Source organism: Kryptolebias marmoratus, linkage group LG4, assembly GCF_001649575.2.
Source record: "Kryptolebias marmoratus isolate JLee-2015 linkage group LG4, ASM164957v2, whole genome shotgun sequence".
Taxonomy (NCBI): domain Eukaryota; kingdom Metazoa; phylum Chordata; class Actinopteri; order Cyprinodontiformes; family Rivulidae; genus Kryptolebias; species Kryptolebias marmoratus.
In genome coordinates, this window is record NC_051433.1 from 7,656,750 (window position 1) to 7,945,107 (window position 288,358).

General features: G+C 34.6%; 4 protein-coding genes across 7 annotated transcripts in view; 2 read left to right on the forward strand and 2 right to left on the reverse strand.

Moving 5' to 3' along the window:
* Nucleotides 1–17,555: 17,555 nt before the first annotated feature.
* Nucleotides 17,556–20,158, forward strand: LOC108231524 (piggyBac transposable element-derived protein 3-like). 2 transcript variants are annotated; one of them, XM_037975039.1, is made up of 3 exons: nucleotides 17,556–18,193; nucleotides 18,305–19,003; nucleotides 19,097–20,158. In XM_037975039.1, exons 2-3 carry the CDS (start codon nucleotides 18,420–18,422, stop codon nucleotides 19,920–19,922), a joined length of 1,410 nt encoding a protein of 469 aa, XP_037830967.1. In that variant the 5' UTR covers nucleotides 17,556–18,193; nucleotides 18,305–18,419; the 3' UTR covers nucleotides 19,923–20,158. The 2 variants fall into 2 exon arrangements, with proteins under 2 accessions (XP_037830967.1, XP_024860035.1); XM_025004267.1 differs by having other exon boundaries at nucleotides 17,556–17,783.
* A 37,769-nt stretch (nucleotides 20,159–57,927) lies between these two features.
* Nucleotides 57,928–194,695, reverse strand: LOC108231675 (cadherin-22). Of its 2 annotated transcripts, XM_017408903.3 has the most exons (13): nucleotides 194,526–194,695; nucleotides 126,257–127,356; nucleotides 117,896–118,190; nucleotides 96,787–96,906; nucleotides 93,461–93,628; nucleotides 91,600–91,781; nucleotides 89,567–89,823; nucleotides 85,231–85,367; nucleotides 79,297–79,418; nucleotides 67,279–67,396; nucleotides 63,950–64,099; nucleotides 63,539–63,640; nucleotides 57,928–59,685 (listed from the first exon to the last, which is right to left on the reverse strand). In XM_017408903.3, the coding sequence occupies exons 2-13, from the start codon at nucleotides 126,485–126,487 to the stop codon at nucleotides 59,153–59,155; spliced, it is 2,415 nt and encodes an 804-aa protein (XP_017264392.1). In that variant the 5' UTR covers nucleotides 126,488–127,356; nucleotides 194,526–194,695; the 3' UTR covers nucleotides 57,928–59,152. The 2 variants fall into 2 exon arrangements, with proteins under 2 accessions (XP_017264392.1, XP_037831447.1); XM_037975519.1 differs by lacking the exon at nucleotides 194,526–194,695 and having other exon boundaries at nucleotides 126,257–129,550.
* A 75,784-nt stretch (nucleotides 194,696–270,479) lies between these two features.
* znfx1 (zinc finger, NFX1-type containing 1) lies at nucleotides 270,480–285,859 on the reverse strand. 2 transcript variants are annotated; one of them, XM_017408640.3, is made up of 19 exons: nucleotides 285,339–285,859; nucleotides 284,421–284,477; nucleotides 283,566–284,320; nucleotides 282,866–283,100; nucleotides 282,368–282,717; nucleotides 282,034–282,213; nucleotides 281,665–281,771; nucleotides 280,965–281,203; nucleotides 280,493–280,669; nucleotides 280,076–280,224; nucleotides 279,749–279,892; nucleotides 279,545–279,659; nucleotides 278,885–279,114; nucleotides 278,082–278,221; nucleotides 276,081–276,213; nucleotides 275,288–275,455; nucleotides 273,912–274,022; nucleotides 273,638–273,733; nucleotides 270,480–273,544 (listed from the first exon to the last, which is right to left on the reverse strand). In XM_017408640.3, exons 2-19 carry the CDS (start codon nucleotides 284,458–284,460, stop codon nucleotides 271,106–271,108), a joined length of 5,808 nt encoding a protein of 1,935 aa, XP_017264129.2. In that variant the 5' UTR covers nucleotides 284,461–284,477; nucleotides 285,339–285,859; the 3' UTR covers nucleotides 270,480–271,105. The 2 variants fall into 2 exon arrangements, with proteins under 2 accessions (XP_017264129.2, XP_024860045.1); XM_025004277.2 differs by having other exon boundaries at nucleotides 283,566–284,326.
* Nucleotides 285,860–287,342: 1,483 nt separating this feature from the next.
* The window catches only part of tbc1d20 (TBC1 domain family, member 20), an 8,409-nt gene continuing 7,393 nt past the window's right edge, over nucleotides 287,343–288,358 (forward strand). The window contains exons 1-3 of the mRNA XM_017408546.3: nucleotides 287,343–287,751; nucleotides 287,923–288,108; nucleotides 288,291–288,358. The exon at nucleotides 288,291–288,358 is cut by the window's right edge and continues 13 nt beyond it. Of these exons, the coding sequence (XP_017264035.1) occupies nucleotides 287,700–287,751; nucleotides 287,923–288,108; nucleotides 288,291–288,358 (306 nt within the window). The 5' untranslated portion in view covers nucleotides 287,343–287,699. The remainder of the gene's footprint in view (nucleotides 287,752–287,922; nucleotides 288,109–288,290) is intronic.

Genomic DNA, 288,358 nt, shown 5'->3' on the forward strand with positions numbered 1-288,358 from the left:
AATAACAAAAACTTTTATATCATCATTTAAAGTCAGAGGTATGTTAATGTGTTCACATTACATTTGCTGGTTAAAAGAATCATTGCTTAGTTAAAAATCACTAAAAAATACATACTTAGTTCATGAATTCATTTATACGCATCTCTAAAATAATTACATAATCAGGCTGTGAGCACATTCTATACTTCAAGCAAATAAAAGCACTTAAACAAGGTGATGTAAATTTAGATAACAGCTTTTCACCAAGAAATAGTCTAAAAACTACACTGTGAGGCATTGGTGCATATAGATGAAAAAAAAAAGTTGACATGGAAAGAGCAGACCCCCAATAGTCTAGTGATGTTAAAGGAATAATAAAAAAACAAACAAAAAAAAAACTTTAAGATGTGCGCAGCTCCACAGATCAATACAGAATGAAAACAGGGTTTAAAGATAAAGACAAGGCAAAGTAAAACTTAAAAATAAAGAAGAAAGAAAAAAAAAAAACATATATCAACATATATCTTTAATGCCTCCTGTTGGGCCTTTTAAACTTACCTCTGTCGTTCCAAGTTTGTTTACCCCAACGCCTATGCATGTCAGACTATTTCAGAGCTGCAGGAGAAACATTTGTGAAGTGAAGCAGAAAAGAGAGCCTTATTGATCATTCCTGTCTGTGCTGGGGGACCACTGAGGTGAAAACATCCAATGTGTAGTGGATGAGTGCATCTTGACTGAGTGGCACAGGTCACATAGCAATAACAGTACAATTTCTTCTGTCAGAGGCCTGGATGCTTCTTCATGCTATTGTTTCCATATAATATTAAAGGTTGGGATGAAGTATGCTAAACTAAAACATGGTCTTATGCACATCTGTACATTGTTCAACATAGTTGCTTGATTTTGTTTATGACTCTTTGCAAAGTGACCCTGTGGCCTAGGGATGTTTGTAGTCACAAAAAGCTGTTGTATTTGTTGTGTGCACCAAAGACAATTGACAAATGCAACAACACAGCAGCTTGTGCAAGGATAAAAATATTTGGTTTAGTTGCATATTTTCAATTTATTTTAAAAATGTGTTTTCGTCATAACCTTTAGTCAAGAACATTGAACTTATGAATGCATAATTAATACGGAAAAAATATAAAGAATACCCGCGGTCAGCAGTTTTTCATTAACTGGTTCAAAGGAAATAATAAGATTTGTATTGAATTGTCCTTTCATTATTGCACTTCAAATGACACATCTTTGTTCAACATGCACACACACACACACATATACAAATAAATAAATAAAACACTGTTATTGTCCTGGCAGATATGGCAACATTACAACTGTGCCTCAGACCTAGGATCAATAATAATAAATCAATAATAAACTGAGTTACAGTACCCTTAAGAAAATGACAGTCTTTTTTCAGCTTTTATGCATTATACAAGTAACAGCAGACCTATTAGAGTCGTTATGTTACAATGCACTAATCCTGCAAAAGAAACAAACTCTTTAACATATATACATCTTTCCCAGTTTCCACATTGATATATTGTATATATGCACACACATTACACTACAGAAACCAAGATAATATAAATTCAGAAGACTGTTTAAATCATATTTTATACTTAAAATATATGGCTATCCTGTCTTTTCAAATCTTCTAAAAATAATGCAATGAAATCGTTTTAGAAGGAGTTTGTTTTTCTTCCCTCAATAAGAAAGGTGTCTTTCCCCACACACTCAATTCATAGCATTTCTTTTTGTTTATAAGCTTAGTTAGAGCCTCTAAATGAGAGGCTATGATCGGTCAACATGTGTTAACAAATGAAAAAGTCAGTTGTGCTAATTTTTGCAGCCCTAAGCGCAGTAGACCAAGCCAAATGTAATTTGTCCACTTGGGTGTTCTGTTAACATCTCTGCCAATCAGAGGCGCAGCCAAAAATACCAGGACTGCAGCAGTCATTTTGATGCAGGACTGAATTCCATTCATACACTTATCTTTTGCAGACAAGTGACAGATGTTTGTGGGTGTTGGTAGGTTTTTATTTTTTTTGTGCAGTACGAGAGAAATGACTGAATGAGCTTAGCTGACTGAATTGGCACATAGGATCAATTAAATAAGTCACTGTAGCTATCAAATAATTAAAAAAAACATTTCACAGAAGCTCTAAAGGAAGTTGGGCTCAAAATTCAAGTAGCAGATTATTTAGGAGTTTGCAAAAGACCATTCAACAGCAATACATTTGTAATGTAGGCAAGTCCTAAAGTATAAGCAACTTACACATACAAAAACAAGCAAGCAATTTAAAGCAATTTAAAGAAATGCCAGGAGACACTGCTGTTATGGACTAATTCGCTTGCTTTTATATTATTTGTTAAAGTCTAGCGGAGCCATTTTTTTGCCACATTTCAATCTTTTAATGGATTTCTTTTAGAAAGTGCAATAAAATGCATTAAAAACAATTGAGGCTATTGAAAGAAAAAGAATGAGGAGTTTTTTTGGCAGTGATTATACAGGTATATGAATGCAAACTTTGCTGACAGTATCTTCTTAATTGTTTCAAAAGTGCCAAGTACCAATCATTACTGACAGTGTACTAAATAAACACTTCTTTTTGGTACCAAACTTTTCTTACTTTTTTATTAGTTCTATAAAATCAGAAATTAACTTATTTCTGACAAGAAGGCAGTTAGACAACTCAAACAGCTGATTTCACTCAACCATATGGCTCAATATAAACACACAACTTTATGTAAAATCAACATAACTGTTTTTGTGTTCTTTGCTGGCTCGTGATAATTACCCAGCCTGTCTTGAAGTTTTGTTTTTCCAGTAGTTTTAAGTGTTATTTTTTTCCGTTTGGTTTTGATAGTAGTTCTCCTTGACACCTTCACATCATCTGCCTGACTGTGGCATTCTTGTCCTGCTTTTGGGTCCTTCTCATTCCTGCTCAACAAATATAGAATACAGAATCAGAGATGCCAATCTAATTTGGCGTGGTGGTTTGAAATCATATCATTGTTCACTGTGTCAAATTGGCACCAGTTCTCTTTCTCAAGTCATTATCTTTGCGAGAGCAGTGTCTTTGCTGTGAATAATGTTGAAACTTAATAAAAAGTTTTTTGTTTGTTTTTTTAATGAAAAAGCAAAGACAAAAAAAAAAACATTTTGTTTTCTGCTTAAAAAAATAACAAAAGGTTTGATACATGCTTATAATTGCCTAGAACTTCGGTCCTCCACATGATTATTTTAAGCTCATGCTCATTATTGTATAATTTCTTTTAGACATCAAGTGAAGTGATGTGTGACTTTTTATTGAAAGTTGTAATCATATCGCGTAATGAGCAGCTTAGATTACACTGACCTAAAGAACTTCTATACCGTACCCAGAGAGCTCATTTTCATGCAGGATCTAAGAATCGTTGCTAACTTAAACATTCGTTTGAGATATTGCCAATAGACAGAATTTTGTCAGAAGACACACATTATTATAAGAAAGGTTGATTCAAAACTTAAAATTCAAAGTTTATCAAATTAGGCATCTTATTTGTCAAATGATATCAGTCACAGACTATGCATTGTTCATTCATATGAGGACATGACATGCTTTTTTTTATTTTATATATTTTTTTTTTTTGATACATGGCAACCCTGTTACTGCAGAGGTGCCATTATGCATTTGTCAATATTTCAAACATTTGATTTCAGGAAATCTGTGTTCAAAAGACTAGTTGAGCAAGCTGATCTGTTAGACTTCAGAAGCTTATATTAGCAACATGGGGAAAATAAAAATGTTACTTGCTTGGAAATACTTTTGTAAATAAATATGAAACAAACTTGTTTCCAGCAAGTGAAATAAATACATATTCTGACAAACGTATTGAGTGTTTACAAAGAAAAACAAAAACAAGAGGAACATTCAAAGCAGTTCACAGCAGTGTCTGACCCAATCTTATCACTTTATCCTACATCAATTTTCATTTCATGTTTTTACTCTAAGTCTCAGAGCTGTAGAGTTTGACCCTGCGTAATGTCTTCATTGAATGCTCCCTCATCCTTGTATGTAGTGAACCCAAGCATAGTTTTCTTAATGAGAAACAGCCACCTAGGCTGCTTGACTAGGATAAATTACTGCTCTGTCTCGCACTTCTGGTCTGTGTTGTTGAAGAGGCATTTCCTAGAACTGAGTGACACAGGTTTATTGATAGCTGCACAAACGTCTTTTCTTGTCAACACTGTGTCAGATAAGAGAATGCCATTTGCAGCTCTTCCTCTGTCCAAAATGTTTGAAGCTAAAGAATTGCACAGAAGACTCTAATCAGATCCCTATGTCTTTAATTTATATTTAAATGACAAACACATTTTGTTCAAGTGAGAAGAATTGATCATGAAAAGAATATAATTGCTATCTTTGCCATAGCTCCAAGCTAGTTGCCTATATTGCTATTGATTTTTGCTTTCTCTAAAGTGAAATGACTTGAGATTCCATTGCTCTATTTCCCTCTTGTATTATTTGCATAATGTTTGACACAATAGAGTTTGCAATTTGTATTGATTTAATAGTATTTCATCTTGCTAAATTAGGAAAGGGGATGCAGCTGGAATACAATAATCTACTGTTGTATGAATATGGAATTGCATTTTGAATGATTACTATTATTTTTCATTAAAGTTATTTTTTAAATTAGAAACCACATTGCAGTAATGCTTTTCTGACTTCCATTATTCAAGAATTTATAAAAATAACTATGCATTTCTCAAGGCATCTTTTGACCACATACTGGAGTTCCTTTCAAATGCAGTTGGGTTGGTGAAGACAGCCTTCGCGGTGACCTCAATGTTATCTCTCTTACCCACACTTCTTCTGTCTAGAATATTCTCACAATGGAGAATGACCGCAGTAGCTGTGAAAGAGGACACACCATTATTGGAGTAGTAATACAGCACTCTTGACATGCACATAATTGTCTTAGGCACATACTAAAATCATTGCAACCCAAAATCTGTGCTTCTCATTTCCAACAAATCAAAAGTTGGGGTAAAATAGAAAAAGTACAGTTTTGATTAATTAAACTCTGTTAATATCATTGTGGAGTGTGACAGAGTAGTCAGCAGCAACTATCAATTTGTCTTAAATAAAAATTTTAGGCTCAACCCCCTTTTTTTACCTCTTGTCCACATTAGCAAAGGAATGTATCTCCTAGTGCAACAAAGAGTGTGATACCCTGTCAATCAACACTCCAGTTATCATTTTCTCTCAAGTGTCAGCACTGAAAGAACATAATGGCCCTCGTCTCTGTTCTTCAGCCTCTGATTTGCCTGATTATGCCACCCTTCTCACCATTCAAAAGCCAATCTGTTTTTTTGTGCTCCACAATTAACAAAGTGCCCTTGTTTAAACAGGGGGGGCATCTTGGCCTACTTGTGAATATGTCACTCCATGACTGAATCTCAAGCTGCTTTTGTCGAGAAGGGCATGCAGCTTTATACAGACAGGGGTGAGGGAGTGGGGGGTGGGGGGTGTAGGGTGTGTGTGGGGGGGTGATCTTTCTCATTCGAGCAGATACTGTTAGCTCCACTAGTAATAATCTTAACCACTCGAGCCAAGTTTAAATGGCCCATAAAATATGCTCACTAATTGATGCAGTATAAATAGCACCGAACACTGGCAGGGAGTCAGACAGACTGAGAATAGACTGGTCTCCTTGATTTATTTCAGGCGGGTATAGCAAAAAGACATAAATTTTACCCAACTGAATGCTGTCATACAATGGAATTTTTAAATAACAGTAATTAATTTATTAAACTGAAGGTACACTCTAATCTATGCAATCTACCTGGTGGATGGGCGGGGCGAAGGTTGGGGTGTATCTAAGTTCTTCCAGATTTATTTTTATTTTCATTTTGTTTTTACAGAGCAGTTTTTAATAATACTAATAATAAAAAAGTTTGCTTCTGCGTGTAGGTTTATGCTGTGATTTTTGTTTTTAATGAAAAGTGAACAAAGATGTTGTCAGAGACACTGTTCCCATGAAGTGTTCATCGTGTTTTAGACATGTGAATTACAGTGTTCAAACTGATCTATGTGCTGACATCCTGAGCTCAAAAGACACTTAAGCTCTTGGTAGCTGAACAGTTTTTGATAATTTCTGAGTTGAGAATTTTGAGGATTTTATGGGTGTGTCAGAAATCATCACTTCATGTTGCAGCAGAGTGCTACTAAAATAATAATAATAATAATAAAAAAATAGAAATTGCATTTAGCTCTGCAAATGATAGAAAATGAGGTGACAATGGTGCTTTTGTAATATTTCACAATTTATTTTTAAACTTGACATTCATTTAGATTTTTTATAAGAAATTACAATTTTCAATTACCTAACTGATCATTTAAAATGTAAAAATAATAAAAAAAACATTAATAAAGTAAAAAGAAAAAGTTTCACTGTGCTACAGTTTGTGTTTGGTTGTTAAAAACTTTCACCTAAAAAAGCACATTTAGCTTAAATGAAAAAAGGAAAAGAGGACCATTTGTTTTCTTTCTTTCTTTATTTTTTTTTCACTGTTCATTTTTTTTCATTATCTGAAGAATTATTTAAGGTTCTTATTTGTTGAAAAAGATAAAAAAAAGTTTGGGACTTATAACTCAGAAAGATTTATTAGGGGAAGTTTAGAGTTTAACAAGCAGATTTCATGATGTGACATAAAAATGAAAGGAATCATGTTTACTTCCACCTGCTTCCTAGCATATATTAAAATTAATTGGAACAAACGTCTGAATGAATTCCATGGCCACCCACCATTCACGGTCAAAATAATATTATCCAGACACAAAATCAAAAGTGCATAATTTTCAAGTGGAAAAATGTAAACAGTTCACTTTCTTCTGTGTTTGAATTATGCACCAGAACACACAAAAACTGTTGCTGAAATGAGATTTCTACCATGGCTACAATAGCACAGGCTTACTTTGACTCAGCTGATTCAGATAGAGTATTGAAGGTCATCACTCTTCATTTCCATTTTGATTCAATACACACACACACACACACACGCACACACACACAAGTACTCATGTTGCAATTGAGCTCTTCCCAGTAATATCTGTTTTTAATAACTTCTTGGTTCAATAGATGTTATTTTGGATTGTGATAATAAAAACCAGTGTCTCCTAGAACTTACTTTTAGAGTTACTCCAGCAGAGGTAAAAAGGTGAAAACTCTAAACCAAACAGAAAACATTTTTGAAAGTCATTACAGACAAAAATTCTGCCAAACCTATTAAGTCATGTTTGCTATTAAGTAGTGTAGCCAAATGATGAATGATATGGAATTGTCCATATACACTGTGTATAGAAAACTCACATCTGTGAGCATATTCTGCAGCAGTAGCAGATTTTTGAAGATTGTCAATTAATTTAGTCTAGTTGACCAGGTTTACCACAATGTATTTATTTATTCTTATCTAAGAAACAATGAAACATTATGAAAAGCACCCGAGTGAGATAAGGTGCTGGAGTAGTGAGGTACTAGTATAATTGTAATTCCATCATGGCTCAAAAAAAAAAAAAAAAAAATATATATATATATATATATATATATATATTCCAACAAAATTGTTGAAGTTTTAGGCATGTCAAGGCGGTGCAGCTATGAGAATCAGTAATCAGGGTGCCCTCTTACATGACAATTATGAAAAATAGAGTTTATGTTTTTGACAGGAAAAAAACAAATATTTACATATCTATTGGGGAAAGTAAAAGGCACTCTCTGCAAGGACAGTATCATTGTTAGATTTCAATAATCCTCAAGACAGGCTTTGTGTTGTAACACAAAGGTTGATTGATTACTTTCAAATTTGTGTCGTCACAGCAGTACAAGTCTTCCAGGCGATCTCACAGGTAACCTTCACTTGGCCGGAAGCAACAATAAACAGTTGTCAAGCAAGACAAAAATGATGATGTGCTATTTGCAGAAAGATTCTCCTTCAATTTTGCTTGATAGTTGTTGATATTTTATTTACACTCAAAACTGTGAAATGCTTTTACCTTCCTATTAAAGATAGATATCTTCATACATATAAAGATCTTTGTATTTCTTGCTGTATCTGATGAATGTAGTTATTTTCTGTTGTACAGTGATCGTGCAATTCCTCACGTTAGTGTTTGTGTGTGAGAGAGCAAATTTTGCAATAACAGTTAAACTGTAATAATCTTTGTTACCTTGAATTACTGAAACTTAAAAAAAAGAGTGGCCTTATCTCTCTCACACACACAAAAGGCAAGAACAGGCAGAAACAAACAAACAACTAAATAGGGGATAAGATTGAAGGCAACTAACCAGCAGTTTTTCAATCCACGCTTCAAACATAGCCACTGGAATTCTGACATTCTAGTCACCTACTGTTAAGTCAGTAGGTTGCAACGTTGATGTTGAAATAAAACAATGTGGGAATGATTCGTGATTGTGATTTAGCAATAACTGGAATCTTACCCTACATTATTTTAACAAAACAAACAAAAAAAAATGTAGTGTTACAATTGTCCTTAAAACCTCACAGATAAAACAATAAAAGTAATGAGGGCTGCACCTTTTTGGGGGAGTGGTGGTGAGGTGAATCTGCTCAAACTACTGTTCATTTAGTAGTACTTGTGAGGAGCCATTTGGGAGCTGAAAGAGCCAGCTGTTTTTTTTTTGTTTTTTTTTTTTTGTGAGCTGAGCCAAATGAGATATACCCCAGGAAAGAGCAGAAATAAGCTAGAAGCAATATTAAGTGAAAAGCTGTTTCAGGGCCAAAACAGTTTGCATTTTTAGCGAGCTGAGCCACTTGATTTGGATCCTAAAAAAGCAACAGAATTCCCACGACTGGCTAAAAACCAGAGTATTAAAAAATTCTTCCTTATGGAAAGCATGTTTAAAATCACAATTTTCCTCATGAGAAATGCATGCCAATTACAGGTACAACCACAGCACCCTGGGATTATATATATATATATATATATATATATATATATATATATATATATATGCTGCAACCAGAATAGAAAGACGTCCAAAATACTGTTTAAAAATGAGCCTTGAGAAGTTTAACCAAAACTCCTACATTGTAAGATTGTAAAATCATAACTTGTGCAAATGAAAGTTCATATATCTCTTAAATCATATGCTGCAGTGTGAACCAGGGGAGTACCAGCTGAACCAGAGGCCTTGAGGTTTTCAAACTCTTTCTGTATGCATAAAACACATTTGGGTTCCTTTGTACATACAAATGCAAGTTTTCTGACTACTTTGATTACTGCTGGATATTGTTCTCTCTTGGCAATAGCATGTAATTACACATGAGACTTGCTGTTCTTGAGTGAACTATGAAAACCTCCCCTTTACATCAGCAAAGCTGTTTGCTTATAATGTTCTGGTGGGAATTTGAGTAAAGGTCAGTGAGGCTGGTTCTTACAAAATCTCTTTATAAAAATAGACAGAGCTAAAAATTTTCTGTGTAATGCAAATCTTCAGTTACACAACAAGATACACTTGGAACAAAAATATAAGTACATCTTTGTTCTTCAGTTTTCACATTCTGCTATCAGAGTTATGTGGGCATATATGAAATCTTTTCACTGAAACACTTCACAAATGCTTTGTTAAATGTTGACCCTGATTTAATTTCTCATACTTTTTGTGTCCAACTGGCTTGTCATAAGAAATTTACAAGGTCAGTTTAGGAAGAACTGTGTAGGAGGTCAACTGTAACTTGTACTATCACCAAGAACAATTAGTTGTCTTAAGTCAAAAGGTTTTATATCAAAACTAATAACTGCTTATTTATGCAAAATAAATAAATAAATAAGTACACAGTTGAAGTCCTTGGAGTCATTAAGATTTTAATAGCCTTGTTTATTTTTTACTGTTAAAACTTGTACAGTTTTGGTAGTCATTTTGTTTCTTTACAACACCACACTAGTTTTGAAACATTTAAATAAAGTGCAAACATTAAATAAACTGTTGCAGAAAAACTACATACACAACTTGCTCACATGCCCAGGTTTAAATTAGAGATGTTGCTTTAAGGCAAAGGTGCCAACTACCATACCATCATGTGTGCAATGAAACATTAGCTCCATACACTTTCAGTTAGTCTGGAACAAGACAATATTGGTGTCCTTTTGTTTTTGTTCATTTTATCTTACTTAACTACATAGTTGTTGTAATATCCATTTTATTCTGCTATACCAAGGCCAAAAAATCTGGGTTTAATCCTTATTGTGAAGTTTGAATGACTATTAATCTGAACCTGAAGCTGAAATCTGAATCTGCTTGTAGCAGTCAGGACATTCTCCAGTGGCCTCAGAAGCATCATAGCATGAATGGATTAGTTAACTCTGGATGAAAATTAGATTCATCATCAAGACTACAGTAGTGGCACCAGTTAAATCAAAGCATGGTGATTTTTCTCCTCATATCACTTAGGAAGGATAACTGCAACTTTTTTTATGTTTGACTGACTTTACTAATTCAAGGGGTTTTTTGTTAGCTTGTTTTTTTTTATATATATATCTTAGTGAAACTTTTACTGGTTCACTGACATCCCAGTAGTTTTTAAGCATAGCTGATTGTATCCACAGTTGTCTATTGTAGAAAAAAAAGCTATGGAATGATACTATTTACTATCTCAGCATGGAGATATTTCTTTCTTTAGAACATTTTATTTCCTAGGGCTACTTCTTCATATAATAAAAGATGAAAAGAACAGAGAAATTCATTTTCTTTTGTAACTGCAGTAATGTTGAAAAATGGTGTAGCTTATAAAAGGAATTTGGCAAAGTTATCTGTCAACTTGAGAGGAGAACACAAAAGATAAACGACTTTAAATTTTCAGCATAGCACAAACAAAGGTTTACAAAATTTATCATGCTTTTGTAAACAGGACAAATTTGGCACTTTAAAACCCACATTTTGTTTATTTAATTGCAGTGCTGACCTAACTCCAAAAGTAGTCAAGTCCATCCTAATATCTACTCTTCTTCACAGTCACATGAAGGGAAACAGAGAAAGAAGATGGGATGACTGAGATCGTGAGAATGTGTCACCTATCCAGTTTTTCACACTTTTCTGAAATAGGGTTGACAAACAGGCAAGAGCCATTTGTGAGCAGGCGGATTTTGACAGGATTTCTGTCAGGACTAGCAATTCTAATTAGAGGATTGAAGCAGTCAGGCTGAGAGAGAGCAAGTTCTGAAGCTGGAAGGGTCAAAGGTTCAATGATACATTCACCGACATGCAGTAAACTACAGTGCATATGATACACTCAGACACACACTGAGTGGATACACAATGGCACATAACTTTACTCAGCTCTGTTGGAAGTGCAAAGGTCATATGCAGTTTATGACTTTCAAAAATTTTACAGTTTTAGTTTTTAGGGCAGTTGAAAAAACGGTTGGAATTGTATTTGTAATGTGGCGGAGTTGTACAAATATTATTTTCTGCTGTGAAGCACTTGAATTTACATGCAATTGTGGGACTTTGCTATTGCTGTTTCGAGTATTGGGTTAGTTGTGGAGTGTGACCAAGTTTACCCCTTGAAAACTGATCTTGTTTTTGTTGTTGCAAATTTGGCATACTTTTTAAGTGAAAACGCATAAAGAACAGTGTGTCTAGCTACCAGAATTCAAACTGTTGTTTTTCTTTCTACCCTTGTAAGAGCCTTATCTATTCTGTATTTTTTTATCACCTCCATTATATGCAAATAGTCCAGAAAAATGTGGTATTTTAAGGGCTTGTTTCACCAAAAAGGACATGCCATTTTAATGCTTATTGACGTTCATTGGCTTACAAAGTCTGTCATTAAAAAATTCAAGCCAATAATGCTTGCCTATGTGTGACTGCAGGGTCTGGATCCAACCATCTGAACTTCGTCATACAGGCTTATGGTCTTTCTTGACTGCCCCTTGTCTTGTTTGTGGAGATGCCTGGCATGAACATGAACTTCATTTGCTAAGCCCTCCAATCCTGCTACCACCATATCATTGCTATTAAAACTGAAAACCCTCACAGTTAAAAAAGGGCAAGAAATACTAATAATTAAGAAAAAAAATACATTTTAAACTAGAAACACTCAGAGAATGCAAACCTCAGCCAAGGCCACAGCATGGTCAAAAAACAGTGTGATCCTGAACATAATCTGGATCACCACCAAAACTGAATTTATTGGGTTTTTTTTTGATAACCCCAACATTTCCTGAAAATTTAATCCAAATCTGTTCATTCATTTTTACGTGATCTTGTTAACACAGACAAACAAACAAACAAACAAACAAACTCAACCAAAAACACAACTTCCTCTGTGGAAGTGCTTGTGCACTTGCTTACCTGCAACTGCACAAGCAACTGAGTCCCACAAGTAAAGCAATGTCAGAGAGTGAACATTAACTATCATCAGCTTCATTAGTAATTAACTGCTTTTTTACTTATGTTTGATATCACACTACAGTCAAAGCTATGTGTATGATGAGAATAAACCCACTGATATACCAATGTCAAAACTGTTGTTTAAGTTTAGATTTGAAATTTGCCTACAAAAATACAAACCTACATGTCCTCATCAACAAGAGAACAGTGACTGGAAAAGGTCCACATGAGTCAAAAGGCAAGCATGACACTGGGATTTGAACCTGAGGCTCTGTGCTCAATCTGCAGGATGTAATACCCCGACAACCCTATGTCCCCCCCCCACCCATCCACTACTGCTCACTCAGTAGGGCTTGCACCCAGCCTGCTCTCACTCTTCAACAAACTGATATACTTTAAAGGCTGCCGCAGGCGAGGCCAGTTTACATATATCTAACTCGACAGGCGAGCCAGGAGGAAACAAGACCAATGACCCGCATAGATCCATTCAAATGCGAAGACTGGAGAAAATGAGACACTGCAAGTCTCTTTCTCTATCTGTCACACAGTCGTTGAATAATTTCTATTCTTTTACATTTCTTGGTCTTGTTTATATATCATTGCATCGTGTTTGTGAATACAAACTCTCTCTGCGATCCTCCTGTCAACACAGAGATAGAATTTGGTTTGGAGATTATTTCTGATAATTGACCAAATCAAAAGAAAATCATTAAACATTGTTTTTGTTTGTTTCATATAGGATTCGATTCAGTATTACAAAACTGCATGTTTAATAACCTTTTAAAATAAAATACATGCATTTGGTTAAGATGGTATGTCTACTTTGCATTACATATTTTTCTTGTTTGTTTATTTCTGCAAGTATTTTGCTATTTAAAGGTAGAATGTGAAGGCTTCAGTTTACTCAGACCTTTTCTCCATGTAAAAACTGTGGCTCACACAATTTACTCACATAAACAAACACATAAAAAACAGAATACCATTTAATTGAAGATTTGAATTAATAAAAAATAGCAATGTTTTAAAAAAATAGGAACATAGGACATTTGGCAAATATATATATATATATATATATATATATATATATATATATATATATTATCTTTCATGTTTTACATGTATCATCGTGCCTCAGCTTATCAGAGCATGTTTATTTTTAACTTTAAAGACTTTGCAGTCGCTGCTTGCCCCATCTTGTAGATGATATGCTAACAAGTACTCCCACTTACGCACTATGCACCTTATTCCAACAGAACATGCAAATGTAGCCTGGGGTTGTGCTTTCAAGATAATATCTTAATTACTGCAGTTAAACCATAGTCTCTCACATTCTATCCAGTAACACAGACTCCTGGGGGTTAGTTGATTGAACAGAGTTGATTTGATAGACGGTTCATCTTTAATTTTATCTTTAATTAGAAGCCAATTCAAGGAGAGACATCATAAGTTAATTACTGTTACATTCATTAAGATCACAAATGTATAATGATTCTTGTTCAGTATTTTATTTATACTTTTTTTTTTTCATTGATACAGAGCAATTGATCTTACCTTTTTGTTTCATGACCCTTTAAACAAGGGTTTTTATTTGAGTTTGCAACTCTAGTCACTTCTTTTTGGTTGCAGTTGATCTTCTATTAATGTTTGCGCTTTGTCTCTGAGGTAATTGGCAATACCTCCAGCACATAAACACTTACCTAATTGGAAGGGTTACCAACAGCTTGGCGAGACATCTAAGAGAATGTAAAATGTGATTCCTCTCCTCTGAAGCTTAAAAAAAAATCATTATACCCTATCAATTTATAATAAAGTAAAGTTGCCTTAATGTGTCTTTTATAATTAGAAGTCAGGACCTCTTTACAATATACATGTATTATTAATCCAATAGTCAGCAGTCATAAACGGTTGCTTGGTTGGGTGCACAGAGGTTTTTAAAACTGACTTTTATTTTATAAAACTCATCTTAGTTTTTTATTTTTTTTTTCAAATCAAAGAATTCAGATAAGAAAAAAAATCCACAGGGCAAGTTATAGCTTTAAAAACATCACTAGACTTTGCATGATCCGTTGATGCAACATTGTCTTCATCAACATTCTGGAGAGCCCAAACTGCATGTTACTTCTTGGGTTTAGATTTGGTTTAATAAACACACAAACAATCATAAAAACTAAATTTTACACAGTATGTGATACAAGAAAAACAAAAACATAACAATGGCCTTCAAGAGAATAACTTTATTATTATTAACCTTTTATTGTATATTAATCTTTTATAAAACATTAAATCTACAATGTAAAAAAAGTAGCTACTGAATCTTCCTTTTTTTCTTAAATTATTTATTGCTATTGTCTTTTACTGTAGGTCAAGCTTCTTTTGTTACTCAGTTTTAGTTATGTTGTTTCAGATGTCCTCACATGCCCTCATTTCTAATTCCACCTTCACTTGTTTTAAAATACTTAATTAGCTCATCTGTAACCACTTACCAATCACCCCTCACTGCCATTGTTCAACCCCTGGCAAATATTAATGAGTCAGCACTCCCGGATAATTTGATCTCTCAGTTGTTTAATTTTGTATAAAAACTAAATCACAGACACCTGAATTAACATTAACACCTGAACAAAAAACAACAAGGTGACAATAGGCTAAAGAAAAACAGTTATGGACTGTGGTTGGCTGGATGAAAGTGTCATGTCAGGTAAAGGCACAGGAAAGATGACAGTCATTACATCTTTAACAAATGCCAAAGTCTACATTGAAATTTTGGACATTTTTCTCATTCCATCAACTGAAAGGAATTTTGGTGATAATGACTTCATTTTTCAAGATGATGATTCATCTTTCCATAGGGCAAAGGACAGGAAAACTTTCCTTCAAGGAAGACATATTTGTTTTGTTGTGCATTTTCTGTTTTCAAGACATATTGCTTTAGGTTTTCTATTTTGATGCTTTCATGTCTTCCTTGGTGCACCGACATGTTTCTCTTTTACAATATTCCCATTTTGTTTGTACTTGGTCCACATTTTAAACACAGCTGACTGGGAACAACCAATATCTTTTGCAAAATTTTGTTATGATTTACCTTATGAATAAGTTTTAAAACCCTTTTGTGTTGGAGTTGTGAGTTATCTCAATCTGCTTTGTGCAACAGCTCTCCAGAGTTTGAGCTCTGCTTTAACTGAAGACTAATTAACAGATTTAATCTGCATCAGGTGTTTGTTTTAGAACTGCAAAATACAGTTATTCCAAGTTTTATTTTTCCTTAGAATCTATTTGATCTATAAAAAGCAATTGTGACTGACTACGTTAATTATATATATATATATATATATATATATGTGTGTATTCTTCCATTGTTTCTTAATGCTAGAAGGCATTTCTTATTTTAACGTTTTATTGTTTTCGTTTTTAAACTCTGAACTGCAAAGATGCAGTGGGTCAACCTGCATCTGTTTACTAGTCCTGGAATGTGAATCATTTCTGTTTGTCTCAGCCTTCAGAGATCCAATCCCACCTTCATGTTAGAAAATACAAAAATCAGTGACCTTACGTCAAGGGTGCAAAATTCTCATCTCAAACAACTCTTTGTTGATAGATGATTGAGGAATTAAAAGAAGATTAATAACTTTTCCATTACTCTTTAATCACAAACCAACTGTCAGAGTGATATATGATCACTGTAATAGGGTTGAGTTAGAAAGGTCTTCATAGTTAGTTGCTATTATCTCACATTTCAAGACATTTTACTATGTAAAAACTGAAATATGTTGTTGAAAAAGACAGGAAAAACAAATATACAAATAAGTAAGACCTTCGCACAGGCGGATGGTTCCAGGTTTTAATCCAAGTGGCTCTAATGCCTCATATGAAATAAATAAATAAAACTAAAAAGCAACCACTGAAACCATATAGTGAGCAAATAATTTGACAAACTTCAACAACAGAGAGGAACCTTGAGATGTACTGGTAATCTGTCCAGAGTGTACCCTGTCTAACATTCACCAGCTCCCATTAACATCAGCTTCCAGTAGATGGAAAAGCAGGTACAGAAAATGAGTGGATGGAGAGGTACACCTGTGGGGAGGACAGTTTACAAGGAAATAATGTTTTAAGTCACACCAAAATCATACATGCTTCACACTCCTTCACATATAAAGGCCCAGGAGGAGCAATGCACTCGGGAAGGAGACTGCACCACTAAAATGAAAAAAAAGATTTAAACAAAACTTTCAAAGTAAAAAACAGGACATGTGTGCCCCACTGTTTGTGAAAATTACACCAGGTAACTGTGAAAATAAAAAGGTGACCAATTTTCAGTGCACGAGGACATATCTCATCTACAGGCAGAGTTGATAACTTCTGCTTTAATGATCTTGTCAGGGTCATTCAAATTAGAGACCTGCAGGAAGGTAAATGAGAATGAATTGAGATATAATCCCCGAACACTGCAGGCTTCATCAGCATGTGGCCGAGGATATATCTCTTTTAAAGGTTCTTTATGTGGGAACGTGGAAGCTCCCCAATGACAAACCTATTATCTGTTTCTGTTCAAGGTTAAAGCCAGTAGATCCATAGAAATCAGAATTGGAAAATAGTTTTTTTTTTCATGAGCTTGGCTTTTTCTATCATATCTGAAACTGTTATAGATGATCAGTGTCATTATGAATGATGAGGTCTCACTCTCGTTATTCGAAATGCTAGTAAAAGGTGAGGATGACTTTCATTTCCTCTTCAGATAGCATCTTTTTTTGTAGCTTGCACATGTAGATGAGTTGAACACAGACTCAGGTAAAAACTGTCCTGTAGCCAAATGCTCTTTGATCAGAGCGAGAATAACCTCCACAATGACTGGACAAATGGATTGACAAAGCCAAAAATAAATTAAAAAATAATGAAATTATGCTTTGCATGCCTTTTATTGTGACCTATGATTGTATCACACTGTTGCATGTGGACATAAATCAGTTTAATAAAGATGCCATTTGTAAAAATAAAATAATAATAGTAAAAATGTGTTCTTGATGCATATGAAATTGTGGTGCACTGATGAAAAGCTCTTTCAAATTGTTAGAAGTAAAACATTTGTTATAGATCTAAAGCAACTGGTAATTGTGTTTGGCTAGTATTTATTTGGAAGATTATGGTTAGAGATACATTTAAAAGCATATCCTCCTGAGACCCAGCAATGCATTTTTGTCCTCTGTGGAGTACATAGGTTTTTTGTTCATAACTCTGAAACTATACATGCCACTGTGTTAAATCCTGTTGGTCCTTAGAGAGGACATCCTGGGCTTTCCAATGATATGACATGTGTGGGGGTGGGGCTTTTCTGGAATTTTCTTTCTGATTCTTCACAATGGCTGCCATCCCTGTGAGCACATTTTATCGAAAGAAGAAAGGTAAGTATATTATTTTCTAATTATGAGCTTTGTGAGTTTAATATTCAGATTGCTTCTAGTAAATGAACATCTAAGGAATAGTTAGGTGGATTTTCAGAGCAGTTTAATTATTTGTTGGGATAAAACATAACCTGTTTATGTGTGTCCTCCATAGAGGACATCAGGATTTGCTTTTTATTTTTTTAACCTGTTTTAATAGAAATCAGCTCACTGACTGAGGCAGAGAAAATCCTAAACAGGATTATTGATGGAGACTCAGACATAGATTTGTCAGATGAGGAGGACCAAGAGGGACAGATTGACGGTGATTTTGAGGTCGGGAGTTCAGAGGATGAGGCATCAAGTGAGGAAGAGGAGAGTGAAGTTGAGGATGCACGGGCCCGTCGCCCACTTTGGACCAAAACTAACACGTAGGCTTCTGAGACAAGAGTAGATAAGCTTAGACAGATAAGAGTATTTTTTTGGATGAACTATCACTTTTAGAGGACATAATTATTTAATGTATTTGTCTGTCTCTTAAGATTCCTGCCTGTGCTGGAAGACTCCGGAGAGGTTGTCTGTACTGCCCCAAACCGTGTAGACTGGCCACCATCAAAATACTTTGAGCAGTACATTGACAACAAAGTTTTTGAGGACATGTCCTTTTGCACAAACCAGAGACAGATTCAGGTGTCAGGCTCAAGTCTGAATACAACACCTGAGGAGATTAAGACCTGGTTTGGAGTCTCAGTGTACATGGCATGCCTTGGTTACCCAAAAATCAAAATGTATTGGGCCAAAAAAACAAGAGTGCCAATAGTTGCTGAGTCGATGACAAGGGATCGCTTTTTCAAGATCAGATGTTCTTTGAAAATCACTAATGATCTTGATGTAACTGAAGAAGAGAGGAAGCTCAATATGCTTTGGAGAGTCAGTCCACTTTTGAAGAAGGTGCAACAAGGTTGCCTAAACCTACCCAGGCCAGGAAATGTTTCCATTGATGAACAAATGATTCCCTTTACTGGTCGATGTCCAGTCCGTCAATTCGTTCCTGGCAAGCCAAATCCAACCGGATTGAAGGTGTTTGTTCTCGCTACTCCAACTGGAATTGTATTGGATTTTGAAGTCTACCAAGGAAAAAACACCTTTGTCGGCAGAGACACAGGACTTGGAATAGGAGCAAATGCAGTTCTTCGGTTGACTGAGTCCATTCCCAGGGGAACTCACCTGTACTTTGACAGGTATAAACGTCAATTGTGGTGCTGTTGATGATGATTCTCTGTAAACAAATGACACTTATTTTTTATTTTTTGTGTTTGTGTCTGTCTGTCTAGGTATTTCACCTCAATAAAACTACTGGATAAATTGCTAGAAATGGGTCTGCCTGCAAGTGGAACATTGATGAAAAATAGACTCCCAAAGGATTGTAACATTACATCTGATAAAGAGTTGTTGAAACAAGGAAGAGGCTCCTCTGTAATGGTGACAAGGAAACATCCTGAGCTGGCTGTGACAAAATGGGTTGACAATAAACCTGTACTCATGGCATCAACAGTGCATGGAATAGAGCCCCAGGATACCCGGACCAGATGGTCACTGAAAGACAAAAGGCATGTTCAAGTGTCCAGACCTGCAGTGGTGGCAGAGTACAACACCAACATGGGTGGGGTTGATATGTGTGATAGAATGCTTAGTTTTTATAGAATGGCTAACCGCACAAGGAAGTGGACTGTACGCACAATCCTACACTTCTTCGATCTGGCTATCACCAACTCCTGGTTACAGTATAAGGAAGACAGCCAAGCTTTGGCACGACCTATGAAGAAAACTCTCCAATACCATGACTTCAAACTGCTCTTAGGTGAGGAACTGATTGCCCAGGGGCAGTCAGGCCAACCTAATCCAATTGAATCTGATGCGTCGAATGATGAGGAGTACGTTCCATCACAGAAGAGAAGGAGGCCCCAGCCAGATAAGGAAGTGAGAAAGTATGGAGCTGTCCATTTGCCACAGATGATGGACAATCCTAATAGTTCCAGGTGCAGAGCAGAAGGGTGCACTGGAAAAACCTACATAAAGTGCATCAAATGCAACATGTACCTCTGCATCTCAAAGAAGAAGAACTGCTTTATGGACTACCACAAACCAAAACAGAACTAACACACCTGATTAAACTACACTAATCAGCTTGCTTTTGATAAGCTGAATGAGGTCCCTGGAAATCTGAACCACTGGCTTGAATGGTGTAGCCATTTGAAATTTACAGCACTAAAGATTGTCAGAGTTCAGAGGTAAATGTATGCCTCGAAATGTGTTCATATTTGCCACAAGAGAGTCCCGATGTCCTCTCCAAAGGACATACTCTAAAAAATAAATAAAAACATGTTTTGAAATTTTTTCAATTGTAGTGATGTTTTTTCACACCAAAGAGTCATGTAGTGTAAAAAAAATTGAAATTCAAAAACTTTTTTTTCTCTGGGTCTCAGGAGGATATACCGATTAACTGATGACAAGTGTTCATGGTCACAGAAGTTTAAACCTTTCTAATACGGCTGTATTCAGAAACGTGAAAGTGTCATTTTAAGTTATTGCATGTTGTGTTTAAAGCTAAGATTTACAGTTCAAACATTATAAATGACTTACTCTGATGTCAAGGTTTCGCAGTTTAAATTGATAAGGGTTATTTCAAAATATTTCTTCACTAAGTGGTTTCTGCACTCAACAGTGATGTTGTGCAAATTTATTTTCAGCTATAGCTGACTAAGCAGCACAGTCAAAGCAGAGTTTTACAAATAGATTCTGTCAAGAGAGATCTGTTATTTCTATTTAATATGCAAAAGCATAATGTAGGTATGTGTTTTTTTAGTTTTATTTTTTTGTTGTTAAGCATGCAATTTTTTACACATGCAGTTTATTACTCTTGTATCCCACAAATGTATTACTTGCTAAATCTTGTTGCAGTCCTCATCTGAAACCTGAAAAAAAATATATGCAGCAAGCATATATTATATGACTTTGAGAATATAAACTGAGCAGCCTCCACATTAAACTCACTTGCTTTAATGCTGTGTAGGTTCCTTTTTTGTGACACCCTAACAGCACTTGGCGATTACAGCATAAATGTGATTTTTCAGTGAAGTCCTAGGTAGTGTTTGTTTGGAAGTTAGTAAATGCTTGCTTCTCACTGACTGATGAAATAAGAAGCAGAAAGAAGTGTGTTTGTGATGTTTGAGATTTCTCTTTCTCTGTGTAATACTGATAAGTTTCTTGTCTGAATAGTAACAAGGCTTTTTATTTTTCAGCCTTTTACCTGTAAAAGCTGCAAATATTGCAGTTTTACACTAGGAAGTTGTGATTTTCATTGCTTTGTAAAATAAGGCTATCAAATTCTATATAGAAACTTTATATTAAAATTCTCTATAAAAATGTTGTAAATTCATATTTAAAACACAACATTAGAATATGAATGTAACTAATTAGAAAGTAGTATATCCAGAATGTAGCCATAGATTTATTGTTGTGAATAAATTACATATTTTGCAGAAAGTGCTTGCACAATGATGAGCACTTTAGCTTCACAGAAAGGAAATTTATGGCTCAAATCTTGCTTCTGTGGGCTTTTCTTTCATTGTGAATTTTGTATGATCTCCACATGGATACAGAGTTTATTTCTTTGGTCCCACAATCAACAAAAACAAGACAAAACAAACAAAAAAAAACCTTTGTGTTCTTAAAGCAGGTATGAACAATGAGTGAATTCTGTGCAGACAATTAATTAGCTACCTGACCAGACAAAGCTTGGCGAATGAAAAAAATAAACACAGTTTGGTAGACACTTGTGAGATTGTCACAGATTTTCCTTACTTGATTCTTTTCAAGGTACAGAAATTTCAAGGTTTTTATATATTTAATTTTTTTTTTTTTTTTTGCTGTGCTTGTGGACAAGTAAATACCTTTATGAGGCATTAAAGCTTTTTAATAGGAAATAGTTTAGGTCAAGCACACTGTTTCACTTGAACTATTATGTGGCTTCTGCAGCTTCTAAATGAAACAAACCAGAGAATTATCGGTTTTAGACACAAAGCACTTACAAAAAGGAATGCCCACCTAAAACTGCACTTCAAACCAAATAGCTTCTCTCTGAGCTGTCTCAGGTTGTTTAAATTTAAATAAGGTTTTGTGTCACACTGAGAAGGGGGAAAGCCCGTATTTATTTAAAATACTATAGTGGAAAAAAGCTTCAATTTCAAAGATCATCACTTTCAAAGAGAAATATTTATTATCCCCTCAGAGTTGGTGGTAACAGACAATCCATTTCAATGTATTTTTTCAGTGATATATGCCTAACATTGCTTCAGATGATTTTTGTAAATTACAAATAAATTGTCAGACCATGAAAGTGTACTTATTCACATTCAGAATGCAAAACATTTTTTGGGTACTGATTATAGAACATTCCAACAAACAGTGCTTCACTTTCAAAGGTTAATGAACATGACTCAAAGTAATTAACTTTGCAAATAAAACCTGCCCTCATCCTATTTGTTAGCCGATAGTTAGGATTCAGCACCATCAACAGCTCTGCTCAAAATCATTTATTTAGTGTCAACGACAAGAAGCAATGTCAATTTATAAAATAAAGTTCTTCCTACTACTGACAATATATCACAAATTAAACAGAATTATATACTTTAAATATTTGCTTAGTCTGATACATTTTTAATATAAAATTAATTTATAACACCATCTCTTACAACTCGCAATTGTGCATTTAAAAAGGTCTTCAGAATATTCTGAATTAGAAATACTATTCCAAATAACATTCCTGTTTGATATAGTGAGATATATATTTTTATAGTTTAAGAGATGCCCTGATTGTCATCGATTAGCAAACGGAAATTCCTAAACTTTACTTTTTTTTGCCATTTCTATGAGTGTAATATTTGTGACAGAAAAATGAATACAAACCGTGCAAACCTGCTAAATATGAAAAATGTGCTCAAATTTTTAGTAGAATGCATTTTAAATTATACAGAATTACAGAATATTTGGCACTAAAATCAGACACAGTACAGTCTTGATAACCTGTTTTGATGATCAGCTCTCTGTGTCTTTGAAGCCATGTTGTTTTAAGTTGTGAAGAATGAGGTCTGACAATGTCCTACTTTGATTATGTGGAGACAGAACATGTGCCCACAGTCTTCCGGAGATGAGCTTAGTACCAGATAAATCAACTGTTTTTTTCAGTGATTCTGCAAAATGTCATTGTATCATTTCCTCAATGGTTTTTGGCTAAAAGTGGTAAGGTAATCCTTACATAAAAAGAAAAAGCTCTTGGTGGATGCCAGTTCAGTAGTCTATCTTGTCACAAATTAATCAACTGGTTGTAGAATCTTATATAATGATGTTTCTTCTCTTATATTCTATGAATGATCTGTTTTCTGTGCCTTTGTAGTATGTGCTGCAAACACCAGGTGCTACTTTTGTTTCAATTCCTGGCATGCAGCACAAGTACAATGAAGTTAGTAAGTTAACTAAGAAAAAAAACACCTTCTATTAAAAATAACTAAATTAGAAAACTTTGTTTAAAGCTCGAAGGTTGCATTTGTTAAAACCATGCCAGATTTTCTGAAAAGGAGCTTTTTAGATTATACTTTAAAGTCATGCAAGTAGATAGAAAATAGATTAAAAATGAAGAAAGGACAGAATAAGTACGCTTTCTCTACTTCAGTCTAATACAAAATGTGTTTGTTTTGTTTTTCATTAGTCTGTTAATTTCTGCTGTGCCAAGTAGGACATGCGTTGACATGCATTGAATAACATTCTTCTGTATTGTTTATGCAGTTGGATGGTATGAAAAACATCAGATCAGACTTTTAAAACTTATTGGCTCCATTGTGAACCCACATGTGTTTGAGCCTGTGTCATACAGTAAATTCATAAACAAATCAGACATTTTACAGTTCATAAAAACAAAAACTTTAGCTCACAAGAAATAACAGAAGCTCTTTAAGAATCTCAGACAATTAAAGAACCACTGACTTTGCAATTAATCTTTTATTCAGGTATGTAATATTAGTTATTTTTTTCCCCATAAACCTCCTTTCTCATCAGAAGCAGTCCACTTGAGCTCAGACACTCAAAAGCAAAAGGGAATTCTGGCTGACATCTAATTGGTTGCTTCAGAAAAAAACAGATGAAGACTAATGAGTGCTGATCAACAACAACAACAATGAAAAAGGAAGACAAATGATATAATGGCAGCCAAACTGACAAGGTTAAGGGAGGCAAATAACTTCCGGCCTTGTTTAGTTTCACTGTTAAACTCAGTTCTCACAGGTGAAAACACAGTAAACTTTGTTTTTTTTGTCTTTAGTGTTGCATTGACATGAATCTGCTAATCATCTACAATAAAACATCCGTCCATCCACCCATCCACCCATCCACCCATCCATCCATCCACCCATCCACCCATCCATCCATCCACCCATCCACCCATCCACCCATCCATCCATCCACCCATCCATCCACCCATCCACCCACCCATCCACCCATCCATCCATCCATCCATCCATCCATCCATCCATCCATCCATTCACCTTCTCCCACTTGTTTGTGGTATGTTTGCTGGGGTAACAAGCCCAGGAGGGGAACTTAGACATCTTTCTCAACAATGAGACTCTCCAGCTCCTTCTGGGGGATTCTGAGGTGTTCTCAGGGCAGATAGGAAGCATATCCCACCAGCAGGTTCAGGGTCTCCTCCTAGTGGGGCATGCCCGAAAACCCAAGAGGCATCTAAAATAGATACACGATCCACCTCAGCTGACTCCTTTCAATGTGGAGGAGCAGGATTTCCCCCAGGATGACAAAGCTTCTCATCTTATCTCTAAGGCTGAGCACAGCCACCCTATAGAGGGAGTTTATTTAAGCTGGGATTGCATTCTGTTGATCATGATCTACACCTCATGACCATAGGTGAGGGCTGGAGAGTAGAAGGACCAGTAAATTGAGAGCTTTGTCTTTTGACTCAGCTTTTCCTTGGCCACAACAGACCAGAGATACAACTTTATTACAGTTCAGGCTTCAATCTGTCAGTACAACTGAAACTTTTTAAAAACAAAACAAAACAATTTCTTTTATTTATTCTCTTTAATTATAGATCTTTTTAAACAAATGAGTAAATGGATCAAATTTATTAGGAGTTTTTACAGATTGAGAAAGATTCAAAAACTGAAGAATAATTGAAATCTAAAACAGTATTTTGACAGATAAATAAGCTTACTCTTAGAAGTCATCTTGTTGTCATCATATGCATTGCTCAAATGCAATTGGACAGTTTATTCATTTTTTTTCCTGGAAAGCACATGTTTGTCTTTTTTTTCCTGGCTTTATTTTTTTTTTCTTGTGGTGTGCCACATAAGGACAGTTAAATATGTACTAAAACCATGCCGGCCCTGACACTCAGTAAGCTTACGACAGCTGTCGAAAAAACCCCAAAAACCTGCATCTAAAAATACAAAAATATAAAAATATAATCACATATAACACACTTAAATATATTTTTGATATATACTTTGTTTGCAAACATGTTGTATCAATTACATTTTTAGCCAGTCAAATCATGAATGATAATATGGCATCAAGATGCAACAAAAGACACAGTTGTTTCAAATGTATTCAGACTCTTTTGTGGACCTGTCATATTACTAATGATGATGAAAGCATTCTGGACTAGACATCCTCCGTAATCAAGGACAGTTGAGATGTTTATCACTGTTCTGTTCCACACTGTCTTGCCTGTACCAACAACAAATAAATCTCATGCCATAAACAGTGGACTGTGGTACATGCTGGTGAATGGTAATTGTCAATTATGCCAATCAAAATCCAATTGTCCAAGCACAAATCTTCCATTATTGAATTTATGTCTAATGTTCTCACCCAGGCTTGCAGACACATTATGAGATTACATTATCGTCTGTCACTACACTTCCAACCCCATGTGTAAAGTGGCAAATTACAATTACATAATTAAGACAGTTTCAATAATTAGATAAAAGAATAAAGCAGATTTAGAATTAGAAGTCTTAGTTATTGGACAGATGATGCTGTCTAATAAAGGAACACTTTACAGAGGTAATTTTAACTGCATTCAAACAGTTTTCAAGATGCTTAGCCATGCTTTTCCCACTCTGTCTCAATAAAAACTTTTTTTTCTTTTAGATGCCACAAGCTTGTCAAAAGGAGTGACTCTGATGTCAGTGACATTGTCAAAAGTATGGATGAAATTATTTTCTGAAAAAAAAACCAAATCTTTATTTATAAACTTGACATTCAGCACTCAGAAGCTGACAAGACTCGGGGGTTAGCAGGCTGTGGCCTAATCAGCCAAGCGGAAAAGGTATTCTTCTCTGTAGTCTGCAGATGAAGCTTCCACCCACGAGTCATGTTTAAAGATTTATGCAAACAGCAAAGAAAGTGCCACCAGGTTTAAACTGATACTTAGCATGTTACAACCACAGTTATATGACCATAGATATAGGAATTGAATGGGGCCACTTTTTTTTTTTTTCCTACAGCAACACCTTTTCATAAAAGATGCTTTTTATCTGAAATTACTTACTAGCATTAAAACTTGTTGAAACATATTACTGGATTGATCAAACTGCATTTGCAGTGTTTACCAGAGGTAATAACAAAACTTCAACCATTTTAGCAAATGACAAACAAACAAACAAAAACATGAATACATTTAAATTTAAATCTGTCCTCAACTATGTTTACACTCTGACAAGTAGTAATGCGCATCAGGTTTAATTTCATAGCTTCACAAAAGCCACTGCACTCAGCATGTCATTGCTTATCAAACATGATGGAAAATTAAACAGAATCAAAATGTAACATATTGAAACAACACAAAGGAACCCAACATACCAACAAAACAAGCAACATTTTAGTTAACATCCACATGAGGATTGCTTCAGCATAATCACGCTGAATGCTACAGTATAGATTTTTTATTATGTTGATTTAAAATATATGTATATAATGTAAATAAATCTTTGGTAGTATGTTGAATGGGAGAGATGTTAATTTGTTTATTTTTAAAAAAGAAAAATACTAATTTCAATGCTTAAACATAATGTTACTTAGAGTGTAGCTTTATATTTACATCTTTCAGAGAACACCTATTAGATTTGATGTAGATAGGTTTTATGGCAACAACAGATTTAAAATGAATATTCTGCATTTTTAAGCTCATCTTGAATGATGATTTATTTGAGAGAGAAAGCGTCTCCTCGGTGAAAAAATGAAGACTGACAGAGTATAAAATCACTGAACTATTAAAAAAAACAAACACTTTTTCTCTTCACTGGCTTTAAAAGATTGATAAGACAGGAGAAGAGTTTTGCCTGAAAGAAGTGTCCATATTTTATGTCATGCCTGTGCAGAATGACAGGTAACTAGGGAATGGTAAGATAGGTTGCCATTTTGTTAAACAAAGTAATTAGGTGGAAGAGCAGAAAAGTTGTTGCCATGGAGTAAGGAATAGCTTAAAGAACAGCAACAACAAGAAAGACCTAGAGAAGACAATAATTGAAAATAAATGCTGGCACATATGGAAGTATTTTTTTTTTTCTTAACATATAACTGTGTGTGCATGTAGATAACACAAAATGTGTTCAGACAGTATTTACTGTATACTAGTGAGCCTTTGTGCCTTTGTGGTGTTAATCGTTTACTCCTTTGTGGTCCCTGTTGCAGCTGCATCATATGTATGATGTAGTTTAAAATAATATGTTCACTCAAAAATCTGGATCAAACAATTTGGCCAGAAGTGGAATAAAAAAAAAAATTATGAGTTGATTATTAACCACAAACCAATCTAATCAAAGTGTGCAAGCAGTTTGCACAACAAAACATAATCAGGAGCTGCTAACCGAGCCATTGAGGACTCAGTTTGAATTTGTTCACGTTGATAGAATCACCAAGGCGACTCACTGCTTTCAAACTCTAGAAGTGTTTTCTTTTTTTTCTCTCTGGGTCTCACCTTGGAAAAACTTATTTTATTTTCTTTTGTTGGTTTGGTTTGCACGTAGATGGAAATGACTATATATATATATAAAATCGTCACCTTCTTAAAATAATTACCTAAGTCATTTTTTGCAATTTTTCAGGAAACACAAAAAAATGAACCATTTGTTGATTGTTGAGATGATTTAGCCAAAAAAAAATCATTTTTGAAAAAAAAATGACTTAGGCAATTATTTTAAGAAGGTGATGTAATATTTAAGAAAGCATTCTGACATGCAGTTAGGTTTTAAAGGATTATGTCTATCAGTTGTAGTATGGTAAACTATTCTGCTTCACCTCATTTTGTAAACTCCCACCTGAAATCTCATGAGCCCAGATTGTATTTTAGGGTGTATACCTGTGTGTAATGTCATAATATAACTGATGAAACATAAAATTATGACCAGCCATCTCAAACTAAAATACATTCTGTTTAACCTATTAAAGCAAAAACAAAAAAATGAAACAAAATTTAAAAATTCAAGATTGTCTGGGGTATTTCATACAGTAACCAGATCACTAAACACTTTGGCTCTGTAAAATGTTGTGCAAAATCTTTAAAGACTGAGGGTTTTTTTTTTTTCCACAGATGTCATAAGATCTCATTTTGCTTCTATATGTGTGAAACGTGACATATATATGTGTATAAGTAGACTAGTTGCTGCTTTAAAGAAGGGTGGACTGCATTGTTCATTGAGTATTTAATTTGTTTTTAGTTATTTTGTTTAAAACTAAGATGATTAAAGGAGTTGGCAACAATATATCTATATTCAAAATCATATCTGTTATAATTCTACAAGCTTAAACAAAAACAAACTGCTTTTCTTTTTTCTTTTTCTCTTAGAAGCTCCTTCACTTACATTTAATGCATTTTAAATATTGCTTGCCTTGAACTTAAGATGTCATATCACCAGCTCATAGATGAAGGTCAAATTGCTCCTATTTCCATCGTCTTTGATGACGACACTGCTATACAACAACAATGCAGCTTTTGTTATGTTTAAGTTTTTGCCCCACACTCAAGTACACACATGCATACTGACAGAGGTGGAGTACTACTTCATTAGACATGTGATAGGGCAAGTATGTGAACCTGCACGTTTGTCCCTTGACATTATTTAGAAGCAGACCACAACACTAGATAGACCTTGTTAGCTCTTCTTGCCTGAAAGTATTGAATTGATTTTACCTTAGAGGCTGAACCCCCTTCCCTGTACACACAACTCTTGGAGAGAACTACCAGCTGTCTTAATGCTGAAAGAGCTCTTTTCGTAAGTGATGTAGAAATTGCATAATAGAGAGAGTTTAATGAACCCCTCCCCCCCAGGCGTGTTGGGAGGCTAACATTTCTTAATCAAACAGGCAGGGTCAGGGTGTTTGCAGAGACAATAGAAAATACACTGAAATAAAAATGATATTATACAATGTTTACAGGGAGATGAGCAAATCTGATTTTCATTGATATATTTGAAAATTATGAGTCAATATTTTGACTGCAGTGCATATAAAATTTGTCAATAATTTTGCCACACAAATATCAATTTTTTCTTCAGTAATATAAGAAGCAAATGTTTATAAGCTTTAAACTTGGTGTAGAAATTATTGACAAATTTTACTAAATATTTGGAAAAAAAAAATCTTGTTTTCTCTTTTTTCACACATACTTACCATATTTGTTAGTTTATTATTTTTTATATATTGTTTTTATTTATTTATTTATTTTGACCTTTTTTGTTGCATCTACAAGACATGAAATGTGTTGTATTAACACCAGTAATTGGTGTTTCATATTGACGTTTGTGAAGTTGTGGGAGGCAGAGATTACAGGCTTAGCAAGGTCTCAAACCTTTCCACAAGCACAGGGGATTATGAAGCAAAGATTATGACTTGTCTGAAAATAAATAAATAAATAAATACAATTATATCTTTTTGTATTATTTATTTTTTTTTTTCTATTTTTACATCTGCATGGTAAACTTGGCTAACTTTTTAAACAGGTTTGCTGGGGGTAATCAATCCATGTACCACAGAGTGGATGAAAAGTGCCCACTGCAAATATGGTGTGAAATGTTAAAACTATTAATAGAAGGCCAAAAATTTACATTTCCTCCTACGTATGGTATTACCTGAAAAATGAAATACAGTGAAAAGGTAAAGGCCGGACATTTTTTTTCTTCTCTTCTGTCCAAACTTCTGAATGTCTAACTTTAAATTACATTAAACTAATAAATGCATGCAGTAAAGACACACAATGACCTATTTTTCATGTTATCACAATGTCCTGGTGTTTCAAAGGAATACCTGCATTATGCTGTGAAATAAAGAGATACATACAATATTGCTGTACTTCTCTATGTTTTACAGCTGTTCCATGTGCATAGCTGTAAAAATGCTGCAGTTTTGGGATTTAGGGTGAAGTACTTCACTTCAGTTCTTTACCGTGTGCCTCTTTTGAAACTGGATGTAAAGCTCTGCAATACATTAAAATAAACACTAAATTACACTTATTAGTTTTTTAAAACACATTGGTTTTGTATGAAAAAATTACAGTTTACAGCACAAAATCATAGATGAGCACAATAATAGACAAAAAAAAGACTGGTAATGCAAACCATGCTTCGCCAAGACATTAGTTGAATTTGCTTCTAGGACTAGGTTCATTATTTCAGAAAATTCTAAAAGATGATATATTGCCAGACTACCATTTCTTATCATAAATGGGTTGAATTATTATCCAAGCTGCCAGCATTTTAATGGGTCAACAGAAAATACATATATGTGTATTCTCTATGCTCTCCCTGTCCTTACACTGACTATAATACTGTACATTGAAAAAAAAAATCTAAAAGATAATGTGACACTATTTAAAATAAAATGAACTTGAATTTATACTGAAGAAGACTTTACAGACCTTGACTGAAAGTTAAATCTACTTTTTGAGGTAATTTTGTGTGAAAAAATGCAGACTTCCGTGTACAACGAGAGGGGTTTCCATCAGCTGAATAATTGAAATACAAACTGATTCAAGTCTTGTTTTAAAATCAACAAATAATTATTTGTGAATACGGCATAGCAAATTTAGCAGGTTTATATCCCAAAGTATCTGTGTTGTATTTTGATCTGATAGGGATAGTCAGGCACCCACAATGTTTTAAAATACAATCAGAAATCTAGTTTTTTCTAATGACTCCCCTTTAAAAGTTAAAATCTAAAACTCATTAATAATGGTTACAAATGGATTTTCAGTTTTAAGGTACCCAAATGTCAAGAAGGAAGTCATGTTTGTATGCCTTGTTGTATTATATATGCTAACCTTCTACAGCTCACCACCCACAGCCTGAAGCCCAAAGCGAGTGATTCAGACTTTGCTTTTTCATCAGTCACTGTGTCCAAAAGCAACATTGTAAGGGGGGTGGAGGTGGGTGGGTGGTGGTGGTGGTGGTGGTGGTGGTGGTGGTGGGGNTGTCACTGAAAATTCTGTGAAAGAAGAAGAGAAGGAAAGGGCAGGAATACCACTGTGCCCCTAATGCATTTTCTGATAAAACAAGAAAAAAGAAAATAGGAAAGAATAACAAAAAATGCATTCATGTCTTTGTGGTAACTGCTCAAAAAGAATAAAATCAGCTGAATAAAGATTGACAAAAAGAAAAAAAGAAAAGACGCGTAACTCAAGGTCTTGACAGAGTCTTGTCCTCAGAGTCATTAATAGCCTTTGTGGACGACTGCAGCCTTCAAGTACACACTTCCTTTTCCTTATCCACTTATTCCCTTTGTTCTCAGCCCTACTTCCCTGATCACAGTTCGCTGAAGGTTTGGCTTGAATCTAAAACTATTACAGCTGCACAGCCACTACGAGTAGCCAGACTAAAGAGAAGTGACAACAATGTCTCAAGGGAAGGTTAACAATAGAGGACAAAAGAAATTTGAAAAAGAAAAAAAGGAAACGTGACTGCATAAAAAAAAATCATATAGAATATAACCAAAGAAAGGGGGATTAAGGCAGCAGAAGAATAGAAATGTTGAAGATCAGTGGGAAGATGGGGGAGTCTTATCCTATAATATTAAACTTTTTTTTTTCTTTTTTTCAGGACAGTAATTTATTATCCCCACTATAATAAACATAAACATTTTGCATGCCACACATTCAGTGTAAGTTTAATAATCTACCTTGGGTCCACTATGATGCTAAAATTTTTAAAAATCCATGTCACTGAGTGATGCCCATAACATTTTTAACACTTTGTGACAAGATGTTGACGTGAAATTATGCACTAGTACCACATAAATATTCTCTGTGGAATTCAAATCATCTGGTTTGTCATGGCAGAAACACATTCCTAATTTAAAATTAGCTAATAAAAGAACTGTCTATAAAGGTAAGAGAGAGTGTCAGGTTGAGTGCTAGGGGACTTTTTTTAAGGGAACAAGGCCTTAATTTTAGTGCGAGATTTTTACACTGCTTAGTAATATGACTTTTCATACACAATGTTATAACTTTTGTAGACTGTTGCTGTAGGGTTGGGTTTAAAAAAAATCTTATGCCATTAATTACTGCTACACACCTTAAACTCCAACAAAGACAAAAATTGCGGTGCTGATTTGTACTTAGCATGGAAACTACAATGGATTCAATGTTTTTGTGCAATCTCGTCTAAACAGCGATTGTGATCCCAGCATTGTTTATGTGCAATGGTAAAGTTTTCACAATCAACATTGGAAAATCTATAACGTTTCCAGGAGATCATTCATGCGTAAATAGGGTCTAATGCTGGTAAAACAGGAAAGGAGTGCAAGAATCAACACATAAGATAAATAGATGGAATAACAACAGAAGGAGCAACAGTACTACACCCTGCCAGAGCTCATGAGACTCAGGTGGCAACAATAAAGCTACAGCTAAAACTAAAGAAAACTAAAATATTTGTAAGGGCCTATAATCAGTATAGTGGAGCAATGTCTCTAACTATCTGTCTGGCATAGACTATTCTTGTTACCTTTAAGGTAGTTTTTCTTAAAGGAAAAGTGTAGGTTGTTGACTGTGATGACCTGTCCAGATTGCAGCACTTCTCATCCATTGAATGCTTGAAATGGGCACCAATGCCTTGCCACGCAGGACAGGATTAAACAGGTACAGAAAGTGGTTAGATGGGAGTAAATTATAGTCTGTTTTGTGACAGTACATATGCACAGTGCTTTTCCATTTTGCTTGTGCATAAAATAAGAATGTTCTACTCTTGACCAGAGTCACAGACATCAGAGTAAAAATAATGGTTAAATTGAAAGCAGCAATTAAACTCTTAGAGTTAATTAAACTCTTAGATTTATTTGTAAGTAGGTCAGTACTGTACATTTCTAATCATTGTATTACTTTACAAACTTTGCTTCTCTGAATATTAGAGAAGTAATAATTGCATATTTTGTGCCTTTGAAATTAAATAAATATTACAATAATAAATCATTACTATATTGTTTAAAGTTATACATTATGCAATTCTTTGAGATCAAGAATCTTCTAAGGCATTGTCTTCAGGGGACATTATTGTGCTGTTTACTGATGTCAAACTCAGGCTTAGAGAGATGACACAGAGATTGAACTCACTCAGCTATTAATTCATTCTTGTTCCACACAACTCTATTAATACAAATGAAACTATTAGTTGAATACACCTGTGTGCATTTTTAAAACCTCCTCTTCTACACACACTCACACAGATATAATTCAAATGCACATGCAATTTATGAGCCTTGCACATTGCAAATGGCTGATTATCAATGTCAGGGTACTGCAGACTCAACACTTTGTCACTTTCACATTATCGGAGCTCTGTTAGGCATTACAGATAGTGTTCATACTGAAGTTATTTTACCTGCCATAATGATATAAACTAACCACAGACACCATTCAAAACAAAGACTGTTTATCTGCAGTACATAATTGTTTCCCCACCCAAACACTGCAGAAAATTTAGGTTGTTCAGATAAATCAATATGCAACCAGAAAAATAAGCAATACAATGCCTATCACACATACAAAACACAAACATATGGACATACAAGAATTATTTGTTGTAATGCTTACCTCTCCTATCTGTGGTCTTTGACAAAAAATGTGGTAACTTAAGAATGTAGTTTCTGCTGTTTACATGCATGTCTGATTAAATTTACATGACCTTGCCCTGGAAACAATAATTGCAGCAAAGGTTAATGTAGCTCACAAAAATAGATGTAGTCTGGGGATGGATGACTTAAATTCTATCAATCATTGTTGAAAGCTGCATAAAGGAGGAAGAAGTGTGAGATTGGCAGACAGTTAACCATGAAATTCACTTTCACTGACGTCTAGCAGGTTGCAATTTTCCAGAGGGATTGAGCTGAATCCTTTGCACTCACGTGTCACATACTGTTTGTGTGTACTTGTATGGCAGGATTAGAGGGCACAGAGTTTGCTCTTGTAATCCTAGTTTACAACTTTTAATCAAGTACTGACTTATGCTTGATTTAGGAAAATTTTGACCTTTTTTTTCTGTGACACAAATCTGATCACAGTATATATATATATATATAATCATATGAAGCACTGTACTGTTTCTATAATGCTAAAATGTAATAATAATAATAATAATAATAAAGTAAAATTATAAAACTTAGATATCACCTAAAAATTATAAATCTGCAAAGCCAGACTTGGTCACATTCTATTTACATGTGTGTTACACTAAAAACAAGTAAAATGTCTCACTGACATACGACAATGTTTAAGGCTGTAAATACACCCTATGCTGTGTCTGTAACAAGCCAAACAAAGGTCTACACTTTTCTCCCCAATTAGGATATGTTTCTCATTGCAAGTTTATAACTTTTGACAACCACTGCCTGACTCTTTGAGCCTTTTTGTTTTACCAAGAGGTTTGGACATTTTCTGGTGTAGTATATGAATATATTCAGTAAATTATGTGGCTTTTTGCAGCTGTCTTCTGTCAGGGCTTAAAAAGTTCATGGGCCTGGCCAGCGGTCAGAGGGGAAGTGCCAGTAAACAAATAAACAGGAAATGCATCAAACTGGTTGAATTAACTCATACTGCCAAAACAAAAGTGCATGCAGTCACTTCTGGAGTTGGAGAGAGACAAGCAGATAAAGAAACAGTGAGAGGGGGAAAGATGATGGTAATACAACTGCTCTCTCGCCCAATTCTGTATTCCCTGCAGCATGAATTAACATTTTATATTCAGAGCAGTATGTGAGTTGCTCTGGCTCTGCTGAGGGCTCAGTGATCTCTCATAAACTTGGCAAGCTCTGTAGGCTTCTACACTGGCATTTATAATTAGCCATCCACATCCACATATTGCCTGTGGGACACAGTCTATGTATTATTATATTATTATTATAAAAACAATAGAATCAATCATCCTAGCTGCTCAAGAAAACATTGTGTCATTTTTATTTTCCATTAGACAAAAAATAGCTTCAATGCGGGTGCATATATGAAAAAGGAATGTAAATTAGGAATGGTGCAGTGGCATTACTTCTGTGAAACTACACAGATTAGTTACTCAATCTTTCCAATAGCTTTTCTTATAACTAATGTCTGTGACAATACATATTACAAGTTAAACTACATTCATATCTTTAATATTACTCATTGTTACTAGATTTCAATAATACTTACAATTTATACCCATCTTGTTGTCAACGTGTCTGGAGAAAATCACACAATTTTCAAAGTTATTTAAGTTTTCTTTTACATGTAATGTAGGAAAACAGTTTCAGATACAATCCCTTTTATACATTTTCCTGCTAATGATGGTAAACATGACAATAGCCATGGCTTGTTGTCCTCCTTAAACTTTTAGTTTATTGAGCCTTTGCTCTGTTGAGGGCTGAGCAGGGGGGCGGTGGTACAAAGAGACAATGAGAGGGTGGTCACCTTGCAGAGTTCTTGTCAGGAAGGACTTAATGACATGCTCAGTGTCGCAGACACTGTTAGGAACAAACAGGGCCCGCATCAAAGATTGTGAAGATAATTGCTGCCTAATTTGCATAAGAAATGTTGTCAAACCAAATGGGGTCCTGAGCAAATAGGCATGTACATAATATCACTGATGCGTAATTAAAGGTGAAGAGATACAGATAGTTAACCGTTGACCTATACAAATGTCAATCAAATGTTATGTTCTTACAGGAGGGCAAAGAAAACAGAAGTGAGTGGAACAGAGGGTGAGAGAAGTAAAACCTATCAGTCACTGAAGTTTACACTAGTTTTTGGATTATTCCATTTTTTTATTATTCATAATAGTATTACAAACAAAGGAATACATTAGGATTTCTTGAGGGGCAGAATTTGTGATTATTCAAATAGTTATCATTAGAATTAATTTATTGTTTTTAATTGACTGTTGTAATCCAACTGTAGCTCATTAGCACCCATAATGTCTTTCAGCTTTGAGAAGGTACACAGATTTGATCAAATTACCTGTAAAAATAAATAATCTATAAGACTCCATCCATGCCTGCCCCACCCAGGATTTAACTGTTCAATTTCATGAACTCACCTTAATTGATTCAGGACTGCCTCTCTCCAGCTGGCATCAATCCATCACCAGTGCTGCCTGCGCAGAGTGTAATACAACCACAAGTTAGGCAGGCCGCATACCTGTTTCTTTCTTTTTTATTTTTTTTTTTGGTGGTCTGTGTCATTTCCTGTTTAAAAGACAGATTATATTGGCCTCCTCTCAACACAACCCCCCCACAAATCCCAACTGTATCATAACGAGCTGTAAATGAACTCCAATGCAGCTATAACTCGAAAAAAAACATATTGCAATTGGCATGAGCATGTTATTTTTTTATATTCACCTAATCCTATTTTTCAAGTGTTTATCATACTATGAATTATTCTACTAAACACTGTGCCAGTAAGCCCAGAGTTATGTGAACATCATGTTGAATCACCTCAGATTTATCAGCAAGATGAAAAATGATCGCACTGGGTTTTGCTGTGTGTCTCTGCCACTTGGATAAACTGTTGCAATAAAATGCAGAAAGCCCTCTTTGCTTATCACTACACATAATACAGAAGAGTCAGACATCAGTCTACGTTGCTGTATTTCCTGAAGAGGAAAGTACAGCAGCCTAGGAAGTCATTAATCACAATAAATATCTATAGCAGGTGTTTTTAAAAATGTCTCTCTTTAAAAGTCTGCAGTGTTTTGCAATTTGCAAACATTAAAGCACTTTAGTACTAAATGTAGCATTTCTGAAAGTATATTCTTTTTTTTCTTTTAATAGTCTTATTATATTCTTCTTTTTCAATTATTATCGAATAGAATGATATTTCTTAAAAAAAAAAAAAAAAAAAAAAACTTTCAAATGAATTTATCAGTTGCACAATTTAGGAGAGAGAAAGGTCCACATATCAAAAATAATAATAATTACAGTGTAAGTTATTCTCAATTTGAGCTTCCTATTTTATCCACGATTTTTTGTTGGTTTTTATTTTTTTTATGTATATGCACTGTATTATTCACATTACTAAACAAACACCTATGGAGGATATATATATTTTATATTTGTCCTTTTCTTTTTCTTGCTGTTTTTTAAGAATTGCTTCTGCTTTTTTTGGGTGGTGGGGTGGGGGAGGGGGGGCATTTTCTTGGCAGTAGACAATGACTGCCTGGCTACTGTTCTTGAGCGATTGGCTCAGGTACTAGAAAGCACTTGTCTCATGTCAGCCTGCAGACACTGTGCCTACAGGCTTTTTTTGTGGATTTTTATTCCATGAGTTTGATTTTACACTGGCACATTATTTTGTTATTATTAATTTACTTATTTTGCTTAAACCTACTAAGTGCCACACATTATCTGCAGTTACATATTTATTGTATTCTTTCTGTATTTTTCCATAAACAAGTCTATAATGCATGTTTTTACAAACTGATCAGCTTTTTTTTATTTTTATTTTTTAGAATTTGTCAGTCAAATTTTGTCTTACCATGAACAAATTTAAGTGGTATGAGCAAACGATGCCATGTGAAAGTTACATAATCTTCCCAAATCTTTACTTATCTTGTTTGACATAGAAATGATCTGGAACTGCATGTCCAACAGAAAGACAAGGCATCTGAAGGATGTTCACCCCACAAACCACTTCTGCTTCATTTCTCCTTGCTGTGGCATTTCTTCTAGCTTTTGCTCGTAACTCACTCTTTCATAATGCAAGACATGTCAATCAGAGCCCTGCGACAGAACACTCATCTCCCAAGGAGATTATCTGTCATCAGAGGATGGAGGAACTTGCAAATCCCCCTTTCCCTTCACTGCTGCAGTTGAGGGCTCGAGGAGTAGCCTATCTCCTCCTCAGTGATTAAAGTGGGAGATTGAGTGTGTTTGCGCAGCACACACAGAGGCTCATTACAATGCGCTAGCATGTTGTTGGAAATAGCTCTAGCCAGGAGCTGTAATCCAGAATGTGCTTAATGAGGGGCCACCCAGCCTCTTCATGGTTCTATGGAGTCAGTCAGACCAGGAAAGCTGAACGAGAAAGAGAAAGAAAAACAGAAACAGCTTTCTCCAGCAACATATCAGTCTTCACAGTGATTGAAAAATTATAATAATAGAGCTCACTGCTGATATTCAAACCTCTCTGTCCTGTGCTGCCTTTACTTTAATGAGATTCATGTCAGATGCCTGTTCAAAGGAGAAAATGAGAAGGTACGGAGAGAGTTACAGAAGCATGGCAGCTACTTCCAAACAAAGCTAATGCAGGAAAAAAAAATAAACCTGACAAGATATTGTGGTGCAAAAGTGAAGGGATAACTGAGGTAATTAAGTCAGTGTCAGGCAGCATTGAGTCTTACTTTCGATTTTGAGCTAAAATGCTTTCAAATATATATACACTTTTGTATTAAAGTTACACTCTTTAAAAAAAAGACTTTTGCAGTACGAGTCCTAAATAGCTCCCATGGCTTTGCTATCAATTCATCAGCAAGCATGCACTCACAGTAATGCAAAGTCTCCAAACAAATAACCTCTGGCATTTATTACATGACATCCTTGCTTTAAATACAGCAAAAGCCACTCAGAGTCCAGGAGAAAGTCACAATCCTAATAGAGAAGTAGCCATAGATTTTGCCTAAAAGCTTCTTTTACGAAGGATTCAATACATGTTTGTATTTACTTTGAGACTGTAAATGGGTCTAATAAACTGTATTCCTACTGACTCAATCGAATTTATCATCTTCCTTGACACTAAGACTGCTGTGACTCCATGATTTATGTTTGCCTTTGTTGCTTTTGCACACATCTATTTCCTACTAAAACTTTTCAACAGAAACTAGTCCCAGTTTGATGTTTGCTCTCTGACTTGCTATTCACTTGACTAATGTAAATAGCAAGTCATATTTACATCAAAATGCATTTAATGTCATTTAATGTCTGATATAATATTTAAAACATTAAAACCAGTGATACACCTGTATTGCTATAATGTTTGTTTTAATCTCAATTAATTTAAACTTGTTGTGAGTTAATGTTGATAGAAGTGACTAAAATGGTATAAAATGATGGCAAGAAAATAAAACCAGAAAATAAACCAGCAGAAGAAATAATTTAGAACATCTTAGTTGGCTGACCACAAAGTCTGCCAAATGTTGGTAAACTGACTCACAACCAGGGTTGTGGCTTGCCTTCACAACACCCAGTCAAGAAAAGTGGACGCTCAAATGAAAACCAAATGCAATTTCTGAGATTTTATTGAATCAGTTTTACCTTGACATTTGAAAAACAATTTAGTTCTAAAAATATTCTTAGTAAATAAGAAAACATTGCCTGATTTTTTTTAAAACGTTTTGAAAAAAAAGTATATATATTTGTAAAAAAAAAAAAGGGGGGGGATATGTGCAACAACAGAATGTTGGACAAGATGATTTAAAAAAAAAAAAAACTTTTTTAAAAAGAAAAAAAAGTAAGGAGGGCTTCAAATCTGAAAGAAAAAATGCTCAAACAAGTAAAGTGGTTTGGACTGTTTCTTAACTTAAAATAGCAAAATTCTGAATGATTTGGTTAATAATCAATAGTACATAGTTTGATATATAAAATCGTTTTTTAAAAATCTGAAAAAAAACAAAAATCTTTGTAAAAATCTCTACGAAACTTTGGTAGATCATAAAAGTACTGTGACACAGAACAACATCTCATCAGCAAGAAAGTTCCTTCCTTATGACCTCTTTGGAGACCCATTTCACTGTGTAACGGAGTGCTTTTCAGAAATTGACTGAAATTAGCTTTTTGCCACAGAACTATAAAATCACAGAGGGAGGAAAGGAGGGAGGAAGAGAAGAAGTGGCTGGTGGCTAGATGCTGGATGAAACTCTCCTGGGAGGAACACGGGCACAGTGGCACAAACATCTAAACCAAAAAGCCTTGTTGTGATACATCACATTCACAACCCTATTTTTACTCATCTATAAATCTCATTGAAGGAAAAAAAAAAAATCTAAATAGCCAAGGACCCACAGAGGCTTTACACCGACAAGAAACAAGGGAGTTGCTTTTTTGTACTGCATTAGTTAATGATGCTCTAATGACCATTATTTATTTTTGCTGTCATCCTGGTCCCAGATTCTAATCTACAGCAGATTAGTCGAACAAAATTATGGGATCATTAAGGACAGAACTGACAGAAAGAAAAATATAACAGAGGGAGGAAGGGACACAAAGGTGAGACACAGTTACCGTGCTTTGTTAATTGCACTTATTCACACTTATCATGGCAATTACTGGCTCATCTGGATACAAATACAGTAGCAGGGACACAGGACGTTGCGGCGAAAGTGTCTCGGCTGCTGTTGTGGTAAAGGATAGAGTTGGCACAATTTCGCATGCTGGGGCTTGTAATGCAATAATTCAGAGAATTTAATCTTGGTTATACCTTGGATGGCATATTGCAATAAATTCCTGCTCTGCAGCAGATGATCCATCAGCACGCCATAAAAATCCATTTGCATTATAAAGCAACAGCTTCTCCTACAGTTTGAGAACAGTAGTAAACTAATGATTCATTGCCACTGTGTAAGTGGTCAGTTGCCTTCACAGACCATAATTACAAGGAGTATTTGCAAGGCTCAAAGTGCTTCAGGTCAAAAATCATAGGCTCAGACGCAGATTTTGTAACAGACAGGGAGACAGATGTCATACATTTATGACGACCCACTCTGTACACATGCCCAATTAGGGTATTTATAAATCATATGAAAATTAAAAACTTGTGAAATATCCTGGATAGCAGTCTGTGCAGCTTATGTTAAAGATAGGTTCACTATTTAACAAGCCCTTCTTTTATGACAAGCATTTTACTGATCGCCTGTGCAGAGTTGAATAGTTTTTTTTTTTTTTTTTTTCTGAGTCAGGGTCTGATTTACACTTCAGTTCTGTGTTCAAACGTAACAATTCAGAGACACAGATCATACTTTTAATTACAATAAACCAAAATATTGATTATAGTTATTCAATTTATCTGTTTTTTTTAGTAAGCAAATACTTTTCTCTCTTTGGACATGTAAAAACGCTAATGGATTGTTTATTTGTTTGATTGGTGCATGAGGGGAATTATTGCTTTCACACTTGCCATTGGCTTTAATAAAAATTAATGATGCACAAACACTGATAATTAGTCGTATTGCATGTGTGCTCTCTCACTCTACCAGTTTACTTGGCAGAGAGAGAAAAAAAAAACATACTAGTTGGGTGTAAACTAGAGAAATAAAGTTACACTTTTTTTAAAGACAGTGAGAACAGCCAATATTACCAACTTGAACTTCAACAAACAAAGGCAAACTCCCAAACAGCTTTTTAACTACCAAAATAACAACCATTATAATGAAACATAACAATGACAACTCAAGTTGTATTGCTTTGCTAACCTAAGTGACTTCTATTCTGTCTTTCTAAAAGAAATTACACTTCTTTAAGACCCCAGTGTAAGGACTGGAAATCATAGGCAGCTCCTTTATAACTCCTAACTAAAACTGCTGGACTGGTGTGCAAAGCAAAATGTCAAAGAGGTGGGACAGTAGGTACAGTAGTTGACTATTTGTTTAGACACGTGATTTTTTTTTTTGTGATTTACAATATGAATTTTCTGAAAAACTGCAATGTACAGAAAATGCAATAAATTAGTTATCTAACTTGTTAATAGATTGTACAATTTTAGAAAGGCTCGCATCGACCCAAAAACTAATGAATTGAAATTGTTTAAAAGCTGGTGTATTGTCTTGCATTGTATTGAGTGCTGATTCATCTTAATCCTATCCTGTTTGTGTTGAACATCTCAGCCCACAGTTATTGTAAAAATCCTTTAACCTACAGTGTATAATTTAAAACTCACCCTATATGTTTGCTTTGTATATTGTCCCCATTCTTTGTCTCTTGCCTTGGAGTTTTGTATGGCAGTTTATATAAGTTTATGTAAGTTAATAAATTATAACAAGCAAACAAAAAGGTCAAACTAATTTAATTTTTTATACAAAACTATCACAGCACATGAATGCATCACCCTTGTAGTCTCCTATACTTAGTGTTAAGGGAAAAAAGCTTGTGCATATATATATATATATATATATATATATATATATATATATATATATATATATATATTATTATTGCTTGTTTATTGCCATCAAAAATGGAGTCAAAACTGATTTAAATCTTGTTCAGTACTGGACGTGGGATGTTTTGTGCATATTAGTTGTGAGCCACTGCTTCTGCAAAGATTAACTGTAGAAGCAGTGAGCAGTTTAAACCAGATGTTTTCCACCAAGCTAAATTATCCCCTTGGGTCCACCTGTTGGTCAGTCACAGACAGGTGCATGTCTGAAAATGGGCCCAGAGTTGCCTCATTTTGTTGACATCAGCATTATGCAAAAGTTAGCCTGAACTGATAGAAGCAGCTCTAGCATTCAATCTTGGGTTAATTTGACATTTTTTGTTGTTGTTTTTTCTTTACCTCTACCATTGAGGTTGTGTTTTCATTAGTGTTGGTTGGTTTGGTTGGTTGGTTTGTTTGTCTGACTGTCAGCAAGTTTACTTAAAAGCTTTTGTATTTTTTTTTTTACTATTATCTGTATTTGTAACTATTACTTATGTTTTAACCATTGCGTTGTTCGTTGTTGTTTCAAGTGCAAGTGTTAAAACCACTGTTATGTCACGCCTCTGCATTTTGACACCCAAAAAATGCCTAAAATGCCTGAAAAACAGCATATCCCCAAAAATTTAGATGCTGTTCTTTAACTGTCTGGTGTTCATGAAAAACCTTGGTCTCTATGTAAAGGCAACAACGTTTTAACATCAGCAGTGAAAATTATTGTAACTATAACATGTAGATAGTTAATAAAGTTGGAACACACAGAAAAAAAAATGTGTTTTTGTTTTTTTTCTCGTCTAGATTTTTATTTATTTATTTTATTTGTCTTTCTGCATGCAGCCAGTTTGACATCATGGTATTTAATTTTGAAACCCTGAGTGAAATCTACAAGGCTCTGTACTCAAATTTAAGACAATAGCAGCCAGTTAAGAGATTAAATTAAAACCATTCTTGTGTGTAATCTAATTTTAAATTTTATGCTATGTTGTTACCTATTTTTGATCATTGTTTTATGATGTGTGTTACTGACCTCTTGCCCAGGTCACCTTTCTAAATGTGATCTTGATCTCAGTGTTTGTTTGTTCTTTTTTATCTGGTTAAATAAGAGAAATGAAAAACTGGCTAACAGCAGCATCAAGGAAGTATTTATCTTGATAAAGATGATATACAGAAGCCATCACTTTTATCACCTCGAGCAGAAAAGCTTATAAAGGGAAAGTCAAGAAACCAGAGGTTGCAGCCTTGGCTGAATCTAAGGTCTCTAATATAAACACAGTTTGTATATTATTCTCAGTGACAAACCACTGACATTTTATAGATTTTTACAATCTTTTGAGGATGTAAACATTTGCAAAATTTGTGGCAGTGCTGACAGTTTTTAATATGGACTTAATTAGTATAAAACCTTTAAGACCAAACTGCATAGAGTTGTTGGATTTGACAAACATACAAAAACAAATAAATGGATAAAAAATAACATTGAAAAGTAGATGCACTTATATTTATTATAGGGTTTTATATACTGAAACATAATTTAAAAACAAACATTTTGTCTTCATACATTTCTAAAACTGATTGCAAAATAACCTATTGCATATAACAAGGTACATTCTCATTTATTCAATAAATAAATAAATTAGTTAATATATTTAGGCTAAAATGGAAAATGCTGTGCAAAACAACTGGCATTTACACATTTTCTTTTTTGCAAGGATTATAAGGGTAAGTAGCAACCAGCTGCTGCTAATGAAATGCACTTTATTAAATAATCAACAGCAAGAGTGAGCAACTATGTGAAAACAGCAGTTTTGGCAGTTTGCCAATGTGGAGCAATCAGGCTTGAGTTAACACAATGCTAGAAAGTATGATATCAGTAATGATTTTGAAGAAATAACTAAATTATTAAAATAATAATAAAAAATAAACTTTCAAACAATTTGGTAGTCCATCATTCTACTGTGAGGGGAAAAAGTACAAGCAGAGAACTTCTGAAATACTTGTCAATTTTCCAAAAGGTTTACAGCCTATAAACTTCACCCTGTGGTCGGACCATGCACCAGACAGAGAAGATGCAAATACAAATCTAAGTATGCCAAATTTCTCTATACCAAAGTAAACTTAAAGCTTGCAAGCCTTAACAATAAGCTGAAAGAACACTGTTAAGAAGAATAGGCCAACATTCCTTGAGAACAGTGAGACACTTTTAAAGACAATTACTTAAAAGGATGTGCTGCAAAATATAACTGAATTTTGACATAGTTGTTTTTTACTCATTGGCTTTGCATAAAATGTAATTTGCCATGTGTTGTTGTTCATCTAAAGTTGTATTTATTTAGACAAATACACTTTGTAAGATCAAAATGTTTTTTGTTTTTTTACCATGCCTTTATATGTGAAAAAAGACACTAAATGCCTTACAAATTTCCTATTTAATGTCAAACATTTATTTTATTCAGATAGAATTCAAATCCTCCCACACTTTATGACAATGACGTTGAACCTGTTTGAAGTATTTGCAATGCAGTCCTCATTATTTTTCATACAAAAAGAGCATAGATCAAAAAGTAGAGAACAAAAAGGGATTGTAAGGACTCAAGAGACTGAGTAATAACCTTGCCAATGGCGTTCATTGTAGTATGTGTGCCTGTTGATGGTGTATGTGTTTCAGCAGCAGTTTACTTGGAATCGGCATGGACTGAACCAGCCTAGATGGCTTGTACACACGCTAGCATCTGTTTGGTTCCATACAGACACTAAAGTACACAGCTACTTTCAAAAACACATACATCCATCAAGGCATGCACACATTCAGCGAATAAAGGTCCATTTGGAGAGGAGCCTCAACTTCACTACTATAGGTTCTGGCTTTTTAGATTACTCATATATATGTATAAAGACATGAACAACAAAAAAATAAAAAGCAACAATTTATAAGATATTTTGTTGAAAAACATGTCAAACTATGTGAGTATTAGTGATCTTCATTAAAAATGCATCAAAGCTAAAAAAAAGAGAAAAATACGAAGATTTATCTTCTACATTTTAAATGAGAAATTAAACTAAAAAGAAGCATACCCAAAATGGAAATTTGAAAAGTAAAATATATAGTTACTAATAAAAAAGCTGCAAAAAAGCGTCCGCCTCTTTTGATGCAGGGCGAAACCTAAAAAGTAAAATGGTAATAACTGAAAAGGGTAAAAAGGTAGTAATTTAATTACTTCTGCAACATAGACTTAGGATAAGTAGAGCACACTGCATGGCTGTAAATAATACATAAGTCAGGTCATTGAGAAAGTAATTGGCTTTTAGAGCTGGCTGATGCTGCATCACCATCCCTGCTGAGATTTATATTGTTGACTTACTGTACAAGACTCTGAAGGTAATCACTGACACAGTTTGTCCCAAACCTCCATCTATCTCTCACCTTCCCGCACTTCAAATTGGGTGCAATTGTTTAAGGACAAATCAGTTGTCGATCTAAATCAACTAGGAATTCTTGATGGATGAAAAGGCCAAACTGAAAAAATAAAAATAATAATAATAGAAGGTTTAATCTGTTAAAATTAGATCAAGGGAAAAACTAAAGCTTCATTCTTTTTTGTCTTTCCATTTGATCTTTTTCTAATTCATCTTCAAGTCTCCCCCAATCGCTCTCTCCAGGTTTAGTTGGAATTAAATTGATTTGCATAATGAAAGGAGATCAAATTTGCTCGACAGAAGTAAAATAGAAATAAAAAAAGGACTTTCCGCTGAGGGCGAACGGGGTATGAGCCACAAGAGAAAGGGAGAGTTGAAAGAAAGAAACAATAAAATGCAATTATACAGCTTCAATAAACCCATAATTCCAGCACGTACAAAAATACCCAGATAGGCGGTGCACATTATTTCATTTGACAAAGCTGTAAAGGCTCATTCAAAGCCACACATCCCTCACAGAACCACAAATTGTCTAATCACATTTTTTTTTTTGAAAGGGAATTAGTATGTTGGTAACCCTTGTGGCAGCTTCCACTTTCTAGGTGTTATTACTAATTACAATTCTCTTATTATGGTAATGCTTGGCAATTCTCAACAAAGAAGCTCATCTAACTGTTCGGTTAGTTTTTATATCTCCATGCAGTTAACCATTCTGAAGTGTTGGAATACTTTGGATTGTAATAGCTCTGAGTTTTTACATTAACCAAACATTAACAATAAACAGAGACGGGGAAATATGACTTAAATTAATTTTCAATTAGCACAGTAATAAGTTGTAAAGGTTTTGTTGAAGTTGATGATTTTAGAGATTATCACTTGTATTATGTATATTCTTACCTGTCTTCTTAAATAGAACGACAAATATTGAGTCACTTTATTTTGTATTACATAAATTACTGTTCAATTAAATGGTTTTGGCTGAATCCAGTGACATGTTGTCATTTTTATCTTGAAACCATGGATGCATTTCATCTCACATTTAATGCATAGATTTAGCGCTACATAGATTTAGAAAGTACCCTTGGATGGCAGTGGTATATACAGCTGTATCACAGCAGATCTTGTTATGAACCTCAGATGTTTATATATTTATTTATTTGGAATTTGAATATTTTTCCAGTGCCTGTGAAAACTACAAATACATTCATGTTGTGCTTAATAGCAAGTCGAAGTCACAATTTCCCTACACAATAAATATAAATAGTCATGGTGGAAAGAAACTTTGCCCTCTTAATTTATGATTACAGGCACTTGGGCATATAAAAAAATCATCCAGTTCTCACCAGGTATTTAAAATAGGTAAAGGCAAATTCATATAAACAACAACACATGACATTGTTTACTGACCAACAACTGAATCAAAAAGCAGAAACATTTTCTTTTTCATGTAGAAATCATCAAAACATCTGTTGGCTTATGTTGGAGTGTTCTGACAGATTCTTGTAAGCAGGCTCAGATCAGTACCTGATTCAGCGGCACTGTTCAATGTGACATTCTGTTTCTCCACCACGAGCACAGGACATTATATTAAGCAGCTCCTTTTTCACAGAGCAATTGGTGTTATCACTTAAAAAAGAAGTTCATTGTTACAGGAATGAATGACAGCTACTTCACCTTTGTCACTTGCCTTGTTACTTCCACAATTTCTAGGAAATAACACTGTGATTCAAAGACTGAGTTGAAACGCTAAAATGATGTGAAGCAACAGGACATTTGTGACAATGTGCAAATGCTTGTGGATGATGTTTGTTAAACCAAATATGTAAAAGTAATAGGCTTTTTTGGACGGCTTTGGCTCAGCATTTTGAATGCTTGTCCTGCATATCCATGTGGCAGTATGTTTTGGGAAGACCCCAAGCTGCACATGATACCTGATGTGTAATTATGGAGAAAAAGCACTCCATGTATAGAATGCAGTGCAAATAATAAGAAGCACATATAAGACACACACTCAAAGAGTATGTGTGAAAATTATCTATCTATATATAAATATACACATTTATAAAGCACCACTTATTTTCATCTAACATTCATTTCATTAAATAAACTTTTAAACACAATCACTTACACTATAACCTTTTACAGCTGTTGTACAAAAATGAAACTTGTTGCAAATTGAATGTACAATTACATAGTTTCAGTATGAGATTTTAAAAAGTAATATTTACTGTATGACTTTCAAAGGTCTCATGGTTGTAGAAGCTGCACTTTGCTGAGTAGGCAATACTCTTGTGAACTTTTATCTCAGTTTTAAGCATGTTCTTTTAATACGCAGCTCTGTAAAGTGTTTTTTTTTTCTTTTTTTTTTACTAGGTTCAATAAAATGGAGAACATTCAAAGTCAACCTAGGAATAAAGCAATGTTTAGGTTTTAAGAGGTGCCACAGTAACTTTGTTATGTCCTTCTGTGTTCTATTCCTTAAGAAGTGGCTGTGGTTCAAGAGGAAGAGCAACCATCTTTCATTTACAAAGGCACTAGTTTTTTTCTCAGACTTTTTCAGTCTGCATCTTTGAGTGCATTTTGGCAAAACACTATCTAAATGATCTATGGTGCATTTATTGGTGTCTGTGTAGAACAGACAAAAAATAACCATAGTTACTAAGAAATATGAAAATCAGTGTATGAATGGATGCCTGTGTGTTTTAGTCTAAAGCTGTTTAAGCTTTCAGCAGGAACACCACATCTTAAATGCAGTTCATCATGTCTTATTTTTAATTAATATATTATCCTTCTCGTGAAATGATGAGTCTGTTATTTGGCCACAGGGATGACCGTACCTGGATCAGGCAGTATCTTATTAATGCAAGATCAGATAGGAAGCCTCTTATAATCATTGTTGAAGGAGCCTCTTCAGAGACCATAGAATTTTATTGGGGTGATCTTATAACATTGTGTGCTCATGAATAACTGAATACTAACAGCACTGATGCCATTTTTATTTACAGAATCATGAGAAAGTTTTTCATGCAGTAGACAAAACTAAATATTTTTATTTGTTAGTTTCGTTTTATTTGTACGTGTCATGCCAAATATTTATTTTATTTTATTATAATTTTTTCAAGCCACTTTTAGGACAAATGTGAAAATAAAGTATTGTTGGACTTATCAAAATAGCAGTACAATTCTTTCATTCATTGTCAAATTTCCATTTATTGAAGCCTGTCTGGGATTATTTATTACTGTATATAATTTGCCACTTCAAATGATTGAGTCATTGTTTCCCTGGTCTCCTGTGTAGGGCTTCTGTAAACATTTGAATAGTCAAAAATAATAATAAAAAATAAATAAATAAAAAAGCAGTACTCACTTGTAAAAATCTAAAATGGAACAACATCTATGTATAGAACAAATCATCTGCTACCACAGGTATCAAATACACTTTAGATAAACAAAACCTTTGTGTGTTACTTTATCAAGCTTGTGTTCATTTACTTTTCTGTCTTTTCTGTGGACAAGTTATTCAATGGGGAGAAAAATAATGGCCTGATGATGTAAAAAAAAACAAAAAACATGATAAATCATTTCAAAATCTTTTACACCTTTACTCCGACATATATCCTGTACAACCTAACTGAAAAATGAGTTGTGGGGAAAAAAACATTAGCATGAGTGTCCACACACTAATATTTGTTAAAGCACCTTTTTATTTGATAACTGCCTTTGTTCTTGGAAGTTCACCTTCTTTGAATTAAAATGAGTCTGATCAACATGAAATCAAGTTCATCTGTCCTAGCATGACTTTTCTGACATTAATTGCATCCTACAGCAAAAGCTATGGTTCATAGAGAGGTGGTAAAGCATCAAAAGGATCTCAATGTTAAAAAGAAACAGTCAAAGGAAAGTTACAAAAATTCCCCTGCATTAAATATTTCAGTCGTTCCCAAACTTGCAAAATAAAAGTTAAAGAGACTCGTGACCCTGTCTTTTACTGTTTTAGGTAAACAAACATTGATAACACAAAATGTAGCAAAAAATATATTCAACTATTATGTTTGTTGTTGTTGTTGTTTTTTCATTTATGACTACTGTTTTTAACTTTTTGTAACAGATAAGGATAAATATTCTGTTGATGATCATTTTTGTTTGTTTGTTTGAACCTAATGTGATTTCTGTATATTTTCTTAAGATTCCCCATTTGGTGTTTTGCAACCCAATCCCAGCTTTGGAAACTACTGTCATTCAATGAGGACATTCATCAAGAAGAGCAGAAAATTTGTAACACCAGCGTCATTACTAAGAACTGGACATACCCTTGAAATTGATGGAAAGAAAAATAGAAAAAAGATGAAAACTGTTCATTGAGGCTTTTAAGAGACCTACTGCAACACTGAAAGAGCTGCAGGAAATTCTGACAAATACTGGTTCTGTACTACATGGGACAATCTTCTGTGTTCTTCAAATGGCTGGTCTATGGGGTAGGACATAATTTTCTTATGTTTGTACACATTGTAAATCAAGTCTCCTAAAACTATGTAGGGAAATGTGTTATGGTTTGATGAACTTACAGTTGAACTTTTTGACTGCAATTTCAAAAGGTATAGTCTGGTTGATGCAGGAACAAGAATGTTGGATCACCAGAAAAATGCCATAGGCACAGTGGGACTTGGTGGCAGCATCATTTGGTGTAGTTTAGTGAAGGTGAATGGGACTATGGACAGTATCAAATACCTGTTTCATTTGGTCCCAAATCTTCAGGTATCTACTGGAAAACTGGAGATGAAGATGATTTCTTTTTAGTTACAATGACCCCAAGTGTACATAAAAGGTGCTTCACTAAAACATAAATATATTTTTTCAAATGTCCTGTTCAGAGACTAGACTTAAATTTAATAGAAAATCGGTGGGGTTACTTTAAGATGACTAGGCACGACACTCAAAACCTGGGAGATTTTGAGCACTTTAGCAAAGATGTGGGCAAATATTACCAGTTGATTTTGTGGCCGGTTACTAGACTCCACAAAGGCTGAGGGCTTTAAATAAATCAAAAGGTGCTTCAACAAAGCCTTAGTTTCATAGTCTGCACACTTATGTAAGCAGCTTCTTGCTTCTTTTATTTTTTATTCCCAATGCCATTTATTTATTTTTCCATTTGAAATGTACAGGGTATGTGTCACAAAAAGTTTTGAATGGATTTATCTTAGTTAAATTTTTCTACATTTCAAAAACCTGACATTGTAAAAGGGGTGAAAAGACTTTTTATATTCACTGCAGTACACAGAAGCTAAAAAAAAGTATGACAAGAAGCATGCAATACAATTTTCCTGTCTTGAAGAGAAAAACATAAATAAACAAATCAACAAAAAAGGTACTCCTTGATGCACTTCACAGTAAGTCATTAACAGATCTTCATCTGAGAATGTCACTCATCTTTAAAAGGCTACTCCTGACAGCTGTAGAATAGGCCTTTTTCAGTATGTCTGGTTTGATATGCCTTTGCAAACCTGCCATTATATGGCTGGATTAAATATTAATAAAATGCACCTTATGTGGTAGTTTTGGTATGACAATTTGTAGCACCATCCTGCACGGGACCTGTTGGGCAAACGGATAGCTTTTTGTACTGAGGCATATCATGGCATAAAAAGTAAAATTTTCACTGTACCAAATTAATTTCACATTAGTTATTGGTTCAAAGGAAGTCATGTAAAGTGACACCTTTTTCCCTAGTTTTAGGTGAATGTCAACATAAATGTAATGATATTCTTAGGAGGAGGGATCATTCAACAGTTTTGACGGAACTTTAGAGATTGCAAAGCCATAGATATGGGGTCTCAATGGCATGTACAAAGACATAACACTAAATAAACTTTCAGTTGTGTAAACTTGGTAGTTACAATGTTTTGCTGGCTCACCAAAACTGTAAAAAGGTGAGATTTCAGTTTTATGGGAGATATTAACTGGTTATTTATTTATTAATTTTTTTTATTGTTTAGTTTTTGTTTTTTTTTTTCTGAACAAGCCATTTGTTTTTGTTCAGTCTCCATAGAGTATGCAGCCAATTTACATAAAAAATAAATAATATTTTGTAAAAAAAAAAAAAAAAAAATGTTTTAGAGCCAGCAAAGCCTTGTTTCTACTTCCATGTGACAAATAGTGACAATTTGAAGAAGTTGTTGGTTGTGCAGTTTTTAACATCATTTTCTTTTCTCTCCAACTATACTCCTGTTTCAGTTCCTATGCCATTACCTTTCTAAACCAAATTTGTATTATTTTCTTTTATTTTTTATTTACTTTTTATCCTGTCTTTTCTGAACACAGTAAACACTGTCACATAATTGACTTCTAAAGCCTTTTCATATATCTGCTGCACCTTAATGGCTTAAAGATATTGTCCTTTTACAGCCAGCTCTGTTCACCCTTTTGTAATGTACACCAGTCAGAGTTGAATCAGCATCAAGTCAAATAAGCTGACATTATGACATCAGCAAAGTGGCAAAATAGTTACTGCATGAGCTGCCAACCACACATACAGTATGCATACCTATATGGCTCTATGAAGGTTGCAGATGTTGATTCAAAGGCATTTTAGACCTGATTTGAGAGGTGATGTGTGAAATAGGATTGAACTGTAGTTCCTGAAGTAAAACAACACAAGTACACAAACTGTTTGTTTTGGTTTTTTGTTTGATTTTTGCATGACTCAAACTTAGGTCCTTCAGTTAAAGGTGGATGTTTCAGCGCTAGCTGACAACTCTGCCTCCTCATAAGTTTTGATGCTTGATAACACTGACAGTTGTGCATGACTAATACAAAGGGTACTGGATGTGTCATCAAACTGCAAGGAATGGCGAGGCTGTTAGTAATTGTGGTTTTCTAAAAAAATGTATCATGGCTATTTTCTTGGCATTTGGGTTGTACTGAACAAGAGATTTCTGGTGTTACTATGGAAGAAATAAAACAAACATCACTCAACACAATAATAAAAAAAATGTAAGTGAAATTGACACAGTGCAAAGTCAATCAATAAAGTGTAAAAAAAATGTTGTGCTCATTTGTATCCTCATGGGCTTTGCAGAGCACAAGCTTAACTGTGTTGATTGGCTGCACCTGAGTAGGTATGAACTGATGACTTATTTGCTGTGGCTTGAGAAGTCTTCACACCTACTGCTCATTATAAGCAGTGCTTTTGTTGGAAAAAATGGGAATAAATCCAGACCTGTACATACTGGTACTAAACCATTATCTGACCAAAACAAAGAGCATTATTTCTGATTTCAAATTGGACAAATTTAAATAATTACTTGTCTCTTTTTGACACCTTAGAGACATTGAAATAATAAAAAGAAATCACAACTGAGTTTTTTTTCCCCCATCCTGCAAAAACCTGCAAAAAAAAGTCACCATTGAACTTTTAATAGCATTTAAACAGTTTTTAATAGACAATTACAATCAATATACTAGAAAAATTACCCTTTCTGCAGAACAAGCCTGTGCCTTCAAAGACGAGAACTTTCATTACACCTGGAACAGAACTTAATGAATCTTCATACAACAAGGTTGGAAATAGACAAAGATTAACTAGGAAAGCCCTTTCAAATGGATAAAAGGAACTCCATACAATATACCTAGTGGTGTTATTTTGGTGCATGGTCTGTTGATTAGGAAACTGTCGTCTACATGACAAACTTTGTTTCTTAAGAACTTCTGCTTCAATACACCTGATTTCAATAAACAGGTCATTAGGCTCTCAAAACAGACGAGCCATTTATTCATTTTAATAAGGTGTATATCAGTTTTTAAGTCTGGTTGATGCTTTGCTCCCTCTAAAATGTTTCTTGTTAAAAGCAAATTAGTTTTCTAAATCTTTTTTGGCAGAAAGGGATATTTTTCAGAAGTAGCTGAAAAGAGGTTTGGTAAGAAGTTAAAAGAACAATAAAATGGTTTATTCCTTCTTACAAAGTTTCACTGATGAATCCAAAGAATAATTTACATTTGCCACAAAAACATGAAAAGGTTGAATTTAGTTTGTCATTCCAGGACTTCTGTAGAAACAATATGTCCCAGTTTTATAGATAGCAAGGAAGGACAGTTACTTCGGCCCCTTGTAAAAATAAAACTAAGTGACCTTTTTTTCTTCATTTTTTTTATCCCAGTCCCACATGATTTCATTGAAATAAATGAAATAACTCTATGAATATATGCACTTTACTACACACACAGATGTTGCATAACAGTGCACTGTATAACACTTGTGTTCTTCATGCTGTGCTGAAGTATCCATAAGATGTCCTTTATTGCATAAAGTGACTCAAGTAATGCAGAGACACCATTAGATTTTTTTCCATCCATTACCATTGTATAAAGAGTTATAAAGAAATCACTGCTGGATCCTGTATCAGGATATTCATTTTAAATCCAGTGCTTAGATTAGAAACAGCGGATGAAGTTTATAGAATACTCTCAGTCTCTCCAAACTACATGTGTGAAGAAACATTTGTTTGTGCAAAACATTGATATTCTAAGCCAAAAACTTACCAACAGCTAAGTGTTTTCAAACACGTAAAACATTTACACATCATAATAGGTTCTGATAAAAAAAGAGAATGTTGTTAGTGCCAAAAAATATGGACGATTTTGGACAACAGCACTAAAGAGCAAACAAGAATGTAATTCAGAGTTCTGTGTTCCAGTTTGTTCCCTACATTGTGCTGAGCAACAAACACTGAGTAACTTAAAGTCACACGTTCCTTTTTATCCAATCGTTCAGAACTTCATTATATTCTAACAAAATAGCTTGCTTTACATCTGAAGCAGCATTAATTTATTCATCCTCTTTTGTGGTCAACACATCACTAAATCATTGGCTATTACACTCTTGCAACTTATGTCCCCCACCTCCTATTGCCTATGGCTGCATTAGCTAATTGTTTTCGTTGTTCAATAAATAATTTCTAAACTGGGAAAAAAAAAATCAGTAGGTTTCTATCATCCATGGCAAAATATGTGACAGTTGCCATGTGCATTGAGGAATTAAGTACAATGTCATAATGCATAAAAATAATGAAGCTACAAAAAACATAGATTTTTCTAAAAGACAGTAATCAACAAACCAGAACCAATAAATAAATAAATTTAAATATGTCTTAAACTGTTCCTGGTAAGATAAGCGGTTTGCACATACTAGTTGGAAATCTTGAAATATGTTTTTTTTTAAATCCATGTTTAAGTTATGTGTTTATTTATTTAACTCTGTTTTGAATTATATACCATTCAGTAAATAAATCATTAAAACCAAAATCATCACTTTACTATTAATTTCACCAATCATTAAACACCTGATTTGGTTTGGCTTCTGGCTACAAAGCACATGTTTTATTCCTTAGTGGGCCAGAGCACAACCTTTGATCCTAAAGCTTTTCTGGCAGACTGGAACTTTAATAACAACAGAAGGAGTAATTGTAGTTTTTCCAACAGGACCTTTGTGATTCAAAACAATCTAACCGAGGACCTAAAAAGAATAGCAAAATCAATATCATATTAACGCCTTAAGATGTGCTTTTATTTGTTAATGGCATTGGCCATGTTGCCTCAAGGTGGGAAGGTGTTTGTTGAATTCCCCGGTGCTTTGGTCAGTGGAGTTTGCATGTTATCTACAGTTGGGAGTCTTTCAGGTGTTATAGTTCTTTACCTCCAGCCCACAAGTAGTGTAACAAAGTAGGATTTATAGAAGAGGTCATATGATATTTTGTGATCTTTTTTCTTTCAGACACATCTAGTCATGTTTAGTGAATGTTAAACTTCTTCGAAGTTGCATAAGACCTGCTAAATGGCTTGCTTGACACATCTCTGTTACGGAATTAGCAGCTGTCTTGTACATAGCTCAGCCTTTGTTGACCATACATTAGAGCCTGTAAGCATATTATATTACACCTAGATATTAATATAATGTAATTTCTTATAAGTCAGTCTGTATGCATGAACCGAGTTGCAAATCATGAACTTGCCCAGAGTGTAGTTTACTTCATGCTGTAGAAAATGCTCCTGGTCTGCTGCAATGTGGGTTGTCACTTGATGGCTTTGTCCTTTTATTTATTTTTTATTCCATTATATTTGTAGTTTTTTATTGTAACTTTTTTTGTCTTTTCTTAAATGCCTGTTCACTTTTATTTGAGTTCCAAAAAACAAATATGAACACTATTTTGCAGACCCTGGTAATATCTTGACACAACGACAACAATAATAATAACAAAAAGTCATGGTCATAATCCAGGCTTTGAATGAAACGCCTGTCTGAACATTGGAAACTAGTCATTTTCATGACTAAAAAACACACTCTGCAATTTTCTACCTGAGTGCTGTTTTTGTAAAGAGTCAATAGCCATCTTAGTAAAATAGTCACCTCATGTTATTTTTTTTTTCAGCTTGTCAGAGAGCTGCATTTGATTTGCAATGTAAGCTAGGTCTGTTTATGCAGCATACTTTAGCAAAATGGATTTGATTTTACCATGTTGAAGGTGAAACCTTTGTTTTTAGAGTGCCTGGAAATTAAAATAGCTAAAAGCTGTTAGGCTACATATGATTGATATTTTGCACTGTTCACATTTATATGGCCCCCTCCCAACTCTTGCAAACCCTTCATCTCCCCTCCCCCATTGTTTAATCAATTGTCATTACCAAGCCAAGTACAAAAGGAAAGGAAGAGGATATTTGAAATGCTCACCGCTATCCCTCAGAGATCTGTCAATCACCAAAGGTCCATCTGCATAACTAATGGCTGGCTTCTTATTGCCCTTGGAGTGGGGGGGGGGATGTTCTGACTGATGGCAACACATTCATATGTTCACATGTCCAGGTCATCACTAATGAGTGACATGTTCTTTGACAGTGATTGAAGATGAACGAAAGGCTCATTTGCTATGGCAATACTAAAGAACACAGGCAAAATCAAGGGCTTACTTGTTCTCTACAATACAATATATGACTTTAAAATTTTAGTTACATGACCTGCTATCATTTAGGCAACACTGTGTCGTACATAATTTTATTAAAGGCACATAGAGCATTTTAGCCCAGTCCTACTTTTAGGGCAGCAACTGTCAAGTTTGTGCTGCCCTACATGTATATATTTATATTTAGCCCGATGAAAATACAACTTTTGTTTGTCAGAAAGCAAATGCTGTTAGGCAAAGAGGTGTGATTAATAATAAATGAACAGATCTCTTGTTCCTAAAAATACAAAAAGAAAAAGGAAAAAAAAAACTGTATACTGATGCTATATAGATCAATACAGCATAAAAGAAAGATTATGCTTCATACTAATAAAGACAGAGATGTAAAATGTATTTGAAATGGTAAAATCAATTTGAGTTTCTTTTTAACTTAATAACTTTCCACTTTTCAGTGTGATATATATGCACTGTCGATTGATTCTAATAGTTTCAGGGGATTATTCAAACAAATAATGAAAATATTGAAGATCTGTTACCACACAGCAATTGCAACACCATTAAGTACAGTAGTGCTGCTAACTCTGCTATCACTTCTGTGCTGATAAGAGAACAAAACAGATTATAACAGCAATAAAAGTTGCAGTTATTGCCATTTAGCTAAAAATGTTTTGTGTTGCAATCCTAGAAAATTTATGTTCAAAACAAATTTCACTGGCAGGAGAGTCATAGAATGTGAATTCAGTGTCTTACTGTGCAGATGAAAGCATCTTTGAATGCCTCAGCATTCTCTGGTGACTATGACAATTACAGTGGTTTGGCAGAAAACAGCCAGTAGGGAGATAAACTGAGAGACGAATCTTTGTTTGGCTGAGTCCTGTCATATGGTGTGTTTGTTTCCACCTACAACTATTCTCTGAATCTATCCCTGGTGAAAACAAAAACTATCTCTGCAATTATTCATAATTCAGTAGATGTCTTCAGCAAAGAATTGACACACAACAATTACTAACACGGGGGCATTCTTCACTTTATCACAGTGATCTCATTGACAGAACAAATATAATGAGTAAGTTAGACTATCACACTCATGGAGATTTACCAAAAAAGTTAAATATTTATTGGTCTTTTTTATTTTATTTTTTTTATAATTTTCCATACATTTGCAAGTTAAGGTCAACATGGAATAGGGTGGGATATCAGGTCAATGTTACCAATTCATTATGTGTTGCCCCATAAACCTGCCCTTACTATTTAAACACATTTGTTATGCAAGAACAAATATTCCAAAAGTAAACAAAATATTCAAAACAAGAGCAAACATCTTAAAATACAAAATGAATTCAACATATTGTACACATTCACACAAAATCTGGAATATACTGGCTCCCCGTGGCACAAAGCTGGCCATCAGCCAACTCCATAAAACAGTCTTTTTCTTTATTTTCTTTTTCATTTTAAATCACTGTTGCGGTTTGTGCCTTATTGCCTTACAAATGGCTGTGGAAAGGATAGGAAAAGACATTGTTAACACACAGTTGTCCTCAGTTTCTCACTGTCAGAATTCCCTTTTTATAAATCACTTAAATACAGCAAATGTATATCAGTCTTATGTGTTCTGACTTAACTGGCAGCTCATGATGCTGCAATTCTGTCCCTTTATAGCAGTGTATTATATATTTGTATTCCCTTTGATTTTACAAAACCTATCATATAAAATAAATACAATTTTTTTTAGCAGTGTAACTTTTTATATGGCCCACATTTCTTTTTCTCTGCACCAGTGTTTTGGTAAAGCAGTCCTTCATTTCTGTAGTCTCCTCCAGTGTAATGTCTTTCTCCCCCATTTCTTCTTTAGCACTTAATACAAGTTTGTTGCTGTTACCATTGTCATCAGGGAATAAATAAATATATAAACAAATAAATAAATAAATAAATTTCCTTCCTTTAAATAGGTGGAATTTTCTTTGTTTGCTGAACCCTATATTAGGAATGCAGATCCTCTTACTGTCATAGGTTACCATCAAGGTTTTCATTTTAGTAAAACAACTTCACACTAAATATTTTACTCTTCTTCGTCCACATATTAAAGTAATACTTTAAAACTCTTTAACTTTAAAAGTGACAGAAAACAAATTTTATTCAAATGGGTTTAAAGCCTGCATGTAGAAAGTTTCAAATTAATATAAAGGGGTGGTACTCTATCTTGATTGAGTACCACCCCTGATGGTGACAGTAGTGTGCCAGAGGGTGAGCAGTTAGAAAAAGGAGGAGTAAAAGAGAGAGTTTGACTGTCTCTCTACAGATAAGAAGCTGTGCTAGGACCCTTCCTCCTCACGGTTTCCCGGAGCGTAGTAGCCTGCAAGTTGCCTGAAGCGTGGTCCCCAGTCATGGAGGTAAGAGAAATCCTGCTCTGAGGTGTTGGACAGTGTGTGGATAGAGCTGAGTGAAAGCGCAGGTGAGCTGGTGCCTTCAAAGGCGTATGTCTGGAAAGAGTCATACGGCGGCACCGTCAGATCAGCGTCAGCCTGTTCCACTTTTTTTCGTATGTAGCCTTTGAACAGAGAGAAGTCTGTTGCTGCTGCTGCTGCTGCTCCATCTGCACCAAGACTCACCCTGTTTGCTTGAATCCATTGTGGCAGCGAACGGATGTCCGGGCCAGAATCGCAAGTCTTGGCCTCTGGGAAGTCATAGAGGTTCCTCAAAGCACTCATGTCATATGCCTCAGTATCCTGCTCCCCGCCACCCTCATCATTGTACTTGATGACATTATCCCTCATGTCCTCCTCATCTTCTGCCATCCTCTGGCTCTTCCTGTGGCGTTTCAGTGTTAGGATGAGCAAGACAAGAACTGATGAAGAGGGAAAGAGAATAAAACAGAGAAAATAATGATTGCACAGTAATTCTTCTTTAAATATTATGAAACTCAACAATGTTATGACAGTGTCTTGAAATATGCTGCATCTCTTAAATTGATTATAATTGAATTAAAAGGACTGTATGTATATTAAACATTTTGTTAGGTTACATTTTGTTTGTTTTTTTATTTCTTGTAACTAAGCAAAATGGAGATGTTTTAACCTGTTCTTCCACTTCGGATCCAAGTTTGTTAATGAGCAGTTGGTTTGTAGATGCATTTCAAACATTAACCAATGAGCTATGAGTAAATCTCATAGATCAGAAGAAATAGTATCAGTTGTAAGAATTATTCTTACTGTGAGTCATTTTCACTGATAAAAGATAGTGAGAAGTGAGACTTTTAGCCAGTAGTTACTTAGTTTGATTGGCATAAGAACTTGAGGCCAGAAGCCAGCTATTGACTATGTCACTCCATAACCACAAATAGAATACCTTTTTTCCTACTTTAAACAAGAACAGTGAGTTACTACTTGGAAGATATGCCAATAAAGCGACATTTAGATATATCATTAAGAAGTAAGTACCATGAATCTTTCAGAACAGATAACCACTTGCCAAAAACAACGATCCCACAGAAATCAAAAATATCATCCATTATAATGGAGGCTACGTTGGCCCATCAGGACACCCATCTATACACAATAAAAATTAAATACAGACAGATTTATTTCATGGCCAATCTAGACTGCCGTCATAGTATAGGCTTAGTACGCATAGAAAAAAGCCCAGGTGAACTTTTTAAAAGGTACTTGTGAGTTCAGGATGTTATATATATATATATATATATATATATATATATATATATATATATATATTCTTTCCTAAGCAATATCTTGTGAAAATGTATTTCTGTTTCTAACAAGTTTCTTTATTTGGTATATATGCCCTAAAAGTGGACAGTAAATACATCTAAGCGCAGTGACAGACATGTAACCCGACTAAAAATCTTTGCTGGTCTTTAGTGTGAATTTAATGCAGAATATTTAATTGACAATGTTGTTCTCCTTTTGCATTGTTTGCTTGGCTTCAGTGGGAAAGCAGAGTCTGTAACCATTGTGTTTATTCTTCTACTCAATGAATGGACCCAGTTAATTGCCACGAGACTAAAGAAAAAGTCATGGTTTGAGGTAATCTGTGGCACACACTGTGATGCATACTAAACAAGCCCTAAGACAATTACTCTAAATTCACTCTAATGAGAAGAGTAATAGAGGGTGGAAAACTTCCTTTTTTTCAAGTCCCTTTTTAGTAAATTGTCTTAAAGTGTGTGTGACATTATGGGGATTTCTAAAAAAAAGACAAAAAGACTTTCTCTTTAATCACTTAAGCATCTACACACCTAAAAACATACAAACTAAAAACTTATGTACCTAAAAGGTCTACATGTCTTTGGAAATGTCAATAAAACAGTGTATACAAAATACACTTCTGTTGAAAGCAAATGTACCTGTGTATACCTGACTTGTATCTATACAATGCTGATACCCATGTGTACAGATGTTGCGATAAGTGTTCCTGACAAGACAGTTAATTTCCCCTTGGGCTGCGCTGGTTGCCCTCACACGGGAGTTCATCACAAGCAGATGGGAGGTAATTGGAATGGATGCATGCAGATGCTGCAACGCAATAAAATGGATTCATCACATCAGGGTTATATAGGAACTGATGGAGGGACTGTTTGTTTGTAAGGTAATTAGGCAGAAATTTGTTTTCATTTTTCTCATCATCCAGCAATTGATGTAATAGAGGTGGTCCAGCCTCTGGAGAAAGAGAAAGCTGGCCAGCTGATTAGTCATTGTGTGCACCACAGAAGTACACATATATAGAAAAGAGAATGCGCACGCAGTAATGGTGGATAAAGAAAATGGATTGTAATGCAGCAAATATAAGTACGGAGTGATTTACCATTTGTGCTGAAGCAGTTTGTGTATGATGTACAGTAAATAAAAGCAATGAGAAAAGTGTTTTGTGGTATGCAGTTGAGCTAATAAGATTGTTGTCATTTGCCTGATGCTTGTGTTGTTATTCATACCACATGGTAGTTATGAAAACATGGTTTTCCCTGTTATTTTGACCCTTACTACCCTGATACTTCAGTGTTTGCATGATGAATTGTAAAAGATGTGGCAACTTAGCCAGTCCTTTAGCGCATTGATGAGGTATGATGTGTATGTTTTAAAATTAGAATGGTATGGTTCAGTGGTTGCAGGTACTAACCCGGCTTTCTGTGTGGAGTTTGCATGTTCTCCCCATGCATGCATGGGTTTTCTCCAGATAATCTTTTTTTTTTCCTACAGACTGAAAACATTCATGTTTAGTTAACTGGTAACTCTAAATTGCCTCTAGATCGCCCTTCACTGTCTCTTTGTGGCCCTGTGATGGACTGGTGACCTGGCCAGGGCATATCTCCCTGCCGCTCTGGATGAAAAAGCATATTAAAACAAAATGGATGGAAGAATGGTATGGAACAGACATTGATAAGACATGCTGCCAATGTATTAAACATGGCAGCATTTCAATATCACAGGAAATGTGATATAAAAACCCCTATGTTATTTTTTTTATTATTTTGTATTTTTTAATCAGTACAGGTTTTGCTTTCTACTAGTATAATGGCCAAAAGAAAGAAAAAACTATTTTGAACTCATGCTACTGAAGGGATGCTATCTAGGACATCACCAGAACGAGGATACACTACCAACAGTTATATAGCCAGCAGGTTGCCTTAGATTTGTACACAACATTTTTGTTGAGGCTTTTAAAGCTATGTTAAATAAATGATGCTCTGCTTTTGAAGTATACTGTAGTAGATGGTTTTGTTAATGGAGACAGACTTTTAACAACATTCATTAAAAAAGCTCTTAAAAGAAAAAGAGAACAATGTTAGTCACAGTTAAAGCAACATAGTGTCACATCATCCATCATTCACTGGCGGCACAAAATAAAATGTGCAGAGCCACAAGCGGGGGAGACAAAACACCCTGACAGTATTGTTGCTGCTTGCTGTTACCAAAGAGTGGGATGCAAAAACTTACAGTGGGGGGTAGACCGAGAAGCAGGCTCATAATTTTTTCAAATATTTCAATACCAACCATCTTTGGTATCTGAAAGGGTGAGCATGTGTATGCATGGGTATGTTAGTGTGTGCATGTCTATATAAAAATCTCAGCCTGTCTGGAAAGCCTTGACTATTTAAACCCTCCTGTACAGAGTGATACAAGTGCTGAGATAGCTTTTTTGCCTGTTTGCATTCTCGAACCTCCACCCCCCATCTCCACTTTACTCCCATTCATTCTGTCACTGCCTGTGTTCTGTGGATCAAAGTGCCTTGATGTCATTCATAAAACTGGGCAGCATCTGCGTTTTGCTTTAAACAAAAGCCCTATCCTCATAAAAGCAGACTCAAAATGTCTAACAGGAACATGAAAGAAAGATGAAGAGTGTATCTTGTTTTGATGTTATTTAAAGAATTTGGATAACTTCTAAAAGGGGTCAACCCATTAAAGCACATATGCCTGGTTGCATGATTTTCTGAACAGAGGATATACATTTGCTTCACTATGTGCATGCTGTAGACCCACCTTTTCTCTAGAATATCCCACTATTACATAAATATTGCTGGTCGACCTACTGCAGTAGTAAATCTAAGTAGTTTTGCCAGAAATATGATCAAATCTTTTGTGTTTATCTATCAAGCTGTTTATAAAATACACATTTATGTATTTTTCTTGCATTCATATATATGCATGCATATGTTATGAATGTAAGTACATGTATCTGCTTACCTATAAGAATCAGCATGCAGACCAATAGTGCTATAAGAGCCCCAGGACTGAGAGCCGCACTCATTACATAGGCTGTTGCATTACAAGACTGGATCACTCCTTCTGTGTAATGAAAAAAAAGACAATTTTCACTGCAGATTTGACTCCATTGTTATCAGTTCAAAAAATAAGCATTATTTCATTAAAAATAAAACCAGTGTTTTTAACATTAAGATTTTACTACCTGAAATCTCTCTAAAGGGCCATTTGTCTGCATATTTGCGGCCTTGTCTTGTTTTCTTTTCAATAAATGTATGCTTATAAGAACTGTTTGCTAAGCAAAACAATGACATGTTGACCTTTTAGTACTGTCTGTGCTGATGCAGAAGGTGACAGTGATGTTAATGTTGCAGCTCCCAGAGTAGCTCTCACCTGTGTCACAGCCACAGACGTGGATGGTCAGGGTGCCTGTTGTGCTGAGGGAGGGGGGTCCACTGTCAACCACAAGAATAGGCAGGAAGTACACATTCTGTTCGTGACGGTTAAAGCCCAACCTCTGGGTACGAATGCCAGCTGTGTTTTCTTGGTGTGCAGTGGGATTTAGTTGTGGACACATTGGGGTCAGAGAAACAAGATAAAGCAGAGAATTACATGAGCATCTACACGTTTGAATTATAAAACCATTGTTTTCTGACAGACAAGGTTCTAGAAAATTGAAAATGATTAGTCTAGTAACTCATTTTATTACCTTTCTTATTTTTTACTTGCACATATACAATTATTCATTTTGTTTGACAATTTACCAATATTGCTATATTGTTAACATTAGGTGGCTTTAGTTACGTATTTATTTCTGTACTACAGACAGCATTACCAAAATTGTCTAGTAAACTTAGGGTTATTAAATCTCATCAGAAGAGTGAACTGCTTCCCTGCCATTAACATTTATCAGATATTTATCAAGGAAACACAAAGCAGAGCAGAAAATGAGTGTGAGAGCCTCTGTTTGAAATTAAATTACAGTGGTGTGTATATGAGCTCTCTGCTTGAGACTTAGATAAATGTAACACAAAATAAAGGATGAGGTTTTGATAAATAGAGTAAGGGTAGCTGGTGGGAAGACTTGCATAGAGGATAACAAGTAATCCATCTCCCAGAACATTTATCACTGTTATCCATGTCACCCTAGAACTCCTCTGGCACATGTAGAACAATTTTCATATTGCAGTTCATGTTCGGGAATGTTACACCTCACAATTTGTCCTTTTGACTTTTACACGACACATCTTCATGCTTAAAAAGAAAGATTGTTAGCAGACTTGTGAGCACACTGAAAGTCACTTCTTGAATAAATTTGAAAAAAAAATAATGCACTTGAAGTTTGGCTAACTAACAAAATAAACACATCTGTATCAACTCTAGTTAATTCGTCTTTGAGGACTCAGATGTAAGGAACTAGTAGTCATTATTGTTATCCTGATGCATTTTTAGAACATTAATTGCAAAGTCAATCAATTAATTAAATGTTTACATTACACAAAGAAAGTGAATTTACATAAATAAATACAGTATGATGGCAGTTTATCAAAGTAGAAAACTATGTTGTGAGATGAGGTTTTGTTGTTGTTTTTTGTTTGTTTGTTTTTTTATTTTTTTATTTTTTTTTTTTTCAGACTGCCGGCAAAAACTTCTCAAAGTTTAGCAACATGGGAAAAATGCCTTGTCATCATAGTGTGTCAAGGCTTAGAGACAAAACACAATGTGAGGGCATGATGAGGGAGAGAAGAAGTGACAGATTGAAAGTGACAGGTTGACAAATGTGTCCATGAAAAAAGACACCAGAGTGGAAAAATGAGGGGTAGGCGTATTAAAAGTCTGGGTGGTGCTTTGTTTGTTTTTCACCAGAATATATACATTAATGCTGGCACGAATGACTTCATTAAAAGTATTTAAATTTGCATTTGTTTGTTTATGCACAATGCATTGGTTGGCAAAATGGGGTGGCAGGTATAACATTTATATATTGTGAATTTTGATCATTCTTCCCAACCACCCACACTGAACCATGGGATATCATACTTTTACTTATTCCCTGCCCATCCAGTGAATTGTGTGTAAACAATGCATTATGTGTGTTACACAAGGCTTGTGTATGTGCCTTCCTATTCAAATACACATGACCAAGACAACAACAGACCCTGCTGCTTCACAAAGTGACATTTTCCTGGCTCAGGTTGCTACCTGACATTTTCCTGGTGTCAGATCAATCTTGATTTAGCCAGATGTCACATTTACTTAGATACACATCTCTAAATGAAGTATCTGCAAGCGCATGTGCAAAAAGACACAGCCAAACATGAAAAAAAGCCTTCTTGACAGAGCAGAGTCATCACTGGGGAACACAGTGGCTTTAATTTATTAGGTGGTGCTTACAAAATAGTTTTCATGGCACTTGAAGAAAAAAAAAAAGTTTAAAAGTGTAATCTCTTAAACATTTTTTTTTGTATTTTATTTATTCATTTACATATAACACAATCACAAAAAGTGTTTTGCAAGAACAAAAAAATAAACAGTGACCTAAACTTTTTTTTTTTTTCTGAATATATGACTGAGCTATGAGGATCCTCACAGCCGATGTTTACCCAAAAGTGTCACCTATTAATGAGGCAAATACTAAATCACAAAGAAAGTATACATGTTGCCTACAATACAATCAAAGTGTATGATTTTTCTGCATGTCAGGGTAATTTAACCATCTGGTATCTGAACAACTGAGCTATTCTAATTAAAAATTTGACATTATTGATTAACATTTTAAAGGGTTTTGAAAATGCCATCTCACAATCTAAACCAGCATTACCTCCAGATCCTTATTTGAATAAGACCCTGGAGCATTTCATCAAATTAATGTTTACAGTCACTTGGGAAAAATATTGATAATACCATAAAGCCCTTCTTTTTTATGAGCTACAATAGGATCTTGAACAATCTTCATTTCACCGCTGTAGTTTACATTAGAGGTTTACCAATTAAAGTATTTTTAATAGTTAATGTTTGGAAATCAGGACATCAAATAACCAGTATGCAGCATATATAAAACCAAGCTTCTGTAGGTCTGTTTGGTATTGGCCTATAAACATAATTCAATAATCAGACAATTTTAATTGTCATGGAACTTGTGTACTGGTCAGTCATATGCTAGATTTAAAAAAATGCGTAGAAACAGGTAAAAGTGAAGACTTTTGGGTTATTGCTTACAAATGAGCTGACAGTAAGAATAGCATAGGGCCTAGAATGTTTTAAGCACTTTTGTGAATTTGTCTTGACACATTTCTCCTCTTGTTGGCATGTTTGTTATCAGACAGGATTACCAACCAAATATAAAGCCCACCTGTCTTGAACGGCACCTGTATCATGAAAAATGCATAGACACAAAGATGGGGAATAAAGTGTAACAACATTATTCTGCCAAATGTGCCTGCTTTTTAATCAGCTTGGTATGTTCAGGCATGGCCAGCACTGATTAGTGGAAAACTGCTAAATGCTGCCTAATTAATCAGGTGACCAATCAATTGGTCAACATCTATTTAGAAGTACACATACAAAAACATACTCTGAAAGGCTATACTTTAATCAAGAGTTTAAAAACAGACTGTTGATTAAAGTATAGGCTCAAAATCCAATATTTTTTTACATTATCCACAGAATCAAACGTGGCTGATGAGTTTAAATTAATCATGAAACAATGCTTGTCCTCTTACCTGTGACATTCGATAAAGTGAAGTGGCGACTGCTGGAACCTTCAGGAGCTAAAGTGAAAAAGAACTGATGCCCAGATTGTGGTTCATCTCTATCCACTACACTGATGCTGTGAATAAGCTAAGGACAGAGAGACACACCATAAAAAGAAATAAAGAAAGAAGAAAGAAAGGTTAGATTTCTACTCAAGTCTACTCAACAGGAACAAGGAATCAAATTTAGATCACTTTGCATTTCAAATGCCTTTTTCCTCCACATAAGGAGAAAGGTGGAGCAAGATGCAACAGACTGAAAAAGGCTTGCTGTGAAAGAGTAGTTCAAAGAGGCGACAGTCACAAAGAGATTAAAACTACTTTTTACCAGAAAGTTGACACAGCATTATGAATGATGCCTCAGTGTTAGAAATGCAAAATTATGATAAAATTCCTTTATGAAAGGAAAAGAACAGGGAGGTCGGCTTGTTTGTTGTAGGAAGGACAGAAAAAAAAAAAAATGGATATAAGCAGAACAGGAATAAAGCAAGACTAGGGGTAAATGTAGTCCTATGTAATTCAGTAATAGTAATTCCCATTCAAAGTAAAATAATCTGATTCAATTTTGAGAAGTCTATGTGGACACACTGAGATGAGGCTGGATTCAATGTAAGCTGAACAGACATCAAACAGACCCTGGAGATGTTTTCACCTTAACGCAAGGCTCTCAGTGACAATTTGTCTTTCTTTCATGCTATTACTCTGAAGCAGGCAACAAACCACAAGCTGATAAATGATATTTTCATATCACATCGGTCTAATCTGTTTCATCTCCCTGGACACAACACATGAGTCCAAATCCTTATTATTTTGATTTTTTTTCCATTGTTTACTGCATTCTATCAAAAAAAACAAAACGTGAAATATTTTCCAAAAGTGCAGAAAAAGATCAATCATGAAAGCTTCAGAGATCTCTAGGTAAAGAATTATTGCAGAGTTTGTTACCATTTATTTCAAAAGTTGTTTAAATGTCATAATTTTTCATGATGTTACATTTATGTGTTCTGAAACTGTGCGCAGCCCCTTTTTCTAACTAACAGTGCTGGTGTCACTGGACTGTTTTCACAGTGAACCAGCTTTGTAACACTAAAAATCTCAAGATGAACTTGAAATCATCCTACTGAGCCTCTAATCCTGCTTCATAGTACAGGCCTCAGATCAAATGCTGAATCAACAGAACAAGAGCTATAAAAAACAGACACTAAACGGCTGTTCTATGTAACAAAGAAGAAATATGTGCTTCACAACACCAAAATCAAAACCCATGAAACATAATGAGGAAAGAGGGTTTTCTAATATGTTATTCTAAAGTAGGCTAACTGCCTATTTATAATAACTTCAAATCATGAGTACTACAAATCAAAAAATCAGTTCACACAGGAATAACATCCATTTTAAAACAAAACCTTTACTTCTTTTCAACTGATGTTTTGTTGATAACTCAAGGCAATTGATATACAACAAAGATGGCTAATTTCATTTTGCCAAAGCCATTATGGTTTACTGAAAACAAAGGAACTGCTATCTCTAACAATATTTCATCAATCCAATATGTACTGCTTGTTCCATAGTCAGTGCATCAGCTTGAGCAGGGAAGTCCAGATAAATCTTTCCAAAGCCATCTCTTCCAGGAGGATTCCAAGGCTTTCCCAGGCCAGCCAAAAGATATATTCTGTCCAGCGTGTCCTTGGTTCACCTCCCTAGAAAGGCATCATGGGGGTAACCTTCCAAGATGCCCAAACCACCTCAACTGGCTCCTCGATGTGGAGGAGTAATGGCTCTATTTCAAGTCCCAACTGGAAAACCAAACTTCTCACCCTGGTAAGACCTCTGTACTCACGTTTTAGGTTTAATCATTTCTATTTACTGAACCACTTTCTAATGAAGCTTGTTAAATCTATCTTTTTTTATAGATATGCAAGGTTTTCTAACATCTCCAGGGTTAAGAAAAGGTTATAGCAATTTTTTTGTATACATACAACTTATGTGATTGCCGTTTGATTTCTTGACCATCTATTACATTCAAAGCTGTTAAATTCTTTTTTCCCCATCTCAGAAAAAAAAATGCTTTTCATTTATTTTCTATCTGCAAACTGACTATTAGAAATTCAGTTTTTAGCATATTTTCTTTAAACTATAGATCTTTCTCAAGCTTAAAATGTCCCTTAATATTTATATATATATATATTTTTTGAGTCTGTGCTTTACTGTAACTGAGCTACTGACTATTAAGACTCAAGGCTAAAGGGCCACAGTCATACCTTCAGAAAGAAAAAAAAGAAAAAAATGGCTACCCAGCGCTGATGCTGCAACACCGCCACACAACAGGCTTAGTCATACCCAGAGCTCAAGGAGGCTGTTTAGGATAATATGGCTTACTTTGTAATTACGAAATGCTGTGGCGTGATTTCAAGGTAAATGACATGCTTCTTCTTTGAAGCACTACAAAAACGTACTTAAAAAATGCAGAAACATCAAGTATAATTCCAAGTGTTCCCTCAAAACTATTTGAAATTTTTGCCATGTTCTGAATTTGCTACAGTGTAAGTGTGATAGCTGTAACTGGTGCAGGAGACCAGTGCTATCAATACATTAATATGCTGTAGTAAAGTAAGTTTTCTGTTATGTGTTTACAATGTTTTATCGGTATGCAATGCAGTCTTGTTTACCACCAGTCAGTTCTTGAGAAAACAAAACTGCACTCAGACTGCAGTTCATTAATATACAAATTTTGCTGAGTTGTTTTTTGATTGCACTGGTTATAAATTACTTGGCTACTACTTGAACATCATCACTTTTACTTCTGCGTTTGCTCTTAATGTTAGCAGGTAGCAGTATTTCCACACTGTTTTGGCCTCTTGAATTTTAATGAACACTTTGTTAGTCAAAGTCAAATTCCACATGTCAAAGTTGTTATTACTTTAGCCAAACAAAAGAGTTTTGCCATTTTGCTTGGTTTCATTTCAGTGACTGTTCAAATGATCAAATATTTAACTAAAAGTTTTTAAGCTTGATTTATATATTTGGTCTCAAATTGATTACCTTGTTACTCTTCAGATTTACATGAAGTCTATATATACAATAAACTGTAACCTTCTCACAGTCTATTTTCAACAGCCATAATTGTAACATGTTGCTCTGATGCCTAATTAATAACTATAAGATATCACATAATGCGTAGTGCTGAACAACTACAATAAACACTTTATGGATGTTTAAAACAAAAAAAAAAAACTGAAGTAGTGCTGAGACAAAAAAAGGTTGGAAACTCTACTTTCAAAGAAATTAGTTCTTCACACCTGTCAGGTACTTGGAGCTCCATCCAGCACTTCTTTGTGTGTGTGCACTCATACAATACAAAACAATCACATGTCGCAGAAACCACTATGCATCCAGTCACCTACAATGATATGTGAAAAATACAGATGAGTGGGCTGCACAATATGCCAAAACAGGACTGATCTCTCCTTCCTTATCACTCTTTGAAGCCCTGTCACTGGCAGGTTTCGTTCAGTCTGAAGGTAAAAAAAATAATGAGCCAAGAGGAGAAACTATAAGCAAAAACTTTATTAACAACTGAAGGAGGAATCTATTCCTTTCTCTGAAGACTATGAAGCAGTGAAGTTGTAGTAAGTGAGCCATGATCTCCTCTCTATGACTGTGCCCTCAGCAGGGGACTCTCAGGCAGCGACGCAGGGTGAGTGAAAACTGAGCGCTGAAACAAAGAAAAACGAGCAAGAAGAAAAGCGAGTGTGTGGGAGTTTATCGAGCACCTAGTGAAGCTCCTTCTAGCACAATCACCTAATTAGATTTCTATCTAGCAGTACCCTTTCTTGACCCCCTTAAATCTCTTGCATCGTTTGAAAGCTTGAAGGGGAGACTTTCCCAAAAGTGGAGCCCATTTGCACTAGAGGTGTCTGAAAAGTGAAGGTTGTGAGAAGGAGGCAGCTTTTTGATTCACAGCAAAAATCAACCAACCAGAGAGATAATGAATATCTAAATAAAAAATAAATAAGTAAACATAAAACAACTTAAAATATGCTGTGAAAGGTTCAACTCAAAAATCTGGAACTTACTCCTTCCAAAGGACATGTATTTTAAAAGGCATTCATTATTTTGAAAAGTGAAAGTCCTCTTTTGAAAATTCTAGCTGTCTCACTGCATTATCCTAAACTCAGGTGATGCCTGCATGGTTGATTTGTGTGGCTTTAGGGTACAAAGTGTCAATAAAATACACTATGATAATTATTGAAATGGCTGTCAAAATCACATCAGTGTGGCATTAACTGACAGAACTTTGCACTTTACCAATATCATTTTAACCACTTGGTTTTATTTCACAACAAGTTACTTTCTTGGCACAATTTATGCTAAAACTCAGACTAATCTCAGAATGAGATAAAAAAAAAATGACAGGTAGACTGATTATTTTTGAAGAGCTGGTTGTGTTTGTTTGTAAATTTGTACAACTTTGATATTAAAAACTTAGAGGTTCACATAAATCAATCTGCCCTTTTTCTGATATGTGGCCACATCTTGATTTATCCTGAAGAGTATCTCTGCCTTTTAGTGCCTTATCTGCACAAGAGAGTGATCCGCTTGTTTAAAAGATTCAAGTAGTTCTGACTGATGAGTTTTATTATCTGAATTTCTAAAGATGGACAAAAAAAGAGCATATTTTTGCCATCTAAATTAACTCAAACTTAATATATATATATATATTGGATTTTTAATTCAGTAATAACAGTTTTCTTCTTTGTATATCAGCATATCACAAAATTGGCTTGGTACAAAACTTCTCCAAGGAAACAACATCCTTGGGGTAACAGAGAACATTAAAAAATGACGTAAGTTTAACTAGTGCCACAAAAAATGTTTCAAAGACAAATTGTAAAAATAAACTATTCAATTTCAGATGAGGTTTGAACTCATGTCTCCAAAAAAGTTGTATTGTTTCAGCATCCCCATTGCTACTTCCTAATGCACAGAGACGACTGTTAATAAGGCAGCCCTCACTCTCCGCATCAAACATGACTGTGGCCAATGTGTCATGACACAGACACCAAATTACACCTTTTGCATATTTGAAAGATGCCACAGGCGTTGACAAAATAAAATTATTTTTTGTCTTGGGAATGAGAACAGCTTGTGCTTTTACAGAGCCGTGTGGGTGTTCTTTTTTTTTTTTTTAGTCTCTTTATAAACTCCGACAGGCCCAACAGTTTGAAGGGGAGGAATGCACAAGCACTAACATGGAAGGGAAGACAGAACAGCTATCAGGCTTTGGATGGAAAAGCTCAAATTACAACATTCATACACAAAAGATACAGCTTTGTGCTCTGCCTATCACATAGCCTTGCACAGTGATTTGTTTCTATATTTACAAAATGCTTGGCAAAAAAATGACAAGACAATATACAGTGCACCTATTAGCTATAACATTATGATTATCCATATTACTACGGAGTGCATCTTCCTTTTGATACTAAAATAGCTGTGACAAGTCATTAACAAACAAAAAAGAATCATTTGAGAATACCATGGAGTGTTTGTTAGGAAAATTGTAATAGAGCTCTTGAGCCCCTTTTGGTCGTGGGGAAGAATGTTTGTGGATTGGACTTCCTTCCATTATCACATCTCATCAAATTGAGATCTGGGAAGTATATTAAGGACGGGTGAATGTGTCATCCCTCTTCTGATATCTTGACCCATTCATCCACATTCTGCACAGCTTCCCTGCTTCTGTAGGGAAACGCTGTTGCCATACGGGTAAATTGTAATTTGTCCACAGAAAGAGTAAAGCCACTTTCTTGGAATGCCAATGCCATGCTGAAAAGTCTAAAGTACTATAGAAAAACAAAAGAATAACAAACACGTTTTCAGTTTAAGACAAAAAAAAAGTATTTTGTAAGAAATGTCTAGTCTGCGCTTAGGATCCACTTTAACATTTGAGAGACAAAAGGAAGCATTTGGTGAGTAGGACAGATGACTCACACAGTCTCCTACACATAAAATACTGTCTAGCAAAATTGCGAGTCTGTCTGGGATTTTTCAGCATCCGTCTTGGTCTTGATGGGTGTTTGTTTTTCTATCTCCTCTTTATGCTTATGAGGTGCTTGAGCATTTCTTACATATGTTCATGATGGGAGTAAACATTTTTCAGACAGGCTTAACATTTAGCTATCTCTCCAAGGGTAGGAGGCTGGCGGTGCTGCGGCTAAACAGAGGTGATCTGTTGCAGTGACCCACTCAGTCAGCTGTGAGACAGCACGGTGAAGCTGACAGGCCTCTGTTACCCAAGGCCATACTTAGTATTTGGCTTTCCAACCAGCCCTTTTTTCTGGGTGCATGGCACTATATGATATCTGTCCTTCTGCACTGAGTCAGATAAATACCACAAGGTGGGTGACGAATGGGTTGACGCAGAAAATTGTGTTCACGTCAGAGAGAAACAAAAGCAAAACTAATCTAATTTAAATCTATAAACAATATTTATAACACTGATATAAGATTGACATTATTTTGGCTTATTTAACTATAGCTGAGTACCCGCAGTATGAAAGAATCATAGAACAATGTCTGAAGAACCAGTGTGAAAAATGATGCAGAGCAACCTGTATGATTTCAAAATGTTTCACCATTGGTTGTGTTTGAAATACATACACTTACTATAAGATAATGAGCTTACAGGAAGTATATTTTGTATCAAGACATAAATCATTGTGATTGTTCATACTACCCTTATGTAAATAATATTTGAAAAAATAAACATGATAGCTCTGACAACATTTTTCTTTACTGACTTCAGCATTTGTAATGTTTAATAATCTAATTCTGTGTTGAAGTATTATTTGATACCAAAACCTCCATTAACTTTAGAATTATTACAAGCTATTTCCATAACAGAGTCAGAAAATAGTCATCTAGTAATATGACAATATAACTACTGTTTATGCCAACAGTTTTTACACTTGAATTCTCTCAAATCAGAACCCATTAACAATTGACATATATTACCTTTTGCTACTGAAGTGTGATCATGCCGAGAACTAGAGGTCAAACAAATAAATTCAATTCAAGACAGTGACTGAGAAGCCATTACGAACAATAACCTAATAATTTGAAATAAATACAAAGTATAAAAAATTGTCAACAAGGAAAAAAAAGAAAGGTTTTATTAGTCTGCTGATAAATGTGTTCTATAATTTAAGGATCTGAATGTAAATCTGCATTTTTCCTGTTTTTTTTTTCCTCTTTTTCAATGTTACTCAGTTTGCTCTTCTACTTTTTTAGTTGTGTTAACACTGACTCTTTGCCTCCCCTTCTGTCTCATGTCGTCAAGCCGAACGTTCTTAAGCCATGTCACAGAGCTATTATTTACTTCTCACCTAACCCTTCCGCCCCTCTCCGCATGCATTTTGCTTTTAAATACAAACAAAACTGATTGTGTTGCCAGCTTTCAAACAGGATCAAACACAACCACAGTTAAAAGGCTTAGGTAAATTTGATTTTCTCTGTGGTTCCATTAAAAGCAAGTATAAAGGCAGGAATCTGACACTTCACGAACAAGTGGAAGATAAAACAGCACGAAACAGGCCACAATGTAACACCCCTCATTAGCTTAGTAAACCCGAGTTTGATCTTTGGATCTTCTAAAAGAGTGACAGAAAAGGTTGTGAGAGTATAAGGCACATGTGTGGGTGTGAACAGGGGCCTTTACTATACTGTAACATTTAACATGCATGGGACCAGCATCAAGATACAACATCAGATAAACAAAATCAGATTAAAGATTGATAGTGTGTAAACTGTTGTTCCCTTGACAGTATGTTCTATGTATGAAATAGTAACTTTTTTCCACCATAATTATCAAGAATAAATTCCTGGTATCAGTGATGTAGTATGTTTTGTTTCCTACAAGTGAAATTCAGCCGATCTCCAACAGCAACAAGCTACTTAGGGTCTTATGTTTACTTCTCCTGTGAAAATTTTGAATGTTGAGCCGATAATTAAATGTCAATTAATTAAAACAATGACTGGTGCCGGGCTAAATGTGGGTGGGCTATAATCAATTCAATCCAATCAGACAGTGAATAAAGCAATAATACGCTGTTTGAACATCAGACTCAGTGGGTATTGGGTAAAATGTACATTCACTGAGTCCAGAGAGAAACGCATTAGGCAAAGGAGGGAGCCAGCATCTGTTTTCCAGGTAAAAGAAAAAGTGACTTAATTACAGCTATTTTTGAGAATTATTGGTGTGCCCAAGCTTCCAAACTGATTAACAACATACAAGGGAACTGGAGCAAAATTGAAGCTTATTTTACACAAACTAAATATGTTGGCTGATGCATATATCCCTGGGCTCTTTTTTGGCAGTTTTTTTTTTTTTTATTATTATTATTATTTTTTTTACAAACAAGTGCATCTTTGGAAGCTCCAAACATCAAAGAGCTTCAGCTTAACAAACAGTACAACAACTCCTTGCAGAAATAAAACCTTACATTTCTGTGATTGCTTGTAATAAAATTAATGCTAAAAGAGTGCTTTAAAAATTCTTGCAAGAAGGGAACTTTGTTCTTACCGTTATGCTCTGCAACAAGAATCAATATTTATTATTTTATGTATGAAAGATTGTCAATTTTGCTTGGAAAAAGATCCAAGTGTAATGCCAAAATAATATTTTTATAATATAGTATAATAATATTCATTGTCTCACACCAAGAATGTCTTGAGGTTTTGCCTAGGTTGGAGCCTTTTTGTATTGAATTTGCATGTACTCCTGTGGATGTGTTGATTTTTTTCAAGTTTTTCATTAGTTGTCCCTGTACTCTGTATTTCAAAGACATACAAGTAATTTATTGCATAACAAAATATCATGATAGTTTACTATTTTGGTAGTGTGTGTGTGTCTGTTTTACAACATTGCTGTGATTTAGAAAAACAGACAGAGTTTGAGCTGCAAAGACAGAAAAAGGAAAAGAAAAAAAATCTCAGTGTTTCTGGTGATGCATACATGTTTTGTGACATGTACTATTCTGCTCCAAACCGCAAACCTTAGAAATAATGTACAAACTCCACCACATAGACTTTCTAACAAAACTATTGTATGTGTATGTGAATGTTGACCAAATATAAACTAGGCAAGTATAAAGATCAAAATGTATGGATAATCGTTGTTAAACAACTTAAAAACTTTTAAAGATATTAGAAAATTTTAAGAAAAAGTAACACAATCATTAATTTATTGTCTTATGCATGAAATTCCAATCTCCTGGAGGTCAGATTTAGAAAAAAAGAAGCTTAACTAGTGCTTTACAAACCTTTAAATGTTAGTGCTCACCATGAATTACGAATTCTCAGACCATTAAGATAAGATATTTATCTTTGCAATGATTTCTTTTTACCCAAATACAGAGACTCAAAATACATTTTTTTATTGTTAATGAAAAAACAACAAAAACCACAACAGGAGAAATTAGTTTTTTTGATTTTATTTTTTTATTTTACCCAATGGTTTTCCTTGAGGCAGGAAATGAGCCTCAGAAAGCACCAGGCCCACAGCTAAAATTGTTCTGTACAGTAGCAGCTGCCAAGTAAGTAAAACTTCCCATAACACCTCATAAAAGCAGGGAATAAAAAAATAAACCAAATTAATTAAGTCTAAAAAAAAGAAAGAAAAGTGAGTTGTTTTAGGTAGAATAAAGAACAAACCTGTGGGTGAATAGATAAATAGAAACATTAAAACAGACAAAAGTAAAAATGTCTTAGTTTACTAGATGCAGTTTTGGTTTATATAGTGTAAAATATTTTACTGCCTTTTTGTCTAATGTGAACATTAAAAACCCTTAAAACATAAAAAAAAATATGCAAAGGTCTTTTTTTTTGCTGGAAGACTAATCATCTTTGTGTGATTAGGAGCTGAAGGTTAATGTGGGTTCCTGCAGATGGGAAAAAGAGCTGGGAGTGAGGGAGATCAGACCAGACAGTGCTCTACAGAGGCACAGACTGGCAATATAGCGGAGGCACAGGGGGGCTATAAGTGGTTAAGAGTCTAAGGATCAATGGGAGGAGAGGCCTGAGCCTCATTACACATGTAAATGCAGCTTCCAGCATGGAGGCCCCACTTTAAAGCCTTGCTGTTTTAATTATTCCTTTGCTCTGCCCATGATAATTGGGTCTAACTCAGCCGAAGGCCTGTTGGCTGTCTTAGGTGAATAAAATACCCTTATTACTTTGTCAATTTTTAATTGTTATCAGTGGAAAGACCTGGACCTTTCCGTTATTGTAAAGGAGCAGAGCCTTTTGTCTTGATTTTTAAGACAGATTTCCACCAAGTATTTAATTTCTCTTAGCATAAGATCTAAATAATCCAAATCAAAATGTAAAACATAATGACACACAATATAAAATAATAGGAGGCTGGATATTAAAATAAGATACCAATAATTTTTGACTCTTATGGCCTTTTTCATTCAGTGAGGAAAAACAAAGGGCATATTGTAAAGCTCAAGGCTTAACACAGTTGTTCATGCTTTGTGCGTTTGAGTAGGCAAATCGTTTGTGCGCACATGCTTCACTACAGCATTCCACTCAAGGATCTACAGCTTTCACTACAGCCATAGGTGGTGTTAATGTGCTGAGCTGTCTATTGTCTATCCAAAAGACTAGAAGAAGAAATGTAGTGCAAGTGATTTCTCATCAGGAATGTAAAAATGTTTTTTTGTGTCCTTGTAGTTTCCAAGTAATAAATTATACAAATATTGATAGCAACAAGTTTCTTTACACAATATTTCCACAAAACATTTTTTTTTCTTCACATGGTTTGACTTGCAGTTTGTCTGTTGTATCTTTGGCACCACTATTTTAGAAGGAGGAGGAGTATACAGTCAGTGTGGTCATAAAGTCTGAGCTGTACACAGTCGTTCGTTGGCGGACCTGGCAGACCTCAGGAAATAGGTGAGATGACAAATTTTACATCAAAGGCAGAGTGCCTGCAAAAAGTATGACCAAATATGTTTTCAACCTAAGACATCCATAAAGAGTAAGCATTAAGATTAGGATTGTTACCTCAGATTACAATAAAAACAGTAAAAAAAACAATTTACTTTTTTATTTTTTCACACTTTGTCAAATGTTGGTAATGATTGAGTCTCACAATGAAGCTAGAATGGCTGTATTTTTTTAATGAACCTTCATGGTACTTCACACTAATTAATCAGAATGGAGAATATAGTGCCTCTTTTTCAAAGTATTGTCTGTTTCTGTTTCACACCAGCACTGCAAATTGTGTGGCACACGCACATTGCTGGATTGCTTTGTTACAGCTGCATGCATGTATTAACACTGCTAACCCTTATCTAGTGGTGCTGCAGCAGCAGCAGCAGTTCATGCCTGCCACACCTTTGTCCAAGGCCATAAACACGACACAGAGTGCAATCAAAGATGAAAAGCTTTTACAAAGTGAAGTTCAGAAATATGACCAGATGTAATTGTTAAACATTTAATGTCAGTGACATATTACCTGGATACGTACTAAAAATAATTTCATATTAGTTCAAATTGATGAAACACATTTATTTTAGCAATACTGAAAAATGTTTGGCTCAGCTGATGTGAATATCCTCAAGTGAAAACCCAAGAGCCAAAATGAAAACCAAGACATTTAGCACATGTGACACTCATTGTAAAACTGGTCTTTTGATTTATTTCTAACAACAGTTTATGATGCTATCTATACAAGACACTGTAATATCCATTTGTATCAGGCCTTAACAAGAGGAAAAAAATATTGGCTCTTAATTTAAAAATGTATATGTGTATATTTTTGTTTACTATTGTGACTAGCACAAGATGTAAGAAATTACTTAAACCTTTTTAACCCTACATTTCTTATTTTACGTGTTCCAGTTTATTTGATTTCTGTGATTTCTTTTTGAGATTCTAAATATTACAAATAAGTTTGTTTTAAGAAGTAAAATAACATACCTGGTCTGGTTTGGCATTTTCACATATGGAGGCTTCATATGGTGTAGCCAGTTCAGGAGGATTGTCATTTACATCCAGTATCCGAATGCTCACTGGTGAGTAGGACACCATGGAGTGGTTATCTACACAAGAGTAAAAAAACAAACAAACAAAAAAACATTAGGTGTTGTGGCAGATATGCCTGTTTTGTTGAATGGTCTTCTTTGTGTGATTGCCATTCATTGAAGTACTGCCAGGAAACTGAGTGACTGAGATTCTGATTTTGGTTAGAGTTGTTCTCAAGTACAGTCAGACTAATTTCACACACATTTTTAGTCATTCAGCAATCCTGATTTACTTCATCCAATAGATGTATCAACAGGACACTTTTCACTTTCACTTTACACTTATACTTGGTTTATGTCACCTTCTTACAGTTAAATTGAACAGGTCAGCAGGGCTTTCAGCTAAACACAGATAGCAACACCTTAAGCAGAAGATAAAACGTTTCAAATGGTTAAAAAAAGACCTGACTTGGAGTAATATGAATCATTAGATAGATGTCATTAGATGCTTCTTGTGTTGGAGAGGAGATTCAGAGTTAGACACTTAAATAGCACCATAATCAACATTAAAATGGTACCAAACATCTAATTTTGCCACTTCTGTATACATCTGTTGAACAGTCTGAGTGAAATAGGAACACCTTAATAAATTGTTGGGTTTTTTTTTTTGGTTTGTTTGTTTTTTCCCTAAATAGAACAGGAAGTACAACAACACAATGCTCGCTAAAGACATTTGCCTGATGAAGATGAAATGTAAAAGTGAAGAAGATTATGCATTTAGTACAATTAAAACTCACTTCAAAATAGCTCAGTTTATCCTTGAATCCTAATTCTCTTTCCTAATTACATGATAATGTCTGACTGAGTTTCCATTTTGCTCACAAAACACTATGGATAGTTGGGTGTAAAGCCTGAGGCCCAGAGCGATGTGTGTTTGTGCATTTGGGTGTGTATGCATGTATGTGTGTGTGTGTGTGTGTGTGTGTGTGTGTGTGTGTGTGTGTGTGTGTGTGGCAGAGGGAGTGAGGGTGGGGGGGTAGTAAGAGAGTTTAAGGAAAGAAACACAGAACATTATGTGGGAGTTTAATGAGTGATCCAGTTGCTTGTAGCGCTGGTCTGGAAATCCTGGTTAATTAGAGTACACAGTCGAGGAATAAATCAGCGTGCAAAGCTATCATCACCCAGTTAACACATTTGAGTGGCACCCCACAGAAAATGTAACAACATGCCGATACTTTAAACTACCCACGAATGGGAAAAAAAATCCACATAAGTTGTTGTACTCATTTTAATTGGATCAATTTAAACTTGAAATTGCGGCCACAATAAATGTTTACACTTTTGAAAATAAATAATCAGCAACTTACAAACTGTTATAATAGAGTGAAAACACCTATTCAACATGTTTTTACTTATATCTAAGTGTTTCTCACTCACCTGTTGTCATACAATTCAATTATATTTTTGCCCTCTGTTTTATAGTAAGCACCTTCCAACTTGAATATAGTCATAAAAAGTCAGCACAGCTTCTCTATATTAAGTTTCATCTTGAACCCTCTGGTAATTGATAGTTTGATACATAGATCACTCCCTATTCATGTTTACAATAAAAACACTTTTGTTTTGGTAATTACATGGTTCAAGTGCAGGATTTCCACCATGGATCAAAAAATCGTGTTTTCTTCTGCTTCTGATTCTGCTCCTAACTGGCTAAACATCAACACTTATCAGATGTTACACACTTTAAATTTCAACTCTCAGAGAAACAATTTAAGATGCATTAGCCTTTTGCACTCTAAACATTCAATCATAAACTAGAAGGGGGAAAAAAGTTTAATTTGTTAAAACAGGTTCATTCGTGTGTGGACAAAGTGGTCCTGTTCTAAATCTGTCTTCATATAGAAAAAAATAAGTGATTTTAACAGATTATTAGTGTGCTCTGCATCTGTGCAGCACAGACCAGCTGTTGAGAATCTTACAGCAGGGAAGTCTCTTAGGCACTGCATTATGCTGACGTTACTATAAAAAAGACAAATGTACTCAACTGTGTCTGGTCTCTTCACTCAGCTGCAGGCCCAGAAAGGCAGGTGGATGGGCAACAAAGTATTCCTGATCATTCATTCATTTCCAAGCCTGCTTTAACCTGTTCAGAGTTGTGGGGAGCTTATCCCCTTAGTCATCAAACGTGCCGTTGGAGTACACACTATACGGATCATCAGTCCATAACCGGACAAGTTGTTTATTTTTATATGTTTCAAATTTTGTTAAAACAAATATAAATTATATATGTGCCCATTTTTGTTTATGGGCTTCTAGAGAGTGAGTATACTACTGAACAATAAAAACAAATATTTAATTTGAGTTGCAGTTTCAGTTTTCCAATTATACATTATTATGGCTTCTGACCTTTGTTGACAGATGTGCTTTGAGTTATGACAGCATGTACAGCATTCATTCAAACGGAACAAAAGAAACTCTGTTGTGCATATCTTGCATAAAAAAACAGCACACCCTGTTTTACACTTTAATACCAAAAAAAATCTCCTATTTTAACTCTGTTTTTATTGTAGCTATTCCTTCAATACAAAATTTTGTTTTATTTTTCCAGATATTTTTTCTTCTTCTCAGATTTCCCAACCCTGAACCTATTTATCTCCCCTCACCACATTCTAACAAGAGTCTGATTCATTTGGACTTACAGGGAATAGTGTTCAAACGGCATAAAAGTCAAACAGTCTGTGTATGTTTGCCAGACAGCAAATGCAGAAAATTATGCCGTAGAAAACATCTTTTCCCTGCAACAGAGCAAGAGATAAAGACTTTCAGTTTCTTCTGTAGGTTTTTGCCCTCAGGGTGATGCTCTTTTTTTCAACCTACCTGTCTGGGTGAAAAAGCAGTTTTGCGAGGTGGTATCATACTTGCTATCAGTTCTCGAAAATTATATGTCACTCCAACTTAACCTGATGCATTTCTATGGAGAAGGCTGCCAGGAAGTATGAGTACCTGGCTAGTGACAGTGTATTAAATGCTCCTCCTGTACTCAGGAGGCTCTGTGCTCTGTGGATGGAAGACAAGTACTACACAGATGAGAGGTTGTTTCATCTCTCATAGTAACAGTGTCTGCAGAAGTAGGTGCACACTTTAATAGGGTGAATTTGAAGACACACTGTGTGTGCATGTTAGCATATTTTTAGAAATGGCGAAATATCAGAATAGTGCCTGCACTTGAACATTTTTTTTCTGAGCCCACATACAAATGAAAAACCTGACATTTAGTTTTTCATTTTTCTGGCAGAGGTTAATCTTAGAGTGCAGACAGGAAGAACTGCCAGGAAGCTGTTGTCAACTGTCCAGTAATTGTACACACGCAACACAAAAGTTCAAAGGTCTGTAACAAACTGGGATAATTGAGGGTTATGCCACAAAACGAGAATTTAACTCTGCTCTCAGACAAGTTGACTTTGTGGCTCTTTAGCCTTAATGAGAAGAAAGACAAAAACATATATATTATGAAGAGGAGAAAGTCATTTCCTAAAAGGCTCTGTCACTTCACAAGTTTAAACATCAAAACCCCCTAACCCATCTCCACCTTTCTCGTGACCTTCGTTGTTTCATTATGTCAAATTTTTATTCTTCCTGTTTGTGTATCTGCAACTTTCAGGGCTGTATTAGCTAAAAGAGAACTAGAAACATTCTGGAAGATAATTCTAATAGCTCTGACCACTGTCTTTGTCCATGTAGTAGAATCCATGGATGGCAATGTAAGACGCTTTATCTTTCAAGCACAGGCATGTGTTTATGTCTGATTCTGAAAGGTGTGTGGCCGCTTTAAATGTTCAATTAACATTAAAATGTGCCTGTGACATAAAGCCAAGCAGAGACATTGAGCACAAAAGAACTCAAATTACTCCAGGAGGACTCCGACAACCTAATTTTGTTTTAATGTTTGAGCTGGGTGAGGCTGCCTACTGCTCAGTTTAGGCTGTATTGATTATTAGAGTAATCAGAGTGTGCAGAAATATGAGGAAAGAACAAATATGAGTAAATTTTAATTTTAATTTTGTTTATAGCATTATTTTCTCTGTTCCTCTGTGTGCCATGGCTGATCCCAGTTAGATGTAGAATCCAATCTTCTTTGCTTTCACTGCAATCCCAAAATCACTTCATCTGTATAAGATTGAAAAAGTGAGAAATACCAGGCCTCCTCCATTTCCAAGTTTACTTCTAATGGCATAGTAATAACTTCCCTGCTTCCCAAGTTATTACGTTCTTCATTTTCTTTGCTATGACAAAAGGACCCAGTGAGATGAAAAGAAAAACAAAAAAAAAAGTTCTTCATTCATTTTCAGTGTTGTGATTGGAAGCTCAAAGACTATAATGACTACATTTTCCTTCCTATATGAGAAAAACAACAATGCATGAATGGCTGCCAACAACAACTAATATTCCCAAAGAGTAATCAAAATTTACTTTGAAGGACAATAAACACAATGTAAAGGTTTTTTTATTACTTAAAAACAAAATGTCTTAAAAACAGACACATTTAAAAACAAAACTTTGTACTGAAATAAACCCTAAAAAAGGGACCGATGAGTCAAGGCAGCATTTAGGAGAATTTAAAACATTTTTTCCAGCAGAACATGTCAGCGAGACAGAGAATTTCAGTGTTATAAAGCAGCTGTTAATAAAAATCTTAAATTAATAATTATCATTTCCTTTTTCTTTTATTGACAACAAGAACAAGTTTCTCAAGAAAGCGTGTTTTTTTAAATATAATGAGTTATTGTCTTTATTTTAACTTAGAGAAGTTCATGTTCTTGTAATGACTAGAAAAAAAAAATTACATTTAAGCAAAAGACGTATGTCTTCATTAGAAATCTGTACAGTAAGGCAGGAAACTGATTCAAGTAGAAAATACTGCATGAAGAAACACTTATCATTAATCAGTCAAACACTTAAGGATCATGTCATGTGTCATTACAGTGACACTAAATTATGAAACTGTGTTTAACACATTTTTAACAGGAAGAATTGACTCTATTTGTTAAAATTGGTATTCTGCTACTTTTGGGTAGTGTATTGTGTTTCGTGTTCTCCTTGTGTTTAGTTTTCTCCCTGTGTTTTCCAGTCACTCCTCAGTTTATTCCGTTCTCTGTTCCTGCTCCGCCCATTCTCACCTGTTTCCTTTTTCCAATTGCCTAGATGTTTCTGTTTCTGTTAAACTGTCTCAGTCTTTATGAACCTTTATGAACCACTCTCCTTTGTTGCTACATCACCCTGTCATCCACCTGTAAACCCGTCTCCCAGTCAGTCCTTTGTTACCCTCTAAGTTTATTCTTCGGCAAGTCCTGTTAACATTTGTTTGCTGCCACAACAGCCTTTTTTTTAATCTACATTTCATAAATAAAAGTTTTATTCTCCTTAAGCTCCTTGTGTCTGTCTGTTAGAAAGACACGATTCAAACTCTGATGCAAATAGTTAAAGGCAAAGGTTTAAAACAGAACTTGAGTGATCAATTAACACTTAGCATATGTGTTACTAATAACTCTCAGCTTTCAGCATCCCTTGTTTTAGCTTAATATCTGTAAAATTAGCTGAATTTAAGCCATTTATCTGTTTACTGTATTCAAGTTGCTGTCCCAGCCATCTTGAATGGAGTTGGCTTTGAAAGATAATCACTTGTACATGCACACACACACACCAACACACACCTAAACATTGTCTTTTCACCTTTTAAAAGGCAATACTATTAGACAATAGTTAAATAAATAATTACACAAGCTTGTTAAATCTTTACTTTCAGCATCTTTGAGATAATTTGGGATAATGGATAAACCATATTTCATCATTGCTTTGAAAATCTATAAATTCTACTTTCTTTTCAGTGTACCTGCTTCTACAGCTTTCACAGTGATGTTGTGCCACCCGGCTGTCTCTCGATCCAAATTCTTTCCCAACGTAATGGCACCTGAGTCTGGATCAATGTGAAAGATCAGGTCCTGGTCTGTTGTCCGATCGATGGAGAACCTAAAAGGGAAAAATAATGTAAAAAAAATGTTACTCAGAATGACAAAAACAACAACAACAACAAATCAATAAATTATAAATGCTAAGAATTATACTATTTTATTATTTATTAGCTAAATAAAAAACATGTAGACTGCTTGAATGGCAGGCAACTGACCGATTGACCCACTATCTGTTCATTTTGTGTATGACTGGTTTGACTGGCTCTTCTAAACAATGTGAGAAATACATATAATTATTCATCTAAAATGACTAGAGTTGGGAATAAACAAAAAGGAGAGCATTCATTAGTGATCTTAACTTATTATTTATTTATTTTGAATTTTATATATATATATATATATATATATATATATATATAGAGAGAGAGAGAGAGACAGAGAGAGATGGTGTTGCTAGTGATTTCCAAAGAATGGTGAGACCAGAAAAAAGAAAAAAAAAAAAGCTGAAAGGTTTCTTTGTTCTTAGCTTGTCAGCCTCACGCCATATACACACAAAATAGATATACACACCAATGCAGCTGGCTTTCTCAAGCCATAATAAAGAACTATGGGCTCTTTCAACTTGTCTGGCTTCTGATAAACATGCCAACCAGCATTCTCTGTCTCTTGGGAATACTGGTTAGGTGTTGTACAACACAATGTTGTAGTAAACCAACATGGAATAACAATCAATATATAGGACATTCATTAACTTCCAAAACAGTGAGTGTGAGTGAGATTTAGCTTATGTTTCTCTTTTACTTATAGGATGACATGACTATAACAGAAAAAGACTTTGGGTGTTTAAAAATGCTTAAATGTTGTTAAAAAAGCATTGCCTATTCACACAGACACATATGCAAAAACAAAATAATGCAAACATAAATCTTTAAATTTATAATAATGCCACTGCAAACCTTGACAAAATAAGATGCATAAAACTTGCATTTTAAGTGCTGGTGCATTTATGCATCTGGCGGTGAGACTTCCACTGTGTTTTATGTTCTAAAAAGTGAACTCTTCATCCAACAAGGTGTTTATGTTGAAATATTAAAATAATATTGAGAAAAAAAAAAAGAAAAAAAACCTCAGGCTCCAGTTTTCAAGAAGAAAAACATTCATGCTTTCTTTGAAGTGTTTAATTTTTATATAATAATTACAAAAATGAATGTTATGTTTTGCAATTTTCTGTACTTTTTGGTCTTCTAGCTAAATTTCAGGATGTATACATATTCAGTATTTTGCATGATTTTTCACAATAAAAACTTAGTTCTAAAAATGCATCATTATGCTTATGTTGACTCATGCCAGAAGTCACTTCTGTAGGTGTTTTCTTCCAAGTCTGCTGTGTGTTTTGACTCATTTATCCTCATTGTTCGCTCAAATACTTGCCCATACATAATCACACAATTAGACTATGTTTGCATATGCATCACCCAGATATATTCAGCTGTAGTTGCTAAGGCAGTGGTGTCATTTTGCTGTTCTATATTACACATTGTACCTTAGATGTCATGTATTTTTAATCAAGGCAATTATGCATGTTGGTGCATCCTCTGTCAGTAACACATATACATACACACATATTCCCTATCTCACTTACAATTATTCTTCTGAGGAGATAAAAAGTGAAAAGCTGATGTTGTTTAATTTTTTGAGAATACAAAGAGTACTGTTACTTGCACTTTTAATCCATCTTTAATAATATCAGAAAAAAGGGTTTTCCTATTAAGCCCTACATGTGGATCTATAGCTCATTCAGACAGTGAGTTTTAGTTATTTTAAATGACACATGATGCTACTCTTTAACAAGTATAAACAAATTTTTGAGATCTTGTTAAAGAATAGCTGCAGCAAGTCCCGTAAACAACAAGCCCCTTCCTCTGAGTGGCAGATGTGCCTTTCCATAGCAGGATAAAATAAATTATATGATTTTTGTGACTTTTGCAGACCAAGTAGTATAATACTCAGTAAAAATGCTGCAGGCAGATGTGCTTCATTGTTGTCACTGCATTTTTCACTGCTTAATTTATGCATCATGCTGTTGTTGCAGTTTAAAAGTGTCTCAATTCTTAAGTTTGTGGTTGAGTCAACAAAAACATTTAATAATAAAAATAATAATAATAATAATAATAATAATAATATGTTACTGTCTCGTCTAGTGACTGCTGGAGATAGGCACCAGCTCCTGGAAAGGAAAAACAGCTAAAGAAAATGGATGGATGGATGGATGGATGGATGGATGGATGGATGGATGGATGGATATTTTAAAATACTTTTATTTCTGTCATCTCTTTTTCAGAAAAGGCAGGTGGGAATTGATTCCTCTTTTGGACATAATTTAACTGCAAGTCTGGCATTGAAATAAGTGATAAAACAATTTAATCGTGTTTCTACGTATGTAAATATTTCTGTTGCTACCAAGACCAACCATGTAAATAAAATAAATCTACTGCACTCCTATGTCTTCTGAGGCTGTGCTTGATTTAAAGGGAAATGTGAGTCAGTCCAAATAGCATTAAAACATTCTCCATGCAAAATTGCTTCATTGTTCTATTACATTAAATGTAGAAATATCAAACATCAGAGAGTTGAGGTGAAGCAGTGGGTGGAAAGAAACATAAGAATGTGGAATAAACCTGCTTTGATCTTGAAACGTGACATACATATCCAACAACACAGAAAATGACAGGCTTTTACATTTAGACAGATACACACAATCTGCAGAATTTATTTTTATCACCCATCGCCATGAAAGGGTAGGTGTTCCTATCATTGCTTATGTCTGTGTGTGTTTTATTGTCTGTCTATGAATGAAATCTCTGATGAACCACTGGAGGGATTGTAATGAAACTCAGAAAGCAGTCATTAGACATTACAACTACAAATAAACATTTGTTTTTAGAGTAAAGCCAATTCAAGATGGCCACCAAAGCTAATAATTGTATGTGGTGGTAGCTGAGAGGCATCCCCAACACATACTCTGTGCACTAACAGATTGCCTGACATCTTTGCTTGAAACCATGACCTTGTAAAGTAGCAGGAAAATAAAATAAAATAAATATTCTTTCAAAGAATACTTCTTTTATTTCTCTAAGTTTAGCAACTTCAGACACCTCAAAAATATTACATAGAGCTCAAAGAAGTGCATGTTTTATCACACGTTCCATTTTAAATTTAGATGTTCTTGTTTAGTATAACCTTTCATTAAATACAGGTTGTTTACAGTAGTCTAAATGAGTTTACATATTATAACACAACATAGGCTATTTTCTGGCAATAGAAATTTGGTTTGTTAAGTTATGCGCTGCAAATATAGCAATGTGGATAAAATCAGCAGTCAACATTTACTGTCAACATTTTTATACATCTTTAGTATCTACTTATTGCTTTGATAATACATATATATTTTTATACATTTTATTAATACAATCAGAAGTTTATTATTTCTTCTTTAATTTTTAATGTTACCATTACACTAAATCAAACATAATATATTACTGTTGTTACTATGCTGGTCACACATTTTAGGAATCATCCCAGGGTGGATTATGATTGTAATCACAAAACAGTTTTTGCAGTTCAAGGTTATGAAAATGTAAAAACATTATTATTCAAAGCCATAGTTCATGTTAAGTGATAAATCATCAAATTATAGATTTAACAGTGTTCCATATAATGTTCTCCTAAACTGTTTTTACACAAACACTGCAGTCCTGAAATATTCCAGAAATCTGCAGTACGAACAAAGGACTGCAGAATCTCGTACTTATTTCTTGTATTTTTATTCATTTAATTATGTCGTTTTTTAACAAGACTCTCTAGTTTATTGTCTAAATATTTACAGTTTCATTCTCACTGCGTGTCATTGTAAAAATGTTTAAACACACAAACAAATAATCATTTTTTACACAGAGGGCACAGTAGTGTAAAAGTGGCACAGTCAAGTTTCATGTTTCCCTAAATTGTGCCCCGACAGTGTTTTTGCCTTTACTTTGTATTTTTTAGCTTCAGAGGACATGATAAAAAAAAAGAAAAAAAACAAACAAAAAACTATGACCTACATGTATGTATGAAGTGTGACTGCAGAAAAAATCTAAATCAATTTGTCGGCACATTATCCTGAATATTTACATTATTTATGTGAGTGTTCGGATATACATTCTTTTCTGCTATTTTATTATTATTATTATTATAATAGCCCGATTTCTTACATACCTCACTGGTTTATTTGTCACATCTGGATCCCGGGCTGTGACAATCCCAACCACCGATCCAACTTTGGCATCTTCTTGAACTTCCATTATAGTGCCATCTGCAGGTTGAAATATGGGTGGCTCATCTATGTCCGACACACTCACGCGGACAATGGTCTGGTCTCGGAACGAGCCCAGGTCCACAAAGCGAGGATCAACGTGCTTATTTACAGCTTCTACGACCACATTGTGTGTCCGCTTGCTTTCAAAATCTAGCAACTGAAAAAGAAACAAACACTGTAAAACACTGTAAATAAACAGTCTATCTGTTCAAATTTTATGTATGATTCTCACCAGATGGCCTAATGTTCTGGATTTGAATCTCAGGTCATCTTTTTGACATTTTCAATGGATAAAATAAATCCACCTTTTAAAACTGTCTAAGACTTTTTAACTGGCGATCCCAGCTAGTCAATGAGTCCAACATCATACGAATACATAAAATAAAAAAATAAATACATAAAAATAAAAAAATCCCCTCATCTCTTTTACCATACTAAAATGTGTAATCTGCACTTACTGTAGTTCATACTTTTGTATGTTTTCCACTTAAGCTGTCATTTATTATTTTGTAAACTTAGAAGATTAAGCACTTAAGGCATATGCCAAGGTCCCTTACTGCACCAAGCCTAAATGTTGTTTCTCCCTAACTTGCCTTGGGATAAGAGTGTTTGTTAAATGACTAAATGTAAAGATGCACTTTGGATGATTTAAATTCAAGTAGACAGTTCTGAGAGCTGCTATAAATGCACACAGGATACACTGAAAATACAGGATTTGATGGTGCAGACCATCCGACTACATTAAAACATGTATGGCTTTTATTTTGTTCTTTAAGCAGTGAGCATTAATATGCCCATAGCTACAAAAAATGACCATCAACTCTATAAATATCTTTCGAGATAGATCAAAAATGCCATAGATACAAATAAAGTGAACAGGTTTCCTTTAAATCTAATAACATGTAGTCTGATTTATTCCAATTTAAAAAGTTTTATTTTATCTGTAAAACCAGACACAATTACTAAAAATTAAATCATACAAGCTTTATAATTGTTTCTAAAGTGTTGAAATTATTTCTGCTTTCACATATTAACTTAGGACACAGTTGAAAAAGCATATGAATGCCAACTCATGCTTTTAAATCTGTCATTGGAGATGGGATTGGCCAAGACCATCTAAATGCCAAGTATGAACAATACCACAACCAGCAGTATTGCCTAACTAGTATATAATCAGTAAGTGTAATTAGCACTCCCACATCAATGATAGTGCCAGGTCCCATTTACAATAGGGATGAGCCACTAATACGAAACACTTATAATGTATTTGTATATTTTGTGAAAACAGTTGCCAATTTGTGGAACTTTTTTTTTTTAATTATAAAAAAAAAAAAAAGTTTCTCACCAGTGTCCCAATATTGAACACCAATCATGTATCTCAGCACCTCACAGTATGTCTCAGAGTTTCTTAAAAGGAGACGTGGCCTTCATGGTGATTTCTTGCCAACTGAATTCCAATTACTTCTACTTATCCGAGGTGCCAAGGACTACCGCATGTGATAGAATGTTTGAATTTTATGTATGATATCCCGCAAAAAATCCACTTTCAAGTCAACCTTCAAGCAGATGACCAAAGATTTTATCTCAAAGTATTCTTTGATATGATGCAAAATTCATGAAATGGCAAACAACGACACCAAGCTGCCCAATCTTTGAGGAAGCAAAGCGATGCCAAATCTAACTTTGCTTCACAGTTAGTATGATGGCTCTTAAGTTGAAAAGCTGTCTCTGGTCTGCACCCAACATATCTACTCTTACTGTGGCCAATAAATAAATAAATAAAATAAAATATATCTATTTTTGATTTGAACACAATAATCCCAAATGTTATAGATTTGTTTGGCTAGACGTGCTGTCAAAATTACTGCAAAAATCCACATTGGTAGACATAAAACAATACCAGCATTGTGACACTGCTTAAATTCAAACATACCTTCTTGATGGAGACAACAGCTTCATGTGTCTCTACATCTGTTGTGACCTTGAAAAGCTCTCCTCCCTCTTTGATCAGATAGCTCATATCTGTGTTTTCTCCCATGTCGGCATCTGTAGCTATGACACGTCCAACCGGTGTCCCCACAGCTGCTGCCTCTGACACTGAAAACTGGTACATCTCTGGTAAATTGAGAAAGTGGCCAGGGGGAGAAAGTATAGACAGTTCAAACAAGGTGTACAGCAAGGTAATGAGTTTATAACAAAAACAGGTAAAGTCTAAAAATGGGCATTGACACACAAACAGCAAAAGCTATGGTTTTACATGTTGTACAATGATTTTTACATATTAAATTATAACAATTAAGTTTAACATATTTGTTTTTCTTTTCTTTTTTTATTCTACTTTACTGCAATACACTTGAATATTTTTATCTACATTTACCCTTTAATAACTGTAGACTTTTTCACTCAGTTGCTTTTATTTGTCACTGTTATGTATTTTTTATTTGTTTTATTTATTTATTAATTTTATTGTTATATTGTGAAACTTTACTGTGTGTTTAAACAACCTGTATGCTTCTTGTTGCCTATCACTTTACATACAGTATACCTCATTAGGGAAATTAGAGTGTATCAGCAGCAAAGGATTTAATCTATTCTACTCTAAATTGTACATTTAAACACATTGCACAATCTGCACTTTATCTGTGTTATGAGACACATTCTTTTGCATAATAAATAGTGCTTTTAAATATCTGATGATACTTGCTAAATTACATATAAGATCACACAAAATCTGTAAGTTCTGCCAGAATGACTAAATATATAGCGTAAAACACTCTTGTTACAAGGAGAAAATTTAAGTTCAGAGTCCTTACATGTACCGTACGCCATCCTTCTGTACAACTGATTTATGAAAGCATATTTTAGATTCTGTTCCCTATATCCTGCAGTGGTGGTTCTATAATTCTGCAGGCCTTATCACTCTGACTGGGCAAATATGATTTACTGAGATGAAAAAAAGGATTCATACACAAATATGAAAAGGTGTGTGAAGACATATCACTCTCTGTCAACTAAACTGGCTGTACCTGTCGCTTAATCAAATGCACTAGTGTTATGGGGTTATACTACCACTTCACTGCAAAAAAGGAGAACATAAAAAGCTGAAATGAACTAAGGAAGGAAAATCACAATTTTATTAACACTTCTTATTACTTCTTGGCAGGCTTTAGGATTCAGAATAACAGTATATATTGTGTATTAGAAAACGAACCATACAAAGGTATAGAAACCATCAGCGGACTAAAATGTACTTGGTCAATGTTTAAACTGCTTAGTTTTAGAAGCTATTTTATTAAAGGTGCCTGTGTGGTTAGGTGATTTACACTATACATAGATAGATAATAATTTAAATTTACCTGTTGAGCACATCAAATGCCATGTGTTAGTCATAAAGGCAGAAAAGAAAATAACAATTGGCATGACAAATATAATAAACAATCAACTGAGTTGATTAAACCTGTTATGAGCTCACCTTAAATAAATGAATAAAAAAGTCAGATGTGCAGTGGAACAAATCTGTTTTCCTTATTTGATAGACTACTTTGTTATGAGCTGCAGGTATGAATGGCTCGTAAATTTAATTTAGGCAGTTTTCTAGAGCTGTATGCAGGGCAGTCATGCAACTACTGTATGTGGACTGCAGGTTTGCAAGGCACACTATGTGTCTTTATTATGCTCTTATTTCTTTGTTCAGGGAAAGGTCCGTCTATCATTTCCAACTGCTTTGTCTTTCTCCTTCTACATCGCAATCTCCTTTAAGGTCTAAGGTAAGAGAATGTGCAGGATACACTCACTCTGTGGGAAGCGTGGTGGGTTGTCATTAACGTCTGTGATCACTATGGTCACCGTGGTGGAGCCAGAGAGACAACCCATTTGTCCAGCCATGTCTGTTGCCTTGACAACTAGCTCATAACGATCTTGTGTCTCACGGTCCAAATCTGCCACTGCTGTCATGATTATTCCTACGAAGTGATGGGAGAGTTTAAGAAAAGAGGCAGAGAAGAGGAAGAGTAGTTAGTAAATGAGGCCAATGGAAAGGTTATATCAGTTGTTAGCACTTATGCAGTAACAGGTCAGATTTTCACTTTCAGTTTGAATATCAGCTTCTGCTAAGCAGCGTTATGAAGGCATAAGTGCAGCACATTTCAGTTTTTCCTCTTGATGGGAGAGAGCATGTCATTTCTGCCCCTCTGCACATAGACCATTTTATGGCTCAGTTGTATTAAAATGAATAATATATAGGGGCAGAATGAAAGCATGCCACAGCCACCCTGAACAGCATTACAGCTCCTTCATGGTGGTAAAAGCGCACTCATGCCTATAAAGTAGACATCTAGAAAACATGTGAGGGACATAGAGTAAGTGATATAATAAGGGGAGAGAGAGGGAAATTTCAGAGAAAGAGGGAAGCACAACCAATGGTTTCTAGCAAAGTGCACATTTCACAACATTTTAGTGGCAAAATATCAACAGGCAACTGGTAGTTAGGAATACAGCTTGCTGATTTCACTCACCTTTGACTTTGACCAAATATTACTACAACTATCCAAAACTAAGTGCAAGCTGCAGTGGAGTTACAGGGGGGGAGATAAATGTGGTTCTAATTTTTCATTTTCAATGACCTGTTTTCAACCAGTGAAGCAATGGAAGTCTAATTCTAATATGTACTTACAAAATCAACTGTTCTCCTGTTTGGGCCCTTACAGCCAGTGCAAAAAATTGAAAAGAGGCAGTTAAAAGATGAAGGAATCAGCTTGCCCTTTATGCTTGTCACAGTGCCATTTCTGCCACCCTTGTATGAGTAGAAGCTGTTAAAGCGTACATACTGCTGAACTGGAATTTTCATGGGTGGTACCATTGTAATTGAAACTGCGTGGTCAAATGTGAAATGGAGAAAACTGAAAATAATTTAATCACTGCTTTAAAATTAGAAATATGAAGAACTTCTTTTTATTATTTTTCTCCCATACTTTCCTGGCATTTTGAGCTTTGAAAATGTTTGTGTTTCATTTTAGAAAAAAAAGGTTTTGAATGAGAGAGTTAAGAACATAAATGGTATAATGTTTACTCTCAACTAAAAATGAATTATTAGCATATGCTAAAATATAGTTGCTGTTACGCTAGTGTTTTGTATTTCAACAGGTACAAACTCATGAGAGCTCAATGGCACTTTAAACTGCATGGCATGCTGTGTTTCATAAATGCTCTCACAATTTAGTTTAATTTCCATGATTTATACAGACAAAACAATTACATCTTAAAATCTACTTGACATTTGTGTAAAGAAATATATATATATACAGTATATATATATACTGTGCTGCAGAATCCATCGTACTGTAGCTCACTGTTGAATGATATATGCTAACTTGTCAATAAACACTACATTTGTTCACTACAAGAACTCTAAATGCAGCAGCTTGAGTGGCAGTTTTTAAAACACACTTTTCAGAATTTTAAAACATTCTCATAATACGGGGGCTCTTTTGATGTCAATACTCACTCATAAATTCTGTGCAGATATGTTCCACCTACACACACAGTCTCTTTCAGATTAGAGTAGCGCTAATGTGTTTACTTTAGTCACCCTCATGTTGACAGTGAATAATTATTTTGATGCAATGGTCAAACGAAAACACCCCAAACACAGGTCCCTTTCCCCTTTACTGTTGGCGCACATTTGCATTAACAATCCTTGCCTCCTGCGGTACGTGAACTGAATCATTACAAACCCGGTAGGTCAAATTTCTGTATTGTTACATGGTTGGCACTGCATAATAAAAATAAAAACCTATTTACACATGACTGTTGAAAATCTTGAAAAAAAAATCTAAGAGACTACTAAGTTCAGTAATGGTTTTAAGCACTGTTAAAAAAAACTGATCTATACTTTAAACTATAAACCTGTTACCAAAAAACATGAGTGACGCATAATTTAAAAGAAAGATGTAGAAGTCTTAAACTATATGCACAGAATAGGTACTGTAGCTATTCTTGTTCATGTGTGGTTCAGTTCTTAGGAAAACAAAATGGCCTGGATACTAAAAAAAAACTCCCCTATATAATCCCTGCTTGGCCAAAGTGACAGAAGACAAACTATGACTTGCTACTGAGCTTGTTGTCAAGATGAGTGAGAGTCATATTATTGAGTTTGATTTCTGTGTCTTCCATATTTTGACCCTCTTGACTTGCACCTATTGCCTTGTCTATTATTATCCACCCACCTTCCCCTCCCATCTTTTAAGCCTGTCTGCCTAAAAGGTAGGTAGAGGGGGTGGGTAGAATGAGGGTTGTGAGTCAAGAGCTGGAATGAACCATCCAGTCTCCCGGCTTATCCCACCAAGGTAGAGTCATTTATCATCCAGGCACCCTGACCAAATCAAAGTGGTGGACACCAAAAAAGGAATCATTAAAACTTTAGCAGTTTCCCTGGGGGCCGGCATTCAAACACCAGTGCTCGGATACTCCTGAAACACTGTAGGTCAGGTCTTACTGCTGCTATAAGCTTCATGCCTGTAGGGAAAAAGTAGGTTTTCCATGTATATAAGTGGGGGAAAAGAAATATGAATGTGGTTGAATTATAACACAGATTCTGATAAAGCATTTAATGAGTACATAGACACACTTCTTTTTGTACAAGTCTGTCTGGAAAGAGACAGGTCATGCCTCTTTTTTTTAAATACGTACAATGTCTTCATTTTTAAACAACGTTACAAAATGCTGTAATAGAAATATGACAGGACTACTACTAACCTTCTTAAAGAAGTTTTATTTTGAAGCATTTTGTTTGCAAATAATTTTAGGGGCCACAGAAAAGAATTAAATCCAATTTTGCACCCTTTACTCTTTTCATGAGGCATGTCATCGAGAAAACTCTATCTTTCTGAACAATTTAATTGGAAATCATGTTAAAAAAACAATTTCAAAATACTGTGCTGCAGATGCAATGAGTGACTTTCTACACAAGATGAAATGAATGCAGCATAATTTAAAATCAAAGTTGGAAGGAAACAAGTTGAGAAGGCAAAAAGACTTGAGAAACAAATGAGACATCCCTTCAGAAAAGTACAAACATTTTTAAATCAAATCACTCTGAGCTGGCTAAAAAGCATTGTCTTACCCGTGTGTTTGTCAACAGTGAAAAACTTTTCTCCATCCAGTACACTATACACCACTCTGGCACTGCTGCCGTATGTAGGGTCATCAGCATCAGATGCAGTAACCTTCATAACAGACGTTCCTGTTAAAGAGACACAACATTATTATAAAAGGCATGAAAAAACAAAACAAACAAACAAAAAATCTGCAGAGCAGGAAGGCCACCAGGGAATAGTCCTGGATATATATATATATATATATGAGTGAGATTTTCTCATAAGGGGGTAAGAATAACATGTAAAAGATGCACTTACTTGTCTTTATATTCATACATACTTAACTGTGAATATACTTGAAGGAGGGAGAATAAAAGAGTTTGGTATTACTCTAGAAATAAGATATTTCACCTCTTTGCACATATGTTTCGAAACAATTTTTTTGAAATTTTCAAATTACCCCTTCTCCACACCAGTGAGACACTACACCACTTAAGTTGTTTTCCTTCTCATAAGCACAGATATTCTCACAGATGACAGGAAACACAGAGATCTACAGCAAACATTACTTATCTTCAAAGAGTGTTACAAGCTAAATAAAACAGCCTCAAACAACATGTGATTACCAGCACTTAGGCAGAAAATACAAAATAGACATCTTCACATGGAATCTTGAAAAAAGGTTTGTAGAGCAGCAGTGTTTAAATCATTATTTCACATTAAGTGCAATATATTTGTCCACAGTGTGAATACACAAGCCTCTGGCAGCAAATGCGCAGGCACATCATCCCATTTAGTCACACATTTTAGTTAAATCTCAGCCTACAGCCTTAAAAACTTCATGATTCCTAATTAGAAGGTTAGGAAGTAACCTCATGTTTATCTCCCAATGGAGAATATCTTTCTATATTCTAAATATATTCATATATAGGAGAAGGAAGGTAAAGTGGAAGGAATCAGAAAGATGTTCCCAGGCACCACAAGTCCTCAAGGACAAGAAGTCAGTCTCTGTCTCCATTCCTCAGGCCAGTGTTATGGGTAATTACTGACAGCTGGTGATGTCCACTAAAGGTCACCACTGTAGCCCCTCTCAGAGCCCTGTCATGCCACTGTCCAGCTACATAATGACCGTATGCTAATGATGCTAATTAGCAGGAAGTGTCACAGCACTGTTTGTTTCCTGTCATTGAATGGAGTTCCTAAGGGGAAAAGAGGGAGGGAGAGGCTAGCAGATTACCATTATAGTCAGCAAGCCATTAAATCAGATGGCTCGGATTACTATTCTGTTGCTGTCATCTATAGAAATCTTTAGTTCTTTTTGTATTTTGGCTGGAACCAGCTTTTAAATGTGCTATAGAAGGATGCATAGCATATGCAATATCAAAGAATCTTTCATTTTAATACTGTTAACCACTTTCTGGGGATTTCAGTTACAGCAAATATGGATTACATAGCAGCTCATAGTAAATTTAAAATACAGCATAAAAATGAGTTGAAATGAGCTTTTAAATCAAATTGCAAATCATTCCATCCCATTACCCATTTCAAATATGCAAAAGTATACATTAGTTTAAACCATAAAAAAATCTAAATATGCCTCATTTCAGTTGAGAGATGAGTAAGATATCATTATTTCATGAAAACCTGAAACTGAAAAGAGGCTATTTTCATTCCTGGCAGCGATTATGGGAGGTTTGTTAATTCAGCTTACTTGGTTGGTGCTACCACTGTGGGTCCAACAAAGCCATTTTCATCCATGGGATTACTCACTTATCTTAATTTTCCCCAGGTAACAATCGGTTAGACGCTTAGCTGTTTCTGGATACTGCTGGCAGCAACATCAGACAGTCTGAAAGAACTATATAAATGCAAATGCTTCTTTAATGTGTTTATATTAAGTGGAGAAGGCATCACATTTGGCATGTGGGTTTTTATTTAAGGTTTGGCTTGCAATAAAGATTTCAGTGGGGAAGTCCTTATTTAGGGTATCTTTTGGTATCACCTGAGCACGTTTGGTCATTGATCGACTCGCAAACTATCTTAGCTTGAAATGCAATGCACATATATCAGTGACAAGAGAAGGATGTGCATTTGACAGACGTTTCTCAAGTTCAGTCTCTCAAGAGTTTCTCTAATGTAACCTCAAGTTTAAACAGCTCTCACATGGTACATATATGTGTATAAAGGCTTTGTTTCTATCTTTAATTGGCTGATTTTTATTTTTCTCGTTTTTTTTTTTTAATTTTCTAAATGACTTTTTGTTAATATTCTTCACATATCTAGTCCCAGCTGCCCAACCTCTAGAGTATATGGAGTTTAAAAGAATGTAACTACACAAGTAAAAGTGCTGCATAAATGTGTGTAAATGAGAGCATTGGACTATAAACACTTTTTAAGGGTTCAGCACTATATAAATGCACTCTGTTTATCTTTATTGAGAAAGCAATGTTTTCTTCTCTTTTTTTCTTTTTTGTTTTAGGTTTTTATGGTTTCAAAAAATAATTTTCAACAGTATTTCACTTGGCCAATACAATATAATACATGATAATATGTCATAAAGTATATGTATATATATTGTCGTGTTAAGAAAGGAGAGCATTCAGTCCAACTGTATCATCGTGATTAGTTTATTCCGCCTCACACCACCTCTCAGCATAGACATTTTCTTTCTCTCCAGCAATCAGCGTCACCTGTCTACTTTAGCCTGACGCACCCCCCTGTGATGTCATCACAGGTGGCCATTTGTAGTCCCCAACCATACATACCATTAACACCACATATATATATATATATATATATATATATATATATATATATATATATATATATATATATATATATATATATATATATATATATATATATATATATATATATATATATATATATATATATATATATATATATATATATATATATATATATATATATATATATATATATATATATATATATATATATATATATATATATATATATATATATATATATATATATATATATATATATATATATATATATATATATATATATATATATATATATATATATATATATATATATATATATATATATATATATATATATATATATATATATATATATATATATATATATATATATATATATATATATATATATATATATATATATATATATATATATATATATATATATATATATATATATATATATATATATATATATATATATATATATATATATATATATATATATATATATATATATATATATATATATATATATATATATATATATATATATATATATATATATATATATATATATATATATATATATATATATATATATATATATATATATATATATATATATATATATATATATATATATATATATATATATATATATATATATATATATATATATATATATATATATATATATATATATATATATATATATATATATATATATATATATATATATATATATATATATATATATATATATATATATATATATATATATATATATATATATATATATATATATATATATATATATATATATATATATATATATATATATATATATATATATATATATATATATATATATATATATATATATATATATATATATATATATATATATATATATATATATATATATATATATATATATATATATATATATATATATATATATATATATATATATATATATATATATATATATATATATATATATATATATATATATATATATATATATATATATATATATATATATATATATATATATATATATATATATATATATATATATATATATATATATATATATATATATATATATATATATATATATATATATATATATATATATATATATATATATATATATATATATATATATATATATATATATATATATATATATATATATATATATATATATATATATATATATATATATATATATATATATATATATATATATATATATATATATATATATATATATATATATATATATATATATATATATATATATATATATATATATATATATATATATATATATATATATATATATATATATATATATATATATATATATATATATATATATATATATATATATATATATATATATATATATATATATATATATATATATATATATATATATATATATATATATATATATATATATATATATATATATATATATATATATATATATATATATATATATATATATATATATATATATATATATATATATATATATATATATATATATATATATATATATATATATATATATATATATATATATATATATATATATATATATATATATATATATATATATATATATATATATATATATATATATATATATATATATATATATATATATATATATATATATATATATATATATATATATATATATATATATATATATATATATATATATATATATATATATATATATATATATATATATATATATATATATATATATATATATATATATATATATATATATATATATATATATATATATATATATATATATATATATATATATATATATATATATATATATATATATATATATATATATATATATATATATATATATATATATATATATATATATATATATATATATATATATATATATATATATATATATATATATATATATATATATATATATATATATATATATATATATATATATATATATATATATATATATATATATATATATATATATATATATATATATATATATATATATATATATATATATATATATATATATATATATATATATATATATATATATATATATATATATATATATATATATATATATATATATATATATATATATATATATATATATATATATATATATATATATATATATATATATATATATATATATATATATATATATATATATATATATATATATATATATATATATATATATATATATATATATATATATATATATATATATATATATATATATATATATATATATATATATATATATATATATATATATATATATATATATATATATATATATATATATATATATATATATATATATATATATATATATATATATATATATATATATATATATATATATATATATATATATATATATATATATATATATATATATATATATATATATATATATATATATATATATATATATATATATATATATATATATATATATATATATATATATATATATATATATATATATATATATATATATATATATATATATATATATATATATATATATATATATATATATATATATATATATATATATATATATATATATATATATATATATATATATATATATATATATATATATATATATATATATATATATATATATATATATATATATATATATATATATATATATATATATATATATATATATATATATATATATATATATATATATATATATATATATATATATATATATATATATATATATATATATATATATATATATATATATATATATATATATATATATATATATATATATATATATATATATATATATATATATATATATATATATATATATATATATATATATATATATATATATATATATATATATATATATATATATATATATATATATATATATATATATATATATATATATATATATATATATATATATATATATATATATATATATATATATATATATATATATATATATATATATATATATATATATATATATATATATATATATATATATATATATATATATATATATATATATATATATATATATATATATATATATATATATATATATATATATATATATATATATATATATATATATATATATATATATATATATATATATATATATATATATATATATATATATATATATATATATATATATATATATATATATATATATATATATATATATATATATATATATATATATATATATATATATATATATATATATATATATATATATATATATATATATATATATATATATATATATATATATATATATATATATATATATATATATATATATATATATATATATATATATATATATATATATATATATATATATATATATATATATATATATATATATATATATATATATATATATATATATATATATATATATATATATATATATATATATATATATATATATATATATATATATATATATATATATATATATATATATATATATATATATATATATATATATATATATATATATATATATATATATATATATATATATATATATATATATATATATATATATATATATATATATATATATATATATATATATATATATATATATATATATATATATATATATATATATATATATATATATATATATATATATATATATATATATATATATATATATATATATATATATATATATATATATATATATATATATATATATATATATATATATATATATATATATATATATATATATATATATATATATATATATATATATATATATATATATATATATATATATATATATATATATATATATATATATATATATATATATATATATATATATATATATATATATATATATATATATATATATATATATATATATATATATATATATATATATATATATATATATATATATATATATATATATATATATATATATATATATATATATATATATATATATATATATATATATATATATATATATATATATATATATATATATATATATATATATATATATATATATATATATATATATATATATATATATATATATATATATATATATATATATATATATATATATATATATATATATATATATATATATATATATATATATATATATATATATATATATATATATATATATATATATATATATATATATATATATATATATATATATATATATATATATATATATATATATATATATATATATATATATATATATATATATATATATATATATATATATATATATATATATATATATATATATATATATATATATATATATATATATATATATATATATATATATATATATATATATATATATATATATATATATATATATATATATATATATATATATATATATATATATATATATATATATATATATATATATATATATATATATATATATATATATATATATATATATATATATATATATATATATATATATATATATATATATATATATATATATATATATATATATATATATATATATATATATATATATATATATATATATATATATATATATATATATATATATATATATATATATATATATATATATATATATATATATATATATATATATATATATATATATATATATATATATATATATATATATATATATATATATATATATATATATATATATATATATATATATATATATATATATATATATATATATATATATATATATATATATATATATATATATATATATATATATATATATATATATATATATATATATATATATATATATATATATATATATATATATATATATATATATATATATATATATATATATATATATATATATATATATATATATATATATATATATATATATATATATATATATATATATATATATATATATATATATATATATATATATATATATATATATATATATATATATATATATATATATATATATATATATATATATATATATATATATATATATATATATATATATATATATATATATATATATATATATATATATATATATATATATATATATATATATATATATATATATATATATATATATATATATATATATATATATATATATATATATATATATATATATATATATATATATATATATATATATATATATATATATATATATATATATATATATATATATATATATATATATATATATATATATATATATATATATATATATATATATATATATATATATATATATATATATATATATATATATATATATATATATATATATATATATATATATATATATATATATATATATATATATATATATATATATATATATATATATATATATATATATATATATATATATATATATATATATATATATATATATATATATATATATATATATATATATATATATATATATATATATATATATATATATATATATATATATATATATATATATATATATATATATATATATATATATATATATATATATATATATATATATATATATATATATATATATATATATATATATATATATATATATATATATATATATATATATATATATATATATATATATATATATATATATATATATATATATATATATATATATATATATATATATATATATATATATATATATATATATATATATATATATATATATATATATATATATATATATATATATATATATATATATATATATATATATATATATATATATATATATATATATATATATATATATATATATATATATATATATATATATATATATATATATATATATATATATATATATATATATATATATATATATATATATATATATATATATATATATATATATATATATATATATATATATATATATATATATATATATATATATATATATATATATATATATATATATATATATATATATATATATATATATATATATATATATATATATATATATATATATATATATATATATATATATATATATATATATATATATATATATATATATATATATATATATATATATATATATATATATATATATATATATATATATATATATATATATATATATATATATATATATATATATATATATATATATATATATATATATATATATATATATATATATATATATATATATATATATATATATATATATATATATATATATATATATATATATATATATATATATATATATATATATATATATATATATATATATATATATATATATATATATATATATATATATATATATATATATATATATATATATATATATATATATATATATATATATATATATATATATATATATATATATATATATATATATATATATATATATATATATATATATATATATATATATATATATATATATATATATATATATATATATATATATATATATATATATATATATATATATATATATATATATATATATATATATATATATATATATATATATATATATATATATATATATATATATATATATATATATATATATATATATATATATATATATATATATATATATATATATATATATATATATATATATATATATATATATATATATATATATATATATATATATATATATATATATATATATATATATATATATATATATATATATATATATATATATATATATATATATATATATATATATATATATATATATATATATATATATATATATATATATATATATATATATATATATATATATATATATATATATATATATATATATATATATATATATATATATATATATATATATATATATATATATATATATATATATATATATATATATATATATATATATATATATATATATATATATATATATATATATATATATATATATATATATATATATATATATATATATATATATATATATATATATATATATATATATATATATATATATATATATATATATATATATATATATATATATATATATATATATATATATATATATATATATATATATATATATATATATATATATATATATATATATATATATATATATATATATATATATATATATATATATATATATATATATATATATATATATATATATATATATATATATATATATATATATATATATATATATATATATATATATATATATATATATATATATATATATATATATATATATATATATATATATATATATATATATATATATATATATATATATATATATATATATATATATATATATATATATATATATATATATATATATATATATATATATATATATATATATATATATATATATATATATATATATATATATATATATATATATATATATATATATATATATATATATATATATATATATATATATATATATATATATATATATATATATATATATATATATATATATATATATATATATATATATATATATATATATATATATATATATATATATATATATATATATATATATATATATATATATATATATATATATATATATATATATATATATATATATATATATATATATATATATATATATATATATATATATATATATATATATATATATATATATATATATATATATATATATATATATATATATATATATATATATATATATATATATATATATATATATATATATATATATATATATATATATATATATATATATATATATATATATATATATATATATATATATATATATATATATATATATATATATATATATATATATATATATATATATATATATATATATATATATATATATATATATATATATATATATATATATATATATATATATATATATATATATATATATATATATATATATATATATATATCTTCAACTTGAGCTGAAGATACAATGAAGTTTTTCATTTCTTTTAGATAAATGTAGGTTGACCATGTCAGTTGTAAAACAACAAAATGCAATAGTTTGAATACCTCTAAGTCTAACCTGAGAGTGTTTTTTCTTATTTGTGGACAAGTCACAAGTCTTTCACAGGGCTAACAAAGACAGACAGCCAAGCACCCTCACACCTACAGTCAATTTAGAAACACCAGTTAACCTAACGTGCAACCTGATAGGCACCTTTGTACTGTGGGAGGAAACCAGAGCACAGAAAGGCCACAGAAACATCTTGTTGTGAGAACACAGAACTAACCTCAATAACACAGTTCAAACCAAAACCGGAAGTCTCTTTCTCAAAAGAATTTTTTAAACAGAATATTCTCATGAATTTTAATTATACCAGCTAACACACATACAACTTTTGCAACAGAAACTATTTCAACAGGTTTTTTTTTATTTTTTTTATCCTACATCAATATGACATTTTGCATAAAAAGTTGCAACAATGTAGATGACTTGAGAAAATTGTTCTATCACATCGCTGTGCAATATAAAAAAAAAAAAAAAAGAGTACCACTGACAAAACTTTAACACAGTTTTAATGGAATGCATAAAAAACCCAGTAGCTGTCCAAAATCATCATTATTACAGTACAGTTCTTTGTTACATTCTAATTTTAGGAATTGGACAATATTTTTGGGAGGTTAATGCCAATAATACTTAGAAAAATTAAATCTGAAATTATATATTTATTTTATTTTTATATTCAATAAAATTTACTATGTAAAATTATTGGTTCTGGCTTGTGGACAATTCATTGTGTGGGGTTTGTGACATAGGCTATATAGTTAGATTTATGCATGAGTTTGGTTTAATGGTATCAACACAGGCTGTCGCAATGGCTTCCCACACCATTTCAGCGCACTGAGAGAGATGGTTCAATTATTGCAAGAGAAGCTCGAGAAGTGTGCCACGTGTGAGACACTAGACTGACAGCTATTTAAGAGGCAGTGTCGTAAAAGAGATTTGTGCCCGTCTCAGCTGGTGCGATACTGGTACGGGCTTCAATGGAGGGGTCTAACGGCTGCGGCACCGAGCCTCTCTCCTGTCTCGACCTGCCTTAATCTGCAGGACTGAGTGCTCCCTGCCTGCATTATGGATCATTTAGTAAAACCATAAAAGCTGAGGTGTTTTCACATGAAAAGTTATTCCTTCACTACTTCGTATTTGATTCATTTCTCTCTCATCCACATAACTGCCTCGGGAGAGAGGTGGAGAGGAGAGAGTGAGGTGAAGAAAGATGGGGGATAGTGAAGGAACTTTAAAAAAGAAGAAAAATCTGCCATGTCATAAAAAGGCAACGGCCTGCTTACACTGATCCTCTTCCAGATCTCAACAAGGATTTAAATATGTTGAATTTATTTTAACATCTGAACTTGTCTTTTAACTGAACAGATTATTATTTGTTTTGTAGGGTGGTACTATGATGAGCCAGTGTGGTATTTCTTTCTTTTTGTTTAAAAGAAAAAAACAAAAATGCTATGAATAAAAGGGGTAGTAGATAAGTCTTATTGTGATCTCAGTGTGTATATGTATGCAACACAATACAATTATACAGGTATATTGTTTAACGATTAGACTTGAATATGCACATTTAGATGCCTCCTGTTCTGTAGACAAATGTAAAATTTTAGTTTGCTACATAAAAAAGTACACTATCCATACATATTTGTTTTTATACATTTCTAAAATAAGAACTTCCGGTAATACTTTGCTGTATCTACCATGCTGCTTTTTTTCATAAACATCTTTAATGCTTATTCATAGAGTGTGTCACACTCTGTCAATCTCTGCCTTCCCCTCAACCCAACATATTTATAAACACAACCCTGCACACTTAGATCAGCCAAAATCAATTATGTCAGGCGCTGTGGTTGAGTGCATAATGATGCATGTTACTGGTTATATACATAAAAGTAGTTGGCAGGGAATATTGATTATAAGTTGCCTGCCTTGTCACATTCCTCTCTACTGTGATTCTGCTGTTTCCAACTGTCTCATCTATTGTTAGTAAGACAGGCCTTCCTAATGGTGACTTCAGTCATTTGCAACCACTGTAGGCCAGAGCAACAAAACAGTAATTATTACCTCCATTCCCCTTGTGGAATACTTGCATTACACACAGCAGGGGTGGTGCATCACTCATGCTATGCGAGTGTGTGAAACAAAGGTCAGTAGAGCAAAAAGGAGAAAATGTAATCCAAATGCATGTTTTGTCCAGGTACTGGTTCATTTTTTGGGAGGATATTTTTGTCAGGCACCAGACAAAATAATTCAAATGCCAGCAATTTTAAAAATAAAGTATGAGGGATGTAATTTTGAACAATAACATGTTGCACAGTAACCAGTAAAAGAGACACTTATAAGCACATCTCACAGCATTTCTTCTGTAGTTATCTCTAGGCATTCACTCTTTCCTGCATCTACACTTCACTTCAAGTGTTTTATGAAGCACCTTCTTACTCTTTTCACATGAACAAATCTGCATACTATACACATTCAACACATATCTAGAAATTTGTTGAGAACTTTACACAGTTTAATATTGCCTCAACCTTAATGTAAGAATAAAAGCTACAGTACATGTAGAAAATGTTCTGGGTCCTAGCATTTTTATACATGTCGTAAGCTGAAATTGGTCCATACTAAAAGAAGCCCCAGAAAATGACAGAGGAATAATCTATGGCAAATTAATGTTCCTGATTAGCATGGTTTATGGTTGATCATTTTTCAAAATTATCTTTACATTTCATAGTACATTTGATTGAAATAAAAAACAAAACAATTTAAAACAGATTTTATGCTGATTTAAACTTGTAATTCTCCATGAATCATATCAAAATCATCAGAAGATGTGGGCAGAGGCTGCTTAGTTTTGCCTGTTTGTTATTCTTTGAACACTGAGACTTGTCAGTTAGTGTCATCTAAGGTTAAAGGCTCTGGCACAGACGTCATGTTGTGAAATATTTCAGATCTCTGATGGAATCATATAAATCACCAGAATACATACATGAAAAATATTCACCTTTTTGTGATTTTATCACTAATAGTTGCACATTCTACATTTAGTCTCATCTTTTCATTCACTTTTCAGTGAGGAGGAAAAGGTGTTCCCTATAGTGACTAAATGGTTTCATGGCTAACAAACTGTGCTTTGGTACTTTATCAGTCAGCTCACATAAAAGAATAAAAAAACTGAGTGATGGATGTCTTAGTATGCGTGTTGTAACATGGTGTAATAGTGATTTTAAATTGGAAAAGGCCTGTCTTTATTACTTCAATATTAGCTGGCCGTGAGGAGCATATAAGCTTTAGCTTAGAGTGCTGCTGCCAATAATGTATCTGCAGTATATGTGCCAGATTTAAAAGCTCAATCTATCTACTGCTTAATACAACTTTAGTAATGACACAGACCAGCAAAAAAATGGTTTAGCCTTTGGTTCTTCTTCTTCTTCGTCTTCTTTTTTTTAAGGGCCTCGCTCAAAGCTGCATGAATATTTAAAAGATCCACTATAGATGGGAAACCCAAAGGGAAATGAGAAGGATCCAATTCAATATTGATGATAAATCTTTGCAAAACACAAACTTGAGTCCACCATCTCATTACACAAGAACCATATTGTATTAATGACTAAGCACCATAGAAAAGCTAATACTGAAATGTAGGTATCTGTCCAAAATCTTAATGCATTTAGAGGCTAAATTAATACAGAGAAATGTTTTCTTGTTTTAGCCTAACTCTGATATCTTTTTCACTTGAAATAGCACCTTGAAGAAGATGGTCACTACATGTTTTACATTGAACCATAACAACAATATGGCACCCTGACAGCATTGCCGTTACTGACAAAATTCACCTTTCTTTTCCTCATTTATCCTCCTTGTCAGAGAAAATGTGTTAACAATATTTAGTTTTCATCCTCTGCTTTCAAATTAATTTAGATGTTCTTAGAAAACCACCCAGACCTAATTCTGTGTCACACGTGTCTTAATTTGCGCCATCTTCAGGACTCAGGACTGTGAGCTACTCCTGGTGAAGTGCATGTAAACATGCTAGAATCTGTCAATAAATAAATAAATAAATATAAATATCTTCACTACATGTTACAAAGATAATATCCTTTTCAGATTTATTTTGGTGTCTTTAAAGTGTACTTTTACAAACATGTTATACTGAAAAACATGCAATCTTTCTCCTGCTCTAATTTATAAATTGGCTGCAGCATATTGACAAATAACAAGTTTACCAAGTTTAAGATTGGCCATCAAAATTCATGTTATTTTTCATTCAGCACTGAAACTTTATATCTTTTTTTTTAAATTTTCATTGGGAAAAATAGATTTTCCATTTGAAGCTGTTATTCAGAAATCCACATGTCTAAACCAAGAACATTCTGGGACAAATTATCAGGTTATGTTAAAACCATGACTATGTTTTTTTTTTTTTCAGCTAAAATATAGTACTTTTGGGATGTGATTTAAAAGTGGTCTTTGTTAAGATTTTGTTTGTAGATTACTTAGAAAATGGAATAATCTACTTTTCAACTTAGACTTTATTATATTGTATGAATTGTTCAGGTATTAAGTCATTTTGAGATTCAGAGGATAATGCATATATCTATCTATCTATCTATCTATCTATCTATCTATCTATCTATCTATCTATCTATCTATCTATCTATCTATCTATCTATCTATCTATCTATCTATCTATCTATCTATCTATCTATCTATCTATCTATCTATCTATCTATCTATCTATCTATCTATCTATCTTAGATTTTTAAACTTGTTTGTCATATCATAGACCCTTGTGTAAATTGCTTCCAAAATTGTTGTTGACATTTTCAGAATGGCACAGGGCTTTTTGCCAAAGATGAATTAGACATAATTTATAATTGAACAATGGGAGTTTTAAATGGCAAAAATGTATTTTAACATTGCATTACAAATGAACATAAGGCAGCGTAAGGCAGCATTAAATTTTTACATTGCACACAATTTGTATTAAAATGGTTTAATTTTTTATTCAGTAAGTACAGAGAAGAATGGGCCATAAAGAAAAGGATTACTCTTTGGGTTGTAAGTGAGCACTAATTGATCAAATAAAAGAAAAATTCTGAATTTAGAATATAATACGTTTATTCTCCATTAAGCTTTTGTAACATAATAATATGAATTAAATTTAAAAAGACTTTTTATATACATTAATGAATAAACAGCTCATATATCAGGAAACCTTGTCTGGAAAAGGGACACCGGGGCATCCCCCAGGAGTCTGGCATGAGGGGCGAGCTCGCCGGCAAGCAGCTGGTGGTCGAGCCTTGGCTCCCCGGGCTTGAGAGCCATTGCTCCTTTGCATCAAAAGGAGGTGGTTGAGGTGGTTCGGGCATCTGATTAGGATGCCTCCTGGACGCCTCCCTTTGGAGGTTTTTTGGGCATGTCCCACTGGAAAGAGACCTCATGGCAAGCTCAGAATTTGCTGGAGGATTTATGTATCCTCTATGGCCTGGGAATGGCTTGGGATTCCACTAGAGAGGCTGGAGAGTGTTGCTGGTGAGAGGGATGTTTAGTTTTCCTAAATGGATGGATGGATGGATGGAACACGTGTTATAACTAAAACCATTAAACTTAATACGGGAAAAAAATTAATGAAAAAATAATAATTTACAGGTACTTGGCAAAGAGTGTATGCACACAGTTATTACAATGTTTTCACCCACTCATGTAGTGTGTGATACAATTAAGAATGATGCAGCCACACACATTTGAAAAGTTGGAACAGTTGAGATATTTGATCCATTTCATTGCAGAAATTGTTTTGAATATTTTATCTTCTTGATGTGAAGATTGGTTATGTGGCTGCATTTAAAGGGAATAGACAGGAAGTAGACGATTGAGATGATTGAGTACACTAACAATGTTTATTTTAGCTCATTTTGTGTCTCTTACCCTTGGGTATGCAGGAGAAAAGCAGTTATATTGATTGTTGTGAATTTTTGGCACCACCAAAAAAGAGGGTAACAAAAGCCAGCGAAAGGATTCATTGCTGTTGTACACCTTTGCGTGAGCATAATTTATTTATCTTTTTACAGGGATAAATGTGTTTCTCGAACTGAACAAAAGTCATCCATTTTCTTAACCTGTGTATTGTGAGTGCACTGGGAATTGGGCATGGGAACAACAGGACAGGTGGCCACTGGCAGAACATGCAAACGCAGTTCCCAGTTGGCCTTGTTCGAGATTGAACTGAGGACCTTCTTGCTGGGTGGCAAATACGCTGTTATTTAGTTCACTACTAGCACTCAAAGAGAGGGCAAGAATTATTGACCTTAAGCTGCTCTGACTACTTTTTGTTTTCAAAATTAACCAGACTTGGAAGGTGATTTCTGGTTCTGTGCTTGCATCATTAATAAAACAACCAAATTTGGAAACTACAGACAAATAGTTTTAAGGTATTACATACCTTAGGTAACAGTTACTGGGAGGATTTGGTGTAAAAATGACCTAAGAGCAGTGATGTGTTTTGTGTGTTTGGTTTTTAGAGTCTTGGCATGTAGATAGCAGAGCAATAAGAAACATGCATTGAAACATGTATATCTGCGTATAACATTTCTATTCACTGTCTGTAATCAGTACTATACTCTAGGAAGACAAAGATAAACAGGAATGTCACACATCCAAATTCTGTACTCCTGTTTTCATGCAGTGAAACTACAGAAAAAAAGGATGAATATTATTACAACTACAGTGGGAAAATGTAACATGTACAGTAGTAATAATCAATATTATTATTCTGAAACATAACCTTATAAAAGATAATACAACCAAGAATTAGTCTGCTATGAACAATAGTGAACCAGACTTTACTGTTCATTGTTACAGACCTCTCCACAACGTTTTTGACAACAAATTTTAAATGCTTTTTTTTTTTTTTAGCAAGTGTGATGATCTATTAATTTTTCAACAATAGGGCAAACCCACATGTGGTTCTTTAGGTGGATTGTTTAAAATTAAAGAGTACAATAATATGGTTTTGGCTCCTCTGTGTTCAGTGTTGTCTGCTCTATCTATTTAACCCTAGAGCAACACAAAGATAATGAATAAAGCTGTTATTTTGTGTTAAAAAGAGAAAAAAACAAATAAAGGAATAAAAACGCTGAGTATGGAGACTGAAAGAAAGACAAAAAGCCTGAACAAAACAAAAGACATGAACAGAAGCTGTGACGCTTTGACAAGAAAGACACTGGAGGACATGACAGGAGTGATAAGTAAAGATGAATTTGCCTCAGGCAGCTGACTGCTGATTACTTTCTTACTATTATGGCCTCATGTGTTTCAAGGCAATTTGCCTATACAGTTGGCTGTAAAATAGCACAGTGTGCAAATCACTGGTGTGGCTAATGCTTGCAACCTGCCTCAAATCAAAAAATGCAACCCTGCTTCACATCAGAGGAGCTCTGTTCAAATTACACAGAAAGTGCTGATTCTAACCAGGTTTTGAGTATTACCTGAGTTCACGCAAGATGAAGAAAAGAGTCTGCAAAAGGTTCAGCAGTATTTTGCATTCTTCATAAGAAAATATGAGAAACTGTGGATGCTATTGAGACAAGTCAAATAACTCAATGGCATGCAAGTTACTTTGTTAATATTTATATATAGAAAAATCCCTTGAGAAATAAGCTGGTTTATAAACATCCAACATTATTTCACTATTTTTTAGTTTACTTTGATTACATGGCTCCACCTCATGGTCACTTATCCCCAATGGTGATCAAAAAATGCAACTTTATCTTAAAGTAAGCCATTTCATAAAACATGTTTATATTGTAGCTTTTAGATTCAGTAAACAGACCTAAAACAAAGACATTTTTTTTAGGGCTTGTGTTTTGCTGTAGATGACTTTGTCAGCATATTATGAGAAGTTGCCTATGTTTGAATTAGTAAAGAAACATTTCACCTATTAAGGCAACCTGACTCACTGAGGAGTTGTTTATTTATTTAATGGGCATATAGCTGTAAACTATAATGAATTTTAATATTAAAAATGTTAAATGCTAGTTAATAGAGTCAACTACATATGTTACGTTTGGCATCCTTTTTGATTTTAGGTCTGGATCATGCTATATTAATTTGTTCCTGTTGCAGATTTATTTCAGCATAATTTATTTTTACACCTATTTAAGCTAAATCCTGAAGGTGAAACATGTATTTAGTGCTCATAAGGTCTATCAGGTACCTTTTTAGCTCCCCTTTGCAATAAGAATATTCATATACATAGTTAATTATGCAGTTATCAAATAAACTGTAAATATCAAATAAACCATTAATTAGCAATTGCTGGGCATTAGACGGACTCATGTCTTGCCAAGTCTAATCCAGTGTTTATGTGCATTTTTTTAAATTTATATTTTAAATATCAAACATTTGTTAGTAGTTTACGTGCATGCAAACACTATGAGAATTTGTAGATACAAGCTTGTTTGGAAATTTAGGGATTTTATTGAAAAAAGTAGACTCAGCAACTAGCAAAGAATTACATTCACCTTAATTGATAACAGTACAGCACTTAAGTTTGCCAAAATGTGAGCTTGCTTCTATGTATAAATAGTATTTCACAATTGTTTATACATGCTTATTAATGCTTTACAAGGTGTTTAGAAACTCATGAATAATAGATCTATAAAGCCTTAATAAATAATTTATGAAGGTGTTTTTATTGTGAAGTGGTACTTCTTTTTAACTTTATTTCCCTCCTACCACTTTATTATTATTGCTGCTTGTGACCTTATCAATGATGTGCCAAAATTTACTGCTGACTTTAGCTGATGTTAAACAAGAGAAAAGAAGAGACAAAGGAATAAGGGACAGGTAGCCGAATGCTTGGCTTAGCAGCTGATGTCACCTCATTAGGGGTAGTACAGCACAACAATGTTTAAAACATGAACTGCACACACATTTAGTGCATAATTTGACTACAGCATGACAGGGTCAAATAAGGAATAGCAGCTGAGGTGAAAGAGTCATGATCATTAAGATTGCATTAACGGGTGTTAACTTGGCATAGCCTCATTGACTGCATCACATCTTTTGAGAAGATAATTGTTGTTTTGTGTTTGAAAGTTTTGCGTGCTTCTCTAAAACTCTGCATCTCTACTTTTTTAATTCATTATTTTATTAATATATTATATTGGTTGCTACCTTGCTGTCCCCTCCATCCATCTCTCTGCCTTTCTCTCTCATTCATGCTAACACACATGCACACTCCAAAACCCCATTCAGTTCTAGAGCGCACTGTAGGCAGAAAATGCCCATGGTTCGGATCATGCTGAGGAAGCAGGAATTAATTCCAATCAGGTTTGAACAGGGGGAAGAGTCATTCCATTTTGCACCACTCCTGTAGTCACTCAAACAAGGAACAACCCCAACCCCCAACCTTTACTGCATATGCATAATTATACCAACATACACACTAATGTAGCACACAACATTTTGAACACACATGGTATTGTGATATCTCTTGGCAGCCAAACAGAATTTTGTTTATTAAACATCAGCTGTCTTTGACATTAATAGCATGCTAATGAAGCTCCCGACACCCTCTTTCACCTGTCTTTTCCATTCTGCAGAGAATTTTAGGCAGCTATGGGGTGCCGGTAATACAATTTCTCACAATGAAAACAAGTTTGTCAAGACAAAAAACACTGTGGTGTCACTGTCAGAAACCTTGCTGTATATGTGGGAATCATCTTCTGCTCTGAAGCACCTTTTTGTATGTGTTCCCCTCTGCCTCTTACCCACATATCATTTGTCTAAAAACAGTATGCCAGAACAGATCCACAAAGCTCATCAGAGAGTAATCTATTTGTTTGCCTGTTTCCTTTGTTTGCCTCCACTCTCTTCCTCATTTTACACTTCATTCCTTTTATCAGGAGATATGCAGTATATCACTATCATGCTAAACACTGTTTGCATTTTATTTACAAAGAGTAAAATTTCCATCAGCAAAAATGTAACCTTTTTCCTTTTTTGTGTATGCTTTGAAAAACTTGTTTTTGACAATTGATCTGCATTGCACTCTCCAGCATCCTTTGATCACAGGAAATAGTTTTACAAGAGTTTTTACATACCCCTTCTGCAAAGTGATGACAGCCGTAATATAACTGATAATTTTATACATGTAGGCAACATTAGGCGTTTTTGAGTTCAAAGCTTTAAATAGATTATCCAGATAATCCCTGCAAGACAAACTACATGTTGTGAGCTTACCTATGGGTGAGAGTTCTGCCACGCTGCCAATATACGGGCCTTCCAAGAACTGGGGCTCACTGTCATTGATGTCCTGGACCTTAATGACAAACTCAGACTCTGGTTCAAGTGGAGCATTGGTGAGACGATCTCGAGCTTGAGCCCGAAGTGTGTAAAAAGCCTTCTCTTCTCGGTCCAGTCCCTCTGTGGCGTGTATGTCTCCTGTACGATCATCAATGATGAAGATGGAACCTGCTCCCTCTCCAGAGATGGTGTATCTGATGTTGCCCTCACCTTCATCTGAATCTGTATGGATCTGTGAATTGATACAAAGTCACAGAAAGTCAAGTCAGCCCACAACAAAAGTTCAGGACTACATTTGACAACAGAATGGCACAAACCTTTGTTTATTAAAAAAAGAAAAAAAAAAAACATTTTAAGACTTCTGAATATTGTAATATTTTGTAAAGTCAAGGAATAGAAACCACTTTTTTTAACAATCTAATACAAGTGTATATAATAGTATATTAGTAGTATAGTAGCTTTTGTTGGAAACTATTCTTGTTGTTGTATACCATTGCAAAAATTAATATACACTATTATAATAATCCATCCATCCATCCATCCATCCATCATATGCCACTTATCTGTGGTCTGTTCATAGAGGCAACAGGTCCAGGAGGGAAACCCAGACCTTTCTCTCCCTAGTAAAACTGTCCAGCTCCTGGGGAATCTCAAGGCATTCCTAGGCCTGAGAGTATGTGTAATCCCTTCTGCAAGTTCTTGGTCTACCCGAGAGTCTCCCCTCACAGGGATGTGCATAGAAAACTTGCAAAAGAGGGAATTCAGGAGGCATTCTAATCAGATAAAGCACCTTAACTGACTCTACGTCGAGCTCCTCCCAGAGGATGGCGTTCCTTACCTTAGCTCTATAGCTGAATCCAGCCTATGTACAAATGAAGCGCAACCATTTGTATTTGTGATACAATGACAACAACAATAATAATAAATTAATAAATCTGCAATGCCTCTCAAAACTTTACATCTCATCTTCAGTGATTATCACAATCTTTAAAATTCTGCAAATCTTTCATTTTTTAACATACGTTTTTATCCAAATGCATTTTAAGGGTCAATACAAGCTCTTTACAATCCAGCCAAACTGTGCAAAAAGAAGAGGCTATATCATTTTAGGTATGATTTACACCTTTTTCTGCACAATGTGCCCTTCACAGGATGTGACGCCCAAATTAGGGGATCAAAGTCATTTCAAAGATTGCTAACGGAAGAGGCAGAGAGGTGCTGGGGCTGAAAAGTGAACCTAACCGAGCCCTTATAAATCAAGGCAATAGGTCCCCCTAATGTGATTTGAAGACATTCCAGAGGTAGCAATGGGAGCAGCATTAGTCCCCCATCTTAACCTCCCCTTTGGCGTGTTAGTGAGCACTATAGACTTGCTCTTCCTCTCATTCTCACTTACCTTCTCTGTAGTCATAATTCAAAGTTGTCTATGCAGTATAACTGTGGTTCAATCCACTGAAGAGACCTTAGGAGAGGGAAAATCGCTCTGTCCTCCCTGGTTAATATTTTATAAAGACCTAATTAAATACATGCTTCTATTGCCCTTGCGGGAATTTTCATTACGTATTTGCTATAAAATTGCAAAATAATGCAAGCCTGGTATTGCTTCTCTCATCCATTTTCTCCTACATTCTTTTGTCAGCCAGTTGTTGCTTTTTCTCAACATTGTGAATTACCCCAAAGACAAAAACATGAACAGTCAGGGAAAATACCGCCGGGTACTTTGAGGTATCAATATTTCAGTTACAATAAAGAAAGTTTCATTGGTTCAGGCTGTGAGAGTTTTCCAATAAAAGTGGGCTCATTCTTTCTCCTCTGGATATGTTTCCCACAGACATGTCTCTTAGCCCAGCCTTTTTTTTCTAGATTGGATTTTGCACCTAAGTATGTGCATGTTTGAAATGTTGTTATCATGTGTTAATCCATTCATAAAAAGGCTGACACTCTGCATGCAGACTTTTACTTACTATTCACCTATACACACTGTATGAGCACATAGCCAAAAGAAAACACAAACAAACAAACAAAAAAAAAAAAACAGATAAATGTGGCAAGATTCAAACAAAGAAAAACCTGAAGCTTTTTTTTTAAATCATTAAAAAAATGGAGAACAGTCAAGTTCCCTACTGTTGAGTACACATCAGATGTGTTCAGTTTTATGTTATGCACATGTACAATAAAATAGTAGTATGAAATAAAATGCACCAAATGAAGAAAAATAAATACATACACACATACATACATATATGAATGCATGCATAAATAAATAAAAAAAAATAAATATGCAACCTCTGTAGTCAAAAGTGATGTTTGGAACCCTGAAACATTCTTTTTTTGTTCTTTGTTTTTTTTTACAAACATGGCTTAGAATTTTAGATTCCCAACCTCAATTACATAATTTAAAGTAGAAAACAGTCAGGACATAATATAGGTTTTGCTGGAACATGTTCTTTTGGTTAAAATTCAGCGTTGTTTTGTTGTGTTTTTTAAATTTTATTTTATGTTTTATTTATTCAGTCATTTTTAAGAAACAAATATCCTATTGTTTTCACATGCACAATGCTTTTGTTTCCTTTTAATGTTTTTTATAGGAGGTGAGATACTAGAATTGCGAGGGCCAAATCAATATCATACAAAAAATCTGTGTATTTATGATCCATCAGTTCCTCTATAGAAAAATGACAATGGAAAGGTTTGTAGTTTCATTATTGATAAGGAACAGCAATTTTGCTCAACTTGTGTTCAACCACTGTGTTAGCACAAGCTGGTACAAGTGATTCATTTTCACAGTAGGGAAAAAGTATCAAAATGCTCACAGGGACTCAGGAAATCTTTTCAGCAGCACAATTCTTCTACTGAGGGGTCTCAGCTATCACCACTATGAGTGTCTGGGACATACTGAGCTCATTGTTTGACATCAGAGAAATGGGTTAGTCTGCAGGAAACCTGAGCTTTGCAGTCTAAGAATCCTTTATGGACATTTTTATTTATTTTTTTATTTTTTTCTCACAAAAATCATGGTTTAACCATATATATATATATATATATATATAATCACCTTTGGAGAATGCGAACAAGATGTTTTTGTTCATCATAGTGCTGGTGAGTCCAGTATAAGGATGTATAAAAATCTTTATTGGACATGTAATGTCATGCATTAACCTTCCTGAGGCCCTCAAAAGAGAGAGAGACAAAGACAAAGACAGATAGAGAATCCCTTGTAACTTTGGGTTAACTTGACCCGAAGGCCATGGGAGGGTTAAACACGGATAACGGTTTATTATAACACACACATATTACTACTTAAATGTGCTGAGCAAATCATGTTTAATGTAAATCAACACATTTTGAGAAGATATAAGATAATTTACAAATTTAGATATTTTGATGTTTCTCAAGAGTAAAACAGGAAAGTTTTACAATAGACAATAGTCACAGTGGATGATATTGGTGTAAAAGCTATTGATTTGGCACACCTGACTTCTGAGAGATGCAAGTAATGTGTGAAGTATAAATCCCCTTGCATCCTATTTACTATTGACTTTTTTTACCCTGCTGAGTCATAAGAACCTAACAATTTGCCAACTTTTTTGATCAATTTTAGTACCTTTTTTTCTTAATTTCAGTAAACTAGTCACATAAAGTTGATTTACCTGTAAACAACTATTTCTAGTTAAAATTTATAGCTTTATGGTACCAGAACATTAAAGTCTATTAAACTGGAAAAATAAAAGAAAACATACCCTAAGATAAATTATTCAATCCATAGCAACAATGCCTAAATGTTTTGTTTGTTCCTCCAAGACAAACATCTCAACAGAATTTATTGATAGGGTACTGTATTTACTATGTATTTGTGACTATGTTAAACAATTCTGTGTGAAAAACACACTTTCCTCTAGACACTGAAGAACTTTTCTAACAAGCCTTGAGTTACAAGTGATCTGAAAAAAGAATCTGCAGGAGAAAGCTGAAAGCGAAGCAAAAACAGGGCAAAATTATTAAATGGAAAAAGCTGGAGTACAAGCTGAAGAACAGTATGTGTGTGGTCTAAGATGAAAAGGTTTCAAGGTGAAGGTGGAAAAGAGTGAAAGTATCCCGAACGTAGCCAATGAACTGCTGAGGAAGACAGCATTCTGTTTATTTACCTTCAGTTACACAGACATTACATTGTTCCTGAACCTACAGCCCCTCTGTCACAACTCTACAATTTCACCTTGTGCCTCAGTCATGAACTGTAGCACAGCCTTATAAATGTCCCCAACCTCTCATAATGACACATTTGCCCCATTCACACCATGGTTCTGCAAATAGCTGCTGCTTCTCTCTCCCTCTCTCTTTCTCTCTCTCTCTCTCTCTCTCTCTATATATATATATATATATATATATATATATATATCGCAATCTCTCTCTCTCTATCGATGGATGGATGGATGGATGGATGGATGGATGGATAATTTTTGCTCATTGTGCAGCCTTCTCTCAGCCATCTAAAAGAAAAAAGGCTGGCTCAGTGTTGAGGACGTTTTGGAATCTCTATGGCTGATTTTTTACGATTTTTCACTGTGTTGTAACCACTACGAGGTGTCTTTTCACCAAACCAATAATCTTTATATTGATTAATAAACTTTTAAAACTGCAGCAATTCAAAATGTAATTTGGGACTAATAAATGTAAGGTTAAATATTAGAATTTAATTAAAATAAAACCAAGGCAGTCAGTATTGTTGTAGTGTTTACAGTGGAGGGCTGTCGGTGACTTCAGGGAAGAGTGAGGTTGTTGATGCCCTGTCAGAATCACCTTTGGGTTATAACAACGCATCTATCAACTGTCACAAGAGGCAAACCTACTGAAGATGATGACATGTGACTCACATGCAGTAAGGGAAGGTTTCTTTGGTTTAAAAGTCAGGCATTTAAACATGGTACATTCAGTATGTCAAAGCACAAACTTAGTTCAAGCAAATATATGTAGCAGATAACGCTTGGATGTCAAGGCAATATATTAGATTTTATTTAAAATCAATAGAATACAATAAAATAAACAATTGTGGATCAGAATTTTACATTTACAGAGAGGATGCACTAAATCTTTAGTTTATTGTAGGTTCAAAGAGGGAGCAAATTGGCTGTCTTATATTTAAGTCTGTGTAATCAGGAGCAGGCCTGCCACATTTCACTGCTGCTTGTCAAGCTCTCTGATCTTAACAGCTTTAAAGTGTTAACAAGGTGACTGTATCAGAGATATTCTAGTAGGAGACAGCTATGAAGAGGAAGGGTACAGACCACGGGAGACAGAGACAAAGCCCAAGATGAGAGGGTTGAATAAATAACTGCCATAAAAAAAGGAAAAAAAAGAAAGACGACAGAAGAGAAGGAAGTGTAACAGTGACAAACCTGGGAAAGCTTAAACAGGGTAGAGGATGGAAATCAAACGATAACAAAGGGTGTTATGACATTGTTCAAACATGTTTGAAATTGTTCAAAACAAACTAGAAATGAACAATCCTTCATTAAAAAAGATTTATTGTCTTTGTAGATAAAAAATGTGACCTAAGAATTGATATGTCATTTTTTACCTCTCATCCAGCCCTAAAGTACTTTGTACCTTTTTGATAACTGCCGTGCAACACAGTTAGTTGGATGATAATTTGATGATTTAAAGTTTGACTCATTCTAAAGGAATTTTCTTAACAAACATGGCATGACATAATTATACGGTTATCTGTATCCATTGTGAAAAAATGCACAAGTATCATTAAAATCAAAAAATTCTACACTAAATCAAACAAATATATAAAATCTTAAACATTTCAACCACTTCTTATTTTCTCATATTGTTTGAGGTTTTCAGAAACCAAACTGCCAAAATAAATTTTAGCACTTCCTTTTAGATGCCAGTAAAAACTATATAGCAGCCAAACCTGCTACAGCCAAAATTATGAATCTTGAATAAACACACCATAAATCAAACTGATACGTTTCACAAAGATGTAGACATTTTCAGTCAACAAAAGATATGAGTCCATCTGTTTCATTTGGCTTGGACAGTCAACATGAGACAAAGATGCAATTTGAGCATTTATTGTACAAACACTCTCTGCTCATGCTGAGACAAAATAAGGAAGCTTATGCCAGTAGCATGTATGAAGATCAGTTGTGTGAGTGTTGTGAGGGTTTTAAAATTCTCCAAAACCATACCACTAAAAGCTTGAACTGTGTTCTTTTTTTTCAGAGACATAAAAGCAGATGGGCACCACACACACTGCCAAACACGCACACATCCACTCAAACAATAAATTTATTGCAGACAACATTTGTCAAAATACAGGAGATAAGAACAAGAAAGAAAACAAAAGGAATTGGTCAGCTTCTAAAAAAAAATGATTTATAAACAACAGCATTGTTGTCTCAGAAAAAAAAAAGAAAATTTTCAATTTAATCCTTCTTTCTTTGTCTGTCAAATCAATTTGTGATGCTACTTCACAAAAAATATAACAAAATAAAATAAAAATAAAAAATCTGACCAGAGTCGTTAACATTGTAACCGATCCTAAAGTGTCATTATGATGGTGAAATGTTACACCAGCACAAACAACCTGCTAGATTAAGTTTTTTTTAGGGACTGTTTAATTGTTAAATATGATTTTAGTGGCAGAATTGCGGCCACCACCTGATGAGAAAAAGCAAGCTTGGCAAGTTGGATAAATATGCGAAAATAAGCTCCTTGCAATTATATAGCTTTAACTGACACTGAACTGCATCTGTGCCTGTGTGAGCATGAATTAGTCACAGAGAATCACCTCAGCACTCCCGCAAACCATTAATAGCAGTGATGGCACTGGTCACTGCCCTAGTTGCATGAAGTGTGATAATAATTTTAATAATAAAATCAATTCTCCTTTCCTGCTGTGACAGTACCTTAAGCTCCCTTAAGCTATTTTGTATCAGTTCATTGCCTTTCCCGGCACACTGGTCTGTAATATTGATGAATAAAACCTAAGATTTTCCATGTTGTATTTGCAGTTTTCCCCTTTCTGAAACTTCTTTCTCTCATTTCACTTAGCAGTAAACACGTAGTGTTCCCTGTTCATCACATTGTTGGCCTTGACAGCACATATGCATCACAGTCACAACTGCAGACAAGTAATCATCACAGGATAATTATTTTATAATACAGTGGCTTGCATGTTATAGAAAACATGCACATTCATTTGTTGGAATAGAATAATCAATGTAAGTAAATGCAATATTAGCTGGTCAGCTGCCATGTCCAAATGATTAGCAACAAGAGGACCATGTGATTGATATGTGTGACTTAAGGCTGAGTCTCATTCTGTCTGTCCTAATGTTCTGTCTTTTCAGATCTTGTCTAATGTACGGCAAATGAATCGCACACACTGTCCGCTCTCATCAGCTCACTAAGATCCATTTGAAAAGATGAAGATAAATTGGATGTGAATGAGAAAAAAAAAAAAAAGTAAGCAAATCATTCCCAAATGTTGCAACATACATGGGACTAAAGAGACAAAAACTGATGTGATTTGACATATAGTCATTTTTTATGATTAGATGTAAAAATAAAATTAATAATTGCAATGATAATATTTTTGACTTATGACATTGTCCTCAACTTTACAGAGAAGGACACTGCTGTGGATGTCAAATCATGAAGTCTGATTACAACTTATGATTCAGTACATAATGCATATTGCATCTATTATTATTATTTTTTAAATAAAGCTGACAACAAAGCTGAAGTTTGAGTCTGTGAGTATTTAATTTCATTTACGTAAAATGTAATGGGGACACTGTGTAGTTGCAGGGGTTGTACACTATGGATTTAATTTGTAAATAACTAATTCTGCAACAAAGGGGAGGAGCTACTTCGCTACCCAATGAACCAAAGTTACAGGAGTTTCTATGGAAAATAAGTTGGGAGACTGATTCTGAGCTAAGTCACAGAGGTAGAGAATTTAGGATCACTGTGGAAACCCAACTAAGTAGTTATATAAAATTGTATAAACTGTTACTGATGAGTTCTGGGATTAACTGATATGTGTGACATGTGAGTATAAGATATACATTTTAACAGTATTTCAAATTTCATCTAAGGATTGGGGAAAAAAGTGCTGTTGCTACATTTTAGCTCTTTAGAATCAGAAAAGACTTTTAATAAACAGCGTGTTCACTTAGACTAAACCAACATGCAGACATAAACTTCATCATAAGAGACACTTATTCACAATATTTGTTCAAAGTAAAGACATTTATGATACAGTATATCACATTAAGGTCTTACCTTTCCTACATATAGTGGATCTGAGCCTGTGTACTCCTCCACTACAAAGAACTGATTCCACACCCATCCTCTCTTTACTCGTTCAAGTGATGAGGGTCCTTCTTCCTGTTCGCTCCCACCTGAAATTGTGCCACTAGTTCTTGATGCCTCAGACCAGGCAAAACTACAACAGCCCAGAAGACCTAGTATTGTCAATGTTGTCCAAGGTCCTGTTATCCAAATATGTATCATGTTGACAAAAAAAAAAAAAAAAGTTTTGCTGGTGTCTACATGTAATCAAAGTATAAAAGATGCATGCAGGCACACATTTCACTTGTAGTTTTATGCCAAACACAGTTCCACCAGAATAAACTTAAAAGGTCTTTGTAAAAAAAAACAAAAACAAAAAAAAACAAAAAACTTGAAAGTTAATCCATTGGATCACAAATCAATCTGAAGTCATCTGCTGAATACAGGGGAGGTCATGGAGTGTAATGGATTTGTACCACCTGGGGAGAGCCTGTTTGTATCATAACATGGTCAGTCATTTTGATTTTTCATAGTATCTGGTCCCTCTTGTAGAGTTTCTCATATTTCTTCAATGACCCGTCGAAGTGAAACAAACTGATTGGGAAATATCTTTCAAGGATTTGCAGGTAAGAGAAATAACAGATTTGACTAGACTTGCTCACTGGTCAGTGGGGAAATTATGGGGAAACAAGGACACAAAGGCACCGAGGAGCATGTCTTTGAAAAGTAGCATTGATGCTTTCCATCCATTCTTGACCCTGCAGGTATTTACTGCTTGTGGTTCCTCCACTTTTATCCATGTTCCATCCAAGCATTAATGCCATGTAGTTTCAAACTAAGCAGTTGAAAAATGAGAAACTTTTTTACAGTCCAATCCCTTAAAGTTTTTTGGCTGGTTTAACATCTAGAAGCAGTACCCTTGAAGAGGAAAAAGGCTAGCTGATTTTACTGTTGGTGATTATGTTTGATCTTTAATGGCTTTGACCTTCAGAACAATCCACTGGTTTGAAGAGCTCATTCTTCAAAGGTCCTATATAATTATTTTCTTCATAATGACAGCTCCATCAGTAATTCAAAGGCAGGGAATGGACCTGTAAGACAGAAGAGATAAGAGCTGTAGTCAAACAGTTGGGCGAGATGAGGAGATGTTGTCAGTTATTACTTTTGAAAGTTTTTTTTTTAAATCCTAGAAAATCAACTCATCATATTCTCAACATTTTCTTTTTTTTTTTATAAGAAAACTACTATATGCACCAGTTTCCCATAACATAATCACTGACAGGTAAAATGAGTAACATGCCTTATATTTTGACAAAACAATTTTCTTCTAGGAGACTTCACAAAATGACATTCACACAGACACTGAACACTTAGATTGAGTCAAAGAACATCACAAAGTTTCAGAGGTGTTCATTCAGCCTCCAACACCCTGAGATACCTTTTTAATGAGATCTGATGACATTAGTAGCAAGCTAGCTCAATTCAGAAAGACCCAATACCACAAGCCAAAAAGCTAATATCCCTTGTACAAGAAACCTAATGACACCTCCAGATAAGGTGCACATTATGTTGCAAATTTATCTAATTGAATCTTATCTATTTATACAGCACATTTAAAAAACAATTGCTATTGGCCAAAGTGTTTTGATACCAAACACAAGACATAAAAACAAACAAAAATAAAAACAATTTAAATTTTAAAAAGACAAAAAACAAAAACTATAAAATGAGCAAAAAAAAGTAAAATCTCATGCTGTATTAAAATCCAGTGTACAAATGTATTTTAAGATGAAACTAAAAAACACCACAAGTTGAAGCTACATATCTAATATGTAGGGGAAGCTGGTTCCACAGTTTATGAGCTACAACTGAAAAATTGCCATTGCAGTATCAGTGAGCACAATATTAATATTGCAAAGAACTGCTTGAACAGCAATAAATCATCAGTCAATTTATTTCAAGTACCATACAATCATATTTTTCATGAGAACAATGTATTTGGTCATGCCAACAGACTCTCACTACCATTGATGCCGACATCAAGTTTAGATGAAAGTGATGACAAAAGAGAAAGTGAGGAGTAAGAAAAATGTGGGTTTATGATCATTTATATTGCCATTACAATTTTAAACAAGAATAACACACACCACAAGCTTTTCTTTTATTTTTTCAAAATATTGTGCAGACCTATCTCCAGATGTTCTTTATCAATGTCCTGGCAAATCAAACCTTTAACTATTAGCAACTTAGAACTTGCTTAAAAATAGGAAAAAAAAATGTTTATTTTATGGCTGGTTAAAACTAATTGTAATGTATACATTATGTGTTACTGCAGCTGTAGATATGCCACTTTTATTGGAATTATGTAGCTGTTTTGTGTGTGTTTTGAGATTAACAAAACTAAATGTGCTGTCTAGTGTACAACCATAATTTCAAAATAGTGATTTGAACTGGAGAGGGATGGCAAAAACTGTGGATAAAGAATAGAAAATGAGAAACAGAGGTTATTGTTCATCACACAGAACCAAAACCATCTGTCTGCCTTTTGTCTGACTGATAAAGTGGCCCTAACATCAGCCAGATGATTAAATGGATGAGGAAACACGAATTGGATAAAAGTATTAGTCAATTAATTCAATCCAATGAGGCAACACTCCCTTAATACTTCAGACAAACACTAAAGAGAACAAAGTGGTTGCATACACTTTACTGCTGTTAAACATGCACAGAGGTTATGGCAGACATATAAAGTTGGCAGAGTAGAGATAGACAGAGTGTATAGAAAGGGGTCTGAAGGACAAAGACAGAGTCGAAACAAGATAGAAAAAAAAGAAAAAGTAAAAAAAAAAGGTTGAAGTAAACAAGAGAAAGAAAGAGACTTCTGTTGTGTTTGGTCAAGATTAATGGTGTCTTTGAAAGGTTCAGTACAGAAGTTGAATGACAAAAAGAGAAGAAACAATAACATTTAGTATGACTCAGGCCATACAACCTCAAGAAGGGAAGATTGCAACACAAGCCAAAGAAAATCTCCTCCCGCCAGCAGGTGGTTTAACCTATTGTATTTCTGGAGGCAAGGAGAGGACTTCTAATTTCACTTTCCCTGTGCCCGGTAAGTAGGCTTGGTGCTTCCGGAAATAATTCCTTCTCAGACTGTTGGTCAAGTCAATGTCCGTGGTATTGGAAACCAGCTGCTGTCTGGGTGTCCAATCTCTCAAGCAAACAGTTCAGGAGAAAATCCAACCTTTCAGATCTCTTCACTGAATGCGGCACAGTCATATAACTTCTAGCGCCCAGGTTTTATACACATTTCTCATATTTACAGTTTGGTTTATATAGAGCTGATGGATTTGTTAATTTAGCAGGGGTTTGCTAATTAAACAATTTTTAATACCAAAAAGTGTTGCTAAATCAAAGGTTTATGACTTACTACAAATATTAAAATTCTTCCTCAAGGAGATATGAATGATAGTCCTTTTATTATGTCTATAGTTATGGGACAACAACAATAACAACAAAAAGAAAGTTGAAAATCAGTTTATAACAATGTAAAAATATGTATGCAGTTTTACACAAATTATGACCACAAACATTTACATGGCCTTTTGTTCAGTTGCTGATTATTATATTTAATTCAATCTGTCTTTGTCCTACACAGAATTGATGTCAAATGTTCTATTTTTTATGCCTGTTATTATCTGAAAAGTGCAACATGTAATTCCTTGCATGCCCAGAAGAAAATGTCCCATTGATGTACATTTTTTTGTCTTTTTTTTAATCATTATAACAGGAAATCTGTGTTATATTTGCTTTTAAAGATTATATGTTAAAGATTATAATAGAGTGCAACAGGGCAGAAAGCTTAGCCCCCTAGAGGATTTTCAGATAATGTGACGCAAGACAAACATAATCCTAAAGGTTTTTTAGTCTTTTGCTTACATACCATGGCCCTTGTGGGAAATAAAGCATCAAATGCAAAAGCTAAAAAGGAAAATGGACATTAAACAGAAACAGATTTTTGTAAAGCTGTGGAATTCTTCTTTTAATATTCAACACAAGTTTTTACTGTTTATTCTTATACTTGAAAATTTCTCACCTCGGCATATATGACCATAATTAGCTAACTCAAGTATCAGGAATTGTAGATAATTGTGGATCTGATTTATAACCAGACAGACAGACAGCTTTCAAAAATGTTGGTGAACCTTTCTAATTTTGTAAAAACCTGAACTTTCAGTTATGATATTCACATTGAAGATAAAAAAGGAAGTTTTTGTTTGGATCTGTCAGTCATTGGATAAACCATAAAAACAAACAGGACAAATTTAAATTCAGCATAGTTAAAGATAAACTAATCCCTGATACTATTTCTATGCATTGTAGTATGCACTTTCTCAAGTGGAAACAGACAATACTCATTAAATATGTTGTTTAAAAAACATACTGGAATCTAGAAAACTGACTTGTCTAAAACAGCATACATATGTTGAATTTTCTAATGTAACAAGGGTCAAAATCTTGAAAATACTCATAGCAGCATTATAATTAGAGCTCATTTTCAATTAGACCAGGCATGTGATCCAAAAGTCGTGTCCATAATTAGCTAATAAGGCTGTCTATTTACAAATACAACATAAGAACTGTGGTGAATAAAATGTCTTTATTTCACTGCCAGATTACATGCTGTTTCTATTAGATATTATGAGTTACTCATTTTACTCTACCTCAAAATATTTGTTGAGTTGTTTACACAAAAATCATTCACTGAATTTGCCCTCATCTTCACCTTATGACCATGCTTGACCACCATAACATTTAGAAAAAGATGTGCGTTTATGATCAGATGATTGATGATGATCCTCCCCACAGTCCTCTGAGGCAAGACACGTCTGCTCTCTGACTCTATACTCTAAACTCTAGAGAGACAGTTTATCAGTAAAGGACAACTTATTTTCCTTGCACACATATAAGCTGTCTTTCGAGTTCTGAAGTTATTAGGAAGACAAACCAACACCAGTGTTACACGGGGCTTCTTAGCAAACACATACCACTGCCTACATTCACTAACAGGTGAAGTGTAGCAGTTGGCAGACTTATTTTGCAGTATTCTCCTAACATGGAGACTTGCCCAGACGGCAATAAGGCAAACATGACCTAGCTTGTCTGACTTTACCTCACTCTGCTCTTTAAATTCTACCACTTGCCCCAGCAAAAAATAATGGGCAATCCATATTGCCTGGTAGTGGGGGCAACACAATATTATCATTCTCCACAGACACAGAGTTGTGTCATTCTGATGCTCTGCAACACTGAATATAATGGGAAAAAGCAAAATCCACTATCCGGATATTGCCTGTGCAACAGCAGCTTTAAGCCAACATTGTGACTGTCTGCAGAACTTGGAACATCCCATCACTGGCCATCTACCTGCTGTGTTGCCTCCAGCAAGAGATGTGAAAAACCCTGAGGTTAAAAATCTCCTCCACCATCTGCTCAAGAACAATAGGTGGCTACATTAAAGCATCTTTCCTTAGCAGTAACTCATAGTTAATACTTAGTCCAATGCAGTGTCAAAGGAACACACACACACACAAGACTAACTGTTAAAATGCAGGTGCCTTTGAGGTAGATTACCTTATACTGTTAACAATGTTACCTTTTGCTTGGTGGCAATAATTAGGAGAAAAGGCAGCACTGTTTGCAATGTGTTTAAATTGTGTGTCTATATGACAAGACTTTTAACTGGACTCTGCTCTCATTACATTTTCTTACCACTGCCTGTGGCAACACTTCTGCAACAGTTTAGTCTCTGGAGAATTTTTAACATAGTTCTATTTCAGTCCATTCTCTGTAAATTAACAAGCAGGTGCACCATAACTTTCTAGTTGCTTCCAGAAACATGTGTGGCACTGTCCATTGGTATGTTTGCTTTAATTGTTTATTTATTCATGTTTGTTTTGTGAATGCAGTTATTAGGGGGCTAGTCAGAGGGGCCAATAATGTATTGTCTTGAAATATCATATCATATCATATAATATTTATTGTTATTTTCACTTTAAATTCTGACTGAAAGAAATAACCTCATGGAGGCCAGTACATTGCATCCATGCTCATCTGATTACAGAAAAGATCAGAACAGATGCAGATAGATCAACAGAAGGGCAGCAATTTAGGATGAATAGTTCAGAGGAGTCAACTCTGGTGCCTGAGTTAAAATTAGGGTTTAGGATTCATTGCATACATGTTTAGCGAGATAAAAAGAAATTAATCCCTTCTGGCGCTTTGAATGACAGTTGATAAAAAAAGAAAGAAAACTCATCTAAACTTTCTAGCTTGACGTAAACTGATCCAAGGAACTCTTTTTCAAGTTTCCAATTAAATATGTTAGAGCTTTGGAGTGATAACTTCAAAGAAATAAAAGCATACTGTTTATTTCTCTATGCCTCAAAGGCATACAACATTGGGAGAATATAACTAATTCCTTCTTGCTTATAAACTTTTGCTGTTCCTTTACATTAAATAATTTAACTGTGCCACAATTAAAATTTGTTTAATTAGAGATCATTTGTATCCAAATGTTTGTATGTACACCAGTGGACGTTATTTTGCAAGCTGAAACATTTGAATAAAATGCTTGGGATGTAAAAGAAAAAAATGCATTTCACCATAACTCTTCTCATTCAGGCCTACCTACTTTTTTTATTTAGTGAATTTTATTACCTGTTTGCAACTTTATTTTTCATTTTGTCTAAAACCACACAATTCTAATGAGTTGGAGAGACAGAAAAATATTTTTTGATTCTGTATCAGTGGGTGATGTATCTATCTTTTCATCTCTCATTTTTGCTGTATCTGCCTCTTTCTTTAACTTTTCATTCCCTTCTCTACTCATTCTGCACTCCAAGTCTAATGGCAAGCCCTGTGCAGCCATTCGTGACCTATTAGAGTGCTGGATGGATTCTAGAGCATGGCTGCAGCCTCTCATCAGTGGGCATGCCCAGAGCAAGCCCTTTGACAGCTGGCAGCGGACAGACGACAGCCAGGCAAGACTGATCGCTGCAAACTGATAGGCATAGCGCCAATGACCAGCAGACAACGCTCTCTGTCTCTGTCTCTGTGACACATTCTCACAGATATGCTTACACGTTCACAGACATACAGTACAAACATGTAACATAATCAAGTATGTCTGTGTCACAATATATTTTTTCAAAGACAAACTGAAGCTTTACCATCATATTAGAAACTATACCTACAAAAATAACAATGAATTAAACAACTTTGGAAAAAAAAAAACAAAATAAAACAAACAAAATAACAAACAGAAATATCAGTATGAAAAAGTTAAACATTTCCATATATTGTGGCCATTATAATTGTATATTTTTTATACCAAGCAATAGTAGTTTAGTATGATATACAGCAAGTAGAGTTTATTAGCATTATCATTTATAGTATGTGGTCTAACCGCTTTGGATGTGAGTTTGCATCTGATATTTGAATCTGTCTACTTTATATTTGATCAAATTTTTCTGCTCTAAATGCAATCAATCAGTGTTGTCTCATCTATTCATGTCCCTCTTAACCAGTTGCTTAATATCACTAACATTAAACAACATCCTTTTTGAGTGTGATCATCTGCCATGAAGTGAGAGTGCTACACAGAATTTGCTTCAAATATGGAAACTTCCTAGCTCGACTAAAATTCATGGCAGAGTCAGAGAACATTGTGTCTGTCAATACGACTGAGTTAAGTTGAGTTGTTCCTGGATGCCACGATCTGTGCATCCCACAAATGAATACTGAGAATATGTCATTCCACCCTACTGTAAGAAATCCAGTGCAGACGTGTGTGTATTTTAGCACACTTAGCCTTTTAACCTGCAATTTTAGCAATTAAAAGAATATTTCAGAGCAGCTCAAAAAATGAGAAATAAATGAGAGGCTTTAATAAAACTGAATTTGTTTTATGAGCCAATGTCTGTGCAAAAAAAATAAAAAAATTAAATTAAATAGTTTTGAGGAAGAAAATTTTGACTCTGTGTTATTTGGCAAGGAACACATTGTAGCCCTGAGGACCTACATGATGAACACAGAGCTTTGGCTTTAGGTCAACAGCTGTTGGGTTCACAGTTGCAGCAGAAAGCAGCACCAGTGGTTTTCTGAATGGCACACGCATTTGCCAGTGGTTCTCATTAATTGTATTCCATGATATAAACAGAACATAAATCTCTCTCTTATATATATATATATATATATATATATATATATATATATACTTGTTATTTTTGCCTTTCTGCTCTATCATTAACCCCCTTCTCTCTTCACTGTCATGTCTTCTCTGTCTTGTTAAATAAGTTACCACCTCAGAAAGTTATGCAAAGAGCATTTAGCAGCACTAAAAATCACTAAGCGAAAAAAAAACAACAACGAAAAAAAAAAAAAAAAACTTTTCTTCCAGTGAAACAACTTTTAACTCTGATAAAAAAGAAATGGTCTGTGCAGTGATTTGAAATATTTCTCAGCGATCTGGAAGTGAAGCAGATCAAACTGCCTCATTTTTAGGCAGTGACAATTACCACAAACACTGACTCTACTGTTGTGACAAAAGCTGGCAAAGCAGGTAGCTGACTACCGCTCATGAGATCCTTTAATGTACTGTAATGATAGATCAGTAATGGACCAGGGTAGCATTTTGAATTTCTAGTTCTTTTTGTCTCAGAAAATCCTAAGGTACTATATGGGTGTTAACACACAGATAAAATACAGTTGGAGTATGTCAGATATACAGTTTTATTTGCTTTCCTAATTGTCTTTTTGTTATTATTATTTTAGCTGTATTTCAAAGTCCCCCACACCAAAAAATGAAATAAAAGACATACAACTTGCAGTTGGCAGTCTAACAAATGCTTAATATTTTGTAGTTTTAGTTACACTTTGTTGATTTTCAATCTTTACATCACCTGTTCAGAGTGAAATAGTTGGGACTTTTGTGATATTTAACACTGTGAGTAAATAACGGCTTATAATCAAGTCACATTCTGCATGTGGAGGCAGAAGTGGAAAATGTTGAAAAGGTCTCAGAGTTTTTTTTTTTAATAATTTCATCAGACTTTTGTGTTTGTTTACAACAATTTCAATACATTTTATGTTAATGTTTCTCAAAGTGAAATCTTGAGTTTAAAAAACATACCTTGTTTAGTTGTAGTTGTATTAAAAAAAACTGTCATGCTCTTGGGGCTTTTTTCTTTCTTTTGTAGGCTTGGTTTATTTCTGTTGGTTTGTTATAGTTCAGTATAGTTTTCTAGCTCATATTTTTTCTGCTCTTCTGATGGTTTCTGCTCCCTGGGTTTTGCTTTCTTGTTTGTTACCTTGTCAACCTTTTTGTTTTCTTTATTAAAGTTTAGTTTTTATTCAAGTTTCCTCTCTCCTGCTTTTCATTTGGGTCCTTACCTCACCAACAGCACAATGGAAACAAAACAAAGTTAAGTAAAGCACATCCAAGCTGTACTTTGTTCCACAGTCTGGTTGTTTGAAACTATATGAAATTAAGTCGATTGCTCAGGTGCTTTTTAAGAATCCTGAGGTCATTGTATGTGCCACTTGTTTCACTATCTTGCTTGACAATCACTACAAAATCATTATATAAAATTAAATACTATACTAAATATTTTACCATTTAAATGCCTGCCATTTATTGTAACATACATATATGTTTGAGAGTGAGACATCTATTCTGCCTTTGTGAATACAAACCAACTTGTACCCAATACATTTTCTATCCTGTACTTTATAGATGTTTTGTAAACTTAATCTACGGTAAATCAATTACCGAGGTAATAAGTGTGATTTATTGTCTCATGTTTTAAAATCATATTTATTTATATTTCTCTGAGTTATAAACCTTTTTAAATCATTTAGCAAAGCCATTAATTATATAGTCTATTGTTTGAATCAGAAGGATGAGGTGTAGATTTGAATATAGCCAATAGGAGCTTAACTGTTGTTTTGTAAAAGTGCAATGCATGTGAGATATATAGCCTTGAACTAAATTTTGCACCATACAATGTTTTGAAAGTGTAAAATTAATTTATCATGGGAAATTCCTGAATGTGCGCATTTGTGGAAAATGTCATTCTTAGATTCTTGATTCTTGCTTCCACGGATATTAGTTTGAAGTGAAGCTCATCGAAGGGCTTTCTTCTTGAGAGGAAACTTCTTCCTTCCTGGGAGTCTGACAATGTTTAAGAATCAGAATGTATGCACAGACACATAGACTCCAAAATATGCTCACAAACCAAATAAACAAAAACATATGCACAGAAAATGCACCCCACCTTAACCAATTGATTTTGTAAATTTATTCAAGCCAGTACACCACATATAAAAATGCTTACTCTACCTCTCCCTCCATCCTACCATTATTTCTTACTCTCACTTTCTTTACACCATGAATTCTATATCCTATGTTTCCCCATGCCTTTAGTGTTTGAATCTTTGTGTTTATGGTCCTATCAGCAAGTTCAAACTCGTATTGTTTTTCACCCTCACTTCATTACCGTTTTGTTGTCTTTTATTTTGCCATCTCCTGCCACGTTTCTGTGGTTTCATACAATATATCTTCTAATTTCTGCATCACAAATAATTGTCACTTTTTAATATTATATAATATCATATATTTTTATATTGTACAATTAACAGTTGCTCCACAATTTTTTTTTCTTGTTCTACTGTGCATTTACCTTCTTTACATTTTCCATTTCTTACCACATTTGCATTAGTGTTACACATAATATTTTTAGCAATTTTTTACATCGGTGTGCATAACAATGCTTTTCTGCCCCAACAAATGCCATAAATAAAAGGAAAAGTGTCAACCTATGTTGGATCTATCATTAGGGAATTTTGCAGCTTCGTTTTCTGCAACTTTCATTTCAGATGCTGTGGTGACAAAAATAATAAAAAATGATAAATAAATAATGGCCAAGAGATTAGTATCTGAAGAAAGAAGTTTATATTTGGCAGTTAATAGCCTGAGGTTAACACATAGCCACAAATACTACCCCTGAGCCCACTCACTCGCTGCTGCATATCTGTGTCTGAGACTGATGTGTGAGCTGATTTTGCATTTACTTAAAATCGCCCCTCTACACACACACAACCATAACAGCCAAATGCACATACACACCACTGTATAGATAGCTAGATATAGATAGCTCCATCTTCCATGCCAGAATCTCCCCATCAGATGGATGAAAGCTGCCATCAAAAGCCGGGCCCAGGAGGAGTTCAGACAGTCTGCTTATTCAAGTGAACCGAGCACCAGAGTCCAATCCCCTCAACCATGCTTATTAAATAGCCTATTTTGTCATTTCCAATCCCAATTTGTCACAGTCACTTGGCTCAACAGATCCGTGTCATGTCACAGTGAGGTGAAAAAAAAAAGGAGCAGAGGCGCAACAGAAAACATGTCTGTTTCTGTAAAATGTTTATGTAGCAGTGGTAAAGTTTTAATGGGCCATTTGCTGCAACACTGACAAAGAAAAGAGAGAGAAAAAAAAACTAACAAAAACAAAAAAAAAGACATGTTGCTTTGAAACACAGTTGGGTTGCCATGAAAACAACTGTCTTGGAAGCTGTGTAAATATTCATAAACATGCAGAAATGAGGAGCCTGCTAAATATAATGTAGTTTAACTCTTGCACACAATCATTTTAGATATTTTTAGGTCTGATTTGTGAATTTATTGTTCATAGTTAAAAAGTTTTTAAAAATACTTGATATAATGAATCTTACTGAAGAAAAGACACTAAATCTAAACACATTCAAAATAAATAAATAATAATGAAAACTTACACAGGTCAAATGACATTCGCTCACAGCATTGGAGAACAATGCAGTTATCATGCTTTACTTGTTCAAACGATATTTCTTTAATTTAAATCACTTCTGAGCAAACAGCTAACACATTTCAACCATCTGAAATAATCAATCCCACTGTAGTTTAACAAGGACTTGTGCTACAGTTTGCTTGGCTGCCATACATGACCATCCTTCATCAGCATGCTACTTGGACTTCTGCTCAGGTCTCTTTCTCCCACCCTCTGTTTCTTTCCACAACTGGACTCTATATTTTGAATCTGAAACCCCATGTTGTATTGGCAAGTCAATGATATGCAGCAGAGCGTGACTATGAGGAACAGAATCTGCATCGACACAGCGAACTGTCTGGAGAATGGGTGCTGCCTTGAGTTAGACTGCTCTGTTTGCTTATGGGTTATAATGAGAGGTGACGTATTGTCAGTGCCTTGCTAAAGCTTGTCTCCTAATTACACTAATTGCTGCTTTTCCACCCCCATCCCTTGCTCCTCTCTGTTTGTTTTTATATATATATATATAAATCTTCTTCTTGTGCTCCCTTGTTCCCTCCCTCTCCAATGCCAATATCACTGTTACTCTTCAGAACGCAAAAGCTTCCACCCACATACCAAGATGAGCTTGCACATACTTTGTACTTTTTTATCTGTCCCTCTGTCCAATAGCATTTTTTCAAGAACTTACCGTTGCAAAATATTTTTTCTTCCTTCTCTCTTCCTTTCCATGTCTGTCTTTGACTCTTTGCCTTTCCTTCTCTCATCACTTCCCACTGACATGTTCCTCTGTCCATATTTGACACAATGTCCACTCGTACATCACAGACCCCCATGCTTGTGCTGCCAAGTGCACAATTACTAAATCGCTCATCTCACGGGTGACTGAAACTCAGAATCCACAGCTTTTGCTTTTGAAAGAGAGACAGAATAGGGAGTGAGAGAAGTGGCATATGAATGTAACCTAAAAAAAATGGACAAACTGGACTAAGGTCTCGAGTTGCTGTGCTCCTATGTGACTTCCAGTGTGTATGTGTGTGATGTTTCTTTTTTTTTTACACACATGCACATGCCTGTGTGAGTTGAAAACAGGTGACGGCCAGAGTAGTTGACAGCTGTCAGTGCTCATGGGTTCAGGATGTTAGAGGAGCACTGCTGTCAGTCAAGGTACTGCTCTGACTCTGCTCTTAGTTCTGAGCTGACTATACGAAGAACCCTCAGAGGACAGCAAGAGACCACTTGTGCCTTTCAGGGCTGCTTCTAGCCAATGCAAATAAATAAACTAAGCCAGTGAGATGCACTGCCATATTACCAACTAGTTTAGTATCTTTCAGATTGAGTATGACAGGGTTTTTGTGCTTTTTATGAAGGAAGGCTTGATGCATCATGCAGCATGAGTGAATATAAGCAATAGATTTATGAATCATTGCTCTCCAAGGCTACAGACTGCTGAGGATTTATGTAAAATATAGAAAACATTAATTCATGTTTGGGAACAAAAAATATTGATGAAAAAAACAGTTAATGACGATCTGCCAAGCACACGATGTTTTGACATTTAAATAAATGTTGGCACTGTGCACAGAGGAGCAAAATGTATGTAAGTGGGAGCTTCATGGATATTTATTAAGCACATCTTTTATGACTTACAATAATTGGCAATTTTTTACTTTATTTTATTTTTCCCTGAGTGTGTATTTCTGCTAAGTAGATCACTAATGTTTACTTTTCATTAATGAAAAACTCTTTCTCTGGAGTTATCTTTTAATCCATTTTATAATTTCTGTTTATCCTTCATCTTTTTTTTTATCTTGTGTCTGTCTATAAATGTGAAAGTGTGTTTGCAGCTGTCTAGTCTCCACCTTATTTTGATCACTCTTCACCTGCTTTGTTCATTATAATGTCACACGCAATCTCTAATACTTTAATGTATTCAAAAGAAGATATGTTTAAAGAAGACTTTACAGACAGTAACATGATTATTTCACAGACATCTTTATAAGTAGATAAATCCAAAATGAAAACATGCTGTCACAACAGCCAATTTGTGCCTTAAAGGCAATGAGAACTTATGATTAAAGAGTAAAAATAACCATGCTGTGTACATATTCTCCAAGGTGAATCTGAAAGTTTCCTACTGAAAAAGACAAATACATTGATTTTTATAAGATGTGTATATATATATATATATATATATATATATATATATATATATATATATATATATATATATATATATATATATATATATACACACAAATCTTAATATCTCATAAAGGATTACATAAATAAATGAATAAAATAACAGTATTGTTTCTTTCTTACTATACCAGACAGCAGCACAGCTTCAGCTTTCTTCCTTGTGTGTTTCATTTTTGCGGGTGGAAAACTCTCACTGGGTGGCCATACATCCTGACTCTGTGTGCTGTGTGGTGCACTCAGCCATACAATTCCCATTAGACCAGATTGTGGTCAGGGGGAATCGAACTTGACTCTGTGTTTCTTCTCACGCTCCACAACTCTAATGGTTGGGTGTTTATATGTGTGTGTTTGTAAAGTTGCTGTGGAAAGCTCTTCAAATGTATCTCAGATGCTTCTGATAGTCAATAACAGAAAATGTAATGACACCAACCACTGAAACATATTAAACCCCCTATCTTAATAAGATATTCATGTCAGTGTTGGCACTTTTGCTTTCCTCTTTACATTTAAAGTCACAAAAATTCATTATATAATGGATGCCCTCAGAACAATGCAAGCATATGGAATTTGATGCCAGATGACATCTTTGTTGCTGTATTTAGAGGCACAATAGGAAATGACATCCCTGCTTTCACATTAAGGGAGATGAACATGTTATTTGCAGAAAGGTCAAGCCTCCAAGCCCGAGGACAGGTTGTATAACTGCAGTAATTATTATGTAGCTGCTCAAGAATTAGAGGGAAGTTCATGTCAAATGTCAACAGCCGGGACATGGGCTGTTTAAATCCTCATCAATTGGTTTTCAAAGGTCAGTGTTGTGAAAGTTACAGGAATAAAGTCATATCTTAAACACAATTATGTGCCCTATTGTTTACAATTTTATTTCATTTATTGACACCAGTTTTAGTGTGTTATTCTTAGAATGTTACCATTTGTAAAAAAATAAATAAAATTATGTCATCCATATACAAATCTAATAACTCAAATTGCCTTTAAATGATAGTAAATTGTTGAGAATACAAACAATATACTTTTTTTCCCCAAAAAAACATAGTTTTAATGGCTGCAGATACACCACAAGGATTGGATACATAATCATTATTGGGCAGCATGTTTTTTTTTAAACTGTGGAATCTGAATGAAGTTAGGTGCATCTTAAGGAGATGCAACCTGGGCTATCTTGGAGAGCTGGAAGCAATGAATATAAAGTGCATAGAAATCAGCCGACGGCAACTGATTTCACATAATAGCCACTTCACAGGACACTCCTCCTCATCATCTCAGTGAGAGCCTTTTCCAAAATCAATAGTTGGCTGAACATTCATTTTTTTTCAAAGTTACACACACGGACCCAAAGCCTCGGCCTCCTGTTGTGTCTCAGCAGCATACATGAACACACACAGACAAACCAACACTACAACCATTATCTGAAAACCGCTGCTTTAAGAGCTTCCTGCATTTTGTAATAGCTTTTCCAAAGATATTTTTAGTTGGTACCAGTTTCTAACTGCCCTCTAAGGAAATATGTAAGAACAAGCACTATGGCAGAATGTGTGTGTGTGTGTGTGTGTGTGTGTGTGTGTGTTTGGGGGGTGGGGGCACTTAGGAGTTATAGATAAACAGAGCAAAACTGCTTGGATAAATACATAGATCACACCCAAAACTATACTCTGCTGAAGAAGGCCATTACGTTGCCCCCTTTTTTTTCCTGTAGTAAATGTCTTATGAGTTTGGGAGAGCCAGAGTTGACATTTTATGGGGCAAGAAAACAAATAAAACAAATTGCTTCAGCTTCAGATCCAAGAGAATTTGCTGTCAGTGCACAGCAGTAATACAAATGGAATGCCATGAAGCTTTATTTATTTATTTAGGTTATCATATGCTTTTACAGATGTCATGTATTGACAATTGAAAGAGGTAAATCAATTGAACTGAGTAGCAATATTCTAACAACCTAATTTAGAACAGAGTGACAACTTTAGTGAACGTTTTCCTCACATAACCTACTCTATGTTTAAATTTTTAAGAGGCATTATTTTGAAATTAATTACATATTTGAAGTAGCATTTTGAAAAAAGTTTTCTTGAAACAGAAAACTTGTATTATTGCAACAATGCAATATTTGACTACAACATTCCTCCAATCTTTTATTGATTGAGATTTACTGTCTGAAAATGGACATGCTCAATTCAGAAAGCCAAAATACACACAACTACTACTACTACTACTAATAATAATAATAATGATAATAATAATGACAATATCAATGTTTTGCTCATAAACATCCTATTTTTATTTCTAAATGTATTATTTTAGTGTATTAATATCCTAAAAATTGTAATAGTACATTATTTTAAGATAAACAACATAATGTATTTATTTAATATTATTCAAGCATTATCATTATTATTCATGTTACTAAATAATTGCACTGTAAGCCTATTTCCTCATGTTGAAAAGCCTATCTTTACCTTTGGTGATTCTTCTTGATACCATTTTTGCTGCCCATGTATTTTTTTTTTCTTATAGGCAACATGACTGACAGACTCATTACCCCATCCCTATTGGAATATTGCCTAATCAATCAATTCATTGTATTCTTCTCATGGCAGAAAAGGCCAGCTTTTGCATAAAAATTGTCAGGACATTGCAGGAACCATTCCAAGGAGAGAAGAGGAAAGTGGATGAGTGTTAGGTTTCAATTTGCAGCTGAGCAACATAATCTTGTTTACTGGTGAAATGATCAATATTAATCAAGATGTTATCAAGATGAGCTGTGTGTAACTTTTTTTTCTGTGTCTAATCTAAACTGGTATGAAGTACATGGCCAAGATGGCCCTAACCCTAATATAGTATGGACAATAAAGGCAAAACATGGAGGGATAAATAATCTTTGCATAAGCTTGGTCTCTCTTCTCAGTTTTTAAGCACAAAGCCAATAAATGCCACTAAACTACAGGATCAAATAGGAAAAGATCACCAACAGCAATCTGCATGTGGCGCAATGTCCCACACTCCACTGTGAGGTAAATCACACCTTTGAAGTCAGCTCACACACTCCCTGCTGAGGTTGCCACACGACTATCAACACACTCTGGGAGAGAGAGTCACCTGCATTATGATCACTATCATTAGGATGGCATTGAAGTTATTATTACCATCATAAAAAGAATAATGCCCATCAGAGGTAAATCAGAATCTCGGCATGAGGCCAAAAGTGGACCGGCATGAGGACGGTGGAGGTGTTTGTAAAAATGTAGAGTTAAGCTAAACAGAATTAGGTTCTTGGACTTTGGTAGCAAATGGAAATATCATATTAGTGCATTTAATGAAAATGAATAAAGATGAAATATAGTTCAATGATCTGCCAAAAAAGTTGTATTTTCCTAAAGTAAAATAATTGCTTGTAAGTTTGCTTTATTTATTTTTTTATATTACTTTTAACAAATGTAGATGTCTTATGTTCTTTCCCCGTTTTCCCTTTCTGGGTTGCAGCAGTCACTGTGCAAGTGGTGGAATACACCCTGGACAGGTGGCAAGTCCATTACAGAGCTACATAGAGACAAACAAACATTCACACTCACAGTTCAGAGTTACCAATTAACCTAACATGCATGTTTTTGGTCAGGTGGAGGAAACTGGAGTACTTGAAGAATATCTGCGCATTCATGGGGAGAACATGCAAACTCCACCCAGAAAGGTAAACCTGCAACCTTCTCGCTGTGGGGCAACAGCTCATTTTACCTATAATTTTGATTAGAGATCATCTTGAAACCACCTAACTCACTATTACACTATTCCATTGTGGGGTCCCAACCATAACTTTGGGATCCACTGATTTTGCAGTTCCCTCAGACACAGCTGAAGCCTTACTTTTACATTAGTTTATGAGTCTGAGGCATGAAATGAAGCCTTATGTAATGGACACCTAGCACTGAAGTAGTAATGTGGGAAAATTTAGTACCTGGGGCCTGCTTGGTAATAGCACACTTTCGAGCAGTTTTTTTTCAAGACGCCCAGCAGTGTTACTGACAATAGGGGAAATTCCCAATACAGTCCACAGGCAATTGAGCACACCTCCAAGCATATGCATTTAGTGTTGAAATTACTATATGAATTTATCCATAAAACCAGTAAGGAAATAAGCTCTTTGTCTGTAATTTTTAGAACAAGTTTAAGATTTAAGTAGAAACATAAATGCAATGTTTAGTATTTGCCGTTTTAACTGCAATATAATCATAACCATAAAAAAATAAATAAATACAAAAATAAATAAATAAATAACTGTATGTTTCATTGCAGCAGCTCAGTTTGTTGACAGATAAATGAATGCTATTTTGGCTTAGGCAAAAACTAAGTGAAAGGAGCAAAAAGAAATGAAGAGAAAAAAAAAGAGTGAGGTTGATAAATACATTAAGTTTACAAACACTTAGAAAGAGTGTAGTGAAAAAGTATAGACACTTCCGCACTCTTACATCAAGGAGAGGACAATTATAGTGTGCATCCATGTCAGCTTTCAAACTCTACTTCCTTTCATTTTTCTTAATTACCAGGCAAATATTCTCTCTTCTTCTGCTTCATTAACTACTTTGTTGAGCGTTGAGTGATGTCAAAGAGATGATGGAGGGACGAAGCAGCGAAGCAAGAGGAGGAAATGATATCACCAAGAGCCCTTGTCTTCCTTCTCAGATTAGGTCCCTTGAGAAGGCCTTCTGAGTGCTGCCACAGCCTCTATAACTCACCCAACAAGTCTGACAACAAAATGACTACAAATTATGGTTTTGATGGGTGACCCACTCCTGCCTGGCAGAGTTAAAGGAACGCTTGGGCATTATGAATTTTAGTGGGTTATCTCTCCACACCAGGCGCTTCTTTCACTGTGGGATAAAAATGTCTTATATTGGTACTTATCCTTTGTTTTGGGTGAGGAATGTAAACATCCAAAACAAAGCTAAATACAAGACAAATGCAGAGACAGTCTACATCAACCTCTCATACAAATGTGAGTAATAATGTTCAAAAAGTTAATGTCTCAACAGGAAGCACAAGACAAAGTCATAAAAAAGAAATAAGTGCTACTTGTTTAAAGATACAACATTTCTTTTTATTGTGACTATTTTCTCCACTTTAAATGACAGTCTCTTCTTCAATGTCTTAGATACTTTTGTTGCATGTCTTTTCTGTCTCTCCTCCTTCTGGTTCTTTCTCTCTCTCCACTGCCTTCCCAAATTGTGCAGCAAAATTGTTATTCCCAAGTCATTATCTTATTTGTGCGTCTCCACTCAGCTGTAAATCCTCTAGGTATTCCTCTCTATTCTCTATTAACTCTACCGCAGTCAAGCTTCGGCTGCCAATCACAAAACACTGCTGAGGGAGAAAAGAGGAGCAGACACAAGGACAAGGAATGAGAGACAGAGACATAAGGACTCAGAAATGTGGTCAATAAGCAGCAGAGAGAAAGAGAGAGGCAGAGGGGATTAATCGCTGTAGGTACAAGAAAAAAGAAGAAGACAAAACTGATAAGACAGAAAATATAAGATAGAAAGATAAACTGTGGTTTAGGGCTAATAGAAGCTAAACCAGAGTCCAAATGTAAGGTCAGAGGCTGAATATGCTGGCTGCTGGTGAAATAAGTGGAAAATAAGATAAAATAAGATAATCCTTTTTTTCCCCCTTCATATGTCTGTGATAAAGATAAGACTTACTGTGCTGGAAATTCAAAAAAAGTATTCTGTACTAACAAACCTGGGTAAACAGAGGAAATTGAGTGCTGGGAGGACGAGCCATCTATACTATGTAAGGATGGGTTGAAAGTAACACAGTGATACATTTAGGCATGAAAATTGGCATCTGGACTTGTTCACATGAGTCAGGGCACATGTTGTTTATGTTTGAGTCAGGGTACAATAAAATTATTTCTTACAACTTGATTTTTTTTTTTTTCATGAAGCTGCTGCTGAGAGAAAAACCCCAACATTTATGTGCAAATCTACACTGTTTCAGGATAACAGGGATTGTTTAAAGTTTAGGACTACTTACTTAAATGACATAAAATACAACTAAACCTTTGTTTTATCAGCTGAAATATAAACATAACTTAATATAACTTCAATTAGACTAACACTGATAAGTACTATCTCAAAAGGCAAGCAAAGCAGCACAATATGTAACAGAGTTTAATTCCATAAATATACTGTGAGATTTAATACCCTGAACCTACATTCCGTACTTTATCTTACAGTCTTAAACATACACTCACTGGACACTTTATTAGGTATGCCTTGCCAGTATCAGGTTGGACCTCACTTTGCATTCAGTAATGTCTTAATTCTACATGGCAAAAATTCAGTAAGATGTTGGAAATGTCCCTCAGAGATCCTGACATGATAGAATCACACAGTTGCTTCAGAATTGTCAGCTGGACATCCATGATGCATATCCTGTTCTTTTTCCATGATGCAAATGTCTTGTTCCATCATATCTCAAAGGTTCTCAGTTGGATTAAGATCTGGTGACTGTGGAGGCTTTTGGACTTGAGTGAATCAAAACTCATCACAACAAGCAATGTTTTTCCAATTTCCTATTGTCCAATTTTGGTGAGCCTGTATGAATTGTAGACTCAGTTTCCTGTTCTTAGCTAGCAGTAGTGGCACCCAGTGTGGCCTTCTGCTGCTGTAGACGATCTGCTTCAAGGTTTGACATATTGTGCATTCAGACGTGGTATTCTGCATACCATGGTTGTAACAAGTGTTTAATTGAGCTGTTGTTGTCTATTCACTATTGTCTGCTGTCTATTCTATATGTTGTTATATTCACAAACCAGTCTGTCCATTCTCCTCTAACCTCTGACTTAAAAAAAGCATTTTTGTTTGAACAACTGCTGCTCAATGGATACTTCCTCTTTTTCAGACTATTCTCTGTAAACCCTAAAGATGGTTGTGTGTGAAAATCCCAGTAGATCAGCAGTTTCTAAATTACTCAGACCAGCCCATCTGGCAACAACAATCATGCAACATTCAAAGTCATTTAAATTCCCTCTTCCCCATCGTGATACTCAGTTTGAGCAAGTTGTCTTCACCACATTTATGTAGATGCCTAAATGCATTGAGTTGCTGCCATGTCATTGACTGATTAGCTATTAGTGTAAAAAATTTATTAAACAGGTGTAGCTAGTAATGTGGCCAGTAACTGTACATTGTAAAGCTTTACAAAATACTATGAAAACTGTATGACACTTTAGAAAAAAATGACTTAATCTTATGTACAATCTTTTGACTTCCATCTTCCTTATAATGCTTCTGATTCACCTCGTATGTAGAAAAAATACTTAATTTATGTTGAAAGCCAAAAGTATTTTATTAAGATAAAAAGTCCCGCTCACTTCAATACTTAATATTGTTTTGCCAAGCCCTATGAAAGCAGTCTTCTTGTTGACACTGTTATCATTTTTCCCACAAACATGTACTTAGTCAAACTGGTGACCTTTGTGAGATCTATTGTACATCACATTTGGTTATTTATATTTTGTAAATTAAATTGTACTTTGCAAGTAATTATGTTTGTAAATTTTGCACGTCTCTTTATCTGCCAGTGTGTTTTGAGTAAACACAACAAACATGCTGATTTCTAATTTATTCATATTGTATTGCTATGTTTTGTTACTAGGGGCTGCAAAAATGCAATGATATACAGTTTGTACAGTAATTTACTTTTCATCAGAATGAGTCATTTAACAATAGATCCATAACAATAAAACAACAAAAATAATCTCTAAAGTCATTATTTTTGTGTTGAAGATGATGAGCTAGCTGAAAAAAGGAGGCAACATTCCTGCTGACTCCACAGAGGTGCTCCAGAAGCTAGACTCAGAGAATCTCTGCCCTCACTGCAAACAGGATTACTAAATTTAGGCAACAGATTAGCGCCATTGAGAGCAAAGGTTTTTTGAGAACTAATGACCTAGATAGAAGAAGAATTAATGGCTCTCTTTTGGTAAATTTTTACTTTGTCAGTAAAGATTTGAATCTTCGTAGGGATTTGGTTACAGATGTTTTTAAACTATAAAAGATAGCTGCATCTGTATCAAGGATTTTACTGTGTAATGCTTGTCTGCATCTGTGGACTTGCAAAGCTATTTCTCTTCAGTGATATCATTTGTGACTCCATAATAATTTATATTCTCCACAAAGAAAAAAAAAAACATGGCAAAAAGCTAAGTATTCTGAAGCAAAATACTAACATTCTTGTTTTATTAGAAATAAACTTTCATTAACACCATATCCATTTACTTTTGGAATAAGTTACCTGCTTTTGAATAAAGCATAAGTGCACTGTATTCTATCTAACAATCAATTTCAAGATGAATGTATTCTTTTATCATTATTTTACTAAAGATTGTTTGAAAAATGTTTTGCATGACGAGTTATAATAAATTGCATTCACAGTTCATAAATATACAAGCTTTTAAAATTAGTGACATTCTTACTTAGAAAAATGTGTTTTTTATATCTGTGAACAGTAAATTAATATATTTTTGCATTTTGTGTGCGCTATGTCAGAGGCAGTTGGCTGAAGGCATCCAATTACAGACGTCCTCAATGCCCAAATTATGACGCTGATAATGATGACAGTATAGGAAAACATAGGCCCAAAATGTAACAGAATTCGAAAAAATAAAAGTAGAAACTTTGACAAACAAAATAAAACCTTGCTGTTGATGATGTTGTTGAAAAACAACAACATCATTTACAGAGCAATGTGCATTAACTTAACTAAACTTTATGTATTCCATTTATATGTAAATCATAAGCCAAGGTGTTTATGTCTAGTGAGAACTTTAAAAAATAGTTAAAAAATATCTATTAGAGTATCCTGATTTAGTGCCCTTGTGTGAATCACTGGGTGAAAAGGGAGAACAGTTGTTGCTTTTCTACTACATGCTTCCTCTTCATTAGTAAACTGAACTGGTCCTTGACAACAAAACAGCAGCCACAGGGATCTGCAGACTTTGGGCTGCAGAAGCAACAAAAGTATTTTTGGCAAGGACACAGAACACAGTGGACAGGTTCAGAGAAAGAGTTTAGAGCTGTATATATATATACAGTGTGTGTGTGTGTGTGTGTGTGTGTGTGTGTGTGTGTGTGTGTGTGTGTGTGTGGTGGTGGTGGGGGGGTGTTATCCAGTTAAGAAAACAAACTACAGTGTATAATATAATCTGTACTGTAGTTTGTTTTCTTAACTGTGTAATCATTATCTGTGGCTTGATTTGATTTCAGAAAGGATGAAGAGAGTTACTATGGAAATGCAAAAGAAAGCTGTGTGCCGTTTGTTGAAGAAAAATGTAGTGCAAACTGCACAGCTTTCAGACAACTGGTAGGCACCCTAAAAAATGCAAACTGTTCATACTCAGATAAAAACACAAATTAGCAAAAACAGACTGCTAATATATCAGAAAGAACTAAAAGATTTCTAACTTTTGGTCAAAATAAGTTTAGGGAAAAAGAAAACAAACAGACAAAAAAAACACTTTCAATTGCATATATATATATATATATATATATATATATATATATATATATATATATATATATGGTAGTTAAAAAAATAATCTGAACTTATGTGGTGCATTTTTATCCAATCTTTTTTGTTTTTCTTTTACAATATTCTATTTTAGAAAAAGGGTCAAAATGAAGACATGTGTGAAGCAGGCAGAGGCTATATTCCTGCCAGTTTGGCTAATAATAAGACAGCACTGACAAGGGTCAAAATGGGAAATGAGAAAAAGGAGTAGGCTCTGTCATATGTCCAGCAGCCTAATGCATCAGCAACTGCTTCAGCTGGTCATTCACATGTCTTGGCTGGAAACTAACTATATCAATGAGGAAAAATTGACCAGTGTGAGCCATATTGATTTTGATCCCGTGGCCTCAACGTTTAGCCTACTTTGGCCTTGTCATAAAACCAGACTGGCAGACATTCTGTCAAAAACCTCATCTGAGTTACTAGCAGAACTCCAATCTGCTAAACATGCCCCACATAGACTTACTGGCTCAAGATGTACAATACATGAGACTTTATTCTTTTAGTATTACTGTTTTAAATAAATGTGATCCAATACATTTTTAGGCACACACAGTGAAGGACTCTTCGTTTTGTAACACACGCACATTGTGTCACAGATTTCCTCTCCTACTGTCTAATGTGACACAGGGAGTTGAGTCTATACTGCTCTTCCTGGGTGAAGAGCTGGTACTTGTTTGTTCTCTTTGTCTATCTCAGATTGGTAAACACAACGTGTATCTGTGCTCTGCATGAGAATCAGCTTCGAAGCCTTCTCAGCCCTCTGTGCTTGGATTAATCCCGAACAGGTCAAGGTCAAACACATTACAACAATGCCAGCCCGGTAATAAGCATGTCTGAAGATTTTGCAAGCTCTAATTTAATTCTGAAAGTGTAATGTGAAGCAGTTGAGGGGCAGAAAACGGCAAAGAAAACGGGTAAGATGCAATAAGGGAGATGGAAAGAGGTGAAACAGCTTAGTGGATATAGTGACGGTATCCTGCCGTAGGACCTTGTCACTGCACTATTAACAGTTTTCCTCTCTAACCTCCTCCACACATCTGAATGCACCAATCACCTTCATTAGAGAATTACCAAAAGCATTAGAGCAGAGGACACGCAGTCAGTGTACTATAAATTTGCCGTGCTGCCATGACAAAATAACATATTAGGACTTGTCCATTTCTGCTTCAGAAAAAAAAAACACATTTTGCAGATGGTGAAAATACAAACAGCAGGAAAAACACATCATAAAACATTTTTAAACAGCCCATGATGTTGACTTAACACAAGAAGACAAGACCATGCATTTGCTGTTAGTCTTATAGGACTCCAGTTCAGCCTAGTTTCTTGTTGTTTCCATGAAAGGTAATGTCCACATATATTCCTGGTAGACTGGGGTTGTTAGTAGTGATTGCTGCTGGAAATTGAAAATCTGCTGTCAAATTTAAAGATTTTTCTGCTAAAAAAATAGCACAAACAAAAAACAAAGAAGACAGTGACAGCACTCAATAGTCAATGAGATTAGTGAAATATTTCTTTATGTTTTCATGTTAAGGGTATATTTTATATCATAACCCCTATTAAAATACTCAAAAATTGTTTGAAAGCTGATATTTCATGGTTGGATTTTTTTTCCCTTTTTTGTGCTTGAATTTTACTCTTTTGCTGTATAGAAAAAATGCCTTGTTCTATTAATGTTTTATTTGCACTGGTACCGTTTGATTGCCATTCTTGTTTTGAGTTGAGTTAGTGTTTTTTGTCCCTTTATATACATTGTAATTGATTTTTATTTATTTTTTTTTTACCTACTTTGTGAAACAAGCAACACCCTCATCCCGCCTAGTCATTTCTGTCTTTGACTAGCTTTGTTGGATTTCTGTGGTTTCATTCACTATTTCCCCTGCTCCCTTGATCTGGGTTAAATGAAATGTTCATTGTTCAAGCCTGAGTCATGACTTTTCTATACCAGGGATTATAGCAAGACAGAATGGCATAAATGTCAAATGACCCCATGTAATCTTGAGGATAAACAGTATCACTAATCAAGTCCAAATGCTTCTCTTTGAAATGGAAACACAGGTCCTGTGAAGGTGTTTGTTGAGTGTGCAGCTAAATGTCCATTGCAGTGGAAGAGATTAATTGTCTGTTTCTGACATAAGCATAATTTTGCCTTGTGTTGAGAGAAACATTCACACACAACTGACACAAAGAAACATTCAAGTCAAATAAAAATGATAATGCTTACAAATCATTTGATCAGGTATTGCTTATTATAAGGAATACTGTTGTCCATTATGGCAAAATCCATCACACACCATGAAAGTGGCTCGTAACTGTTGTCATTTTATGTTTTAGGAGATTTTTACATATGCTCAACATTACTTTTGTAATTGACATTATGGCATCAAAATTCTCCTTTTCTGTTCATTTTGACACAATTTCTGTTCATAGGTTTAGAAAACATGCAAAAATGCTCATACTTATTAGCAAATTATTTAAGTGTTTAGAAGTCATATGAAGAATCAGTGTAAAAATCATTGGACAATAAATAAAATAAAAAAAACAAAAAACAAAAAAACGTCAGAAACTTTTGTTAAAAAGAAAAAGAAACTGCCTTTATAACAACTCAGTTTTGAGTGTGTGCTGTAAACAGTGCATAAACCCCAGTTCACCCTTTATGTTCTACTGCCCTTAGCTACCCTTACTTCCTTTTTTTCAGTGGAACATAAAACATATGCCACTTCCATCTTCAGTTTTTATTATTATTTATTTATTTATTTATTTTTTGACTGCAAATGTTTGTGTTTGTTTTATTAAAAAATGTCTTAAGATGTCCGTGAATAATTTTTATCTGTTAATGATGAAAATTTACAAAGCAACATGTCTGAAGTTCAGTTTTTGTGAAAGTACAGCTAATTAAGGAGACAAAACAGCAAAGCAGAAAAACGCAGACGGACAAACTATCAATAGATCCATACTCGTAATGATGTGTCTAACCACAGAATAAACTGCTCCCGCAGGGGGCCAGCTGGCCATTTCATTTTAAGGCCACACATGCACCACAGTAGCAAACATTTATCACAGAGCAATGGGATGTTATGGACTCTGGGAAAAAAAGAGCATTGTAGATCACACACACACACGCAAGCGTTCACAGAGACACATTGGCTATATACGCTGATGCAGGATGAATACAGACACACATACACAATGTAAAGCTGCATACTCATGCATATATACTTCTAATGCTTCATACTTGCTTACAAACTCAAACACAGTTGGCTGAGGTAGAAAAGTAAGAAATAGTCACAGCTGCTAGTCTTGTAATGATACCCTGTTGGCTTAATAGTCCTCGAAGAAACAGCAGGGTGCTGTGGGTCATTGACGAAACAATAGCAGAGGCATTTCCTATGGCCTGACTCTGTTACAGGGTGAACATTTAGAGTACTGTTTGCATTATTAGGAACATATAGCTCAGCTATGGTTTATAGATGAATTCATCTTTTCATATGCTAAACTGGTTACTTGATACTGTGTGCTTGGCAACTTCATACTGGATCAGTACCTCTATGTATCAAAGATTACACAGTTACCCCTAAACAAACAAACAAACAAACAAAACTAGTTGGACTTACTACTAAGTTAAATAAGATAAGATGTGCAAACTTTTACGCATTATTGCATTTCTTTGTACTTCTTTTTGTCGTTGTTCATCTTTACAAGAAAGTGAGAAAGTAAATAAAAATACATAAGCAACAAGAATGATAATACATCCTCACTTTCAGTCATTGTCAGTCAAACACTAACTGCTAATAAAATCCTACAACTACCAAATACGATTCCCGTTTCTATGAGGGACCTCATAGATGTGTTAAATGCTGCCAGCTCAAAGACTTGTAGACACCTGGCATGATTCTTTAGGAGGTGTAGAGATAAATAAGCCTCTTTTAATGAGAGTCCTAATTTGTGCTGAGCTTAAACACTCCTACTTAAGCAACATAACTTATCCACTATAAAGATTACACCATTCAGTTGTTCTTTTGAATGATGCTATTCATTTCCAAAAGTATTTTGGGCAATGGTGGTTATTTAGATGCTTGTGGTACACAGAATGACTCTTGGACTAATAAATCATGCATTATATGATTGCTGAAAAATTGTAACCTCATTTGGAAGCCTTAATATGTCAGGACAAAGCATTAAAAATTAAATAAAACTCTAGGCTTATTTTAATAACAGGTTATTTTTTCTCTTTTTTTTTTCATTTCTGGTTTGGTTTGTCTGCATATTCTGATAAAAGGACAATGTTTTTTGTTGTTGTTTTTTTTCTAGTCAACGGGGCTGGAAAGGAATTGTGATTGAATATACTTAATGAGCAGATGACAGCTGGCCACTCAGTGATGAGTGACAACTACAAATCACAAGACATACTGGACTAAGTGCACCCCAAAAATATAAAAAAATACAATAGATACACATACGGATATACACTCACCAAATGTTGTATCAGTCTGTTTGAATTTGTGTTCTGATTCCTTAAGACACAATGTTATTACATATGTTTAAGCATGTTAAAAAAAAGAAAGAAAGAATATATCAAAGATTTACTAGACTTGGCAAAACAAATTGACTAAAGAACACGTAAGTCTGAGAGAAATTCATTTTTATTTGGAAACAAAGAATCTGTGAAATAAGACACCAAGCAGCACTTACTTAAAGACAAAGAAAGAAAGTACCACAAGAGGGAGAGAGAATGATCTAAAGACATTGGCTGAGTGATCATTTGTGTCCCATACTTTACCTTAGTGGCATAGGACTCAATCAAATTCTCCTCATTCCTGCCCATGCATTAGCTTAGCAAGCAGAGACCTTCTTTCACTCCCTCAATTAAATGCCCACCCGCACATAATTAACGACTGTTTTGTCCACAGATCAATAATGGGTCTGTTCATTAAAAGTCCCTTTGCTTCCTCAAAAGATCCCTTTTCTTAGCTCACTATTACATCTGAGGAGGTGGCAGTGCCTAATAACAGAATTTTCATTCTGGTTTTATGTCTGCAGATTCTACTTTTACTTAAGCTTGTGAGAGACAGGATGGAAGTCAAAGAGGTGATGAAAGCTCACAAAATGCAAGGAGAGCTTTTGAAACAGACTGTGAGGACTAATGGGAACTCTAAATGTGAGATTCACAGCAGTGGGTCTCTTGCTCGGCTGTTCATCCCATAAGCACACATAATAATTCTGTAATACTCTAGGAAAAAAGTATGAACTGCAAAACTAGCTACAAAAATAGCTTAATTTAGACTGAGAAAGCACTTGTTGAACTTTGTGAGCAGCTTGGATATATCCAGGTTTAGCTTTAAGGGCAAAATCTTTACAAGTACTGCTTAACACTAACCATATATATTGCATTCATAGCCCTGTTATCATTTGAAATGGCTGTATCAACTCTGTAGCCTACAACTGCCATTGGTGTTTGCAGATGCTAAGCAAAATGCCTGTTTGTTAGTAATTCAAAGATGAGTGATCAATAATCAGCAACAGGAGGTGGATTGTACTAGAGCATGTCTGACTGTCAGCTACCTGCCAAAACTAACACACAGAACAATCGAACCAAACATTTCTTCAGTCTCGAGGATCCACAATGGGTATACACCCAAACACATATTTTCTTTTCCAATGTAATGAATAGTGTTGCCTCTCACTTCTCCCATCTGCCATCGAATCACAGCATCTCTGGAGATGGATAACAGGGTTTAAACAAACACCAGTCTCATTCTTGGGTATGTTTTTATTGTATTTTATGTTTTTTTTTTCCCATCTCAAGCAAAATCTTAAAATTACTGTATGAAACTACTCAGTTTTTGTCCACTGTTGTAACCAGGGAAAGTTTGACCACCTTCAAAGGTAACCATATTACTTCAGTAGATATACTTTATGAAGTTTTTCTTTGTAACTTTATTTTTGTTTAATCTTAAACTCACCCTGACCTCACTGCTCCCCGGAGAGGGTTGTAATTGCTGACAGCAAACAGACTGAGCAGGTAGCCTTCATAAAGAACATATGACACAATATATTTTCTTCAAAATACTTTACAGTGTTTCTCGACATTTGCTGGTTCAATATATAAATTTATTTTATTTTATATATTCACACAGTATGAAGTGTAGAGTGAGCTGTGAAGTTCGAGAGAAAAAAAAAAGTAAAAACTGAAAGGAAGCAATGATCTCCCACCCCAACCCCACCCCCCACACACACATACACACACATGCATATATTCATTGCATTGTTTTGGCAAACATGTCTTAAAAAACACTTTGAATCCTAATTTTTTTTTTTTTTCATAAGTCTGCAATTTTTTTTTTTTCTTAGCCAATTTAGAATCCTTCCATCCTTGGTCACTCTTGCTGCAGATGAATTCCCTCGTGTAACATCTGGCATTCTCTAAGCAGCGCACATCCCTCCATTCACTCCCTTGTTCATAAGCTGGTGTAAAATTGCCGCTTTGAAACAGCTCCACTGTGGATTCCTCATTCAGCAAGGCAGCTCTTCCCTACACTGAGTCAAAATCTTTCTTTAATTTTTGTAATGTGCTAAACACTCACATGAGTTCTTTCTGTCTGCTCCTTTAAACTGATGAATGTGGCAGAATGGTTTTGAATTCCCCAGTTCCCACTGCTATGATGTGTGCCAATCTCTTGGATTATGAGACATATGGTGGCATGTGAGCACACAAGCATGAGCAAATAAACTCATGAAGTCTTACATAATCATACAAGCAGAGCTTACACAGATACTGAGAAAGTGGAGAAACCAATTTAGGCTTGAACATATTGACACATAAATATTGACTCATTTTAAAAGCTTGCACATTAAAATATGACTAAAATAGTAATTTGACATTTGAAAAAATACATAAGAAAATCTTGACATTAATAAATCATAAAACTAGTTCTTCAAAAGTTGTTAAACAGCTTTTCTGGTTTGACGCAATCTTACTAAGGATTAGAATAAATATTAATTTATTGTTAAATGGTTCCAACATGATTAATTAAATCTTGAATGTAAAGTGTATAACAACACGCACATTCTCCAGTATTTATGTGCACAAGCACAGTGCAACTACAATGTAGTTACACTGTACACTGTTATACAACAGCTATAGTATAACTATATAGTATAGCTATAGTATATTGTTCGTGTTTTGACCTTGTTTGTTGGTGCTTCATTTAGAATATGTCATTTGTTGTTGCAGCTGGAGAAAAAAATAAATGTAACACAGAGAGTGTGGAAATAGAGGGACATCAACACAACCTCCCTGGTGAGATAGTAAACCTACTGCTGACTGTCATCTAGCTGGCAAATGACACCAGGTCACTGAAAGTCTAACAAGTTACAGTCATCAAAGTCTGTGTGTTTCTGTGTGTGTGAAGTACCAGCTTTTCAGTGTGTGCAGTCAGTCTGGTTTTGATCAGTGCTGAAGGATTTAAAGCTAGTAATACCTTACCCTGGCTTGGTACCAGTGACATACTTTTTTCTACTCCAACTCTTTGAACTGTAGAATTTCTGTGGGGTGAAAAAACCCATAATGATTTATATATATACTACTTTCTTCTACATTTCAAGCTGTACATTTTTGAGCTATACTGTAGATTTTTTTACATAAATCTGTATTTACTATAAACTTTTTTTTATTTTTATAATTCTCTCTTATAACACAAGTGTTTCAGGAAAAAAATTGTAGTGACACAAAAAAATACATTTACCTTATCATAAATACTTGAATATGGGTAGAGCCCTTAATTTTAATGGAATATTTGGGAAGATCCATGTTATTATTATGCATCCATCAATTTTCTTCAGCTGCTTTTCATTTAGGGTTGCAGGGAGCTGGTGTCATTGGCCAACAAGCAGGGTATATCCTGGACAGGTTGCCAGTCCTTCACAGGGCCACATAGACACAAAACAGACTGACAACCATTCATGCTCTCAATCAAACCTAATGATAATTTAAATTTACCAAATAATCAAATATGCATGGTTTTGGTCTGTGGGATTATTATTAGTATTCATGTTATTATCATCATTATTATTATTATTATTATTATTAGTAGTAGTAGTAGTAGTAGTAGTAGTATTTCTTATTTTGCACAAATGCTGGTGAGTTTTAGTCAACAACTTAATAATGTGATTGATTATAAGATCAGTGAATAGATTAAGCAAAAATGTACATTAAATTAAAAAAACAAAACAAAAACCCATGTATTTTGTAACAATGTTGTTAATCCAGATTCATAACTGAACTAGGACTATTTTCCCTCTTATGTTGCAAGGCATAGAGTGAGGTTGAGTCATTTGTGAGTTACTTTGTCACAAAGGTAAAGGAATCTGTTTGAAAACATCTAAAACATAACCAATATAATGCTTTTCAAAAGTTACTGAACAAATATCAAAAATCTCAAATTCCTTGTTTAAAAGCTTCCTTTTGTAGTTCTGATAGCATTACTAAACAGTACTAAATAATTAAATTTTTATTGTTGTTTTACAGTTGTTTAGCAGCTAGTAAGAAGCTATAATTCACAAAAAATATATATTTTTTAAAAAGATCCTAACATGTTTAAAAAACTTTTGAGCCTGACACTAAAATTCTACATACCTTTTTATTCACTACCCTGCATGACGGGATTTGAATGAAATGTTAATGCGACAGTGAAGTGTAAGTACAGATTGCCTTCTGTAATAACAAATGTGTGAAGCATTAGAGATGTGTAAAAGAGACTTCATGACACTATTATTGAGGTTTGCAGGACTTCTGAAAACTGTAAAGACCACAGTGGCAGTATGTACTTGGTAGTCTAATGGTGACACTTTACTCACAAACATGACTGAGACATTATTATTTATGACCTAGCATTAACAAATGATTCACTTCTTAGTACTTAACTATCAGCAAAGTACTTAGAAAGCAAGCACGTAATGTGTAGTTGTTGATTTGATTTGCTCCTTGGTTGTTTTTTATAGTAACTTCACATTATTTTGTTTACCCAAATACAATTTTTAGTTGAGACGGCATGAATCACCATAAGGCTGGAGTAAATCTTGCAGGATGAGCTGTTTGGATTCTTTCGAATTTTCAAAAAGCTATGAAACATGCATATGCACACACTGACACACAAAGATAAGAGCAGCGGAAAAACATGAGCCCCGGATGTATCAGATTATACCATGCACTACATTCAATTACATATGATGGCAGATGGCGAAACAAAATCAAATGTTAATAATCTTGAGATTGCATCCTTCAGTCAGAAAATAACTCTGATAGTCAAAAACCTGACACAAGACTAGACATATTAAAACATGTTTGTAAGGTACCAGTAAACTGACTGAACCAACAGTTTAAATTTATTTATTTATTTTTCCCCACACTGAAAAATGCAAGTATATATACTTTATTAAGGCACTAGCAAAATTAGATAAAGATCTAAAAACTATTTTGCTCTGTCTCACAAAGAAGTGCACACACACAAACAGACACACACCTTTAACCCTATTTACCCCATCAACAAACTGTTATTTATTATCCCAATCAAGAGCTGGTTACCCCAGAGGGGATGATATGTTGGCTATACTAAATAATTGTGATTTTATTAGTAAAGAAGTAATGACATATTACATTAGCACATTCATCCACTATATGGTGTGGCTATGTTTTAAGCAGACTTACCTGTGAGGTAACTGAATGTCTGTACATTTAAAGAGGGACTTGGGATATTTTTTTTTCATCAGAGTTAAGTTACTGTTTTGTAAAAGTGCAGACTTATTTTTTCGGCCTTGTCAAGCAATTTCTGCATGTTGTCCATCTGAATGAGGGCTTGGACATTTTTTGTTTCCTTTCATTTAAAGATGCACTTTTTTTTCCTACATCTATGGTAAAGGATACATAAAAGTGGATAGTTGGTAAGAAAATCAAATAGTGTGGTGGTCAGTTTGCTAATGGTTTTCTTATCACTTTTGCCCCATATTGCTTTATAGCTCATGGTATATGCAAATTACAGACTCACCATCTTTCAGCCAGATGACCTTGCTGCCACTCTGTGTGAATGATAGCTCTGAGGTCCTTCAGGTTGTCTACATTACCATCCAACATTACTCTTCATCCAGCTCTCATATATATATATATATATATATATATATATATATGTGTGTATATATTAATAATAAATAAAATATACACTGGAGTAAACTTCTTTGTTGATGTCAGTTAAAATAAATACATTTCCCTGTTAGAGTTTTATTGGGAGTGTTAAGGGGCAGGTGGACAAATGGAGGTGGGGACGGAGGGGGAGGCAATTTGCTAATGGAATGTGGAGAAAAATGGTGGGATAAAAAAAAGGTTAAATAAGAGGCATAAAAACACCTTTGGTCTGTCTAGAGACAATCAGAGTGAGTTATAGGGCAGGGACTAAAGTGTATTTAACAAACACCATCATTAACTGCTTTCTTCATCTGAAGTACAAGATTGAGAGTCAGGGATGCTTCAGGAAAGATGAGATAGTAGAAGAGGAGGAGTCGGCAATCTTCATTTAATTACTTGCTATAGCCCCCCAGCCACCCAACCAAATACACATGTGTAACAGGGATCCCCTGAGATTGCAGTGTAGTTGTTTGACTCTTAATTATGTCAAACTTGAGTCTAATCACACAAACCTTGTCCTAATGATGATATAAAAAAAAATCTCCACTGAAACCCAGTTGCCATGTAAGTGTGTCTAGATTACAAGCCCAAGATTCTGTGAACAAGATGAAACCTTTGGATTTAGGCCTCTTAACTTAGAGAAACATGATTTATCTGCTGGCTAGCTAAAATGGAGGTCATTTCAACTGAGTAGATGTTTGGTTGATACACACAGACCCAATTTTAACAGCCCTGCCATTTATAGGGGCCTGTGGAAAAGTAGAGATGTGAAGAAGTTAAGCAGCGTAACAAATAATTGGATTGGATTGATATTTTCTCACATTTAATAAAAGCTTGTTGTGTGACATTTTAACAAGGCATTAAAATGCCTCTTTTTTTCAAATTACTGTTGGTTACTGGGATAAAACAGCAGAGCAGTGGTGAGCAGTGTTGCCCACAGCAACACAGTCCTGCAGGGTTCAAATTTTGGGTTAGGACTTTCTGTGTGTAGTTTGAATGTTCTTCCTGCACACATGTGGTTTTCACAAAACACTTTATTTTTCTCCCACAAATCTATGCATTATTTACCTGTAACTGGACACCCGCCCTCCCTCACCCCCGCACCCTCTGCTTTTTTTTTTATTATTCAAACATCTAGTTGTATGTCTTGTCAGTCAATTTTTGCACACCCATTTCTACATCTAAGGCAAGGCATGCTTGAAAGTGGACAGACTTGTGTACAGTTTGTGACATCTGACTTGTAATGAAATGATCAACTGTAACAACTATCCAATGCAAAGCAATTGATGTACCAAATGTGTAAACATGGACAGATGGCTTCTTTGGGACATGAAGTTTTGACATCCAAGCATTGTGAAAAGTCAAACAGTATCAGTTCCTCAAACTATAGTGAAAACAAAATGAATCTTCTGAGATTACTGCTGAGGAGTAACAGTGAGCCCTTCAGAAATGCTGAGACAATCTTGAACAAACATCAACATAGTCCGGATTCCTAACTATGCCTAAAATAGTTTCAAGTTCTGATGTTGTCAGTCCATCTTTTCTTTGTCTCTATATTGATTGTTTTGTAATAGTAAGTGGCTGTTTAATTGTTTATTTTTTTTAGCATTTCAAGAATTATTTACCCTACTTCAGTAGATACTTTTTAATAGTAAACTTAATTGTCCATCCATCTTGTAAAGTAACTTTAAACAACTTTTATTTAGACTATGTGGAGATTTACTCCTACCTTGTAGTATGTGCTTATAAAGTGATTATTGCTAACTCTGAACATATTCAATTTTTCCAGGTTTATGCAAAGACCTCATACATACTGTAGCTATAATAACTGCAATCCTTGCTGTAAACATTATCTCATTTTTCTATCAGCTAAAACATGTTCTGCAGTAGGCATGAACACAAAAAACAGATTTGAAAACAAAACTATGCTTTGCTACTTTAAAATATAACTGTTTTCCTGTCAAGTTGAATTTTGCTACTTCAATACACAAACAATCCAAAGAGAGCAAGAGAACTTTTAAAAGACTGTTGGATTTAAGCAATTTTTATGTTGTTGTTTGTGTTATTTGTTTGTTTTCTGCAACACCTGTCCTTACTGCTAAATCACAGACAGACGAATATCACTGGTGTCGCTATCCACAGTTATAAAAATTCATTCCATGGTGAACTCTGCACTTTTGATGTAAGTTTTGCTTGACTTAAGTTGTAAAAGCAATACTGAGACACCAAAAGAAATAAAGTTGGGTTATACAGTTTACATTTACTAAAATGGTCTTGAGTCCACTTTTACATAGTCTAATGAAGAATATATGTGTGCGTTTTGCTAGATTGTACAATCATAAGCCTTTTTTTAAACACACTGAGTTTACAGTAAATAAAACTTCTAGCTAATAATGTCACATCATTAAGAAAAGCTAAAAAATAGAACACGTGAACAAAAGCAATCCTTGCATTACATTCCTTATCACATTCACTGAATTAATCATGCAGACCCCTGAGGGCACAGGACAGGGTCCTCTGAGAAGCAACCACCTCAAATCCCATGCAGCTTTTCAACCTCCCAGTGTGTATATGTTTTGCTGCAATCTGAGGCTCTGAGGGCGTTTTACGCTGATTCCCAAGAGGCAGGAGTCTATTTATACAGGATCCCAAAATGGAATTGTCATATCCATCCCACCCCCCAGCCCCACCCTCACAGCAGCAGTTTTTGGTGGCAGTGTTGACACACAAGCATGATAGTCCAATCTAATCTTTTAATCGCTTCGGTAACTTCATGTCTCCAAGTGAGATGGGCAAGCTACCAGTGGGGATGAAATATTTTCTGCAGAGATATGATCCTGGTACACATAAGAAAAAAATAAATAAAAAATACAAACCCCCATGCTCACTTATACACATTGTGGCGCTCCACCCCACCCCCAGAGTACTACTGTGAAGCCTCATGTTTCTGTGGGTATTAACAGATCAGCGCAGAGCAGCAGCCACCCTGCTTTTAAGTCTTTTCTTGAGGTAGTGCTTCAGAAGCCTTCTGCAGAGAAGGATAAACGCACAGCAGTCCCCCAGGCCCAGTGCCTCCTCAACTGCTCAGTTCTGTCTTTGCTGCCCCCTCCTTCTCCTCCATTCCTCACTTATCCCCACTTTCCTTCTCTCCCTCATTATTTCTATCCCCCTTCTTTTCCTAAGCATTTCATGTTTTCTGTTACACTCTTTGTTCCCACCTTCCTTTGCTCTATTCATGTCTTCTTATCCCTTTTCCCTATAGCTTTGTGTCGTTCTCTTTCTTGAGACTTTGCCCTCATTTTGCTGTCATTCACTAGACCTCAGTAATGAACTAGACTTGTAGCCCATCACCAGTTGGAGTAAGGATGTGATGGGTTACATTGGAAGCTTAGCCTTATGAATGCAGGCTAAGCTCTGGGGTTCTTAAAGCCTGACACTCATCTTAGAGTCTACACAGGTCAAAGGGTCAAATTCTTCTGAATAATTACCACCCAGGTCTTAAGTAAGAAGGTAATCATTATGGCGACTGAATCAGTCAAATTGTCTTTTCAACATGAACAAGTTTGCAGGTGGGTTTTTATAGTTAAAAATAAACAAATATTTTTTGGCCCTGGTATTGTTATTAAACCCAAATAACAAGTAGTTGGAAGTTTATTCATTTTATTTCTGTCTGAACTATGATTTTCCATCTATCTATAAATCCATCCATTTTTTCCACCTAACTGTGGTTGAGTCACAAAGGCAACAGGTCTAGGAAGGAAACCCAGACATCCCTCCCTGCAGACACACTTTTTGGCTCCTCCAGGGGGGTCCAAAGTGTGTTCCCAGATAAAACAATATATAATCCCTCCAACAAGTACTGGTTCTGCCCTGTGGTCTCTTCCAAGTGAGACATGCCTGGGAAACCTCCAGAGGGAGGCACCAAGTAGGCATCCTTGTCAGATGGCAGACTCACCTTAGCCGACTCCTTTCAATGTGGAGGAGCAGCGGCTCTACTCTGAGCTGCCCACAGATGAAGGAGTTTATCTCTCTAGTTCACAGGTTTTGGAGAAAGTTAATTTCAGCTGCTTGTTTCTGGGATCTTGTTCTTTCGGTCATGAACCATATCTCTTGAGCATAGTTGAGGGTGGGAATGTAGCTATATCAGTAAATCAAGAGCTTCACCTTTAAGTTCTTCTCCTTTTTTACTACTACAGACTGAAGCCCTGGTTACTGCAGATGAGATCCCAATGTGTTGAATTATCTCCCCACTCCATCTCATCATGACTCATGAACAAGACTTCCAGTTTGGCCTACTTGAAATCCACCGCTTAAGACAAAGACAGCATTCCCCTATGCTTTTCTGGAATGTCAAAACTGCTCAGTTTGGTACTAATGCACAGCCAGCTGAAAATGTTTCAGCTTTAAGTAAAAATGTCCGAGCACATGGGGACCAATCATGCCTTCCCCATGTTGTCCACCAACATAGGAAAGGCCTGTTTTAGACCACAGAACTGCTTATGAACTTATAAAGTTGCTTTGGATTACACCATCTGCTTCAAAATAAAGAATTTTCTGAATCAGTGCAAAATACTTCATTTAATGTAAAAACATCAATCTGAAGTCAGTCGTTTTTTTTTTTTTTCTAAAAGGAAAATAATTACAACTATGGGCTAAATTTGTTTGGACCAAAAAAAAAAACGCACATGCACACACACACACTCACACCCAAAAACAAAACAAAACATCCATCCATCTATTTTCTCCATTTCGGGTCGCGGGTGTGCGAGAGGCGGGGGACACCCTGGACAGGTAGCAAGTCCATTGCAGGGCCATATATAGACAAACAAGACAAACAACCATTCACACCTAGGGACAATTTTAGAGTCATCAATTAACCTAACATGCATGTTTTTGGTCTGTTGGAGGAAACCAGAGTACCCGGAGTAAACCCACGTGAGCACAGGGAGAACATGTAAACTCCGCCCAGAAAGGCCCCAGGCCAGGAAGCGCTCCTGCAACCTTCTTGCTGGGAGGCAACAGCTCTAACCACTACGCCACTGTGCCACTGTGCCACCCCCAAAGCAAAACTAACAAACAAAAAAAAAAAAAAAAAAAGAAAAACAGAATAGCAATGATTAGGAAGTAGTTGCTTCTAATCTTTTTTAAAGACAACAGGAACAACTGAAAAGTAACATGGAGACTTGCAAGCAATTATTTCACTTTTCAAGTGCAGAGAATGACAGATGAACATGAAGACAGACTGACAGACGGGGGAAGGCTAAGTAGGTTGAATCCAAATTAAGCTGATCAGAGCTCACTGTGAGATAATCTAGTTATGAGGATAAAGGACTTCCCTATGGCTAGAAACACACCAACTTATGACTCAATGTGTTTATGTGTGTACGTGTGTGGGTTTATATGTGTGTAAATGTGGGAAAACAGAGCATGTGCAAACTGTTTCCCAGTGTGTGCTGTTTGTATCTGTTTATCCATATTCAAATATATTCGCAGACTGAGTCTCAGAAGTTGTCTTAACAGCTAACAGTTGCAATCTGTGTTTTGTGCTTTACTGACTCACAAGTTGAAAGAGAATCTTACTTCAGAAAGAGACTTAAAAGGACAAGTCTATTGATTTTTAAGGTGAAACTATGCTAATAACAGACAAGTTGTCAAATCTGACAATGTTGTTGTAGTATTTACAAACATTTTTTGATTGTGCCTTTAAAACAGAACAGCAGCATGTGTACAATTGTGTACAATTTTTGTGTGTGTGTGTTTTTATAAGAAAATATGACAGTAAATGTCACCTGAAAAATAATGTTGGCAATACAGTCAAATGAAAGCAAAAGGTGGAATTTTTGATCTTTGCAATGAAGAAATCTGCTGTTCTGCAGAAGCCATCTTTCTAATCTTCTTAAATGAAGGCTAGGCAAAAATCAGTACAAAATTGTTATTAATTATCACCTACATACTTTGATGGAGAATTTCCTTTGATTGGATTGGGTTTGTTAAGATGTATGTAGTTCTAAGACTCTGGCCACAAGGAAATGCATATTTTTTGCACATGCTTCTGGCTAATAAGTACCTGAGTATGTTTTAAACTTGCTTATGACTCACAATTCAGTCTGTTTTTCTTCTATTAACCTGAATAGAACACTCATTCATTATGATCGCTCCCAAAAGATGTTATATGTTAATCATTATATCTCTCCCACTGTGCTTGACAGCTTACATGAGGTCTTTGTACTGATGTGGTCAAATAGCATCTCCACTTCTGTCTTATCAATTCAATGGACATTGCTTCACAAATTTAGTTGTTACACTTTTTATCAGCACTGCATGGTCTGACTTCAAGATGACCTTGCTCTACTGATATGAAGTATGGTAGCACATCGTAAAGTTTCCCATTGTGATTAATAATTTAGACTATGAAATTATGAACTCTAAGCTTGATTTGAAATAGGCTTTTATATTTTCAGATTGATTGGCAGCAACAATTAATTCTCTTAAGACCACCGCTGATGCTTTTCCTCTTTGGCTTTGTGTTAACACACACCTGAATGCTCCAAACAAGCAAACTGCCAAAACTTTTGCTTTTATAGAGGTAATCACACTGCCAGTCATTCAAATCTCACTGATTAGCAGCACCTGGCTGCTACTTACTTTCTTAATTTCTATGGGTGTAGTAGATTATAATTAGTTTTTCACAGCACAACGTGGGACTTTTTTTTATTTACTTTTGTAAAAAAAAAAAAAAAAAGATTTCATAAAATGATGATGATGTTAGTTATATGAGGTTAAATTTAGCTACCAAATTGTAAGACATTGTAAGAGATTAATTTTTATTCATTATATTACATTACATATATTGCTTAAACATAAAACTTTAGAAGAAGACGAATGTGTTCTTTTCTTTGTTCATCAATACAATAAAATTAGTGGGTTCAATTTGCATAAACTATATAAGGAGGTGCTGCAGAAGGAGGCCCAACGATTTATGTAGGTCCTAACTTCTACAGGAGTATAAGAAATGTAGGACCTACACTGCACTCTTCTGGACAGAGATCTCTGAGCTTCTTCCTGGGACCTGTTGGAGACACTCTTCCAGTTTGGGGGTCATAGCACCGAGTGCTCCGATGACAACTGGTACCACTGAGGCCTTGACTTTCCACAGCTTCTCTATTTCCACTTTCAGTCCTTGGTATTTCTCCAGCTTTTCATGTTCCGTTTTCCTGACAGTACAGTCACTTGGGACTGCTACATCTACCACCTTAGATGGAGTCTCCCACTTTGACTGTGGGACTTTCAGTCCATAATCAGTACACATGTTCCTGCACACTATTCCAGCCACTTGGTTATGACGTTCCATGTGTGCTTTGCCTGCCTGCATCTTACATCCCGCTATTATGTAATGGACTGTCTCTGGAGTATCTTTACACAGCCTGCATCTTGGGTCCTGCCTGGTATGATAGACCCCAGCCTCTATTGCTCTTGTGCTGCCATGATTAGTGCCTCTATGCTGTCCTTCCGTCCAGCCCTTTCTAGCCACTGATAGGATTTGTTGATATCTGCCACTTCCTCAATCTGCCGGTGGTACATGCCGTGCAGGGGCTTGTCTTTCCTCTTTCTCATCTTCCTCATTTAGTGTAGTTACTGTAGTTTACAAGAAAATGAACAAAGCCTTCATGGTGAAAATGACCTTTAAAATGTATTGTCTAGGACAAATTACTAGCGACACCATTTTTTTTTCAGGCTCAATAATTACCCACACATTCATCCACAATATTACACAATAATAATGCATAGTTTTATGATGGGGAATTGGGATATCTAAATTTAATCAAGCAAGTTAAACAATTGCGCATACAAAACACAGCATCAGATCCATACAGAACAGGGTGGCAGTGAAGAAATGGGCAATGGCTTTGCACATGACCAGTGAAATATTTTCAGTACAGAAAAAAAATGTTATTTTATAACTGCTACATTTAGAGTTTGACTATACCTACAAAACAAAGGAAACATCTATAAAAGCAACAAATATTTTATTATTATTTCCCATTTTAAATGTGTCATTTTTACATTAGGTTTGGTCTGTATTACTAAGCCTTCACTAATGTTTTCCACACTCACAGATACAGTTAGACGACATGACCCTACGCACCTTATCTTTGATCATGTGCCGGTGTAAAGCTCAAACCCATACAGACCCAGATGTAAGATACTAAGGCACATTTCCTGGCATCTGAATGATATTGTAACTCTAGTACAAGAAATGTGCCCATAAAGTTGTGAATAAATGTCCAAATTATTTACTATCAAAACAACACTCATTAAGAGACTATTAAAATGTTGATTTGACGTGGTTAATCTGAACTGGCCTAAATAAAACACTGCCTTGCATGGTGAAAAAGCAATTGAAAAATACAGCTCTAAAGCACATAAAGGGATATAAACAGCCAGCCTCCTTGATGAAGTCTAAGTTGTGTGTTTACAGCTGATAAGTAAACAACTACAGTTAAGTTAAGGGGTTAATGGACTGAGAAAAAAAAAAGAAAACTAACATCTTTTAAGCCTCTGTTGATGGCTGTCAAACAAATGATGTGTCTGAAATTGGGTACCAGTTTGGTTTACTGCAGGCTTTCTTTCTTTGCCTCTCTTCTTCCATCTTTGTCTCTCTGTCTACACAGCTGTCTCTCCTCCTCAGCCTTCTGAAAATTGAAGACTGCAGAAAGAATGGCCCACAAACAGCTTTACAAAAACAGCAGAATGACAATGGGACCGTTAAAACCACTTGGCCGTCCTAATGCTCATCCTATCGACATTATTGATTTCCCTTTCTGTTAGCAACCCTCATAGCCCTGTGTAAGGGAGACTATCCACTTTGCCTCATGGTGATGGTCAGCAAAGTCAGTCTGAATAGATGTGACACAAATCTTAATGCACACACCCACCCACACACACACATACCACACACACAGTCACTCACATCATTATGATCAAAAGCAGCACTGACCAAAGTCCAAACTTCAAACTCCTCTCACATCAAGTTCTGCCAGTCAGTAAAGAGAGGAGCGCTTTCTCACAACACAGCAAACATCTTGTCTTTTAGCCTGTCTTCCTGGCCTCTTTCTTTCCTATTTTCTCATAGCAGCCAGAGGCTCTGACCTTGTTTAATGTCCTCCAACTGACTGGCCACTCAGGCAGTTCTTCCCATCTAATGAGAGAATGTCACTTGTTAGCCAGCGCCATTAGCTCCAGCTCCGGTCTCTAAATCTACCTGACAGATCATGTTGGCCCTTTAAGGAATAAAGTATTAACCTGACAACTGAAAGGAAGACAAAAGTGAAAACAACCAAAGAAGCAAACGTACACCAAAAGCCAGATTTTTCAGAATTCATAAAAGCTCTTCTTACATATATACATTGAAAGGATAAAACCTATTTTCTGTTTCTCAAAAAAAAAATGTTAGAGATTATTAGCAAATAATTAGTGGCAGAAAAATAAAAACGCCTTAGGCCACACTAAACAATAGATCAGTAAAATATGTATTGCTTAAGCATTAAAAACACTGTGCACAAACTGAGAGACAATGACTTTTTAGGATGCCAGACAATGTCTAAAAGGAAAAGTAAACATAATAAACAAAAATGTATTTTTACTGACCTTGTAAAAACCATAAGTTGATTCAACTAAAGGAAGGTGGTGTGGTGGTAAAGTGGAATTTTTTTCCAAGCAATGAGGTTTCCTTCCACAGTCTAAAACACATGCATGTTTGTTTAACTGACTATGAGACTGAGTTTGTGCTGTGCATGGTTGTGTCTCTGTGTTGATCCTGTGATGGATTGACATTCTGTCTGGGATGTACCACACCTCTCACCTGATGACAGATGGAATAGGCTTCATCTCCTCACTGCCTATGAATGTGATACAGCAGGTGGTTCAGACCGTGGATAAATCCTGACAGAACATTACCACATGCATATGAGATAATTGTAACAAGGAGATGCTGATGAACACTACAGATATGCAGCAGCAATGTCAAACATAAGCACAAAGTGCCACAGCAACCAAAACAATAGCAAACAGGTTCATTACTGAGAGAAATATATGATGACACACAACAACTTTACATTTAGTTTTAAAAAAATGTTAACCACAGAGAAATTTGCTAAACTGAGTTAATTTGTCGTATTTTGAAATTGATACAAGGGAGACATCTGTCACACATTTAATGTGTTGCTCTCCCTGTTAATACACCTGAGTTCTGCTCCACACCTTTTTTGCTTATGCAATACTCACTTCATTTCTAAAAGCGGTACATGGCCAGCTCTATCAATGACTTGTAAACAGTCACAGGCAGCATAAAGACTGGTCGTTTTTTGCTGAACTGTTTTGTTCAAGTGCTTAATGAGGCTGGTATGCCACACAATTGTAGCTTACATTATACTTAAACTGTAGTAGACTGTAACTTTCTGACTCCTCAAACTAATGCATACAAAATACATTTAATGGGTATACATACAAGTATGTTACAAGACTTAACGTTTTTTAAAAAAAAGCTTTTTTTTCTTCATGTTTTAATTTTTACCCACAATTAAAGTAAAATGAAGTGGGCAGGGACTCTGCTTCAGTACAGTGTCAAAGCATTGACTTTCCATGAACCTGTATATGACATTAAAATACATTTCCCCTGAGTCACCATTCCGTTATCTTTACAATGTAATAAAGAAAGTCTTGGTCAAGAAAAATATTTTCATATCATAGATAAATATTTGGAGGTTTTAAGGTTTAGACATTGTAAGTGAGGTCAGGTTTAAAATTAGCAGCATTAAACAGTTTTAAACTGAACTTCTTTAAAGAGCTGTCGAATAATGATTTAAAATGAAACACAAATAAAAGAGTTTATAGTTTGTTTGTTTGTACATAAACTTTACACACATAAAAAAAAAACTAATAAACCACATTTAATAAAAACTATGTTTTGACTTAGAGAATTTGTTTTGAAGATGAAAAATTTAGAGAATTAAATAAAACTGTGTTGTATGCTTTGTAAGCTGCATACCCAATAATTCAAGTATGAGCTATATAAGTACACAAGGTCAAGCTAAATATTTCCCATTTATGAAGTTAGAGTTCACAAAAAAAATGTCTACTTTGCCTATGTGTTAAAAGGCAGGATCTATTCATTGTACTCTATATTGCATATATATATATATATATATTTATAGTTGCAAAACTGGTTAAAGGAAAAACACTTAAGAAAAAACAGAAAAAGAAGAGGACAAACTGACAACCTAAAGATTATCATGAGATACATTATTCATTTGACTACTTTGTATGTTCTTATTTTTTGTCTCTTCAGTGCAACACTGAAATACTGTGATGTCCCATGAGAGGTGACCTGCTTATGTAGTGCGCTTCCCCTTTAACCTAGCTCTAAGCTATTCTCACCTGTCAAATCAGTGCCAGGATTTCTGTTTACATGTGAATATATGTGTGCGTTTGCACAGATTCTTACAATGGGGTGTGTGTGTGCTGGTATAAATCCATGTGTGCAGGTGTGTGTACGTGTGTTGGGGTGTGTGTCTGTGTGTGTGTGTGTGTGTGAGAGAGAGAGAGAGAGAGAGAGAGAGAGAGAGAGAGAGAGAGAGAGAGAGAGAGAGATATTGGTTTGGTGTGCACATAGGCTTGTTAGTTATTTCCATACAAGAAGAAAAGCAATTTTCTCAACCCCTGTCAAACGCCCAAAGCCATTCAAATAAGGCTTCAAGTTTTTATCTCTGGATGCTTCTCTTTCACTTTTTCTTTGTACGTACAAGTACACACAAACACACAGAACTTCTGCTATACAAAAAATTAAGAGTATAACTATGTTTATAAGTACTACATAAATTAATTTAAAAAGTATTCTCAGAAATGTAATCACTTAGCAATACTGAGGTGTAAATGACATTTTTGAGAATGTGCTACCTATAATTGCTTTGGTATAAATGTGAGTATCTGTTTTTTACACTTTGTCCCTCTCTGACAGAAAATCCAATACTCTTTATCTTCCAATACCTTATAGGTACAAATTCTACCAAAATAGTTATAAATTCTTCTGGTTATTGATATCGACCTTGAAAAGGCAAAAAGGACAACTGGAGATTTTTTTTGACTGCAAAGAGAGAAAACTAAACAAAAAAGATGAAAAAAAGGACCAAAAGTTTAAGATAATAAAACATATGAAGTTTAGACAAATAGGTTCAAAACAGTCAAATTGTGACACGATATGACAACACTACATGCAAAGTGTGATCACACCTAAAAGTGATGGTCAAAAGACGAAACAAATGAGAGGAAAAAGGGCAAATGGAAATACAAAATAAGCAAAAGTAAAAAGATACTAATTAACAAGACACAGAAACATCTTACTAGACACACAAATCAAATAAAACAAATTAATAAAGGCTCAGATTTAACAAATTTGTCAAATTAGTGTAGTAACAAATTATCATCAGTAATAAAACAAAATATAAAATTGCTTTTTTTTTTGTTTGTTTTTTTGCAAATTCATCAGTTTCACATGCAAGATGCAAATCTCGTTCCATCACAAACACAAGTACTTAATTGGATTGAGGTCTGATAACAGTGGAGGCCACGTCCAGTGAATTGAGACTCATTAGACCGGGCAATGATTTTTGAATTTCTTATTGTCCAAATTTGATGACTGTGTGCAGATTGTAGCCTTAGTTTCCTGTTCTTAGTTGACAGAAGCAGTTCCCAATGTGGTTGTCTGCTCCTGAAGAAATGGAACAAGTGGTGGTAAATATATGTTGCATCTTTAAAAGAAAAAAAGAAAGCAAGCAATAAATAGATGGAGTTTCCTAAACTATCATTGACTTACTGAACTCATTAAGTGATGTTTTTTAAACTAACACGATCCTCTTAAGTTAGAAATGTCTCCGTTCACATATTGTTTCCTCTCATCTGTGTAGTCCAATGTCTTTTCATTCTTCTGCATTGCAAATCTTAGAACAAGATCAGCCAGAAAAAATATATGATTAATTTGGTCTTGAACATTGCTATAGTCATCAACAAATTAGGCTATCCCAGAAATAATAAATAACCCAGCACAGTCATTATTTAATAACTTATAGTCTGCAGTTGTTTCAACAGCATGGCTTAGAATACTTAGCTAACCTTGCCTTTTCATCAACACATCTATTTGTTTCATGTCTTCTCCTCAAGAAACAAGATAATGGCTTGTACTGCCATCATTTCTCATTTGGCAGCACCATAGTGATTGCAGTGACACAGTGTGAACAACTATTTTGTCTGTAGTTATTTTGTAGTTCCATCCATCCATTATCTTTACACATTTTTGCTTGCTAGGTCGCAGGGCAGCTGGTGCCTATCTCCAGTAGTCATTGTAAGAGAAGCAGAGGACACCCTGGACAGGTCCCAAATCCATCACAGGGTCACATAGAGACATACAACTATTAACATTTTTACTCACACCTAGAGAGAATTTAGAGTTACCAGTTAGCCTAAGATGCATGTTTTTGGTCTGGGGTAGGGAACCGGAGTACCCTGAGAAAACCCACGAGTACCTGGGGAGAACATGCAAACTCCTCACTATGAGGTGCTACCTCTAACCACTGTACCACCATGCTGCCATATTCTGTTTCTAGATCAACCTTCATAGCTTCACTTTCCAGTTGGCTGTATAAGAGACACATTACTTTCTGCACTAGCTAGAACATGGCAATGATCATAAATTGTGCAGTAGAATTTAAAATGAACGCTTAATTTCCCCTTCAATTAATAATTAGGATTGTGTCTGTGTCTGCATTATTTCAAATATGAATATTATATTCACTTTTATTCTTATGTCGCAGGACTGACATATTGTAGGATTGAATACAGTAATTTATAGTATTTGTAGGTTGTTGGTTTAAAATGAGAATGCACAAATCCCACAATGACAAAACTTTTATTCATAAAGATCATGAATAGTTAGTTTGCCTGTTTGAAAATAAATGCACGTATCTATGGTATATATATTTCCCAACATGTGAGTAAACCTTTATTACTTAGATTAGCTTAAAACAATAAAACTGTATTTATATCACAAGATGTGAATATACAAGCTTTGGTGGAAATTTATTTGCATAGGGTTTTGACATTTTATATTTACCATTAAAAACCAGCTTAAAAACACAAACCTGTTTCAAAATGATAAAGGAAATGAATATGGGCAGTGTTTTGTTTTGCAATGTTCTTACTCTGAAAGCTAATTAGCTAAATGTATTCACACCATTCCCCTGTCATGCATTAAAAATTATTTGTTTTTGATATATTTTTATACATAATTTCTGTGCAAAGGCTGAAACTAAATTTCTTTCAACAACAAGTCTTTACTGTTTAATATGCCTCTTTAAAACACCAGAAGAAAATCTGCTGAAGGTCATAAAGTTGTCAAAACACTCAATGCCTTTAGACATTGGTAAACACATCAGCTTTTTGTGGCCATTTATCAAGAGCAGTTGCAAAGTAATATCAAACAACAGAGAAGCATTTTCTCGTTCAAGCAAAAATAATCAAATGAGAATTAGGGATGTTTTTTCTATTTAAAATTTAGCAGGATGCATGAAGAAATTATTTCAAGTGTGCAGGCACACTGCACACACTTTTTGTTGGTGGATACACACAGAAAACTGCCTTTGTTTGCATATTGTTTGATGTATTTAAGAAACAGACCACAGTTTCATTGTCAGTCTGCTGTTGTAAGCTGGCTCATCATGTCATTTGGTGATTAGTCCTTTGTGGACTTGATGCGTCAGGCACACAGGCCTTTAGCCCTGCATCAAGGGAACACAACCTTCTATCCCCATCCCTCTAGGTTGCCTTGTATTGCCAGAAAAAGAAATAAAGCCCCCCTTCCCTCTTTTTTAGGGATGGCCAAGAGACTGTTCAAAAACACTGTGTAGAAGAAAAATTCTGTTATCCCTACATACCGCCTTGCGGGTTTGAAGATGCGTAATTTTCTCACAACAAGGATTCCCATGATAGCTCTCTGCTTTGAGTAGCTATTAATGCCCTTTCTTGCTCAGTGGTTTGTCAAATGCATTAATTCTGAGGCTAGGCAACAAATAGAGAGAGGCATATCAGGAAAACTAGAAAACAAGAACAGATGAGACAAAAGGACATAGACACAGAGACAAAAAAAAGAGAGAGAGAAAAAGATGACATTAAAAAAACAAAGAAACTTGGAAGTTAATTTACTCATATCCTCTAAGGCTGATAATTCTTGGACTAAGCAGGAACTTGGCTAACTGGCCACTACCGCTGCACTGTCATGGTTGGTCTCGCCACAAACTGACCTCAAAATTTAAATAAATAAATAAAATGATGTTTTGACTTTAACTTGTTTCAGCTCCACATATAATCAATAACTCGTAAAATATTTATTAAAACTATACAGCTAATTCAGTGACAAGTTCAAAGTGACCCTGCAGAATGGATAAAGAAATGTGACATTGACAAACAATCCAAATCTCTTTCAAACAGTTCTTCAAAACGAATGATGGTAACAGAGTTGCAGACAGTTGCAAGCCATTCTTTATTTTTTCCTCGTGTTTCACAACACCTTTACACTTCCACTAAAACAAAGAAGAACAGGCAAAAGGGAGGAGCACGGAAGTTGTCGTGATTAGGGAATACAAGCTCAGGAAGGGAAGGGAATGAGGCTGCGTGGTTGACAAGCATGCGTGGCTGTGGCAATATGGCTGTACTATGTCACTGGCTGTACCACAGGACTAATCATTCAAAAGACTGGCTCTTTTGAACGACTCTTTGAAAGGAATGGATCCCCAAGATCTGGCTCCCTTGAAAGAACCGTGAATCCCATCTCTAAATAAATGAAACATTGAGTGCCCCTGGCTATCTTCCCAAAAATGCATGCTAAACTGCTTATGCTTATAAAAGCACAAGTACCAGTGATGTATAAAGTCCTCACTGTTTAAAATATATAAAGTGCAACCAAATTGTGTGAACAAATAGAGAGCTTGTAAACATACTGCATTTGTAGTGTGTTTGAGTCACACCTGGGTTTTTTGAGAGCAATATGACTGTATGTGTAAACAGCTTTACAATGATCTAATTAGTACATTTGGAAAACTTGACTGAGATTAGAACTGTTTTGCAAGATCAAAGAAAGCGCTCCAAATTACTAAAGATTGTACAGTGAGAACAGGAAACAGCTGCTCATGGAATGTGTCGAGCAAAGGAGATAAACATGCAACCCAAGAACGCTGGGTAATTACTAAGGACCACAGGGCCTCTTTGTCTCTTGGTAATGAGTTGCATGTCATGTACATACATAGTAAAACATTCTCTGGATTCACTAGATTCCATATCTAAACAGAGAATAAATGAAGCAATATTTATATACTTAGGTTTGCCATGGTTTTACTTTCTACTTTCTACAATTGTTCACGTAAGGCCAGACACACACTAACAAGATAGTAATGACTTGTTACACTGGGAAAAAAGCTATAACCTGGTAATATCAAGAATATGGGATTATTTTAAAGATGAAAGAATCTCCAATGATATAGTTAGCTTCTTTCACAATACCAGTGAACTTCTTTTACCTACATTAAAATAGTTTATATTCATATAAAACAGTGTTTATTGAAATAAATGTTCAAAGAATAGTTGTTCAAACAAACTTTGGTGTATTAGGTGACATTTTTTTAAGAGTTTCCGTGACTTTTTAACTTCCTTTAATGCTGTTGTTGGCAAAGGCTATCAGTTTCTTGTTCAATCTTTAGTGCTTGGCTTCAGTTCACATTCACCTTCTGGCATATAGGCTGAATGGAGTCTTGCCACAAACACTTCTGCATAGCAATGGCAAGAGACAACACTGATGCATTTGTGCTGGTTTCCTTCACGTTTTGGCATGCGCTGTAAAATATATTGATGCTTTAGTGTTATCTTTGCACAGCCTTTCCCTAAATTACTAACATGCATTTTAGCTTGTCAAGATTTCTATGTCCCTCAAAGTCTTTTTAGCACAATATTAAATCAGCATTTTTAGGTGGGAATTATTAATTTTATTAATTCTTTAATAAATGTGACATCAACATCTGACAGTACTGCATTGCAGGTTCTCTACTTAAAAAAAAAGAAAACGCAAAGAATGAAAAGACAAAAAGTTTGATATAGACAGATACAAAAGCTACTGTTAATCAGTTAGTAAAATAACAACATGGGGGCCTCCCAAAATCTTTTCAGATCTGACCATTACCTCTGCTCTCTACCGACACCAAACCCAGTAACCCCCACCTTCACCTGAGCCTGACATTTCCCAAGGGGCATTAAACTCACTGGCCCTGTTTGATTTAGGCAGGTCGAGTGTCAGTGTTCACTACAAGCTCATGGTGAACTATGAATAATGGATCTACCACGGGTCTGGGTCTCCCTGGGACTCCTAGCTGCCCCCTTCCCCCACTGCTGCTGTGACTGGAATAGTCAATGTCCTATTAACAACCAATGATTCATAAAGGTTTTTCATGCCAAGGCACGAGAAACAGGAAATGTGCAGAAAAGGTTGTTAAGGGAAAAGCAAAATTAAAAAAAACAACTTCTTACTTGATATTATTAATGCACATTTCTGCATCAGTAAAATATGGTAAAGTACAAATATCTACATTAAAGCTGCAAAAACATATCTTTGTTGCAATAGGCAAAAAAAAGAATAAAAATAAAGACAAATTTCTTGTTTTCAAATAACTGACAAGAACCAACAGGTAGTGCAGCAATTAACAATGAAAGTGTTTGGAAGCTTCTTGATGTACAATTCTGTTCTAGCAGTGATAAAAACAACTGCAAAAAACCCTTGTATAAATGATTTAAGACTTCTAGATTCTCAATTTTCCAGGTCACAGTATTCAGTTCTTTTCAAATCTGTGTGGCTTGTTTACAAAGTGTGTTTCTGATCATGTTCTGCAAATTGATATGTGTTGATACCTCTGCAAAAGATAAGAGAACTAATGCTTTCTCCTGTCATTTTCTTCACACTATGCTTTTTTTTATATGTCTGCTGTTTTTTTTTATTTTTTGTTTTGTTTGTGTCTTTTTATTTTTTCCCCTGAGGTGCAATTTTGGAAAGATAACAAAAGCTCCTCTGTGAAACAGCATGTATTTAAAAAGCAAGAAAGTGCTTTTTAACTAATTCTTGATTTACTCTGTCTGTTGGTTTACATGATAGACACACGGCTTAGTGCATGTAAAACTGTATCATTCATAGCGTTACTGCACTGCAGGAATTTTTAACACAACATTAAGTCTATGCTGCTTATAATAGAGTAAAGGGCATTAGGGTAGATTAATATGATGGGGAATGTGTCTGGATAGAGACAAAAAATGAATACACAATGTCTAATCTTCTGCAATTTTGTGTTTTGACTGAAAATTCAAAACTGTGCTTTGGTTTTTTATTGAAAAGCAGCGGGTGTCACACTGGGTATCAACTAAATTGTATAAATAAAATAAAGATAAATACAAAACTGAAGCAAATATGTTTATCTTGTTCAAGAAATACTGAAAGTCTGTCTTGTTAACCTCTTCTTTTGACAATGACTTGCAACCAGCAAACATCATAATGTATTGCCACCTCCTGTATTCACCAACAGAATATATTTAAAATCAACGCAAACAACCTCATCAATGGCTTCAGATATTTCTGAAGGTGCTTTGAAGCAGTTTCTTAATGTGTATCAACTATTCCAGCATGCCATGTGAAGGGCATTCTCTTTACTCTCCACTTAGGCATTCCTCTACCATTTTCACCACTCTTCTTTTAATCTGCCCTCCTTTCTCACTTTTTGCCACTTCCTAGATGCTGAAACATGATCAGTATGAACAAGAGGGGAGTTTCTCCATCACACTGCCGGTGAGACTGTTCAATTCCTATTTTGGTGCAAAAGTGAAGCAACTGAAAATTATTGTATTTCCAGATAGCTGAGATGAGTTTAACCACCTGTTGTGATGAACAGAGTTCAGATGAAGGCTTTAGTTTGACAAAGAGTCTGTGTTTACTTGACTCTTGAATATCTGCCTGACTAGAGCTCATGCTGTTGGGATACAAGTGTAGACATACAAGGCAAAGTAGCTCCCAAAAATGTTGCAGTATGACCTCTACAGACAAAAAACACAGCACAAATAAAATAAAATAAAATAAAATAGAATAAAACCTTATCTTAATAGCCAATCATGTGTATTATCAATGGACCATGACAACTAAAATGTGCTGTTGTTTCAGAGTGAGAAACTCAACATTATGAACAAGAAAACCTTACAGGTGCATGCTTATGGAGACACACAAACAAGCACACACCCAGAGTCGAGAATCCATTACTGAGACCTAATATAAAGCCTGCAATGTCATATAATTTCCCATGAGTATGCAGGTAGGAGGGCAAAGATTCATATAGCTGGAGCCTGTCTGTCAAATTACATTTCCTCTTATAATGTTGCATTGAAAGGAAATGTGAGTTCTGAGATTGGACACTTTTGAAACAACAACAAAAAAGACATTTCTTTAGGTTAATGTGTCTGAGAAGGAGTCCTACAAAGTTTAGGCATTTTGTTAATTTAAGACGAAGGTATCATTTTGTAATTCTAAAAACCTGGAATATAACATTTTATTTCCATTTCTAACTGATATTACTGATATTAAGCTGGCACACTACATAGAGGTGACAAGCAATCCTAAATGTGAAATATTACATAAATTACTTTTGCGTATCACAAACATTGAGGCACATTAAAGCAGAAACCAAAAGTTTATTTTCCAGTATATGTGCAAATGTTATTTTATTTTATGGCCATTTTTGCAATGTCAGAGTATCTAAGAAGTCAATAAAATACTGACCAAATCAGCTATGCAACTAGAAATATTTCAGCATTTTTTGTATTGATATTTTCCTGTTAAACACTATACTAAAACTATGCAATATAAGTTGTAGTTTCAAAAGTACTTGGGAACTTAAAAGTAAAAACAGACAGATTGGAAATGTCAGCTGCCAGTTCTACTCTTTGTTTACCATCTCTGAGTTCCTATTGAATGATGGAAGGAAATCCAAGATATCCCTGAACTAGAAAGAGAGAGATGGGTGAGGGTGGGGGTTCAGTGCTGTGACTTCTGAGGCAAAATGATGGCTTTTCTCACTGACAGACTTTGTAAACTTGAAAGGATTTACTGAAACCAAAACAAACTGTGATGTGACAGTGTTGGTCACAGAGCTACTGGCAAACAATGGTTGTAGAGGTTGACTGCTATATGGGAGCATGAGGGAAAGGTTAGATGATTTTTTTTTAAAGCAAATGAATGAAATGTGGCAGATGACAACCAACGACCTGAGCGGCTAAAAGGGTTGTTAGAAATATTCTGCTTTTTTAGAATCATAATTAGCTGCATAAGGTAACTGGCTGGGGATGTAGGGCGCCATGAATTACAACCTGTCACATGAAATGAAGGCTGGACAATTTTATGTTTTAGTGGCGAATGTCCTTATCAATACAACCTAAAGGAGTTTCTAGCATAATTGTTCTGTTTATCAGTTCTATTACAGCCCTTCTAGATGGACCATGGCTAAGGTAATAAATAAGCCCAGGTACTGTAGAATTACTGTGCAATACCCATCTCACTTGATAGATCTCTAATAAACAGTGCATCCCTCACAAAGAGAATTATGCTATCTATTTCAATGTCTTCTAGAGCATAACATCTCCCACACCAAAGCAATTACCAGGAGAGCTGATAAACGCCATGGCCAACATCATTATTTATAGCTCTACAAGAAACCCCTAACTCCTAACCCCTAACCCCTAACTAAGTTGTTTAGAGTATTTATTTATTTATTTAATCAATCTTTAAATAACACATCTGGCATGGGTAACAAAAAAGAGCAGTTGTTTGGATTATGACCAACATTAGAAGAAAAGGTTTGTGAAATAATTTTCTTTATTGAAAACAGATGAAACATTTGCAATTCTGTGTCCCATTGTATATGCTGAAACTGTGTAATGCAAAGCAAATATTGCCTCATTCAAAGAAAGCACTTTGGAAAACATAATAGATGTAGCAATATACCCAAACAATTCTTTTATCAAATTTTATTCAGTTTGTGATCATTTCAGGGTCATCACAGAACCAAACAGCAACAAAACTTCAACTGTGATTGTTCAGTGGTGTTTGAATATTGTTCAAAACTAAAGTATTTTTAAATTACAAGCTAAGCTGCACTCTGTTTTAACATCAGTAATGTAACAATTTAAACCTAGCAGATAGCTTACTTGCTAGCATTAGCAAAAACAGCCTAAATATGGCCATTTTCTTCAGATTCAAGTTCAAGTCAAACATAGATAGTGGAACCTCAAAATAAAGATGTTGCAGGCAGGCAAAAATAAATAAATATAATAAAACTTATTTTAAATCAATTTCTACAAAAATAGCAGCTGTCTGACTTTTGAAAAATATTATGAGAAAACAATGATACAGATTTTAAACAGAACTTTTATACATACCCCCTGTTTATAACTATCATTACCTACTGGAGTCAACTATCTGTTAGCATGAATCATTTGAAAAATTTTAACAAAACTTTCAGAAAATAACCACTGAATTTACATCTGTAAATGATTACCTTTTGGACTAAACCCAATTTAAGATGGCTGTCACAGCCAACTGACTTTAGGCAACAGAAAATGTCCATAACTCAGACAAGTTTACATATATTCAGCAACTGAGTTATTTCCAACACAAACTTGGATAAAATTTAATGAAACTCAGACAGTATTCTTTGAATGTAGAACAACAACTGATAAGTTTTGGAGTCAACCAAATCAAGATGGTCAACACATCTAACTGACTTTGCCAATGCAAACATGGATATACTGTAACTAGTTAAGACTTATTCACAACACATACTCTGAGCACTACACATTACATGAAATTTTCCAGTATTGTGTAAGATTGAGGGTAATGTTATTTTTCAAAGTTTGAACAAATCATCTATAAATCCAACTGTTTTTCAGCCAAAATGTATCTTAATAAAAACATCTGTAATGAGAGGTGCCATAGGAGGTCAAAGTAGTGAATCAAAATTATTTTTCGACTAAAGTGCATTTATTTTGTAGTTTTCTTGGGAAAAATCTTCTTCTTTCCTACCGTCTCTAAAAACACTGACTATCTTGATCAAATCAATCACATCAAGACAAACGTCTTGCTGCTAACAACAGTGGTAATTGAATATAACAGAAGGCCACTGGAAACTTGCGACTCAGTTTGACATACCTTCAAATCATCTAAATTCTATTGGCCATTGCTTGTACACAACTTACTCCTGCCAAGGCCACACTTTTCTGCTGCAATAAAGAAAAAACGTTGCAGAGAATGAATTATGACTGGGTGTCATTGTTAGCAATGAATTACAAGAGGTATGGAGAAAATAGCTTCAAAACTGAGAGTAAAGTGTTTGAAAATCAAGGGCATGGTGGAGGTAAAAAGAAGCATGGCAGCAATTAATATCATTTGCCGGTAAATTCAGGTTTCCCTGATTTCCCCATCATAGCTGATGCTTGAAGCCAAAGCAGTGCTGCGAACTGGGACAGCTTCCCAATCCCCTAGCTCAGAAGTATTGTTGTCTCTTGGGTATTATCTTACAAAGCCCATTATGCTGCAGAAAGAAAAAAGGAGACACAGGCCTAGAACTGTAATAAGTCTTGTGCGCACACTGACACGCATAGACAACACACACTGCCACATGCACGCATAGTAGTTTAATCTTTTGCAAAGATGTGTATTATCAGTACAAATCCCTGTGTGCCCCCGGATTACTGATATGTGCGCATGCAGCTGTGCAACATTAAAAACAGATGTGACATCTTCATATCATAAATTGTCTGTGACAGATAATGTGAGCGCAGCAAATTCAGCAATGTGTAAACAATACATAAAATTGCCCAAAGACTTTTAGCACATAAACCATCAAGGCTATAATTTCTTGTAGGTTTTCAGTGAAATAGGCTGGTGAAGTCATTATCACTGATGCTGTTAGAGGCATAGGCCCACAGTATGGCAGTATGGGGGCCTGATCTTTCAGACTTTTGTGCATTTACAAAATTCAAAATATCTGTTTTGTTCAGAAAAACATGTAGATTTCTCTTCAGTTCTGCTTTTTTTTAGTTAAGTGCTATAGTTACTGACCTCTCTAAGAGATGATTGTTTCAATCACTTAATTTTCAGTCAATCACCATCTACTTTAGGTGAACATAAGAGAGTATGACGCATACTCTTTTATTATATAAACACAAGCCCTTTAGACAAGTCTATTTCCATATGATTTTAGATAACAAAGCTAAGGCACCACTGTTGTATGAGTATAGGAGAGCATACCTGCTCAAAATCACACGAACACAGTAGTTGTTCAACTCACATCACTGTTAATTTTTATGTTTGGAAAAATATAGACCATGTATGTGTAAAGTGGTAAATTAAATTTGATTTGTAGAAAGATTTTTACCTCAAAAAGTAGAATTTTCCAAACCATATGTTTTGTAGATGTGGTTCTGAGAAACATGCGTAATCTAAGGTTTTCAAATTTGTCATTTAAAATACACATTGAGTAATTTAGTTATTTAACTTAATTAAGTTATTTTGATTAAGTTAGCTTGTAAGAACAGGCACCAGTACACAATTTGAATGACTGACTAAAGTGTAAAATAACTTCAGAATACCTGGCATTCCCTTCTTTGTTTATAAAAGGCAAGGTATCCTGTCTAGACTGTTTATTGTATTTATTTAATAAATGAATTAATTGATTAAATACTGATAATTCTGTAAAAAAAATAAAACATAATGAAAAATAAGGTAAAGCAAATTTCTAAAGACAAAAGCAGGTCTTGGTCTTGTATGTAACCTCCCAAAGCAGCTAGTGTTGCTAAGTGGATCTCTGTAGCTCAGTGTCTACATAAAAAATAAAGAAGAAAATCTTTCAATTCAGTATTACATTCTTAGCTTTCTTTTCCTGATTCTACAAAATGCCCCACAGAAAACCTGAAAGGGAATGTTAGGAAAATATTAAACAACCAGACAAATCCAGGCATATGTAAAGTTTAGTTTTCTCCTTATTTTCTTAAATTATTTTCTTTATCTACTCTTGCACTGCCTCCACTCATTTTTTTAATTAGTTTTACTGGTATTTTTTTCATTTTTTTTTTTTTTTGTGCTTTGACAGTTGGAAGACATGGTGTTATTTTACATTCTTTCTACACATTTTTTTCTTCTTTTTCTATCTCCTAACAAGAAAATCAAAAGGAAAAAAAACTGTCCTTCACAAATAATCATAAAATAATTAACTTTAATCTTCAGTTACTTATAATTGTCAAAACTTTTAATATATCAGCGAACAAGATAACATTTTGTCTATAATGAGATTATTGGCTCACGTCATTATTGTAAACACCAAAGATTTCAACTTTTACTCTTTAAATTATCTCAGTGACAACTCCCTCAAGACTTTACAATGCTTATAATCACATTGATTTTTTAAAAAATTATTAATATTAATATCTGTTGAATGTTTGTATATTTTCAACAAAAAAATCTGCTAAGTTCTTTTAATGTGTGAAAGGCAAAAGGAAGAAGAAATTGTGCAGTAGTGTAGAGCTCAGTAGAGTACTGAGCATGATCTTTCACCAGGGCTTAAATTGGACACCTGAACAAATCTTATATGTCATCACTATGACTCAACATGGCACCTGAGTGGTCATTTAACAGACAAATGCCGGCTTTAGCCCAGTAATAACTCAGTTCTCTGAAATGTTTCTGGCTGTGAGACCATAAAAGACAGGAAAACAACCAATAGAAAAAAGAAGGCAGACATATTTGGCATTGAATGAATTCCTAGTTCACTTTCAGTTACCCCAACATGAAAACACCTATATCTGCAAAGACCTGTAGATATAAGATGCTTTCACTTAGATCTTTTTGGACTTATAAAAAAATAATTTATAAAACTTGTAAAAAAAAAATGGAAACAGCATACTCACAGGGTAAACATGAAAACTCTATACAAAAAGAACTTCACCTGGTGGCAAAATATATTTCATTATTTTCTAAAGCCCAGAGTGTAAATGCTTAGTGAGTGTGAATCACTGATATAGACAAAAAAAAAGAAAATTAAAATTAGAAGAATTGTGGAAGACGTCAATGACAAGACTGAGAAGGAAGAGAGCATAGAAGATCAACAAGCAACACAAATAATACAAAGTTAGAGAAGAGGCAGCACTCGTGAAACTGCACAATAAATTATTATTTGTTCATAAAAACAGGTAAATAGGGGAAATTTTACATAAGTAAAAACAAGGATTTAGTGACTGAATTGACACACTAAGAGTTAGTAAAGTTATGCTTTACTTTCAGGAAAAGTAAATAACATTAGTTGTAACTCAGACTAGTCAGTAAAGTAAAGTCAGTATGTAAAGATTATGAATTTAGGTCTGGTGCTAACAACCTACAAAATGAACTCTGGGTCAATATCATCATTATCATTTTTCTTTTTTTTTTAACCATTCGACAAGGTGAAAAACTTAAATATTTGGTATATGTATATATATATTTATATATGTCTGTGGGTGTGTGGGTGTGTGTGTGTCTATGCATTGATCCTTGTATGTGTGCATGATGGTGTATGTCTATTTTGCTTGTGCCAGAGTGTAAACATGCTTCACCCAGTAAAAGCTAATACCATTAGTAAGAATGAATATCTATCCCCACGAGTGTGTTCTCAATGCATAATTCAGCAAAGATATAAAAACTTAAAATGTACATCCTTTTTGGAGTTTGTTTATAGCTGCTTGTGGGTGGTGGTAAAGGAAAACAGCATCCAAAAATATTTTATAACCCCAAACCATACACGTCAACATAAACTCTTAAAAATTTCCATGGAAAAAATTGCCTCTAAACATTCAAACTTGTAGTTTTTCATATCATATTACATTTTTAAAAGGTCATCACCTGACAAACTGTCTTCAATTTCAGTAATTTAGTATCACTTGAAACATTTTATTGAAGAACATTTTGTTTTTCATTTGTCAACTATAAATGTGCCAACAGTGTCACATCGGAAAACAACTTAGTTCTGCTCTGAGGAAGTCCCTAAAAGGACTGTAATAAGTGTTATTACTTCGCCTAGAGGAAATGATATCCATGCAGACTGCAGACACATTTCTTAAAACTCCCTTTTACCACACACATCCTGCTTTTTTAAGCATTGGATGCAATTATTATTGATTATAACAGCACAAGATTTAATATAATTTTGCATCCCATGACTCATTATACATTGTGTGTTTCTCAGGTGCATTGTCTAACTGTTATTAGTGTCATTGCAGTGAATATTTGTCACTGCAACAAATATAATGCAACCAGTACACACAGAAATGTCTAAAATGTTAGACTGTTCATGTAATACCATGATGATATACCCTTTAAACATGTGGCATTTCCTAACTCAGGGTAATGGGATGAATTCTGGAGAATTATAATAGCAGAATTGCTTTTGAAATGTGAACAGAGTTTTATTTATTTTTTTATTCAGTTTATTCATTTTCATTTTAAAAACAAAACATTCACATACAACATTATTTGAGGTTAAGATACTCAAACAGCAATATAAATTCAGCTAAAGTTAGGTCTATGGATTCAAAAAGTCACATTTTAGATCATTTTGACTGCTCACCAAAACATAACCTACAGTTATGAAATGAAAATGTATTTTATGACTTCCAACAATAAATTTATGCTACTGATACATACACTGTAAGAAGGACATACAGCCATTTAAATTTGTCACATCTTAGTTTTCAGTGGCTAAAGTATGTTTGTACAATTTATCTAATTTAAAAAAAAATGCAGACAGGTGAGTGTTTGTTTAGATGAACCCACAATTTGCTATTGAATGACTGTCAATGCCAGTGACACAGGCTTTCCTTGGGGGAAAAAATAGTAATAAAATGAATCCACTGGAGAAGAAGAAAGGGCATCTGAACTGGTCAAATCAATAGTTTGGTGCATTCTGAGAAAAAATGAACTCACCAGTAAGCTTAGCAACATAAAAAGGCCTTGACATCCAGAGAAACCAACAATGATAAAGTTCACATCATCCATTCCATGGTACAGAAAATACTTTTCACAACATGAAGCCAAGTAGATGTTATCATCATCCAAGTCTACCATGAAAAGATGACTTTTCAAGAACAAAAACAGAGGGCTCAGAAGGTGCAAACCATTTAAAAGATGAACAAAAAAAAGGCTTAGGTGAACTGTGTTACAAGTGCGTACTGATGGTGATGAAGAAGCAGATGGATGTGCATACAGGAACCTTTTGTTTTATTGTTTAAATATACTGAAGTAAACTGAAACCAAGAACAGGTCATAAAAAATACTTACATTTCTAATTATTTATTTATTTTAGTAATATGTTTGAACTGAAGCTATTTAAAACTGGTATCCGGAACAAAAACTGTGATGTTATGACCAAAATGTTTTCAACGAACTCTCATTTTATGTTACCTCTATTACTTTTGTAAAATACTGGATTTCTACTATAGTGCAGATGATTTTAGTTAGTACCATTACATTAGCCACAGTATTTTAATTCTGTCATAGAGCGATGAGCACAGCAAGAAAACAATCACAAGACAAAGAAACATAAACAAAACTTGTGAATAGTCTCCAATAAGCACCAACTGGCTGATGTTAAACAGCATTACTAAACACTGAATGAACAGCTTTTAAGGGTATTTTTGAAAAGCAAACAAATCATGAATTGATATTTGCTCATTCATCCGTTACATTAACTGCTTATTCCTACTCAAGGTCAGAGGTCCCTGGAGCCAATCTCAATATGAATTGTAGGCTACAGAAGACAGAAAAATACTCTTGACAAGTTGCCAGTTCATTGTCAGATTGACATAGACATGCAACATCCGCACTCATAACCACATGTATGGAAAATCTGGTGTGTCTAATCAGCCTAACATCCATGAGTTTGAACAATGACAGATAACTGGGGCAGTTAAAGGAAACACAGGACACGAGTGTGTTCCTCTTGTTTGCAGCAGCAGTTTCAAATACTAAATAGCCAATGAAAGTGCACAATTGTTCCTGCTCATAAAATAATCATATTGGTTTTCAGTAGCAAAAATAAATAACTTTAAATTCATATATGCTCTTTAAAGTTGTAAGAACAATGCTACTTTTAGTTTACTGAACTAAGTAAGCTCATTAAATAAGCACTGATAGATAGGAGTTTCATGGTCTAGTTTACAGACCATCTGAACTAGAGAGAGAGCTCCTTACAACTGTGGTTCTACCTGACTCACTTTGTAAGTCTTGGAATCTGACAACCCATCATAAATCTAATTTCACGGACACTCTTTGTCAATGAGCATCTTCAGTCTACAAAAATGTCCCAGTTTAATGCTTGTAGATAATTGGAGATAAGACGCAAGCCTAAGAAACATGACAGTTCCTGTCAAACTGAATGAAATTGATATTTACTGGTATTACTTTTTTTTTTTGCTGAGCAGAGAATGAAATGAACTGGTAATGACTGTTTAGTTATTAAAATTATGCCAGTGCCTCCATTTACGTTAGTTTGCTTGCATAAATCTAAGAAGACCAAACAAAATATTTTAATAACTTCATCGTTTCTGCATCACTTGTAATTCTTTGTTCATTTTAATCTCTCAGATATAAAAAAAAGCCAGATATCTGTGTATACATGTGCATGAGCATGTATTTGTACTGTGACTCACTGCATTAGTCTGTCTCAGTACATATCAAATACATGAACCTCAAAATGTGGATGACTCTCCCCTACCTTGGCAGACTTCATCCCTCTAAATCCAACACTGATGCAGAAATACACCACCGCAAAAGCTCTGCCAGTAGGGTTATGCCAGACTCAGAGGAAGAGTCTTTGTGAACCGTGACATCCAGGTGAAGAACTGCCTGTATACAAAGCAGTTGTTCTTCCCACTCCAGAGCAAGAGGCACAAACATAGACCAGCAGAACAGCTATGAACGCCGATCGCGTACACCTGAATACCATGATCAGAGATAAAATCCTGCCTCCAGCAAAACAGAAATATTAAAAACACACACCAGAAGAACTAAAAATGAAGTAACTTTGTACAAGTATTAAAAATGTTTTACACATCCAGTGCAATATGTATCACTAAATTTAGTATGGCTTATGAGTGTGTTTTAGCATGGATATTTGCAGCTTGCAAGTTTCTGAAGCACACATTTATTTTAAAAATCTCCATGGAAATGCATATAAAATAAATATATATATATATACTTTTTTGTCATTTGATCTTCTATCATGCAATAGTACAAAACCAACATAATTTCCATAACACAGAAATTGCACAGACCTGCCTGAAAGTCTTTTCTTATCTCGCTGCCAAAAGAAATGATTTCATTTTGAATGCATGCATACTTGAAAGCATATATTTCCTTTTGTCTGATATCTCTACTCAATTGTGCTCCATTGGCTTTAAATGGCTTCAGAGAATTGCTCCCATATCAACAGACTTTACTGCATCAAAAGGACAGATGGACTCAGCAGCTGTCTGTATCTTGTTATAGTTCTTTCTCTCCTTTTGTTGCTTTTGTTGTTTTGGAGGGATTGGGAGTTACAGTTACTATGAAATGTGTAAACTTTGTAAGCTAACAAGTGCCTAGGCCACTTTTTTTTACTGAAACAAAACCTTTGTGTTGTTTACAAATACACAGAATATCCAGAACACATATTTAATAATTTGACATATTTTAATACTTGATTAGAAACAAAAAATCAACACTAAATTCTAACGTGTGCACCCATTTTTTGTTTATAAAAGTCATTGATGTTGTATTTTGGATAATCATTCTGCTCTGGAAAAAAGTATGGCTTATATGAATTTTTAAAGGACTAAACGAATTATGACAATCATAACCATGATGTATATGTAACCTTACCACCACATCTGTAAAAGATAATACAGATCAACAAGGCCAATATCGTCAATGAAAGGTAAATGTCACTATGTTGTTTCTTCTTTTTGTTTTACGTAAGTCAGATAAAAGACAAGAAGATGCAAACTGAGCCTAAAAACACCATGACATTGTTATGGTTTAATAATTAAAAACATTAGGTATTTATACCACTGAAGTAAACATTTGGAAAGCTGGTATCTGAATTTCTAAGAACCTGATCAAACCTGTCTTGTTATCTTGTTCCAATTAAACCATAAATTATTAAAACTGAAAGTATAAAAAAGGCTTACGAGTTGGCTAGGCACAGATAAAGTACTCAAAAATAGTTGAGCGAAAAATACATGTTGCCTGTAACCCTCTCCTTTAAATCAGGTGCAAACAGGGCAGGAAAATCAACCCTCAGCTCTCCATCTCCTCCCACCTGGTGATTCCATCACAGTACTATGGCACTAATATGGCTGATGCAGTCTCTGCCCTCAGGGGGTAATAAAGTGACTAAGGCCTGACCGTCTCTGACCGCCGACAAGGCAGCAGGTGTGAGCTGTGAGGAGTGTGACTGTGAAGCTCTGTGTGGGTTATTGTATGTGTGTGTGTCTGAGATAAAAACGCAGGGAGGGAGACTGGATGATAAGCTTGAGAATGAACCGGTCACCTTACCACAAATCCAGATCAATTAGCTGGCCTAATAGCTCCCCTCTCAGTTAGCCATAAAAATACTCAAGTTTACCCCCTGTACATTTCATCTTTACTGCCACATCACTGCAATCTATCACCCTTGTTCTCATTCCAGCATGTTCTCATTTCTTCTTTTTTTCTTTGCTTCTGCGTCCATCCAAGCCACCGCTCTGTTAACACTACATTTATGCGCCAGCTTGGTAAACGGTAATCAATGTCTCACAACGGTGGACTGTTTCATCTAAACGATTTTTCGTGGTGGCTGTGTGTGACTGTGTATGACAAGGAGAATGAAAAAGAAAGAAAAAAGGAGATATGAGCAGGGAAAAGAAAACTGTAGAAAGTGAGAGATGCACCTTTTACTGTATGCTCACACGTTTTTTTTTATGTATGTTAGGTCTTATTTTGTGTATTTATGATTTGTGAGTGTTAGAAAATGTGTGAAAATGCATGCCTGGTCTTGGCAAAGACTCCAGAAGCCAACAGTAATGCATTCACTTTTGGTACATAAATCACAATCAGCCCGGACTGCCATCTGGGTTACTGCTACATGGCCCTTGTAATGTACACACAAGTTAGACCACCAGCTGAATAAATGAGGAGTCCAGGAAACAAAGCAGATACATGTCTCTAATAGACAAACAATGGGTTTAAAGCATACAACTGCCTTCTTTTTTTATTCGACTAGATAAATGATTCAACGTGTTGTGTGTGGGTATGTGGAAAGGTTTGTGTGTCTGTGTTTGTTCATGCAAACATGCATACACTGAGAGGTCAATCAAGATGCATCTTGTTGCAATGTAATGTTCAGCTGGGAAATTTTATTTTGACACAAATTACCTAGATTAAAACAAAATCACAGACACAGCACCCCCAGCAGGACAATTATCCCCTGCATCGTAAAAACCGCTCAGTTCCCTTAAGTCCCCAGATCCCAAACTGATAGTGCAGCAGAAACTTGAACAGTGGGGTCTCTATCACCTCAACCCACGGAACACAAACGACCTGCTTTTAGGAACCAAAGAGGTAAATGTCTAAAAAAAATCAGATATGTTTGGTGTCAAAAGAGAAACATCACAATGTAGCTTTTAACATGCTGTATTACTGTATCTGTTCATAAAAGGTGATTTTAAGAAATGTTGAAAGAGCTATGTATCAAAAGCCTCAAGTCCTGAAGCCTTACTGCAAAAAGACTTTGGTAAAGTCAGAGTCAAAAATGAATATTCCAGGACTGTCGAAATAACATAAAATGCACACAAGACTTGCAAAAATATCTGAAAATTATTTTCAACATAACAAAAATCTTTAATGACCAAACATTCATCCACTTTCTCTACCTGCTTCTCCTTTCCAGGTCAGGGAGACCTGGTTCCTATCTCCAGCAGTCATTGTATAAGAGGCGCAGTACATCCTGGACACAATGCAGGTCCATCACAGGGACACACAGAGACAAAAAGGACAAACAACAATTTATGCTCTCACTCACACCCAGGGACAATTTAGACTTACCAATTAACCTAACATGCATGTTTTTGGTTTTTGGGAGGAAACTGGAATACCTGGAGTAAACCCACGCGTGCATGGGGAGAACATGCAAACTCCACCCAGAAAGGCCTCAGGCCAGGAGGCGATCCTGCAACCTTCTCACTAGGAGGCGGCAGCTCAAACCACTGTTCTGCATTACCTCCAACAACATGCATAATAACAAATTTAACAATTAGGAGATAATTGAATTTTGCCTTAAATCTGTCTAATATCTACAACAACTGATTTTCATATAGTGTAATCTTACAAATCAATTTTCCAAACACAAAGTCAACAAAGTTCATGATCCTCACCCAGAGTTCTTATCTCTTTGACGGATTCCTCAACGGATCAGTGTCTAATTGGAAAATTAAATTCATCGATTGGTTGTTGGGGTAACAGGCGTATCTCTCACTTTCACAAGCACCAATTAGCTCAGGATAAGTGGTAAACGGAGGCATGCCGGGGGTCTCATAAACACACAGAACCCAGGCTTTCACAGTGTGTGTATCCACAGTCAGTCAGTCAGAAACAGAGACATACTTAAGGAGGAAATTTCAGCAATTCTAACCTCAGACAAGGTCAGTGAGTAATACCCAAGCTTAAAGTGGATTGTAATCCCATAGTCACAAAATGTACACTGCTATGTAAAACACACACACTCACACACATTGGTACTTCTTTCAGGAACAGATTGTGTTTCTTTCAGAAACACACAAAGACAGCCTGCTTTCTCACAAAACAAATATTAACCTGGCAGGGAGAGGATTTGTTCAATCATGCAGTAGAGAAGTATGCAGTAAGTGTCTGAGACAGTGGGAAGCGACAAACAAAATTTGGATCATATTAAACAGTACAAAAGCCCCAATTTACATGTTTCACCGGGGAACATTTTATGAGCCTAACAAATGTCAAATGTTGTTTAAGAAAATCTAAATGTCATGTCTACAAATAGTTTAGAAGGATGAGTAACACACATCGACTCAAAAGAAACCGGAGGCAAGAAAACACAATGAAAGGTTAAGGTGGAGGGGAGCAGCATTTTACAGGCTGGTAACTGCATATTAGACGGAATTTGAATCTTGTCCAGTAAAAATGTGTTCAACAACTAGGACAAAAAATGCTGCTGATGCTAATTTGATCTGTGAATACCCATTAGTTCCACATGAAAGTAAAAATAATTACAGACTCTTGCTGGTAATATGAATAAAGAAAAGGAGGGGGGGGAAGGCAGAAAAGACTGATGTTTTTTGGGGGGTTTTTTTGCATCCATCATTCTCTGGAAGAAGACGGCTGTAACAGACAAAATCATTCCCAGGAGATGATAAGGAGAGTCTGTCGTATTGTTCCCTGATAGCGCTGGGTGCTTTTAAGTCAGCGCCCACTGAACTGCGTGGCTTCAGTGCACAGTCAGTGGCAACCGTCCAACTTCCCCAAATGCATCCTGTTGGCGCATCAAGTGGCTGCAGTCCTCAGAAACCAGAGGAGGTGTGCGGTCATTTCACACCCCTGTAATTTAACTCGCAGCGCACGAAACATCTTCGGTGCAGCTGGGAATAAAAGTCCGCTCTGTATATGTACACATATTTCTGCACGTTATCACAGATGACGGCACATTTACGCCTCGGAAGCATGTTTAGTGTTTACAGTCATGCCGACTGGAATATATGCACACACTATAATGCTGCTGCCAGATTTTAACTGTAGGAATTTTGTTTGGGAAATAAAAAAAAACGAGTAAACACTTGTGACAGCGAGAATTCAACAGTATTTTCTGCTTTACTACAAATGCTTATTTAATTGATTTTATGCGCTCATTTAAAAAAAGAACAACTAACCAAACGAAATGTGTGGCAAGTGGCAACAAGTTAGAGGGCTGTACTTATTCATCCATGAAACAAAGATAAGAAAGACTAAATCAAACACAAAGGCGCTCATGCTTCAAATTATTTAATCACACGTCTAAATATAAGCTAAGAAATTCACTGAGCATTAATGCAATTTTGTTGTGTTATGGCCTTGAGTCTATTTATTCTGCACCCAAAACTACCAAGATCAAAAAGCAAAGACCATATGTGTGTTAGGAAGGCTTCTCAGCGCGCAGAGAACTTTACAATTTGATTATAACATCATCTAAGAAAGTCTTACCTTTGTTATCTCGCAGAGGAAACAAACGCTTTCGCCGTGACAGTTTGCAGAGGTGCAAAGTGTTCGGTAATTAACTTGCCGCTCCTCCTGGAATCCACCGTGAGCGACTTCCTGTGAGATGGAAATCAGAGGGACAGGCGTTCTGTGCGCCCTGTCTTCCACCGCGCAGCTCATCTGGAGTCTCCGCTGCGAGAAGCGCAGAGAAAGGNGGGGGGGGGGGGAAGAAGAAGAAAAAAAACCTTGCTGTAGGCACGACGCGGCGTGGAAAGCCCCTGGTGGTGGCGGGGGGAACCTACAAATGAAGCGGACGAGAGGAAGCGGGAGGGAGGAGGGCTGGGGTGAGGTGACGTGCGGAGGGGCATCACTGTAACCATTAAAAGATAAAAAAAAAAAAAGAAGACATTTAGTTCTGATCCGTCATCATCATGTCTGACAGACCACAACGTCTGCAATGCCTAAAGCAGGGCTATTCAACTGCAAATGGAACCTATAAAACTGGGTCGTCGAGGGCCACAGGCAATAATTTGTAAAACATTTTTGTCAACCACAACTTCACCAAGGACAGCAACTGTGCAGTCTTCACAGTTTCAGCCTCAGACAAAAAGTTGCTTTAGTTTGGTTCATGCCCATCCTACTGGTGATAGTTCTTCTGTTTGGTGCAACAGCTGCCAATGGACACTGGACTCTGCAAAAAAAATGTGAGCAGCCCTGTGGGCTACTTTACCTCCATTCGTTCACTTCTTCTGAAAAAACTTGCAAAAAACAGGCATGACTTGACTTGTAGCATCTTTTCACGGTGTAATCCTAAATTACAGCAATGCTTATGTTACTCCGTAAACACAAGTTTTCTACTTTTGGTTTTGAAAGAAAAACCTTAAATGTGACGTTTGCTGTTGTTTTTCTACCATAGAACAACCTGTTTGTACTGATAATGTGGAAAGATCAACAACTGCTTACAGGTGTGTTTATCTATCTTACCCTTGTCCACTGTTATGTTTTACCAAAGGTTGTCTATTTGACAGATGCAGGCTTCAACTATCTTAATATTAGGCTCAAGATATATAAGTAGTTCTGATATGTATAAGATATGGAAGTAGTTTTGATATATATAATCTTAGCATTGTATTTATACAAATCAGTTTGAGATTTTGGCAAGTTTGTGTGCGTGTGTGTGTGTGGGGGGGGGGGACGACAAATGGTTTAAAGGTCTGTACTGGCCCAGGAGCCACTTGTTGAATATAGGCTCTGTAAATCTGTTTTGTCACAGAAATGGACTTCTGTCTGTCTAAAAATAAAGTGTGGCTGAACTAACCTCTGATAAATGCAGAGTAAATTGAGCATAATTTTCTTACAAGTGCAATCCACAGCCAGGTGAGAGTTGTTTTTCTCAGTTAGTCTACCCTTACAGCTTAAAACCGAGTCCAGAAACACAAACAGCTGAGAGCAATTCAATTGTTTTACACTTTGCTGTTCAAAATGTTTATGTTGTCATTCATTCCCTTGAGTCCACAAGGCATTCAGTGGAGGAAAGTTCGCAGAAAAGTTTAGATTTGGATTATATTTTTGCTCACTGTTTAAAGCACACTGCCACCCATCAAGAACAGAAAATAAAATTGTGGTATTCAGGTGACTGAGTTACTGTAAATGTGGTCACTATTTTTGTGGTCTGCTTATGTTTTGAAAAACAACAACCAAAAAGGAAGTAATTGCTTTAGCTCGGTGGGCTCTGATGTATTGTCTGAAAGTGGTATTCAGATGAATTTTCTTTGGGTATTTGAGAAGGTTGACATGTCAAGTATGCCTGCTTTGCTGAAGTGGTTCACCTGTTAATCATTGTGTATGTGTGTGCATGCACTCACACATGTGTATATGTTTGTTTGTGTGTGTGTCTGTGAAATACACAACCAGGGACAGAAACAAAGCAGAAGCAGAGAGGCAGAGACAAAGACAGAGGGAGGGAGACCTGGTGCAGATTATCCACCGTCACACAGAGTCTCTGAGGCTCAGTCAGCGAGGTTAGGAAGGTTAGGAAGCTGATGTACCAACAAGGATTTAAAAGCTAGTGGGCATAAGCTGCGTACATGAAGGTGCTAACAGACGAAGAGAGATTTAGAAAAAAAAAGAAAGAGGAGCCAGTTTTCAGAGTGAGACAGAGAGAGAGAGGGGTGTGACGCGAAAACAAGATTTTGTTATGATGTTAATCCTAGATAAGTACCTTGTGATTTACAAGTTACTGTCCAATAGTTTCAAAGAGCTTCTAAAAAATGTATGGAATGAGCAAAAATTGTTGTGTATTAGTCAAGTAAACAATTGCCAAAATCTGTGCTCAAGCATCGGCAACAAAAAAAGTTTTGAAACTTGAAATTAAAATTATGTGATCACTTTTATTTTTTGACCTTTTTTGTTAAGATTTAATTTTATTATATAAGTGTTTATTGGCTGATGCTCATCATATTTTAAAAAGAGGTAATGTGTTTTTTAATAATTTATAATTTATGATGTACAAATCATGTTATAAACTTGCTTTCCTTTATATTGATGTTCTTTCTTTATTACATGAACATAACAACTTGCATTAATTAATTAATTAATTTAAGTTTAACACTAAACTTAGCTTGACGGGTGCATTCCCTTCAAAAATTGTGAATTAAAATGCATCTTTTGATTTATGATTATCATTTTCCATGTACCTATGCTGTTATAGTACATCCAGAGTACTGGCTGTCCCGGGTCATTTTACATAGCCACTTCTGAGGGTAAGAAGTGCTGACTAAGAACAAGTCTCTTGAATTTTAAAATTTTCCTCAGACGTTAGGTGTTGAAACACTGCCCGAGCCTATTGCTCAGGATCGTAATGGGAACTCGAGGCCTGCAGCTACAAACATAAATATCTGTGGATATCGTACTTCAGGGTGTGACCAGCAGATCAATACATGTCAATGTGAAAGAAATGGTAAGAAAGAAAAAAAAAAAGGTGGAGCTTTGGAATCAGAGGAAAGGTATCACAACAAATATAAGCTAACTGTGATGGTAATATGATTTATTTTCACTTACTTGTAAATGAAGACAGTGATATTTTCAAAAATACCAGAGAGATTTAATTTGTTTCCAGCACAGCAGAAGTCCTAAGAACACCCTTTCTTTCCACAGGTAATTATTTATCCATCACATTTTTTAAATGATTATAACTCTAACAAGTTTTAGTTTTTTTTTGTTTTTATAACCAAACAAACACATTGACAAATAGGAAGAAGTCTAGGTGCTTGATTGTCTCAACAAAACCATGTTTTATTAGAGCTCATACTCACAGTTCAGCAATCTAAATCACCTCAGCATGAATATTTTAAAATGATTTGAGCTGCTGCCAAATAAGAACGTTTGTTGTTTTTACATAGGACATCAGGGAGGATGTTTTTCAGCAGGACTGAGACTGATGTGAACACAAACAATCTGAGGATTTATTTGTCAATTTGAAAACAAACAAGCAAACAAAAACATTAAAATCCTAAGACCTACATACTTGTAATATCACTTGTAGTTCACAGACAGACAAAATAAGCCTAACAAGATGGGGAAAGAAAGTAAAGGTAGAGCTTTGTGACACCATTTCTAAACAGGATGGGTCAAAGTCAAATGATTGGAGTCTGCCTTTTATTGTTTCTGTCATAGCAGATGTACCTGCAGTGCTTCAACACAAGCTTCCATCACATTTATTTCATTTTTTATAGAGACAAACACAATATTAAAAATTAGTCTTGTATCTCTAAGCGTTTTTATTCAGGTATATAAACCAGTAACCCCCCAAAAAAACGGCTTTAGACTCAATCCCAAAAGAGCACTTTGGCTGTTCTGGCTTGGCTGCAGACATAGAAACAGTCATTGTAGACCTTTGGAGAAGACAGCATAATGTGAAGTATGATGATCCGTTATACTTTAACAATAACTAGGCTTTCGGTATGCTTTTTAAAATGAATTAGCTTGAAATAATGACTGGCACACATAAATAAAGTTTTTCTTTAAATATTTACTGGCTTAGTAAAGGTCCAGACATTGTGACCTCTGACTTCAAAAAGCTAAGACTTGCACTTGGACAACAAACACACACTTGCATGTAATTTACATTACAAATCATAATGTAGCTAAAATGTCAGACATACATAAATCTCAGAATCTTTTATGGGGGAAAGAATAAAAATGATTGGGAGTTCATCAAAGATAAGCTATGAGGGCAACCCTTAACTCTGAAATAGAAAACTATGAGAGAAAGCAACTCCAAAGCTGATCCCAATTCAGAACCATGGACAGCTCTTCTTATAATATGACTGATTTCAAACTGAACCCAAACCAGCACTTTGGAGAGTTCCTTATTTCCATACACCAGGCTGCAAGAGAGAACGCTTTCTAAGCAGATTCTACAGTATATCAGTCCCCTGGACAATTTCTCATTTCAAAACAGAAGAATGTAGAAGAGTGCTACTTTGAAGCTGATCGTATATGGGCACCTTTGGGCGTGTTCCTTTTTATTCCAAAAAAGAAAAGTAGCTTTTAACCTGATTCCATATCAGCATTATGGACTGCATAAGGTATTCATACAGCCTGAACCATCAAACAGATTTCCATTCTTATGGCAAGCATAGAGCTGTAACAGACCATGATGCTTTTATTCCCCCTATTGTGGTCCCTCAGGTCTCAGGGTGGCCACAAAAAAGGAAAGGAGAAAATAAAGGCCTGGAAAAAATGACAGCATATATTTCAAATTCTCTTTATTTTTAGAAAAATGACACAGAGAAGTTGAGTAAATGTCAATACTTCAGTTACACAGGTGTACCAAATGTCTATGAGGTGCAAACATACATCTACATCTGCACACTTCATGTAGGTTAAAATAATAGGAAAAAAAAACTCTTCTCACATATTTAATTGCTGTACAATTACAGCAAAAAAAAGTGCAGATGAGACAATAAATAAAATTGCAAACATGGCAATAAAACATATTAATGAACACAACAACTTGAATAATCATGAAAGCACAGCATATGTGAAAGAAATGAGGACTAAGAGGATGTGCACAAGACATCTTTACATTCAGTTTGCTGAGATTTAAAAATGAGTGACATTGTTTCCTAGGAGCACAACACTGATCACCAAAGACATCACTAATTTTTTTTTTCATTTAATAAAGATTTGTCTGTGCTGTGTATCAAATTAGGGCAGCTTTGACTCATTGAAGGTTCACTCCAGCCATTGCGGGGCCATTTCAATTCAATTTAATTCAATCCAATAAACTTTATTTATGCCTGCAGGCAAGTTTTCATGGTGGATAAAAATATAATAAAACAACACACTTGCAATGAAAATAAAAAATAACCAATTCAAAAAACACTTAGCTCAACATAATCAGAGAGCTTAAGCTATTTACTTACTTAAAAAAAACTCAAATTACAACAATATGTGATTAGTTTCTGTCAAGTTTTAAAACTATACACAAACCATTAGACTATACACTATACATTACAAGAAACTAATAAATATTTTTGAAAAGTTTCAGTTACAAACAAAACTAAAGCTATTTAGCTCTAGATGTCAAATTAAACAAGCCTACTATTTTCAAGAATTGGCAAACACATAAGATAATATTAGCGAAAATAATAGAGCTGAATGAAGTGTAGCAAAGGCAACTTGAAGCTTCAGTGCAGCTCTTCTGCCTGCTGTAGTTTTAATAATATTCTTTCAGATCCAACTATACTTTCACCCAAATATTTTCTTATCCTTGTTGAAGGGAGCCCGAGGCCCTATAACTTGAAATCAACACACCTGCCAAACATACACTTATCAGTTTTGAGGGATCAGAGAGGAGCAACTGGATGCCAGAATCGATTGTGTATCATCAGTGTTTTACTGTCCGGATTCCAAGCTTGAGTTTTCCTCTTGCGTTTATTTCCATTCCTTCATTTTCTTTGTTGTTTTGTTCAGGGCCAAAGGAGGAGCGAAGACAGTCCCAGCTGTCTCCGGGCAGATCGGGTCATCAGTACAACAGAGGCAACAGTGCTTAGCATCAAACCACTGTGCTGCCCTCATTTGTTCCTTCAAATTTTCTTTTTTCAGCATGGTTATTGTCTGGTTAGTGTCTGGCTTAATTAGGTTAAGAGGATTTGTCACTGATCGTTTCTGATTTGTGTATATGGAATAATAAGAAAAAGACTATTTGCCTAAGATAGCTTTTGGTTTAATTTTGCTACCTGTATTTGATACGTTTTCCAGAAAACCAAAATATATTCCATTTATTTGGGGTTTTAAATTCAAGTATTTTTATTTCCACAAAACTAATATTTTGTGTATAATAAGGCACATTATAATTTGAAGGTAAAAGTGTTCTAATTGTTCTCCAATATTTGTCAAATTAGTATCTACAAAATAGACAGTTTTGATGTTTTGATCACATCAAACAGCAACATAGGTGGAAAGCACAAGTGGGTTTAAAAAGGCCCATTTAATATTTATAATTTAGTCTTTCAAATCACTTCTGACATATTGCCTCTGTCCATGTCCATTTCTGTGACTGAAATCCAAAAACTGTGGATCCTCAAATGGAGGCAAAACTAGTTCAGTTTAACAATAACCAAAGGGAAGATTTACATCTGCTTTGCATCTATGGCAAAGTCAGGCAGGCACAATTTTACAGCTGTTTCTGTTTGTTTGTTTTGTTTCTTTATTTTTCACACATTGCTGAACTAGTGCATGACACTATTGGACATACTGATATTTGTGAATGGCTAAACATGTAGGAGTTACTATTACTCGTCAGGTGTAGGTGCTAAAAGAGGAACGTTTGTAAAGAAGGAATTTGTTTAATTCTGTTTTAAAAGACAAAATATAACTTCATCAGAATTAGGATGCTTAGATTAGATTATTCTCATATCCCTACTTTACTGTACAAAATGTAAGCTAGCCACGATTCTCTTTACTTATGTATTTATGTCCTCTGGAGGTCCTTATAGATGTCAGAGTGGACAATAGATTGCTGTGATAGTTAATTGTAAGGCAACTGAAAGATGTTTCTTCTATTTTTTTTGTTTGTTTGTTCATTTTTGTTTTGTTTTTTTTATACTTGGGTCCATGATAGATTTTATTAAGACATTCCTATTTGTTTTGTTTGCTATGTGATTCTGACTCAGAAAAAGTCATATTTTAAAGTAGTTGAAATGAAGAGTAAAATCCCATGACATTCATGTAGATTCTGGAAGTTATTTAGATTAGACCTGATCTGAGCCAGAAAGCCAATGTTAAACACCTGAACAAGAAATCAAGTTGTATGGTGTGTGCTTTGCTCTTAAGAAATAAGCTGTGTGTCTTGTTGGTAAATCACTGGCTTCTGATAATAAACAAGTTTGCTTGCTTGAGTCTCTCCACTAATTGGTGTTGCTCCTGGTAGACGGCTTTGGTCATTATTGGATTGAACGGGTTGCACTTGTGTTTGTTTTCAGTTTTACTCTCAGAACTTGACACTCCCATATGCACTAATTGAGAAATGTGATCAGATGCTTAACGGTCCAGGTTGGCAAACATGTCCTCAAAGCAGTCCAACAGGAGCAGCACACAAACTTTACTTTTAATTTTATCTGGACTGCCTTCCCTGATCTGTTATTGTTGTTGTCTTTCAGAGCCACACATAACTGAAAAAAGATTCATTAAAGCCTGACATGTGGCAAATTAAAAATAAGGAAGAATCTTTTGGACTAGCCTTACAGCCAGTATTCAGCAGAGCCTTTAAAGTCGTGAATAATGCAGGTGGGTGAAATTGTGAAAAATAACACTAACAGGAACCAACTATGGTATGTTCATTTCAACAAAACAAATACAAACAAAACAAAATACCATAAAACAAAAAAGTACATTAAAATAAAATAAAATGCATTAAAACACAAATATAAAGAAACTTTGAGTGCACCAAGAATTACTTTAGTTTTCATTTGGAAATTGGGAGTAATTTTAGATTTACTTTGGCTATAAATTACATGACTTCCTTTGCAATAAATAAAATTTATATGAAGCTCAACAACTCTCAGTCATGATAAGTTCAAGAAAAAATTAAGACCTGCTTTTTCTTAAACATTAGCACATCCTGACTTCACCATCCTAGGGTTTAATAATTAGGTGTGTGTGTGTGTGTGTGAATCTTCTCACCTCAGTTTTGCACACTGAAAAGGGAAATCCCAATGAATTGCATGTAACATAACCAGGTTTAAAAATAGCTGTGTCAACACCTTAAAGCCACTAATTTGGTTATTTCCATAAACACAACATTTATGACAAAACTCACTTTACAACAGGAACAAAGCCTCAGTTAACCTGGCTGTAAATATCAAAATTATTATTATTATTATTATTTCAGCATTTAATTCATGCACAGAACAAAGTCTTGGACTAGATATCCTACATTCAATTTCTAGATATTTTCTGGCTTCACTAGATGCTCAGAAATATTGGCTGGTGTTATACAGTGCATCCTTCCCATCAGGTATACAAATCTGAATACAAAGCACAACCTTGTACTACAAACATTCTGTCACATTAAGTCTGAATAAGATATATCTGCTTTTCTCTAACACGTATAGATGTTAAAATCTATCTTAGAAGTTTCTTTCAAAGGAGGTTGTGATTTTTTTAGACTCTATTAAGAATTAAAATAAAGGAATAGTGCATTCCTTTTTAAAGGTCTATAAGTCAAAAATGTCTTTTTAGAAATCATGCTGAGTGTTTTTTATCTTTTAATGAAGTCTTTGCTTGGATTTATGCAGTTTAATAGCCAGCATGCCAGACTGTACTGGGGATACAGTTGTATACTCATTCTGAAGAACTTGCATTTACAGACACAATGCTGGCTAATGCAAGCTTTGGTTAAACATGTTCAGCCATGCAGGGATCATCTTTTTAAGAAAGGTTTTGCAGCACAGTGTAAAACTATATTCCAAATGAATCAAAACAGCATGGGCCTTTTGTAATTAATTGCTAAACTGAACAATCTGCAGTGCAGACTTATTATCTTGTCATAAAAAAACCTCCAAACTTTATTATTTGTTAAAAAATTGTTTTTTTTTTTTTAAAAAGCAGACAGCCTCAAACCTTTGAGCAGCTGAAAATCATATTGGGTAAAAATGAGAAAATGTTTTGCTTTCAATGTCGCGGCAGTCGGTCTCCTCAGTACCCCAAAACTTAAAGAGACTGGTGTAAAAGAAGAAATAAAAAAAATAAATAAAGAGGTATTGGATCACAGCAGTGGGGAAAACAATCACTAAAACTCAACTTAACAGTTTGAAACAAAGCTTTGAAGCCTTGTGACAGAAAATGAGAAAATCTCTGTGCCAGTTACAAGTTGTTGAGTTAACACTGAGACAAGAAAACCGATTTAAAACTATGTTGGCACTAAAATGGTTGTATGATAAAGGTAGATTAATAAATGTTCAGGTAAAACACTGTGAGAAGTATTTAGACAGCATAATAAGAAAATAAGACTAAGCATGCTATTAAAAATATTTACTGAAAGAACCAATGCAACAGCTTGTAAATAAATGACTCTGATTGCTGCTTATTAGTCATAAATGCAGTGTTTATATTAATGTCATAGTTCTTTCAAATGAGAAGCCATAATAGAATGTTGATCTGAAATTATTATTCATTTTTTGTGAATAAATTTTAACATTGTGGTTGAATCTGGCCAGCAGCAGAATTGTATGTCAGAAGGTTCAATCAAATGTTTTAGTAATGGGTTTGACACAAACAACCCTAAAGAATGCAATTTTCATATCTGACACTTTTTGGAAACAATAAACTTTCAGCTCAAAGTTTTAAAATTAACAAAGAAAAACAAATATCAGTCAGCTGTGTGAGGGTTCCTTTAGAAATGTGCTTAAGTATCTGAGTTTTATTTCACAACAAAGCAATACTGTACAAGTAAGGGAATTAAAATACTTTGTTCAAAACATTTCTTCTTCAACTGATTCACTCAGTGTGCATGTAAGCCTTCTCACCTATTTGACAGACATCTGCAGACTATCAACTCCGATCCTCCTATTCATCCTCTCCAGAATATGGGAAGAAAAGACTATCAGATACCATCGAGACTCCCACAGCCCATAGCTAGATCACAATCCCACCAGAAGCGGTTGCAAAGTACCACAGCTTGATAATATTTGCTGATTTGATCCTATCGTCTTGCCAGCAGTAGAATCTCCTTCAAAGAAACCTTGCTCGCTTAAACTGTCTGCAGATTCTGAGATAAAAGATGCTTTTTTTTTTTAAATGACACTTGAAACCCAATGACTGAAGGTAAAAAAAAAAAAACATTGACACAAGTCAACAAGTCAGTACATTTCTTTTTAAAAGAAAATAACTTTATGCTACTTTGCCACAGTTGTGGGCCAGCAACTAGTCTGTCTCACTGCTAAACAGTCCCAGAGACCTAAAAATAGTTTTTCATATTTACCACATTAATCTCTCTCTGCAACCCTCAGAGACATTGCATTGGTGGGTTAAATCCAGTTATTTTCCTAAAGAGAGTTTTTGGAGTCATATACTATTACCAAGGCATTGCATAACATTCGAAATGTGTGAGCAGAGAGGAAGGCTTCTTCGTAATGCAGAAGCAATGTATTGCATATGAGCGTATTTTACTGGGTTCTTAAGATTGTATGAAGAAGAAATATTAGCACTTGGTGTTCCTAACGCAATTTCACTACAGATCCACAAATGGAAAAAGAGCAATATTCAACCACAACCCTCTATTAAGCATATTGTTAGTGTTAGTGTTAGTGTTTTATATATATATATATATATATATGTGTGTGTGTGTGTGTGTGTGTGTGTGTGTGTGTGTGTGTGTGTGTGTCAGGGTAGCATATGCTGTAATTAGCTCAATATACAATGCAAAGTTGCTGTTCCTTCTGGTTCTTAAAATTCCCTCACTTTGTATATTTTGTAGCAAGAAAAAAAAAGACTATTTTTTGCAAGTTGGAAAGTACTTTCAAATTTGTGAACGCATCATTCAACTACAAAAACTCTGGCTGTGAGACACAGTTTGAAAGATATTCATGTGTTAGAATGATGGAATACACTGAAAAGAACACGGGTGAAGGCCTGTCAAGTGTGCTCAGCAAAGTTTTAGTTTCCTTTCAGAAAGTTGTATAAGTAAAAAAAAGTAATTGTTGTGCCTATCCTTGAAACTGCCCCACTTTTTAAGAACGCACAATACATTTGAGTGTATATGCTGATGTATGTGATGTATTTTTACTTATTGTTTCTTTTTTCCTCCAGTCTTCTCTAACAATGATTACTGTCACTCAATAGAAGATGCTCTTCAATCAAGCCATAATAAAGCACAAATGTACAGTTGCCTTCTTCTTTATTTTACACATTGTCAGTTCTGTCAGACATAATTGCTTTAATGCACAAACTTACAGGAAAAAAAAACAAATATATAAACTTGGTTAGCTTTTGTTCTAACAACAAAAAGACTGAAATTGTTTAGCTTGAGAATTTCTATTCCACAAGCTACATTCTACATGTAGTTAAAGCAATTAAAGATTTTGGAATTATGTTGCCATAAATCTTAATTATTGCTCACTGTTTTCTTGCAGTCGTAATCTATATCCTAACTAATTTCATTTATATGTTAATGTCAGCATTTTGAATATGTGTGTCCCAGCACTAGCACACCTTAAAGTGGGGTTTGGGTATAAATGTAATAATTATTGAATGATAGCTGCTTTTAGACCATTGTCTTCTGAAGACTTCCTTTAAAAATGTTCATATCTTTTTTTTTAAATAAAAAAAATGTTAAATAATTTTCTGTGGCAGCGAAGTGGGGAAATGACTCTCTGTGGCATTATGTTTGGGTTTGATAGTGCCTCATTAGGTCATGTTCAGTAAAGCAGAGCCATTCTATTTATCTAATTTTCCAACAAATCTGATTTGTTCACTAGCTGCATAAAGGGATTTTGAGATAGAATCTCCCATTATGCACAGTTCTGATATTATTTGGCAACTGCTGCAGTGTGTCTGTGAAGATATACTGTATTCTAATCCCTACATGTGGGAGAGAAGATGAGACAGTCAGATTGTCTCGTATGGCTTGTGTCTGATTTGCAAGTGTGCGAAGAGGACTCAAGGCAGCAGCTGACCTTATGGTGCTGGTTTCCTAAATCTAATCCAATAACGCTGCCTACAGGGTGCAAGAGTGTGGGTCGATATGCTGGTCACCTCAGGCCTCAAACAGACACAGGGGCAGAAAAGTGTCTTAACAAACCTCTCTTCTAAACATTTTGATCAATAATATGAAAAAGGGTACATAAGTGCAAAACCCTACTGCATTCCTTCCGGTATATTGACGTGTAAAAGCTTTCACTCAACTTTTTAGGCAACATTTCAATTTCACATATTTTCAACTGTACAACAATCTGCAGATTTGTGAAAAAAAAAAATCCTAAATCCAAAGAGGAAAAAAAAAAAAGTCCTTGTTGCCAAGCAACATTGTTTTGTTTCCTTCAACAGCAGCTGTGTTTTTGTCTGAAAATTTGACCTATTGTTAGTATTCTGTGCAAAAGACTTTAGCAGCTCAACAGTCTGTGATCTTCATCATCTGACTTTCCTCGTTATGATGCTTTAAATATTTTCAATATCAGACCAATCTAGACCACAAATGGGTCAGTAAAGCCCACGCACAATGTATCTGACATGTGTCTACATTGTCCTGCTAAAATATCCATTTACCTCCTTGAACAAGACTTGGTCATAATGGTGGCATCTGTCTGTTCAAAAATGTATTTATTTATTTTCATCTATAATAGCTTGACAGAAACACAAGATACCTATGACATGAGGACTAGTTCACCCTAAAAAAACCATACCACTTTTCACCTTCCAGGCTAACAACAGCATGAACATTTTTTTTATCATTTTTAGCACAAAGAACACTATAATTATTTCCCAAATGCAAGCTGAAACATGGCATTATCTGGCCACAGGACAACTGTCAACTGTCCTTTTGTTCATTGTAGAGGAGCTTGTGCTCACAGAATTTGGCGGCATTTTTTTTAAGTTAATATGTGGCTTCTTGTTTGTGTAATACAGGTTAAAGATACATTATTAGATTGAGCACTGGATTGTGTTCAGTGTTAATAGTCAGTGGATGTTCTGCCTAGAAATGCATGTGGGAGGATTAGCTGTTTTGTGTCCACCAAATGTGATGGAGCAGACAAAATGCAGTGCTATTAAAATGACAAATATATTTGATTCAAATGAGTTAAGTCAAGCAAAATTATAAAAAAAAGTCATTGAGCATTAACCTTGTCAAAACAGCTACTTATGAGCACTCAGGTACCTCTGACAAACAGAAAGATACTTCAGCTGAGTGGTGCTTCTGTTGACAGTTTAGTCTCCAAACTTTAACAAAAACAAATTAAAAAAAATAGCACAAAACTGTCTAATTTCCAAACCTCATACTCAGATATGCTTACTATTATTTTTTATTTGTTTTAAAAAAAGGGCAACTTGTAATGTGCACATAAAATACTTTATTTGATATTCTTGTTTTAAAGCGAGGGCGGCATGGCAACGCAGTGGCTCGAGGTGTCACCTCCCAACCTGAGACCTTCCTGGGTAGAGTTTGCATGTTGTTCCCCTTTACATGTGGGTTTACTCCGGGTACTCTGGCTTCCTCCCACAGACCAAAAACATGCATGTTAGATTAACTGGTAACTCTAAATTGCCTCTAGGTGTGAGTGAGAGTGTGTAGTGAACAAACGTGATGGTCTTCTTGTGATAAAGTGGGTGGAGCTCCACTTGGGTTGCTAGGTCAGGGGCTGGGCTCGGCTTGGGGTTGCTAGGTAACAAGAATTGTGACACAACAATTCCGAGGTTTTTGCAGGTCGTTTTGCAGACACCAGAAAACACTTACTTGTTGTCAAAAAACGGCTGGGTGTTTTGTTTTTTTTGTGGGTTTTTTTGCACTTGGACTGTTTCTAGAAGCAGTAGATACTCAAATAGAAGTACAAAAACATGCAAAAAGTGATTTTTGCATAATAGGTCCCTTTTAAAATATTAAAGATTTTTTTTTTACAGTAAATGAGTTCATTTCATTTTTCATTTGACTACATGATTGCCAAGGAACAAAGCAACAAACAAACCCTGCATACAGCAAAGTCAAATATTTACCCTTAAAGTTGATATAACTTTCACTGCAAATCAAACACAGCAAACAGAAAGAGTGGGAATACAGATTTGTTTTGCATTTGTAACCAGCAAAAAATAGATGTTTTTGAAATATTTAAAGTCAAATGTAAATGGGCTAACCCAGGTTACCAAGAGTCTGGCCCTCACCAGTAGTCCCTCTTGTAAATTTTGCCTTTTTCCAGTTTGTAAAATATTTATTTTGAGGAATTAAAGGATAATGATATGTGTTTATTTGACATTGATCTAGTCTGAAAAACATAAAATAAAATCAAAACTAAATATTTTCTGAACAATGTGGCAAAAGGCCTCTCCTGTGTGGATGCTGTTTTGGTGGTGTAGCTATTTGATTTGACACAAGATCACAGCCAGCTTTGACTGACATGCCCGGCCACTGCCTTTTCCACTGAGAGGTCTGCTTTGGCATCACCTTCCTCTCTTTGCACTTCGGCTGGTGATCAGTCATTCACAGGTTCACAGCCACCCGACAGCCTGACACGAGCGAGCAACCTGACATGTTGACCAGAGCAGAGATGGAGAGATGTTTTTTTTTTTTTTTTAAACGTGCTACTCACTAAAACACCATAACAAAATGGTAATCTTTTGAGAGATTAACACATTTTTTGTACATTTTGCTCTTCTAAAGTTTTTTTTTTCTTATTTTAGCTGAACTGTATTTACAGTATTTTTTTTTTTTACCTATAACTCCTTTCATTGAGACACGTGTCAGTTTTTTGACAGGTCCAGCATGTATGACTTACTAACATCTGAGTAAACATTTCGATTTCGATTTCTGAAGAATTCACTACTGATATAGATATAAATCTCATTTGTGTCCATAGACCAAATACTACATGTTGACCTTCTTAAAGATCCAAGTCACTTATGTGGATTTCTCCTTGTAAACTTTAACAATATTTGTTTTGTTTGGCAGAGGCTTACAATTCTGGTTTCAAACCAGAAGTGAAAAAAAAAATAAAAAAAAATTAAGTAACTTTTGGTGCAAATATTGTAGAAAAGTTTATTTTTTGTAAAAAGATAAAGTAGTTTCAGTCTGAAAAAAGGTAATTGAAAGACATCTCATCTAAAAGAGGTTAGTTGCAATATTTGAATCTTTGTCAGGTCAGATATATTGCAAAAACTGTTTCTTTAAACAATTACACATGAAGCTTTTTTTTTTCCAAGTATAGTTTCTTGCATATTATTGTGAGGTTTTTATTTTATTTGACCATGTCTGCTCACCTTTTTTTCAGTCACCCTCTCACTATGTGTAAAAACAATGAAACTGAAGCTGCCCACTGTCTCCATTGTGCATAAATACTGAGGCTTTTTTTTTAACAAATTGTTTTACAAAACTTAAACATCACTGTCTTAATTGGTAATCAATGCAATATTTCCTGAAGAACTTATTTTGAAATGTTGCTTTGGTAAATGTGAGGCCTATTGACAGAACTGAATCGCAGTACTTTTAGTGCAATTATCAGGGGGAAATGCTCATTGTATTTTTTTTTTTCTTTTATGTTTGAAGCTTTAAGAGTTGCAACTTGTTTACATTTAGTTAAAATACTGGAACACACATTTGAGAGAAGAATTTTCAAAACACAAAAAAGTTTTGCTGGCAATAGTCAATTCATTTATTTTGTAAGCGCAAGCATTAACTATCCTTCTAAACCATTATGCAAAGATTTTGTAAATCATCAAATGTTTTTTGTAAAAAGTTCTAAATGAGCAGAGATTTCAAACCTTTGATTTCTTTATGACGTGTTAGAACAAAAACGGCAGTTGCCATCTCCTATCAGTTAAATGTGGCATAAAAAGTCATTATACAATCTAAGCCGTTACCCATTTTCCAAGGTTTTTTTGAAGATTTGCATGAAATCACATATATGAGAAAGAAAATGATGGCAAAGCAGTTTTCACATTTCACTTCCAACAAGTCATGCTTCAGTATTATGTTGCAATTACAGACATGGTTCACCTCTATCGGCTTAACCATAAACTCTAATTCTCACATAGTAGGGATTAATTTGATTTCTCGCTGCTTTAAGGGAAGCTTGGATCCATAACATATTTAAATTTTTATGGGGGTAAGTAGAGAAAATCAACTTCAAAAGCAGCAAAAATTTATCTAAACTGAGAAAATTGCAAATTTTCATCCCAAATCCTGTGTATAATAAATCCAGCACTTAAAAAAGACTTTACACAACAAATGGTAATCCCTATACCACAACACACACATTAGATGAAAAAATGATAAAATGCTGTAGTTTGTTTTCTGTGCAAAAAAAGCTAAAAAAATTAAGTGTGCTATAAACTTACTTGTGGTGCTTTTACCAGTCTGTCTCTAAAACTGGCATGTTATGACATTAATGTTTATGGTGGTGATTCAGAATCTGCTGAGTGTGTATCTGCAGATCTTAGGTGGATCAATACAGACTGCACATATGTAAATGTGGTCATTAAGTCTTTTTTCAGTTAGGCGTCTGGCTTCAGGGAGTATGCAATAGCCAGTGATAGATATGAGAAAGAAGAGTAAAAAGCTTTCCTTTTTGGTTTTGAGGGACAGAAGGTATCATTCTTTGATCTTCACATGCAAGATGTGTTTGCATGACTCTGCAGGGTGATTAAGAGAAGTTAAGCATATAACAACATCTGCCAATGCTGAATGCAAATTTACTTTCATTTTACACTACCCACAGTAACAGGAGCAGTATGGCCTGCAATCTAAATCCTCATCTACAAGATGGAAATAGGTACAGCCACATGAGCACATTTAATCAGAATGCAATATGGTATCCCTGAAGCCCAAACAATTTGTACCTATGCAGATTGCATAGTAAATTCTCTCTCTGTTAATGTGTTTGACCTCAGGTACAATATTTGCTACTTTGTTTTCCAGAGTCTGATAGTGTCTGAAGTGAGAAAAAGTGGGGACATGTGCTGAAGTGGAAATGTTGACTGCACTACTCTACCTGACCTCAATTACTTTCCCTGGAGATAAGATAAGATCGTTTTGATAGATTATTCAACTTCCTCTGACCACGGTGTGGGAAATTAGAAGTCAAGTGGCTTGTGTCTCAGTGACTTTGTTTCCAAATCTGTGATTGGTTTGGCAAGGTTTCAGTAAAAATAAAATAAAATCATTTTTAAAAAGTTGCAATATAGTGTACATACTGAAAACTTTGTTTTGTAATATGGCTATCACAGTTATTGAGATTAGGTTATTGAAAATACATCTTAGACATTCTATTTTTTATTTGGCATTGTCACAAAATACAATTATTAATTGTTTCTTGTTCACGGGAAGCCTATTATAACTTACACATCAGATTCATGAACTGAAAAATGTTTAAACGGTCCCATTCATCTGAAGCCTCATCACCACCGTATCTACAGTATATGTGTATTTATCTGAGGCTCAATTTTGTCTCCAAAAGTTTCAAAAAGTTTCTAAAACTTAAAATATAAAGCTGCTTTAAGAAAAGCAAGTAGGTATTTTGCTTGGTTTTCTAAAGGTAAAACATTATCATGTGAATACATTAAAACACAGTAAGAAAAAAGAAAACATAATTTTAAACCGACATAAAATACATTAAAAGAAATAAGAAAGATGTCATAAAAATAAAACTCATAGAATTAAATCTGGTCTGGGGAACTAAAAATATTTGCTTAGATGATGTGGAGGTTCAGGCTGGAGAGTTATGGTTTTACAGGTCAGAACTGAAGTGCTTTACCAGCCAAAGCCCTAAAAGTAACATAAAAGACAAAACAAGGATCATGTGTCTTATATTGTGTCAATTTCAAAGCTTTTTTTGTCATATTTTTACCACCTAGACCAGTGACTGGAGGGCCACTACTCCTTTTAGGTGTTTCTCTGATTTTACACACCTAAATTTAAATGACTAAGTAATTAACAGGCTTCTGAAGAACTTGCAGACCTGCTGAAGAGAAGGGAAACAACCAGAACATGCAGGATTATGGCCCTCCAAGACCAGGGTTGGACACCGCTGACCTCGACACAATCAAGACCTTTTTTGTTTGTTTGTTGAGACATAAAACAGTGATTTACAATAGTCTGAACTAGAGGAACTAGAAGCAGTGATGATCATCTCCAATTCATATCTTGACACCAACCTTCTTAAACCTGAAATATTTCTCGAGTGGAAATAGCAGTTTCAGACCAGCTGCTTGTAATGACCGATTAGGGCCATTGATCAAACACAACACGTAGGTTTCTCAGAGCTGACGAGACAGCTGAGTCCAAAAGGTCAACTTGTTTCCTGATTTGTGGGATCTCGCTGTCAGGGACAAGGAGTTTATTTGACTGTAGTTAACTAGTAATCATCAATGTCTGACAAGAAGTCAAGTAAATCTGACAATTTAAATAACTCAAAGTCATTAAAGGCACCAGTATAGTTGAATGTAATTTGCATAAATGTGGTATGAGATGACACTTACAATAATCTGTCCTCAAAGGACTATACAAAGCAAGAATGAAATTGACTCCAAACAGGACCTCGATGAACCTGACATGACAGACCCGTAAAACCTGACATGGTTTATTTAAGTGATGTTGCTATTACCTTCATTACCTTGCAGAAATCCTATTATGAGACATAATTATGTAGGTAATAATGATTTGGTATTTTGTGCAATAAGTCAACAATGCAAAATTAGGAATAAATTATTGCTACATACAGTATTCATAAAGGTGCAAAGTAGCTGTGTGAAATAATAATGCTATGGAAAGACAGAGTGTGATGTATGAGAATTTGTAAAGGTCAGTGTTTATGGAAGTGACCAGAATGTAATAGTATCAGCCACAATAAAATGCATAGGTCAGCAATTTAAGGGGGGTTGACAAGGAAAAAAAGTGGTTCCTGTGATTGGTGGTTTTAGTATGCAAAATATATATATATATATATATATATATATATATATATATATATATATTTCCCTCTGTCAAAGAAAAGGGGTTAAAAAAGTCACATCTAATGCTTAAAGGTAGTATCTCACTGGGCTGCAACTTCTGGCATCTAGTTGAAGAACAGCATTTGCAGTAGAGTCTGCAGACAATCTCATTTTCCTTGCTTTAGTTGCAAAGGTCACTGTGTTGTCACATGAATTTTGAACATATTCAAAAAAATGTTCGCACTAAGGTTTATCTCAAAATAGTCACAAAGACACTGCAGGCATCGGAAACATTTCTTGATTTTGTTTCAGGTGTCTCCAGCCCATCTAAAGAACGCAAAAGCTGTATCTTGACATCAGCACTGGAGCTCTCCGCTGACAGAAAATATGTCCAGTTTTTAAAAAAAAAACCCACTGATGACCAATAATAATTATTAAAAGACTGATTGAAGACTGAATATCTTAATTTCAAAAATTTACCCCGGTAGATTAAATTATAATCTTTGCCAAGGTATGTACAAAGAGAGATGTGTTGTGTAGGATGTGAGAGGAGGTGGGCAACAAAATTATGTGCACCGCTCAGGGTACCGTTTTGCAAGCAGTGCATACATAAAATAAATCGTGATTTTCGAAAATTTACCGGGCAAGACACAGATTACTTGGTTACAACTCCTCTGTGAGACTGCAACTCAAGATTTGATGAGTTTCTCACAAGATGGAGTCAGGTTTGAGTTGTCAGCTACTCTCCAACCGTCGCAGCCCAGTGAGAAACTGCCTTAAAAAGTCTGTAATAATTCTGTTTGTTTGTTTTTCGCACTTCCTAGTTGAGGAATACATTCTAAAATGTATCTTTTAAAATGGATGGCAGTGTCATTTTTAACAGTTCTCACCAGATTAAATGTGCAAGACTCACAAGGTGGAACTGCTTCAGCTTGTGTGGTACGCCAAGTTTCCTCATTTGGTGAGAAAGTAGTACAATAACAGGCCTATTTTTAAGTTGAGTTCTTACTTTAAGTATTGCAAATTAGCAATTATGAGTAGTTACAGTGTTGATAGACATCACCTGAAATGATAATATAGGATAATATGCACAGGAGCATTAACCTTTTGTCAATGTGTAGACCCACTGCCATCTTGAGTGAGGTTAGCATTTTTTATGTTTGTGCAAATGAGAAGACACTGATAGTCTGGTCTATGGAAGTACACCTCTTAATGTAAGTAATAAGAGCACTGGACAGAGGACACATTCCTGTGGGGTATAAGTGCTGACTGCCAGAGGTGATTTCCATGGCACTGCATGCTGTTCCCTGCCTGTCAGGAAGCTTGTGAATCACTGACAGATGACAGATGATACATTGGTGGCACTGTACATTATAGCTATTACCCTGTGGCATAAATTTCAGTCTGAATACATTACACCGAATGTAAGTTAGTGTTAGTATTACTGCCAAATAATTACCTGGTTATTACTTTGCTAAGTATCTGATAATATATAAATTTTAAATATTTATTATCAAACCTTCCCTTCTCACCACCTTGGTTTCTGAGATGTAATGTACAAAGTAATGTAATTTATACAGATTTGTCTGCCCTGTTTGCCATATAGGTGAATAACGGGGTGTGAAGGCTTCCTGTGATGCTCTTCTAATGAGCCAACAGGTGCTGTTTTACGAACATCATATTATCAAGCCCGTGGTTAACAAAGAAGGTGTTTGTGAATGATTTAGGGGTTTTCCTAACTAATAGTGCTTCAATTTATTTTAACCTTCAGCTCTGCAGTGCCTTACAGCACCATGGTGTCCTAAAAAGCATATAACTCCATGCTTGGTCACTCTTTGTAGATATAAGACAGATAAAGACATTCATCTTGATCAAGTGCATGAATAGTTTACAGGACAAATGCTCTCACTACACAAAGTTCCTCAATCTAGTTTCTAAACCTGTGTACACTATAACCACATTTTTCTTCATTACCTATGAACATTCAATATGAAACATGTCGAAACATGAAATTTCACTTGTAAATTCAGATTTCCTTTTTCTTGGGTAAAAAAGCAAACTTTGAAGAAAATTATGTTTGCAATTTTTGCCTTATTGCAATTCCCACTGAACTTTAGACTACACAAAAACATCCAGACATTGGCAGACAGATTTTTTGCACACGTGCAAGAACGGCAGAAGAGAAGTGATGAAAATTCAGCATCAACATAATGCTCTGCTGTGGTTATTAATTCCCTTTGGCCAGACTCATATTTTTCAAGAAAATTAATTCTGCTGACTGATTTGCTTTTGTAATAACCTAATAGTATGCCACTACTATGCTCACTCTCCTGGAACTGATAGGAAAAAAGAAAATATCGATTGAGAGGTCCTCACTATGTAGATACAGGTTTAATAGAGAGATTAAAATTCATTCTCATTTTTTATTCATACAAACCTCTCTCTATGTATAATGGCTGATTTTTTCTTTAAATACAAAATGAAATGAAAGAATGACTTAAATGAGGATTTAAAAAGATACTTCAAACACAGCAAGAAAGAAAGTCAAATCAAGTTAATTCTAGTAATTACAATAACAGGTAGTGACATTATTACACTGCCAAATAGGCTTTTTTGTTGAAATAATGATGCTGCTGTGAGAAAACAAGAGCGATAAACAGTGTTGGCCTTTCAGGTGAGCTATGAACATGACATTTCTCCTATCAACTTTCTGGAATGTCCTAAAACTTTGATGTCTTTTTCTTTTTTGGTAAAACTGGCATTGCACTGTTTTGTTTTGTTTTTTCTTCTTTGTACTCTGTTTGTGAGATGGAGAGGACATTTTTAAAACAATTTTCTTGTTTGTCACTCTCACACGCCCATGGTCTGTTTGCTTTAATCTGAACTTCATCTGACAGCTTCTCCACCCCTAAATAAACTAAAATTCATGTATTAAAAAGAGTCTCAAATTGATTGATTTATTTATTTACAGTGCTGTGCTGTTTTTGGTTTAACTGACATTAAACACCCAAAAATTAGCAACAATTTTATTTACTTTTTTTGAAATAAGCTTGGGATGTGGTTTATTAAATTACATAATTTGTGGACATATATGTCATATTCTACATTGTTAGAATAAACAATGAAAAGAAAAGAGAAAATAAAAAAGGTTAAAAAAATGTATAAAAAAGAAATACAAAGAAAAGAAAATAGGGATACATAGTAGTTTTACTTCAGTGGTTTGTAAAGCAGTGTTTTAGACCTTGTTCAATTCAGTGAGGTGTTGCCCAGACAGGAAAGCACCAATTGCTACAAGTCAGATAGGGGTGGTTGTCTGAGACATCCGTCAATCAAATAAATATAGTTCTTCACCTCAGATTCTCAGTGTTTTTGTGGTAAATGTCCTTCAGTGCATCATTTCCACTGCAGTGTCCAACTCAGCAATCATAAAGCAGGCTGTTTTGTTTTGTGAACATTCTTAATTGTATGGTTAATGTTGTGGTTAATGTTTATTTCCATATCATTATTATTTAGAAAAGAATTAGAAATGTTGATGACAAATTAACTTTGGATCCAATGAGGCACTTTTACAAACTTCGGTTGAGCTGAAGGACAATGAGTGATTGAAGGATAACAACTAAAGCCTGTTAGAGTTTTTATTTTGCTTTGTTTTTTTTTTGTTTTTTTTTTTTGTTAAAGTAGGACTTTTTCCAAACATCCATAGTGCAGCTCTAAATAAAACATGCTTTGTTTATTTATAATAAAATATTATTCTAATTTGACAGCAAAACTGCAACAGCAGCTAACAACAGTTAACAGACAAAAAGTGGGACACACACAGAACTGATCACTCGTCGAAGTCTACCTCAATATTGAGACACTCATCCATACACACACTTAAACCTAAGGTCAACTTAAATTCATCAATGAACATAGGACACACATTTAGAAGCAAACCAGAGTACCTGGAGAAAACCCAAAGATGCATGAGGTCAATATATCTCCAAACAGAAGGTGTAGAACCAGTATTTGAACCTAAAACTTTTCATGCTTTGAGGCAGCAGTGCTAACCACCATTCCTCCTTGAAGCCACTGAAAGCACAAAATCAACAAATTTTATATTTTGTGTATTTAAAAATGCATAAAGTAAGAACATCCCTATCATAAAATAATAAAATGAAGAAGTGATTTAAAAAACAGACAGGGAAGAAGTCTGTATAATGTGGAAAAGGCCTGTCATTCCACATTTTAGGAGCTACAACAGCAAAAATACCAAAGTGCAGTAGTGTGTGGCAGGGCCATGAAGGGCTTCAAAAGCAAATAAAACTTGAAGCACTCAAAGAGCTCAAAGCTCCACCATGGCATTCATGCCATTAAAAACAAGTCCAAGCCGGATAGTGATCTTCATTACCTCTAAAACTGAATCATTTGCTTCTTGTGCCAACTCAAACATTTCATGAATATTTCATCAAAATCAGTTAATTAATTTTTAAGTAATCCTGTGAACAACAACAAAAAAACTCTACTAAAAATATAACCTCCTTGGCAGAGGTAATAATTTTTAAAAAGATTCCTAAAATGTATGAGCAGCCAGTGGAGTGAGGCTAAAATGTCAGTAAAACGACATGCTGTGGCATTTTGTACCTTCTGACTATGAGTGTTATATAAATATGAAGTGCATTACATCAATCCAATTGAGTTGTGACAAAAGCATGGATTGTCTCAAAATGCTGCCTGGAAAGAGCTGTGTTTATTTTAGCCAGCTGCCTCCAGTGGAAAAAAAAAGGTTTTATATAAGAACTGTCCATATCTGACTGTCAAACTTAAGACCAGAGTCTACTTTGACCCCTAGGTTTCAGAGAGTTGGCTTACTATGTTGGGCCAAAAAACCTCTACTTGAGGAGTCTCAGTGGAGCTCCCAAGAAAACATCACTTTGATCCTTTTTTATGTAAAAGTTTAAAAAGTTCAGAGCCATCCAGCTCTTTATGTCATCAAGACATTTAGGCAATAGCTTTACAGTATGTGTGTCCTTTTTCTTAAGGTGGGTGTAAATCCGACAGTTGTCTGTAACAGTGAAATGCAATGCAGTGCCAAGTGGGAGCTGATACAGAGAGAAGAGGACAAGTCTGAAACTGAAAGGAGCAGAGGAGGACACAGTTACCAAAACTGACACAGAAAGTTGGACTTGAATCACTCCAGTGCTAAATCCTGATGCCCACCCACTGCTTTTATTTTTTTTAACCACATTGTCCCTCTTTTCATCTTACTCTTTGTATTCCAGAGAAGTGCTTCAAAACTGTTATCAGAATACACAGCACGTTCTTTCACCTGCCGTCCTATTAGAAGAAACAATTCCAGATAGTGTGTCTGTGAAACAGTGGCTCTCATGAATATTAGGAAGACAGGAGATGTAGCTACTCCGGCCACTCCTTCTACTCAAAATGTCAAAGGGAGATGTTCAGGCCTTCAATTGTCTTTATTACACTTGAGCACTCAAGTTTCCTAACATGTTTTTACCCTTCACGGATCTCAGACTCTGAAGAGGAGAGCCTTTTAAGTGCTTCCCCTCTGAGTCTAAATGCCTTTACACCTAAGACACTTCTCTTTGCCCTGCAATCAAAGATGGTTTGCTGGTGCACAGAACCAAGAAATGTGAAGCTTTTAGTTGTTTGGGTATTGAGTGAATCTCTTTTTTTCCCTCTATTAAAAGATGACTCCATATTACATAGCATATTGTTAAAAACAGGAGGATTTATTTATTTTATTTTATTTTTTAATGACTGAACTTTTTTATGTGTACACACTAACATAATGAATAAAAAGTTTTGGTTCTGCTTGCATGGAAATTGTTGATTTCATGTTTTTTTTTGGAAGAAGTCAACATTTAGTAAGTATCTAGAAGGGAGATTTACAAGTCTTTCCTTTGATTAAATGTCTGAGTTATTTTTGAGTCTTACACATACACGATGCACTCTTATATACAAACATACCCCTGACAGTATCAGGTCTGCAGAGAAAAAGTGTTTACTCCTAAAACTCCACTTGCTCCCTCGACTCAAATGTTTAGACTGAGAGTCTCAAACACTTTCCTTTGAATTGCAGTAATTGGATGGTGTTTAAATTGAAATTTCACAGGCAGTAGATTTTCACACAGCACAGAGAAAATCAGAAAAGGACCTTGTGGGTTTTCAAATGTGTAGTATGTGTGCACACATACATTTGTCCAGGGTTATTAGCATTCCATCAGTAGTGCCATATGAAAGTTCCATCTCCCTCTTTTCAAGTCACCCTACCCACTCATCTCTGCTGCTCACTTTCTCGTTTTCCTTTCTACGCAAAGGTCCAGAGAGTGCCCCGTGGGCAGCTATTAATGAGGAACTTTGTGGTGAGTCTTATTAAACCTTAATGACACACAGCCACCTGTCTGGATTTCAATACAAGTTGGGCTCAGCCAATCATCAACACAGAGAATCTCTAATCCACAGTGTGGAGAAAAGGTCCCCTGCTAGCATGGATCTCTCTGTGATCTTGCATCCAATGTCTGCGCTAAAATAGGCAGTTTTGAAGTCACGTATAATATTTGGGTTGGCAGACACAGGCTGTTGTAAAGTTTACCTTCTCAGATTATCTGACGCACAGATGGAGAGCTAGGGTTTCTGTACGTCACCAAAATCATGCAGAGAATTATTAAATTAATGAGATCTTAGATTTGACAGCAGCCGTATTCAACTGCTCAGCACAAAAGATAAGAAGACATGACATCTCTTTGAAGAAACCCCGAGACCTCAGCAGGTGAGAAATATTGTAGATCATCAAATTCACAGGTTTTGCTTCAGGAAGCCTTCAACTGTGTATCACTCATGTTCAAGCTCTTCTGAAAGTCAACCCAAGGTAGTTTGGTGCATACTGTGTCAAAGTTCAAATTTGATGACTTAGGCAGAAATGGAAAAACCCAACCCAGTTTTAACACTAATAACTTGTGATTATATTTGGACTTGGGCTCATTGGTTGAGAAACTCTCATCATCTCATGGCAGACCGTGTAGCATGAACATAAAGTGATGGATTGGAGCCTAGCGATATTTAAACATCTTCACATGAGTTTTCTGATTGAAATTGCATCATTAGCTCCTTTTTTACTTACATAAATGCAACCATTTTCTGTCAAACAGTTAACAATAATTAATAATAATTATTATCATTGTTAGTCTTATTCATGTTAAAAATACTAAGTCTTAGCACATGCACAATTAACTCATATTTGTTATTTGAACTTTGCTTGGAGACAAAATTCAAAAACGTGGACTTAACATAGATCTTGTACTTTAACACTGTACTTGACTGAGACCTTCAGAATTTATACTTGAAACTTACTAGTGGTTTGCAAAATAACTTTATTCCACATATGCCACATTTATTCATTTTTCTGTCTTTAGTTTTGTAGAACACCCTTTAAAATAGAGGGAATGTGTTCCAAATCTAAGATTTTTTCTGATTCAGCTCAGTGAATATGGCTGACATCACATATTCTAATCTCAACAGTCTTGCTTTACTGTCAAGCTTTTTTTTCCCTCTTATCCTCTTGAGCCTTGTGATATATGTCTAATGTCAAGGTGTAAACTACAACCTATTAGTGGTGATGAATGATCATGTAGACCTTTGTCTTCCCATTATTGCTTCAATTGAGGTGTGTTAAGACATTTCAGATAGTGTGTGCTGCAAGCCACAAACAGATAAGAAAACCTTAACATACAGTCAAAGAAGTCTTAAGTCATCCCTCATGTCTTGATGTTTTAGTTTCCAAGGAGCCAGATTTACTTGTAATCTGTTAAAGTGCTCCTGAGCAATATTTCTCCAGGGTTTTAAAAACATTTTATTTATTTTTACTCTGACTGGTTTTTAAACTCATTTTCAGTCCCATATCTGACCACTTTCCAGACAGATTAGACAGTAATTATCTAATAAATAAATAAATCTGAAAGTCTAAAAAGAAATTCTGAAAGGCCTTTAAAAAGCCAGAACTATTAATCATTATCTGAAGCAAAGTATAATAAAATTAGGGGTGGTTTAAAACTTTTATGCAGTGCTATATATGCCATACTGCCAAACCACAGCAGAAATAGGGAGCAAAATACAGAACACCTAGGAACATTTTGTCTAAAATTAATATCTATATATTGCACATTCATAGGCTAGCTTAAACAAATTTGACTAATTTTCTAAAATCTCTTGCTAAAATAAAGTTGTCACAAAAATAAGCAAGAGGAGCAACAACAATAGTAATATTGATTAAACCATTTAAAAATATGTAGTAAGTAATAAAATCTTTTACTTGTGTCTTTTGCTCACCTTTCAAGAGGAAAATATTTTGCAGTGTTAATATGAATGATGACATGAAAATCTTTTTTGTTTGTTTGTTTTTTAAATGTCCATTTTGCCTTGAGCATGTTCAGGTTGATGAACTTAAGTTTGCCCATATGCCTCAAATAAAAAAAAACATCAAATGATCACTTGTAAACGGGCAAGATTGATTTTTTTATAAGGATTATGTAAAACTCATGTGAATTCATCTGTGTTGCAAGGTAAATGACAATACAGTCTTTCAGTGTTGAAGCAAAGGTAAAAGTTTTGAGGTCAATACAAAATAAAAGATATTTCACCAGCCTTTTCACAACACCTGGAACACTTTGTAAACCACGCACAGTCTGCCTGACCCATTTAACCATGCAGATGTACTTTGGCACAAATTATTCACAGATAAATTTATGTAACATCAAACACATTTTTTGAACACAAGCCTTTTGAATTTACCACAGTTCTCCAGGTTTAGAAATCCTACAAGACCTGTATAGACAAATGAAATGAAAATAAACGCTTGAAGAACTCCTTTTTGGTTATAGTGACAGAAATTCTTTGATACTTTAAAGCTGTCAACCGGTTAGTTTGATTGTTGTTTTGATGTGGCTGCTAGGACAACCACAGGAAACTTTGGAGCTGGAAAAAGTCTTAACACTAAAGCTCCAATGTGCTGATTCTAAGACCTGACAGTGTTTCCAGATGAAAAATAAATTCCTCCCACACTGTCCAAGTTCCTACATTTTACCTGCAAATTTGAAACAGCCATGATCTGTTCCTCTGTGCAGAGATTTGTTTTCAAAACTAAGTATTACACACAGTTATTATGGTTACACGGTTCTGTTCTCTGAAGTTTTAGGTGTTATTCCCATGGCTTCTGTCTGATGAAGGTACTTTGATAAAATATTCCTCTATGTACAGAGACTTTTTTTGTAGACAAAGAACATCTCTTGATCAACTTTCACAAAAGAGCACATTTTACTTCAAAAACCAGATGGTTAACAAGAATGTCCCTGTTAAGTGTCTCTACAAATGAGAAACCGGTGCCTGGACTGAGGAGTCCTGGCATGACTGCTTTCCTAAGAGGTGCATGAATCAGACTAAAAGCTCTCATTTCTTTCTCTCTCTCCAGTGGCCAGGTGTACCTTCAGGTGTCTCAGAACATTAAGGCTTAGGCCTGACCAGTGTGGAGTTTAAGTATCATATTATCTCCCAGAAAGGATCTGAACGAAGTTCTACGTACAGGACTAGACTGTGAAGCTCAAGATTACTAGAGTATTAGAGGATTTCAGCATTTCATGAGTTCTGTTCCTTAAACTCCAATGTGAATGTTGTCATGAGTGCATAGATTGTGTGTCACAGTCTTCAAAATAAACTATGAAACCTCAAAATCAGTGCAAAAGGTGATTAAAAACCTCTTCTTGTTAGGAATGGTGAAGCAGGACCTAAGGGTGCAGTCTAGACTTGAAGACTTTGGTGCACAAATAAAAAAATATTTTAACAAAAATAAAAAGTTGACAAGGCAGCAAGTAAATATAAAAGAAGGAAGTGTAACGCCACACGCAGCACATAGAGAACAAGGAAACAGGAATACCTACTGGATGATGACCAACTGATGAGAGAACTCAAACCAAGAGTATAAGTGAAACTGTGAGGATTGATTACTAGTGGAAACAGCTGAGACAACAAACGCAGAAGGAACAGGTGAGAATGGTTCTGAGAGGAAATGGTCAATGACACACAGAGACATTGAGAAACACAACCAAACTTAACATAAGAAACCTCAAAATAAAGAAACAAGAAATATGGTAAAAACTTGAATACAATTACAAAAGGAATTAAACAAAACCAACAAAACAAACACAAAAACCTAGAATCAAGAAATTTCTAAAAGACTTGAAAGTAAAAGAATAAAAAAAATATTTTATGAAATTCAAAAAGTTCAAAAGTTCAAGGATTTTGAATCAAAATGTGTCTCTTTGTACAACATTTTAAGGAAATCCCAGAGCCAGTACAAAATAGTCTGTTGGATGTAATTTGTTTTCACAATATGTCTGTAAGTTCCCACTTCCATTAGAACCTCATTTGCTTTCTGTACTATACAGAAAGGTACAACAATCAAGATCCCATGTTACTGTAATATGTTCATAGATATTTGTTAGCTCCAGCTCCGTTTGGATATTACAGGAAGTCAGTGGAGAAGGAATTTAGCTTTAAATACCTGTCTGAACTTGTTTAAATTGAGTTGAGTTCTTCTCACTAGCACATAACTTTACCATTTCCATGGTGAAAAAAATCCATGATCAGTGTGTGCAAAGAGTGTGATAGATTTCTGTTGATGTTCATTTGTGTGGGCTGCAACAATGTGCAGCGACATCATGTTTGAGAGTGAAATAAGAGAGGAGACGGGGTTTGTATAACAAGTAGTGTCATCCAAACCTCACAGGGGATTTGGACAGGGGCACTGACAGTGACACATCTGTGACCTTTGTGTTTCCCAAATAAAAATGAATCACTGCTGCATCATACACAGACATGATGAAAAGAAATAGTCGAGGCAATACACTCATCTTGTTTAAAAAGCTTTATTTGGTTATATGGGCTTTCTGGACTGAGGCTGAAACACAGATGTTTAGAGGCATCAAATGAAGCTTGTTAAAAAATTTAGTTTTTCTTTTGAATATTTTATAAACCAATTATAATAAAAAAAGAAATAAAAAACATTGTCGGTTTGCTGCCTATTTGTTTTGAAAACTGTACTGTAAAAATGATTCAAATTAATTTTCCTCTTTACCAGTAATGTGAAATAAAAATATAACTGCTGTAAATTATTTGCAAAAGTTTTAACAACTGAGACTTCCATACTATAAAACCGCAAATAATTTTGTAACATGAACAACAATGAATATGTCCACACACCAATCAAAGCACTAGAGCAGAAAGTTTTATGAGTGACATTTTGAACAAATGCATTTCTTCAGAATACGTTCTTCAGGCTAGACGTATCTGACTTGTATTATTCTGTATCGTTTACACAGGGTTCAGTTTTATAACCCAGTGTGCCATAGTCTGTAGTTTCTGGCTGGATTATATTCTCAACAATGACCACAAAAGGACAGCAGGTAGCCATGATGCATTTTCTAAAAATGTTTCCTCCTGAGTTTGAATCAGTCAGCAGCAGTGAATAAGCAACTGCCAGCAGACAAAAGGAGCGCTTGAATCAATGACTGAATGAAAATATTGTGCAGTAGATAGATAGATAGATAGATAGATAGATAGATAGATAGATAGATAGATAGATAGATAGATAGATAGATAGATAGATAGATAGATAGATAGATAGATAGATAGATAGATAGATAGATAGATAGATAGATAGATAGATAGATAGATAGATAGATAGATAGATAGATGTTGTCAAAAGATGTCACATATAAGAATTAAGCTTGGTAACTAGATGTAGACTACCATAAGTAGTACTCCTTCTCTGCCTCCTCTATAATGGAACCTATTAAACATGGTCCTCTGTTAAATTATTCATAAGTCCTGTAAGAAGCCATAGGCTACTTCATCAGTCAGTCGCCCCATACTAGATTAGTGTGGTGAATTTAAATACCTCACACTGTGGTGTGGCCTTTCATCAGTCAGATGTGTGATATTAACCATATACTGTAAAAGATGGTTGTAGCCACAGGGATTTAAAGGTGAAGCCAAGGTGGGGAATGCTTTAAACTGCAGTACCACTGAGGGTTGGAAGGTGCTGGCTTAAGCTGATTTGTATTCAGAGAGAATAAACTTTTATCTTCAATCACAGTGTCAATAAACTTTGTCAAAAATGACATATGGTGTCAGGTATCACTCTGCAGCTCAACCCTTTCATCCAAATGTAACCACTTCAGGCTTCTGAAAGGCCAAATTGCTGAAGGCCAAATACTGAAATCAGTCATCTAAATTGGCTCAAATTTGTTTTATATTATTATTTATTTATTTATTTAATAAAAAAAGATAAAGTAATTTAGCCTCATTATACTGGTGGCAAGTAATCATGAAACATTAAATCTGAGCTTGCACAGATCTACTAAATTAAAGATTTTTTTTTTGCCATCTTTTTAAGATTCTTTACAAGATAATATGAGACTTGCATTGCTGTCTTTGGGTGCTTACTAAATGAAATGTAGCACTGAAGGTATTTCATGATGGTCATTGATTATAACTGCATGATGCAGGACTTTATTGAAAATATTTTCCTTTGAAACAACTGGCTATCACTGTGAACTCAAAAACTGTTTGCTAGCCCTTTACAGTACGTAAATGAGTCTTTTATATTATTTTTGGTGAATATATATGTGCATTGTACATTAAGTCTATACAGAATAACTGAGAACAAGACATTACTTTTTGTTTGACATTCTACATGTTATTATTCTAAAATACATCAACTGTGCCATACCTAAAGGCCACATGGATCTAAAAATCTGAAAGCAGTCCAGGGCAGTTCATGTAGAGACAATGCTGGGAGGCACCCTGCCAGCTGGGGACATCTGGGTATAAATCACTACACATTCGGAATATGTGAGGGTGAATGTGCTGTGTAGCTGCACCATGGCTCCAGGTGGGATGTGTTATCTTGAACAGAGTTCAGCTTCATCGTCATGCTCCTCACAAGCTCTGTGTTAAGGTTCAGCCCCACAGAAAGGCCAGCTTGTTTCTTCTTATCTCACCTACCTGCACTTCTTTGGTGTCAGCTCCACAGTCTCCCACACCAAAACTACATGTACTGACCACCATCTTGAATGAAATAAAACTACATATATATATATATATATATATATATATATATATATATTAGTGGTCTGGATAAGTGCCAAAGTACAATGCATATAGGAATGGTACGCTGTGCTCTTTTACCCTCTGTTTTGATCAAGCAGCATAGCATATTGCCCAAGAGTTGAATTTCAAGGTAACACAAACAATCAAGACAACGGGAAATGTGCAAACATTCATTTCTGAGGCTAGAGATAGACAAGCAGTGGCCTTGTCATAGCATGGAGACAATCAATGTGCACATTTCTTTGTATTGTCAAGACCTTGTATTTATACTCTGCCTACACACACAGTGCAGTACAAATATCACTAAAAATTAGTCTCTTTTTCTTTCTTTTTTTTATTCTTGATAATAAATGAGCCTTGGGTATAGTTGTTTTTATTGAAAAAGTTATTTTTAGTGTCTGCATTCTATGACATTTTATTTCATTGTTGAGCAAACTAGAGTTTTGTTTTTACTTTCTTAACCCACAAGAGATTTTAGCAACTCATTTTGTTGCTTTGTTATTGTTGTCTTTTTTGTTTGTTTGTTTTTTCCATGCCCTTTTGGCTATATATATATATTTAAAGGAATCGTTGTCTTAGTTACTTAAATTATCCCTGAATGGTTAGGCTACACAAAAACTGACACATTTGATTCTTATGACAAAATAATGTCCCACTAAAAACATTTGAAAATACTGGGGGGGTTTTTATGCCACATTTATCTTAACCTAAACTAAGAAATGCGCGTTTGGTATTATTTTTTTTTGGATTATTAGCTATCAATTTATATTATTTTTATATTTGTCAACTAAATAAAAATGGTGAAATAATAATAATCTCTAAACAACTTTCACTTTCACTTGGCTATGTTACACTGAATGTTGAGCATCAAACCATGAAGTAATCGTTAAAATCATGCTCGGACGTTGCATCCTGTTAAGAGTCTCTCAACAAGAAAAATATATTTTATAATGATACATGTTTGAGCTCTGACATCCACAGCTGTCAGCTGTACATAGCAGAGAGACAAACTGAGCAATAAGCCATATCATAAAGCAAAGGAGGTGGGGAGGGTGTGTTCGGCCTGTTGATAAGATCTTGTGGCAACCAAGTGCACATGTGGATGCCTATATCTTTAAGAGGAACAGACAAGTCTGTGTTGCTTTAACCTCAACATTACCTCAGTTTGTCTTTTGAAGCACAGCTCTATCAATAACCTGAGGCATGCCTAGCTAAACGGTAGGGAGGCTATTAGCAGGGGAAACGCCAACATCTAATTATTTATGAAGACAATTACACACAAGAGCAGTTTCATTCTGTGTTTGTTTATGTGTGTGCATTAGACAACAGGTCAGACAGAGCCGGAGAAGGAAAGCCCAGATTGTATAAAAGGTGTAGAAACACCACTTTTGAAAGACATCTGAGAGCCAATGAGGCCATGCGGTTGTCTAATGCAAAAACATTGGTCTTTTATCTGGGTCTCAATTATTCAACATGAAAGCCCCTTCCCCCCTCTGAGTCGAGAGTAGATATTGGACTCTACATTACATTTCGACAGGGGAATAGTGGGACTGCAGCACATTCCACCTGAGAGGCTTTTTCTGGGACCCAGCACCGGCTGTGCCCCTAATGACATCATCCATTTCTTTGGGCCTCCTGGAACACAATTATGGTGATTTACAATTTATTCACATCTGTTGTTGTGTTGAATTCTTTTGTCCTCAGTTCAGCTGTTCAGAGCTGTGTGATCTACTTCTCTCGTCCAGTGGCACATTGAAAAGCCAGCAGCACCTTGCTAGAGCCCATATTAAAATATGGATGAACATTTATCCAGCTGAACATTTATCCAGCCACATTGAAACCACCTGTGTTGACCCTCCCATATACACTCCTTATTGAGCAAATATTGTTACTGAAGCTCTCAACACATCTGGCACTGGAAATGAAAAGCTACTGAACAGCAGTTACTGTGAGCTACAAAAATTGAATTAAATATATTGAGTCAGACAGATGTCATGGGTGGCATCTTTTCACAAGTAGCCTGCAGTGTGTGCAGTAAGCAGATACTGTAAGTCTGCAACTCAGATCAATGGTTATATCGATTATACTGTAAATGTCACAGGCAAAACCGTAGTTAGAGCAAAGGCAAACATGCTAATGCACATGCAAACTCAAGACTTTTTTTGACAAAAGCAAGCACAAATATAATTTCTTCCATGAATGTTCTTTATTGTTTTTTAGAGAAAAGGGGACACAGTATTAGTTTTTATTAAAATTTATTAGAAATAGTTGCAAGAAATTAAAATAAAAAACACACACATCAATATTTTTTATATTAAAATAATGGCTTGTAAATTAACTAAATGTATTTAGATTTTGAACTGACTCTCCTTGGGCTTTCTTGACAGCTGGAATAATTTAAAAACAAATGTTCTTGCATATTACTTTTATTGGGGATCAGTGGAAGCCCTTCTCTTTGTAATATCAGAGTACATCAGCATGCACATACATGCCATACAGTGTAGCATGACTTGATTCATTTATTCAATACAAGTGAATGTACCATGTTTGGATAAGTCCTGCTTTTGGCTGCCATTTTAGCGTCAATATGCAATACGTTATGCACAAAAAAACCTCATAACTATTCAAAACTATTTAAATTTAAAACAGATGGCTAGTTTCCTGAGAGTTCTTTTTCCTATAGGCAATTTCACTATTCTGAATCACTCAACACACCTAATGAGAGCTCTCTGCAATAGGAATGATTTGTATCATTCTGTTGCCAGCTGTTAAATTCACCTTGGCTGTCTATTGCTATACAGACAACACATCTCATGAACATGCTAATATAAGAAAATAAGTAAATACAAATAAATAAATAAGAGCCTTTCTTTTTCTTATTGCTTGCAAATTATGTACTTTAGTGACAGAGTAGGCAAATAGACCCATATCACAATCACAGCCTTTGTAATACTGTTTATCCTCACAAGTGTAAAATATTTTACTTGAAAGGGCAATAGTGGTAAGAAAAACAGTCTACAAATGACTGGTGCAGAGACATTTTAAGTTTTCAGATTGCTATAGCTGACTTTACAACTGTACCAAATACACTGGCGAGTTCCTCCCTTTATTTCAATGTGGACATGACAAACTGTTCATGTGATACTAAATGTGACTTGAAACCAGAGTCGTGTTGCATTGATAATGGCATAATTTGACAGTTATTCACCTCCAAATTCACGATGTACACAAGTGTTCAGAACACATAGCAATAATAGATACAAGATTCTTTTCTCCTTTGAAGTGGTGCCGTTCTCTTGCATATATAAATTTAGCTTACTGGTGTGTATGGTTATTTGTGTTCGAATGTTCACACAGATTTGTGTCTTTGTACATATGCAGCAATGACATGAGTCTGTGCGAACCAAGCAGCTGCACACTTCAAAGAGCAGCATTGGTATGGCTCAGCAGGGGGGAAATACAGGCCCCAAAGAGACCTCAGAAAGAAATAAAACTGCCTGTCATTTTCTGGGGCTAGCCAGTTTGACAGAGGTTATGCTTCTCGTCTTCATTCTCTCCCTCTCACCCTTTCCGACATCCTACTCAAAGCCAGAAATTAAAGATTGCAGATTATCTTAGAAACTCGCCCTGCAGCAAGGGAAAGTTGAATGCAATTAAACTTTCTTGGATGAAATCATAAAAATTATGTCCAGCATTAATGTGAATGCTGGCTGCTGCAGGTAAAGCATAGATTAAAGAAGCTAGAGAGCACAACAGTGCACATAAAAGGTGCAGGTTAGGAGATAAAATCCACCTCAAACAGCTTTCAAAGAGTGGAAATTCTTACATACAGTGTCCTTATATTGATGAGTCTTTCAGTCACAATGAAACAAAATCACCTCCATTATTTGCAGTGACTGGCAGACTCCCAATTGTCACTGGACAGAGAAAAGTGCAGTCAAAGGTCAACACGTTGTTGTCAGGTTAACACTGCATTTTTTCTGCTGGGTTTTTTTTTTTATTCTTAAAAAAATATTAACAGAAAAGCTTTGTCCAGAAAACCCCAAACAGTATTTAAGTCATCAGATAATATCTGATGGGTTCTGAGACTACCATTCAAAGTGAATGGGCAGGATGGTGTTTCCAACTCATTCACCTTTGGTATATGGTATATCAAGTTTTTTTTTGTTTTTTTCTTTGGTATGAGCTGATTTGTTGTTGTGTTATGTCATTTTGTGCTTTTTCTTTATATGTTTATTAGCTGAACACTTCAAAGCCAGTTTTGATTTGATTTTAAAAATCAAATGACTGATAACAACATACTTTATACACCAGACAGTTTATGCAAAGTGTCAGACATGCCAAACTCCTTTAACTGAAAAATGAAACTTCATTTTGGTTTCCAGAAACATGGCTTCTGGAAACTGGACTGGATGCTTAAGAAAATTTAGTGTATAAGCTCCTTTTTTTTAATGAGTCACTTCTGTTCACGGTAACAGAAAACTATTCCGCCGCTGCGTTGTTCATTTTTATTTGCTAGTGTAAGAAACATCAAGCTCTCCTCTTGTCAGGAGTCAGCTTTCCCAGAAGTTTACCCTCAGCTCTGAAGAAAACTGACTGTTGAGTGCTCTGATAAATATTCTCACAACCAATGGAAATGAGCCACAAAAATAGCCGCACTGAACAAATTAGAGGGACAAACTGAGAAGCTGGGTGAGTGTTTTACCATTTTATGTATTTATTTACTTATGTAATTGTCTTATTTTGCATTATGTTGAGGTCAAATTAACTAAAGCAAACAATCCTTGAGTTTTGTTACATTTTATTTTAATTTAATTTAATGTTATTTAGTTTTATTGTATTTTTTACTAAATTAAGACTGAGATGCTTTTTTGGAATTTGAACAAACTTTCTGTTTGACACATGACCTGTAAGACACTATTTGAAGTTCAGACTGCATCAAAAAGAAAGTACAATATGATTTTTTTTTTGTTATAGTGAAATAACCAGTTGAGAAATTCTACCATGCTGTACATGACCTCTTACCTCAGACTTTCCCCACAAGCAAAGCTTTGTTTTGTTTTTTCTCTCTGCATCTTGGAGATTTCTTATTTTATTTTTATTTTTTCCTGTTGTACCAAATTCTGACTGTCATACCAAACTTTTACTTGGGTATACCACTACATCCCTACTAAAAAGACATATCAGGTGTACTTTGACCAGGGGTGGAAATAAAAAAATTTGTCCACCAGCCACTAAGGTGCTTAGTCCACCCCTGACTTTGACTGTCAAGGAGCTTATAGGTGTGTGTGTATATATATATATATATATATATACCTATAAGCTCCTTGACATTTATATATATATAAATCTAGTACCACATCTGCAATGTCTGGTAATATTGTCAACTTTGGCAACAGCATGTTTTTTGTTTCATACATAGTCAAAGTTTAGTCAACAAAAACTGAATGTAAGAATGAGTGATTGTTTTACATAAAAGCAAATATGAAAATAATTAAAATATCAAAAGAACTAATTACCCATCATCAACATTTCTGTAGGTGTTTTGTCATTTATTGTGGAAATATTTTTCTAATAAATGGTAGGAGAGTAATTAAATGTGTGCAGCACAGCAATGCAGTGGTTAGAGCTGTCGCCTCTCAGCAAAAAAGTTGTAGGTTCGCTTCCTGTGTGGAGTTTGCATGTTCTCCTTGTGCACTCATGGGTTTTCTCTGGGTTCTCTGGGTTTTCTCTCACAGTCCAAAAATGAGCATACTAGGTTATTTGGTAGCTCAAATGAGGGTGTGAATGGTTGTTTGTCTTTGTCTGTGTCCATGTGATGGACTTGAAACCTGTCCAGGATGTACCCTAACATCAGCTACCCATGACCCAGAAAGGAATAACCTGGTCAAGAAAACAGATGGATGGATTATTAAATGTATTCTAATTTCATTTTGGGTTTTTTTGGGGTTTTTAAAATAGAGCCACCTTTTTGTGCAACTGATGCAAACATATATGCATATATGTAAACGAATAATGTCAGAGAGATGATGAATGATGATTGGACTGGATTATTAGTTAAACGAAAGCTTTGCCACCTTCTTCTAACCAGTGTGGTGGATGCTAGAGGCAAATCTTATAAACACATAAAATATAATTGGAAGGGAGGTCAGAGGGCCCAATATAAAGATTATGTCATTTCCTCTATGTATTTTTAGGATTTAACTGACACCTTAGAGGGATTTTTATTGAGTGAGCAGATGAGAAATAAGTGTCCTTAAGGATAGTTTGGCAGGACACATTGTTATTCCTGGATAGCAGTTAATTCCTTGATCGAATCAAGGACAAGATATACACTTTACCTACTTGGCCAGAGGCAGGTCTAACTGACATGGTGTTATAGAAGCAAGAAGCATGCTTTTTCTCAACCCTGCAGCAAATCAGCTCACCAACAGATGCCAAAACTAAAAAAACAAGTCTCAAAAGCAGCGCTTCTTTAATACCGTCATGAATAATAGCTTTACTCAATGACTGACTGAAATCTGGCTAAAATGTTGCCTCACTGTGCAAAAAATCCAGAGAACCTTTCATTACATGTTAAGAAGCAAATTTTATTTTTTGTCTGAAATCAAAGAGTGATCAAACAAATTGACATACAGCAGAAATTCATTTGAAGTGAAAGAGCTCATCTAAAACGGCTGTCCAATCTGACTGGCAAACTATTACCACAACCCTGTGCCCTCAATACTTCTCAATGTGTGATTGTTGGATTTGAGTGAGACATTGAAATGCACTGGCATGGCTCTTGAGGAGGTATTTCATTTGCAGAGGTAAATAATTTCTTTCCTTTAATGTCTGTGAAACAGACTGAGTAGTGCCTTTGATCACTGCAGCTGTGAACGTGGAAGAATGGCTGCTGTAAATGAGCTGAAAGGAACTTTTGAAACACCAGCTATAATCCATTTTTAAAAATGTAGCAATTCATTGACAATTGTTATCCTTACTACCAAAGAAATCCATTTTTCAATCCATTGTTTCACTTTAAATGAATCTGTATTCCTTTGAAATACAAAAATACAATACATATTTATAATTTTAAAAGGGTTTTTTTTGTTTGTGTTTTTTTACATATATATATATATATATATATATATATATATATATATATATATCACTATTATTGTTTTATTATTTTTGTTTGTCTTTTAAAAGATTATGTGTTGTTCACAACCCCTGCCATTTCCATGGTTTCCATGGACAAAAGAAGGCAGCGGGAAAATCACAAGGCAAGCAGAAACAATCGCTGTCAAGCCAGTACAATTAGTATTAATAACATATGGGTTTTCTACCTTCAACAATGGAGCTGCCATTATACATAATGTTCTCTGCCTATCTTGGCAGAGACAATCAAGGAGGGAGTGGGACACTGTGATCTAGTGAATAAGAGAAAAAAGCCTGGGCAATCATGGCAGGCTCACAACATTAAAACCTTTTATAGATTTTTCCATGCTGCCATTTTCTGATGAGAGGGACATTTTCAATGGGTTGTGATTGCTACTGTCAGAAGATCATGGCTTGCTGGTGGATGGAGGATTTGAGAGCCACTGCTGATGGAGGGAGCAGAAAAAAAGACTCCATTTTGATCGTCATCTCATTTCTACTTGATATTCATTGTGTCTCCTTCGGTCTGAGTCGCTTGCGTTTTTGAATCAGTGTGTGACTGTACGGAATAACAGGGTTGACGCACTCAAACCTGTTAACACTCAAAGTGTGGGTCAAAATAATAAATGATTCTGCAAAAGTCAGATCAGAATGTTGATCTGCCATATACAGTATATCTGCCCAAAGGTTCTGTTTTTCTTTATTTAAAAGGGCTGTGATGCAAATAAAAATAAGGAATCTATAGTCAACAAGACCAGTTAAGACTATGCCTTTGGACAATATAGATTTGCTGTATTTACAAATAAATCATACATTTGTTATATTTACTTCAAAAAAAGACTTAGCAATGTCTGTAATCAGGCAGCATAAGAAAGTTTGATAAATTTGCATTCAAGTTTTATCCAGATGCAACTTCTTTATGTTTTAATTATTTGGTTTCTTTCAAGGCAGTTTGAGAAACAGGAGGTAAAACAAATTGTTTCAGACAAGAGGTGCAGGAGTAGTTGTATTTTCACATTAATGCATGTATGCATATTCTGTTAGTAATATCAAAATAAAATCATGATCAAAAACAAATACTAAGTTAAACTACCACAGTAAATGTTTTTGTGACTTAAAGGATATCACAGAAGGGTTATTTCAACTCAACAGAGATTGTTGGTGCTTGTCTTTCTGATACTATTATAAACTGCTATGAATAGAACAATGTAGTCGTTCTTCCTGGCACATAAAAATATGTCATTAAAATACATACAGCATTGTTTGTTAAATCATTTCTGGGGTAATATCTAACAAGACTAAAGCTAGCATCACATGTGTCCCGTTTGCACACTCCAGTAGGTCTGACACTCACTTTAAAAACTTAGTTCACAAGATGAAAGAACCTTCTCTTAAATCCATTTGGCATTCTTTGTCACACAGTGAGCTGCTCCGACAGACGCCACACGTGCAACAGGAACCAGACTTCCATCTTTCATCCTGTCTCCATCTATTACTAGAGAAGAAGAAACTGCTTCATCTTCTTAAAGCCCTTGGAATATGCATATGCCATCTGCTTATTAACACTTTACTTTTATTGCAGACAAAGATAAATCATGATTAACTTGGATGTTGATTTTATGGTAGGAAAACTAACTCACTGACAGTCCAGACAAAAAAGCAGAATATGCAAAAAAGCAGACTATGTAATGGGAGCTCTGCCTTCAATCTATTATATGCCAGCTTTCATTTAGAAATGCAATATCAAGTATGAAAAAAAAAGTTTATTGTTTGATATTTTAGGAGGAGATAAGTACAGTACACGATTTAGTACATATTTACCTTTAAAACTGTTACAAATTCAGCAATGGCATTGAAATTCTACATTCTACAGCAACATGCTATGTTCATCTTTTTGCCCCCCACTGGAAATGGGAACAAGAAAAAGATCATTTTAATATGAAACATGAGCTACTTTGGAAATCTTTGTTATTAATAAACTTTTTAATCCATTTCAGAGTTGAGTATACATGCATAACACAGCGTTCCAACAACAGTTAATAAGTTACACTTTACTTCAACTGCAGATGAAAAAACATAGACACTTCATCAGAAGCCATTGTGATTTTTTCTTTGTTTTTTTTTTTTTCTTTTTCAAGATCAGTTCATCCATTCAACTACTTTTTCTTTCTGAGTGACAGGAGAGCTGGTACCTATCTCCAGGAGTCACTGTGTGAGAGGCGGGGTACACTCAGGACAGGTTGCAAGTCTGCCCATTGATTTCAACACACCTAAAGTGTTCTTTTTGGACATGCAGGGTTCTCAGAGCTGATAACTTAACAGTCAGAGAATACATTGTCATGGCAACATGGCAAAGCTCTTCATAAAATGTAGTATCTTGGTGTTGAATAAAGACTAAATGAATAAAAATCGGATGTGGAGAGGAGCACTCCACTTCTTAGTTTCAAACATTACACACATGCTTAGGTGCTTTTTTTATTTTTATTTTTTATTTATTTATTTTTGTATATTGCTTAAATATGATCAGGTTCTGTTGAATGACATTTCCTGTCAGTGTTACCTATTGGCACAGCCCAATCATCACCTACCACCATGGAAGAGATGACTGGCAACATGCAGCTGCTGAGCTCTCTGTGACACCAAAGGTCCAACCAGTTCATTGAAAACTGACACAAAGAGCATGCGACAAGTTGGGAATGAGAAAGTGTTGCCCCTCTAATAGCACTTATTTTATCTCTACTTCCTTTCATTCCCTCTCTACAACCCAGCCAGCATTGCTGCAGATTGCTGTGAGGAAACGAGGCTGTAATCCCACAGGTTCATGAAATCCTCTGATCTAACACTTTGTAATCACAATGGGGGGTCGTATTATCCTTGTCACAAGGTGCTTCAGTGGAACTGTGTCCCCCCAGTAGCTTTCGTCACTGATGCCAACTTGACTTCCTATCAAAGCCCACAAGGGTTGAAGTAGCTGACGCCCACACATCTACTGGAAAAGAGCAGAGGTCAGAGGATCCTACTGGCCAGCCTCTTCTTATTATACTCTACTTCAGAATGGAAGCAACTGACAACTAGATGTAAAGTACTCTAAACTAACATGATAATACTAGTCTTTCTGAATCCTTAAACAGGTTTTCCTCACTTTATGCAGCCACATCTTTTTGAACTATAATTTGTTCAGCTGAAAAACAGTGGATATAAACTCTGTAGCTCTTTAAATTTTGAATATATATATATATTAGTATAAAGTATATTTGTTTCATTTGATGTATTTGTGAGACAATAAGAGACAAAAATCTTTAGAGAATGTGTGCAAGAGCTTAATGATGACATTTACTTTGTTACACCTTACTGCGAAAAATGTTCTTTTGGACCTTTCTCTGCAGACAGGTAGATACTATTTGGTTTGGTTTCTTTGCTTTTTGACTCAATCAAAGTTCACAGCCCAGCAGAAGAGTAAACAAAACAGCACAACAGCAATGAAAGCTATTTTCATAATCCTCTCTGCTTACACTGGGGACTATTGGAGCAGTGTCTTGTAACATCTGGCTACAGCTTAACCTTTCCCTTCTGCACCCATGAGCCCAAGGGCACACAACACTTCATGCACACTCATACATCTATATGCACACACACATTCCTCTAGGGTGTGATGCACACTGACTACAAAGTGATTTTACACTGTGACGGTGTGCCGTGCCACATCGTGTGTGTGTGTGCCTGTACATCTGCTGATGGTACAAAGTCTGTGTAGTGATGCCAGTAGTTAAACACCAGGCAGTCATAGGCAGAGCTGTATGGCACCTGATAGTCCAGCAGCATCCCCAGTGTTCCTCCTGATCACTCCAGTCCAGGAAGCAGAACACAGCTGCTGTGGCTCCGGTGCCCACTGGCACCAGTTCTTGAGAAAATCTCATAGTCACGAGTTCAAGGGTGACAAAATGGCTAACACCTCAGTTGAATATCCTTTGCTCATATTTTCTTTTTAACACCGTGTCACTGTGACCACTACTGTTACCTTTTAATCCTTAGTTATATTTCATTTTTGCTTCATGACTGTTTTACAATATCATGCTACAGAGACACAGTCATTTTGCATTCTTTTTTGGACTGTTTTTAAATGTTTTGCGTTACTTTTTCATTGTGGTTGCACAACCATAAAAATTTGGCCTCTGCGAGAAATGTTTGTAGAAAAAAGTTTCACTGAAACTCCAAAAGGTCTCTGTAAAAATGCCCTAAAGAGAAAGAGGGGTAGAATGAAAATCCATAATTTTCTTTGTAAACCTTTTAAAACCAGCAAAGTTGAGAACAAAAACAAAAGAAATGTTCCATACAGAATTTATGTATATACATATATAAGAATAAAATTATTTTCCACCTACATCAGTGTTGGTTTTTGTGAAATGTTTTAAATATCCATAATTTCAGCACAAAGTCCAGAGCAGCAGGAGAGGGTGAAGAATGATATAATTGGTTGTTTCATGCAGCTCGACCTCTGCTCCTTTACACTGCTGGCACATCTTTTTCATCCTGCAGTGCTTTTAAATAATCAATATACCCTGTGGTCTAATGCATTCAATACACCTTGAAGACTAAATGACACATAAGGCTTGTTTTTAAAAGGAAAAAAAAGAAAAAGAAAAGAAGTAACTTTAATTCAAACTACAGAGGGCAGTGGGTCTGACTGAAAGCTGATTTAGACCACAGTTGATCAAAAAAGATCTGTGTGATACAGCAGAAGGGTGTAGATGCCGAGGGCAAATTCTGGGATGTTAATAAAACAAAGCAGAATGATAATCAGGCAGTGAACCATGACTAAGGTCTGCACTGCACTGAAGAGATCTATACTAGTTTCAAAGTCAATGAGATTTCACAATGAAATTGGATTGCAACACTAAGATAATATGGAGATACTGTAAATGCTTTCTGGTGATAATGGGCTGCTGCACCACACACCACAAGCACTTAAAAAAAATTACTTTCTTTTTTGAGCTGGCATTTGTGAGCAAACATCAGAGAAATTCTTCTTCTTTTTATTTCAGTGTCACAAAATTTAAAAAAGGCACATTTATTTCTAAAATTTCTCAACTTAAAAGGCATCTTATCCTTTATTTGGTAGAAACAAAGGTTGTTTAAATGATTCTTTGGCAATTTGTAATTTCCTTTAAAAGCCAAAACCTGTAGATTTCTTCCCCCAATTAGTGACTGTTTTAATAGTACATACGGTAAAGTAATGTTGATTGAAAAAGAAAGAAAACACTTATCTGTACTCAGTCAACCCGGAGCTTGTTGTATTTTGTAGCTCTGATTGTTATCATCTGTGTCTGGACAAACTGAAAGACCTATTCAGACTAAACCTGAACAACACAAAATAAACAGAGACAAATGTCTCAGTTCAGTATGATCACTGACAGATCAAGAGTGTTTTCTGTTAGAAACGTACTGCAGAGCTTCATGTGCTTCCTCAGTTTTCCTTTTACTCTTGCTTCCCCATCTCAAAACTGAATTATTTATAGTACCAACTAATGATTTTTAAAAGTAGTAAACAGCGGATCTTGGCTTTGGCTTTATAAACTATATCAGTTCAATATTTCTAAATATATTATTGGTGAGTGACGACGGGGTTTGCAAGTAAAATATAACATGCCGAAGAACCTTAAGACACATTCCTCTCAACACTGCTGGTTCCCAGTAATAAGTCTTACTTTTCCTTTTTAAAATGTCTTATTTTGGACATCTAACATACAAAAATATCTGTTTTAATTTTTTTCATTCTGTTGCTCATAAATCTCTTAATGTGTGTTCATCTCATGCCTGCAGACCTACCCTTGTAAAAACCACTGACTGTACCTAAGATTCAATCAAACAAAAGAGCAATCTGAGGCTGGTAAAATGCTAAACAACAGCCTGGAAAGTGTCCCCATGAGGAAGGATAGTTCATTGGTGGTGATGGGGAGAGCTGGCTTATGTGTGGACACTGGGAGTAGTTTGGGGATTCCCCTGCCTCTGTCAGAGTGCTGCGGAGTCATCCATCAAGTCTATTTTTAGGGGACTAAAGTGCTAAACCACAAGCCTGGGGGAGTATATTAAGGGCCTGACAATGTGAGCTGAGGCAATTGATCTATTTAAAACAGCTGCGGAATAGCAGCGGTGTGGTACAAGATCTGTGGCGATTTCATTTACTTTGGTGCTTTTCAGTTCTGGATGGCCTGTGGGTAAACATTGTCAGCGGATTATGTTTACTCCCTCAGCGGGCCAAAAGGTGAGCCAGTCCAGGGATGTCTGTCATTAATGGCTGCCCAATTTGGCAACTTTGTTTCTGTGTATGTTTTAGCTTCTAGAGGCTGTGTGAAAGATTGCTCAACCAAAATATATATATATATTTTTTTATATCTCAATTACAATACCGGCCAGAGAACAATGCTGTTTACTTTCATTGTTATGGCTGTAGTTTTATTCTTTCAGTTAGTCTCTTTGGTTGTTTATCATTCATTTCAGAAAAATATTAGTTTATCTTAAGTGAATGAATGAATAAATAAATAGATAAATAAATAAATAAATAAAATGTAAGCAATACGTCATAAAGTAATTGAAAGTAGAAGTGAATTATCATTTTTGTCACATAGAAATACACATCAGTTGTCATGACTGTGCCTTAAACAGGTGCAGTTGTGTAATATTAATGTTGCAGTTGGGTTATGAGCAAAAGGACATTAGGCAGTTTTGAATTACACAAAAAAAACATACTGTGAACTGTAATGTGCAAAATATTACAAAGCATTTCTTACTAAACTTTGAATGACCAATGCACTTATGCATTTTTCTTTAAGACAAATATTTCATGTGTTTGTTTCATGAGGAGCATGAAACAAAGTAAGCAAAACACAGTCTAAAGTGCAGACCACAATTACCTTGAGAAATTCTTACAAAAGCATCATACAACAAACGCAAAAACAAAACAAAACGAGGGAGCAGAAGTCCGATCCTATACAAGAAAGAGAGCTGCTACCGTGTACACAGTCTCCCACATCCAGAAACATAGGCTCTATCTGGCTAAATCTAGTTTAAGAATTCAATACCTTGTTAATGAAAGAATCATGAGAATGTGAAATCATCAAAGGGAAGGTGCACCTTTCATCGAGCTATCAAGGAGAAAAAAAAAAAGCGAATTACATGGACATGAAATAAAACTGCATACTCTGAGGGGGATTTCCATTAAGCCCATGTCAATTAAATCTGAGAGCACATAATTTCTTGAGTTGATGGCTGGAAGCAAAAGCAAAATCCAACAATACACACAAAGGAAATACAGCATTGTCAAAGACTGAGTCTATGCCACTTATTGTCAGTCAGCTGGTCATGGTAAATTTCTGATAATATCTTCTCAGGGTCCACAGGTGGTTGAAATAAATGACCTGATTTATTTTCTGCTTCCTTTTCTTGTTATATCAGCTATTAAGCTCCTCTTCTCCTAAATCAGCTCCCATGTGGGGTAAGGCAGGACGACATGCTCTCTATTTTTAAAGTAAAATTAGATTGTTGAAAAGTAAAATGTTAGTCAAATTATTGATCTGGTAAACCATTTTTTTCGTTTCTTTTTTCTTCTCTTAAGAGACCTCCCGTCATGAACTGAGTGCTTATTTCTTCTCATCCTTCACTTTTTTCCATTTTGTACCCATTTTTTGTGACTTTTCCACTCTGAGTTCCGTCTTCTATCCTGTTTCTATTTTGGTTCCAAAGCTGTGTTTCTGTTTTATGGTTACTGTCCAGCAGCAACCAGCACCCAGTGTTTGTTTCCAGTGTTTGTTTCGTCTTGCTGTGTCTTTTTCTTTGTTTCTCTTTGCTGCTTTCTTTTTCCTTGTTGAACAACCCTCATAACGGCCCCCACTTGCAGCCAAGACAAATGGTCATTCTCATTGAATCTTGAGTTGGTCATAGCAAAAAATAAATAAAAGAAAGCCTTTCCACTGCCAAATACAATTTAAAAATGGATTTTGTTGCTGTGAATTGGCATTATAAAGATTTTAATAAAATTGAACAGGATTAAATAAAAAGAAATTACACTGGAAAGGTCACTAAATTCACATCCATAAAGCTTTTATTTTGTTATATACATCAAAATGTATAATGTATTTATATATGTCTCTGGTGAGTCAGATTTTTGTTTCCCTTTTTTTCATTTATTAAATCAGGGCATATGATTCAAGTCATGAAAACCTAAATAAATAAATTGTTTCTAACGTGCAAAGTCTATACCACATAAAGTATTGTGCAAAATGTTTAAACCACTCACACTCACAGACACACACACATATATATAGTAGGGTTTTTTTTCTTCTTTTGTTTACATAGATCCAGATTTACTTGCAATCGTTTAATCTTAATTTTAGTAAATTTTGCATCACTTTACTGGAATTTTTAGTCATGACTTTAAAATAAATTATTTCTCTGTTTAAAGTGCAACGGCTCTTTGGAAACTTACAAACTGTACAAAAACACAGCTTTATCCTAAGTGGTGAAACCGTCTATTTGCTGTATGTAACTCAAGTTTTAAATATTAGTGTGAGCTAAAAGGGTTTATTTTCTTATCAGTTTTTGGTGTTCTGAGTGGTGATGGCCTTGATGACTGCCAGCTTATATAAAAAAATCAAATTTCTTTTTCTGTTAATATAGTTATTAAGAAAGGCAACAGAAGTGTCTTCAACTTTCCTAGATTTCCTATTCACTGAAGATGTTTTAAAAGATTATAAAAAATATGGCCCTGAGCTGACAATCATGTCATACACTCAAAAGTAGCCTGAAGTAAAAGGAAAAGAATGTGTACACCACATTTTACACCTCTCAACTTTAATGGTAGTTATGCAGTGAAGTTTATAAAACTTACATCAAGACCACAGTAGTTCAGATAAAGCATTTTAGCTGCTAAGGGCCTCATCAATAAAATGTCTAAAATAAAATGAAAGGGTTGAAAAAAGTACCAAAAATCTTATAAAGCTGACTTTACCAGCTTGTTTTTACTTTGATATATTCATATTCTTGTGTTATTTTAGCACTTATTAAAGTCACTATGAACAATGCAAAAACACAAATACAAAACAGAACAAATCAGAAGGAGGCATTTTCAGTGTTTAGGTTGAGTGTAGTGAATCCTGAAACTAACCCTCACAGACGTGTCCTGAACCTATCTCAGGATTCTTGGTTCCTCAGTCTGAAAAAATCACTGGAGTTCCTAACCCTAACCAGGAAACTGAACAACGAAAACTTTACTAAATAGATGCAAGCCTACAGCTAACTGAGATGTGATGATGCTTAAACCAGTATTTTGTTGTTGTTTGTTTGTTTGTTAATTTCCAAATCCATTAAAGAAGAACCAGATTTGTAAGAAATCTGCATACTAAACCTTACCAAACACTAATGAAACCCAAAGTAGAACACCAGATAAAAGAGATGTAAAGGGGGGGAAAATAGTCAAATTTTAAAAATAAATTTAAAAATAACCTTAGGCCATGATGCCTTATGACTTTGCCTTATAAATAATAGCTATGTATTTCAATATTGACTGCAAAATTTAAATATTTGCTGATATGGTGCACAGACAAACACACAAGCAGTATAGGAATGTGTCACTGCTAGTTGCTACGGTGATTTTATTATTTTTTTCTCTTTTGGGGAAAAATGGCCCTAGTCTTTCTGTAAGATAAATGAGACATTATACTCAAAATAGCTTTGTTACTTACAATGTTGTTATAGCAGCTGTTTCTTGCTGCTAGCTAGTGAGGCTTCTCTGGTGAAACTTTAAATTGTACTTCCTATCATAAATATTGTTCACTGAAACGTACTTATAAACTAAGTCAGCTGTTTTGTTCACTAACAAGCCAGGCATTCTAACTGAGTGTTATGACATTTTGAAAGACTATAAATGTAAGTGTAAGATAATGAGTCTGTCATAGTAAAAATGTAAAACTGAGTCTTTTCTCCCGCAGGGGCTTTGCCAACTCTCCAAAGACTGAATTATTGTTGTTTTCTGTCTTCATTCAGTGACTTATACTCACAGGTGTTCCCTTTATTGCTATCTAGCTGCTTGTACTGTATGTTAGAACATTTTTGGTGTATCCTGGTTGTAGAAAAATACTTGAAGATCATTGAAACAGTGTTACTGAGATGGGCATTCATTGTGAATCTGCCTCTGACTGTTCCCTAGGCTGTCATTTTGAAAAATAAAATCTCTATAATTTGCATTTTCACACTTGCTGAAAGACACAGACCCATTAAGAGGCCCTCAGGCAGAGTTGCCTGTAGTTCATACTTTTATGAATCTTCCAGAAGGGTTTTTACGGGTTCTGCCTGGCTGCATTTATCTGATAGCCCCCACATTTGTGATGTAGCACATAAAAAGGAATGGTAATTAACGGAATAAACAACATTCTACCAAGGAATGCAGTGAAAATAAAGTCATCTCTTGGGAGAACTATTTTTCAGGAACTAGCAGGGGCATACTAAACTCTTAAAAATAGAGTCATAATTTATGTTAATAATGTGTGGTATTTCTTAAGTTTTAAATTGGAACTGATTTGTCATGTTTTTGTTTTTTTTTTTGTTCACCATATTAAAAATGATCAAGGCAAAATATATTATGGATTTTCATTAATAAAACAGTAAGTTTTATTTTTCAATCAAAACAACACTAAAGCAATATAAACATGCATTTTTTTTTACAAAAACAAATAAATTACATAAATAAAAATTAATGCAAATGTCAATAAAAACTTGTCCTTTCCTTTGTGAGGGCTCGTTCTTCATTTCAGTTGTGGGTTGCCTACCGGAGGCCTGAACGCACATCTTAACTGTTCCTGGGACCGAGATGTGTGAGGTTGTTCCTGGGGTCTGCTGGAACCACCCTCCCAGTTCGGGGGTCCCAGCCTCAAGTTCTCCAGTGACCACAGGCACCTCTTTAGGTCTTGATTCTCTCAGCTTTTCTATTTGTTCTTTTAGCTCCTGGTATTTCTTGAGCTGCTCCTGCTCCTCCTTTCTGATGTTACAGTCTTAATGCTACATCTATCACTTGTGCCTTCTACACTTTGTCTCCCACTACAGTGCCTGTTTGTAAATTCACATTTTCTTACAACAAATGAGTGTTCAAAGTGACTACAAAAGTTATTTAAAATGAACCCTCAACTATGCTTCATTTGGCAGATTTCTTTTCACATTACCCAGGATAGTTTACTCCATTATCATCAAGCTGCCACATAATGAAAATACAGTAGGTGTAAAGCAACGCTCGACTTAGTGGCTCAGTGCCGAAGCTCTAATTGTGAAAGTAATATCTTAAAAGCCACAGAAACTTGTTAAAAATCAATACATTTCACTTTCAACAAATGTCCCATCTTGCCATGAGTTTTTTGAGCATTCACAGCTTTTCTGAACTTACTATCTGACTGAGAAATTCTGTCCAAATCGTGCACCGAAAGGTAGTGTGAGAATTGTTATTTATTTATCTATTTACTTGTTTGTCTGTTTTTTTAACTACCATTTTACAGTATTTTGTGGTAACCTGATGGAGGAGGATATTTTAGTATGTGGACCATAAAGAAAACAATATAAATCACACACAGGCTGGGTAACTAATAAACTCATTCACTCAAAACAATAAAATAGATGAGAGGATGTGGGAAATGATCTCTCTTTATGGTACACATACACTGAAATAGATGCCTACTTTTAAAAATAATCTAAAACATTTCATGTAGTAAAGGCATGAAAAAATAAGGTACACTGACATAGTCTTAAAATAGGCATTTTATAGAACCATAATTATTTCTGCATCAGTTACTTTCTCATTTACACTTTAGCCATTTGCCTTTTTAGTGGGTGCAACCATGAGGGAGTTACTGTATTAGTCATGTATGTAAATTATATATGAAGCATCTGTTTAAGTTGGAGTGACCAAAACAGAAAAAAAAGAAAACATAATTTAAAACTGATGATGATGTTGTGAATTTTTCTCAAGTATTAGTGTATTAATTAAGGCCGTTTTTGAACAGTCAGTATTGTGATTAGTACATCTCAAGTCAGTTCTTTTGCTTTTAATGCCATCTGCACTGTGAAATGGTTGCCCTAAACAGCTGTGGCAGGAGTGTGCCAGCATTTCTGTTGTGTGAAAAATATTTTAAAGTGTAAAACAAGATCAGTCCACTAGCCAGCTGTAATGTCTGTAATTTGTGAGGCTGTAGTGACAGAGTTTGATTCAGTGCTACCAATGTGATTAAACACTTACAATTTAAACACATGGCTAGAAACAAATGGGTCGACTCAGCTTACTCTAAGACTTCACGTTAAAGCACAATCGGGAAGTCAGCTTCCAGTTTAAAGTACAAGAAAGATGCTTTTTCCCCCCTAACTGTTGTAAAAGAAGCTTCAACATTGTCAACACAAAGTGGGGTAAAACTTTAACTCAATAAGGCAAAAAGGAATACAGAGAGAGTAGCTGAATTCATTTAAATACTGAAATATTTCATTGGCTTTCGGAGCTGTTGGAGCACTTTCCAGGCCATGTAAAAAAGTTTGTCGTCACAAGATGCATTTTTTTGAAATGTGACTACTATTGGCTTTGTGATGTTTAAAATAAGAATGCTTTTGAAGATATATATATATATTATAAAGGACTGAAAAAAGAGTTGAATTCATAGTTTACATGGCTCACATGCTTCAGATTGTTGTTCACAAAGCAAAATAAGCCCAAGATCACCAATCTGGCAAGTAACTGTAGCAAACATCACCGTGAAATTGATTTTCAAACTTTTCTGACTACAGAAAAAAGTGAATGAAATTTGTAATAAATCATACAGGTGCAAGAATGGAACATCAAAAGATGCACAAAGTATTTTAAAATGAAAAATAAATTTCAAAATCTAATTGGTTTGTCATTTTCACTTTGAAAACTATATTGTTAGATGTAGACTGTGCACTACATGGCAGTAGTGTTTCAGTTTAGCTGGGAAAGCACAAAATATGTTCTACACCTCATACCTCATAAAATTTAAAAATATATATATTTTGCTGGTTGTAACTGTGTCATGCAAGATGTTACACATACATTAGCTTTTGCTAAGACAGATAGCTTATTCCTTTTTTTCATTTAGAAGTACAGATATGTCACAGCAGCTGGTGATGCAGCAATATTTATAATTATCCATAATAATAAATTACTGTAATAATAATTCACTGTAGATGCTGTAGTTCCTGCAGAACACTGCATAACCACAGTCTATGAAACATCTTAAGAATGTTCAAAATGAAACAGACTATGATCAAAACCTTTTGACAGCACTAGGATAACTCACCATGCTTTCAAACAGAAGCTCCAACATAAAACAGAAGTAGGAGAATCTCCCTCCCTCGTTGACCGGGAGTTAGCAGAGCAGTATGGATGGCTGTGTCAATACAACTAGCTCCTTGTTTTATGGGCATAACAGCTCCCCATCCATCCTTGGTTTACAGGTTATTGATTACAGCAGGCTCAACATCATGTGAATTCTATTTGTGCCATTGAACATGGTGCACTGTAAAAGCATAACGACACATTAAATCTTGTCTTAGAGTTAAAAGAAAATCACAATGCCTCCATTTCTTCGAACACTAAGGCCTACAGAGAACATGCAGAGTGGAAAACACATTTATTTTTAAAACATCAAAAATTATTGCTGTAATACTCTAAAATATTTACATGATTATCTTTGGTTGTTATGTTTGATTTAGAATTAGTCTGGGACTGCAGGCAGTCCACATATGCGGTAGCTCATTTATTACATCCAACTAAAACAGAAAATGTTCAGGCATTTATTTTCTGTAAAAAAAAAAAGATTGCAAATAAAACTCCTGTGCATGCATTGCCATAAATTGTCTATAAAAATCTGAAAAATGTCCTACAAAACATTTTGACTATGTATTTATTTCTTTCAAGTAGAAAATATTTTCTCCCACATTTTTGCCTTTACTTGAACCCAACCCAGACATCATGTAAAGAAACATTGTCACTCTCCACATTTTTTGTCACCACTCCATTCTGTTTGGTCACAGAAAGAGAACAACATACTGTCAAAGGACCCCAGTTGCTGGCACTGTGAAATAGTTGCACATTCAGCAACAACACACAGCCATGCACCGATAATTCATAACACACACAGACATGCACACACACCCACACACAAATGCATCAGAATGTCAACTGAGACCCACTCCCAATGAAAGATACACCACTGGAGGTGCAGAGCCATTAAATATACTGCACTGCATGTGCATACATGCATACCATTAACATCTGCCAGCCTGCCACCCTCAAAACCCAAACAACCTGCAAAGGAGCAAACAGATTTCCGTACATCTGCACGCATCGTTGTAATGCCACGCGATGTCGGGCAGCCAGATGGCAGAGAGCTGCAGCTGAACAGCAAAGATCAGGTTCTGAACCAGAGTTCTTTCCTGTCTAACTAAGATTGGTAACACAAAGGCTCATGGGAAATCTCAGAAGCAATAGGGCCAGGCATGCTTCTCATGAGGTTGGGAGCAGACCACCTGTGCCTGTGGGGTGAACGAATGGAGGCAGCAGAGTGTGTGGAGGTGTGCGTGTGGGCAGCTGCTTGTGTGTGTGTGTGTGTGTGTGTGTGTGTGTGTTCGTTATGTAAGAGAGAGAATGAGGTGATGAATGAGAAGCTCCTACAGGATGTCGGACTACAGCCAACAAAACAGGAAGTTATTTATTTTCTTTTATAAATGCAAAGGACAGCAAATAAAATACAAGAAAATTAAGATAAATGTTTACACCTTAGATGTGCAGCATGTTTTTTTTCTTTGTTTTTTTTTTGGTTGTTGTTATTTTGTTTTTTACTTTTTGGTTTTTTTGAGTGCATTTCATTTTCCATGAATAAAACACAATAGATATCTATAACATTAAGAAGTACTGAATAAATTCCTTGAACAGGAAACTATTTGATGTTAGGTCCAAAAGGGGTCTTGTGGTCCAGGGACCATGGAGATTTTTGATCTTATCAAGTGTGCAGAGATGTGTCTTCTTTAATGTGTGTGTATGTGTGGGTTGGTGTGTGCATATGTGTGTTTGTGCATTGAAGGAAACAAAACATAATTTGGCACCACACACACACAGACAAACTCAAATACATGAAGTAAATGCTTCATTAAACCACATCTATCATCCCAAAAGACCCCTGTATTTCTGTGGAAGCTTATCTCTGAGCTGAGATGGAGACCCTTCAGGGAGATGAGGGAAAAAGGAAAGAGCTGGATGGTAAAGTCAGTTCAACAGAAAGTGGTGGGGCATGTGTTGAAAGAGAAAGGAAGAGAGGGAAAGAGAGGGAGGATGAGGAACGCAGCTGACTTCATGTCAGTCCTTCTGTCTCTCTGTTCTTTTATTTGGTGGTTTTAAATAGGAAGATTAGGACTGTGGACCACAAATGCAAATCAGCTGGCGAGAAGATCAAACACTTTTGGGTGATTTTGCCCTTCGGTCCTTGCTCTTGCCACTTATCAGAATAGAAACTGTTACAGTTCTCCTTCAGTAAAGCCTAAAGGAATAGGAAGTAGAGCTCTTCAGAATGCAGGAGACTCAGCTGAAGTTTCTCTTTCTCCTCCACAACTAAACTTTGACCTCAGATTTAGAGAATGATATGAGAATCTACAGAATATTTTTTTTGTACTTGTCTACACTGAATATCCAATTTTACTAAAATACTTTTTTCAATCCAGTGTATAAACTGATCTGCAGAAATTATAGTCTAACAAGAAAAGGTCATTGTATAACCTTTTTTTTATTTAAAGGCAGTCCAAGGGGAGCTTTATGTGACTTGCTGTTTTACAGTCTTCTTTTTTCAGCTGCTCTCTTTAGGGGTCGCTACAGTGAATCATCTGCCTCCATCTCACACTAACCCTAGCATCCTCCTTTGTCACATCAACCCTCTGCACTACAGCACATCCATAAGCCTTCGCTGTGGTCTTTGTCTTTCCCTCCACCTAGATGTGGATATTAAAGAAAGAAAGAAAGAAAGAAAGAAAGAAAGAAAGAAAGAAAGAAAGAAAGAAAGAAAGAAAGAAAAACACAATAGTAAATATAGAACACATTGGGTTACAGTACATAAAAATCAGTATATGTATAAATAGTTGGAGGGGTTGTTGCACTTTCTTTTTGTTCCTTACTGTGCAGTACTCAAAACCTTTGTGTATCCTTGAGCTGATTTGTAAAATAAACTTTAAAAAGTTCAAATTTACATTACATTATTCAGACTATGTTATCATATGCATTAGACTTACTGCATAAATCATATTTTGATGGTTTGCTGATGCCTAAAATGGTAATTCATCTACAAAGAAATCTGTTATGAAATGTTTTAAATTACAGGTTCCATTATACGGCAGTGTTAAATAGTCTTCACATCTTCAAGCAACTGAGGCTGTTCATTTTGTCAGAGGGGATTTTGTTGAGCACTAAAGGTTTTGTGCATAAAATGGACAACTCATTAATAATGTATTATTAAGAAAAAAAAAAGGGCTTCACCAAATTACTGATGTTGTGGGTCTTTCTATGCTTGGTGTTGTCAGTGTCTACCAGTGAACAGCTGCAAGTGACAGATGGTTAATCCCACACATCTGATTAGCTTCATCCTCTTTTCTATTATTCCTAGTATTATTAATATTGAAACTTCTGCCCAACAGCTAATTATTTTTCTGTAACTCTTCTACTAATAACAGTCCATAGTGTTAGTTTTATGAAACATGAAACAAACAAGCCAGACGTGAATTTTAGCTGTCTATTGTTGTGTAAATTTTGTTTTGCTAATTGTATAAAAGTAAAAAAGCTAGAAATTAGGCAACCATAGTGTAGTGAGTGTGTGGGTGGGGGGAGAGAGTGGGGTATTGGGGGGTGATTTAGTTAAGACTTTGTATTGCTGAGTTCAACCATCTGAGACCCATTATCCTAAGACATTGTGTCCATCACATTGTGAATAAATAAATAAATAAATTGGAAAAACTTCAAATTGGTATCCTGAAGTTGTTTTTTTATGTCACTGATGAATAAAGCATGAACAATCCTCAGGTTTTTCATTCATTTTTTTTTCTTTTTGACTTAATCTATGTTTTGTGCATTGTGTGTAACTACAGTTGTTTACATTTTTGCACAGCAACTGCTTGAGTTGGGTTTGAACATCAATGACTGTGTCATCAGACTGAAAATTGTCTTTTTAGAGATAAATGTGCATTCTGTGAACTTCTATATTAGTACATCTTCATCAGGAGAAATAAAATATAACCCATATCTTTGTTTACGTATACAAACCCATGTTCAATCAGGTTCAATCAGTCAAAATTCAGTCATCTGGGACACAATTTTGCTGGACACAAAGACATCAGACCCGAGTGGAAGCAATGTCACAAGGTGAACTGTCTTTTCTGAGAGTGGTGTGAGCACACTTATTCCACACATTGGGTCCAATAACACCCTGACTCCCCCGGCCTTCCTAAATACACTTTACAGTGAACTAAAACCAATATAGTGAAAGGATTGAGTTAGACCAAATTTATCTGATATTTGTGGCGTCATTGTCCATTTATTATTTTAAAGGGTACATACAATTTAAGAAGTAAGCTTTTCCTGTGCTTGCCCTGTCATAATCACCTCAAACCTTTTGCCCCAATTTTTATTATTATAGATAGATAGATAGATAGATAGATAGATAGATAGATAGATAGATAGATAGATAGATAGATAGATAGATAGATAGATAGATAGATAGATAGATAGATAGATAGATAGATAGATAGATAGATAGATAGATAGATAGATAGATAGATAGATAGATAGATAGATTCTGTACTGTTATCAGACAACTGTTGGCACAATTTTGTCTGCAACCAAATACTATTTCGAAAAGCATGCAGTTCATCTGCTTTCCATTTTCTCACACCAAGTTCATTTGCTTTCTATTTCCTGTTTGAATAGGTGTTTTCTATCATATGTTATGTATTCTTTCTTTTTTTGTTTTTGTTAACTATTGAGAAAGAATGGGAAACATCAAACTTTAATCTTTCAAGTTCAGCCAAAACATTACATTTGAATAATTTCTTTTAAAGTGAAATTAATGTTCATTTATTGTAAATTTTACAGGGATCTTTCGCATTCAGGTATTGCAAGCAGTGGAATTTGGGTTGGATAATTTTTCTACATTTAAACAGAATATTTGGTTTACATATTCTTATTAAAAGACATGCTCATCCTTCTTTACTGGTTTATCTTCTGCACATTGTTAATTAACACATGGCCTGAGCAAAAAATGTTCATTCACGTTTGCATTTTTGATGAACAACAATTCTTTTGGCTTGTCTGGTGGGTCTTTTATACATCGACATAAATTTCTTACTCAAGTCAGGAAAAAAAAGCTTTATGAGAATTCCTTCTTCGCTCACCTCTTTAAAATTTAAATAATAAATGATTCCCCCTTCCTGAACCTCTTTCATGGGTCAAAGCCTGATCTATGGGAGCCCAGAGGGGACATATGAAAATATTAGCTCAGCCCAAGCCTGCACAAATAGAAAGTGAGTGATGGTACAGAATGTTAACATTTTTTGACATATCCGAGAGAGAAAAAGAAAAAAAAAAGGCCATTGACATTTAAGCCATTGTAAACTGCAGACAGAGTCTATTCATGCTGAAACAAAAGACAGAATATGGAATGAGAACACAGGCTGGAATACTTGCCATGAGATAATTTCTTGCTAAACTTTGGGCAAGCAGTAAAATGTTTTTCCAACTACTAATCACTCCTCCTTGGTATTGAATTCTTGTTAAATTGTGCCTTCTCTGCATTGTGTAGGCCAATTAATCCAACTTGGCTGTTCCCCCTTGGAGTGCTAATTCGAGTAATGGGATTGTGACCAAAGTTAACTAAATGTGGGTACTAAACTCTTGCTTGGCCATTAAAGCAGTGACAGAAAGACTCACTTACACTTCAGAAGTCAAAGAACTAAATACACATTAAAACTGCTTAGAAAATTATCTTAAATATAGATATACATGCTACAGTCATTTTACATTTATTTTGTATCAAAATCATCTTTCTGATTTGGATAGAAAGTATAAATATGCATGCAACCTGTGCCTATTGTACTGTGCAGAGGCTTCTTTTTAAATATGTCTTCCTAGAAAATAAATTATTTGATCTTTGCAGTGAATGGGTAAACTTGGACTCTAGCATGCCCTGATTCTGTGTGGTCAGTTCAGCAGCAAAAGTCATTCTTCACTCAGTAAACTCCAACTTACAGAGGGTACTGCTGTCAGAACCGCAAAGCGGCTCAAAGTGTTTCACAAATCCAGAGACAAAAGGCAAGCAAGAGTGAGCAATTTAGTGCTAGCTGCTTTGTAAAGGACCTCACAGCCCACACAGCAATATTCAGGGGGCTAAAACACAAGCCAGGATTACGCTTATCAAGCATCAAATGTTTGGTCACACAGACAAAGGCTTATTGCTGTGGGACAACTTAATGGCCTGTGGCTGAGTGCAAAGAGTGCCTCTTATAACAGAGAAAGAGGAGTTAAGGGTGAAAAAGGGAGGGGTGGGCAAGCAGCACAATCACTACTTTCGATAATGATGAGAGCAAATGAAGGGATGAGCAGTTAGGGTTTGTTGAGTGGTATTATCTCTTTGGACCATAATGAAAAGGAAGCAGCACATGAACCATAGAGTGAGAAACAGAACAATGGAAATCCCTCGTCATCCAGAGGTCCATGTGAGTTTTCAAGGCTAATAATAGCTGGGTGGATGAAAAGTCTGCTGGAAGCTTGGTATGAAGTACTGAGATATTGTTGGTTGTAATTCCAGTCTGTCAGTAATGCATTTCATTGCAACACAAGAAGTAGTCTCAGCATAGAGCTGTTAAAAATAAAAGTAAAAGCCTTGAAAGACAGGTGTTTTTGTGATGACTTGATTTCACCTGAATGGGCGTAATGCCTATAGTGGCCATCAAAACACAACGAGATATATATATATATATATATATATATATATAGGTAGAGAGAGAGAGAGAGAGATGCACATACACAGTCAAAACACAATGGAAATCCCATTTTCTTCTAGGTTTGTTGATTTTTTACCCTCTTCTCTGGCATCCTATTTTTTAAGGAATCTGTCCTACAGTTCTATTTAGGCTTGGTTGTCTATACCATCTGCAGCTACTACTTATTATGCTTCTACCAGTCATGGAATAAGGGAAAGTTGATGGAGTTAGCTATAGTTCACAAAACTGCTCAATTTAGCTCATTTTAGGGAGTTCTTACCTTTAAAAAAAGTGTAGTGTATTGGATTTAATTGTTTTAAGTGGCCAAGTTGTGAACTGCAATACTCCTTACTACTGTAGAAACTTTTTAATGCATGATGGGGGACTTCACAGATAACTGGCATCATCTGTCAATATAAATAGACAATTCTTTTTTTATGGTGTGAATAAAGCAGTAATGGATGTAATGTGGCATTTTTGCAATCAAATCTCCTTAAATCACCTGTAATACATGTTTTATGACATGCACAGCCAGTTTAGTTGTTCCAGTAATAATTAGATTTCTATTTCCCCTTTTTTGTAACATTAAAAAACTTGCTTTAAACTCACTTTACACTTGGATTGAAACATGGCAAATGTAATCACCATAGCCATTTAAGAATTTAACAACAATTGAAATAATTTTACAAATAAGTAAAAATGATCATATATCTAAATTTAGATTACCAATACCAAGCTTATGAGTCATGTGTTCATGCTTGGAATTTTGATCTTTAATTATGTTTAAACAATGTATGACCTCTAGTGGTAAAGAGAGTAACAATATATAAAGATATTCATTAAAGTGACTGAGTCGACATGGAAAGAAAGTAAAGTGTTTTAGCTCTTTCATTTGTATTCTTTAAACGTTTTGTGTGGACACTTTTGTTTACTGGTGGTTTCTTCGTACATTGGAAGATCAGTCTATGTTTAAGGATCTCCAAAAAATATTTGGCAGCCAACTTAAATTATTATTTTTTTACTTGTACGACGTAAAAGGAGGGATTGCCTTTTATACAGTTTGAAATCAGACTGATTTTTGCTATCTGCAGTACTTTAACCCAATTCATGTAATACATTTATCCTGGCATCAACATTACATAGAGTTCACCCACGTATCCCCTTAACCACCAATACTCTTTTCCAAATCCATCAGATATCATCTTTTCTCCTGCAAATCCATTCAGAAACTATATTTCATGCAAATCCCGTTCTTTCGTTTTTCTTTTCAGTTAGCCTTATTTCTATAATCCTCAGCTCTATCCCTGCTCTCTCTGACTCTGCACACTCCACTTACTTTCTCTCTTCTTTATGTGCTCTCCTTCACTTCTTCACCATGTCACACTCATCCTACAGTGGCTGCAATCAGGCCCACAAAAAGCAAACTCAAGTAAATAAGAATATGCGATTTGGGTTTTTCCTCTCTTTCACTTTTGGGTCACTAATGCTGTTTCTTTGAAGGCAAGACCACCATGTTCCTAAAAACAGAGGAACATTTTTTATTCTTTATACAGAAAAGTAAGAACTGTATATTTGGATAGATTCTACTTATTGTGGTCACGATAACAACTCCACTTAAAATATGACATTAGTGTTAATGAGACAATGACAAAGTACTAAGATGTGAATTAGCCTTGAAAGATTTAAATGTGACGTGTAATCAAATAGTGTGATTTCAAACTCTAAACTAGTAGGTTCATTGCTTAAAAACAGGAAGCAACAACATAATGTTGTTCCAATAGTTTTTATGTATTTATTTTTACTTTTTGTTGGTTGCCACAGCAACCAACAGAATTGCTTGAGCTGTGGAACTTTTTTAACCTCACTGAGGTTCTACAGAACTTTGCAGTACGTTTCCCATTCACCCATACAGCACATTGTATTTTATGCCCCTTATACAGCCAGTGCTTTTCATTTTAACTCATACATGGATAAGCATGGGGGGGGGGGTCTTGCTTGGGGACACTTGGGTACACTGCAAATCTCACACTCTTACAACTGGAAGATGAAGGAAATGTGGCCTAGAAGTAAGAAAACAGTTGACTTTACAACTCGCAGCTGAAAATAAGACTTGTGATGCCATTCACTCATTTTTTAATGAATTTGTAAGATGAGCAAGATGCCTGCTTCTTTGTGTAAATACTCTTATGACTAATGTTTGACAAAATAACAAATGTCATTTTGCTGGTTTCTGCAGTATCTTGTGGTGTTTATGGCTGTGGAAGCTTGTAGGATACCACTGGAGTATAGTCCATATTTAAGGGTATGAACTAATGACATAAAAGATTGTATGGATTGAACTTGATGTAAGAAAAGCAAACAAAGATGTTGTATTTTAACATTGGTTTCTCAATCTTATCTCCCTACAGAACATTGCAGAGGTCAATTATTGATCCAAAGTGCATGTTATAAAAAATGCATGTTAAGAAAAACTTCTGCATTTTCTTTAAAGATACAAAGGCATAAAAAATGTCAAGGACTTGAATTAATCTGATTCACAGATGAAAATCTAAGAAACACTGGTTATCACAAAACTGCCATTTGGTCAAAAGATATGTTTGGTGTTTTTGTTCATTAGGTGCAGCTTTTAAAATGACACGCAATGGACCAAAACCTTCAGAGAAAACAAACCATTACTCTTTTTATTGATATTCCATAAGAGTTTACTTTCTAAGGCTTCTTCTGTTTTGCAACTTGGCTCCTTGGAAATAATCTCTCCTTGCACAACAACAATAAAAAATAAAAATAAAAAAAAATACCAACACAACATAGCAAAACACATAGTAGTCCCACATTGATGCACTTTAAGGGATGCAGGTTGATCAGCCATTCTCCATTTGTGTTTGTTCCCAGCGTGACAGACTTTCCTGTGGAGTCTGTGGCAGCTGAATACAAAAGAGGAAGCAAGGCTGTGATCTGGAGAAGGCACACGGGTCTAAGTCACCTCCCCTGAGACACCAGGTGCCTCAGTGAACAAGGCAAGAAACGGAGACTTAGACATTATTCATTGATACCGCCCACTGAGCTAAAGAGTTTCAAATGGGTGGAATTACAGGATCAATAGTGTGATTAGCAGAGGCCTTGTAGCTATGGTGTGTTGTTGGCAATCCATTGCATCATGCTAAACCCAGGGGACAGGAAGGCTGCTGCTCTTTTCAAGTATCGAAGCCTAAGGAGGAGGAGAGATAGGTGAGAAAGAGACTGAAACAAGTCAAGCCAGGGCCAACTGTGCCAAGCATTTCAAATAGATAACAGAAAGATCTGTCTGTGACAGATATTTTTGATGTGGTGTTCATTTCATTTAATGATGCTATTTGAAAACCATCCACAGTTTAGCACTAAAAATGGATTATATACATTATATTAATATTAGTAAATGGCAGTGATCACGCCTGTAATGTGCAATGTTGCCAAATGTTGGTCAGATAGTTGCAGAAATAGGACCAAAAGAAGCTGTTTGTCCTTCTCATAGGTAAGTAAAAACAAACAATCTGTTGGCATATTTTTTTTTAAAGAAAAAGTATTTTTGTTTGTTTTTAGCTATATATGTGTACAGGAATTGGTTGATGTCATTCAGCTACACTTAGGTTTAAAAAAAAAAACATTTTAAAAAATCCTTTCTTTACAACAAATTGTATTTATTAATGTATAATACTAAAACGAGATATTTCCTTGTAAATAAACTTTCTTTAGGATTTGTCAGGCTTTCACCTAACAGTGAAACACTTGAAGGGAGCAAGTTCTAAAAAAGCTTTGCCTACATAGCTTTCTGCCTGAAAGGCTTCAGAAAAGTTTTTACAATGCAACAAAGTCCTTCAGAAGCTAAGTTTATCATGGAGTCAATCAAGGCATGCAACAATTTTCTGCACAGTTGGTTTTAATTTCTTTATGGCTTTTATTTAACCCTTCAGCCAATGTACCTGTGGTCTCATTTAATTAATATCTGCAAACTCACTTATATTATTAATTTACTGGGTCAATGTTTGAGTAGCAATAATATTGTTTTGTTTTTGGTTTTTTCAAAATGTAACAGCCAGTTTTGGTTTGAGAAAAACAACAAAACACTAAGATACATCTCAAAGAGGTTGCTTGTCACCAGTAGTTTCAGTACATTATTGCACGTCATGTTTAAAAGCAATCCACACAAACAGCTAGAGTGAAAACAACATGATTCTAGTTGCAGTTTTACCTTCATTGCTATTGTTCTCTGTCCACATCCTCGCCTGAGCTATTCTCTGAACTGAGCTGCTGAAAAATGTATCTTGTCATGTTGCACCTGCCCTGGCTGAGATTGCGAGAAAAGTCCTTCAAGACACAGTGAGCACAGTCAAAGTAATGAATTTCAATTTACTGTAAAAATTGTCAAACATAGACAGGATATAATATAAACTTGATGACAAATTTGTTGTAATTAAAGCCTCCCATGGCTGCTTACAACATAAAGCCATACTTTGCTTTATTCTTGGGTAGCAATAATGCATCATCATTTATGCTGTTTTCTTGCTGAGCATCAGTATGTAAACTGCACTAAGACAGTGTCCTAAAATGGCGCTTTAGGAGCCTCAGTCCAACTAAAATTGCTATTTTTTTCAGATGTTGACTAGAATCTTTTCTACTAAGTATTATTTATGCTTTCATTTTAAATACAATTACAAGCAAACAAATATGCTACTTCTGTCTTGCAACACCATAATTTGTCTTTGTTTAAAATTATTATTTTATTTCATACTCATTCTTACAGATTCATGCTAACTGATGTATAGACACTCAAGTTTTTATGAAAGTTTAGAAATTAATAAAAAGTAACTACTTTCTTTTTGAACCACGTACAAATGAATTTGACCTTGCATATTCAGAAAATTGTCCAGCTGCCTTCTTCTTGTTTTTTTTTTTTATTTTTTATTTTTTTTTTGGCTCCCGAACCGTTTCATTCATCTGCCAAAATGAAATCTGTTACAAACAGCTACAACACAAGTTCATGACATTACATTAACTAAAAAGTAAATAAATTATTAAACCACCAATAAGTCAGAACACAGAGTGTTTACACTTCAACAAATTAGTGCTGCCATGGGCAAGTGCAGATTTAAAGTGCTGAAGTATAGATGCTAACCTCCACTTAAAGCTGTCCACTAACAGGCACCCTGTCCCCTGCACTGTCTGTATCACCAGTGTCCCTCTACTGAGTTCGTTTTTATGCATTTAGTGCTTCTGTCTCTGTCGAACTGACTGAATTTCATTATAGCTTGCTATTACACAAGCAAGCTGCTGGGCTGGCCTCGGGATGAGAGGGCCAATCAATACAGTCAGTATCTGCCCCCTCTAATCTCTGTCGCCTGTGTCAGGCCCGCTATCTGTAATAGATCTTAAGGATTAAAAGGGCCATTCTTAAGACACTTCTCTTTGCTGAGAACTGTCCGAGCCGCAGGACCCATAGGGGCTAGACCCAGTCATGCTGATCCAGCATGAGCTGCATAAGGAGTGCTAGTAAACTGGTGAGAGTGACACACCAACATAAAGAGAGGAGATGGAGAAACAAGTACAAGGGTATGTCGCTGGGGAGGGGAGGTGAAGAGGGCAAAAGAGCAGCAACACAAAGCAGTCGATGGAGACGGGAGAAGAGGAGAGAAAAAGACATTGGAGTGGGGGAATATAGTGGATAAACAGAGAGCGAAGCAAAGAGTGACAAATAAAGACAGAGAAAAAAGGAGGGAGAGAGATGAGCAGAAAAGAGGATAAGCACCAGCCAGGAAACGCAAGAGCCTATGTAATTTCTCTAATCCTCCTGGCATTTATACTTTCACCAGACAGATAATAAAAATGAAAAATAAAATGGAAAACTTTCTCCCTCAGACCGGGCACAGGATTTTTTTTAATCTGTTGCACTGCTTAACTTTTTCTTTTTTTTTTTTTTTAGTGCTTTAGTGGCTCTGTGCTGACTCAGCAAAACTGCCTTTGTGATGGGACTTCATGTCAAGGCAGATGGCAGAGGTGACTCACCATGTTCTTGTTTCATCAGTGACATAAGATGTCAGGCAGATGTACAGATGGATGAATGGATGGACGAATTGACTGTTATAAAGCTGAGAAATAAAGGTCATGTTCAGTTCTTGTACATAGGATTTGATACACCTGTAAATCAGGACAGACAGAAACCAATCAAGTAGGCACAATAAATGCTTAAATCACTTATTCTGTTGAAAATGTTGCATGGCAAACACTTTTAAGTACTGATATTTAAATACTCGTCACAAATGTATTGGCACATTCATGTCCTTAAAAGTGCTGCACATAGTTTGTTAAAACAATTCTTCTAAAGAAATGGTGAAGAATTTTATCTTCTTGTGAGAAATTAGATTCAGCTGCACATTTGCTAAAAGATCAAAAGGGCTTCTCCCACTTGAGGTAAAAATTAAAACGAGAGAAAATTGCAGAACATATTTTTAGGCAGTACACAAACGCACTTCAAGTTCATCCCCAGCTACTTCTGAACTCAAACAAAACTCCCCTCCCATCCCACACTATTTCTAAGCACATCACAATTAACCTCAAGTACAAGGAGGTCAGAATGAAGTCATTTCAGTCATTTTCAACCGTTTCTCCAACTCTGATGATGCCAGTGCCCCTAAATCTTCCTTGAATACCCTCTGAGTGATTGGTTGAGCAAAGAGCCAAATTAATGTGTGTGTACATAGCCGTAGGCGAGCAAATGTAATTGGAAAAAGAAATACGTGTGAAGTAAATGTACTCATCACAAAGTCATTATCAGCAACCCAATGGGAACCTACGCACACATCCCACCACAGCCCAATCTACCACTTAAACCAGAAACCAAAGAACTAAAGAATTGTACAGACATCAATCTGTAAAAGGCCTACTGGATATATATATTTGTTTGGGGTTTTTTTGTCTTATTTTGTTTTATTTCTTTTTTTTTTTGTGGAATCTTACAGAATGTTTTGATGCCACTTGCAGAAAAGAAGCAGATTTTCTACGAGGGCAATAAACTAAGTACAATTTTAGGATACACATAGAAGTGCAACATTATTGTGGATGTCTAGAGAACATAGACTCTTGCATTGATGTCAAGTCCTGAGTTTTGAGACTGTTTCCGTAAAGAATAATTCCTTCTTAATTCAACTACTGCAAGTAGGATTTACCTGAGTTTATGATCAACGTGGTGTCTTCAGCTGTCCTTGTTTTGCTACTGTCTCAAAAATGCTGGCACAACAAAAACTGTTAGAAATAATATTTTGAGGAAGCTCAGTACTTTAACAGCTTTAACTGTACTTGGTCATATTTCACCACTGCTGTGTAGATCACAGTCAGCATGTCTTAGACATCCTAAAAGCACTCCAAGCAGTTGTCACAATCATTTTACTACCACTTGGATCCTTTAACAGGCAACACTAACCTTCGTGAGTGACTCACATTTACTTCTACTGTGTCAAATCACAGACTAACATGCAATATTTACAAGACTTCACACACCAATGGATTTTAAAATTGTGTGCAATGTCCTCCTCAGCAGCTGGCTCCATGAGGGAGACGTGTAATGTGAAATGATCAGCAGTGCTGCCGGGTGTTGAAATAACATTAACATGAAAATGTCTAATGGGGTTAGGTGTGTGTGTGGTCAAAATTCTATACTTTGAATTCAAAACTTACATCATGAAAAAAATCCCTAAATAGGTGAGGCATGAGGAAAATTTAAAGCCGGTTGGTTTGATTTACGATTTTTAATGAATGAGCTAAAATGCAGGCATGGAGGAGGCAGTTTCAGGAACAAGAAAAGATTCTTAACCCTCCTGAAGCCCTCAAGAGAGAGAGAGACAAAGAGAGGTAGGGAAGTCCTTGTAACTTAGGGTCAATTTGACTTAATGGCCAAAGGAGGGTCAATTAGTGAAACCAGGGCAAACAAGTAAACAAGCAACATAGCGAAGTAAACAATCGATCTGACAATGGACTGAGGAAACCAAGGAGGGTGCTGGGATGAGACAACAAATGATCTAATTAAGAATATGAAATGGGTGGCAACTGAGATGCTACAAATAAGGACAAGGACATTAAGAGGTTGTGGCCAGAATCACAACACCAGATCATAAACTGATCATAAACACAGAACTGCCTGTGTCACTCCATGAAACAAGAAAAAACAAAGAAAACAGAAAGTGATACAAAACAAAACCAACCATGAGGGCAAAGACCCAGTCCATGGCACTCATTGATTCAGACATTTCATTAAGAAGGTGTGTTAGATAGATGGTGTTGGAATAGTGATTGGGTGGGTGCCAGGTTTCTGTCATCATTGATTAACTCATGTCACTAAAAACACTGACAGAACGTTTTAGTCACTGTCTTTGCTTTGACAACTATCCAAGTTTATTCTTTTTTGCTCATACAGTAGGTTCAGTGTACAAAACCTTTTAAGTGAGTCTATCCAAGGAACAAAACTTTCTGAAACCCTAAACTAAACAATATATATATTTATATTAATAATTCTTTTAAATGTTTTAATTTTTCAAATTTTTGCCACACAAATACAATCTCTCCAGCAGTCACTGTGTCAGACCCTGGACAAGTCACAAGTCTGTCACAGAACAAGAACAAGACAAACAAATACTCACACTTTCACCTAGGGACAATTTTAGCGTTATCAATTAATCTAGTGTGCATGTTTTTAGTAGTACCTGGAGAAAACCCACACATGCATGAGAAAACATGCAAACTCCACACAGAAAGGCTGGGAGGGGAACCTGCAACCTCGATGTGAAGTGACAGAGCTAACCATTGCTCATCAGTTTAACGCATAAAGGAAAAAGTATTAAATATTATCAAATATCCTTGGGTCATACTGTACATGTCTTTTAAAATATAGTTTCTTTGCAGAATGCCAAAAGAAATGATTTTCCTCACAGTCAACACTAAACAAGAGGTGTTTACAAAATTGTTTCTTTTTAAAAACCCTTTAATCACTAAGTTTTCACTATAGGATGTTTGATTATTATTATTATTGTTATTATTTATTTACTCCAAAGCACATTATTGTTACAAGGATTGAGGTCTACAAATAAAAGTTTCTGACGATCAAGCAGCTCCAGTGAAGTTTTACTGCAGGGATTCATTGTTTTTCTAGGCTCAGTAGATTGACTGCGCATAGGGTGAGAATATAACCTGTGCTACTTTGGTTTAAATACATCTTTAACTTTTTACTGAAGTTTCATTTATAAATATCCTCTTCAGTCACATGAAAATAACCTGTGATTCTGTGTAATTCAGAGTTTTGCATTTGTCATGATGAGCTTGAGGAATTAAGGTGACACAACGGTACGAGCGTTTGAATAAACGCAGCAAAGCATTAAAGTGTGAACAAGACAACGGTGCCTCTTCCCTGCTGGGAGAGGAACAGGCACACTTGCTAAAGCTTACTGAGAAGTGATACAAGTAGACATATCTGAACTCCCTTTCTGCTATAAACTGAACAGAAGGCCACTGGCAGATGTGATGTGGAAACACAACCAGACGTTTTCTCAGCTGTTGTACAATATACGGTTGGTCAACAGGAACAATAGTGTCTTTTTTCTCTGTTTTTTCTTCAAAAGAATCCTTCATGAATCTGTTATCTTGAGATAATGAACTAATCTGAAGCTGTATTAACTGTATTAATCTGAAAACTGAGTCTCTGAAGCTGCACATTACCGTATTGATCAATGCTCACTTTCAACACAAAGATCAGTTTGAACTTTAAGTTGAAAGGCATCTATCAAACACACATCTAACACAGTAGAAAACACCCACATATAAGCATTTTTGACACCTTTTGTCTCAAAAGATACTAAACCCAAATATCAGACATATCTATTTGAATTTATCTAGTTTAAATTAGTGGTAAGATTAAGAAAGATTTAGACAGAAGATTCTTCTGGCATGATTTCTTTTTAACACATAAGTGAGCAAATGAGTGGTCAGTTTAGCATTAATCTAATGTAATCTTCACAAAATTACTATCACTTAAAAGTACAAGATGATATTAGCTGCTGGCTCTTTGCAAAGAATAATTCAGTTTAGGAGAATATGTTTTCAAACTCCAGTTTCTGAGTTTAAGTGTCCAGATTCAGTTTTCACTGTGATTTTAACTCTTGATGCAGCTGATAGCATAGTAAACATAGATGCAATTATAAAACACTCATGTTGTTCAAAATATATGAAGTATAGTTTCCCTGTTTATTGATAACAATACACTTAGCAAATGTATGTTGACTAGGTCAGTTTCAGACTTTGATGTCTCATCAGAAGGAGAATGAATAGGTTAATAACTTTGTTTAAAACTTCATTAAAATCTGTTTAACACTGTAAATGGCTCAGGGCTATAGCCTTGAGGTCAACAGCAGACTAGCTTTGCTGTTAAAGGGGCCTGTGAATGGTTTGGTGACTCTAAATGTCCTTATTTCATTTTTGTATGTTTTGCATAAAGTAATCTCATCTAGTTTGTTCTGAGTTATAAGACAAACAAAACCCATGGCTTCATTGAGTCCTGGAACACTGCTGGGTGCAGTCACAAGGATTAAGACAGCTGCTGAAAGACTATATCAGCAAAATGTAAGCTGTGTGCTAATTAAACTCTAAAGGGATCATACTTGGTCGAAAAATGACACAACACTTTTAATTAATAAATGTTTGAATGAAATGTTTGTGACATAGTGTTGGCTGTGGAATGGACTGTAAAATAAGTCAAATGTATTTTTTAAATATGTTTATATCTTATTTTTCACATTTAGTGTAAAAGTATGGAGATCATAAACATAAAATTATACCTAGACGAAGCATACTATTTTCTTTAAAGAATGTCAATAAAATTACGAGAAAATAATAAACAAGAAATTAATCTATTGCAATTTGTAGTCAGTCATTTAATCTTTGTCCTCAGATCAGCTCTGATGCTCATGGTGATCAGAGAGTCAGTCAAGACCTTTTGTCAATTATCCAGCAGACTATCGTTTGCTTTTTATTGAGAAATATATTCTGCTTGACCATCCTAAAGCCCTGGACAAAGAAAAAAGAAATATTTTTAATTTTTTTTTTTTTTTTGAGAACGATAAGAGGATGACCTTATCTCTTTTTTTAACATGCCATTGTAAACCCATTACTGGAAATTACCCAGCCAGCTCAGTGTGATGCAAGTTGCAATTATACAAAATAAAATTTCTAAGTGGCTAGTCGATTTGCTTACTGAAAACCTTTCATGTGGTATAAACATAGATGTTCAATAAACGTGTTTAAACAGTTGGAAAATCATTATCTTTGTCCTTTAAAATCAGACATTATATTCATTTTTTGTAAACAAAAGAAACCGGTAAAAGAGTAACTCATCCCTAAATCTTATCTTACATTCTTCTTATTTTAAACCCATAACAAAACTGCATCATGCAAAGCACAACTGGAAACAAGGGATTTAGGAACCCCTAACATTTTACTGAAATTTTAACAGATGTAGAATTATCTTTCCTGAGAAATTTAAAACCCCCCACCACCGCCAGTCCACCCTAAGCAGGGGTCACTACCTGACCACCTAGCTACTGTGCCTCCCTCCCCCCTTCCCTGAAATTAACATAATTGGTTTTTTTTTATTTAAATTGTTGGCCCCCCTGCTGGTCATTAGGTAGAATGGAGGTGTCAGCTAGCTAAATTGGCTTCATTTCTCAGATTGAAGTGCTCTTCATTTAATACAGTCTATTCGTTCACAGTAGGCTGAAAATTTCTTCATGAGTGCATTGTGTAACTGGTCAATGAACCACATTTAAGTGAGAGTTAATGTTGTACAGAAAATGCAGTGTTTGGGTGTTAGTGCAGCTCAGGGGCACTAAAAGTGACCTGTAACACCCCTTTTATGATGAACAATAGTAAAATCACCAAAAAGAAAGTATGTTTCTTACAATATTCTTTGATTTTTCCTCTCTCACCCATGTCTTTATTTAAAAATACATCTGTTCAGAGAGAAATCTTTGTCTATCAATGAACATTCAGTTCTGTATACTATTTATCCTGGCATAAAGAGGTGTAATGACAACTGCTTTAATGCATGGCAGTAAAAAAAAAAAAAAAAAAAAAATCAGGAAGGTTTGCCTGCACTAATACTGCGCCTCTGAATCGGGGTGGATCAATGAGTTTGGTAGTTCACTGATGATAGATCGGCACAGGTTGACAAAAAGCTGTGGGTAGGCAAGTGTGTCAGTTTGTGCGCACACAAATACCTCTTCAACTTTCCTGGCAGATTTAGCTGCACTGGGGTGGTGCCTGGGGGAAAGTACATCTTTGCTTAATGTCTTCCCTCGATGGAGCAGGAAGATAGTTTGTTTTACTCCTGTCATGGCTTGCTGGGGCTTTGCTCGATGTTGAGATGCCCTAATACATAGCGATAATAATACACTGATGGTTATGGTAATAAAGCACCTTTGTCATAGCACTCAGGCACAGGAGAGTAGAATGGATTAGCTTGAGTATTATTTTTCCCTTTCTTGGCCATATTTCTCTGCTGCTCTGCACTAAGCTAAGCTCATTGCACATTCTGCAAAGCACATATGGTCTTGCATTAAATATTTGGAGGTAAATCCTGAGTTATGAAGCAGCAAGAGCAGCACTTGGAGGCCCAATGCAGCAAAACAACTTAATGTCAGTCACTAATCTAGTTGCAGGTGTTCAGAGGAGCAGAGCTCAATTAAACCAAATTGGCTTCCACACAGTTATTTAAATTAGTTTAGAATCAAACCCTCATAAACTAAATATGCTTACCTTGGCAGAATACCCCCTTTACTTCAGCTTCCCTCTACACTTACCAAGACACTGTCAAGATAGGAGGAGCTGAAATAAAAATGAATTTACATTTAAATCAGCCTGGAATGTGAACAAAAAATGTGATCAGGGTCTGTGCTTGTCCCACTGCCTTAATCAAAGTTTTGATGTGATGACACACACCCCAGGAGGAGGTACCTGGCTAGTATCTCCAGAGAGGTCCAAGGTAATAAGATATTAATTTGCTATACACACTGCAATTAAGCATCAATTAAAAGTGCTGGTTATGTGTCTCACACAGATAGACTTTAAAACTTTTCAATACTTTTAAACTTTGTCCCATAGTTGGATTACAGAAGACCACACATAGTGAAATGGTTTGACATCTGAAAATAGATTTACTTCTATAAAACCCATAATTCATGTGAGAATCTGTTGGAAATTAAATGATCAAATTACATGGACATGATGGCATAAATCCAGCTTTTGATTTAGTTTTTGTAATGTTGGTGTCACTCTTCTTTAATGAAAGTTTGGAAGACTACTATAGTATAATGGCAAGTTGACAATATAGGTAAATCTGACAACCTCATATAGAAATGTCAAACTCACTTCTCTTCTTGTTACTTTTTTGTTTATTTATTTTACCTCCACTTTTATTTTATCTCCCATTCACCATTTATCTTGTTTTTCCTTTTTTTTTTCTTTTGATATTGATTTTTCTCCTATTGTCTGCTTGAATATCTCTCTCTACATCACATTCGCTGGTCCAGTGGAGAGGAAGATCGGTCAAAATAGTCTATTCACATCATATCAAATCTGGCTTATTTTCTTTCTATATCGCATCTTTCCAGCAATGGTCTTCTTTCTTATATCAGTAGAGTCTCCAGTGGCCCGAAAACAGATCAGTCAATCAGTCTACTAGATCCCCTGCCCTTCCAATCTCACTATTTTCCCCCTGATTTTATCTTTGTCTCTGCTTGCTCTGTCTCTTGAATGCCTGCGTGACTTAGTTTCTGCTTAGTGTTCGGTCTGTCTCTTTGTGCGGTTTACTCTGTCTCTTTGGTCAAGTTGATAAGAAATAGTCAAACCTGGCGGGAAATGAACAACATGTTAACAGAGGCTGAGGCACCTGCAAGAATGATGACCACACAGGGACAGGAGGCAAGTTGTGGTTAAATGAGTTTGCTACTGTTGCTTATAAAAAGAAAAAGCCCCCAAAATCTGCACTGTAAGAAACAAACTCCTGAGGTTGCAGACAAATTTGGAGAAAATTACAGCCAGTGGGAGTGTTGAGATTTTTAATGAAATTGTGATTGCTGTCCTTTCTTTCATCAAAACTTGTGCTGAACAAACTTTTTTTACAGAATGGAGGCAGCCTCTTGAAAAGATTTCCTGGTGGCCTCACACCTTGTTTGAAGGCAAAAACATTAAACTTCAAAGTGTAGACTGAGTCTCTTGAAAGAGGACTTTTTTAATATAAAATCATAGGATGTGAAGATAGAAAAAAGTGGCATTTAGTCGAGTATTTTAAAGGGAATGTTTGGTTAATTCCCTCAATTTGTAAGATGTGTCCCATAATTTATATGCAGAAGCAAGCTGTAATTATGCAGTGTAGCAGCCAAGTTAAAAGACAACTTCTCTGGAGGACAACCATGTAAACAACCACTCATTTATAATTTAACACAGACACATAGTTCAGAGCACATGAGGAAGCTTGAAGGTATTGCATGATACCAAAGGCTAATGTTTTTTGTAAGTTTGCTTTAGATCTTTTGGCCAAAAAAGCAAGGCTGCTGTATGCTCGAGCTACAATATGACATTGCATCACGCAGTTTCTGTCACATAGAAAAACTGGAGCGCAACCTGCTGTGCTGATGAAAATCCTCTAAGGGAAAATTAATGAGCAATTTTCTGATAATACAAAGCCATTACCCTTAGCCAGCATAATACTAACAGTTCATTCTCTATATACGGGCTGTGGTGCTTTTATTTTTTCAGGAATAGATTATTACTAAGCATTTTACTTCTGGCATTTTTTTATGCAAAGAGGTGAAACTGATAGAATGAAATGGACTAGAAATATAATTAACATTTTATTGTTTTATATTAATAAAAAGTCATAATAATATGATATGAAATAAAACCAAAATATGTTTAGAAAAAGAAGACAAAGCATGAGAATCTGCCATGTATGAGAGCAGCATATAAATGCACATTCAGTTATCTTTTAGACTGGACCTAACTTGGTTGCTGTTGTAGCATAGACAGTACTGTTTTTTGTTTTTTTGTTTTCAATTTCTGACATTTTTAATTTTAAACTATAGTTAAAAATACAGTAGATCCCTTGATCTTTTAATTTGTATTCATACCGACAATTGTCCTTGAAAGTTTTATGCAAGGAAGCTTCAGTTTTATTTGCTGAGGCGCTGTCAAACAAAACAAACTTTTTTTCCTTGTAATATGCTAATATTTAGTAGAGTCTGAATGATAGCATCATTTAAAGTTTACTTTGCATTTTCTTTGAGCTCATTTTTCATTCAGACTGTAATAAAAAAATTAACCAGTAGATCACATCTTACCATTAACTAGAGATAAATAAAACCATTTTGTATTCACTTATCCTGCACAATCTAGTAAAAATATACACCAAACATAAAATATCTTGAATTGTACATTGGCCAGATTAGGTCATGTCTCTTCCAGAGAAATGTTTTTTTACTTGTAATTGTGCAGCTCAGCATGTTTCTTATCGTCTTTTAATTTGCATAATAAACTGAAACATTGTTATGTATGCAGATTTATATACCTGGAACTAAATTTTCACACAAAAGAAAGTATTTGCATCAGAAAGAATCATCATATATGGAAGTTGCATTTTTACTTCTAAACTGTGTGTATAGATATCATATTTTCTTCTCTCTTTTTTTTAGCTAAACATTGTTGCAGTTATTTCACTTTACAAAAGATGGACACTATCAAACCATACATTATACATTAGAGGGTTTGGGGCAACTAGGTAGTTTTTATTGCAAAAGCACACAAGTGGAATCTCTGACAGCAGCATATTTTAAGGCCACTTGACATGATAGATGAGTCAGTCCACCAGGTAGGATATTACCCTTTTTCTCCAGCGTCGCCTTTCATCAGCTCTCCCTCAACTTTGTGCTTGAATACTATAAATACTGAAAGAGTGGCCAGCTTTTAGAGTTTGCTAAATTTTAACGCTTCCCTGACAGAACATTTTTGTTGCCCCCTCCTCTCCTGACTGCAAAGTTTGCGTTGGAGCTTGGTTTGTGACAGGGACACATTCATCATATAATAAAGTGATGCAAGCTGTTACAACACACCAAAATGAAACCCAGTGACTGGGAGTCTTGTATAGTGAAGAGAAATGGGAGCTATTTCAGGGCTGTTTCTCTGGCTTCATTGTCAATGATACCCAGTTGCAAGCGCAAATGTTTTAACTCTTGCCGGTACTAGTTTAATGTGATGTTCACAGACAACACACAAAAGAAGAGTATTACTTTTCCACTCATGCTAAATAACAATTTTCAAATTTCTATTTAAACATAGCTTTTCCAGGACATATGTTATATATTAGTATGTTTAAGAAATAAAGACAAAAAATTACTTTTAGCATTTATTTTATTATTCCATATGCACAGACAAGCTTGATTAATGTAAGGACACAGTGTGTTTAATTACAGTGCTTTACTGCCACCTATTGTTGGGGCACAAGACAGTTGTTATTAACATCTTTCTTAAACACATCACTTACTGACAATAAAAGTAGTTCCATCCGCTCAAGAACCACACTTCCATCCATATCCTGTTTTGTGACTTAACATAAACAGCATTTCAGTAGAAAAAAACTTTTTTAAAACCAGAACCCATGACTTAGGAACAGCAAATGTTGAAAAGTTAAATTTCACTAGGTTTATTATTGCAAAATACATTCACAATACTATAACAATCACATCAGTCAGCAAATTCAATAAAAAAAATTTCAAAAATACATTTTATCCAAGAACAATGGTCTCACACTGGGTATTCTACATAATCCATTTTGAACATAAAGCTATAAAAATGTTCCTTTAGGTACACAATGTTTAGGGAACATGTAGAGAAAACAAGTTCAACTTGAAATTAAATGGTTTAAACATGTAATTACATTATGTCAACTCAATGCGGCTCAATGTTTTTTTGCATTTGAGAGCCGAGGCAATAACTAACTTTACTGAAATGTTTTAGAGCTAAAAGCGATCAAAGTTTAAAATATTATTTGCTTCAGACCAAGCAGAATGCCGTGCCCCATCCATTTCTGTAGCAACTTGGTTGCCACTGTCCAGTCGGTGGTTTTGTCCGCCAATAGAAGCATTGCAATCAGGACACGTCCGCCTTTCCATAGCCCCTCCGCAATCAGTAATGAGATACACATGGCCATTTGGACATTTGTGCCAGTGTCCTGGAGGCATTTTCATTGCTGAGACGATCATCTTTCTCTCCTTCTCACTGATCCCCAAGCCTGTGAGTGGAAACTTTTCATTCAGTTTCTTCATAGCGTCTTTCACTCTCAGTTGATCTTGCTCTGTGAACTGGCCAGGTATTTCCAAAACATGTCTGATTTCTTGCACCTCAATTTGCATTTTGTTGGTTTGTTCCATCTTGTCTGCCTTGTGGCAACGGGCATTGAGTTCAGCCAGGAGGTTAAGTCTTTGTAGCTCTCTCTGCAAATCAAATACCTGTTGGTCTGTGAATTTTTGGTTTTTGCTATTGAGCCAACCAACGAACTGTGAGGCATTCTTCCAAAACCTGTAGCCATCACTGAATAACATGTTTTCTTCTTTAGTCTTTAGAAGTTTTGCAACTCTTGTCAGAAAATCTATTTTGTTTTCCACGATCCAGAGGTCATTGGCTGTAAGGTATTTTTTTTCTAGTTTGACTTGGATTTCCATGTACTCATTTCCCAGATGTACTTCACAAATGGGAAGATTCGTTTTCCACTGATTTTGGAGGGCACTCCTCAGTTCTTCAATATCGGGTTGCCCTTTGTTTATCTTCTTCTTTACCATCTCTATCTCTGCCAGACTGCGATTGATGTGTATTCCATATCGTAGATTTTTACGTATTGGTGTTTTACACTTGGGACATTCCTTTAGTTTTATAGCCACCTGCTCTTCCTGTCTGTTTTCATCCAACCTCATGTAGTGATCCATGGCTGTAGATTCAATAATGTGTTGACAGTCATCTAGCTGAATAAAGTGAGCGTCAGGTTCCTCTTCAGTGCCAAAGAAAATCTCAGTCACCTCATCAGGATTGCAAACCCGACATTTGCTTGGACATTTATCTCCACAAAGACCAATGCATGGGTGGCCACACTCCAGGGTCTTTTCACAAGGTTCGGTGCACGGTGGACGATCACATGGCTCATGGCAAAGTTTACTGCAGCTCTGGTGAGGGCACTGCCAGGCACACGGCTCAATACAAGGAGCGCATGGTTGCCCACATGGCTTCATACACTTACTGTGGACACAGCAGTTCTCACAAGGCCTCTGACAGGGGGGACAGTCACGAGTGCAAGGCTCCATACACTTGTGAGAGCAAATCAGAAAACGCTCACATCGGTGAGAGCAGGGACTGTGGAAGCGTCCCTGGTAACACCTTCCACAGGTACCAGGACAGGTGTGGCCACATTTTAACTGGTGCTTACATTGGGTTTTACACTCAGGTTGCTCTGTCTTTGTTTTGTAATAGCAAGCACCTTTCTGGCTGTGTCCACACTTAAGTTGTAAGGTGACCTTCACATTGCATTCTGTGGTGCATGATGTTCCACAGGCTGAGTCACATGGATGTCCACAAAGGAGCATCTTCTGGCAAGGCTCTTGGCATGTAAAAGTTACTGGGTCCTGGTGGCAAGGAACCATTTGTTTGTGCTGACACTGAGGGATGATTTTCTCAACCTTCACTGCACATTTCTTTGGACAAGCTTGATAACACAAACGGTTGCACTTGTGTCCCTGATCGCATAAAATCCTCTCACACTTCTTGCTACACTTAAACTCTTTGTGTTCTGGGTCATAGGGGTGACAGACTCCTGGGCAAACATGACCACAATCCAGACGAAACTGGCAAAGCTGGGTGCAGCCCCCCTCTGGTGCCTGTTTGAAATCTGCAGCGCAGGAAACCTCGACCTGTCGAGTTGGATGATTCTGACAACACAGGGTCAGAGCTTTCCCAACTTGCTTTTTCTCTCTCAAGGTGTGGAAGATGTTGCTCCACAGTTTGACACCACTCAGGAGCTCGCCATTGCCAATGCAGTACAAGCCTTTCTTGGCACGTGACAAGGCCACACACACACGATTGGGAATGCTCAAAAAGCCAACTTTACCGTGTGTGTTACTACGTACAAGAGACAACAAAACAATGTCATTCTCTTCTCCCTGATATTTGTCCACCACGTGTACTTTGACCCCTGCAAACTCTTTGGCAGGCATTTGCTTGCGTAGACAGAGGAGCTGGCCAGTGTAGGTTGTGAGTATAGTAATTTGTTCTGGTTTGTATTCTTGGCGGAGAAGGTATTGGCAAAGTGCTACAACAAACTTTGCCTCATGGCTGTTCCGATGGCTCTTTCCATCTTTGATCTGTTCTTCAAGGTGGTTGTGTTCCACAAAGAATACATTTGTGTTAAGACCCTGTAGGGATAAAAAAAAAAAACTAAAACATTTTAGAATATTGTGTATTTGTTTAGCTCAATATACATTGTAGGAGAGAAAACACAAAAGTACCTTGATGCTTTCATACTCTAAAACAGAGGGATGGTTCTCCAACTCTGAGTAGATGTGTGGAGTCAAAAGACGGGCAATGTCAGGCCTCATACGATGCTTAAGAACAAATACAGATAAATAAAATACAGATGAACATGGCAATCTCCAACAGACAATAATTAATGTAGGATATAACATGCACACAAATGAAAACTCTGTTTCTCAAAGTCAGCTTCTGCTCACTTTGCCATTATTTATACAGTGAAGCTGATTAATAAATTCAATAAAAACAAACCTGGTAGTTGAGTCTCACATAAGGCAGTCCCATGTTCACTAGCCTCTCAAACATGGACAATTCCAAGTGGAAGTTCTTAGCAAGTTCAAAAACAGTAGCGCTTGGCTTCAGCTGAAGGGAAAAAGATAAATCATACATTTTTGATTTGCTCTTACACTTTTCTTTTTACAAGTTTTTATATATTAGTATTTAAATAAAGCATTTACTAATATGTCCGTGTGTAAAATGTTTGCACATATATCTATATGTTTTTTTGCGTTTTTGCCTTAGTGTTTTAGTTTAACTGTCTGTGTGTGTGTGTGTGTGTGTGTGTGTGTGTGTGTGTGTGTGTGTGTGTGTGTGTGTATGCAAACCCAATTTTGCTAGAAGACAGAGTGTGATTGTGCAAGTATTGTATGTGGGAGGGGTGCGGAGGAGGCAAGACAAAATTTTGTAAAAATGTGAGGCGTTGTGTTCTACTCAATTCAACACCAAACCTGCGATTAATGAATAGCGCAACAATGCCAAAGCTTATTTTACTTGGGAAGTGTGATCCATCCACTTCTATTACATGCATGGATTCAGGTTTGTTTCTCACAAAAACAAGGCTCAGAATACTGAAGGAAATAATTTGAAATGTAATAATTTGTTCACTAATTGGTTACATATAGCCAAGATAAAATGTGCCTGACACATTAAGTTGCAATATGTTAAACAAACTGAAGTTTCAACAAGAGAAATTAACAAAAAGTTACAATATATTTCAGAAACACTTGATTTCAAAGCCTGATTTCGATCCTTTTATTTGTTTTTCAAAGATCTGTTTTCTTACTTTCTAAATTCTCTGAATTAAGGTTTGCCAAAATTTGTACATGAACAAATCCATGAATAATCAGGGTAAAATATGCAAATATTAGTTTACAGCAGGCAGAAGTTACACAGTAAGATGATAGCAAGACAGAATATTTAGACATGTGATAGAACTGTGTGTAGTTGTGATCACATGCCACAGATTGCTGGACAGGCTGCCTGCCCATATGTGCTTGGCAGGCCCTGACAAGTTGTTGTATAATAGTCTACTGATGTCCAGAATATCACTCCTCACTAATCTCCTCTGTCTCTTGTAATGACTAGCTTGCTTTTTCCTTTTGTTTTTTAACAGTTATTTTATTTTTTGCCATTCTCTATAAAAGAGAACACAAAAAAGAATGTGGGGATAAGGGAACTTGAAACATGCCATGCTTGTAAATTTCACCAGAACTAGAAACTGGGAGAACTTCAGTTAAGCTACAGTGACTTGTTCATAACTGTGCATAAAATAGAGATGCAGAGTTTAATAAGCTGCCGAACCACTAAGGGTTCAAGAAACTCCCTGATTTGTACAGATGAGTTCCTACCTGTTGGTGGTCTCCAATGAGGATGAGGTGTTGGCATGCTTGACTCAGCGTGGTGATGATGTGGGCTTCAAGAACCTCTGCAGCCTCCTCTACAATCACCACACGTGGACTTAGTTCTTGCAGAGCTTTACGAAATTTGGCTGCTCCTGTTGTTGTCATGCCGATAACCTGGAAAGAATATATATATTTTTAACATTCTATACCCTCAGCTATGACTCATTTGAGGATCTCAGTAACTTGTAATCCTATCCTTACCAATCTCAGATAGCAAATTTTATTAAAACAAAAACATAACTAGGATTTTGGGAGGTTGTGTGTTCAGCTTCCCAATAGATCAGCTGCTGTACTTGATATCAAACGGTCATTTTCATTCAAATCAAAAACGCACACCAAACACCAATGTTTTAACTAATGCTCCCAATTTCATTCTCACTTTAGTTGCTAGTAATATTTACATATTTTTATGTCTAAATTAAAAATAAAGCAAAACCTAGCTGCTGGTTAGTTTAGCTCATTAACAGGAACATAACCTGTTACCCTGGCTATGTTATAAAATGGGAAAACTATGTTTTTGTTTGACACAAAGACTTCCTGGAGTCTGACTGCCTTGCTAAACACAACCAACACTAGGATTTAAGAGCAAAATTTTGAAGCTGTACTCACAGATCAAATAAACTAATGTCAGCATATGGCAAGAAAATCACTTAAATGTCCTTGTTGTACATTTTGACAAAACAACCTATTCATTCTAAAACATTATTCCAACTTTTTAAACAGCCCAGTCATTTTGTACCGTTGCTTTCTTTAGGACATGAAGGTTTTCTTTTCGTTTAACATCAGCCAGTCTGTCCACTGCATTTTGATAGGCCTGTTCCGACTCCAGGGCTTTTGTACGAAGCTCGATCCTGTAGCGTGTCACCCACAATCTGCACACATAAAAAGAAGTTCACAGGAAAACACTGAAATCCTGGGCCAATATATGTAAGCCTTAAAAACGAGACTCAATCAAACATAAGAGTGAGCAAAGGCTAAAGTTAGATTAGGTCTACCCAACTTTCCTTTTAATTAGTGGGCAGATAAAACTGAAAAGCTTAATAGTGAAAAATATAAAATATGAATAATTAAAAAGGTTCAATGAACAAAGTTAGAATTAAACTTCAGTCACAGTGTCCCCTTTAAAAAGATTGATTTAAAAAATATGCACCCAAACACCCAATTTTAAATTTTAATTTGGCTGTTTGATATTCTATCAACATGTCAATCCAAAATCAGAAAATATTTTGCGTTTACTATCCCACGATGGATTTGATGGTGAAAATGTTTGGCGTTTTGTTATGACACCGAAATAAATTTTCCCCTTTTAATTGTATTACCCAGGTTCACGATTTGACTAAATCTCATTACTTTAGATGCCTTCAGGTCTGTAGCTTTGCTTTGATTTTCATCTACTTTATTATGTACATGCTACCCAAATCCCCTTCTCAAAGACTTGACATAACTAATTTTAGCTTCATTAACAAGAGCACTGACTCAAAAAATATGTATAACATTATTCATAATAGGAACTTGGGGATATTGAAGAGGATACAATCTCTGTGGAAGGGCTAATGTAAGTTCAGGAAGACATCACTGCATGCATAGATATTTTTTCATTCATATGTGAAACAGTCTAATTTAATATATTATTCAAATTGTATTCTAAATCTACTCCAGAATGACTCAAATGTAGTTGTTTTGTTGCTCAACTGTTCAGGGACTTTTGCTTTTAGGCTGATATTTGCAAATTAAGAAATATTTTGATAGGAATTTCTGGGGTGCTAAGTGGCTTGATTATATTATTTTAAATTACCATAAAAATGCAACTGCAGCACTTCTAGCCAGCTGACATATTCATTAACTGGAAAAGACAACATTCTTCAGCTTATGATCTGTGGCTCTTGAGAGTGATGATATAAGGACCCATATCAGAGCAGATTTACTCTGTTTAAAACAAACTTCTAAAATCTCATAGAGGCTCAAATGAATGGTTTATTGTAGATTTTTACTACTCCTCATTTTTTGCACTGATGATTTATTAGACAAAAAAGAAAATTTGAACCGTCTCGTTGATGTTAAATTTATAAAACCTATGGTGCTCTGCATGAGGATCACAAGACAACATTTGTGGCCAATGTCAGCCATTTACAAAATCCAGTGCATATTTGATGAATGGGGTAGAATGTAGAATGACTTAATGCAAAGTACAAAGTACTGGCTAAAGAACAATATTTGCATTAGCTGGAATACTAAGAGCCATAATATGAAAATTTAATAATAATAATAATAATAATGTTAGGATAAATTTAAAAGAACAAAAAGTTAATGCTCTACAGATGACATTGTACTGTATAGTAATTAAATAATTACAAAAAGATACATAATATGCATATTTGAAGAAAATTTGGAAACTTGCTAGTTTTAATAATCATTTTGACCCCACGGTCCCATTTTTACAGCAACAGAAACTTGGAAATGTATCTTGGCTCTGTGGTGATACGATCCCCTGGGATACATTTTGCTGACTAGTTGACTTAATTATACACTCTGGGAATACACTACAGCTACCAGGCCAAGGTTGGTTAGGGAATAAAAATAAATGAAAGCAGAATAATGTAAGAATCTAAAATGAAGGATGGCTAAAAAAAATAAATAAAATAAAAAAAGTAAAATCTTCTCGGGACAGGCTGCTGAAGGTAACAGTTGAGAAAGTGGTAAATCAAGAGCAAAAGATAAAGAACTACAGACGCAGACTTACCGGTACAGTCTCCATCTGTCCTTCAGAGAAAGAGTCCACACATCGAAAATGTTACGTTCCTCCAATTCAGTCATAGCTGTACTCTTCCCCAATTCTTTCTTGATTTTGTTCTTCATCCTTTTCTTCTGCTCTGGTTGAATCTTTGTCGATAGAAACAGGACAAACTTTAATCTTCAAGCCTTCAGTTTATTAAAGTAAGGGATTAACTTTATACATTAGCTGGTTTATTGTTCTCTAATTAAGAAAAATGATGGTGCTCTGCAGTCCATGTCATACACTATAGGCAATAAGTAAAGTTTAAAGTGATGGCAAGTTAGAGGCAGCTCATTTACAGACAGAAACTTATTTGAAGTATTTGGACCAACAGTGGTGGTAGTGAAGTACATAATGCTGCAATAGTGGGTTCCATTAGAAACCACAGTTAACTCCTGCATTCAATTAATGAAAAACTTTAATTCAAGTCTGCTGATTGCATTTAGCACTCAAAACATTGTTAGTGCTAGACTGCTCTGTTAAATGGTCCCTTGAGTGGTTTGTAACTGCTGGCAGTGGTATAGAAGTATGGGGCCCCACATAAGAATGCATGTCTGCAAAAGGAAGTGACAGGGTTTACATTTCTGCTAATTGCTTTAGGCCTTACCACTGGGTGACTTTGGTAGCAGTAACATGCCAATTAAAAAAAATGCACCAAGAGAAAAACAAAAAGTGCCATGAGGAAGATATGGATGTAAATAGCATTGCATTAGTTATTAAAATGTTAGATGAATGCAACATTTCACAAGTTAACATCCTAAGATTGTCACCTCCCATCCTTCTTCACTTTTCTCGGCTTGTATGTCAACATTGTCCAGGTTCATAGCCAGCATCAGTTCTTCCACTTCTCTGACAGTCTCCTCCTTGTTTCCTTTCTTTCTGTCATCCCTGCCAACTCTGGGACCAATTGTCCAGTCATCTTCAATCATCCGCTCTGCCTGAATCAGTTCTGCTTCCTCTGCAATTTCAATGAGGTCTTCTTCAATCTCCATTGCCTCCTCTGTCATAGGAAACACATTGAATCATGAAAATTGTCTCGATCTCACTGTATACAGATAAGAAGCATAGTTTTCTTGATTTCATTGACAACGTATACTGTTGTTTAGGGAACAAAAAGATCAGAAATCCCAAAGACCAAGTGAGTACAGACAATTTCAGTCTAGATTCAATATATGAGTACAGTGCACATATTTATGAACTGTACATCCCATGGTTTATGGTTTTCCACACAGAAATTATCTCGTTGAACTTGGTGCTGGTTTATTTACTGTAACAGAACAGAATCGTGCCGAAGCTATTAAAAGTTTAGATTTTTATTATCGCCTTAATGTTCTGGAACCTGTAAGCATTCAATTTAGCAGATCATAAAACCAATTGTTAAATAATTTTCCACTGTTTCACTGGAGCTTCACGAACAATAAAACACCAACCTTCATTTGAATTTGCATCCTCTGTCTCCCTCTGCTGGAAGGTAGTTAATCCCAGACCCAACCACTCCATCATCAAATTGAACTTCTTGTTCCAGAACCCAAACTCAGGGTTTCTCTACAAACCATTACGAATTGATAAGTTAACACTGGTTTTTGATTGTAGCTTGCATATAAAATTTGCCTTTTTTTTTTTTAAATACTCACAAGGAGTGAATTGAGACTTTCCCAGTGTATGTCTGAAATAAACCTCTGTAAGAAGCTTTCACGTATTACACCTTTCAGAGAACACTCCAGCTTCATACTCTGGTTTTGGATCACCCTTTCTTGGTCACATAGCTCCCTGTAGATCTTTAAAACAGAAAGGGGAAAGTTAGATAAGAATATGTGGAATGCTCTGAAAAACTTAACATAGCAGACTAAAATTGGTTATGTTGGTACTTCTTGTTATAAAAAAAGATAAAGAAATGTAAAGTACATTAAAGTGTCAAACTAAGGTCAACGGTTCACAGTGCTGCTTCAAGACGAGCTCACCTGACCATAGGCAGTACGGAGGTGAGGCGGCAGTGAGCGTCTAAAGTCAGGTGAGTGACTCAGTTCTCGCAGATTGAATTGTTTCAGGACCTCACTGTTGCTGCGACCTCCCACTCGCACAATGCCTTTCTTCAGAAACTTATGAATACCTACATAAAATCCAAGTCAAACCAAATGACCACAGTGAAAACCCTGAAGATTGTTTGAAATTTAGTGGAATTCTGAACCCCAAAAATTTTAATTTCTGGGGTTCAGACACACACTAGTTAACACGGAAAAATACCAGAAGTTCTCTGGCTTCCTAGTGATCTTAGATATTCAAATTTATAATGGGCACACTTATTTTTTTGACAAGAAACTGGACTGATTATTTTAAATAGAATGAAAAACAGTTCTGATGCCATTTTCACAGCTTACCTTCCAGAAACTGATCCAAGGCATGGTTGGTGTAACACACAACTAGCATTGGAGCTTTGCCACCCTCATCATTCAAATGACCCAGATCACCCAAAAAGTGCACATTAAGCAGATCATTCCAAAGCTTCTGATTGGTCAACAGAGCTTGAGCAATCTTTAGGCCAACATAAGTTTTTCCTAAAGAAAGATGGAAAAAAAAGAAGAAAAACACTGAATTTGCATACATTTTATTTGGTGTTTTTTTGTAATCTTACAAGGATGTAAATACACCCTAAGGCTTCAATATTTAGTTATCTTTTGCACCACAAAAGTCTTGATCACCGAATCAGTTCTGCAGCAATGGGAAACTGTTTCTTTTTTTTGGTTTATTTGGGCATCTATGTTTTCAGTTTGTACAAATATAGACTTAATCTTATTCTTAAACATTTTATTCACATATGATGTTATCAGTCAAAGCTTGTTAGTTTCATACCAGTCCCGGGAGGTCCCTGTATGATTGCCAGCTCCTTGGTGAGAGCTAGCTGAAAGGCTCTTAACTGAGACTCATCCATGCCCAGCTCCTCCATTTTAGGCCAGGCCTCCGGCTCCAGGCTGTGAAAAGGCTGTATGCTGCTTTTGTAGTCAGGGTCAGCAACAGATGATAGGTCATAAACATCTTTTTTTCTAAGGTATGCTGGAGGCCTCACATCTGTGGAACACTCCACAATGTACCTGAAAGCATAAAAATTCTTCTTCATATACTTCTCAAAAAAAAAATCTCTTAATTGAAGTCTTACAGATCTTACATTCCTCCAAAAAGGTACATAAGTTTACTTTAATTGTGAGCTCGAGCTAAATAAAACTTGAAAAAGCTGCAGAAGTGGTCTCCAAACACCCCGAGTGAAGCTGGGTACAATTAAATATTTAACATGGAAACATGGAGATGTTTGTCGGGGAAGGAGATAAGTAAGGCTGCAGTATTTTTCCTGCAACACTGACACACATTAGCATCAGACGTAAACAAAATAACATGTAAAGACTGACAAAGTGACAAACGGATGACTCCTGTGTAATTGCTTTAATAGAAACAGCCTAAATGTTGTGGTGAGAGAGACAGATGATCAACAAACAAAATAAAAATTATGTGTGTGAATATATAAACTTCCATGTAACACACTTGTAAACACCCTTACCTCTGAAAGGGCAAGCTTCTCTCATTCATCTCCTTTAAGCCTTCAAGAACGTATCGATAGGCTTCAAAGTAGGCAGTGGTCTCAACCATCAGAAACATCTGATCTGTCTGTTCAACAAAAACAAAATATATAAAGGTTTCCATTTCTGCCATCTACTTTTAAAGTTATACACTACTCTGTAGGTAAAGTTATATTCTTTGAAGCTATTATTTTATCCATACCATTTTTATATTTTGAGCATACAGTGTTAGAATATTTCCTCAGTGCTTCAGCTAGGTGTGCCTATAAACTCAGTGACTCACTGCATGCTTCTTTAATAGCATTTGACTGAACATCATGTGCTTGCATTAAAAAAAAAAAAAAAATCACCTGAATTCTGGCCAACTTATATCTGCTTTCCTCCGTAAAAGTAATCTGGACCAGACCTTTTTCCAGTTGTTTAGGGTCTCGGTCTGAAACTGTGGCGAAGAGGAAACTCTCAAAATTGTCGAATGACAAGCAGACCAAAGATCCAAAGAGCAGCCTTTTGGAGTTCTGCCAGCGCACAAACTGAAGGAACAACAACAACAAAAACGTATTATTCAACAGACCTCATCACATAGGTCCTTACTTTTTGATTTAAACTATAATATATTGGAACACGGTGTATGCTGAACTACATCATTTATGATGTCCTTAAACATCAAACAGTTGAGATCCTAACCTTTAGTGGCTGAACGTCAAACTTGACAATGTATGCAAGGCCAGTCTGTGTACATTTTGGCACCACCAGTTGTGTGTCAAAATACACCCGGATGTCATCGAAGCGCTTCGTCTTCACAAGGTTATCACTCCCTCCCATGTCCAGTTGGTTCTGGAGCAGCTGTTGAATCCCCTCCCGCAGCGGTCTAACAAAGTCCTCTCTGAGCAGCCGGAAGTGAGTATCGAGATAGAGGTGGACGTTTTCGTATCGCTTCAATGTGAGATTGGGTCTGAGAAACGGCTTGTGGTTCTGGTGGAACTCCTCGGGAGTCGGGTAGAGAGGTATGGTCCTGAAATCCTGTTGATCTTCAGCTGGGTCACAAACACGAGCAGTTTCACTCATTCAAATATCTCAACTTTGTTCAAACTTTTAGACCTCTTGAAAGGTTTTCCAGCTAACTGTGGTGTTAAAAATGATTAGGAATACAATATTTTTTTGAATTTCATTTTATTTTATTACCTGGGTTGTCACCACCGGTGGCTAGGAGTGCGTATGTGTCCTTGTCTGAGCGCAGGGTTCCCTCCCTGGATCTCTGCTGGAGGTGCTCTATCAGGCCTTTTAGGTTTTCCATTTTGTCCTCTGTATGAGGATAGATGTCCACACCCGATGCTCTCAGGCTGTTGACAGAGGCTTGGAGCAGTGTCAGCAACATACTCACAGCTTTGACAGAGCTTGCAGGGAAGATACTGAGCACCTAAAAAGCATGTAATGAGAACAGTTAGTTCAAGCCTTCAGTGGTAAAAGACAAATTCACATCCACTGTAATATAAAAGCATTACATGAAAAATGAAGGTCATGCATAAATATTTCAATTATGTAAAATTAAATAGTTAAATAAAAGGCAGCAAATGTAATTTGAAGTATCCCATAGGAGTAAAGTGGTTTAGTCACATTTAGGTAAATTATTCAAATACTTAACTGCAGAGTTAGTTAAACTATTTTCACAGATGATCCTTACTCCAAATACAACATTTAACCTACAGAGCAAACTTTCATTTCACAGAATCATTACTCACTTGCTAAAGACCACTTTGTGCATTAGGAACTTCAGCCTGTATCTTTTAATAAAAAAAACCTCTGAAGAGCCAGTTTGCAGGGAGTTTTCCTTCAGTTATCATTTATCTAACCTAAATGGCTTGTGTTTTCAAACAGGCATTACCTCTGAGAGAATAGATAGGATGTTTTCCAGATGTTGTGAGTATTGTGCTCTGCGGGCAGGGTTGGACTCTGACACCATGCCTCCCACATGGTGAAGCAGGGTGGTGTGGAAGAACACTGAATCTTTTATGATGCCGGCCAGGTGCTGTAGAGTACTTCTGTCTGTCCTTGAAGTAAAGGCTTTGCTCAGCACCAGGCAGAGGAGCTGGATTAGGTCCGGCCTCAATGGTGTCTCACTGAGGAGTGCTTGAAGGCCGGGGTGTGAGGAGAGCGTAATGGCCACAACAGACGGCTCTTCCTTGGAGAGTTCCTCAAGTGTTTTATAACCCAGTTTACGACCATGCGAGCCTGCACCATCTCTTCTTTCATCCCTGCCTTGTCTTCTGTCCCCACTGTATCCTCCTCTCCCTACACCTGCCCCTGCTGGCCCTGTTCGCTCACCTTCTCGTTCAGCTCCACCAGGCTGACCATTTGCAATAAATCTCTGGATGCCTGCACCTCCCCCTACATTTCCACCTCTCCCTACTCCTCCTCTCCCTACTCCTCCTCTCCCTACTCCTCCTCTCCCTACTCCTCCTCTCCCTACTCCTCCTCTCCCTACTCCTCCTCTCCCTACTCCTCCTCCTCTCTGTCTCTCTGCAAATCTTTGATTGCTCCCTTGACTTTGTGCTCTTCTTCTGTCCTCTTGCTCTCTCGTGCCGTTTCCCTGTGCACCTCCTCGTCTTCCTCCACCGCCATTTTCATTTTGGCCAGTATCTGTAAGAAATAAAACAATCATATAGTAAACACTGAAAAAAAAGCACATTGAACTGTAGATGCGTGTTGCTCTTCTGATTATGTTATGTTGTGTACTTACTGCTATGAGTCCCTCTTCTCCCCGTTCTCAGCCCCTCCATTGTCTTGCATGTGTCAACTGGAAAGGAAGTTGGTAAAACTGATCATTTCAGGGAAAAAAAAGGCATGAAGGACAACAAATATCTGCACTAGGCCCCTAAAAACCTGAAAGCATAGATAACAAAATGTTCTGTAAATTACTGTAATTGGCTCAGTTCCCCTCCTCTCAGATTTGCAAGCTCACAGGAAGTCTGAGCTCAGATAAGAGAAGTTAATTTTACTTTATGCTCTGAGAGGAAATCAAAGCAAACTTTCTATTTGTGTCTTTCCAGTGTTTGGACAAAAAGGGCATTTTATGTGACTTGTATGTTTAAATGTACATACAAGTAGTTGTTGACTCTAAGACTTTTAAATATTTTAAAATTGTTAAACAAAGCCCAGTGCTTTGAGTCTGCACTGAGTAGGAATTTGACTCTGGCAAATGAAAAGTCTGCCCCCTGCTGGATCTTCTTCTTCCCTGAAACAATAAGTTTCTATTTCTTAGAAACGAATGACAACTTTTTATGACTCAACATAATGTTTTGTATTTTCACTGAGCCAACACACCCAAGGCTTCAATAGTATTCACCTAACAATCTATAAATTCACAGTATAGTTTCTTTAAAAAACATTTTTTTACTGTTATATCCGCATTCTTTATTCTTTGACCTGCCATTAATATGATGCGTTTATATCTAGTTTTATTCAAAGTAAGATAAATTTGTTAATGTCATTTAAACATTTTTGTACAGCTGTCAATATATTAAACTGTCTTGATGATCATACTCAGCTTGTCCTTGTGTTTTTGTCTGTTGATGCAACAAAATGAATTAATTCCTATCTATATATCTATACAAAAAATATAATAACGAAACAAATAGAGGGAGGGAAAGGAACTAACCTTGACGAGAGTCTTCTCAGCAAGAAAATAATAAGTTTTGTTACAGTTTTCCAGATGAGGTCCGTTTGTTTTCAGAGTTAAATGCAGTTCCTGGACGTCCCAGTCGAGGTCTCTCAGTTTGGTCTGACTGGCTTCTTGCGGCAGCTATTTAAAGGCTTCTATAGGTTTCGTTTTCGTTTGATCAGAAACACAAACCACGCCTAGAGGACACTGCAGGGCAAGAAACTATGACTGCGTGATGAGACGGACGGGTTGGCTGATTTGTTTACACGGGAGAGTAAATAGCAACTGATCACACGCAGGTAAAACTATACCTGAGAAGTTCCAGAGGAGCAGCTGAAGCTGAAGCTGCCGAAACTCCTCAATGTTTGAGGTAGTTTTTTTTTTATGTCAGCACAACATTGTCTCAAATTTGTGCTATTTATGAAGATAACAAGGTTGAAAATTCGAGGCACATTAAACAGATATAACCATCCAAGAGGTTCATTTTAGTGTTTTCATTAATGACCATGACACTGACTTCTCTGGATTTGGCTACCCTGGTCCTGGAGGGCCACCATCCTGCATGTTTTACTTGTTTCTCTGCTCCAACACACCTGATTTGAATCAATGGGTGATTAACAGGCTCCTGCAGAACATGAAGAGGTGATTTACCCACTGAATCAGGTGTGTTGGAGCAGGGAAACAAGTAAAACATGCAGGATAGTGGCACTTGGGGACCAGGATTGCCCACCCCTGGTATAAATAATGTTCTCCTTTTAGCCAAATATTACATACACAATAAATGTTGCTTCTTTAAAACCATCCCTAACTTTATACAGTGGGATAAAGTCCTTAAGTTCTTATTTTTTGTGAAGTCAAAAAGTTTTTTAAAACACTTGCACTTTAATATATCGCCCTGGATTTTTTTTATGTTGTATATAGGCTACAGTATATCCCACTAAGTTTTCAAATCATTTTGTTTTGTTTTTATTTTGTTTTATTTTTATTTTTTTGTTGTTGTTTTTGTTTTGTCTGTTCTTTGTAACTCTGTAAGAATGTAGTGTAGGGGTGGAAATTAGCACCCGCCACTGGCCAAATGCGGGTAAATATTTGAAGTGGCGGGTGAATTTGATCAACACACACGCCACTGTGGCGGGTTGGCAATTTGAACAGAAAAGGTGTTATTTGTCCTCTTGACATATAGGGGGCAGCAATGTGCTCGAGTTGCTGCTGTTACGTCGAGCCCCGTTCCCCCATCAGATACGGTTCCCCCTGCGTCTCCATAAATAATGACTTATCTATTACCAGAATTGTTTAGAGGGGCAAATATTTCTCATTAAAAAAACAAAAAAACATAATTCTTTTTAAAATAAAATGTGCTAATAATATCATAATACAGAGGAATAAACACAGGTAAGAAGTTGTTGGTAAATTATTTTTGTCCTGTGTTTTAGAGGGGAAACTAATTATTTCAGACGGCTGAAATATTTGGTTCCCCCCCTTGTAACTTTTGCAAAAAAAGAACAAATGTCTCCAAATTCACAGGACTTGTTGTCCATGATGAGAAGAATAAACACAGTTAAGGACTTTTTGGTAAATTATTTTTGTCCCATGTTTTAGAGGGGGAACCGATCATTTCAGACGGCTGAAATATTTGGTTCCCCCCTGGTAACTTTTGCAAAAAAAGAACAAATGTCTCCAAATTCACAGGACTTGTTGTCCATGATGAGAGGAATAAACACAGTTAAGGACTTGTTGGTAAATTCACTAGTTGTTGGATAATTAATGACATTTCAACCCGAATGTTATTTAGATAAAAGCAAAATACCACTTCAGGCGGAGAAAACCCGCATAAAAATATTACAACAGTTCACTGCAAACCCATATGATGCACTCGATCCACTACAGATTTGGGTATATATATATATATATATATATATATATATATATATATCCAATAAAGTTATTTTTAGTTTGAGCCACTCCTTCCTCCCTCTGTCGACCCCTCCGTCGGAACCTTACGTCATCATTCGTGCTTCTAGCACGAATCCATGGTCACTTCCGCCGCCGCTGTAAACATGTAGCGCTTTAGCTTGTCTAACCTCATTACTACTCTGCTGTAATGCTGTGGTCCAAATAATAATGGATTCGATACGTGAAGTAACCCTTTCAGAACCAGGCCAGTATGGCGTTAGCTTGGTAACTAGCTAACACAATAGCAAAGCTACTAATCAAGCCGTGTTTTTATCAGCCTTGCTAATTTAGACAGCTAGCTAGCTTCTTGTTGGCAACCACGAAAACCTAAACTGGGTTCAGCCTGAGCAGAGGAGCATGGCGAGAAGTAATATTTAACGAAAGCATATCGAGAAGTGAGGAAAAATGAAGACGAGTAGAAGTGATAGCACATCGTCGCCGGTGAATGGGAGGCAAGGTAAAGTATGCAAAGTTAAAATGTCATGTTGCGTTTACTTCAGCAATTATCAGCTTTTAATTGAAGCGTGTTTAACGTGGCTTTTTTTGTAATTCCCGCAAAAATGTTCGCACCAGTAACATGTAACGTGCAAGCTAAAGTCAGCTCAGATCATGGTCTTTTCTCTGGTAGACTGGGGCACCAAAAGGAAACGAAAAACTGCAGACATCACACAGGCCCTGAGTGTGGATCCAGTGGATGTAGCAACTTTAAGGAGGATGGCCATCAGTGAAGGAGGACTGCTGACTGATGAAATCCGCTGTCAAGTCTGGCCCAGGCTCCTCAATGTCCCCCCTAACCTCTTGGATCAAGAGCCTGGTACCATTTATATTACTAATATTTGTATACACTTACGAGCAGGACAATGTAGGTTAGTTAATATTATGCAGCTGCGTGTTCCTTCACTTTTGCACTATTAATCCCGTGCATTAGGAAACTGAGTGTAAATAGGTGCAAGTTCTCCCACGCAGTGTTTGCTAACTGTGCCGTATGTTGTCCAGAAAAAGTAGAGCGAGAAGACAATAAGGACTACAACCAGGTCTTGCTGGATGTCCAGCGCTCACTGCGA

Bases quoted from the DNA above. Each gene is read 5' to 3' on its own strand.
- znfx1 (XM_025004277.2), bottom strand. From the start codon at position 284,460: ATGGAGGGGCTGAGAACGGGGAGAAGAGGGACTCATAGCA. The intron at 283,101-283,565 runs GTAATGCCTGTT...CATGCTTTTTAG, and splicing joins TCCTATCTATTCTCTCAGAG to GTGCTCAGTATCTTCCCTGC. The intron at 280,225-280,492 runs GTAAGCTGTGAA...GATTTTATGTAG, and splicing joins CTTGGATCAGTTTCTGGAAG to GTATTCATAAGTTTCTGAAG.
- LOC108231675 (XM_017408903.3), bottom strand. From the start codon at position 126,487: ATGATACATATTTGGATAACAGGACCTTGGACAACATTGACAATACTA. The intron at 89,824-91,599 runs GTATGTTTGAAT...TTTCTTTTTCAG, and splicing joins CTGTTGTCTCCATCAAGAAG to TTGCTAGATTTTGAAAGCAA. The intron at 64,100-67,278 runs GTAAGAGGACAA...CTGCACACCAAG, and splicing joins CACTTTATCGAATGTCACAG to AAAACACAGCTGGCATTCGT.
- LOC108231524 (XM_037975039.1), top strand. From the start codon at position 18,420: ATGTCCTTTTGCACAAACCAGAGACAGATTCAGGTGTCAGGCTCAAGT. The intron at 19,004-19,096 runs GTATAAACGTCA...CTGTCTGTCTAG, and splicing joins ACTCACCTGTACTTTGACAG to GTATTTCACCTCAATAAAAC.